Source organism: Hordeum vulgare, chromosome 7H (genome assembly GCF_904849725.1).
Source record: "Hordeum vulgare subsp. vulgare chromosome 7H, MorexV3_pseudomolecules_assembly, whole genome shotgun sequence".
Taxonomy (NCBI): domain Eukaryota; kingdom Viridiplantae; phylum Streptophyta; class Magnoliopsida; order Poales; family Poaceae; genus Hordeum; species Hordeum vulgare.
The window spans coordinates 423059264-423347621 of NC_058524.1; positions in this window are offsets into that span (position 1 = coordinate 423059264).

Genomic DNA, 288358 nt, shown 5'->3' on the forward strand with positions numbered 1-288358 from the left:
TTCACATCTTCAGTGAGGACTTGGGTACGATTCATTTCATCGTTCAACACATCATCACTTCCGTCTAGCAGTTTGTGAAGCTTTTCAATGGCACTTTGTTGCATAGTGGCAATGTTGGCAAGTGTATAGTAACTGGGTTTTTGATAATCATTAGGTTCACAGTCAGTAGAATCAGAGGAGGCATTATGGTTTGGTACATTTGAACCTTTTACAATGAAGCAATAGGTTGGAGCGAAGTCATCAGGATATTCATCAGTGTAGATAACGTTGTCATTTTCTTCAAGGTTGAAGATTGACTTGCTGACGAATGTGGTAGCCAGTGCAAGACTTGCCACACCAGACTTCGAATCCTCTTCTAAACCTTCCTCTTCATCACATTCCACAGATTCTTCTTTAGAATCCATTTCCTTGCCAATGAGTGCCCGAGCCTTTCTGAAACTGGTCTTCTTATGCGATAAGGACTTTGATGATGAGGATTTTTAAGATTTCTTTTGTTTCTTCGAGTCATCAGAACTTTCATCCTTGTATTTCTTCTTCCTTGATTCTTTCACCCAGTGAGGACAATCAATAATATAATGACCAAATTTCTTGCATTTGTGGCAGGCTCTTTTCTTGTAGTCCTTATATGAAGATTCTGATTTCCTCATATCTCTTCTTGAAGATTTACCAAACTGGCCATGCTTTGTGAACTTCTGGAATTTCCTCACGAGCATAGCAAGTTCCTGTCCCAGTTCTTCAGGGTCACCAATGCTGCAATCTGAGTCTTCTTCTTCAGATGAGGAAATAGCCTTAGCCTTCAGCGCACGAGGTCTTGAGTTGCTTGGTCCATACAAATCTCTCTTTTCTTCTTGTTGGAATTCATGAGTATTGAGTCTCTCAAGTATATCAACATGATCAAGCATCTTGTAGTCTCTTTGTTCTTGAATCATCAGAACCAATGTGTCAAATGATGGATCAAGAGATCTTAGCAGTTTCTTCACAACTTCATGGTTAGTGATGTCTCTAACTCCGAGTGCTTGCAATTCATTTGAGATGTTAGTGAGGCGATCAAAGGTATCTTGGCAGCTTTAATTTTCAAGCCTCTTGAAGTGATTGAAGAGATTGCGAAGAACATCGACACGAGAGTCACGCTGTGTTGAGACTCCCTCATTGACTTTGGACAGCCTATCCCAGATAAGCTTAGCTGTGCCCAAAGCACTCACTCTGCCATACTGACTTTTTCTCAGATGGCCACACATGATGTTATTCCCTTGCGAGTCAAATTGCTTGAACTTCTTCACATCGGCGACATAGATAGTAGCAGTGGTGGAGGGAATACCATGTTCCACAATATACTAGAGATCATTGTCAATATCTTGTAGATGCATTCGCATCTTGGTCTTCCAGTAGGGAAAGTCCTTTCCTTTGAAGGTAGGACATCCTGCATTAACCTTGATCATACCCGCGGTCGACGTTACTAAAACTCCAGGCGGTTAAACCAAAATCACACAGAACAAGGGAGTACCTTGCTCCGATAACAATTGAAAGTGCGTTATATCGACTAGACGGGGGGGGGGGGGGTGAATAGGCATTTTTAGAATTTCATCACTGAGGAAATTCCTTGTGAGGAAAGTCGTCAATCATGAATTAAGTGCAACGGAAATAGTACAGGATCAGGTGTGCAAAAACTATTATAGCAAAGTACTCGATGAGATTTATGAGATTCGGTTTGCACAGTGCGCAAGTACATAGTAAGCAGGTGAAGATCAACTCAAGTAAATAATTTGTGGTTAAGGAAATTTAGAGAAAGTCTTCAGACAAATTCTTTAAGCAGTATAGATGAAAGTTTTCGACATACAATTGAGGAAATGAAAGAGTTGAAGAAATAGAACCCTAAGCTTGATGAAGATAGTTGTTGATGACCCAGTTCCAACTGCTGTGGCAGTTGTACGTCTGGTTCAGAGCGGCTTGGTATTGAAATCAAAGGACACACTATCCCGGGACACGCAGTTCCTACCGAATTCTCCTTGAGCTAAGGATACACAGTCCTCGCCCAACACTCGTGGTAAGTCTTCATGGCAGACTTCCAAACCCTCACAAACTCGGTCACCCCGCGATCCACAATTGACTGCTGGATGCTCTAGACCATGACGCCTAACTGTCTGGAGGATGCACAGTCCTCAAAGGTAACATGCTTCAGTTGCACACAGGAACAACTTCTTCAGTGATGCTCAATCACTTGGTTTTTGATTTGGGGTTTGGTGTTTGGGGTATTTCCTCACTTGATGATTTTCTCTCGAAGAGTCTGAGGACTTTGGGTTGCTCTAAGTGACAAGTGTCAGTTTCTCTCGGAGCAACCAACCAACAAGTGGTTGTGGGGGGCGGCTATTTATATCCTGGGAGTATCCCGACATGATTTGACATAAATGCCCTTAATTAATATGACCGTTGGGTGGATAAGATCAGTGAGGTGGCGCGTGTCGCGAAAACGGTCGGAACTTTCAACTGTGAAAGTCCTCATGTCTCTCATATTCCTCACTTTGAGGCTTTGGTAGATTTAGGCTTGTGTTGAGCATCATGAGGAAAATCATTGTGTAGTTTTACCTCGACCCCCTTTAACAATATGGTGTTCCTATGACTCAAGTGTAAAAAAAATGAAACAGAAAGAGTAAATCTTCACGCTTCAAAGTCTTCAGAGTGTTTTCTTTAGGTCACACCGAATTCCTCATCTTCAATATCTTCATGAGGAATATCAATTTCATCGCATTTTCTGCACGATCAAAGTCTTCAAGGAAGGACCAAAGTCTTCACCCAAAGACATACATTTTTGGGGGTTGATATTCATCGGATAACTCAAACTCCTCAGCGACTTATAGAGCCTGTGTACACTCACAAACACATTAGTTTCTTAACCTATAAGTCTTCAGTCCACCAAAATCACTAAGGCGCACTAGATGCACTTACAGAAAAGACTAGCATTGATATCTGGGGCCAATCTAGATCCCGCCAGGAGTAATGATTGCCGATGGGTGTGTGTATGAATAAGGAATTCCTTCTTTTCCGGGGCACAAAGTACGCGGAAAAGACTAGTATTGATATGTGGGGCCAGTCTAGATCCCGCCAGGAGTAACGACCGCCGGTGGGTGTGTCTGGGGCATTACAGGGTGAGATATTGATATGAGGAGAATAATGAGTGGCAAGACCCTAAGATTGAGGATTCCAAAGGCACCCCAAGGTAATACTTAAGGAAGACCCAAGCAACTAAGCTTGGGGATGCCTCAGAAGGCACCCCCTCTTTCGTCTTCAACATTATCGATAACCTCACTTGGGACTATATTTTTATTCGTCACATGATATGCGTTTTTCTTGAAGCATCATTTTCTTTTATTGAATTTTCCTTTCTGTTATTGATAATAATTTTTTGTATCCTTTGTTTCAATAAAAGTGTCAAGTGTAGCCTTTAGCATGCTCAATTTGCAAGTGAATGAGTTGCTGTTTCAAAACAAAAACTTTGCTGTTAGTCCAAAACTTCCCTAGAACATTCAGTATGTCATAAAATATTGAAATTTTGAAAAAGAATGCTCTTATAATTTTTCGACAATGTGGTAAATTCTCAAAATATTTAGAGTTAATTAAGTATGGATCTTGCTGCATTCTTTAAACAATGTTCTGTTTAGATAGATTGTTGTTATGTTTGCATTGTTTGCATATGTTGGCTTGTTTAACGGACGTATTTGAGGATAGGAGTATTAAATATGCAGAGGAATTTAGTATGAAATGTTAAATTATAATTTTAGTGATTTTTTATAGTAGAGAATGATAAGGTTTTGCATTGATCTATACTAACTTATCTCACGAGTTCTTGTTGAGTTATATGTGGATGAAGTTTTTAAGATTCAGAAAAACCGTGATATGAGAGGAATAAAGGAGACACAAAAGCTGAATCTTGGGGATGCCAAAGGCATCCCAAGATAATATTTCAAGAAGTCTCAAACAACTAAGCTTCGGGATGCTCCGGTAGGCATCCCACTTTTCTCTTTCAACAATTATGGGTTAGTTTTCGTTGAGCCCAAGTTTTTGCTTCTTCACATGAGTTGTGCTATACTTGGTGTGTCATTTTATTTCCCTTTTGTTTGCTGTTTTAATAAGAGCATCAATATATGAAATCTTTATTTAGGGAGAGTCCTCACATAGCTACTTAAATGTTTGACTACCCATTTGATCTTCACTTATATCTTTTTGGAGTAGTTTGTTATTTACTCTTGTTCTTCACTTGTATCCTATGAGTAAATTGTGAATGAATTGAATATCATAAAGTTGAAGTATTATGAGATTCATATGCTTATATCATGCCTAGTGGTAGGTTCACATTGAGTTTAGATGGTGAAATCTTTTGAAGCTTGACAATCACAATATTGGTCATACAAGCAATTCATGAATGAATAGTATGAGGAAGAGAACTTTCACATATAAATATATCATCTTGGACATCTTTTATGATTGTGAATACTCATTAATTATTTTCAAACTTGAGCAAATTAGTTGAAGTTGTGCAAGGAAGACAACTTAATGAGTTATGTTTGGGTATATTTGCATAGAAGTTATATTGTTATGGATCCTCCAATATGTGGTGCTTGTTTAGGATCTTTTATTATCCAAAAATTTGCACTAAGTATAAATACTACTTGTGCATCCAAAAACCCTTAAACCTAGTTCCTTGACATAAGTGTCCACCATATCTACCAATGGATTGAATAAGATCCTTTCAGTAAGTTGTAATTGGTGCAAAAAGCAATAAAAATTGCTCCTAAATTAATTACGATCTTTTATTTTAAGGGAAAATAAGCGTGGACCGAACTTGTGATGGTAAAGGAATAAAAGCGACGGACTGCATAATAAAGTTTTCTATACGGACTGCATAATAAAGTTTTCTATCACAAGGGGCAATAACACGTGATGTTCCTTTGCATTAAGAGTTTGTGTCTATCCAAAAATAAAAAGCGCATGACAACCTGTGCTCCCCTCTGCGAAGGGCCTATCTTTTACTTTCACGTTATTTAATTTATGCTATTTACTTTTATTATGAGTCGATTCCTTCTCCCAACCAATTCTCTAGTTGGCAAGCATCATGTGGTGGGGAAAGATCTAAGCACATATGACCAGTCAAATATATTTGATCGTGAATTATTATTGTTGACAATTATCTCTATGATAAATAAGTTTGGAGGCGAAACATTATGCCCCTATCTTTCTCTGTGTTCGATGGATGCCGTTTGTTCTAAAAATATGTTTTCAGTAGTAGCAATCACGGAAGACTATATGATAATTGAGTATGTGGAGCTCTTTCTTAGAGTTTGTTGAATTAAGTTGAATTGCAACTTCTTGGTGACTAAGAACATAGGTTAATGAGTTTCAAGAGAATGCATTGTTTGAACCATAACTTGTGAATTAGTTGCTACTTGGTCATGATAAGTTTTATGAGAATACGTTGCTGTTATGATGCTAGAGAAAGTGACTGAAATTAGCATTGATCAAACTTATGCACTATGCTAGCATTCACACTTCATAAATGATTTCTTTTATCATTTACCTACTCGAGGAGGAGCAGGAATTTAGGTTGGGGATGGTGATACGTCTCCAACGTATCTATAATTTATGAAATATTCATGCCATGTTTATCATAATTCTATATGGTTTTGGTATGATTTTATTAAAACTAACCCGGACTGACGTTGTTTTCAGGAGAACTACCGTGGTGTTGTTTTTTCTGCACAAATAAAAGTTCTCCAAATGCAACGAAACTTTTCGATGATTGTTTATATTGGAAATAATTTGCTACCCATGGTGGTAGCTACACACGGACCAAATTTTTATCTCAAATTATATTGGTAAATTATTTTGTACTATAAAAAATAATGCCATAATGAAAATGTCATGACTTTGGACCAGTCAAGCAAGCAAACAAGCAATTATGCCAAAAAGGCAAGCAAAAAGACTGCAAGAAGTGAGAAACGACATTTCTACAGAACGGAAAGTCATATGTGTCAAAAAGGTAAATAAAAAATATAAAACTAAGTGAGAAAAGGTCATTTCTATACAACAAACTTACACTTGTGCCAATGCCATGGAAACCCGACACCGCATATATTAAAAAAGGCACTTATTCCAGAGGGTGTGTAACTACCACCATGCATAGGAAATCATCTCTGTTTTTTATATAAGGAAAAATCCCGAGGAAGCTTCGAGGAAGGACCAGAAGATGCTCAGGATTCCCACACAACACCGAGGCGCCCCCCTTGGGCGTGGGATGATGATGTGTGGGACCCCCGAGGCACCCCTCTGCGTGAAACCAATGCCATAAATTCACATATATACAGAAACCTCCGATGGATAACCTAGAACATGGACTCCGCTGCCGCACGCCTCTCTATACTCCGAAAACCAATCTAGACCCTGTTCTGGCACCCTGCCGACGCGGGGGAATCATCATCAGAGGCCATCTTCATCATCCCGGTGGACACCATGACAAGGAGGGAGTAGTCCACCGTCGAGGCTAGGGGTATGTACTAGTAGCCATGTGTTTGATCTCTCTCTCTTTGTATCTCAATACAGCGGTCTAGAGGATCTTCATGGAGATCCATTCGATGTAATGACTTTGTGCGGTGTGTTTGTTGGGATCCGATGAATTGTGAGTTTATGATCAGATCTATCCTTGTTTTACTTGAGTTCTTTGCTGATCCATTTTATGCATGATTTAGTATAATCTTGTATTTCTTCTCCGAAGTTTTTGTTTGGTTTGGCCAACTAGATTAGATCTTCTTGCAATGGGAAGAGGTGCTCGGTAATGGGTTCGATCTTGCGGTGTTCAGTCCTAGTGACAGAAGGGGAGTTGATACACATGTGTTGTTGCCCTTAAGGATAACAAGTTGGGATGAATTCTTATATAATTTTGTCTTGACTACATCATGTCATTTCTTAATGAATTGAACTTAATACACTAGATGCATGCTGGATAGCGGTCAATGTGTGAAGTAATAGTAGTAGACGCACGCAGGATTTGGTTTACTTGATTTGGATGTGATGCCTATATCATGATCATTGCCTTGGATAGCATCATAATTATTTCCTTTTCTATCAATTTCCCAACAGTAATTTGTTTACCCACCGTATGATATTTTCTTGTTGAGAGATTGCACTAGTGAAAGTATGTATCCTAGGCCTCATTTTCTATCATTGCAATACCATTTGTGCTCCGTTTTATTATTTACTACCTTTCTGTTTTTTTATTGTTCGCACTACAAAAACTCATATCTACTATCCATACTACACTTTTATCATCATCTCTTCGCCGAACTAGTGAACCGATACAATTTTTCATTGTATTGGGTGTGTTGGGAACGTAAGAGATTTCTTGTATTTGATTGCAGGGTGGCTTGAGAGAGACTATCTTCATCCTACGCCTCCCACAGATTGATAAACATTAGTTCATCCACTTGAGTGAAAATTTCTACTATCCTACAAAACTCTGCGCTTGGAGGCCCAACACATGTCTACAATAACAAGTTGTGTAGTAGAGATCAATGATAAAAACATAATTTTTGTTGAGAAATGATGACTTATTAGATGTCAAAATGATAATAAAGGTTAATGCTAGCAAATGACAATTTCTTTTCAAAATAGCAACACTAAAGAACGTTATCCCCTAATTCATATAGTCATGTAAGAAATGCCATAACCCTGTCTTCCTAACGTCAATTATAAATCATGATCACCCCCGTGCCTAACCAAGCATTTGACTCGTACTTCCTCACATGCTTCAACTTTTTCAACTTCAGTCAATACCTGAGCATGAGACATGGACTTTGAGCACTTGGGTGGAATAGAATGATGGCACGCATAAACAAGGGAGGACAAAAGTTTGGATAGTCTCACACCAACAAGCACATCATTAGGCTATGGAGATGCCTTCCAATTGATATAGGTGCAAGGGGTAGGGATTTACATGCAACTTTCGTTGCAATAGAGCTGTAAGTATGGGGAAGCTCTCTAGTGAAACTAAGTGGGATGTGCATCTAACTAGCTTGCTCAAAACCTTGGGCATTTGAGGAAGCACATCATCACAATGTGCAAGACAAGTTCTACAAGGTGAAATCCCCACTAGTATATGAAAGTGAAAAAACATGGAGACTCTCTATATGAACAACATGGGGTGCTACTATGAAGCACAAATGTAACAAAAGATAGTGGCATGCCCATTCTCTCTTTTTTATAATTTCCTTTTTTTATTTTTATTTTCTATTTTTCTTTCTTTCTTCCTTTTTTTCTTTAAGTCCGGAACCTCATCCTCATTCTTTGGATGAATCATTAGTCTCCATCATCCTTTTTCCTCACTGGGGCAATGCTCTAAAAATGATGATCATACATTTATATTTACTTTACAACTCGATAAAATGAATAGACCCTATGACTACATATGTATGCCTCTGGTAGTGTACCCGGATATGCAATGATACTAGCGTAGCATGTATACAATGATTAACGGTGGTAGTGCCACACATACAATGTCATGTATATGATCATGCAAAGAAAAATGACTATGGATACTCAAGTCATTTGACTGATGGAAGTTGCATGGCAATATATCTCGAACGGCTATGGAAAAGCCATGATAGGTAGGTATGGTGGCTATTTTGAGGAAGGTATAATAAGGATTATGTGTGACAGAGCGTATCATATCACGGGGTTTGGATGCACTGGCGAAGTATGCACCAATATGCATATCATGTGAGCAAAACAAAAAACGAGACAAACTGATAATTGTCAAGGAAGAAAGATGGGATGACTTCGAGGGCATCCTCAAGCTTAGACACTTGAGTGTCCTTGAATATTTACCCAGGGTGCCTTGGGCATCCTAGTCCTGAACTGTTCCCTCAACTTATTCTTCTCATATCAACACCTCCCCGATCTTCGAACACTTCATCCACACGGAACTTAACATAACTTTTATTAGAAGGGTTAGTACATATAACATCAAATCCCATCATGTACTGCCTCAAAATTATTGTATAATTATAATTAAACATTATCCACTGTATGATAGCACAATTCTATGGCTCCCAAATCAATGGGCACTACTAGGGAAAACCTTACACACAGAATCTTAGCAGCAGCGCGGGATAGGATGGAGAGCTACTGCTACTTAGCAGTAGCGTGTTATAAATACACACGCTATTGCTATGTACTTAGCAACAACGCGGCTCTGTAGAACCACGCTGCTACTAAAATTGACCGACAGTTCCCGCCACACTAGGTTTAGCAGTAGCACGCTTAGAATAACCGCGCTGGTGCTAACGTCATAGTAGTAGCATGCTTTTTTTTTCATGTCGCTACCGCTAATTCTGAAACTGGCCACATGAGGGGCCCTGATTAGCAGTAATGCATTTGACAAAGACGAGCTACTGCTACATTATTAGCAGCAGCGCGGTTTTCTACCCGCGCTACTCCTAAGCCGCAGCCATACCACCATTTTCCTCCCCTCTCCCCTCCCCTCCCCTGCTCTATTACTCACTTTCCCCTAGCTCCCACCTCCTCTCTCCCTCACTTTGGTTCTTCCTCACTACTTCTCCCCCATTACTCTCCTTCTTCTACCTATCTCTCTCTCTTTATTACTCGTAGCTAATTACACCAACCTCCATTAATGCATCTCCTTTCTCTTTTTCCTCCCCCCTCCACTAGTTGAAATTGCCTCCTCCCAAACTAGAAAGCTAGGTAGATCTAGCTAGCATTTAGTGAAGTGACCTATGTACCTCCCTAACTAGATCTATATCCTTGTCAAGAAGAGCTTCATTCACTTTTTATCATTCCATAGTTGTGTATGGCGACACCTATCGACATCATCATCACTGTGCTCGATCTTGAGATAGGTGATTAGAAATTTATGCTTTTGCAAGAATGGAAATATGTGTATGTGTGCGATATGACATAATCGGGCGATATGATGGAAATTGTGTGTGTGGCATGAGTTGCTGCCAAATTGTGCTTGTGAGTTGCCTATGTTTTGCCGAAATGTCGATTTATTTCTGTTTTGGAGAATTCCGGGCAAACTCTGTATGTCCTATTTTAAGGGAAGGTCATGCCGAATTTTTGTATGACTTCGATGCATCCATGCATTTTTATAATCAATTTGTTTATTATTACCGTTCAGGCGTTCATGATGGTCAGTGGAACGGTCGGCAGTGCAGGACATGAAAGAAAATAACCTGACAGAGGTTTTATGTCCGTGTCAAAGATGCAAAGGACGAGCTTGGCTCGACCCCTATGATGATGGCAGTGTGATGGCGCACCTGCTCATGACTGGTTTCATGGATGGCTATTCTCGGTGGATAATTGAAGAAGATGATGATGATATTGAGATGATCGATAATGGCGGTGGAGAAGGGGCCGGACATGGTAGCGGGGAAGAGGCCGGACATGGCGGCGGGGAACAGACCGTACATGGTGGCGGAGAAGGGGTCGGACATGGTGGCGGGGAAGAGGGCGCCAGACATGGCCGCGGAGAAGGGACCGAACATAGCGGCCGAGAAAACGTTATCTCCATGCCGCAGAATACGTTGGTAGTTAGTCCAATCGTGCGGGACCCTCATGTTCAAGCACTGCTTCATAAGGAGACAAGTACTGAGAGAACTACTTCTAGAGAGGAGGCGAAGCTGCAAAAATTGGTGGTAGACTCGAACACTCTATTGTATCATGGTTGCAATCTCGAGGTGACCCGCTTGAGTTTCACGCTCGAACTCCTGAAGACGAAGGCTAAAAACAAATGGACCGACAGTAGTCTCGATGAGCTTCTCACGTACCTAAAGGATGTTGTTCCCGCGGGGAATCTATGTCCTACTAGTGTGGATGAGGCCAAGAAGATCGTGTGCCCTCTTGATCTGCCGCATGTTAGATACGATGCATGCATCAACGATTGCATAATTTATCGGAAGGTGCACACAGAAAAGACAAGATGTTCGGTGTGCAATGCTTCTCGATACAAGAAAGCCGGGAAGAAATCTCCCCAGAAAGTTGGTTGGCACTTACCGATCACTCCCCGTCTCCAAAAGTATTTCATAGATCCCAAGGAAGCAAAGCTCATGCGCTGGCACACAGCGAGGAAGAAGCCCGACGATGGATATGATCCGAAGCTGAGACACGTCATGGATGGAAGCCAGTGTAGAGCGTTCAACAACGAATTTCGGTATTTCACATGTGATGCAAGGAATATCATGCTCGGCGCGTGTACTGATGGCATGAATCCGTTTGGCAAGCACAACACGAACCATAACACATGGCCCGTGTTTGTATGGATGTACAACCTCCCCCCTGGTTGTGCATGAAGTCGAAGTACATACACATGAGCATGCTGATTCAAGGGTCAAAACAACCGGGAAATAATATTAATCTGTATCTGGGGCTACTTCAAGAGGAGTTAGACACGTTATGGAAAACATCGGCCAAGACATGGGACGCCAGCAAAGGCGAGTATTTCTATATGAGAGCCGTGTTGATCACGACGGTGCACGACTATCTCGGTTACAGATATGTCGCAGGATAGGTGTGCCATGGATATTGAGGATGCACGCTGTGCATGGATGATATGATGTCTCAGCAGCTAACGTCAAGGAAAGATGGCGGGTCTAGGAAAATCGTGTACATGGGGCATCGAAGATGGCTCGAGAAGGACGACCCATGGAGAAACCATGGAGGTCTATTCAATGGTGAGGTTGAGCATTAAGGACCTCCACGTAAGCGGAGCGGCACCAAAATCAATGAGCTATTGAAAAACTGGGAACAGTGCCCCGCACTGGGAAAGACGATGAAAAACGCGCTGGAGCCGCTACTGAAGGTATGGAAGACGAGGTCCGTTTTCTGGGACTTGGAGTACTGGCACAAACTCGACACGCCTCATTGCCTTGATCAAATGCATATCTGTAAGAATGTACTTGAGAGCTTTCTTGCGACAATGATGAACATGCCGGATAAGACCAAGGATAAGTCGAAGGCAAGAAAAGACTTGCAAGAGTTGGAGATCAGGGCAGATCTGCACATGCCGCCCCGTAAAAAGTCAGAGGAGATAGAGACGGAGACAGAGGCGTGGGAGAAGAAGGGCAAAAAAGTAAAGGAAGAGGATTATTGTCCCCCTTCTTGCTTCACGTTAAGTCCGACCGAGATCGAGCAATTCTTCAAGTGCCTTACCGGAATCAAAGTTAGTTCCGGTTACTGTGGCAAGATAAGCAGATATCTGGACACGAAGAAGAAAATGTTCAGCCGGATGAAGTCCCATGACAGTCATGTGATGATGAAGAGATACTACGTGTTGCCCTTAGAGGGATAATGGACAAGCACGTCCGTGACACGCTTACTGGTCTCTGCAACGTTTTCGACGTCATCTCTCGAAAACCGATCAACGTGAAGCAGTTTCAAAGGCTACAGGAAGAGATTGTTGTCATATTAAATGAGCTTGAGATGTACTTCCCGCCCGCGTTCTTTGACGTCATGGTGCATCCGTGTGCCCATATTGTGGACGACATAATAGACCTGGGGACGTCATTCCTGCACAACATGATGTCGTTTGAGAGGATGAATGGGATCATCAAAGGATTCGTTCGTAACACGTCCCGTCCGGATGGAAGCATTGTCCAGGGCTATCCGGCACTAGAGTGCATCTCTTTCTACGAGAATTTTCTATATGACGCAGACTGTCCGCCTGGTATTGGTTTGCCCGCTAACAAGCACGATGGGAGGCTCGAAGGAGAAGGTCACTCCAACGATCGCAGGGAACTGCATGTGGCCTACTCATATCAAAGCAACGACTTTGACAGAGCAAACTTGGTAGTGCTACAACACCTACACCAGGTAGATCCTTTTGCGACAGTGCACAAAGAAACTATCATAATGAAGTATCGTGACCGGGGCGTATGCAGGACGGACGCCAAAGTTACTAGAGAGCACAACTCCACTTTCCTGCATTGGTTCAAAGAGCATATTATTGCTAATCCCCCAGAAGAGGGCTCTAAGGACGGATTGCTCATATATGCCTTAGCACATGGCCCCTCACCCAACTTCCTCACCTATCAGGCATACGATATCAATGGATACACGTTCTACACGGAGGCCAAAGATATGGACAGTGATGATCAGAACTCAGGGTTGACGATGGAATGCATGACCGACAGCGACAACGGTGCAACTGAGAGACTTTACAGAAGGGTCGAGGAGATCTAGGAGCTTGACTACTCTAGACTACACAACGTGACGATGTTCCGCGTCAGATGGGCTAAGAATGTCGAAAGAGAAAACCGGTATTTCACTACCATGACTATACCCGACGCCAACAACGGTACCGCAAAAAACAAGCCATGGGTACACGCTAAGCACGTGACACAATGCTTCTTCATAACCGACCCGTGCAATCCCAACCGTGTTGTCATGAGGAGAGGCAAAAGGAACATCATTGGAATGGATGGAGTCGCCAACGAGGAAGACTACGACCAGTACGACAACCCAATGAGGGAAGATGACGATGACAATGAAGTAGACGTAAAAAGAAGAATCAATACTACATTACCTAAGAAAGATCATACTCCATGGAAAAGGAAAAGTCACAATGAGGGGCTCAATTATTCTTCAACAAACAAGAAGGGAAAGCAACTCACTCAAAAACGAAAACGTCGATGCTCAGGAACCTTTATCGGTCAAATGATGTAATATATATGTTCCTATTTTGTGTACACACTTAACCGTTATGCATGGGTCAAATGATGTAATCTATATGTTCCTCTTTTGTATACATACTTAACCATCAAATGATGCAATATATATCGCCTTAGTTATATACATTGTACCACCCTCCCTTCGTTCCTGCTCTTGGAAAAAAAAGAAAAGAAAAAGAAGTAAAGAAAAGGAAGAGAAAATAAAGGAAAAGATAATAGAAGAAACAAACAGGAAAACTGCTATATATAGGTACTGGTTATAGTAGTAGTGCTTGTGAGAAAAAGAGCTATAGCTAGTCGAAATGGCAGTAGCACCGTTTGGAGAAACGCGCTATAGCTACCTACGGTAGTAGTAGCACATTTACTGCTATGTTGACTTAACTCCCAAATCTGCCTCCCTCCTCTGATTCTTCCCCCAAGTCCCCACTCTCTCTTCTACCCAATCGTGACCGTCGGAGCCCGTGCCCTCGCCCTCGACCTCGTCGGAGTCCTACCCTCACCCCGACCCCGGCGCTCGCCTCCGACCCCGGCACTCGCCCCCGACCCACGACCCCGACGACCTCGCCCTCGCCCTCGCCCCGACCCCGACCCCGATGCACCCCACCTCCCTCCTCTACTTCCTCCCCTCCCAACCTCGGTCGTCGTCGGGCCTGCTCCTCGCCCCTGCACCCTCTGTAAGCCCCCACCGCTCCTCCTCTCTCTACTAGCTAGGGTTCTTCTATTAATTTACTTAGGTTTTAGTTAGGGAAGTAGGTTAATTAGGTTATCTATTTAGTTATGAACCCTAGTTATCAAACTAGTAGGTTATCTATTTAGTTAGGGCAATAGGTTAATTAGGTTATCTATTTAGTTATTTGAAATATTGTGAAGAAAAATGACTTCTTGTATTTTCTTCCTTTTGTATGCAAATTTGAAGTGGACATGTGATATGTGAACATGTGATTTGGACATGTCATATTTGGACATGTGATGTTTTGGACATGTCATATTTGGAAAATGATGATCATGTGCAGGGTAAATGATCCGAGCGGCCTATGTTTCATCGGAATATTGATTCATTTCAGTTCCGGTGAATTTCAGGCGCTCCATATGTCCACTTTTTAGCAAAGGTCATGCCGAAAGTTTCCGTGAATTTTGGCATGACTTGTGCTAGAAAGTAGGCATATCGAGTGTCGGGATTTTGCTCGGAAACGGCTTTCCGGCAAACATAGATCTTTTTTTATGTCATTTCCCATTTTTTATAGTTCTAGAATTAAACGAGGAGACTTAATCATAGGAAACATCTCGAACAACAAAGAAACCGGGACTTCTGACCAAGATGCAGACGAAATGGATTATGAGGGTGACCAGCGGCCGCAATATGGACGTGTGCACGGCGCCGGACCGGCGCCACGTGGAAGGTGTTTCAAAATGAGGGCCCGGAGGCCAAGAAACAGAAAAAGAAGTTTAGTTAGACAGACATTGACGAGAAGGTGATGCTTGTGTTTGAGAAAAAAGCAGCTGAGGACGTGGAAAAAGGAGCCAAGGAGAAAAATGAGTTGCTATAGCAGGCAGTCGACGCACCTGTACATGCGTGCGGAAATGATTTCAATACTAACTTGATCCCGGCTATCATCAACTCGACGAAGGAAAATCCATACAAGATGGTACATGATTTCCCCATGCCCAATTTCATCGGGAGCAACTCGGTGAACAACACCACCGCACCATCACATGCTCACGCAATCGGGCGTGCTCCCACACCCGCACCCGCACCCGCTCATAGCAGCCCGTCCTTAGTCTCTAGCAGGCTAGGTGGGCCTTTGTCTTTGGCTCAGCTCGATGACCTCACGGTAATTACTTGTCGGACCAACATATATCTAGAATATTCCATTTGCGTTGCTTTTCGGATGTTTTACGCCGCAAACATGTGTTTGCAGGCCGACGAAACCCCGTGCACCATACTCTACTTGATTAAAGGCCAGAAGGTGGACATGGGAAAGGGGGTGATAACGAAGCCCTTGAAACTCATGTTCCACGGCCAGCCGATACCCGGCAAGCACTTTAGGGTTACCTGGTCAAGTGTGAAATCGGGGCATGAGGATTTGCCTCCTCCAGTATGGCAAGGGGGAGAGGACGACAAGACCTCGTCGTGGATTGGAAGCTGCAAGGGTTTGGTGCTGCTATTGCCGAAGAATCTTCTTCATCTGGAGCCGACCGAGAGCACAAAAATAACCACACATCTACAAGCAGGTATGGACACCACCACCCCACCTACGCAATTACCAGCGCCTGTAGTGCCGGGTGAGAGCGGCGGACGACGTGATGAAGGGGGTCCAATAGTGGCTGATGTAATCGCTCCCGTAGAACAAAGAATGGATGATGAGATGGAGGAGGACCCTCTTAAGTTCCTCAATACAGGCGCCAGTGACGGTGACTTAGATATGACGAGTCAGCCATATGACGGCTCGGGCTATCAACATGCTAATGAGGATATGGGTGATCTGCCCGGGAAGGAACGTCCTTGCAGGGATTGCAAGATGTGTCTCTTCATGCAATCCTCACAAGACACGCTTGGAGATGCCACCTCAACACAGGCTCAACTAGTCGAGGGTCGTACAATAGTGCTTAGCCCGACAACACTAGGGCAGGGGTTAAGGAAGGGTCTGGAAGGCCAGCTTAAGAAAAAGGAGAGGAAGAGATCGGGGAAGGTAGGCCCAGCTACCTACAGACAAGCCAGAGCACATAGCAGCCAGCCGGTGTCCATGATCCATGTCACGGGCGAGCCGACGCTACCGCCAAACCGCTGGAGGCAATATACGGGGATCTCAGAGGACTGCACGACCATGTGTTGTCGATTGAGAAAAGCCTACTAGCCTCGAAGGATCTAGGATATCCGACATACGCGGCTCGTGTGACTGAGGGGAAGTGCTACATCGACACACGGCCCGCGGAGGTGGTCTTCGTGCGGTTTGATCATATTTTCGAGGTGTTTCTGACAAGGCGGCTCGATTGTACAATCATCGGCCTTTTTGCACTATGATACATCCATTTTGCATCATGCTTTCATGTTGATATTTACTGCTTTTTGAGCTGTTATTTCACTTCACGGTACAATACTTATGCCTTTCTCTCTTATTTTGCGAGGTTTACATGAAGAGGGAGAATGCCGGCAGCTAGAATTCTGGCCTGAAAAAGGAGCAAGTTTGAGATGCCTATTCTGCGCAAGTCCAAAAGCCATGAAAATCAACGTGGATTTTTTCGGGAATATAAAAAAAATACTGGGCCGAAGAAGTGCCAAAGGAGCGCAACTAGGGGGCCACAAGCCTGATAGGCGCGGCCACCCCCTGGCCGCGCCTAGGGGGATTGTGGGCACCCTGCTGTCCCACTGGCCCCCCTCTTCTGCTATATGAAGGGTTTCGTTCCGAAAAAAATCGAGAGGAGGCTTTTCGAAGGATTCGCCGCTGCCACGAGGCGGAACTTGAGCAGAACCAATCTAGAGCTGTGGCAGGACGATCCTGCCGGGGAAACTTCCCTCCCGGAGGGGGAACTCGTGGCCATCGTCATCACCAACACTCCTCTCATCGGAGGGGACTCGTTACTATCAACATCTTCATGAGCACCATCTCATCTCCAAACTCTAGTTCATCTCTCGTAACCCATCTCCGTCTCGCGACTCCGATTGGTACTTGTAAGGTTGCTAGTAGTGTTAATTACTCTTTGTAGTTGATGCTAGTTGGATTATTTGGTGGAAGAGTTTATGTTCAGATCCTTGATGCTACTCATTACCTCTCTGGTCATGAATATGATTATGCTTTGTGAGTAGTTACTTTTGTTCCTGAGGACATGGGATAAGTCATGCTAATAGTAGTCATGTGAATTTGGTATTCGTTCGATATTTTGATGTGTTGTATTTTGTTTTTCCTCTAGTGGTGTTATGTGAACGTCGACTACATAACACTTCACCATTATTTTGGCCTAGAGGAAGGCATTGGGAAGTAGTAAGTAGATGAAGGGTTGCTAGAGTGACAGAAGCTTAAACCCTAGTTTATGCGTTGCTTCGTAAGGGGCTGATTTGGATCCACTAGTTTAATGCTATGGTTAGACTTTGTCTTAATTCTTCTTTCGTAGTTGCGGATGGTTGCGAGAGGGGTTAATCATAAGTGGGATGCTTGTCCAAGTAAGGGCAGTACCCAAGCGCCGGTCCACCCACATATCAAACTATCAAAGTAACGAACGCGAATCATATGAACATGATGAAAAGTAGCATGACAGAAATTTCCAAGTGTCCTCGGGAGCGCTTTACCTCCTATAAGAGTTTGTCCAAGCTTGTCCCTTGCTACAAAAGGGATTGGGCCACTTTGCTACACCATTGTTACTTTTGTTACTTGCTACTTGCTACGAATCATCTCACCACACAACTACTTGTTACCGATAATTTCAGTGCTTGCAGATATTACCTTGCTGAAAACCACTTGTCAGATCCTTCCGCTCCTCGTTGGGTTCGAAACTCTTACTTATCTAAAGGACTATGATAGACCCCCCATACTTTTGGGTCATCATGCTACATATGAGCTCTGTCATGAAGAGAGAAGAAGTCTTGCAAATCTTTGTGGCGGTTGCATACTACATGCACAAGTCCTTCTTGTGTTTTGGCGACTTTGAGCGTAAAACTGCTAGGGAGTAAATTGAAAACTTCATGGTACAAAACAAGGACCAGGAAATTGTCCTCCTGCCTTATCATCCAAAGTAAGTCAGTGCCGGACAACCCTTTCGTACATTTCAATCATTCCTTCTCGGTCATACGGATAATAATTTGAGGTGTTTTTCCCCGCAGCAACGGTCGCGCCGTCCTTATCGTTCTTTACCTGCGAGTCTCTCACGCCTTGTATTTCGGCCCTACCAGAAACAACGAGAAGAAGTACTACACCCACGTAATGAATATTCTAGATGATGCTCTCCAAGGCTTCAACTTCAGGGGTGGCCACATACATATCAGGAAACAAAGGAACCGCAATACGGGTTTCTGGCATAAAACCAACTTCTGCTGCATCCATGTCCCGAAATCAAGTACAAACGATGGATTCTACCTCCTCCATCTCATGATGGAGTCAGAAGGGATCACCAAAAGCTTCGCATGACAACCAGAAATGATGATCATACCCACAAGTGGGTAGAATCTCAAGGAGAATTGGATTATAAACTTAAAGATGACTTCTTTCGCATCCAGAGGGATATTGCGACGATCATCATGAAAAAAGTCGTTGAAGTGAAGGGAATGTTCCACCACGGCCCTATATCGTGAGCTGACGTCCGAAGTTAGATAGGCGTGCAACGTCAGGACCTCACGCCATTCAAGAAGCTAGGGTCCATCCTCGATGATTTGGAAGGATGGAAGTTCTAGTGATTTACGATGCCGATGATGATGATATGTGTCGGTTGAACTTGTATATACTTTCTGTAGCGAAGAAACTTTGTGATGTCCACGGTTCCTACCAAAGTTGCGCAACGCTACTTTGTTAGTTTGGGTACGATGACCTGCGTACCTCTAGTTAATTAGTTTGCGTACGATGAAACTGCGTTGATTATTTATGTTTACTATATGTATCATCTAATTGCTAACCCTTTCTTTTTTGTGTTGCTCAAGTATATTTTGTTGCATATGATTGTATATTCTCTTGATGAAGATGCATCTCTAACAGGGGTACCTAGATTCTTGATGGCGAAGTACTGGTGCTATGTCGTGTACAAAGGAAAGGTTCCGGGAGTATACAACGAGTGGTCCGAGTGTCAGGTGCAAGTGGAGGGGTCTCCGGTGCCAGCCATAAAGGCTTCAAAAGCAAACAAGAAGCAGAAGCTAGTTACGTGAGGCTCACGCTAGCGCGAGAGAGAGCTCATAACGGCCACCTCACGTACTACATAGTTTCGCTCTCACTCATAGTGATAGCTCTTCTCGCGTATATCATTGTTTAGATGGATGACGATGTAGTTGCGAGTATTCGAGACTTGTATCACCATTTTCGAGATGATGACGAGAGACCACTTTGTGTTGGATGATGATTATGATGATGACATGATTTGATGAGACTATTTGTATGTTTATGCTATGATTACATTTGTATGTGACTGAAGATGACATTTGTATGTGAATGAAGATGCCATTTGTATGTGCTTAAAGATTATTGTATAAAGCCTGCTGAAACACAAAATGAATACACACAAAAAACAGAAACCCTTACCAGTAGTGTGTCTTATCAAAGCTCGCTACTACTACGCATGTATAGAAGCAACACGTTTATGTAAAGGTCGCTACGGTTATGCATGTATAGCAGCAACACACTTATATAAAGCCCGCTACTGCTACTCATGCATAGAAGTAGCGCGGGCCAACACCCGCTACTGCTACATGTTAGCTGTAGCGCGGGCGAACCTGCTCTACTGCTAAAGGTTAGCTATAGCGCTGTATTAGTAGCGCGGGAGCCCGCGCTACTGATACGCCTAAAACCCGCGCTACTTCTAGGCTTTTCCCTAGTAGTGGGGGTTCAATAACATTTCGAACATACGTAGGGAAAGAAACTATAACATCAATCTGTGAAAAAGAAGAGAGTCTATAAAGATACGGATGAAACATATATGTCTCTAGCTCAAACAGTTATGAAAAATTTGGACAAAATAAAAAATTTCCATAACGGTACCGTGTATTTTTTGAGGTACTTTTTACGTTCAAGTAAAAGATGAAAATCAAACATTACAGCCAAAGTTTCTGTTTTTGCACAACACATATCAAACAAGAAAATTTAAAACTCGAAAGGTAAATGTTGGCACATTAATTTTATAATACAATAGATTTGTACAAGGGGATAGTTTATTTTGGTGATTTTTTTGTAGTTAAGAATCACAAAGTTTCCATGAGATGAGCAAGAGTTCAAGGACGTCCCCCACTTCAACAGTGCTCGTCTTTCTCACTTCCACTTCTCTCTTGAAAATGTTTTAAGATCCCCTTTTTTGTTTTTTGATATTTTTATAAGTACAAAAAAGAATGAAACGACTCTCTAAAACTTTGAGGATGTCTCCCTCGCAACACTGACTTTAAAGCCATTAAGCTAGGCATATAGTGTTAAAGTAATTAATCCACCCGGATCCCAAGGTATATCAAAGTCAATTTTAGTCAACAATGATTTGTAATTTAATAGTGCACACAAAGTAATACTCCCTCTGTACCTAAATAATTTTGGTTGGGGCGAACCAGTCTAGTTCTCCATAGCTACAATTATTGAGGTAGAAACGGAGTATATATTATAGAACAACGGAGTCTAACTCTCTTCCTATGCATTGGCATGTCATACAAGAACAATCCATTCGCACAAAATAAAGGCCAATACATAGCATAAGTAGTTTCTTGCAATTTATCGTGTTAGAAACATGGGTCTTTTACATTTGTGTCCCTATCTCGAACCCACTAATCAGTTTTTCCCCTAATTTCAAAGCATGCTCAAATTTCCCCCTCTACCGTCAAGCCCCCTTATTGAAATGCCCTTCTATGCCATTACAGTCCGGTCAACGGGCTTTGACCGTCTCGTAAAAAGTAACCTGGTGAACAATAAATTCGAAAAAATAGCAACCACATTAAAAACCAAAAATTTGTGCGATAGAAGATACTCAGGTGCGCATGGTGCATTCAAATTTTCATGCTATTTGGGTATGCCACGAGCTCGTGCCAAAGGGAAAAAGTAATTTTGTACGCCTATGAACAGTAAATTCGAAAAAATAGCAAGAAAAGTAAAAAAAATCTGATTTTTTTGGATCCAAGATGCTTGGGTGCACAAGGTGGGTGCAATTTTTTGTTGCATTTGGACATTGTAGGAGCTCATGGAGAAAAAACAAAATTTGGCTCAACGAAAAACATTAAAAAATGCAGTATTTTGGGTTTTTTTGCTAGAGCTCCTTGCACGCCATTTGATCACAAAAATTTGCATGCACCTTGCGCAACCAAGCATCTTGGACGCTATTTTTTTTCCAGATTTTTTAGCATTTGTTTTTTTATAAATTTACTGTTTATAGACATACATTTTTTTCCTTTGGTACGAGCTCCTCGAATGTCCAAATAGTATGAAATTTTGCATGCACCTTGCGCACCCGAGTATCTTTGATCCCTCAAAATTCAGATTTTTTGAATTGTTTTCCTATTTTTTGAATTTACTGTTCATCGAGATATTTTTCACCAAGATGGTCAAACCCATTGAGCGGACGGTAACGGCACAGAAGTGCATTTCTATAAGGGGACTTGACGGAAGAGGGGAAAATTTGAGCATAGCTGAAAATTAGGGGCAAATCTGAGTAGGTGGTTCGAGTTAGGAACAGAAATTCAAATGGCACTAGAAACATAGAGAGGTGAAGATTTGGTTCCTCTTTCATAATAATTGCAAGTAGTGGAAGCAATAACAAGTATATTATATCCATTAAAATCATCATGTGCAATGGTAAAACACAACCCGTGAATATAATCCTTAATAAGTGCCAACTTCCCCTATATAGTGTAGTTGGGAGAATTCAAAAAGATAATAGGACTATCATGTGTGGGGGTAATAGCAAAAATTGTGTGCTTAACATAAGGAACCATAGCAAGTTCATCTCCATAAGTATAATTCATATTGGCACATGACCACAAGCATGGCAAGCATCAAGTTCATCAAAAAGGGATATTTCAAACGAATCCAAGGGATCATAGAAATTATAATAGCATTCATCCTTTGGTAAGCATGAAGGGAAATAAAAGAATGTATGAGTCAAAGAGTTACTCTCATTAGAAGGTGCACATAGATAGTTAATTGATACATCTCCAATGTATGTGTAATTTGTGATTGTTCCATGATATTATATTATCAATCTTGGATAATTTATATGCATTTATATGTTATTTTATATCATTTTTGGGGTTAACCTATTAACCGAGTGCCTAGTGCTAGTTCCTTTTTTTGTGTGTTTTTGGCTTTTTCACAAAATCAATACCTAACGGAGTCCAAACCCGATGAAACTTTATGAGAGTTATTTTTGGACATAAAGATACCCTAGAAACTTTGGGAGGCGACCAGGCCAGCAAAGAGGGAGTGACGAGATAGCATGGCACGCACTAGGGGTAGGGTGCGCCATGGAGGCTTGTGACTCCCTTGCGAGCCGCCTGACGTAATTCCACACACACACACACACAAACACACACACACACACACACATAGACACACACACACACACACACACACACACACACACACACACACACATATATATATTCCCAAATACCCCAATACCAATAGACACACACCCAAAACACTTTTTTCGCTGCCACAATCCTTTGTTCTTCCATGATACAATCTGGAGGCCTTTTCTGGTAATCCGCCGGAGGTGGAATCCACCATGGAGGCCATCTACATCAACCTTGCTGCGTCCATGATGATGCTTGAGTAGTTCACCACAGATATACGGGTCCATAGTTGTAGCTACATGGCTTCTTATCTCTCTTTGATCTTCAATACAATGTTCTCCTTGATCTTATTGGAGTTCTAACCGATATAATCTTGTTTTGCGGTGTGCTTGTTGGGATTCGATGAATTGTGGGTTTAGGATCAGATTATTCACTCAATTTAATTGAGTCATTTGTGAACTTTATTATGCATGATTGTTATAGATTTTTATTTCTCTCCCACCAATCCATTTAGTTTGTCTAACTAGATGGATTTATCTTCCGTGGGGGACGTGCTTTGTAATGGGTTCACTATTGCAGTGCTCTATATCCCAATGACAGTAGGGGACAAGACATGCATTGTATTGTTGCTACTACGGATAATACGACGGGGTTTATTCATATTTATTGGGTTTACTTTGTGTACATCTTGTCACCTTGCCTAAAGTGTTACTTGATACGTCTCCAACGTAACTATAATTTTTGATCATTCCATGCTGTTATATTATCATCTTAGGATACTTTTTGGGTCATAATGCTTGAATTTATGTTATTTTTGAGCACTAACAAATTAACCCAGTGCCCAGTGCTGGTTGGTGTTTTCTGCATGTTTTTTGTTTTTCAGGTTTTTAGTACCAAACAAAGTACAATTGCCACAAGACTTTTTATGATTTTTTCTAGACCAAAAGAAGACGTGCAAGCTTCGGGAGGAGATGTGAGGCCACACGAGAAGCCCACAAGGAATCAGGGCGTGACTAGGGGGGTGGCCACGCCCTGATGCCTTGTCGCCTCCTTGTGGCCCCTCTTTCCACGTTTTATGGCCTATAAATTCTGAAATATTACAAAATACTAAAGATATCCACAAATCATTGTTTACATTGCCGCAAATCTCTTCTCCACGGTGACCCCATCTGGAGCTCCATTCCGGCACTCTGCTGGAGGGGGGATCGATCATGGAGGGTCTCTTCATCAACCTTGGTGCCCTCGTGATGATGTGTGAGTAGTTAACCACAGACCTACGAGTCTGTAGTTAGTATCTAGATGGATCTCTCTCTCTCTCTTTCTCTCTCTCTCTCTCTCTCTCTTGGTCTTCAATACAATGATCATCACATCTTTGCTTTAATCTATCTGATGCAGTTCCGTTGTATGGTGTGTTTGTTGGGATCCTATGAATTGTGGGTTTATGGTCAGATTATTCATGAAAAGTATTTGAATCTTCTCTGAGTTTTATGATTCATATTTGCGTGATCATCATAGCTTCGTAAATCTATACGATCAATTGAATTACTTTGGCCAAGTAGTTTTATCTTTCTTAAGTGGTAGATGTGCGTTGTAGTGGGTTCAACCTTGCGAATATCTATATCCTAGTGATAGAATGGGACAAGATGCATCTTTATGTTGCTTCCACTAAGGATAAAACGATGGGGTTATTCATACTAGCTGAGTTTACTTTGTCTACATCATGTCATTGTTCCCCAAGCATTACTCTGTTTTACTTAATAGTCTAGATGCATGCTGGATAGCGGTCAATGGGTGGAGTAATAGGAGTAGGTGTAGGTAGGAGTCAGCCTATTTGCTTATGGACGTGCTGCATATATGCACATGATCATTGCCGTGAAAATCGCATAACTATCACCTGTTCTATCAATTGCCCAAGAGTAATTTGTTTACCCACCATATGTTGCTTTCATGAGAGATGCCACTAGAGAACACTATGGCCCTCGGGTCTATTCACTTATATATCCATAAAACTTAATTTCCTCGCTGTTATTATTTGTTTTTTATTTTATTTTGCAAGTCACAACTATCTAGAATTATCTACACGCCTCATTTGCTTGCAAATAACGAGATCAAGGGGATTGACAACCGTGTTGCCCGCGTTGGGTGCAAGTTGTTTGCTCTTTTGTGTGCAGCCGCTGAAGATGGTTGATGATTGATATTCCTATTGGTTCGATAAACCTTGGTTTCTTAATAGAGGGAAATATTTACCTGCATTGTGCTACGATAAACTATTCCTCTTCACGGAAAACCCAACGCACATCACAAGTATTAGGAAGGACTTCTAGCGCCATTGCCGGGGAATATCATCACCTACTATCAAGTAACTTCACACAAGTTATCATTCATTTGTCTTTATTTTTATTTTATGTTATATCTTTCTTGCTTCAAGAAAATAAAAAATAGAAAAATAATTGTCTTTGCTTGCTTTGCTTGTCACTAGTTTGAATCTTTGTTCTCTAGTTTGCTTAGAAGCTGTTATCATGTCTGAATTTGAAACTAGTGTTGCCTCTGCCTCTAGTGCAGAAGCGCTTGATTATACAACATCACCTTGTGAAGCGAATGCTAAAATAATTTTTGAGGGAGTTGCTATTGAAAAACTTGAGAATCTTGCGGATGATAATCCTCCTAAGGAAGAACCTATTATGCAAACTAAGAAACTCCACATAGGTAGTGGTAATTATTTTGGAAAGAGTGTGATTCAAGATTTTTCACTTGTGCGGTATCATTACTATTGATAGGAGGTTATATTGTTTCTAGGACTACAAGTTATGGGGATGCTATATCTTTGCTTGTAGTACAGTTGGTATGACAATTTGTGCACATGCATCCTTTCATACGATGGTTATTTCTAGAAGTCTCCAATATCCATGAAGCTTCCACCAAACATTTATCTACTATATTTATTTGGCAATAATTTAGTAGTATCATGGAAGAAGCTATATATATATTTTCTCATCATACGGTTAACGGTGAGTGCCCACACATAGAGGGGATTTTTATGAGTTGGAAGAAATAAGAAAACCAAGATCCATAGACTATGTTGCTTATGATGACAATCTAAGAAAGAAGGTTCCACTTAATGCCTTAGTTGATAAGATTTCTGAATATGACGATCAATTTTCTATACTAAAATTGGATTGGGTTATGAGCTTGAAATAAAATTAAGAAAATACCTCTATTAGAATTTATACAATGAGGAGCTAACTATCACTTATAAAAAACTTAAGGAAGAGCCCCATGTTCCTCCTGAGGTAGATCTCTCGGATCCTTGTGTTGTGCTATTTAGTCCTTTAAATTATTTTTGTTTACCAATAATAAAACTTGCTTCTGAAAGGAGGGAATATTATTATAGCATGATGGGTCATTCTTGAAAGGATGACAACACTTGATCATATGCATTATGCCTAGCAAGGGGCATAAAACCATAGCGCTTGTTGGTAGGCAACCCAATAGTTATCTTAATTTTTTGCTCTTTTACTTTCTATTGTGGCGTGATGACATGATTATTGCCTCTATAATTATTGTATTTTTATGTTTAAATTAGTGTTTGTGCCAAGTTAAACCTTCGGGATGACTTGTATGATAAGTATAATTGATACAGTGCAAAAAGAGAAACTTTGTCGTCCAGTGCAAAATTTCTTTGATTTTACTGGAATGTATTTTTAAGCTGAATTTTTTTAGAAGTATTTATGTAAAAAATCATCACGTCTTCCAAATGTTTCAGAATTTTTGTATTTATAGAAGGATAGGTTCATTATAGATTACCACAAACTATTCTGTTTTGGACATATTCTGTTTTTGCGTGCATAGTTTGCTTGTTTTGATGATGCTATGGATTGTATCAGGGGGTATAAGCCATGGAGAATTTATAATATAGTACCTATTATGAAATATGAATCAATTTACAATAGTACCTAATTATTTGATATGTTTCTAATACTAACGGATCTCACGAAGGTTTGTTGAGTTTTGTGTGATTGAAGTTTTCAAGTTTTGGGTGTAATCGCGAGGGATAATGGAATAAGGAGCACGAAGAGCCTAAGATTGGGGATGACTAAGGCACCCCAAGGTAATATTCTAGGAAGGCTCAAGTGTCTAAGCTTGGGGTTGCCCCGGAAGGCATGCCCTCTTTCGTCTCAATCCATCGGTATGTCACTTGAAGCTACATTTTTATTCATCACATGATATGAGTTTTGCTTGGAGCGTTGTTTTATTTAGTTTGATTTTTATTTTTAGTTTGCCACAATCATCTTTTTCTGGACACACCAACCTAATAGAGATACACATTTATCATGATTGGTTAGAATACTCTTTGTGCTTCACTTATATCTTTTGAGCTAAACAATTGCTGTGGTACTATACTTATATCTTTTTGAGCACGATGGTGTGTAGGTTTTATAGAAATATTTGAACTCTCATTCTTCATTTATATTTGTTTGAAAGTTAATAAAAAGTAGAGGTAATTTGCATGGGTTATAAATCTAGTCCAAAAATAATAAGTATCCAATGGATGATAATCAAAACCATCGTGTGGCACATAAAGAGAAATAGTGGGTTAATGATATTGATATGGTAATATGAAAAAGGCGTGAGTGCATCATTGTTGCTTCATAGAAGCACAATATTAAGAGGTGTTAATTCCTTGTTTCTCTGAACATTAAAAAATAATGGTGGGGATGTGTGAGCATTTCTATTCCTCGTAGAAATCCTAATGTTGTTTCGAGTCAGAGTCAAGAGATGGTTAATTCCTCCCAACCATCTCCCTCGGGGCATGCATATAGTGCTTTGATTTGTGATGAAACTAATAAAATCTTGCAATAAGTATATGAGTTCTTCATGACTAATGTGAAACCATGGACATACACAATCTCACCTCCTCATATTTTGCTAACCTCTTCGGCACCATACATTTCCCATTCTCACCTCTAGGATCGGTGTGAACTTCGCGAGTGCATCCAAACCCCGTGGCATGATATGCTCTGTCAGATATAAAATTTTCTTTATCTTCCTCAAAATAGCTAGCATACCTACCTATCATGGCATTTCCATAGCCATTCCGAGATATGTTGCCATGCAAATTCCACCATTACATCATATGACTAGTTCATTCATCATGATATTTCTTTGCATGATCATGGAGAGCTTAGGTAGCATTTTTGGCAAAGCCACAATTAATTGCATTGCTGATACATGTCACTCTAGATCATTGCACATCCTGGTACACTGCTTGAGGCATTCATATTTTAGTCATATCGAGATTTCATGAGTTGTAAGCAAATAAAAGTGTGATGATCATAATTATTAGAGCATTGTCCCAGTGAGAAAGGGATATGGAGACTATGTTTCGCCCACAAGTTGGGAAGAGACTTGAGACAAAAAATAACTGTGGGGGAGGCAAAATGAGACCACCATAATAATAAAAAATGAATGAGAGAAAAAGAGAAGGGACTTTGCTACTATCCTTTACGACACTTGTGCCTCAAAGTGGTACCATGTTCCTCATGTATAAAGTATCATGATATGTCATTTCATATGCTAGTGGGAATCATGTTATTATTATTATAAACTTGGCTTGCATATTCTCATGACGACCTTCCTCAAATGCCCGAGGTCTTCATGAGCAAGCAAGTTGGATGCACAGCCCACTTAGCTTCATTTGAGCTTTCATAAACTTATAGCTCTCGTGCATCATTTGCTTGGCAATCGCTACTCCTCGCATTGACATCTACATTTGGGCATCTCCATAGCCTGTTGATATGGTTAGTTGGTGTGAGACTATCTTCTCCTCTTTTACCCCTTTGATATCTACCACCATATTCTATTCCACCTTATGCTATGTCCATGGCTCACGCTCATGTATTGCATGAAGAATAAAAAGTTGATTCACTTTGGAAGAGTATGATCCAATTTCCAGACTTGGACACTGTGGTGCTTAACACTTGTATTAATATGGTGAAGACGGAGCCATGCTTTGCTAATATCAAAGATTAATGTGGGTAAACATTCTTTTAAGATCGTATACTTTGAAAGATTGATGATTGTGTTGCTTGTGCTTCTAATTATTACTATGTCGATGTTTGTTGATTCATCATTTTTTAGTGAGGATACATGCACAAGATTACATATTGGATAACATGTCACATCATTTTTTTGTTTTTATCATTTACCTACTCGAGGACGAGCATGAATTAAGCTTGAGGATGCTTGATACGTCTCCATAGTATCTATAATATTTGATTGTTCCATGTTGTTACATTATCTTCTTAATATACTTTTTGAGTCATTATGCACCAATTTATATTATTTTTGAGCACTAACCTATTAACCTAGTGTCGAGTGTGAGTTGCTATTTTCTCCATGTTTTTTGTTTTTCAGGTTTTTAGTACCAAACGAAGTCCGATCGACACGAGACATTTTTATAATTTTTTAGGGTCAAAAGAAGACTTGGAAGATTCGGGAGGAGACGTGAAGCAACATGAGAAGCCCAGAAGGCAACAAGGCGTGGCCAGGGGGTGGTTGCACCTTGATGCCTTGCTGCCTCCATCTAGCCCCTCTTGCCTCGTTCATTGGCCTATAAGTTCCCAACTATTCTAGAAACCCTAAAGTTGTCCACAATACACTTTTTACGATGCTACAAGTCGGTGTTCCACGGCGACCCCATCTGGGGCTCCGTTCTGGCACTCTGCTGGAGGGGGGATCAATCATGGAGGGACTCTTCATCAACCTTGGTGCCCTCATGATGATGTGTGAGTACTTCACCACAGACCTACGAGTCCGTATTTAGTATATAGATGGCTATCTCTCTCTCTTGATCTTCAGTACAATGATCATCACATCTTCGCTTTGACCTATGCGATGTAATTCTTTTTTATGGTGTGTTTGTGGGTTTCCGATGAATTGTGAGTTTATGTTCAGATTATTCATGAAGAGTATTTGAATCTTCTCCGAGTTTTATGATTCTTATTTGCATGATCATCATAGCTTCGTAAATCTATCGGTTCTATTGAATTGCTTTGGCAAAGTAGTTTGATCTTTCTTTAGTGGTAGATGTGCATTGTATCAAGTTCAACCTAGTACATTTCTATATCCTAGTGACAGAAGGGGACAAGATTCATCTTTTTGTTGCTGCCACTAAGGATAAAATAATGGAGTTTATTCATATTAGTTGAGTTTACTTTGTCTACATCATGCCATCATTCCCCAAGCATTACTCTGTTTTACATACTACTCTAGATGCATGTTGGATAGCGGTAGATGGGTGGAGTAATAGTAGTAGGTGCAAGAATAATTCAGCCTATTTGCTTATGGACGTGATGCCTATATACACATGATCATCGCCGTGTAAATCGCATAACTATCCGTTGTTTTGCCAATTGCCCAACAATATTTTGTTTACCCACCATATGTTGTTTTCAAGAGAGATGCCACTAGAGAACACTATGCCCCCCGGGTCTATTCACTTATATAGTCAGAAAACTTAAAATTTCCTTATTATTATTTGTATTTTATTTTCTTTTGCAAGTCACAACTATCTACAATTATCTACACACCTCATTTGCTTGCGGATAACGATATCAAGGGGATTGACAACCCTCTTGCCCGCGTTGGGTGCAAGTTGTTTGCTCTTTTGTGTGCAGCCGCTTAAGACGGTGGAGGATTGATATTGCTATTGGTTTAATAAACCTTGGTTTCTTAATCGAGGGAAATACTTACCCGCATTGTGTTGCGATAAGCCGTTCCTCTTCATCGAAAACCAAACACAGATCACAAGTATCCTTATTATGTTCATATGAACTTAATTACCATAGATCCAGACATGAGTCGGTCGATTGGTGGAGTAATAGTAGTAGATGCAGGTAGGAGTCGATCTACTTCTCACAGACATGATGCCTACATACATGACCATTTCCATGAATAACATCATAAGTATGCGCTTTTCTATCAATTGCCCAAAAACAATTTGTTTACCCGCCATATGCTGTGTGTTCGCGAGAGAAACCTCTAGTGAGAACTATGGATCCCGGGTCTATTTAATCATATTGCTAAAAAACAAAAAAAACCTTGCTACAAGTTATTGAACTTATTTTTACTTTACTTTTTATATATCCCTCACTATCAGAATATGTCCTTGCAAGTAACGAGTTCAAGGGGATTGACAACCCTCTTGCTCGCGTTGGGTGCAAGTGTTTGGTTTTTTGTGTGTAGTTGCTAAAGACATGAATTTGTGTGTTTCTTCTATTGGTTCGATAAATTTAGTTATCACCAAGGACAATACTTATCAACTAATATATTTCTTCACCCTTCCTCTTGAGGGAAAAACCCAACATAACTCACATGTAAGAGAAAGAATTGCTGGCGCTGTTGCTGGGAAGACATCATCAAACTCTCATCTCGTTCCTAGATACAAAATGTCATCCACTTGTTGTTTCTTTATTTGCCCTTTTTATTTGCTTTGCCTCTATTTTTTCGTCATCCTCCACTCCTTAAAAAAATTAATAACAAAAAATATTTTTTGTTTCTAGTTTACTTGCTTTGCTACTATGTCTCAAGAAAATACCAAATTGCGTGACTTCTGAAATACTAATAAAAATGATAATACTCCAATACCACCTGCCATTAGTGCGAAGTTTTACGATATCAATGTTGCCTTGTGAAATATTTTTATGAAAGAATAATTTTCTAAAAATCTCATTGGGGATGCTACTTCCCATCTTAATAACTTCGTTTAGTTATGTGATATGCAAAAGGAAAAAAAATGTGTATAATGATATTGTTAAGTTTAAATTATTTCCTTTCTCTCTAAGAGATGTTGCCAAAATTTGGTTTTCATCCTTGCCTCAAATTAGTATTGATTAATATGATACGTATAATGATTCTTTTATTGCCAAGTATTTTTCCCCCGGTAAGATAATTTCTCTTCGAAATCAAATCATGAACTTTAAGCAACTTCAGCAAGAACATGTTGCCCAACCTTGGGAGATAATGCAATTAATCATTAGAAATTGTCCCACTCATGGTTTAAGCTTATGGGTGATAATACAATTTTTTTATGCGGGACTAAACTTTGTTTCGAGAAATCTTCTAGACTCTGCTACAGGAGGTACTTTCAAGGGAGTTATATTGGGAGAATCTACAAAACTTCATGATAATATGATGACAAACTATTCCCAATGTCACACCGAACAAGCTCCAACTAGTAAGAAGATAAACTCCATCGAAGAAATTACTACCTTGAGTGATAAAATGGATGCTTTTCTGAATATGTTTAATAGTAAAAATTCTCATGTTGACCCCAATGATGTTCTACTATCTACTTTTATTGAGGAAAAAAATGATGCTATAGATGTGAATTTTATGTCTAGAAACAACAACAATGCTTATCGAGAGAGATTCAATCCTAGACCGTATCCCGGTAATCCCACTGATAATTATGGTAATTCCTGTGGTAATTTGTATAATAATAATAGGATACCCTCTAATATTGAGAACCAAATTAAAGAATTTATTATTCTCAAAATACTTTCAATGCTATTGGAGAAAAACAATTCATAAAGTTGACATGGCTAATACATGGATAGAATTTCTCAAGATGTGGGAACTCTTAAAAGTAAACATTTCCATCTAAGGAGGATATAAATGAGTCTATTAAATCTATATAATTATGCATTAATGAAAGCAATGATAGAACCACTAGGTTAAGAGGTAAACTAGAATTCCTAGAAAAGGCTATTCCACCCAATTTTTATCGTAATCATGATGACAATATTAAAATGATTGGTGCATCGCCTATTTAATTATTGTTTAGTTATGTAAAACTTGATGAAGAGGGGTGTGGAGATGAGTCAGATTTAGCTAGAAGGCGTCCCTATTGTTTGAAGGGAAATGATCTTAATGATAAAAATGATAAAAGTGGGTTTGGAGTGGTCAAAACTTTAAATAGTGAAGTGCCCACTACTTTTGATTACAAGTACTTTAATTATGATAGCTGTTCTTTGATTGAATGTATTTCCTTGTTGCAATCCACGATAAGTTCACCTATTTCTTACAAAAAAAATAAAGCTTTTACTAAACATATTATGGAAGCTATGATAAAAGCTCATGAACAAAAGCTTGATTTAGAGGTGTCAATACCTACAAAGTTCATGATATATCTTCTTTTCATCAAGATAAGCATATTTCGATGCATTAGTTAGTTTCTTTAATTCAAACACAAGATCTCCCAAAGTTTCAACAGGCAGATTATGTTTAATGATAGGTGTTTGATTAAAGAATATATTATCTACTTCCTTTCTTTCGCTCATGTGCATATCATTTTCCTGGTCTAGTAAATATATCTCTAATGGATCAGTTGGAGGCACAAAAATAGAAGGAAGAACAATTGTTTCATATTTCCTAGATAATTCTTTACCACGTGGTTTTCTACTATATTTGGAGAAATTAAATTCATGAGACACATCACGAAAGTTAAACTAACCATTTTTCTATTGGAATCATTTTTCGCATTAACGGTATTCAGGAAAGGTATACCAAAAATAATGGGACATAAATTATCTTGTAATGATCGAAGAACTAGGATATCTGTAGGGTATTTAATCTTACCGCACACGACTTCAACATCTCTCATAATCCCAAGCGGTGAAATAGTCTGTTTGTTTGCAAGCTTAATAGTAGCATCAATATCTTCTAACTCAACACGTGCAATACCATGCATCATTTCTTGATAGAGAGTAAAGGGAACGACACTAACACTAGCAGCCATATCACATAAGCCATGGTAACAATGGTCTCCAATCTTAGTAGAAACAATAGGCATGCCAACAACGAATTAATGTTTATCTTTATGATCATGTTTAGCAATACAATATGCTTCATCGTAGAAGTATATAACATGACAATCTATGTTATGAACTAGTAAATATTTAGTTATGGAAACTTTAGGTTATACCTTTATTTGTTCAAAGGGTTTATGTGTTTTGACATTACTTTTATTAACCAGAGTTGTAACTTTATCATGTTCCTTAATCCCAACAGGGAAATGTGGTTTCTGAATATAAGTAGTAGGCACAACCGGATCACCATTATAGATAATTATTTCTTTTTAGCTATAATAGGTTCCTCACAAGTTTCTTAAGTGCATGAATGAAATTTGAACCACTTATCTATAGGGAGATCAACATGAGTAGCAAATGATTCATAGAAACTAGCTACTACCTTAGAGTGAAGTCCATACATTGTACTGAACTTATGAAAAGCTTCAGTTTCCATAAAAGATTTAACACACTCAAATTCAAGATTTATACGTGGCTCCTTAACTTTGTCGATTTCCCAATCTTTAGAGTTGCATTTAATTCTTTCCAAAATATCCCGTTTGAATTCGATAGTCCTCTTAATAAAGGACAAGTAGAAGAAGTATTGAGCATTGATTGATTATCACGAGGAAGCCGAGAATAAAAGTTCTTTATAATTAGTTCTCTTGAGATCTCATGATTGGGGATGTGTGCATCATATATTTAAGGCTCCCCAAAGCTCGAGCGATACTTTCTCCTTCACGAGGAATAATACTAATATATATAATTGTGATCACGATGAACCAGATGCATAGGATAAAACTTATACTGAAATTCTATCTTCAATCAATTCCAATCCGATGTTCTAGCATCACGCAGTAGTGTTGGAGAACGTAGTAGTAATTCAAAAAAATTCCTATGTCATCCGAAGATCTATCTAGGAGAAAGCAGCAACGAGAAAAAGGGTAGAGCATCTTCATACCTTTGAAGATCGCTAAGGGGAAGCATTACTTGAATGCGTTTGATGGAGTCGTACTTGTAGTGATTCGGATCAGAGAAGATTCCAATCTAAGCACCGAACAACGACGCCTCCGCATTCAACACACATGCAGCCTGGTGATGTCTCCTACGCCTTGATCCAGCAAGGAGAGAGGAGTGGTTGAGGGAGAGCTCCAGTAGCACGACATCATGGTGATGGTGGAGCTGCATGGTATTCCTACACGGCTTCGCCAAGCACTACGGAGGATGAGGAGGAGGAGAGGTAGGGCTGCACCGAGGGGAGGAAGAACTTGTGTGTTTGCAGCCCCAAACCCCTTGGGTTTATATAGGAGCAGAGGGAGGAGGGTGCGCCACCCCTAGGGTTTCCCCTAGGTGGTGCGGCAGCCCTAGATGAGAGAGGGGCGACGACCAAGTGGAGGGGGAGGTGGCGCCGTAGGTTGGCTTGCCACCTAAGGCAGCCACACGACTAGGGTTTGCCCTCCCTCTCCTCTTGTGTGCCTTGGTCCCAAGGTGGGTGGCGCACCAGCCTACCTAGGGGCTGGTCCCCATCCAGTCTTGGCCCATGTAGCCCTTTGGGGCAGGTAGCCCTTCCTGGTGGACCCCCGGAACCCTTCCGGTGGTCCAGGTACATTACCGGTGATTCACGAAACACTTCCGGCGATCAAATCCTCTCTTCCTATATATGAATCTTTACCTCAAGACCATTCCAGAGCTCTTCGTGCCGTCCGGGATCTCATCCGGGACTCCTAACAACCTTCGGTAACCACATACTATTCCCATTACAACCCTAACGTCATCGGACCTTAAGTGTGTAGACCCTATGGGTTCGGGAACCATGAAGACATGACCGATACATCTCTCCAGTCAATAACCAACAGCGGGATCTGGATATCCATGTTGGATCCCACATGTTCCATGATGATCTCATCGGATGAACCACGATGTCGGGGATTCAATCATTCTCGTATGGAATTCCCTTTATCTACCGGTATGATACTTGTCCGAGATTCGATCGTCGGTATCCATATACCTTGTTCAATCTCATTGCCGGCAAGTCTCTTTACTCGTTCCGTAATACATCATCCCGTGGCTAAGTCCTTAGTCACATTGAGCTCAGTATGATGATGCATTACCGAGTGGGCCTAGAGATACCTCTCTGTCACACTGAGTGACAAATCCCAATCTCGATTCGTACCAACCCAATAGACACTTTCGGAGATACCTGTAGTGCACCTTTATAGTCACCCAGTTACGTTTTGATGTTTGATAAACCCAAAGCACTCCTATAGTATCTGGGAGTTTCACAATCTCATGGTCTAAGGAAATGACACCTAACATTAGAAAAACTTTAGCATACGAACAATACAATCTAGTGCTATGCTTAGGATTGGGTCTTGTCCATCACATCATTCTCCTAATGATGTGATCCCGTTATCAATGACATCCGATGTCCATGATCAGGAAACCATGACCATCTATTGATCAATGAGCTAGCCAACTAGAGGCTCACTAGGGACACATTGTGATCTATACATTCACACATGTATTGCGGTTTCCGAGTAGTACAATTATAGCATGAATAATAGATAATAATCATGAACTAGGAAATATAATAATAACCACTTTATTATTGCCTCTAGGGCATATTTCCAACAGTATCCCACTTGCACTAGAGTCAATAATCTAGTTACATTGTGATGAATCGAACACCCACAGAGTTCTGGTGCTGATCATGTTTTTCTCGTGGAAGAGGTTTAGTCAATGGATCTAAGACATTCAGATCCGCATGTACTTTACAAATATATATATATCTCCATCGTGGATGTATACATGAATGGAGTTGAGGCGACGCTTGATGTGCTTGGTCTTCTTGTGAAACCTGGGCTCCTTGACAATGGCCATAGCACCAGTGTTGTCACAAAAGAGAGTCATCGGGCCGTGTCGAATTACGGGCTCCGGATAACCAGAAGGATTCGAACACTGGGGCGTGTACGAAGGTCTCTCCCTGCTTTGCCTCGCCTAGCCCACTACACGATGGAAACGATGAAGGGCTCACTCGATGGCGAGGCGAACATAGAACACAATAGTTTACCAAGGTTCGGGCCGCTGCAAAGCGTAAAACCCTACTCCTGCTCTTGGTATATTGCCTCTCACGAAGATGGTGGATGAATTAGTACAGTGTTCTTGGGCCTACGGAGGTCGAGCGTCTAGGTGTCTTGTTCTACCATCTGAATGAACCCTCCCTCTCAAGTATCCTACCCTCTCTATTTATAGCTGACGCCCGGGTCCTCTTCCCTCATAGCTTTGGTGGGAAGGGATCCCACAACGGACAATTTTGAAGGGGAACACGGGAACATGCTCCCCTGCCCAAAGGTGGTCTTCGCGTGCAAAGTAACTGTCCTCACTGCAGGGACGGGCTCGTGGCTGATGTTTTCCCTACTGGCGGGCGGCTGGGGCTTTGTTGCACCAGAAGGGAAACCTTTGGAAGATGGCTTTGGAACCCCTGTATGCTCCCGCCTCCTTTGCACCAAAGGGGAAACCGTCCCGTCCTTCCATCTGCTGCTTACCCGTCCTTTCCTGGCGTCACCCTTGACTCCTGAGGCCCGACCTTGCCTCGATATATCCGCTGCTCCGGAGGGGTCCTAAGGAGGCCACGTGCGGGTCTTGACACTGCTCTTCCTCATGAGGCTTTGTCCCTCATGAGGGACTTTCCTTGAACGGTGTCGGGCCCGTTGGTTGGTTCCGGTGAGGCGGGCTCGCCCTGGGCCACAGGCAGGCAGGTCTGGGTACCCCCATTCCCAGAACGCCGACAGTAGCCCCCGGGCCCGCAGAGTGCTGGGGTTGGCTTCAGTGCGGAGCCTCGGGAGGCAGTATGAGATGTCGTGGGCCCTCAAATGCCTGTGGGCCAGGCCCGCGCGTGTTACGCTGCTGGAGTTTGGTCCTCCTTGTCCTCTATCTCTGCCCCCCTTTAGTAGGTGCCCTGCTTGTAGCTTCGGTGTCTTATTTCTTTCCTTCTTCCGTACTCGCCTCTCTTCTTAGGTCTGCAACTCCAACCGACGCCTCTGAGATCCAGCGTCGGATAGTTCCTTGCCAGTCCAGCAATGTCGCCCGCCAGCAAGCCGAAGCCAGAGGGGCATGGTCCGGCCCCGGCTTCTCCGCTCCTGGACTGCGCCCTCTCCAAGGATGCGGATCTCGCCCCAATGCTTCCATGAACTGCGGCCGAGTCCAGCGAGCATGGGCGAACCCTGATTGGGCTTGGCGCCGTAGAGGAGCGGCCCGCGCCTGGGGCGGTATACCCCTTGTTCCTTCATAGTATTTATGCTGGGATGGTGCCGCCTTTCTCTCGATTCTTCACCGCTGTCTTGGACCACTACGGGATCCAAGCCCTTCATCTCCAACCCAATTCAATCTTGCTTCTGTCCTTCTTTCCTTCTACCGCGAGGCTTTTGTTGGCGTGCATCCATCGGTTGCCCTCCTCTGCCACTTCTTTAGCCTGTGCCTGCACGAAGACACTCACTTGTTGGCGTGCATTTCCTTCGTGGCGGCCCAGAGCGGCAACATGCTCTTGAAGTCCGGGAAGAAGGTGGAGAAGTTCAGGCACCGCTGGGTCCTTATGTGTCTCAAGGACGCCAACCCCCGGCTGGAAGAGCCGAAGGGGTTGCTGGAGAATACCTCCGCATGGAGCTCGGCGAAGCTCTCCGACCCTCAGGCTATGCCCGTGCTGGAGCGCTTTTCCCGCGACATCAGCACCATGAGGCTTACCGGGGGAATGATAGTGAAGGAGTTCCTGGAGAAGCGCTTGGCGCCCCTCTAGGCACATTCCAGGCCCCTATGGGAGTACCGGGCTCGTGATGACAAGCTTCGGCTTCGGTCGCGGGACCTTCCAACAGAGGACCTGAGCAGGGTCTCGACGATTTTGTTCGGCGGTGACCCTGGCGGAGTTCCCGAGGCCGTGGGTCCGTTATACTGTCGTGACGACCGGGCCGATCAGGTCGGCACGATGCGTGTCTTCAACGAGCGGGGGCTCCTCCCAGCTGAAAGCTCCGGTCCGGTGGAGGTGTCATCCGGCGACACCTCCGGTGAAGGGGGCTCGGAGAAGACCGTCGAGGACCGCACGGCAAGCGTGCCTCTCCCGTCGCAATCCGTCCTTCTGCGTGAGCTTGAGGATGATGGCGCCACTGGTGATACCTCCGCCGTGACCCCCTTGCGCCTGGCCAGGGCCTCCAGGGGGCTTGTGCCGACTCCGCGTGCCACACGGTCTGCATGTGTGCATGCTTCTCAAAAGCTCGGGGCTAAACCGTCCCCGGCACCCCGCACTTCTGCCGACGAGAGATCCAAGGCGCCGAGCTCGCCTCCCTCTGTGGGGGGCCCGTTTCCTCCGCTGTCGCCGGGGCAGAGAATAGGAAGAGATGGCGCGACGTCGAGGAGTAAGTTTCCTGCTTGGGCATGCCTTGTGCGTCTATTGTCCGCACTTGGCTGATTTTTTCCTTATTGCTTGATGCCCAAGGATGTTGTCTCGCTGGGGGCGAAGAGGAAGAAGACGATCAGCAAGCCGAAGGCGACTCCCGACGCCCCGCCTACTCTCATTGGCACGTCGCCGCCTGCGGGTGGGGAGGAGGAGGCTCGTGGGGCGCCCCCTGGCCTTGGTCGTCAAGCCCCCCAAGCCCCCGAAGCATACAAAGGCGACTGTGGGGTTGCCACTGCCCGGGGGGCAGGCTTGAGAGGGTCCTCAGGCTCCGGAGGAGTTGACGCCCGCAACTGTTGAGCAGTCTTTGGGGTCCCTTGTTCTTCGTGGCATTGCTCCTCCGGTAGAGCCACCTACGCGAGCGTTGAAGACTCTTCCGAAGGGGGTCCAGAAGCCCTCAGTGCTCACCCGAGGCATACTGTATGCAACCTTCACCGTCCCGAGTAGTGTCGCAGCTAAGATGAGGAAGGTCGAGGAAAAGGCCGTGGCCGCCAGTGACGTGCGTGAGGGGGCGCTGAAGGACGCCAAGGGAGCTGTCGAGCGCTGCGAAGAGGTGAAAGACCGCCAGAACGCCCTCCAGGGGAACATGCTGAGCTGGTCGGGCAACACCGCTCGCAGGAGGAGAAATTTAAGGCCTGCGAGGCTAAGCTCGCCGCCCGGGAGGAAGAACTCTCCCGGAAGGCGAGCCGCCTAGACACGGAGTAGGTGCGCTTGGAGGAGCGGGAGAACAATGTCACCATGAGGAAGGCTCTCCTTGAGGTCCAGGAGAAAACTCTCGCCGCGGCCGAGAAAAGCAAGGTTGCGGAGCTGGCTTGCTTCCCCGAAGTCGAGCTCGGGCTTCGCAAGGCGCTCCGCTCCCTCTGCCACGATGAGTTTGATGAGCCTTTGGCCACCCCGAAGGACGGCTTCGCCGCTCACGCGAATGGGCTCGTCGCGGCGCTGGAGGCTGCCATTACGCAGCTGGACAAGATCTTGGACAGCGAGGGCCGCGACCTCTTCTTCGCGGCTGAGACTCGCGTCTTCAGTCATCTTCATCTTCGCGACCCTGGGTTCGATCTGAGATTCATGATCGTGTCGGTCCCTGCCGAGGCCCGGGACCGCACCGCATAGGCGGTGAAGGGTCGTGTGGAGGCGCTGGTGAGGAGGTTTGCCCGCGTCGCGACCCCTTTGTCTACAGGTACCGCTGGAGCCGATGATGGGTAAGACGATGCCTCTGACGTCGACGACCAGCCCCCTGTGGAGGGGGTGACCGACGGCGGCTCCTCCTGATTCCTTACCCCTGTTATCTTCCTGTAATGCACATCGTGCCTCGTGGAGGCGTTAAACTAATTTGCGTTTTTTTAACTAGGTCATGGTGTGTAATAATTGAATGCTTGAATGTTTTCCCCGCCTTGTTCTTGTCATGTTTGCTGTATTACTCTGCATTAGCAGGGCCCACCTCGCGCATATCTTCCCGCGATTGAACTAACCGGAAACCAAGGACAGCCCAAAGGGGGAAGGGGCTACGAGCGCAGTTAGGCTCCTGAGTCGCGATGCTCAGGAGTCCCCCTTGACATGCGAGCTGCCCTCATGAGGAGAACGTGGTGAAGATTCCGAAGCTAGGAACACCTTCAACACTCCGTGTCGGCAAGGCTCGCCCCGCGCGTACTTCCCCGTGATTGAACCGATCGGAAACCAGGGACGGCCCAAAGGGGGAGGGACTATGAGCGCAGTTAGGCCCCTGAGTCACGATGCTCACGGGTCCCCCTTGACGTGCGAGCGACTCCGATGCTCCTGCTAAGAAACCGATGATATTAGACTCTCGAACTCCTTCACCACTTTGCGTCTACAAGGTCCGCCCCGCGCGTACCTCCCGTGGTTGAACCGACTGGAAAAGGACGGCTCAAAAGGGAAATGGGCTACGAGTGCAGTTCATGCTCCTGAGTCGCGATGCTCAGGAGTCCCCCTTGACGTACGAGTGACTCGAGCGTTCTTCCTAAGGGATTCGAAGCGATTTTTTGAGCGCATTGGGCTCTGCTTCGGCAGGGCCCGCCCCGCGCGTACCTTCCCGCGGTTGAACAGTCCAAGGACGGCCCAAAGGGGAAAGGGGCTATGGGCACAGTTAGGCCCCTGCGTTGCGATGCTCAGGGGTCCCCTTGACATGCGAGTGGCTCCGTACCTTCAACTGTTTGCCCCATGCGCTGGGCATGGGCGAAGTTGCGGGTGGACTATGCTGATCTCCTTGCCGGCCGAGGGTGTAGCCATTGACGGGCTGTGTTGGTTCCAGATGGGGGGCGTAGTCATTGGTGGACTGCATTGGAGCCAGCTGAGGGCGTAGTCATTGGCGGACTATGTTGATTACCCCTATCTATACCCAACACAAGGCATAGGTCTTCCACTAGGCGTGGGATGGACCCCTCCGCGTCCTCGGGGGGCCCCTGGGCGTATACAATCTCAACTTGTTATTACGTGAGAGTGTCACGGGGGGGGGGGGGGGTGTATCTGGGAGGTCGCGAGGACGCTTTGGCCTTGCGAGTGTCCCTACCGCTGAGGTATTGGGGCCTGATCTTCTCCCCAGCGCGAAGCATAGGGCTGCCACTAGGCGTAGAATGGACCCCTCCGCATCCTGGGGGGGCCCTAGGCATATACAGCCTCGGTTTGTTATTTCGTGAGAGTGTCACGGTGGGGGTGTATATGGGAGGTCACGAGGACGCTAAGGCCTCGCGAGTGTCCCTACCCCAGAGTCATTGGTGGACTGAGTTTACTTGGTTTGGGTCATTGGCAAACCCTGCTGACTTCTTCTTCTTTGGGAGCGATGCTGCGTATCTGCATGGACAAACTTTGGCCAGAGCCCCCAAGCGGGGGGCCGACCACCCGACAATATAACCAAGGCAAAATGTTAGGATGCCAAACAGGTGAAATTGAACAACCAAATGATGCATAAACGAAAGTAGTAGCCGGAGGAATGTCCGGAGCTGGGGGAGGCCGCATGGCCCCGGGGATGCCCTCAGACGGGGTGAACCGAAAAGTTACCTGACAACGGCCAACAAAAAGTTACCTGGCGGCCGAGCCGCTGAAGTGTCGGAGGCTCAATTGTTGCTTGATCTCTTATCTCCGCAGTCGTGACCCTCATGGGTCCGCCGCCTCTCGATGCTCGGGGACTTCGCTTGGCCCGAGCATCTCCTCCTCCTGGCGGCGCACCAACATGTGGGGTACGAGCATGGCCTTCTTGAGCATCTGGTAAGTGGCAGCCGCGTTCCCCAGCCCGAAGGGCATGAAGGCGTTGGTGCCCGGGTACTCCCACTGGTAGCTAGTAAGCATAGGCCAGAAGGGGCCGTGTGCAGCGGCTATGTTGGTTGCGGACGCATTGATGCAGATGCGGGGTCAGTCAACCATGCCGACGGCGGCGACTACGACTAATGGTGTAGGGCAGTCACCGCGTCGCATGGCCTGGGCCTCGCTATGTTCTCGGATTGTTCTGATGACGGACTCGTGAGAGCTGGTCGGACGTGGTCTGGAGCGCGCCCTTGGGATGTGCTCGAACACCGCCTCCGCCTCACCGATCAGGCTAGGGGCCTCCCGGTGGGAGCCCCCAGCTCTGACCCAAGAGGTGTGCCGAGCGTGCATCCCTATGCGATGGGGGCAGGGCTCCGTCCCCGGGCACGGAGCCCGAAGCCCCGAGGCACTCCGTGGGGAGGAGCACCTTCTTCTTGTGTGGCTCCTCGCGAGGCAGCTCGTCGTCTTCATCATCCTAGCGTTCCGCCGTCGCCGTGCTGTACGGTCGCTCCAGTGCACAAACATCATCCTTCTCGTGACAGGGAATGGTGATGACGCCGCTGCTCCCTGGCATCTTGAGGATATTGTAACCATGGTGGACCACTTCCATGAACTTGGCGAGTGCCGGGTACCCGAGGATTGCGTTGTATGGCAGTTGAATGTGCGCGACATCGAAGACAATGATCTCAGTGTGGTAGTTCTGGCGCTCGCCGAAGGTGACGGGCAGGTGCACTTGCCCAATGGCACGGTGGACCCTTCGGTTACTCCTGAGAATGGCTTGGTCGGCATAAGTTGCTTAAACGGAGATGGAGTTTCTCGAATGTCTCGACTGAGAGGATGTTGAGCCCCGCTCCACTGTCAATGAGGGTCTTGGTGACGAGCACGTTGCTGATGGTTGAGGTGCACGTCATTGGGAGCTTGCCGGCCATGAACGGGCACTTGAGCTGGTTGCTTGGGTCGAAGGCAATGGTGGTCTGGTACCAGTTGAGGAGACCCATTGCTTCTGGCCTCGGGAGGGCGGTATTCACCTCCCGGGCAAACTGCTTGAAGGCGCGGTTGGTGGCTGGGGTCTGGGCGCTGCCTAGAATGGAGGATACCACCCTGGCCTCCTGGAACCCCCCTGCCCCGTCGTCCTACCTGTCTTCATCCCTCCTTCTGGGTTGCGGAGGAAATGGGGGCAGCCCGGCCTCCCGAGGGCGAGCCTCACGAGGTTGGCCGCGTCGCTGCCCCTCCTGAGGATTGTCATGCCAACATTCCTCCTGAGGCTGGAAACACCAGGGGTCCTCTTGAGGCTGTTCACGCCACCCCTGACGCGGCTTACGGTCATCCCAGCGACCCCCATTGCGGCCTCATCCTCGCGCGGGGCTTCTGTAGAACTGTCCAGGGCGCGAGTTGAAGTGATCGTCATGAACCAAACGGAGTTCTTGACATTCAGAGGTGTCATGGCCGCTGGTGCCATGGAAGATGCACGTCAGCCCCCCTCCGGCCGGGCGCTCTCCCACTCAGGTATGCTTCGCCTCAGGCTCGGCAGCGAGAACCGGCGAGGCCTTGCGCTTCACCTCCTTGGCTATGGCTTTCTTATCTTCTGGGTCCGCCGCCTTGGGCCCGAGGAGAGACAGGCGCCCTTCTTCTACCTTGGTGCATTTGCTTGCCAAGTTAAACATCTCCAGTGCGGTGCTCATTTCATCATTCATGGCAAGCTCTTCCTTCATCTTGAGGTCGGTGACTCCGTCGGAGAAAGCTGAGAAGGCGGCCTCGTCCGACGCCTTGGGGATATTGAGGCACATGACCGTGAAGCGCTGTATGAAGTTGTGCAATGTCTCTCCCTCCTGCTGCTTGACACGCCGCATGTCGTTCACGGTTGGAGTGCGTTTGTGGCTGCCCTGGAAGTTCGCGATGAAGCAGTCGCGCGGGACGTCCCAGGAGGTGATGCAAGCCTTCGAGAGGTTGAGGAGCCACGAGAGTGCGCCACCCTTGAGTGCCATTGGGAACCAGCATGCCATGATCTTATTGCCTCCTCCTTCCGCCCTGATTCTCAGCGTGTAGAGTTGGAGGAACTTAGCCGGGTCCTGGGTGCCATTGTAACGTGGGGGAAGGTCGGGCTTGAACTTGTAGGGCCATGGGGCGGGGTAGAGCTCGGGGGCAATAACGAAGCACCCCACCGGTCCAACGGGCACGGTCTGCGCGGGGGCCACCGGGTCTTGTTGCTCCACAGGGTCTGCTTCGAGCGGGGCGCGTTCCTGACGCGGAATCTACAACTCCGGGCGCTCGAACGCATTGGCGCGGGGTCGGGGGATCGTCTGGCAGCTCGCTTCATCACCGGGCCACGCCTTGGGTTCATGAGGCCGGGCGCGGGGTCGCGCTTCCTTCCCGGGCTCAGTGTGCGCGACACGCCACGGGGGTGGGGGCGGTGCGTCTTGTTCCTCGTTTTTCGCCAGGGACGGCTGGGGTCAGAGTGAGCAGGAGAGCGCCACTGAGTCACTGGCGGCGACGATGAGCTCCTCGATGCGATGGAACTAGTCGTCATGGCCGTCTGGAGAGGGCCAGTAACAGAGCAGCTCGATGGCCAAGGCAAGCGGGCGGCGGCCGTGGGGCATCTCTGGCCATGTGCGCGATGCCGACCCCGAATGTCTGGCGAGCGATGACGTGGTGGTGCGGCCGTTGACCGACTCGGACGCCGGCTGGGAGGAGCCCTGTTGCTCTTGAACTTCGGGGCCGGTGGCAGCGTTCACCACAAGTGACGATGACCGGCGCGCGCCGGCGGCACCGACAGACGCGGTCTGGGCGATGCGGGTGGTGCGGCCTTCTGCGTGAACCCAGCGAGTGTCAGCCATCGGAGGCGTGGAGCTTGGTGAGGGTGGAGCTTGGAGGAAACTTCGACATGCCCCTACCTAGCGCGCGAAATGTTGGATTACGGGCTCCGCAAAACCCCAAGGATTCGAACACTAGGCGTGTAAGAAGGTCTCTCCCTGCTTTGCCTCGCCTAGCCCACTACTCGATGGAAACAATGAAGGGCTCACTCGATGGCGAGGGGAACACACAACACAACAGTTTTCCCAGGTTCAGGCCGCTGCGAAGTGTAAAACCCTACTCCTCCTCTTGGTGGATTGCCTCTCACGGAGGTGGTGGATGAATTAGTACAGTGTTCTTGGCCCTCCGGAGGCCGAGCGTCTAGGTGTCTTGTTCTACCATCCGAATGAACCCTCCCTCTCAAGTATCCTACCCTCTCTATTTATAGCGGAGGCCGGGTCCTCTTCCCTCATAGCTTTGACGGGAAGGAATCCCACATCGGCCAATTTCGAAGAGGAAGAGGGGAACATGCTCCCCTTCCCAAAGGTGTACTTCGCCGGCAAAGTAACTGTCCTCGTTGCATGGACGGGCCCGTGGGTGACGTTTTCCCTACTGGCAGGAGGCTGGGGCCTTGTTGCACCAGAAGGGAAGCCTTTGGAAGATGCCTTTGGAACCCTTATACGCTCCTGCCTCCTTTGCACCAAAGGGGAAACCGTCCCGTCCTGCCATCTGCTGCTTGCCCATCCTTTCCTGACGTCACCCTTGACTCCTGAGGCCCGGCCTTGCCTTGAAATATCCGCGGCTCCGGAGGGGTCCTAAGGAGGCCACCTACGGGTCTTGACGCTCTTCCTCCTCGTGAGGCTTGGACCCTCACAAGGTCCTTTGATTGAACAGTGCCTGGCTTGTTGGTTGGTTCCGGTGAGGCAGGCTTGCCCAGGGCCACAGGCACGCAGGTCTGGGAACCCCATTCCCAGAACACCGACAGGCCCGAGGCACTGGGAATCACTCCTAGGTCGGTGATGAACTCCTGCATCGATACTCCTTCCTGTGATGCTTGCTAAGTAGCAATGTACTCTGCTTCACGTGTAGATGCCGCCACAACGCTTTGCTTGCAACTACACCAGCTGATGACCCACCATTCAAAATATACACGTATCCGGTTTGTGACTTGGAGTCATCCGGATCTGTGTCGAAGCTAGCATCGACGTAACCCTTTACGACGAGCTCTTGGGCACCTTCATAAACGAGAAACATATCTTTAGTCCTTTTCAGGTACTTTAGGATATTCTTGACCGTTGTCCAGTGATCCACTCCTGGATCACTTTGGTACCGCCCCACCAAACTTATGGCAAGGTTCACATCAGGTCCGGTACATAGCATGGCATACATAATAGAGCCTATGGTTGAAGCATAGGGGATAGTACTCAGCTTTTCTCTATCTTCTGCCGTGGTCGGGCGTTGAGTCGTACTCAACCTCACACCTTGTAATACAGGCAATAACCCATTCTTAGTCTTATCCATATTGAACTACTTCAATATCTTGTCAAGGTATCTGCTTTGTGAAAGACCAACGAGGCGTCTCGATATATCTCTATAGATCTTGATGCCTAATATGTAAGCAACTTTTCCAAGGTCCTTCATTTTTCCTTATTCAAATAGGCCTTTATTCTTTTCAATAGTTCTATATCATTTCCCATCAACAATATGTCATCCACCTATGATATGAGAAATGCTACAGAGCTCCCACTAACTTTCTTGTAAATACAGGCTTCTCCATAACTCTGTACAAACCCAAACGCTTTGATCACCTCATCAAAGCGAATGTTCCAACTCCGAGATGCTTGCACCAGCCCATAGATGGAGCATTGGAGCATGCGTACCTTGTTAGCATTATTAGGATCGACAAAACCTTCCGGCTCTATCATACACAATTCTTGTTTAAGAAAGTCGTTCAGGAATTTCGTTTTGACGTCCATTTGCCAGATCTCATAATCATAAAATGCGACAACTCCTAACATGATTTAGACCGACTTCAGCATCTGTACGTGTGAGAAGGTCTCATCGTAGTCAATCGCTTGAACTTGTCAATAACCCTTAGTGACAAGTCGAGCCTTATAGATGGTCACATTACCATCCGCGTCAGTTTTCTTCTTAAAGATCCATTTATTTTCTACGGCTCGCCGGTCATCGGGCAAGTACACCAAAGTCCATACTTTGTTCTCATACATGGATCCTATCTCGGATTTCATGGCTTCAAGCCATTTGTTGGAATCCGGGCCCGCCATCGCTTCTTCATAGTTCGAAGGTTCACTGTTGTCCAACAACATGATTTCCATGATAGGGTTTCCGTACCACTCTCGTGCGGAACGTGTCCTTGTGGACCTTCGAGGTTCAGTAACAACTTGATCTGAAGTTTCACGATCATCATCATTAACTTCTTCTCTAGCTGGTGCAGGCACCTCAGAAACATTTTCTTGTGCTGCACTACTCTCCGGTTCGAGAGGAGGTACGATTACCTCATAAAGTTCCACTTTCCTCCAACTTACTTCTTTCGAAAGAAACTCTTTCTCTGGAAAGGATACATTCTTGGCAACAAAGATTTTGCCTTCGGACCTAAGATCGAAGGTGTACCCAATAGTATCCTTAGGGTATCCTATGAAGACTCATTTTTACGCTTTGGGTTTGAGCTTCTGAGGTTGAAGTTTCTTCACATAAGCATCGCAGCCCCAAACTTTCAGAAATGACAGCTTAAGTTCTTGCCAAACCATAATTCATATGGTGTCGTTTCAACGGATTTAGATGGTGCCCTATTTAAAGTGAATGCGACAGTTTCCAATACATATCCCTAAAATAATTGCGGTAAATCAGTAAGAGACATCATAGATCACACCATATCCAATAAAGTGCGATTACGACGTTCAGACACACCATTACGATGCGGTGTGCCAGACGACGTGAGTTGTGAAATAATTCCACATTTTCTTAAGTGCGTGCCAAACTTGTGACTCAAATATTCTCCTCCACGATCAGATCGCAAGAGCTTTTTTTTTCTTGTCATGTTGATTCTCTACCTCACTCTAAAATTCCTTGAACCTTTCAAAGGTTTCAGACTTGTGCTTCAGTAAGTAGACATACCCATATCTACTTAAATTATCAGTGAGGGTGAGAACATAATGATAGCCACCGCGAGCCTCGACGCTCGTTGTACCACATACATCAGTATGTATTATTTCCAACAAGTTACTTGCTCGCTCCATTTTTGTGGTGAACGGAGTCTTGGTCATCTTGCCCATGAGGCACGGTTCGCATGTGTCAAATGATTCAAAATCAAGAGACTCCAAAAGTCCATCTGTATGGAGTTTCTTCATGCGCTTGACACCGATATGACCAAGGCGGCAGTGCCACAAGTATGTGGGACTATCATTATCAACCTTACATATTTTGGTACTCACACTATGAATATGTGTAACATCACGTTCGAGATTCATTAAGAATAAACCATTGACCAGCGGGCATGACCATAAAAGATACCACTCATATAAATAGAACAACCATTATTCTCAGATTTAAATGATTAGCCATCTTGCATCAAGCGAGATCCTGAGACAATGTTCATGCTCAAAGCTGGTACTAAATAACAATTATTAAGGTTTAAAACTAACCTCGAAGGTAGATGTAGAGGTAGCGTGCCAACGATGATCACATCGACCTTGGAACCATTCCCGGCGCGCATCGTCACCTCGTCCTTAGCCAGCATCCAAATATTCCGTAATTCTTGTTTTGAGTTGCAAATGTGAGCAACATCACTGGTATAAAATACCTAGGAGCTACTACGAGCGCTGGTAAGGTACACATCAATAACATGTATATCATATATACCTTTGACGTTGTCGGCCTTCTTATCTACTAAGTATTTGGGGCAGTTCCACTTTGAGTGACCGGTTCCTTTGCAATAATAGCACTTAGTCTCAGGCTTGGGTCCTTTCTTTGGCTTCTTCACGACATGGCAAGTGCTTTGCCATCCTTCTTGAAGTTCTTTTTACCCTTGCCTTTCTTGAAATTGGTGGTCTTATTCACCATCAACACTTGATGTTCTTTCTTGATTTCGACGTCCGCAGATTTCAGCATTGAATACAACTCGGGAATGGTCTTTTCCATCCCTTGCATGTTGTAATTCACCACAAAGACCTTATAGCTAGGTTGAAGCGACTGAAGGATTCTGTCAATGACCGCGTCATCCAGAAGTTCAACTCCCAGCTGAGTCAAGCGGCTGTGCAACCCAGAGTATGTGCTCACTGACAGAACTATTCTCCTCCATCTTACAACTAAAGAACTTGTCGGAGACCTCATACCTCTCGACACGGGCATGAGCTTGCAAAACTAGTTTCAGATCCTCAAAAATCTCATATGCTCCTTGTTGCTCAAAACGCCTTTGGAGACCCGGTTCTAAACTGTACTGCATGCCGCAATGAACCAGAGAGTAGTCATCCGTCCATGACTGCCAGGCGTTCCGAACGTCCTGGGTTGCCGCGGGAACGGAAGGGTCACCTAGCGGCACATCAAGGAAATAAGCCTTCTTGGAAGCCATGGAGATGAGCTTTAAATTACGAGGCGAGTCCGCATAGTTTCTCCCATCGTCTTTCAGTTTGGTTTTCTCTAGGAACGCGTTGAAGTTGAATGGGACATTTGCGTTGGACGTTGGATCTACAACATTTGTAAAGACTATTTTAGAATAAGTTCATGATAATTAAGTTCATCTAATCAAAATATTTAATGAACTCCCACTCAGATAGACACCCCTCTAGTCATCCAAGTGTTACATGATCCACGTCGACTAGCCAATGTCTGATCATCACGTGAGATGGACTAGTCATCAATGGTGAGCATCTCCATGCTGATCGTATCATCCATATGACTCATGTTCGACCTTTTGGTATCCCGTATTCCGAGGCCATGTCTGTACATGCTAGGCTCATCGAGTCAACCTAAGTGTTTTGTGTGTGTAAATCTGGCTTACACCCGTTGTATGCGAACGTTAGAATCTATCACACCCGATCATCTCGTGGTGCTTCGAGACAACGATCCTTCGCAATGGTGCACACTTAGGGGAATACTTATCTCGAAATATGATGAGGTATCATCTTATCTTTGCTAAAGTCGTTCTAAGCAATAAGATGGAAAACATGATAAACATCACATGCAATCATATAGTGACATGATATGGCCAATATCATCTTGTTCCTTTGATCTCTATCTTCAGGGCACCATGATCATCATTGTCACCGGCATGATACCATGATATCCATCATCATGATCTCCATCATTGTGACTTTGCGAAGTCGTCTAGCCAACTATTACTTCTACTACTATAGCTAACGGTTTAGCAATAAAGTAAACTAATCACATGGCGTAGCATCTCATACAATAAATTAAGACAACTCCTATGGCTCCTGCCGGTTGTCATACTCATCGATATGCAAGTCGTGAATCCTATCATAACAACATGATCAATCTCATACATCACATATGTAACATCACATCTTTTTGGCCATATCACATCACATAGCATACCCTGCAAAAACAAGTTAGACGTCCTCTAATTGTTGTTGCAAGTCTTACGTGGCTGATTTGGGTTTCTAGCAAGAACGCTTCTTACCCACGTGACAACCACAACGTTGATATGCCAATGCTATTTACCCTTCATAAGGACCCTCTTCATCGAATCCTATCCGACTAAAGTGGGAGAGACAGACAGCCGCTAGCCACCTTATGCAACAAGTGCATGTCGGTCGGTGGAACCAGTCTCAGTATGAGTACGTGTAAAGTCGGTCTGGGCCGCTTCATCCCACGATGCCGTTGAATCAAGATAAGACTAGTAATGGCAAGAAACTGATAAAATCACCGCCCACAACTTTTGTGTTCTAGTCGTGCATAGAATCTACGCGTAGAACCTGGCTCGGATGCCACTTTTTGAGAACGTAGCAGTAATTCAAAAAAATTCCTAGGTCATCTAAGGATCTATCTAGGAGAAACCAGCAACGAACAAAGGGGTAGAGCATATTCATACCTTTGAAGATCGCTAAGCAGAAGCGTTACTAGAACGCAGTTGATGGACTCGTACTCGTAGCGATTCATATCGCGGAAAATTCTGATCTAAGCACCGAACAACGGCGCCTCCGCATTCAACACACGTGCAGACCGGTAACGTCTCCTACGCCTTAATCCAGCAAGAAGAGAGGATAGGTTGAGGGAGAAGTTCAGTAGCACGACGTCCTGGTGATGATGGAGCTGCGTGGTAATCCGATAGTGCTTCGCCAAGCACTACGGAGGACGAGGAGGAGGAGAGGTAGGGCTGCGCCGTGGGGAGGAAGAACTTATGTGTTTGCAGCCCCAAACCCCTTGGGTTTATATAGGAGGAGAGGGAGGAAGGTGCACCACCCCTAGGGTTTCCCCGAGGTGGTGCGGCAGCCCTAGATGGGAGAGGGGTGGTGGCCAAGCGGAGGAGGAGGTGGCGCCCTAGGGCGGCTTGCCACCCAAGGCAGCCCCACGCCAAGTGTTTGCCCTCCCTCTCCTCTTGTGCGCCTTGGGAGCAAGGTGGGTGGCCCAACAGCCCACCTAGGGGCTGGTACCAATCCACTCTTGGCGCATGTAGCCCTTTGGGGCAGGTGGCCCTTCCCGGTGGACCCCCGGAACCCTTTCGGTGGTCCTGGTACATTACCGGTGATTCCGGAAACACTTCCGAAGATCAAATCCTCTCTTCCGATATATATATTATTACCTCTGGACCATTCCATAGCTCCTCGTGACATCCAGGATCTCATCCGGGACTCAGAACAACCTTCGGTAACCACATAATATTCCCCTTACAACCCTAGCATCATTGAACCTTAAGTGTGTAGACCCTACGGGTACGTGAACCATGCAGACATGACCGAGACATCTTTGTGGTCAATAACCAACAGCGGGATCTGGATATCCATGTTTTCTCCCACATGTTCCACGATGATCACATCGGATGAACCACGATGTCGTGGTTTCAATCAATCCCATATGCAATTCCCTTTGTCTATCGGTATGATACTTGCCCGAGATTCGATCATCAGTATCCCTATACCTTGTTTAATCTCGTTGCTGCCAAGTCTCTTTACTTGTTCCGTAATAAATCATCCCATGGCTAACTCCTTAGTCACATTGAGCTCAGTACGATGATGCATTACCGAGTGGGCCCAGAGATACCTCTCCGTCACATGGAGTGACAAATCCCAGTCTTAATTCGTACCAACCCAACACACACTTTCGGAGATACATGCAGTGCACCTTTATGATCACCCAGTTACGTTGTGATGTTTGGTACACCCAAAGCACTCCTACGGTATCCGGGAGTTGCACAATGTCATGGTCTAAGGAAATGATACTTGACATTAGAAAAGTTTTAGCATACAAACAATACGATCTAGTGCTATGCTTAGTATTGGGTCTTGTCCATCACATCATTCTCCTAATGATGTGATCCCGTTATCAATGACATCCAATGCCCATGATCAGGAAACCAGGATAATCTATTGATCAACGAGCTAGAAAACTAGAGGCTCACTAGGGACACATTGTGATCTATATATTCACACATGTTTTACGGTTTTCTTTTAATACAATTGTAGCATGAATAATAGACAATTATCATGAACTAGGAAATATAATAATAACCACTTTGTTATTGCCTCTAGGGCATATTTCCAAAAAATAGCCTATACCATATTAATGCCTTTCCCTCCAAAAATAAAGGGAATACCTTCTTCTTAAATCCATCTTTTGATAAGCCTGCAAGGTTAAATAATCCACAAATTTCATCTATATATATCAAGTGCAAATCAGGTTGAGTTGTTCCATCTTGTGCATAAGGATTATCTAGTAGTTTCTCTAACATGCATGAATGAATTTAAAAATAAGTATATTCAGTAGGTTTAGTAGGTTGAGGAGCGAGTTTTTTTACTTCTAGTTGAGGTGAATATACCAAAAACAGTGTCCTCCAATGATTATCCTCCATAGTAACAAGCAAGAATAAATTTCAACACGTAGCAAAAATGTTCCCATACCAAATTCCACTTACCAAAGGTGCTTCACTCCCCGGAAACGGCGCCAGAAAAGTGTCTTGTTGACGCACACATAAGGGGATCAATCATAGTCCTTTCGATAAGTAAGAGTGTCGAACCCAACAAGGAGCAGAAGGAAATGAAAAATGGTCTCTAGCAAGGTGATTCGTGCACGCACTACGAATAGCGGTAACAGGTGGTTTGATAGTAATACAATTTGTAACAAGTGACAAGTAACAAGTGTAAATAAGGTACATAAAGGGTTTCCAATCCTTTTTGTAGAATAGGACAAGCTGAAAGTTCTTATATATAAGGGAAAACGCTCTCGAGGACAAATCGATATTTCTGTCTAGTCATGTTCATCAGGTTGAGTTGATTCACGTTCGTTACTTCAATAATTTGATATATGGGTGGACCAGTGCTAGGGTTCCATTATTACTTGAAAAAACAACGCACTTACGATTACTCCCTATCGCAAGCATACAAAACTAAGAAAGAAAAATTAAGATACATCTAATCATAGCATGAACCATATGAATGAAAATCAGCCCCTTACAGAATAACGCATAAACAAGTGTTTAAGCTTCTGTCACCCTCGCAACCCATCATCTACTTATTATTTCCAAATGCTTTCCGGTAGGCCCAAGTATGCTGAAGTGTCATGTAGTCGATGTTCACATGACACCACTAGAGGAAGAGCAACATACACATCATCAAAATATCGAACGAATACCAACATCACATGGTTACTTATAACAAGGCATATCCCATGTCCCCAAGAACGAAAGTAACTACTCACGAATCATCATCATGTTCAAGATAAGAGGTATAATGAATATGATTAAAGATCTGAACATATAATCTTACACCAAGTAAACCAAATAGCATCAACTACAAGGTGTAATCAACACTACTAGCAAACCCCACGTACCAATCCGAGATTTTGAGACAAAGATTGGATACAAGAGATAAACCAGGTTTGGGATGAGATAGTGTTGGTGAACATGTTAATGGAGATGGGACTTCCCATGAAGGAGGAAGCGTTAGTGATGATGATGGCTTCAATTTCCTCCTCCCCTAGGGAACTTTTCCATGGTGGAATCGCTCTGCCGGAGAGCAAAAGTGATACTGCTCAGGTTCCGACTCGAGATGATGGCGCTTCATCCGGAAAGTATTTTCCCTATTTTTCTAGGTAAAAAAACCTCATATAGAAGAAGATAGGCACCAGAGGCTGCCTATGGGACCCACAAGGAATCAGGGCGTACTTGGGGGGGGGAGGGGGTGGTGGCCGCGCCTTGTTGCCTCGTGGGCAGGTGGTGACTCCCTTTGGTATTACGTTGCTCCAGTATTTTTTGTATATTCCATAAAAAATCTCTATAAAGTTTTAGGTCATTTGGAGTTTTGTAGAATAGGTATCTGTGTTGTAGATTTTTTAGGTCCAGAATTCCAGCTGCTAGTAATCTCCCTCTCCATGTAAATCTTACAAATTAAGGAGAAAAGTCATTAGAATTGCATCATAAGGTGGAATAATGACAAAAAGCAATATAAATAATAGTAGGAAATCAGGATGCAAAATGGATGTACCATTGCGTTTCTTACATCTCCTTAAGAGTTTAGTACACGATTCTGAGCTATCTTACTCCAAGGAAATTTGGTAATATTCTTGGAGCTCTTGAGATTTCTACCCTCAAAATGATGTTTGCATATGATGGGGGTGATACTCCCATAGGATTTGATGGGTTTACCCAAAGAGGAAGGGTGATGTATCATATTAGCATAAATTATTTCCCTTAGTTAAGAACAAAGGTTTATTGAACTAGTAGGAGGCACCAAACTAACAACTTTAACAATGCATGCACACACAAAAAACAATTGCTTGCACCCAACAAAGGTAAGGGGGTCGTCACTCCCCTTGTTTTTGCCGGTTATAAGATTAAAACAAAATGATGATAATGCCCACAAAATAATAATAGTAATTGTAGGATCTCGCAATATTAATTGAGAATGGACCCGTGGATCATAGGTGTTGGGGAACGTTGCACGGGAACCAAAAAATTTCCTACGCACACGCAATACCTATCCATGGTGATGATCATCTACGAGAGGGGAGAGTGAATATACATATCCTTGTAGATCGCTAAGAGGAAGCGTATATAATGAGGTTGATGTAGTGGAACATCTTCGCGATCGAAATCACAGCCCGTCCCGCGATCACATCACGATCCATGCCGCGATCCCATCACGATCCATCCTGATCTAGTGCCGAACGGAAGGCACCTCCGTGTTCAGCACACGTATAGATCGATGGCGATCAACGCCTTCTTGATCCAGCGATTGGGGCAGAGATATAGATAAGTTCTCCAGCATGGTGTTGTGGTGGTGGTGGTGGTGAACTAATCCAGCAGGCCTTCACCTAAGCACTGCCGAACTAGACTAGAGGAGAAACATATATAGAGGGAGAGAGAGGCAGACATGGTTGATTTTTTATGTGTGAAAACCTCTAGTATATATAGGAGGAGGGGAGAGGAGGCAGCTTTGGCCCCTACTCCAAGGAGAAATGGTCGGCCGAACCCTACAAGGAAGAGTCCACCTTCCCACAAGGGAGGTGGACTACTTTGGCAGGACTCCTCCTTCCTTTCCTTTTAAAGGACTTTTGCCTTTTATATCCACTCCTAGCTGCATGGGGTTTCGAGAGAGGATTCGAAGAGCCCACCAGGGGCTGGTCCACCTCCTCTCACATCCCATAAGGCTCTTGGGTCGTCACACCCCTCCCGGCACTCCCGGTACACTACGGATGAGCCCGAAACATTTCGGTTGACCAAAACAGGACTTCCTATATATCAATCTTTACCTTCGGACCATTACGGATCTCCTCGTGACATATAGGATCTCATCCGGGACTCCGAACAACCTTCGGTCACAAAAACCTATAACTCAACTATACCGAAACGTCACGGAACCTTAAGTGTGTAGACCCTGCGGGTTTGAGAACTATGCAGACATGACCTGAGATACTCTCTGGTCAATAACCAATAGTGGGATCTGGATGCCCATATTGGAGCCTACATATTCTACGAAGATATCTATCGATTGAACCTCTATGTCAAGGATTCAGTTAATAATGTATGTTGTTCCCTTTGTCCTTCGGTATGTTACTTGCCCGAGATTCGATCGTTGGTATCTCTATACCTAGTTCAATCTCATTACCGGTAAGTCTCTTTATTCGTTCCGTAATACAAGATCCCATGACTAACTCCTTGGTCACATTCCTTGCAAGTCTTGTTGTGATGTTGTAATACCGAGTGGGCCTCGAGATACCTCTCTGTCACACGGAGTGACAAATCCCGGTCTTGATCCACGCCAACCCAAGAGACACCTTCGAAGATACCTATAGAGAACTTTTATAGTAACCCAGTAATATTGTGACATTTTATACACACAAGGTATTCTTCTGGTGTGTGGGAGTTGCAAGATATCATGGTCATAGGAACATATACATTGACATGCAGAAAACAGTAGCAATAAACTGACACGATCATATGCTACGTTCATAGTTTGGGTCTTGTCCATCACATCATTCTCCTAATGATGTGATCCCATTATCAAGTGACAACACTTGTCCATGGCTAGGAAACCAAGACCATCTTTGATCAGCGAGCTAGTCAACTAGAGGCTCACTAGGAACAATGTGTTGTCTATGTATCCACACACGTATTTGAGTTTCCAATCAATACAATTCTAGCATGGATAATAAACGATTATTATGAACAAGCAAATATAATAATAACCAATTTATTATTGCCTCTAGGGCATATTTCCAACAATAGGTTCACTATTGGCTTATCTCTTGAAAGCAGAATAGTGAATGGTAAACAAATTACTCTTGGAAAATTGACATAATTGCACAAAGTTATAAAGATCATCCATGTGATAATCATTACACATGCAATACTTATATGGTAAGTGTGCATCTAAAGTATGAAGTTCGTAACAAACAGAGTAAACAATAAGCAATATGACATAATGTAGACAAAGTAGGACCAACTTATAACCCACAAGTATAGGGGATCATTTGTAGCCTTTTCGATAAATAAGAGTGCCGAACCCAACAATGAGCTAAAGGTAGAATAAATATTCACTTCAAGTTATATAGACCACTGATTTAACTCTAGCATATAAACAATTGCTTTACCTAGAACCACCGGTGCAACGACATGCTATACAAATGGTTTTTAACCCGTTTCTGCAACGTAGTTCTAAACCGTCATGTTGCCTATGTGGGTGATAGTGGGGTCCATTCGACATGACATAGAAAAGCCATCGAGGATGGTGACCTATGGTGCCGAAGCTCTACAAAACATAATCCTGTGCGATGTAGGAACATATCGCATACACTATATTTTGGGCGTACTTGTAGGATTAGGGATCAATCACACACGTCTAATTGATCATGGAAAACAAACTGTGTTTTATCTTAACCGTTTGCGAATCATTACCTAATCCACACGGGCCAACATAGAAACAGTGTGTGATATCTCCATCATCGCACACAAGTTTACTGTGGCAAGCGTCTGCCATGCATGATATCACTGCACACGTTTACTGAACAATTTATGCATGGGACCGTCCTTGCATCGGGAACGGTTTCATATTGGCTCATTTGTGAGATAAGGTGCTATCGCAAACGATTGAGGAGGTCCCATACAAACGTACAAGTGCTGCAAATCGTCTACCATTTCTTATGTATCACCAACATTTCAGTTTTATATCTTGTGTGCTTTTCTTGTATATCATAGGCGATTGCGCTATGATTTGCGTGTGCTTTCCATTCTAGATCGTATGCACTTAGTTGCTTGAACCGTGTGTGCTGAAATGGCTAGGTTATTGTAAATTATCACATTTGAATCACCCTGCAGATACCAAATTCACCACAACATGCTATTGAACAAATAGTGTCCACATGAAGGCCACAATATGCAATTGAACAAATAGTGTCCACAGGCGGATCATTCATCATAATTCGTGACAACATGCAAGTGAGAAAATGCTAGCAAATTTCTAGAGATGTTTGGACATATGTAGTACATAATCATAGTGTATGAAATACGAAGACATGATCACATGGAAAAGAATGCATCCATGCATATATGTTTAACTAATAACACTATATGAATGCATATTTATTAGTGGGGGATATGAATGTTGAAATTTTGACTTCTGTACTCGTCTTGATATATTGTTTCACAAAGAAGGTGCTGATAAATTTCCTAACAAATATGAATGCATCTGCAGCGAGCAGTTCAGAGGTCATCGATCCAAAGATCAACTATAGGATTTTTAGATCAGAATGTGACATACATGTGGAGTAGAAGATATTAATTAAGAAACATATTTACTAGTTCTATTTTGTCAGCATCGGCACCACATTCAACATGTGTGCATAGGTTCATCATGTGTGCGTAAACGTAGTATCCACATAGGTTGGCCCTTCTTATTGTTGAGGATACTGAATTTTTGAGTGCAATATTAGTCATGTATTTGCTTGTTTGGAACAACCTAACCGGTGTAAGTTGTTTCTCTTTTTTCTTTGGAGATAAAAAGATAGATATTTACATAGAAACCTGAACATCTGACTAGCATTTTCTGAAAATAACGGATATTGTTGTCTTACAAGAGAAAATACCATGTGCTGGTAATATAACCATCTCCCTCCTAAAGTTATGTTTTTTGACAATACACCACAAATGAAAATGAATTTTCACATACTCAATTCTTGAACCAGAAATGAATACAACATATTAACATCAAAGAATTCAATACCTATCCATGAAATCCGGAAGATGATTTAGATCCGGAGGTTTATTTGACTCTCTGGGAGAATCTAGGTATTAATTGTGTTTCATTTTGGAACAATAACCACCAAGATCCAATGGTGGCTACAGTTTAAGTCAATCAATGTATGTGTGCTTGTTGATACGTCTCCGTCGTATCTACTTTTCCAAACTCTTTTGCCCTTGTTTTGGTCTCTAATTTGCATGATTTAAATGCAACTAACCCGGACTAACACTATGTTTAGCAGAATTGCCATGGTGTTGTTTTTGCACAGAAATAAAAGTTCTCGGAATGACCTGGACATTTATGAGGATTTTTTGTGGAATCTATAAAAAATACTGGCGCAAGAATCAACCGGAGGGGTGGAGCGAGGAACCCACAAGCCCACCAGGCGCGCCCCCCTGGCCGCGCCTAGCAGGCTTTTGGGGCCCTGAGAGCTCCACCGCCTCCAACTCCAGCTCTATTTAGTCCCTTTCGTCCGGAAAAAAAATCAAGAAGAAGAGTTCATCACATTTTACGATACGGAGGCGCCGCCACCTCCTGTTCTTCCTCTGGAGGGCAGATCTGGAGTCTGTTCTGGGCTCCGGAGAGGGGAGATCGTCGCCATCGTCATCACCAACCTTCCTTCATCGCCAATTCCATGATGCTCTTCACCGTTCGTGAGTAATCTCATCGTAGGCTTGCTGGACGGTGATGGGTTGGACGAGATCTATCATGTAATTGAGTTAGTTTTGACGGGGATTGATCCCTAGTATCCACTATGTTCTGAGATTGATGTTGCTACTACTTTGCCATGCTTAATGCTTCTCACTAGGGCCCGAGTGCCATGATTTCAGATCTGAACCTATTATGTTGTTGCCAATATATGTGTGTTCTTGATCGTATCTTGCAAGTTGTAGTCACCTACTATGTGTTATGACCCGCCAACCCTGTAGTGACAATAGCCGGAACCACTCCTGGAGATGACCATAGTATGACGAATTCATGTATTCACCAAGTGTTAATGCGTTGGTCCGGTTCTTTATTAAAAGGAGAACCTTAATATCTCGTAGTTTCCATTAGGACCCCGCTGCCACGGGAGGGATGGACAATAAATGTCATGCAAGTTCTTTTCCCTAAGCACGTATGACTACATATGGAATACATGCCTATATTACATTGACAAACTGGAGCTAGTTACATATCTCTCCGTGTTATAACTGTTGCATGATGAATACCATCCGACATAATCATCCATCACCGATCCAATGCCTACGAGTCTTTTCCTACTGGTCCTTGCTATGTTACTTTGCTGCTACTATTGTCACTGCTTCTACTATTGCTCTGCTGCTGCTACTGTTACCGTTGCTACTGTTGCTATCACACTACTTTGCTACTGATACTTTTCGGCAGATACTAAGTCTTTCAGGTGTGGTTGAATTGACAACTCAACTGCTAATACTTGAGAATTTTCTTTGGCTTCCCCTTGTGTCGAATTAATAAATTTCGGTTGAATACTCTACCCTCGAAAACTGTTGCGATCCCCTATACTTGTGGGTTATCAGTTGTATACTTAACTTATCATTCATGATATGGCCACGTGAAGAATTGTCCTACACGTAACTTGAACAAGATATTGGCGACATGTTCAATGGAAGCCTTGCATGTATCATTATTACATAACAAAATGCCTTTTGCTAAATCAGGATCTATGAAGAAATCATGCAGCCGTATTGATATCTGCACCTTCAATCCCCACGAGAGGAATACTATACATTTAGATTTTTTTCATTTACAACCTTGTAGGGGGAAGTTGATCAGAGTTTGTGAAGTACTTACAACGTCAATCATTTGACAAGTGTGGCAGCAAGCTCATTGAAGTTGAAGAAGAGATGAAACTCCTCGAATTCCACACTAATGGTACCTGCAAGGTGAGAGAAATGCCTACTATCATAGTGCACTTCCAGAATATTATGGTCTTCTCCTTCTGACATTCTATCCATGCAATATTTATGTAATTTGCGACAATTGGAACTGCACTCAAAGTAATCACCAACAAGAAATGACTGACCATGCTTGTACTTGCGTGATTCAAATGGGCCTGCTTTCTTACGAGAAAGTACCTTTTCAACTTTTTCTTCACTCATGCCGTGAGAATGGGGATTACCCATCCCTTCAAAAACATGTTGTTAATTTGATTATGGGCAATGAGTATATGTAGTAGGAGGCAATTGTTCTCATCCCTCTTTATTTTTTGGGGGCCCACATCTTCCCGTGTGCAACCGTGCCCGCTTTCCTCTTGTTAGCAGAAGAACTTCGTGTTTGACATCCGGTTACATAATGGCGTGCTGCTGAGCAGCCGGTGAAGGTATGACAGACTGCTCAACAAATGGTGTTGTTGTGACGGTCTACTGAACTATAGGAATAGAGGTGACAGTGTTGGGGAACATTGCATGGGAAACAAAAAATTTCCTATGCACACGCAAGAGGGGAGATCGGATCCGCATACCCTTGTAGATCACTAAGCGGAAGCATATGTAATACGGTTGATGTAGTGGAACATCTTCACGATCCAAATCGGTGTTCGTCCTGCGATCCCATCACGATCCATCTCGATCTAGTGCCGAACGGATGGCACTTCCGCGGTTAGCATACGTACAGCTCAATGACGAATTCCACCTTCTTGATCCAGCAAGAGAGACGAAGATGTAGCTGAATTCTCCGGTAGCACGACGGCATGACGGTGATGATGGTCGAGCTACTCTGGTAGGGCTTCGCCATACCGTACCAAACTAGCCATGGGGTGTCACGAGGTGGTGGATGTAGAGAGGGTTGCCCCGTGGCTTGAGGTTCAAAAAGCCTCTCTACCCTCCACTATATATAGGAGGGAGGGAGGGTGGCGCCGTAGGGAAAACCCTAGGGACTTGGCTGGTGCAACAAGGAGGAGAGGAGGAGTCCTACTCCAATACAAATTGGAGGAGGAGTCCCCTTCCTCAATTTGGTTTGCCCCCACCTCTCTTTCCTTCTTCCTTGGCCAAATAGGCCCACTTGGGCTGGCCACCAGCCCTCCAGGGGCTGGTGCGCCACCCTTGGGCCTGTTTGGTCCCCTCCTGCATGGGTGGCCCCTCTCGGTGGAACTGTTGAACCATTCATCACTCCCGGTACTTTACCGACAATGGCCGAAATCCTTCCGGAAGCCAAATTCACGCTTCCTATATATCAATCTTCGTCTCCGGACCATTCTGGAAACCCTCATCATGGTCGGGATCTCATCCGGGACTCCGAAGAACATTCAATTACAAACATCAATAATTCAACTATACCGAAACATCACCAACCTTGAGTGTGGAGGCCCTGCGGGTTTGAGAACTATGCAGACATGACTGAGTCACTCTCCGGTCAATATCCAATAGCGGGACCTTGATGTTCATATTGGATCCTACATATTATATGATGAACTTTATCGCTTGAACCACTATGTCAAGGATTCAGTTAATCCTGTACAACATTCCCTTTGTCCTTCGGTATGTTACTTGCCCGAGATTCGATCGTCGGTATCTCTATACATATTTCAATCTCATTCCCGGCAAGTCTCTTTAGTCGTTCGGTAATACAAAATCCAGTGTCTAACTCTTTAGTCACATTGCTTGCAAGGCCTGTTATAAAGTTGTATTACCGAGAGGGCCCCGAGATACCTCTCCGTCATACGGAGTGACAAATCCCAGTCTTGATCCATACTAAGTCAATGGACACCTTCGGAGATTACTGTAGAGCACCTTTATAGTCACTCAATTAAGTTGCGACGTTTGATACACAAAAGGCATTCCTCTGGTGTCAGTGAGTTTCATGATCTCATGGTCATAGGAATATATACTTGATATGCAGAAAATAGTAACAATAAAATAACACGATCACATGCTACGTTCATAGTTTGGGTGTTGTCCATCACACCATTATCCTAATGATGTCATCCCGGTATCAAGTGACAACACTTGTCTATGGCTAGGAAACCTCAACCATCTTTGATAAATGAGCTAGTAAACTAGAGGCTTGCAAGGGATAGTGTTTTGTCTATGTATCCACACATGTATCTGAGTTAAAAAAAATACAATTATAGCATGGATAATAAACGATTATCCCGAACAAGGAAATATAATAATAACCAATTTATTATTGCTTATAGGGCATATTTCCAATAGTCTCCCACTTTCACTAGAGTCAATAATCTAGTGCACATCACTATGTGAGAGTAATGAATCTAAAACCCATACAATTCTGGGGTTTAATCATGTCTTGCTTGTGAGAGAGGTTTTTAGTCAACGGGTATGAACCTTTCAGATCCGTGTGTGCTTTACAAATCTCTATCTCATCGTGTAGATGCTGCTACCACGTGCTATTTGGAACTATTCCAAATGATTGTTCCACTATATGAATCCAGTTTACTACTCAAAGTCATCCGGATTAGTGTCAAAGCTTGCATCGACGCAATCCTTTAAATACGAACTCTTTTATCACCTCCATAATCGAGAAAAAAAAATCCTTAGTCCACTAGTTACTAAGGATAACTTTTGACTGTTGTCCAGTAATCCATTCCTGGATCACTTTCGTACTCCTTGATAGATTCATGGGAAGGCACACATGAGGTGCAGATCCCACGTCTAATGCACAGGGGACGACCTTCGTCCGTTCTCTTTATTCTGTCGTGGTCGGGCTTTGAGTCTTACTCAATATTCACACTTTAGAACACAGTCAAGAACTCCTTCTTTTACCGATCCATTTTGAACTCCTTCAAAATCTTGTCAAGGTATGTAATCACTTAAAATTTTATCAAGCGTCTTGATCTATCTACATAGATCTTGATGCTCAACGTTCACATAGGCTTAATTTAGGTTTTCCTTTGAAAAACACTTTTCAAACAACCATATATGCTTTCCAGAAATTCTAGATTATCTCCGATCAACAATATGTCAACCACATATACTCATCAGAAATTCTATAGTGCTCCCACTCACTTCTTGGAAATACAAGTTTCTCATAAACTTTGTATAAACACAAAAACTTTGATCATCTCATCAAAGAATATATTCCAACTCCGAGATGCTTGCCCCAGTCCATAGAAGGATCGCTGGAGCTTGCATACTTGTTAGCATCCTTAGGATCGGCAAAAACTTCTAGTTGCATCACATGCAACCTTTCCTCAAGGAATCCGTCGAGGAAACAATGTTTTGACATCCTATGTACAAGATTTCATCATAAATAATGCAGGAACTGCTAACATAATTCCAACAGACTTTAGCATCGCTACGGGTGAGAAAGTCTCATCGTAGTCAACTCCTTGAACTTGTCGGAAACATCTTTGTGAGAAGTCGATCTTTTTTAATGGTGACATTTACCATCATCGTCCGTGTTCCTTTTAAAGGTACACTTCTACATAATAGCCTTACGATCATCAACTAGTTCTTCCAAAGTCTACACTTTGTTTTCATACACGGATCCTATCTCGGATTTCATGGCCTTCAGCCATTCGTCGGAATCCGGGCCCACCATCGCTTCTCCATAGCTCGTAGGTTCATTGTGTCCAGCAACATGACCTCCAAGATAGGATTACCACTCTGAAGCAGTACGCGTCCTTGTCGACCTACGAGGTTTGGTAGTAATGTCACATCCCTGACACCTTAAGCAAGTTAGTTTTGTGCTCATGTCTTCTTTGCATTTGCATCTAATAATTCTCCATCAAGAACAAGAAAGTGGCAAAGGAAAAACTCAAAACCCTAGCCACTACTTTAAATAAAGGAAAAACTCAAAGTAGTTAAAATCAATGAACCCAAAATGGCCTCAAGAAATGTTCAAACTTTCTGATAAATCATGAAAGTAAATGAGCATTGGAGAAAAGTATTTTCTTGACACTTTAAGCATTTTAAATTAATGCAAAAGCCCCTGGTTTCAAACTTTAAATTTGAAATCAGAAACTATAAATTTTCAAAAATGTTGAAAACTTTGGAAATGGTTGGGAATATTATAACAAATATTCAGGTGTGTTTAAAATAGTTTTTACCACCATTTTGGAGCTGAAATAAATAGCAAAACATTAGTTAGCAAAACAGAACAAAACAGAAAAGAAATAAGAGGAAGAAAAACCTTACGTGACGCCTGAGGAGGCCCAGCCCACCAGGGGCAGGGTCGTCTTCTTCCTCTGCCTTCTGGCAGAGGGGAGATCGACCACGGCGGCCCCTCCACCTCCTGCTTCGCCGTGGCGAGCTCCAGAGCCCCGGGACAGCGCGACAACGGGGATAAGCTCCCCGCGGCCTCCTCTATCCATTCCCCGGCACCGGTTTACCCCTCCTCTCGGATCTTTTCCTCCCTCCTGCTGCCGCCATTACCACAAGCTCGAGCTCGAGCCGCAGCGCTTCTAGCCACAGGAATCTCCCTCCGATTAGTCCGTTAGCGCCGCCTCATCGTTCTGGTCCTCTCTGCAGAAGCCAAAGCTTCCCCGAGCTTTGCATCGCCCCAACGCCATCGTCTTCCACCTCCGGCCGCCGGACCTCTCCCGTCGATTCGCTCCCTCCGGCGCACCCCCAAGCCCCTCAACAACACCATCGGAACCGTCGTGAGCCCGTCATCGTTTCCCCTCTCGCCCCACGCTCTTCCGTGCATAGTAGCCCCGTTCCCCACCAAGGCCGAGAGCTCCTCGCCGTCGGTCATGTCATCGCCGTCGCTGTGGTGCCTATTCCACGCGCTCGAGCTAGGGATCGAGCTCCTGGAGCCTCCAGGAGTGTGATGAGCCCATCAGCTGTCCTCCCCGTGCCCTAGAGCCATCAACCGTAGAAGTCCGAGCTTCGGCCGCCGCTTCGGCTCGTCGCCGGCGCCTCTCCCGGCGACCCTAGCATCCCCTGATGCCCCGCTAGATGCGGCGTTGCACCAGCGTCCCGTAGCTCCTTTCTGCGGCCAAAACCGACGGCCGATGCGCTGTCTAGCCCTCTCCGGCGAGCCCTCCGCCGCGCCCGTGGTCGCCGCCGGCCATGCTCCGGTGGGGGCCGACGTGGCCAAGTTAACCCAGCAGCTTAGGCGCTTAATCACTCGCTGACAGTGGGCCCAAGGCCAAGTCAACGTAGTTAAGGGACTGGTCAGCGCGGGATTAGTCCCAGAGAGGCTGACGAGTGGGTCCCCCTGTCAGGTTTGACCTGAACAGGTCGGCTGACCTGCTGACGTCAGGCTGATGCAATAAAGAGAATTTCCAGTATAGAAATAAATCCAGGAAATTGCTAAAACTTGTAAAAATCACAGAAATTTATCTGTAACTCCAATGAAAATAATTTATATATGAAAAAGTATCAGAAAAATTCAAGGAATCTGAATATGCTATTTCCAATCATGTTTGAAAAAGTTACAGAACCCTAAAATGTAGAATAAGGAATAATTCAATTCTTATAATCCCTTCATAAATGGAATTTGGAAAAATATTCAAATTTCATTATGAATGCCATGATCACACACTGTCCTAATTACAAATCAGTACATTAACATGACATCTCATGCATGCTAACTTCAAGTTGAACTGAGCATCAGGTCGAATCAATTAAACCGGTATCCGAGAATACCCCGTTTGAATTGATATTCGAATGTGATTCAAATCAACTCTAAACCTAATACATGTTGATTATAATAAATTATCACCTTGCATTCTCATGCCATGCTCATGCATCATTTTGATCGCATATGATTGTTATTGAATGTTGCCATTCATTTCGGTAGGCTCCGCACCCCCGGATTCCACCGAATATCCGTCTGTCGGATATCGTTCCTCCTCTGAGCAACAAGGCAAGCAACCCTTTTGATCATCCCGATAATTCCCATGTTCTTGCTCCTGCATTTATTTATTGCATTAGGATCAAATGCTACAACTGCTTTTGCCACGTTAGTTGGACCCACTTCCTTTGCATGACCTAACCTTGTCACAGTAAATAGCCGAACCTTGCAACCTAGCATACCTGGTAGTTGCTTGAGCTGTGATGTGCCTTATCCTGCTATGCATGCTATGCTTAGAGTTGTGTATGGTCTGTCATTTGGGAGATGAACAGAATTGTGAGAATGTGTTTGGTAAGTAAAGGTTGTGTGTTGAACCTGATTTGGTAAAGGTACCGGTGAAAAGCTGTGTAGGAGTACATGGCGGGTTGTTTCATTGGAACCGTTCTTAGGAACTGAGTTCCGTATATGTAATCCAAGACTAGATACTACCACATGCTGGGCCCTGAAATATGACCCCGCTCGGCCTATTAATCGTGTAGTACTCGGTCCAGGAGTTGCAAGTAGTTTCTGGTGTCTATAGTAATGCTGGAGGCCGTGCATGGTGCTGACCTGAGAGGTGGGCCGTGATGCGGTAGGCAGTGGCACGGTGTACCAAGTGGCACCCGGATGGTGGGCTTGGGAACCCTGCGCACATTGTTTGAGGCCGTGGCGGAAACCTCGGCCGGACTTCCGTACGGGTTACTCTTAGATAGGCGATAAACCTGGACTAGGTACTAGTGTGGTTAACGGTCGTGGCCGACTCCCTCGCTGGGCTTCCGCTTGAAGGTTGCCGAGGTGCATGACGTGCACATGGCGATAAGTGGCGAGAGCGTGTGTGACGAAGTACACCCCTGCAGGGTTATGATCTATTCGAATAGCCGCGTCCGCGGTTATGGACTAGTTGGAGACATATGTTGTTCATAGATAACTTCAATGGCTACTCATAAAATTGTCAAGATAAGCGTGAGTGTCGTGGACGGCATTTCCGTACGGAGACGGAATGATTCCACGATAGTGTATTGTTGTGGTGTTAGTGGACTCGTGTGCGAAAAGTCAAGTTGTCAAAATTATTTAAAAATGCAAGTTGTCTAGCCATGAGTCAAATGCTGGCTTTCCGCATGAAACCCCACAATACCTTTTGATACCTTGCATGAGTAGTTAGTTGTCCTAAAGTCTTGCTGAGTACCTTCGTACTCATGTTTGCTTAATAAATGTTGTAGAGGTTGCTAATGACCCTAATGGAGGGTTCTTCGTAGAAATCGACGATGACGAGTAGCTGGTGTCCCAGCTATGATCTGGCCCTACGTTGGAACTGTAGTATAGTCAGGCCATGTGGAATCTAGTTGCCCTGTCTGTACTCAGACAGTTTAAACTCTTCCGCTGGCTTGTAACTGAATGACTGCTATTATGGGTCGTGAGACCCTTAATGTGTAATATTATGTGTGTGGCTCTTCCGAGCCTCTTAAATAAAGCTTGTATGTTTGTGGTTAGGTTGTGATGCCATCGATGTATCTATACATATTGGTATGCCATGCGTACGTGTGTTAAGCTTGATATGTATGGGGTTCGATTACCTAGTCGTGAACTTTAGTAGCACTCCTTACAAGGAAATGCCCCTTTGTGATCCAACGAGCCTTGGTAGTTCGCTACTGCTCCGGACACATTGGTTGACCGGCATGTGTCCTTCTTAGCTGCTGTGTCTGTCCTCTTTGGGGAAATGTCACACGATGTAATGGAGTCCTTGTAGCATGCTACGACTCGTCTACATTCGCTGATGACCGACACCTGCTTTGTTGGGTCATGTATGCCTGTCCTTGTGCGGTACTGCCACTTTGGTTTATGACTAGACATGTCGATCCGGGTTCTTTGACATTGGATTGCTAGCGACACTATCGCATACGTGAGTCAAAAGACGCAAACGGTCCTGGCTAAGGTAAGGCTGCAGCCGTGGAGTTAACCGTGCGTGAGACCACAAAGGGATGCGATGTGTTACATGCTGGATTCCTATGGCTTAGGATCGGGGTCCCGACAGCGTTGGTATCAGAGCCTGACTGACTGTAGGATTACTAAGCCAATCTGGTCGAAGTTGAGTCTAGAATTTCTTTGGTGATATATAAGGGAATTGTTTGTGGAAGGGAACGTAAGACTCTTGTTCTCTTCTCAAGTTATTCTATTCTGGTCATTCTCGTCTTTTCTGCGGGAATTAAGGACTAGGTTACTCATCTTCTTCTATGCTCGTGTTCTGATCGGTAGATTATAGGACTACGGGTCAAGAGATATGTAGTTTCTGTCATTCCTAGGAAAAGGAAGTAGGTTTGATGATCAGAGAGTTGAACTTGATAGTTGAGTGGTTACGCTATTCCATTTTTGGGTTGTCTCAAAATTTGTTTTTGAGCATTTACAGCCGTTATGCTGCCCAATTTTTCATTCGGAGCTCTAATGCTTTTGCATTACTCTCTATTTTCAGATGCCTGGCCGCCCTTCTCGTCAGGTGGTACGTCTGACCAGGTGCATTGATGTGCCAGGTCATACGGCCATGCTGGTCAGGGTGATGTCGGTGTGCGGTTACCGCTGGTACCCCGAGTACACAGTAGAGGAACGGTACCGAGACTTCAACAAGAGCCAGTACATCTGCACTGTTAGGGTATTTCCAGACTACCCTGGAGCTGAGGAGCCAATCCATTGGTCCTATGAGTTGGGAGTCACTGTTGACATGGCAGTACAAGATGCTGCCTATTCAATGCTGACTATTATGAGAGCGAGACATGCACTGTTGTAGAATTCAGAGTTCTGTTATGTTCCGGCCTCTCAGCCTGGTGAAGAGGGATACCTCAGTGGAGTCTATTTTGATTCTTCTATGGAGGATCCACTACTGCAGTCCACTGTTGAGATGCTAGAGAACAGAGACAGGGATGCTCGTGCTCTCCACATGGAGCTTTATGCTACCCGTGCCCGTCTGTGGACAGCTTTGACGCAGCTGGCACCGGTAGTCCAGACAGGGTATGGAGAGATGGAGATGCTGAACCCTGTTAGGACCCATCTTCCGGCCCACGTTGATTGGCCAGCTATAGGAGGAGTCACACCTCTTCGGGGACCCCTCTTACCACCAGTCAGGGGACCAAGGCCACATCCGTGTCCTTATGGATCCCAGGGATCTCAGGCTAGAGTGTTTCCTGATCCGCAGGTTGAGCTTCCAGGTCGTGGAGGTAATCTCTATGAGATGTTCTATGCGGATGCCTGAGCTGTGAGCGGAAGGATAGTATGGTAGTAGCCGTACGTTCACAGTCCTGCATGACTTGTGAAGTATGCATGTAATGTGAAATGAATTCCAGAGGCCTAGATAAATAATGTATAGGAAGCTTGTAAGCCTCTGATGAGTAGTTTCATAATTTCAGTAGTTTGCTCTTCGAGCAAGTTTGTACTGAACTATGTAAGGGTGTGTATGAACCATGGTGTATATATAGCAGTTGCTTGTTACCATGATGTTCGGATATTCATTTCCGCATTCCGTGTGTTCAATACATTCTTAATCCATAGCTAGTATTGATATGATATTGGTCTAAGCTATGAGTTTGTTTGTCAGGATGGTATTCACCAGGTTGAACCGTGCCCCTGCTCATGAGCAAGGCGAGGGTAGTCAAGCGTCGCAGGAAGACCTGCCTCACTCGCCTTCTCTGGTGGAAGTGATGCTTGAGGCAGAGAGAAATAAAAGAGAGACCAACTGACTGTTAGAGCGTATTGAGCAGAATACGGCTCGACAGCCTAGGAATGCCGCAGTGTCCCTCAATGACTTTGTGAAGCTGAATCCTCCAAAGTTTCATCATTCCGTCGATCCCCTCGACGCTGATGACTGGCTGTGCAGCATCTCACACAAGATTCGCTCTGCGAATGTGTCTGAGGCCGACAAGGTGACCTTTGCGGCGTATTTCCTGGAAGGACCCGCCAATCTGTGGTGGGAGAATTTTGAAGCTATGCGTCCCGCTGAACCAGTGGCCACATGGGCAGACTTCAGTGCAGCTTTTTGTCTGCACCATATTCCAGAGGGCCCGATGGACAGAAAGAGAGAGGAGTTCTGTTCCTTCACTCAGGGCAAGTTGTCTATGGATGCCTATAGCCGCGAGTTCGGTAACCTCGCCCGCTATGCAACAGAGGAGGTGTCTACTGACGCCAAGAAGCAAGCAAGGTTTTGTAAGGGTCTGAGCCCTGTGCTTCGTCGTGATCTGCGCCTCCATGAGTGTGCAAGTTTTCAAGCCCTGGTCAACAAAGCGATCAGTGCCGAGACTAGTCATACTGACTTCGAAGCCACAAGGAAGCACTCCCGTGACTTTGGCTCGTCTTCTGGTTCCGCGTTTCCAAAACGCAGGCTGTGGGTTCCAAACAGTTCTCTGCCGCCAAGATACACTCCGAGGCCATCCTACGTGGCGCCTCCGACGAATCAGGCCAACCCTCCAGCAAAAGCTTATGGTGGTCCGACTAGCAATGCTGCACCACGTGCCAACCAGGTGATATGCTACAAGTGTGGAGAACCAGGGCACTATTCCCGTGAGTGTCCTCAAAATGTGGGTGCCAAGCAACCCGGAAAGTCCGTCGGGCAAGCCAAGTCGGGCAAAGCTTTTTTATGTGAAGCCAACTCCTGCACGTGGCCGTGTGAACTATGTGTCAGCAGAAGAAGCTGCAGAGGATCCCGACGTCATGCTGGGTACGCTTCTTGTTAATCATCACCCAGCGTCCGTTCTCTTTGACACTGGGTCTTCTCATTCCTTCATTTCAGAAAGTTATGCACAGCTGCATAACATGTCTTTTTGTGATATGCCAATCCCCTTGGTTGTCCAAACCCCTCGTAGTAAATGGCAAACCTCTAGGATAACCTATGACAATGAAATTATAGTAGATAGGCTAGTTTTTCTAGCCTCATTGATAGCCTTGAAATCTTCGGATATTAATATCATCTTGGGCATGGATTGGATGTCAGCTCACTATGCCAAGATTGATACTCATTCTAGAAATGTCCAGCTTACCCATCCCTCGGGTGAGATAGTAAATGTCTCCACTCGAGTTGCCAAATGCCAACTCTATTCCCTAAATGCCAACCCTCTTCCGGAACTTGAAGACATTCCGGTAGTCCGTGACTTCCCGGATGTTTTTCCAGAGGAACTGCCAGGAATTCCACCTGACAGAGATGTAGAGTTCGTGATAGATCTTGTTCCGGGAACTGTCCCAATAGCCAGAAGACCTTATAAGATGGCACCCCTGGAGCTAGCCGAACTTAAGAAGCAACTAGATGAGGCCTTGAACAAAGGTTTCATTCGTCCTAGCTCTTCTCCTTGGGCTTGTCCCATCCTCTTCGTCAAGAAGAAAGACGGAACGGATCAGATGGTTGTAGATTACCGACCAGTTAATCTGGTCACCATAAAGAACAAGTATCCGCTCCCCAGGATCAACGATCTGTACGATCAGCTCGCTGGATTCTCAGTCTTCTCCAAAATGGATTTGAGGTTGGGATACCATCAAATTAAGATTAAGAACGGGGACATTCCAAAAACGGCTTTTTTTACTCGTTATGGCCAATATGAGTACACCGTCATGTCCTTCGGGTTAACCAATGCCCCAGCCACCTTCTCTCGACTGATGAACTCAATCTTCATGGAGTATTTGGATAAATTCATCGTGGTATACCTCGATGATATTCTCATCTACTCGAAGAATGAACAAGAACATGCCGAGCATCTAAGGCTGGTATTGATGAAACTTTGAGAGCATCCCTTTATGCCAAATTTTCAAAATGTGAATTCTGGTTACCAGAAGTGACCTATGTAGGACACGTAATCTCTGGTAAGGGTATTGCTGTCAATCCCGAGAGAGTTCAAGCTGTCCTTGATTGGACTCAACCTGAATCGGTTAAGCAAGTAAGGAGTTTTCTTGGTCTAGCGAGCTATTGTCGCCGCTTCGTCGAGAATTTCTCCAAGGTTGCAAAGCCTCTAACTGAACTCCTCAAGAAGGATAAAAAGTTCGAGTGGACACCATAGTGTGAGCATAGTTTTCAGGAACTGAAAAGACGCCTGACTTCCGCACCTGTGTTGCTACCACCAGATTTTTCTAAGGACTTTGTTATCTATTGCGACGCCTCGCGACAAGGATTAGGTTGCATTCTGATGCAAGATCGTCATGTGATTGCATACGCATCTCGACACTTGCGTCCACATGAGGATAATTATCCCACACATGACCTTGAGCTTGCAGCTCTGGTCCATGCACTAAAAACTTGGCGACATTACCTTCTGGGTAATCGTTGCGAAATATTCACTCATCACCAAAGTCTGAAATATATTTTCACCCAGCCGGATTTGAATCTCAGGCAAAGACGGTGGGTTGAGTTGATCTTGAATTACGACTTAGGGATAACTTACACCCCGGGGAAGGCCAATGTTATGACCGATGCGCTAAGTCGTAAATCTTATTGTAACAATTTGATGCTACAACAAGGTCAACCACATCTCCATGAGGACTTTCGGAAGTTGAATCTTCATATTGTTCCTCAAGGATTCCTTTCTACCCTGGTGGCGAAGCCTACTCTTAAGGATCAAATTATAGCTGGCCAAAAGCGTGACAAGGGTATATCACGGATCAAGGAGAATATTTTTAGCGGAAACGCTAAAGAATTTTCCATGAACGATCAAGGTGTTGTGTTCTTCCAGAATCGTTTAGTGGTTCCTAAGAACCCACATCTAAGGCAGTTAATCCTTAAGGAGGCTCATGATTCTCCTCTCACCATTCATCCCGGTAGTACTAAGATGTATCAGGACCTACGCCAGAGGTTCTGGTGGACTAGGATGAAGAGAGAAATTGCTGAGTTCGTTGCTAACTGCGACGTTTGTCGTCGAGTTAAGGCAGAACATCAAAGGCCTGCTGGCACCCTTCAACCTCTAGCTATTCCTGAATGGAAATAGGATAAAATTAGCATGGATTTCATTACCGAATTTCCCAAGACCAAGAAAGGGAATAATGCTATCTTTGTGGTCATTGACCGTCTTTCCAAAGTGGCTCATTTTCTTCCTGTTCGTGAGAGTATAACAGCTAGCCAGCTAGCAGAGTTATATATCTCTCGAATAGTGTCTCTTCATGGTGTTCCCCTGGAGATTAACTCGGACCGTGGAAGTATCTTTACTTCTCGCTTCTGGGAAAGTTTTCAGAATGCCATGGGGACTCACCTATCTTTTAGCACTGCTTTCCATCCCCAATCAAGTGGTCAAGTAGAAAGAGTGAATCAAATCCTAGAAGATATGCTCCGAGCTTGTGTTATATCGTTCGGTATGAATTGGGAAAAGTGCCTTCCATTCGCCGAATTCGCCTATAACAATAGTTACCAATCAAGCTTGGGCAAAGCCCCTTTTGAAGTTCTCTATGGACGAAGATGTCGAACACCTCTAAATTGGTCAGAAACCGGAGAGAGGCAACTCTTTGGCCCGGATATGATCCAGGATGCAGAAGAGCAGGTTCGCATTATTCGTGAAAAGTTGAAAACAGCCCAGTCTCGTCAAAAGAGCCAATATGATCGTCATCATAAGGCTGTGACCTTTAAAGTTGACGAGAAGGCTTACCTTCGGGTTACACCTTTGAAGGGTACCCATCGATTCGGTATCAAGGGCAAATTGGCTCCTCGTTAGATTGGTCCTTTTCGCATTCTTGCCAAACGAGGAGAAGTTGCCTACCAGTTGGAACTTCCTCCGCATCTTTCCAAAGTTCATGATGTTTTCCACGTCTCGCAACTCAGGCGTTGCTTTTCGGATCCTATCCGTGAAGTGGACCACGAAACGCTTGATCTCCAAGATAACCTTTCATACCGAGAATACCCCGTGCGTATTCTTGATCAAGCTGAGCGTACCACTCGACGTCGTAACCTCAAGTTTCTTAAAGTTCAATGGTCAAATCATTCTGAAAAGGAGGCAACTTGGGAAAGAGAGGATCGTCTCCGACTTGAGTATCCTGCGTTATTCCCGACGACTTCTAAATCTCGGGACGAGATTCTTTTGAGTGGGGGTGAGTTGTCACATCCCTGACACCTTAAGCAAGTTAGTCTTGTCCTCATGTCTTCTTTGCATTTGCATCTAATAATTCTCCATCAAGAACAAGAAAGTGGCAAAGGAAAAACTCAAAACCCTAGCCACTACTTTAAATAAAGGAAAAACTCAAAGTAGTTAAAATCAATGAACCCAAAATGGCCTCAACAAATGTTCAAACTTTCTGATAAATCATGAATGTAAATGAGCATTGGAGGAAACTATTTTCTTGACACTTTAAGCATTTTAAATTAATGCAAAAGCCCCTGGTTTCAAACTTTAAATTTGAAATCAGAAACTATAAATTTTCAAAAATGTTGAAAACTTTGGAAATGGTTGGGAATATTATAACAAATATTCAGGTGTGTTTAAAATAGTTTTTACCACCATTTTGGAGCTGAAATAAATAGCAAAACATTAGTTAGCAAAACAGAACAAAACAGAAAAGAAATAAGAGGAAGAAAAACCTTACGTGACGCCTGAGGAGGCCCAGCCCACCAGGGGCAGGGTCGTCTTCTTCCTCTGCCTTCTGGCAGAGGGGAGATCGACCACGGCGGCCCCTCCACCTCCTGCTTCGCCGTGGCGAGCTCCAGAGCCCCGGGACAGCGCGACAACGGGGATAAGCTCCCCGCGGCCTCCTCTATCCATTCCCCGGCACCGGTTTCCCTCTCCTCTCGGATCTTTTCCTCCCTCCTGCTGCCGCCATTACCACGAGCTCGAGCTCGAGCCGCAGTGCTTCTAGCCACGGGAACCTCCCTCCGAGTAGTCCGTTAGCTCTGCCTCGTCGTTCTGGTCCTCTCTGCAAAAGCCGAAGCTTCCCCGAGCTCTACATCGCCCCAACGCCATCGTCTTCCACCTCCGGCCGCCGGACCTCTCCCGTCAATTCGCTCCCTCCGGCGCACCCGCGAGCCCCTCAACAACACCATCGGAACCGCCGTGAGCTCGTCATCATTTCCCCTCTCGCCCCACGCTCTTCTGTGCATAGTAGCCCCGTTCCCCACCAAGGCCGAGAGCTCCTCACCGCCGGTCATGTCGTCGCCGTTGCTGTGGTGCCTGTTCCATGCGCTCGAGCTAGGGATCGAGCTCCTGGGGCCTCCAGGAGTGTGATGAGCCCATCAGCTGTCCTTCCCGTGCCCTAGAGCCATCAACCGTAGAAGTCCGAGCTTCAGCCGCCGCTTCGGCTCGTCGCCGGCGCCTCTCCCGGCGACCCTAGCCTCCCCTGATGCCCCGCTAGATGCGGCGTTGCACCAGCGTCCCGTAGCTCCTTTCTGCGGCCAAAACCGACGGCCGATGCGCTGTCTAGCCCTCTCCGGCGAGCCCTCCGCCGCGCCCGTGGTCGCCGCCGGCCATGCTCCGGTGGGGACCGACGTGGCCAAGTTAACCCAGCAGCTTAGGGGCTTAATCACTCGCTGACAGTGGGCCCAAGGCCAAGTCAACATAGTTAAGGGACTGGTCAGCGCGGGATTAGTCCCAGAGAGGCTGACCAGTGGGTCCCCCCTGTCAGGTTTGACCTGAACAGGTCGGCTGACCTGCTGACGTCAGGCTGATGCAATAAAGAGAATTTCCAGTATAGAAATAAATCCAGGAAATTGCTAAAACTTGTAAAAATCATAGAAATTAATCTGTAACTCCAATGAAAATAATTTATATATGAAAAAGTATCAGAAAAATTCAAGGAATCTGAATATGCTATTCTCAATCATGTTTGAAAAATTTACAGAACCCTAAAATGTAGAATAAGGAATAATTCAATTCTTAGAATCCCTTCATAAATGGAATTTGGAAAAATATTCAAATTTCATTATGAATGCCATGATCACACATTGTCCTAATTACAAATCAGTACATTAACATGACATCTCATGCATGCTAACTTCAAGTTGATCTGAGCATGAGGTCGAATCAATTAAACCGGTATCCGAGAATACCCCGTTTGAATTGATATTCGAATGTGATTCAAATCAACTCTAAACCTAATACATGTTGATTATAATAACTTATCACCTTGCATTCTCATGCCATGCTCATGCATCATTTTGATCGCATATGATTGTTATTGAATGTTGCCATTCATTTCGGTAGGCTCCGCACCCCCGGATTCCACCGAATATCCGTCTGACGGATATCATTCCTCCTCTGAGCAACAAGGCAAGCAACCCTTTTGATCATCACGATAATTCCCATGTTCTTGCTCCTACACTTATTTATTGCATTAGGATCAAATGCTACAACTGCTTTTGCCACGTTAGTTGGACCCACTTCCTTTGCATGACCTAACCTTGTCACAATAAATAGCTGAACCTTGCAACCTAGCATACCTGGTAGTTGCTTGAGCTGTGATGTGCCTTATCCTGCTATGCATGCTATGCTTAGAGTTGTGTATGGTCCGTCATCTGGGAGATGAACAGAATTGTGAGAATGTGTTCGGTAAGTAAAGGTTGTGTGTTGAACCTGATTTGGTAAAGGTACCGGTGAAAAGCTGTGTAGGAGTACATGGCGGGTTGTTTCATTGGAACCGTTCTTAGGAACTGAGTTCCGTGTATGTAATCCAAGACTAGATACTACCACATGCTGGGCCCTGAAATATGACCTCGCTCGGCCTATTAATCGCGTAGTACTTGGTCCAGGAGTTGCAAGTAGTTTGTGGTGTTTATAGTAATGCTGGAGGCCGTGCATGGTGCTGACCTGAGAGGTGGGCCGTGATGCGGTAGGCAGTGGCACGGTGTACCAAGTGGCACCCGGATGGTGGGCTTGGGAACCCTGCGCACATCGTTTGAGGCCATGGCAGAAACCTCGGCCGGACTTCCGTACGGGTTACTCTCAGATAGGCGATAAACCTGGACTAGGTACTAGTGTGGTTAACGGTCGTGGCCGACTCCCTCGCTGGGCTTCCGCTTGAAGGTTGCCGAGGTGCATGACGTGCACGTGGCGATAAGTGGCGAGAGCGTGTGTGACGAAGTACACCCCTGCAGGGTTATGATCTATTCGAATAGCCGCGTCCGAGGATATGGACTACTTGGAGACATATGTTGTTCATAGATAGCTTCAATGGCTACTCATAAAATTGTCAAGATAAGCGTGAGTGTCGTGGACGGCATTTCCGTACGGAGACGGAATGATTCCACGATAGTGTATTGTTGTGGTGTTAGTGGACTCGTGTGCGAGAAGTCAAGGTGTGAAAATTATTGAAAAATGCAAGTTGTCTAGCCACGAGTCAAATGCTGGCTTTCCGCATGAAACCCCACAATACCTTTTGATACCTTGCATGAGTAGTTAGTTGTCCTAAAGTCTTGCTGAGTACCTTCGTTTGCTTAATAAATGTTGCAGAGGTTGCTAATGACCCTAATGGAGGGTTCTTCGTAGACATCGACGACGACGAGTAGCTGGTGTCCCAGCTACGATCTGGCCCTACGTTGGATCTGTAGTATAGTCAGGCCATGTGGCATCTAGTTGCCCTGTGTGTACTCAGACAGTTTAAACTCTTCCGCTGGCTTGTAACTGAATGACTGCTATTATGGGTCGTGAGACCCTTAATGTGTAATATTATGTGTGTGGCTCTTCCGAGCCTCTTAAATAAAGCTTGTATGTTTATGGTTATGTTGTGATGCCATCGATGTACCTATACATATTGGTATGCCATGCGTACGTGTGTCATGCTTGATATGTATGGGGTTCGATTACCTAGTCGTGAACTTTAGTAGCACTCCTTACAAGGAAATGCCCCTTTGTGATCCAACGAGCCTTGGTAGTTCGCTACTCCTCCACACACATTGGTTGACCGGCATGTGTCCTTCTTAGCTGCTGTGTCTGTCCTCTCTGGGAAATGTCACGTGATGTAATGGAGTCCTTGTAGCATGCTACGACTCATCTACATTCGCTGATGACCGACACCTGCTTTGTTGGGTCATGTATGCCTGTCCTTTTGCGGTACTGCCACTTTGGTTTATGACTAGACATGTCGATCCGGGTTCTTTGACATTGGATTGCTAGCGACACTATCGCATACGTGAGTCAAAAGACGCAAACGGTCCCGACTAAGGTAAGGCTGCAGCCGTGGAGTTAACCGTGCGTGAGACCACAAAGGGATGCGATGTGTTACAGGCTGGATTCCTATGGCTTAGGATCGGGGTCCCGACAAGTAACTTGATCCAAAGCTTTATGATCACCATCATCAGCTTCCACTTCAAATACTGTAGGAGCCATAGGAACAATTTCCCGCGCCCTTCTACTCTCTCGTTGAAGTGATGGTTCAATAAAATCATCAAGTTCCACCATTCTCCCACTCAATTCTTTTGAGAGAAACTCTTCCTCAAGAAAGGACCCTTTTCTGGAAACAAACACTTTGCTTTCGGATATGAGATAGGAGGTATTCCCAACTGTTTTGGGTATCCTATGAAGATGCATTTATTCGATTCGGGTTTGAGCTTATCAGGCTAAAACTTATTCACATAAGCGTCAAAGCCCCTAACTTTCAAGAAATGGCAGCTTAGGTTTCTCCAAACCATAGTTCATACAGTGTCATCTCAACTTAATTACGTGGTGCCCTATTTAAAGTGAATGTGGTTTTCTCTAATGCCTAACCCAAAAACGATCGTGGTAATTCGATAAGAGACATCGTAGTATGCACCATATCCAATAGGGTACGACTATGACGTTCGGACACACCATCACTCTATGGTGTTCCAAGTGGCATGAGTTGTGAAACAATTTTCACACAGCCTTAAATGTTTATCAAACTTGCAACTCATATATATATATTTACCTCCATGATCACGTCGTAGACATATTATCCTCTTGTCACGACGATCTTCAACTTCACTTTGAAATTGCTTGAACTTTTCAATATTTCAGACTTTGTGCTTCATCAAGCAAATACACCCGTATCTACACAAATCATCAGTGAAGTAAGAACATAACGATATCCACTGCGTGCCTCAGCACTCATTGGACATCATACATCAAAATGTATTATTTCCAACAAGTCACTTGCTCGTTCCATCTCACTGAAAACGAGGCCTTCAGTCATCTTGCCCATGTGGCATGATTTGCATGTCTCAAGTGATTCGAAATCAACTGAGTCTAAACAATCCATCTGCATGGAGTTTTTCATGCATTTATACCAATAGTCATGGTTCACATGTCTCAAATGTTTCAAAAACGAGTGAGTCCAAAGATCCATCAGCATGGAGCTTCTTCATGCGTTTTATACCAATATGACTCAAGCGGGAGTGCCACAAATAAGTGGTACTATCATTGCTACTTTGTATCTTTTGGCATCAATATTATGAGCATGTGTATCGCTACGATCGAGATTCAATAGACCATTCATTTTAGGTGCAATAACATTAAAGGTATTATTCAAGTAAACAGAGTAACTATTATTCTCTTTAAATGAATAACTGTATTGCAATAAACATGATCTAATCATGTCTATGCTCAATGCAAACACCAAATAACAACTATTTAGGTTCAACACTAATCCCAATAATAGAGGGAGCGTGTGATGTTTGATCACATCAACTTTGGAATTACTTCCAACACACATCGTCACCTCACCCTAGCTAGTATCCGTGTATTCCGTAGCTACAATTTCGAGTTACTAAGACTTAGCAACTGAACCGGTATCTAATACTCCGGTGCTACTAGGAGTACTAGCAATGTACACATCAATATCACGCATATCCAATATACTTTTGTCGAGTTTGCCAGTCTTCTTATCTACCAAGTATCTAGGGTAGTTCCCCTTTCAGTGATCATTCCCTCATAATAGAAGCACTTAGTCTCACGTTTGTGTTCAACCTTGGGTTTCTTCACTAGAGCGGCAACTGGTTTGCCATTCATGAAGTATCCCTTCTTGCCCTTTCCCTTCTCGAAACTAGTGGTTTCACTAACCATCAACAATTGATGCTCCTACTTGATTTCAACTTTACGGTGTCAAACATCACGAATAACTACAGGATCATCTTGTGCATCCCAGATATGCTATAGTTCATCACGAAGCTCCAGTAACTTGGTGGCAATGACTTTGGAGAACTATGTCAATCGCTATCTTACCTCGAAGATCAACTCCCACTCGATTCAAGCGATTGTAACACCAAGACAATCTGAGCACATGCTCAACGATTGAGCTTTTCTCCATTACTTTGCAGGCAAAGAATCTTGTCGGAGGTCTCATACCTCTCAACACAGGCACGAGCCTGAAATCCTAAGTTCAGCTCTTGGAACATCTCGTATGCTCTGTGGCGTTCAAAACGTCTTGGGCACCTCAATTCTAAGTTGTTAAGCATTACACACTGAAGTATCACGTAGTCATAAAAACGTGTATGACAAATGTTCACAACATCCATAGACGATGCTGGGGGGGGGGTGGCACACTGAGCGGTGCATTAAGGGCATAAGCTTTCTGTGCAGGAATGAGGACAATACTCACTTTACGGACCCAATCTGCATAATTGCTTCTATCATCTTTCAACTAAGTTCTCTCTAGGAACATATCAAAAAATAGTGGAGCTACAACGCAAGCTACAACATAATTTGAAAGTCATATTAACTATGTTCATGATAATAAGTTCAATTAATTATATTACTTAAGAACTCCCACTCAAATTGACATCCCTCTAGTCATTCGAGTGACACATGATCCAAATTCACCTACTCAAGTCCGATCATCATGTGAGTTAAGTTGGCTTCAATGGTGAACATCTCTATGATGATCATATCTACTATATTACTCATGTTCGACTTTTCAGTATCTTGTGTTCCGAGGCCATGTCTATACATGCTATGCTCGTCAAGTTTAACCCGAGTGTTCCACGTGTGCAACTGTTTTTCACCCGTTGTATGTGAACGTAGAGTCTATCACACCCGATCATCACATGGTGTCTCAAAACGACGAACTGTTGCAACAGTGCACACTCGGGGAGAACACAATTTTATCTTGAAACTTTAGTGAGAGATCACCTTATAATGCTACCGTCGTCCTAAGCAAAATAAGGTGTATAAAACGATTAACATCACATGCAAATCATAGGTGACATGATATGGCCATGAACTTGTGCTTCTTGATCTTCATCACCAAAGCACCGACATGATCTCCATCGTCACCAGCACCACACCATGATCTACATCATCATGATCTCCATCATTGTGCTGCCATCGAGATTGTCGTGCCAACTATGTTGTTACTAATAAAACTACTGAACTAGTGATAAAGCAAAGCATCACCAGACGCAAAATAATTAAAGACAACCCTATGGCTCCTGGCGGTTGCCGTAGCATCGATGTGCAAGTCAATATTTTACTATTACAAGATGATCATCTTATACATCAAATATATCATATTATGTCTTTGGCCATATCACATGACAACATACCCTGCAAAAACAAGTAAGACGTCCTCTAATTTGTTGTTGCATACTTTGTGTGGCTGATATGGGTATCTAGTATGATCGCATCTTACTTATGCAAAACCACAACGGTGATACACATGTTAGTATTTAACCTTATCCAAGGACGGCCTCGGACAAATCCGGTTCAACTAATGTTGGAGAAACAGACGCCCACCAGTCATATTTATGCAACAAGATGCATGTTAGTCAATGAAACCGGTCTCTCGTAAGCGTACGAGTAATGTTGGTCCGGGCCGCTTCATCCAACAATACCACCGAATCAAGAGAAGACTAAGGAGGGAAGAAATATGAATAGCAATGCCCACAAACTTCTTTGTGTTCTACTCAAGATGTCGTCTACGCATAGACCTAGATCTTATACCACTGTTGGGGAACGTTGCATCGGAAACAAAAAATTTCCTACGCACACACAAGACCTATCCATGGTGATGATCATCTACGAGAGGGAAGATCTGATCCACATACCCTTGTAGCTCACTAAGCGGAAGCATATATAACGCGGTTGATGTAGTGTAACGTCTTCGCGATTCAAATCGCAGTCTGTCCGATCCCATCACGGTCCATCTCGATCTAGTGCCGAACGAACGACACCTCCGCATTCAGCACACGTACAACTCGATGATGATCTCGGCCTTCTTGATCTAGAAAGAGATACAAAGATGTTGGAAATATGCCCTAGAGGCAATAATAAAATGATTATTATCATATTTACTTGTTCATGATAATCGCCTATTGTTCATGCTATAATTGTATTAACAGGAAACAATAATACATGTGTGAATAAATAGATCACAATGTATCCCTAGCAAGCCTCTAGTTAGCTAGCTCGTTGATCAATAGATGATCCTGGTTTCTTGATCATGGGCATTGGATGTCATTGATAACGGGATCACATCATTGGGAGAATGATGTTAAGGACAAGACCCAATCCTAAGCGTAGCACTAGATCGTATTGTTCGTATGCTAAAACTTTTCTAATGTCAAGTGTCTTTCCTTTGACCATGAGATTGTGCAACTCCCGGATACCGTAGGAGTGCTTTGGGTGTATCAAATGTCACAACGTAACTCGGTGACTATAAAGGTGCACTACGGGTACCTCTGAAAGTGTCTGTTGGGTTGGTACGAATCGAGATCGGGATTTGTCACTCCGTGTGACGGAGAGGTATCTCTGGGCCCACTCGGTAGAACATCATCATGAGCTCAATGTGACTAAAGGAGTTAGTCACACGATGACATGCTACGGAACGAGTAAAGAGACTTACTGGTAACGAGATTGGACAAGGTATAGGTATACCGACGATCGAATCTCGGGCAAGTTCTATACCAACAGATAAAGGGAATTGTATATGGGATTGACTGAATCATTGACATCGTGGTTCATCCGATGAGATCATCGTGGAGCAAGTGGGAGGCACCATGGGTATCCAGACCCCGCTGATGGTTATTGGCCAGAGAGGTGTCTCGGTCATGTCTACCTATCTCCCGAACCCGTAGGGTCTACACACTTAAGGTTTGACAATGCTAGGGTTATAGGGAATTCTTATACAAGGTTATCAAAACTTGTTCGGAGTCCCGGATGAGATCCCGGACGTCACGAGGAGCTCCGAAATGGTCCGGAGGTAAAGATTGATATATAGGACGGATGGTTTCGGACATAGGAAGTGTTTCGGGCATCACCGGTAACGTACCGGGACCACCGGTGGTGGCCCCGGGGGTCCACCGGAAGGGGGCAACGACCCTGGGAGGCTAGATGGGCCAAGTGTGGGAGGGAACCAGCCTCTAGGTGGGCTGGTGCCCCCCACTCAGCCCATGGCGCAAGAAGAAGGGAGAGGGGGGGGGACCCTAGCGCAGGTGGGCCTAAGGTCGACCAGAAGGGTGCGCCACCCGTCCTCACCCCCTCTTGGCCGCCGCACCTCCGCCCATCTAGGGCAGCCGCCCCTCCCAGGAGAGGGAAACCCTCAAGGGGGCACATCCCCTCCCTCCCCCTATATATAGTGGGCACTTTTGGGATTTTGGAGACACAGTTTTCCCTCTCCCTCGGCGCAGCCTTGCTCTTCTTTCTTCTCCTCTCTGCCGGTGCTTGGCGAAGCCCTACCGGGAGACCTTGTCTCTCCATCGACACCATGTCATCGTGCTGCCGGAGATCTTCCCCAACCTCTCCCTTCTCCTTGATGGATCAAGGTGCGGGAGACATCACCGGGCTGCACGTGTGTTGAGCGCGGAGGTGCCGTTGTTCGGCACTAGATCAGAATCACACCGCGATCTGAATCGCCGTGAATACGACTCCATCAACCGCGTTATAGCAACGCTTCCGCTTAGCGATCTTCAAAGGTATGAAGATGCACTCACCCCTCTCTCGTTGCTGGTCTCTCCATAGGAAGATCTGAATATGCGTAGGAATTTTTTTGAATTTATGCTACGTTACCTAACAGTGGCATCCGAGCCAGGTTTTCTATGCGTAGATTCTATGCACGAGTAGAACACAAAAGGTTGTGGGAGATGATTTGTCAATTGCTTGCCACTACTAGTCTTATTCTTTTCCGGCGGTATTGTGGGATGAAGCGGCCCGGACCGACCTTACACAAACGCTTACGTGAGACTGGTTCCACCGACAGACATGCACACCGTGCATAAAGGTCGCTAGCGGGTGTCTGTCTCTCCTACTCTAGTCGGATTGGATTTGATGAAAAGGTAATAGCTTTGGCATATCATCATTGTGGCTGTCACGTAGGTAAGAAAGCGTTCTTGCTAGAAACCCAAATCAGCCACGTAAAACTTGCAACAACAATTAGAGGACGTCTAACTTGTTTTTGCAGGGTTTGACATGTGATGTGATATGGCCAAAGTTGTGATGTTGCATGTATGATGTATGAGATGATCATGTTATTGTAATAGGTTTCACGACTTGCATGTCGATGAGTATGACAACCGGCAGGAGCCATAGGAGTTGTCTTAATTTATTGTATGAGATGCAACGCCATGTGCTTACTACTTTTACTTCATTGCTAACGGTTAGCCATAGTAGTAGTGATAGTAGTAGTTGGCGTGACGACTTCACGGAGACACGATGATGGAGATCATGGTGTCACGCCGGTGACAATGATGATCATGCGATGCCTGAAGATGGAGATCGAAAGAGCAAAGATGATAATGGCCATATCATGTCACTATATGATTGCATTTTGATGTTTATCATGTTTTTCATCTTATTCCTTAGAACGACGGTAGCATAATAAGATGATCCCTCTTAAAATTTCGAGAAAGTGTTCCCCTAAGTTTGCACCGTTGCGAAGGATCGTTGTCTCGAAGCACCACGTGATGATCGGGTGTGATATATGCTAACGTTCTCATACAACGGGTGTAAGCCAAACTTACACACGCGAAACACCTCGGTTGACTTGACGAGCTTAGCATGTACAGACATGACCTTGAATACAAGAGACCAAAAGGTCGAACATGAGTTGTATAGTTGAATACGATCAACATGAAGTTGCTCACCATGGTAACTAGTCCGTCTCACGTGATGAACGGACACGGGTTAGTCAACATGGATCATGTATCACTTAGATGACTAGAGGGATGTCGATTTAAGTGGGAGTTCATACTTAATTTGATTAAATGAACTTAATTGTCATGAACTTAGTCTAAAAGTTGTCTTTATAAATATTGTAGATTGCCAACGTCAACCTCAATTTCAACACATTCCTAGAGAAAAACAAGCTGAAAGATGATCGTAGCAACTATGCGGACTGGGTTCGCAACTTGAAGCTCATCCTTGAAGCACCTAAAAAGGATTATGTCCTTGATGTGCCGCTAGGTGACCCTCCCACTCCCGCAGCAGCCCAGGACATTCTGAATGTCTGGCAAACACGGAGTGATGACTACTCTCTGGTTAGGTGTGGCATGCTATACAGTTTAGAAACGGGGCTCCAAAGGCGTTTTGAGCAACACGGTGCATATGAGATGTTCCAAGAGCTGAAACTAATTTTTCAAGGTCATGCCCATGTGAAGAGATATGATGTCTCCGACAAGTTCTTTATCTGTAAGATGGAGTAGAACAATTCTGTCAGTGAGCACATACTCAAAATGTCTGGGTTACACGGTCGTCTCACTTCACTTGGAGGCGAACTTCCAGATGATGCTATAATTGACAGAATCCTCCAGTATCTCAAACAAGCTACAAAGGTTTTGTGCTGAACTACAACATGCAAGGGATGGAGAAGACCATTCCCGAGTTGTACTCGATGCTCAAGTCTGCAGAAGTAGAAATCAAGGAAGAGCATCAAGTGTTGATGGTAAACAAGACCACTAGTTTCAATAAGGGCAAGTGTAAGAAGAACTTCAAGGAAGACGACAAAGCCGTTGCCGCGCCCGGTAAGCCAGATGCCGGGAAGAAGAAAAGGAATGGACCCAAGCCTGAGTCTGAGTGCTTCTATTGCAAGGGAAAGGGTCACTAGAAGCGGAACTGCCCCAAATACTTAGCGGACAAGAAGGCATGCAACGTTAAAGGTATATGTGATATACATGTTATTAATGTGTACCTTACCAACGCTCGTAGTAGCTCCTGGGTATTTGATACCGGTGCTGTTGCTCACATTTGCAACTCAAAGCAGGAACTGCGGAATAAGCGGAGACTGGCCAAGGACGAGGTGACGATGCGCGTCGGGAATGGCTCCAAGGTCGATGTGATCGCCGTCGGCACGCTACCTCTACATCTACCGTCGGGATTAGTTTTAAACCTTAATAATTGTTATTTAGTACCAGATTTGGGCATGAATATTGTATCATGGTCTTGCTTAATGCGAGACGGCTACTCATTTAAGTCCGAGAATAATGGTTGTTCTATTTATATGAGTGATTTGTTTTATGGTCATGCTCCGCTGGTGAATGGTTTATTCTTCATGAATCTCGATCGTGATGTTACGCATATTCATAGTGTGAGTACCAAAAGATGTGAAGTTGATAATGATTGTCCCACATACTTGTGGCACTGCCGCCTTGGTCATATCGGCGTTAAGCGCATGAAGAAGCTCCATACTGATGGACTATTAGAGTCTCTTGACTTCGAATCATTTGACACATGCGAACCGTGCCTCATGGGCAAGATGAATAAGACTCCATTTTAAGATTAATGGAGAGAACAACCGACTTATTGGAAATAATACATATTGATGTGTGTGGTCCAATGAACATTGAAGCTCGCGGTGGCTATCGTTATGTTCTCACTCTCACCGATGATTTGAGTAGGTATGGGTATATCTACTTGATGAAGCACAAATCTGAGACATTTGAAAAGTTCAAGGAATTTCAGAGTGAGGTCGAGAATCAACGTGACAGAAAAATTAAGTGTCTATGATCTGATCATGGAGGAGAATATTTGAGTCACGAATTTGGCACACACCTGAGGAAGTGTGGAATCGTTTCACAACTGACGCCGCCTAGCACACCGCAACACAACGGAGTGTGTGAACGTCGTAATCGCACTTTATTAGATATGGTACGATCTATGATGTCTCTTACCAACTTACCGCTATCATTTAGGGGATACGCATTAGAAACTGTAGCATTCACTTTAAATAGGTCACCGTCTAAATCCGTTGAGACGACACCGTATGAACTATGGTTTGGCAGGAAACCTAAGTTGTCGTTTCTTAAAGTTTGGGGCTGTGATGCTTATGTGAAGAAACTTCAACCAGAAAAGCTCGAACCCAAAGAAGAGAAATGTGTATTCATAGGATACCCTAAGGAAACTATTGGGTATACCTTCTATCTTAGATCCGAAGGTAAAACCTTTGTTGCCAAGAACGGATCCTTTCTAGAGAAAGAGTTTACCTCGAAAGAAGTAAATGGGAGAAAGGTCGAACTTGATGAGCTAATTACACCCCCTCTCGAATAGGATAGTAGCGCAGCACGGGAAGTTGTTCCTGTGGCGCCTGCACCAACTGAAGAGGAATTTAATGATGATGATCATGAAGCTTCGGATCAAGTTACTACTGAACCTCGAAGGTCCACAAGGGTACGATCCGCACCAGAGTGGTATGGCAACCCTGTAATGGAAATCATGTTGTTAGACAACGGTGAACCTTTGAACTATGAAGAAGCGATGGCGGGCCCAGATTCCAATAAAAGGCTGGAAGCTATGAAATCCGATATAGGATCCATGTATAAGAACAAAGTATGGACTTTGGTGGATGTCGTGGTTTTTTCACGGCAGATGTCCTCGTGAAAGGACTTAGTACTGGAGCCATCGCACCTTGGTGGCGACTCAAAGGGGTTAAGCGGGAGGAGCATGGCGATTTACCCAGGTTCGGCCCCTCGAGAGGAGGTAATAGCCTACGTCCTGCTTTGTGTGTATTGATGTGGATTCGATTACAAGGGAGGCGTAACTCGGCTAACCTAGCACTCGATGATTTCTAAACTCCCCTCTCCTCCTTAGGACTCGCCTTTATATATAGGTCGAGGCCTTAGGGTTTACAAGAGTCCCTTCCTTCTTACAACTCGTGACCATTGTGGTCTCTAAGTCGTCGTCCTTCAAAGCCCGGAGACCTTCCAGAAATCATAACCGTCCCGCGGCCTTAAACCGGCCAGGACGAAGCCTGAATAACCTAGAGGATGAATCGCCTTACTGGTAACCCGGCCAATCTTGGGCGGGTCAATTAATAGGTAATATCCCCAACATTAGGCCCCAGATTGACTTGAACTTTCACGCCAATGCTTCCGCTCAGTTGAAGGTGATTCACTCCTTCGTCTTTCTCCATACGTCAGAAATTGTAACTCGCCATCCGGCACCGAAAAAAATCTTTGAGACGCCAAACCATTTCCTGTTGGCATCTACTTATCCCTCGATTTTCGGGAAAACTAACATAATCCCAACGGATCTTTAGTGCATCGTTATCCCAAAATCTTCGGATGTCATCATAGCGAATCTTTTTATTCCCCAGCGGTTCCCGCTCACGGCGCCTCGATTCCAGCGCCCGTCCTGATAAATAGACGGGGGGGGGACAGGGCTGGCGCTTGCCACCTACCAGTCCCGTCAGTCTCCCCCCATTATCACAGCAAAGGCCTCATCGTCTCCCGAAGGCTCCACCGCCGGCCGCACCTTCCGCCCTCGTCCGAGAAGCTTCAGCGCTGCCCATAAGCCGTTGCCGTCGTCAAGCCTCGCACCGCGGACGATCCGTCCGCCGCCATTGACCACCGCATCATCATCGACCACCTCGTCGCTCGACTCGAACTCCGCCGCCGCCGAAGATCTCTTCGTTCGTCGGGACCCCCGCGCTTCTTCAACGATCTCCGTCACCGTCGGCCTTCTTCGATCGAGAGCATCAGGTTAGGCCTTCATTCACCTTTTAGGAGTAGGTTCATCCCTTGCTTGAGCTTTCGCCATTGCCGTACCCTTGAAGCTTTTCGCTCATAGTCGCTCATCTTCCTTGAATCGATTAGCATGAGCGCCGATAGGGTAGCCAGTGCCCTGAATAATTTTACTTATCCGCTGTACCCGTGAATCTTTGGACACAATGTCTTCACCAAACGAGGGGCGTCACTTGATAATAAATTGTTCGTGCCCAGTTATATTCGTAGGTTTTCACATCTATTTGGTAGATCCATTCCTCATTTACTGTTTGCGAAAAGCCGTTGTAGTCTTCATCCCCCCTTAGTGCTTCAGAATGAATAGATTTTACCATCCGCAGAAACGTAGCCTTTGGGAATAACCCTACTTCCATAAGTCGCCATAGCAACCCAACCCGGCCTCTTGGTCTGGCGGGTTAAATCTTACTTTAATCAAAGTACTCGGCGGATTTAAATGAACCGATTCCATCCCATATAGTAGGTGTCCAAGACATGTAATATCATACTTTTACTTACTTGTAGCATGGGCGCCGTCTTCAAGAGTGACTGGCTTCCTACCAAGGTTGATGACGCTGTCTTAGCTAATTATGTGAAAGCGGGCTGTTTGGATCCTCAAGATGTCATTGGATGGCGCACCGGGTTGGGAGAAGATCTCCCTAACCCCAAAGAAGGGGAAATAGTAGTTTTTGTTGAACATTTGGAACGGGGTTTTAAGCCGCCTGGATCGAAATTTCTTAGGGACGCTTTGACCTTCATGAACGTCCGACTCCAGGATCTGGGACCCAATTCCATAAGCAATTCGAGCCAGTTCCAAGTTCTTTGTGAAGCTTATCTGCGGATCGAGCCTTCTGTCCCTCTATTTTGGCATTTTTTCCATCTGAATCGCCAGACGGAATTCCACAATGGCCCCAGTTTGGAACTCGGCGACGTCAACGTCCAACGCCGTAGGGATAGTCCGTTCCCTTCACTCATCATGCCTAGCCATCCCAAGGGCTGGGGCGAATCTTGGTTTTATTGTCAAGAGACATCTCCTGCTGGTGAGAACAAGCTTCTGGGTTACAGGCCAACCCGCCTTCCGGTTAACTTCAAGCTCCCAGACAAGCTCATCGAGGAAGAAGAGTCGGAGTTCATCTAAATATTATCTGAGCTAAGATCCCTGACGAGCAATGGTCTTACCGGGGTTGACCTAATCCGCTGCTGGGTCGAATGGCGGATTCTTCCTCTGAGCCGCCGAGATGGTCTGATGTGTGAGTTTGATGGCACTCTGGATCATCCTCAATGCTACTTTCACACAACATGAACAGAAAAGGACATTGTTGCCATCATCAAAAAGTTGACTGGCGAGCCTGCGGGAAAGTGCGGCCAAATCGGCCTTAAGCCTTTTTGCAAGATTAACCCGGCGCCCAAGGTAACCAAACCTGACCCGCCCTCGGTATTTATCCCTTCTGTTTCAGTGCCGTCATGGTTTCATAATATATGCCTTTTCTGAAAGGCGATAAGTTCTGGTCCAGGAGACCTAAAAAGGAAGCCATGAAAACTGCTAAGCCGCCCTCTAAGAAAGCCAAGGGCAAAGGAAAATCTGCTGCGGCTGAGCCATCCGAAGTCGACGAATCTCAAGTTGGCGATGCACTTTCAGAGGTACAAATCCATCCTCTTTTCACTCGCCACCTGTCACTTTTGACCTTTTATTTATATCTTTCTCTCTCCTTGTAATAGAATGAAGATAACGAAAGCCAAGAAGACTCTGTTGAGGTAATTTCTGTTTCCTCCGATTCATCTCCTTCTCCACCTAAGCCGGCCCGGCGAATATGTGGGAAAATTCCCTTCTCACATCCAGATGCTTATTTGGACCCAAATTTCCTACTGAAGAAAGCACAGCACGCCTCAAACCGGAAAACACGAAGTCACTCTGGCGATCTGGTATCTGGCTTACCAGCAACGAACAAAAGAAAGCCAAGCGAGGTACTTTTATGAGTAACCATTATTCGTGCTCCTTTGTATAACATTTGTAACCCACCTGTATTATTGATGTATAACTCTTGCAGAACTCTCCTCCCACTTCCGGCGACTCAGTGATGTCAACACTTCGACCAATGATTCGAGTTCCGGGATAAGTCTTTTGATAACCTTGCCTCGACTTTTGAGAATAACGATCTTTTCAATTCCTTAACGTGCTTATTCCCTCTTGTTAGGGCACAAGCCAAGAAAAGAAAAACCAGTGGATCAATTCCTGATGCAACTTCAGAACCCCCGAAGAAATCAACTCCGACTCAAGACGATCCGGATCATGCTGAGCCTGCGATTCAAGTGGATCTTCCTGAGTCGTCGAAGGAAACAATGGATGCCTCTAAATCGCCGAACCCATTGATGACAACAGAAGATCCAAATGCTGTAGTTATTACTGGCTCTGGCTTTTCTAAGCCGGCAGCGACAGTTTTGTCCAAACATGTAGCATCCTCCTCTCAGGCCATTCCCGAGTCTGGGCTCTCCAAGGCGAAACTTTCCGACTATGCAAATCTGGAGTTTAAGGAACTCTGTTCTGGCTTTGCAAGTCTCCTGGAGGCGAGCTATGAAATGGAGAAAAACCTGCTGAAGATGTTAAACAACAAACATGAGGTAAATTTTGTTATACTTATAGTATTCCCAGTAACCCCCAAGGGCCGGGTCATCAGTAAAAAGATGAGCCGGGTCTTGAAAATTTAGAAAAAGATTCATGACCAGTAACCCCCAAGGGCCGGGTCATCAGTAAAAAGATGAGCCGGGTCTTGAAAATTTAGAAAAAGCTTCGCGACCAGTAACCCCAAGGGCCGGGTCATGAGTAAAAAGATGAGCCGGGTCTTGAAAATTTAGAAAAAGCTTCGCTACCAGTAACCCCCAAGGACCGGGTCATCAGTAAAAAGATGAGCCAGGTCTTGAAAATTTAGAAAAAGCTTCACGACCAGTAACCCCCAAGGGCCGGGTCATCAGTAAAAAGATGAGCCGGGTCTTGAAAATTTAGAAAAAGCTTCGCAACCAGTCTTGATTTCTGTATAATTTCTCCTGAAAAAATTATACATTAGTCCCCAAGTGTCAGGGATATTGCTTTGCAGTAATTCTGAGAATTATCCTTATTTTAAACTTTCAATAGGAAAACCTTGCTCAGACCGAATTGGCGCTGGGCGATTTAAGGAAAAACTTAGCTGGACAACAAGATGCCCGAACTCAGTCGGAAGAGAAGTGTAAATTGGCTCTGGCCGAACTGGAAAAACTCAAAGCCGAGTTAGAAAAAGCTCAAGCTGATCAAAACGCCGCTTTGAAGAGAGCAGAGAAAGCTGAAGCTAAGCTGGTGACTGTTCAACAGGAGTTATCCGGCTTAAAACGTCATATCTCTAACATGACGCAAGCCATCTTTGGTAAGCCTTACCTAAATCTTCAACCTTATCCCCCCCTTTTTTTTACTCAAATTTCTGATGTTAAGTCACTAATCATCATATTTCAGGTCCAAGAGTCGCCAACCTGCAAGAAGACTGTGTGTTGATGCTGAAGGCGATTTATACGCTGACAGAGTAGCTGTACACAGGCAATGTGTTGACCGTCAAAGCTGTGATGGGTGCCAAAGAGCCTATTACTTCCATCAAGAAGGTACTTGGATGCTTGTCCACACTTCCTCCCCAGATTGGAGAGTTAACTCGGTCAGCCGCCCGGAAAGGTGTCCTGACTGCCCTGAGTCGCTGCTTAGCGTATGCCCCAGAGATCAATTTAGAAGAAGTAGCCGCTGGCTTCCCTCAGCTTAAGGACGATGGATCGGAATTTGTTGAAGAGGATTACCAAAAAGTTGTCAAGGATTCTCGGCTGGCTGCAACTCGACTTGCCGCAAGCCTTGATTTAACAAAGTACCAGGCGGCTTATGACAGTAGGAATAAGAAAGTCAGCCCGCCAACCTTCATGGTGACCAACCTAATTCCTCGGCGACCCAAGAATCCTTTCGACTGGGAAGCAGACTTGGCATCAATTTTGACCGACGAAGACGACTTTGCTGCTTTGGCCAGGTGCAATTGGGTATTGGGCGATTTACAAATCGAAGTTGGTCAGAGCTCACGCCAAGATTTAGCGAAGTAGACTTTTCTGAATTTGGCCTGCGAGCCATGTAATAGTCAGTACTGTTTTTTGATGATATCTTCTGCGAGAAAACCCTTATATCGCTTTTTAAGGCGATTTGAAATATTTGGCCTGCCTTTATAAGAGTCTTCTATAATGCTTAATCCGCCAAGGATGAAACAAATCTTAGCACCCCCCTGTCTTAAACTTTGAAAACATCATCTGTGAAAACAAATGAGCTATGGATAGTTTCAACAAGTATGTAGAAAGGAAAAAGGTTTAAAACCTTCAAGATTAAATCATAATAAAAGTAACTTCGTCGGCTCATACGGTCGCGACAGGGGGAGGCGAGTCAGAAAGCTCGTGCACCCACCCTAAATGCAGGTTTCGTCGGCTCATACGGTCGCGACAGGGGGAGGCGAGACAGAAAGCTCGTGCACCCACCCTAAATGCAGGTTTCGTCGGCTCATACGGTCGCGACAGGGGGAGGCGAGTCAGAAAGCTCATGCACCCACCCTAAATTTAGGTTTCGTCGGCTCATACGATCGCGACAGGGGGAGGCGAGTCAGAAAGCTCGTGCACCCACCCTAAATGCAGGTTTCGTCGGCTCATACGGTCGTGACAGGGGGAGGCGAGTCAGAAAGCTCGTGCACCCACCTAAATGTAGGTTTCGTCGGCTCATACGGTCCCGACAGGGGGAGGCGAGTCAGAAAGCTCGTGCACCCACCCTAAATGCAGGTTTCGTTGGCTCATACGGTCGCGACAGGGGGAGCTGAGTCAGAAAGCTCATGCACCCACCCTAAATGCAGGTTTCGTCGGCTCATACGGTCGCGACAGGGGGAGGCCAGTCAGAAAGCTCGTGCACCCACCCTAAATGCAGGTTTCGTCGGCTCATAAGGTCGCGACAGGGGGAGGCGAGTCAGAAAGCTCGTGCACCCATCCTAAATGCATGTTCTGTCGGCTCATAAGGTGGCAACAGGATGACACAATTTGCACTTTTTAATGAAGAAGCCCCCAAGTCGGAGAGTGTTTTATTACTTCATAATGGAACTGAAAAACTTACAAAACGTGGAGCTTTAAGAGCTCAAGTGTAGTAAGGCCGCAAATGAGCAATATTCCTGGGGCGAGTTGACACCCTCTGTAGTCGGTCGATTAGGCCGAAGATCCATCAAATAATAAGAGCCATTGCGGAGGTTCTTGCTGACGACGAACGGCCCTTCCGAAGGGGGTGATAGCTTGTGCATGCCTGCCCGATCTTGTATCAGACGAAGTACTAAGTCGCCCTCCTGAAAAGTCCGACTCTTAACCCGGCGACTATAATAACGCCGCAGATCTTGCTGGTAGATAGCCGAACAAGCCGTAGCCAGGTCACACGCCTCTTCCAAGGCATCCAAGGAATCCTGACGCGCCAGCTCATTATCTTGCTCCACATATGCAGCGACTCTAAGAGAGTCATGTCTTATGTCAGTAGGGAGAACAGCCTCTGCTCCATAGACCAAAAAGAAGGGAGTGAACCCCGTGGATCGATTCGGGGTGGTCCGAATAATCCACAGTACCGAAGGTAACTCTTCAATCCAACACCTTGGAGTCCTTTCCAGGGGAACCATGAGCCGAGGTTTAATCCCTCGCAAGACTTCCTGATTCGCCCGCTCTGCTTGCCCGTTGGACTGCGGGTGAGCAACTGCAGAAACATCAAGCCGGATATGTTCTCGACGACAAAAATCCAGCATCGCTCCTTGGGACAAGTTAGTACCATTGTCCGTGATAATACTGTGCGGATATCCAAAACGGAAAATCAGCTTTTTCAGAAATTTGAGCGCTATCTCTGCATCGCAAGCTCCAGCAAGTTCCGCCTCAACCCACTTGGTGAACTTATCAACCGCCACCAATAGGTGAGTTTTCTTGTTGGAGGACATTTTAAAGGGACCGACCATGTCCAGCTCCCAGACCGCGAAGGGCCAAGTAATGGGAATCATCCTCAATTCTTGAGCCGGCACATGAGCCTGTCTCCCATAACGTTGGCACCCCTCGCACCGCCGTACGATGTCTTCCGCATCTGCATGAGCCGTCGGCCAAAAATAACCATGTCGAAAAGCCTTTGATACCAAAGAACGTGACCCGGCGTGATGCCCGCAGTCTCCAAAATGAATGTCATTTAGGATAACGCATCCTTCCTCAGAGGAAACACACCGCTGAAAGACCCCAGAAGCACTCCGTTTATATAACTCGCCATTAATGATGACCATGGATTTGCTGGGTCGAACGATCTGGCGAGCCAAAACTTCGTCGGTGGGTAATTCGCCGCGAGTGAGATAAGCCAGATAAGGAAGAACCCAGTCCGGTGTGACATGGAGAGCTGCCACGAGCTGAGACTCGGGATCTGGTATCGCCAACTCCTCCTCTGTGGGTAAAGCCACAGACGGTTTATGCAAGATATCCAAAAAAAACATTAGGGGGGACCGGTTTTCTTTGTGAACCGAGTCGCGAGAGAGCATCAACTGCTTCGTTGAGTCGCCGATCAATATGGTCCACCTAATATCCGTGAAAATAGCCCGCCACATCAGACACAGCTCGTTTGTAAGCCGCCATCATAGGATCCCGAGAGTCCCAGGTACCTGAAACCTGTTGCGCCACCAAATCTGAATCACCAAAACATCTGACTCGGGTTAAGTTCATCTCTTTTGCAAGTCGCAAACCGTGAAGCAGAGCTTCATATGCCGCCGCATTATTTGTGCAGGGAAACATGAGTCGGAGAACATAACAGAACTTATCTCCTTGAGGGGATATCAGCACCACACCAGCCCCCGAGCCCTCCAACTGGCTGGATCCATCAAAGTAAATAGTCCAATAGGTAAGGTCAGGCCGATCTTCCGGAGCCTGAAGTTCCGTCCAATCGTTAACGAAATCAACTAGTGCCTGGGATTTGAATGCGGTGCGGGGGGTATATTGTATGTGATGAGACCCAAGCTCTATCGCCCATTTGGCGATTCGCCCTGTTGCCTCCCGATTTTGGATGACGTCACCGAGGGGGGCAGAACTGACCACAGTAATCGGGTGCTCCTGGAAATAATGTTTAAGCTTTCGACTCGCCATAAACAACCCATAGACCAGTTTTTGCCAATGTGGGTATCGCTGTTTGGAAAGAGTTAACACCTCACTGATAAAATAAAACGGACGTTGCACCGGGTACTCTTTTCCTTCCTCCTTTCTTTCAACAACCACAGCCACGCTGACTGCCTTGGAATTTGCCGCGATATACAGGAGCATAGGCTCCTTTTCAGTTGGGGCTGCCAGGATTGGCGGGTTAACCAATTGATGTTTCAAGGCCTGGAGTGCCTCGTCCGCCTCTCTTGTCCATACTAATCGGTCGGATTTCCTCAACAATTGATAAAGAGGAATCGCCTTTTCCCCAAGGCGGCTCACGAAACGACTTAGAGCCGCAACGCGGCCCGCCAATCGCTGAACTTGATTAACATTCGCCGGTTTCCCGAGAGAGGTAACCGCTTCAATTTTGTCCGGGTTAGCCTCGATGCCGCGCTCCGATACCAAGAAACGAAGTAATTTTCCTGCAGGTACACCAAAAATGCACTTGGTAGGATTTAGCTTCATCTGATATACTCGTAAATTATCAAAGGTTTCCTTAAGGTCTTCCAAAAGTGTCTCCCCCTGGCGGGTCTTGATCACAATGTCGTCGACGTGAGCATGGACGTTGCGGCCAATTTGGTTATGAAGACAATTCTGGATGCAGTGCTGATAAGTCGCCCCTGCTCTCTTGGGTCCGAAAGGCATGGACACATAGCAGAAGGCCACGAAGGGGGTTATGAAGGCCGTCTTCTCCTGATCTTCCACGGCCATCTTAATCTGATGATAACCTGAATAGGCGTCCAAAAGGCACAATCGTTCGCATCCCGCCACCGAGTCAATTATTTGATCGATGCGGGGAAGAGCGAAAGGATCTTTTGGACAAGCTCTATTGAGATCCACATAGTCAATACACATACGGGAAGTGCCATTATTCTTGAGTACGAACACCGGGTTAGCCAGCCATTTGGGGTGAAAAACTTCCACGATGAACCCGGCGGCTAAAAGACGGGCGACTTCTTCTCCAATCGCCTTGCGTCGCTCCTCGTTAAATCTGCGAAGGTACTTTTGGACAGGTTTGCATTTTGGGTCAACATTAAGATGGTGCTCAGCGAATTCTCTCGGTACACCCGGCATGTCAGAGGGCTTCCATGCAAAGATGTCCCGATTCTCACGGATGAATTCGATGATCGCGCTTTCCTATTTGGGGTCCAGACCCGTCCCAATGGTGAACTGCTTGGATGAATCGCCAGGCACGAAATCGATTGTCTTAGTATAATCCGTGGGTTTGAACTTGAGGGGCGACTCAGAATCTGTAGTCGGCTTCTTGAGTGGTGACATGTCTGCCGGGTCAACATTGGCCCGATGATGTTTGAGCTCTTCCGCCGCACAGGCGACTTCCGCATAAGCCGTGTCCCCTTCCTCACATTCCTTTGTGATCCATCTATCTCCATCAACCGTGATGGGTCCTTTAGGACCAGGCATTTTGAGCTTGAGGTAGACGTAGCACGGGCGGGCCATGAAGCGGGCGTAAGCCGGTCGCCCGAACAACGCATGGTATGGGCTTTTCAGCTTGACCACCTCGAAGATCAGAGACTCCGACCTGTAATTCTGCGCAGTTCCAAACGCTACTGAGAGCCTGACCCGGCCTATGGGATTAGCCGAATTGCCCGGGAAAATTTCGTGGAAAACCGTGGTCGAAGGCATCAAGTCTTTCTCCAATAGATTCATCCTCTAGAAGGTGTCAAAGTATAGGATATTGATGCTGCTGCCTCCATCCATTAATACCTTTGACAGGGTGTAACCCCCCACTTGGGGAGCCACCACTAATGCCAGGTCGCCCGGGTTATCTATTCTTGGCGGGTGATCCTCTCTGCTCCATGTTATGGTCTGCTCGGACCAGTGGAGATATATGGGAATCGCTGGCTCAGTTACACTGTACGCCCGGTGATTTACCTTTTTATCACGCCTGCAAGCATTACTGGTGAAAACGTGGTACTGCCCATTACTTAGATATTTGGGATTGCTGCGGAAGCCCCCATTGTCGTCCTGGTCCTGTGGAGCCCCCTGTGGGGGCGGCTGCTGGAAAATGCCCGGCGGGTTGTACCGCCGCTGGTGGTGCACCGGGTATTGGCCGCCGCCTGGTTGCGGGCCTCCATGAGCCCCCTGTTTGGGAAAGCCGCCGAAGGGGTTCTCACTTTGGTTGGACGCGGCGAGTTGGTCCTGGCGCCGGTTTGGATCTTCGTTTTGGCTCTTCTTGATTGCCTCCGCCCGAAATTCTCGCATCACGAAACGGTTCTCCCAAGAGTGGCCCGCCGGGACGTCGGCCGTGGCGTGGTGCGGGCAAGGGCCTTTGAGTAGCTCTTCATAGTTACGCGGCCTTTTCCCACTGAAACCTCGATTCTTCTTTTTGCCGTCATTGGCATTGGTGTTGGCAACCAAGTCCGAGGGCTCCTCCTGTGGCCTACGCTTGCCGTTGGCCCCTGATTGTGACGGTTGCGGGCGTGGAAACGGGTGTGATTTTTTGTCGAATCGCCCTTTTTGGACGAGTTACCCTTACCATCCTCGCCAGGATCCTTGGTATCATCGGCCTCGGCATACCTAGTGAGGGTGTCCATCAGTTCGCCCATGTCCTGAACTTTCCGTTTGAGTCGCCCCAATTTCTGGACCAATGGTTCATAGTGGCAATTGTGTTCGAGGATAAGCACAGCTTGTGCTGCCGTGATACCATCTGATGAATGAATAATTTCTGCGACCCGCCGTGACCAATGGTGTGCCGACTCATCCGGGCGTTGTAGGCAGTGTTGTAAGTCGACGATCGTCATCGGTCGTTTATAGGTTCCCCGGAAGTTTTTGATGAAACGCTCTTTCAACTCGGCCCAGGACTGGATAGAATTGGGAGGTAAGTTTTTAAGCCAAGTGCATGCCGACCCCTCGAGCATCATGGTGAAATATCTGGCGCAAACCACCTCATTTACGTCGAGCATGTCCATCGCAATCTCATAACCCTCGATCCATGATGTTGGTTCGAGATCTGGTGTATAATTAGGCACCTTTCTTGGTCCTTTAAAATCCTTGGGCATTCTTTCGTTCCGAAGGGCTAGGGACAAGCACGGTACCCCAACTCGCCCTTCGGTCCCTGTGAGGGGGGCCTGGGCGTCTTGAATGTTGGGGAGATCTCTGCCCGGCGGGTTCCGCTCGGGCGCGTTGTCCGACGGGAAGTGTCGCGGGCCACTGTTTACGGCTGGCTGATCCTCCGGCCTACTCCTGGTATAGCTCGCCTGAGGGGTGGAGTGCAATCTCTCGAGGCTATGTGAGAACTGAGCGTTTTGAACCACCGCTGTCTTCAACATTTCGATGGCATTCCTTGCTTCTATCTCAGCTGGGGTGTTGCCGTGAATCGGGAGAGACTCCAGGTGGCGAGTTGCGGCAAGCACATTATCCACCGGATTGGAGAAGTGGCCTTGGGGCGTCCGGAAACGGGGAATCTGGCCCTTGGTCGGATGATTCGGCGGGTTAGGTGGGCGACCCTGTCCTCCTGCTGGGGCGGCTCCCATCCCGGGGGTTCGTGGAGTATCGAACAGACGGGTCGGATTGAGGTCGTGAGGCAGGCGCCCCTGGTGTCTTCTCTGATGGACGACATCGGACGCACGCTGCTCTCTTTCGAGTCGCCAATTGTCGGTGTTTAAACGCATCCTTTCGGCCGTAGTTTGGGCTTGCCGGGTCTCGATTCTGGCGGACTCCACCTCAGCATCCCGGTGGGTTTTAGCCACCGCCTCTCTGAGCTTTGCTAACTCTGCATTTATCTCTTCTTGGTTCTCCGGCGTGAGGGGAGTCGCCGTTAGTCTCGTGATCTCTGCTGCTAAATCCGCCAGGACTGCGGCTGGGCTTCTGGACACTTCGCCAGTCCCCGCGCCTCCAGTGGGGTTTTGTGTCGGTTGAGTCGCCCCGGCCATGTAGATGGCGATCTGGCGGCGGGTTCGGTAAAGCGCCTCCGGATCCATGGCCAACGATAAGCCTCCGAGGCCGTCCCCGTGGAGGGACTGGATAGAATCTGAGTCGCGCATGGATGATACGTCGTCCGAGTTGATCGGGGTGATCTCCTGACTCGCCGGGTGCTCTGGCTCCTCCGATCCCTGCGTGAACCCCACAAAGATCGGGCGAGTTAAGTTTTGTGTTATAACTGGGCGGACGTACCTGGCTGGCTCGACGATGTCGGTGGAGATGTCCGGCTCAGGGACGGGTGATCCGATCATGCCGATGAAGACGTTGATCCCGCCGAAGGGGACCCTGTAGCCAGATTCGATCGAATTCGCTTCGGGTCCCCATAGCTGGTTGTCGATGTAGATTATCCCGCGGCGGCTCTGGGATATGAGTGCCGTCACGTAACTCCCAAACCCTGGTAGGGCTCCCTTTGAGAACTCAACTCCACCGTGCGTAGGCCCCACGGTGGGCGCCAACTGTCGTGGTTTTGTCACGGCAGATGTCCTCAAGAAAGGACTTAGTACTGGAGCCATCGCACCTTGGTGGCGACTCAAAGGGGTTAAGCGGGAGGAGCACGGCGATTTACCCAGGTTCGGCCCCTCGAGAGGAGGTAATAGCCTACGTCCTTCTTTGTGTGTATTGATGTGGATTCGATTACAAGGGAGGCGTAACTCGCCTAACCTAGCACTCGATGATTTCTAAACTCCCCTCTCCTTCTTAGGACTCGCCTTTATATATAGGTTGAGGCCTTAGGCTTTACAAGAGTCCCTTCCTTCTTACAACTCGTGACCATTGTGGTCTCTAAGTCGCTGTCCTTCAAAACCCGGAGACCTTCCAGAAATCATAACCGTCCCGCGGCCTTGAACCGGCCAGGCCGAAGCCCGAATAACCTAGAGGATGAATCGCCTTACTGGTAACCCGGCCCATCTTGGGCGGGTCACTTAATAGGTAATATCCCCAACAGTGGACTTGCCCGATGACCGGCGAGCCATTGAAAATAAAAGGATCTTCAAGAAGAAGAGTGATGCGAACGATAATGTAACCGTTTATAAAGCTCGACTTGTCGCAAAGGGTTTTCGACAAATTCAAGGAATTGACTACGAAGAGACTTTCTCTCCTGTAGCGAAGCTGAAATTAGTCCGAATCATGTTAGCAATTGTCGCCTTTTATGATTATGAAATTTGGCAAATGGACGTCAAAACAACGTTCCTTAACGGGAACCTTAAGGAAGACTTGTATATGATGCAACCAGAAGGTTTTGTCGACCCTAAGGGTGCTAGCAAAGTGTGCAAGCTCCAGCGCTCCATCTATGTGCTGGTGCAAGCATCTCGGAGTTGGAACATTTGCTTTAATGAGGTGATTAAAGCGTTTGCGTTCATACAGTTTTACGGAGAAGCTTGTCTGTACAATAAAGTGAGTGGGAGCTCTGTAGCTTTCCTCATACTATCTGTGGATGACATATTATTGATGGGGAATAATATAGAGATGTTCGAGAGCATAAAGGCCTATTTGAACAAGAGTTTTTCAATGAAGGACCTTGGAGAAGCTGCAAACATATTAGGCATCAAGATCTATAGAGATAGATCGAGATGCCTCATAGGTCTTTCGCAAAGTACATACCTTGACAAGATAATTAAGAAGTTCAATATGGAAAACTCGAAGAAAGGGTTCTTGCCAGTTTTGCAAGATATGAGATTGAGTAAGACTCAGTTGCCGACCACGACAGCAGATAGGAGATGAGTTCTGTCCCCTACGCTTCAGCCGTAGGCTCTCTTATGTATGCCATGCTGTGTACCAGACCTGATATAAACCTTGCCATAAGCTTGGTAGGGAGGTACCAAAGTGATCCCGGTATGGAACACTGGACAGCGGTCAAGAATATCCTTAAGTACCTAAAAAGGACTAAGGAAATGTTTCTCTTTTATGGAGGTGACGAAGAGCTCGTCGTAAAGGGTTACGTCAACGCTAGCTTCGACACAGTTCGGATGAATCTAAGTCACAGACCGGATACGTATATGTTTTGAATGGTGGGGTAGTGAGCTGGTGCAGCAGCAAGCAAGAAGTCGTGGTAGCATCTACATGTGAAGCGGAGTACATAGCTGCTACAGAAGCGGCTCATGAAGGAATTTGGATGAAGGAGCTCATCACCGGCCTTGGAGTGGTTCCAAGCGCGTCGGGTCCAATGACACTGTTCTTTGATAACACTGGGGCCATTGCCATAGCCAAGGAGCCCAGGTTTCACCGGAAGACGAAGCACATCAAACGCCGCTACAACTCCATCCAGGACCATGTCTAGAGTGGAGTAATAGAGATTTTTAAAGTACACACGGATCTGAAAGTTGCACACCCGTTGACTAAACCTCTTCCACGAGGAGAACATGATCAACACCATAATGCTATGGGCGTTCGATACATCACAATGTAACTAGATTATTGACTCTAGTGCAAGTGGGAGACTGTTTGAAATATGCCCTAGAGGCAATAATAAAATGATTATTATCATATTTCCTTGTTCATGATAATCGTCTATTGTTCATGCTATAATTGTATTAACAGGAAACAGTAATACATGTGTGAATAAATAGATCACAATGTGTCCCTAGCAAGCCTCTAGTTGGCTAGCTTGTTGATCAATAGATGGTCATGGTTTCTTGATCATGTGCATTGGATGTCATTGATAACGGGATCACATCATTGGGAGAATGATGTGATGGACAAGACCCAATCCTAAGCGTAGCACTAGATCGTATTGTTCGTATGCTAAAGCTTTTCTAATGTCAAGTGTCTTTTCCTTCGACCGTGAGATTGTGCAACTCCCGAACACCGTAGGAGTGCTTTGGTTGTATCAAACGTCACAACGTAACTGGGTGACTATAAAGGTGCACTACGGGTACCTCTGAAAGTGTCTGTTGGGTTGGTACGAATCGAGATCGGGATTTATCACTCCGTGTGACGGAGAGGTATCTCTGGGCCCACTCGGTAGAACATCATCATGAGCTCAATGTGACTAAAGGAGTTAGTAACACGATGACGTGCTACGGAACGAGTAAAGAGACTTACCAGTAACGAGTTTGAACAAGGTATAGGTATACTGACGATTGAATCTCGGGCAAGTTCTATACCAACAGACAAAGGGAATTGTATACGGGATTGATTGAATCCTTGACATTGTGGTTCATCCGATGAGATCATCGTGGAGCAGGTGGGAGCCACAATGGGTATCCAGACCCCTCTGATGGTTATTGGCTAGAGAGGTGTCTCGGTCATGTCTACCTGTCTCCCGAACCCGTAGGGTCTACACACTTAAGGTTCGACGACGCTAGGGTTATAGGGAATTGTTATACGAGGTTATCGAAAGTTGTTCGGAGTCCCGGATGAGATCCCGGACGCCACGAGGAGCTCCGGAATGGTCCAGAGGTAAAGATTGATATATAGGACGGATGGTTTCGGACAACAGAAGTGTTTCGGGTCCACTGTAGGCTAGATGGGCCAAGTGTGGGAGGGAACCAGCCTCTAGGTGGGCTGGTGCGCCCCCCCACTCAGCCCATGGCGCAAGAAGAAGGGAGAGGGGGGGGGGGACCCTAGCGCAGGTGGGCCTAAGGCCCACCAGAAGGGTGCTCCACCCCTCGTCCCCCCCTTGGCCGCCGCACCTCCCCCCATCTAGGGATGTCGTCCCTCCCAGGAGAGGGAAACCCTCATCGGGGCGCAGCCCCTCCCTCCCCCTATATATAGTGGGCACTTTTGGGCTTTTGGAGACACAATTTTCCCTCTCCCTCGATGCAACCCTGCTCTTCTTTCTCCTCCTCTCTGCTGGTGCTTGGCAAAGCCCTGCCGGGAGACCTCGTCTCTCCATCGACACCACGCTGTCGTGCTGCCGATGATCTTCCCCAACCTCTCCCTCCTCCTTGCTGGATCAAGGTGCGGGAGACGTCACCGGGCTGCACGTGTGTTGAACGCGGAGGTGCGGTAGTTCGGAACTAGATCGGAATCACACCGCGATCTGAATTCCCGCGAGTACGACTCCATCAACCGCGTTCTAGCAACGCTTCCGCTTAGCGATCTTAAAAGGTATGAAGATGAATTCACCCCTCTCTCGTTGCTGGTCTCTCCATAGGAAGATCTGAATATGCGTAGGAATTTTTTTGAATTATTGTACGTTACCCAACAAAAGAGGTAGCTGAATTCCCCGGCAGCACGACGGCGTGACGGTGATGATGGTGGAGCTACTATGACAGGCCTTCGCTGTACAGTACCTAACTAGCTACGGGGTGTCGTGAGGTGGTGGAGGGAGAAAGGGCTACGCCATGGCTTGAGGTGCAAAAAGCCTCTCTACTCTCCACTAAATATTGGAAGGAGGGAGGGTGGCGCCCTAGGGAAAACCCTATGGACTTGGCCTGCACAAAAAGGAGGATAGGAGGAGTGCTAGTCCAATACAAATTGGAGGAGGAGTCCCCTTCCTCAATTCGGTTTGGCCCCCACCTCTCTTTCCTTCTTCCCTTGGCTGAATAGGCCCACTTGGGCTGGCAACCAGCCCACCAGGGGCTTGTGCACCACCCTTGGGCCTGTTTGGTCCCCTCCTGGGTGGGTGCCTCCTCCTGGTGGAACTCTAGAACCATTCGTCACTCCTTGTACTTTATCGGTAATGCCTGAAATACTTCCTATATATCAATCTTCGTCTCTGGACCATTCCAGAAACCCTCACGACGTCCAGAATCTCATCTGGGACTTCGAACAAAATTCGGTTATCAACATCAATAATTCAACTATACAGAAACGTCACCGAACCTTAAGTGTGCAGACCTTGCGGGTTCGAGAACTATGCAGACATGACTAAGACACTCTCCAGTCAATATCCAATAGCGGGACCTGGATGTCCATATTGGATCCTACATATTGTACGAATATCTTTATCGGGTGAACCTCTATGTCAAGGATTCAGTTAATCCCGTATAACATTCCCTTATTCCTTCGGTATGTTACTTGCCCGAGATTCGATCGTAGGTATCTCTATACCTATAACTTTTGGACAGCTTAGCACATAGTCTCAGATTTTCACATTGCTTAGTAAATGGTTCAATCGGGTTTGTATGCTGAGCGTGCAGTGCGGATGTGTCTGCACTTTCTGCTTCAGTGGCCAGCATATGAACCTATGATGCATCTGAGACAGTTGTAGGCCTTTCCACCGCCTGCTCAGGAGCGAACGTTGACCTGGCGTGTACGGCAGGAAGTCGGGCGGGGTGATCACATGTTGATGCCTCGGGCACCAGATTATGTCTAGTATGTTTACTGTGGGAGTCACACAATATCTTCTATGGTGAGAAGAGAGTCATTATTTCGAGGGTATCATTTGTTGCTTTTAGGGGGGCTCGAGGGATCTCATGTGGAAGTCAATTTCTTTACGTGGCCACTCGATATGATTTAACTGTGTTTCTTCCAAGGTCCTCTGCTCATCAGGGTCCCCTAGGACATTCTTTAGGGAAAAATTACTAAATCCAGGCTTTATTTCAGTCACGTAGCACTTCACACAACCGAATTCAATGGCACATTGTCCAACAAGAGTCCCCATCCATTTGAGGCTTGCAAACCGATGTTGTTGGACATTTTAAAGCACCTTCATAATGTGTAAGCACGACCTTTACTCTCCCCCTTTCCATATAGATCAGGTATAACGCCATCATTTCCAGCTAGAACCTCAGTGTCAATTTGGTCAACTGATGCAAAACTACTCTTGTGCAGTGTTGCCATACAATAAGTACCATCATCCATGCCCACACCCCCTTGTGTCTCCTGGCTATCTCTCATCGTTAGTGTCTTCTGCTGCATAAATGACTCCTCAACCTCCTTTCGAATTTCAGGATACATATCCCTCTTAAACCTTTCGTGCAACTGATTCCACTTACTTTCACTCCTATATTTTTGCATGTTGAGAATCTCTTCTTTGCTTAGTGAGAAAACCCTCTTTTGTGGGACATTGACCCCAATCCCCCTTGCACGGCCAGGGGGATCTTTGGTAGTCAGAGCCTCGAACAAAATGTCACGTCGACGAGAGTACATGTACAACCTTCCAGAGTTTTTGGAAGCCTCTACCATCACATTATACAATTCTTCGTCTGCTAATTTTTCAAAGTAATAAGAACTATCCTCATGCCTCTTAGCACGTGCCGGCAAGTATTCCCTAGCGCGAATCCCCTAATTTCAAAAGTTCGGTTTGCCACCCATAACTACTGCTTTTTTGTCCTCCTGACCCCATATTGGTTTCATGCCGTAGTATTCTGACACACCCATACGGTGGGTGTGTGTTTTCTTCTTGTGCAGTTCCGATTTCATGTCACTCTTCTTAATAAACTCTTCACTCGTCCTAACCCTTTTGAATTCTATCTAGTCTTCTTTGGTAATCTAGGGGTATGAGGGGATTGGGTCCTTGCCTTGTCTCAAGTACTTCTTGTACAACACGTGCTTCCAATTTCTCCAAGCATCCCTGGCCTTCTTCGGTGCAATGTTTTCCACCCGCTCTCTCCACTCCTGAGGAACGTTGAAGTTCTACATGATGTACGGAACTATCCTGTGCCATGTTTCTGTATCAGCCTTCTAGAACCCTCGCAGATCAATGTTGAGCCTTGCCCTACCAACAAATCCACACATACTACTGAACCTCGTGCATGCTTTATCTGGTTTAGTTGGAGCCCAACACTTCAAATAAATTCCAACTACTTTGTATACATCTTTAGGATGGTGTGTGGGATTTCTTGGAGTATTCTTTTGTCTCTTGACCCCTGAATTGTGAGTGTGGCAGCTCTATCCCATTCCTCACTTCTTGATCAATGATCATCTATTGGAGGCATGTTGGTTTCGGACTCATACGAAGTTAAATTGGAAGAATTATGCCCGTCGTTGATGCTAATCGTCATCTACAGAGGACACATGCAAAATTTAGAAAAGGGGGATAAGCATAAATTAAAGGTGACAGCTTGACAACAAGCTGTCTAAAGATGGAATGTGATAATTTGGAAAAGTACGACTAATCTATTCATTTTGTGTGACTCGTGGGCACACGATATGTAACTTGACAATAACTAATTGGAACAAATACAACTTATATGTAGTTAGAAGGTAGATGATGAACATACATACGCTCTCCATTATTTAATAAGAAAGTTGTGGACAAACCGAATCAAATAGGAAAAGGGATCGCAAGATAATAGACCTCACTTTAATGGAGGGAAGCAACTAACATGTTTTTGTGCAACCCCAGTAGGAGAGGCGAGGGTACGATATGGATATGCTCGAGGGCGGCTGGCGATCAAATGATGATGGCGAGGCGCGAGCAGATGCATGTTCAAAACGGATGTGAAGTGCAGGGTTGATGCCGAGAAGTGGGTACACGGCGAGGTTGAGTACGATGGTGCCGAAAAGGGTTCTGGTGTGGATATGGGGGACGGGAGGGAGCTGTCGATGGAGTTTGGGTAGAATATGTGGAGTGTGTAGAAAAACAGGGATGGCATGGGATGGGGGCACGTTGGCGGCTTCGGGTAAAAAGGGTAAATAAAAGAGCGTCGGGGGCCCTCGACAAAGTCCTATGCAAATGGTTTCATATAGTAACCCATGTGCACAAGCAACATAAATTCGATTGAAATGAAAATATGACAATTTTAAAATGTAGACGTGACCTCATCATTTTTTCTCAAATTGTTTCCCACGGTACATAGCTTTCATCATAACCTAGTATTTGATTTTGTGACGCATTTCATGTATCGATTGATATTTTTCAGCCATCTTTCCATTTACCGGACATATAGTGGATATAAATCAAACCCCAACTGCAACTAAATGTGGGTGTTTGCAAAGAAGGCATTAAAAATCATTTCTGTGTCACATTGTGTTGGGGATATTACCTATTAAGTGACCCGCCCAAGATGGGCCGGTTACCAGTAAGGCGATTCATCCTCTAGGTTATTCGGGCTTCGGCCTGACCGGTTCAAGGCCGCGGGACGGTTATGATTTCTGGAAGGTCTCCGGGTTTTGAAGGACGGCGACTTAGAGACCACAATGGTCACGAGTTGTAAGAAGGAAGGGACTCTTGTAAACCCTAAGGCCTCGACCTATATATAAAGGCGAGTCCTAAGGAGGAGAGGGGAGTTTAGAAATCATCGAGTGCTAGGTTAGGCGAGTTACGCCTCCCTTGTAATCGAATCCACATCAATACACACAAAGCAGGACGTAGGCTATTACCTCCTCTCGAGGCGCCGAACCTGGGTAAATCGCCGTGCTCCTCCCGCTTAACCCCTTTGAGTCGCCACCAAGGTGCGATGGCTCCAGTACTAAGTCCTTTCACGAGGACATCTGCCGTGACAAAACCACGACAGTTGGCGCCCACCGTGGGGCCTACGCACGGTGGAGTTGAGTTCTCAAAGGGAGCCCTTCCAGGGTTTGGGAGTTACGTGACGGCACTCATATCCCAGAGCCGCCGTGGGATAATCTACATCGACAACCAGCTATGGGGACCTGAAGCGAATTCGATCGAATCTGGCTACAGGGTCCCCTTCGGCGGGATCAACGTCTTCATCGGCATGATCGGATCACCCGTCCCTCAGCCGGACATCTCCACCGACATCGTCGAGCCGGCCAGGTACGTCCGCCCAGTTATAACACAAAACTTAACTCGCCCGGTCTTTGTGGAGTTCACGCAGGGATCGGAGGAGCCAGAGCACCCGACGAGTCAGGAGATCACCCCGATCAACTCGGACGACGAATCATCCATCGGGACTCAGATTCTATCCGGTCCCTCCACGGGGACTGCCTCGGAGGCTTATCGCTGGCCATGGATCCGGAGGTGCTTGACCGAACCCGCCGCCAGATCGCCATCTACATGGCCGGGGCGACTCAACCGACACAAAACCCCACTGGAGGCGCGGGGACTGGCGAAGCGTCCAGAAGCCCAGCCGCAGTCCTGGCGGATTTAGCAGCAGAGATCACTAGACTAACGGCGACTCCCCTCATGCCGGAGAACCAAGAAGAGATAAACACAGAGTTAGCAAAGCTCAGAGAGGTGGTGGCTAAAACCCACCGGGATGCTGAGGTGGAGTCCGCCAGAATCGAGACCTGGCAAGCCCAAATTACGGCCGAAAGGATGCGTTTAAACACCGACAATTGGCGACTCGAAAGACAGCAGCGTGCGTCCGATGCCGTCCATCAGAGAAGACACCAGGGGCGCCTGCCTCACGACCTCAATCCGACCCGTCTGTTCGATACTCCACGAACCCCCGGGGTGGGAGCCGCCCCAGCAGGGTCGCCCACCTAACCCGCCGGATCATCCGACCGAGGGCCAGATTCCCCGTTTCCGGACGCCCCAAGGCCACTTCTCCAATCCGGTGGATAATGTGCTTGCCGCAACTCGCCACCTGGAGTCTCTCCCGATTCACGGCAACACCCCAGCTGAGATAGAAGCAAGGAATGCCATCGAAATGTTGAAGACAGCGGTGGTTCAAAACGCTCAGTTCTCACACAGCCTCGAGAGATTGCACTCCACCCCTCAGGCGAGCTATACCAGGAGTAGGCCGGAGGATCAGCCAGCCGTAAACAGTGGCCTGCGACACTTCCCGCAGGACAACCCGCCCGAGCGAAACCCGCCGGGCAGAGATCTCCCCAACATTCAAGACGCCCAGGCTCCCCTCACAGGGACCGGAGGGCGAGTTGGGGTACCGTGCTTGTCCCTAGCCCTTCGGAACGAAAGAATGCCCAAGGATTTTAAAGGACCAAGAAAGGTGCCTAATTATACACCAGATCTCGAACCAACATCATGGATCGAGGGTTATGAGATTGCCATGGACATGCTCGACGTAAATGAGGCGGTTTGCGCCAGATATTTCACCATGATGCTCGAGGGGTCACGCGCACTTGGCTGAAAAACTTACCTCCCAATTCTATCCAGTCCTGGGCCAAGCTGAAAGAGCATTTCATCAAAAACTTCCGGGGAACCTGTAAACGACCGATGACGATCGTCGACTTACAACACTGCGTACAACGCCCGGATGAGTCGGCACACCATTGGTCACGGCGGGTCGCAGAAATTATTCATTCATCAGATGGTATCACAGAAGCACAAGCTGTGCTTATCCTCGAACACAATTGCCACTATGAACCATTGGTCCAGAAATTGGGGCGACTCAAACGGAAAGTTCAGGACATGGGCGAACTGATGGACACCCTCACTAGGTATGCCAAGGCCGATGATACCAAGGATCCCGGCGAGGATGGTAAGGGTAACTCGCCCAAAAAGGGCGATTCGACAAAAAATCACACCCGTTTCCAGGGCCGCAACCGTCACAATCAGGGGACCAACGGCAAGCGTAGGCCACAGGAGGAGCCCTCGGACTTGGTTGCCAACACCAATGCCAATGACGGCAAAAATAAGAATCGAGGTTTCAGTGGGAAAAGGCCGCGTAACTATGAAGAGCTACTCAAAGGCCCTTGCCCGCACCACGCCACGGCCGACGGCCCGGCGGGCCACTCTTGGGAGAACTGTTTCGTGATGCGAGAATTTCGGGCGAAGGCAATCAAGAAGAGCCAAAACGAAGATCCAAACCGGCGCCAGGACCAACTCGCCGCGTCCAACCAAAGGCAGAACCCCTTCGGCGGCTTTCCCGAACAAGGGGCTCAGGGAGGCCCGCAAGCAGGTGGCGGCCAATACCCGGTGCACCACCAGCGGCGGTACAACCCGCCGGGAATTTTCCAGCAGCCGCCCCCACGGGGGGCTCCACATGACCAGGATGACAATGGGGGCTTCCGCAGCAATCCCAAACAGCTAAGTAATGGGCAGTACCACGGTTTCACCAGTAATGCTTGCAGGCGTGATAAAAAGGTAAATCACCGGGCGTACAGTGTAACTGAGCCAGCGATTCCCAGATATCTCCACTGGTCCGAGCAGACCATAACATGGAGCAGAGAGGATCACCCGCCAAGAATAGATAACCCGGGCGACTTGGCATTAGTGGTGGCTCCCCAAGTGGGGGGTTACACCCTGTCAAAGGTATTAATGGATGGAGGCAGCAGCATCAATATCCTATACTTTGACACCTTCCAGAGGATGAATCTATTGGAGAAAGACTTGATGCCTTCGACCACGGTTTTCCACGGAATTGTCCCGGGCAAGTCGGCTTATCCCATAGGCCGGGTCAGGCTCTCAGTAGCGTTTGGAACTGCGCAGAATTACAGGTTGGAGTCTCTGATCTTCGAGGTGGTCAAGCTGAAAAGCCCATACCATGCGCTGTTCGGGCGACCTGCTTACGCCCGCTTCATGGCCCGCCCGTGCTACGTCTACCTCAAGCTCAAAATGCCTGGTCCTAAAGGACCCATCACGGTTGATGGAGATAGAAGGATCGCAAAGGAATGTGAGGAAGGGGACGCGGCTTATGCGGAAGTCGCCTGTGCGACGGAAGAGCTCAAACATCATCGGGCCAATGTTGACCCGGCAGACATGTCACCACTCAAGAAGCCGACTACAGATTCTGAGTCGCCCCTCAAGTTCAAACCGACGAATGATACTAAGACAATCGATTTCGTGCCTAGCGATTCATCCAAGCAGTTCACCATTGGGACGGGTCTGGACCCCAAATAGGAAAGCGCGCTCATCGAATTCATCCGTGAGAATCGGGACATCTTTGCATGGAAGCCCTCTGACATGCCGGGTGTACCGAGAGAATTCGCTGAGCACCATCTTAATGTTGACCCAAAATGCAAACCTGTCCAACAGTACCTTCGCAGATTTAACGAGGAACGACGCAAGGCGATTGGAAAAGAAGTCGCCCGTCTTTTAGCCGCCGGGTTCATCGTGGAAGTTTTTCATCCCAAATGGCTGGCTAACCCGGTGTTGGTACTCAAGAAGAATGGCACTTTCCGTATGTGTATTGACTATACGGATCTCAACAGAGCTTGTCCCAAAGATCCTTTCGCTCTTCCCCGCATCGATCAAATCATTGACTCGGTGGCGGGATGCGAACGATTGTGCTTTTTGGACGCCTATTCAGGTTATCATCAGATTAAGATGGCCGTGGAAGATCAGGAGAAGACGGCCTTCATAACCCCCTTCGGGGCCTTCTGCTATGTGTCCATGCCGTTCAGACTCAAGAGCGCAGGGGCGACTTATCAGCGCTGCATCCAGAATTGTTTTCATAACCAAATTGGCCGCAACGTCCATGCTTACGTCGACGACATTGTGATCAAGACCCGCCAGGGGGAGACACTTTTGGAAGACCTTAAGGAAACCTTTGATAATTTACGAGTATATCAGATGAAGCTAAATCGTACCAAGTGCGTTTTTGGTGTACCTGCAGGAAAATTACTGGGTTTCTTGGTATCGGAGCGCGGCATCGAGGCTAACCCGGACAAAATTGATGCGGTTACCTCTCTCGGGAAACCGGCGAATGTTAATCAAGTTCAGCGATTGGCGGGCCGCATTGCGGCTCTAAGTCGTTTCGTGAGCCGCCTTGGGGAAAAGGCGATTCCTCTTTATCAATTGTTGAGGAAATCCGACCGATTCCTATGGACAAGAGAGGCAGACGAGGCGCTCCAGGCCTTGAAACATCAATTGGTTAACCCGCCAGTCCTGGCAGCCCCAACTGAAAAGGAGCCTATGCTCCTGTATATTGTGGCAAATTCCAAGGCAGTCAGCTTGGCTGTGGTCGTTGAAAGAAAGGAGGAAGGAAAAGAGTACCCGGTGCAACGTCCGGTATATTTTATCACTGAGGTGTTAACTCTTTCCAAACAGCGATACCCACATTGGCAAAAACTGGTCTATGGGGTGTTTATGGCGAGTCGAAAGCTTAAACATTATTTCCAGGAGCACCCGATTACTGTGGTCAGTTCCGCCCCCCTCGGTGACGTCATCCAAAATCGGGAGGCAACAGGGCGAATCGCCAAATGGGCGATAGAGCTTGGGTCTCATCACATACAATATACCCCCCGCACCGCTATCTAATCCCACGCACTAGTTGATTTCGTTAACGATTGGACGGAACTTCAGGCTCCGGAAGATCGGCCTGATCTTACCTATTGGACTATTTACTTTGATGGATCCAGGCAGTTGGAGGGCTCGGGGGCTGGTGTGGTGCTGATATCCCCTCAAGGAGATAAGTTCTGTTATGTTCTCCGACTCATGTTTCCCTGCACAAATAATGCGGCGGAATATGAAGCTCTGCTTCACGGTTTGCGACTTGCAAAAGAGATGAACTTAACACGAGTCAGATGTTTTGGTGATTCAGATTTGGTGGCGCAACAGGTTTCAGGTACCTGGGACTCTCGGGATCCTATGATGGCGGCTTACAGACGAGCTGTGTCTGATGTGGCGGGCTATTTTCACGGATATCAGGTGGACCATATTGATCGGCGACTCAATGAAGCAGCTGATGCTCTCTCGCGACTCGGTTCACATAGAAAACTGGTCCCCCCTAATGTTTTTTGGATATCTTGCATAAACCGTGTGTGGCTTTACCCACAGAGGAGGAGTTGGCGATACCAGATCCCGAGTCTCAGCTCATGGCGGCTCTCCATGTCACTCCGGACTGGGTTCTTCCTTATTTGGCTTATCTCACTCGCGGCGAATTACCCACCGACGAAGTTTTGGCTCGGTAGATCGTTCGATGCAGCAAATCCATGGTCATCATTAATGGCGAGTTATATAAACGGAGTGCTTCTGGGGTCTTTCAGCGGTGTGTTTCCTCCGAGGAAGGATGCGTGATCCTAAATGACATTCATTCTGGAGACTGGGGGCATCACGCCGGGTCACGTTATTTGGTATCAAAGGCTTTTCGACATGGTTTCTTTTGGCTGACGGCTCATGCAGATGCGGAAGACATCGTACGGCGGTGCGAGGGGTGCTAACGTTATGGGAGACAGGCTCATGTGCCGGCTCAAGAATTGAGGATGATTCCCATTACTTGGCCCTTCACAGTCTGGGGGCTGGACATGGTTGGTCCCTTTAAAATGTCCTCCAACAAGAAAACTCACCTATTGGTGGCGGTTGATAAGTTCACCAAGTGGGTTGAGGCGGAACCTGTTCGAGCTTGCGATGCACAGACAGCGGTCAAATTTCTGAAAAATCTGATTTTCCGTTTTGGATATCCGCACAGTATTATCACGGACAATGGTACTAACTTGTCCCAAGGAGTGATGCTGGATTTCTGTCGTCGAGAACATATCCGGCTTGATGTTTCTGCAGTTGCTCACCCGCAGTCCAACGGGCAAGCAGAGCGGGCGAATCAGGAAGTATTGCGAGGGATTAAACCTCGGCTCATGGTTCCCCTGGAAAGGACTCCAGGGTGTTGGATTGAAGAGTTACCTTCGGTACTGTGGAGTATTCGGACCACCCCGAATCGATCCACGGGGTCCACTCCCTTCTTTTTGGTCTATGGAGCAGAGGCTGTTCTCCCTACTGACATAAGACATGACTCTCTTAGAGTCGCTGCATATGTGGAGCAAGATAATGAGCTGGCGCGTCAGGATTCCTTGGATGCCTTGGAAGAGGCGCGTGACCTGGCTGCGGCTCGTTCGGCTATCTACCAGCAAGATCTGCGGCGTTATTATAGTCGCAGGGTTAAGAGTCAGACTTGTCAGGAGGGCGACTTAGTACTTCGTCTGATACAAGATCGGGCAGGCATGCACAAGCTATCACCCCCTTCGGAAGGGCCGTTCGTCGTCAGCAAGAACCTCCGCAATGGCTCTTATTATTTGATGGATCTACGGCCTAATCGACCGACTACAGAGGCTGAGTCAACTCGCCCCAGGAATATTGCTCATTTGCGGCCTTACTACACTTGAGCTCTTAAAGCTCCACGTTTTGTAAGTTTTTCAGTTTCATTATGAAGTAATAAAACACTCTCCGACTTGGGGGCTTCTTCATTAAAAAGTTCAAATTGTGTCATCCTGTTGCCACCTTATGAGCCAACAGAACATGCATTTAGGGTGGGTGCACGAGCTTTCTGACTCGCCTCCCCCTGTCGCGACCTTATGAGCCGACGAAACCTGCATTTAGGGTGGGTGCACGAGCTTTCTGACTCGGCTCCCCCTGTCGCGACCGTATGAGCCGACGAAACCTGCATTTAGGGTGGGTGCACGAGCTTTCTGACTCGCCTCCCCCTGTCGCGACCGTATGAGCCGACGAAGTTACTTTTATTATGATTTAATCTTGAAGGTTTTAAACCTTTTTCCTTTCTACATACTTGTTGAAACTATCCATAGCTCATTTGTTTTCACAGATGATGTTTTCAAAGTTTAAGACAGGGGGGTGCTAAGATTTGTTTCATCCTTGGCGGATTAAGCATTATAGAAGACTCTTATAAAGGCAGGCCAAATATTTCAAATCGCCTTAAAAAGCGATATAAGGGTTTTCTCGCAGAAGATATCATCAAAAAACAGTACTGACTATTACATGGCTCGCATGCCAAATTCAGGAAAGTCTACTTCTCTAAATCCTGGCTTGAGCTCTGACCAACTTCGATTTGTAAATCGCACAATACCCAATTGCACCTGGCCAAAGTAGCAAAGTCGTCTTCGTCGGTCAAAATTGATGCCAAGTCTGCTTCCTAGTCGAAAGGATTCTTGGGTCGCCGAGGAATTAGGTTGGTCACCACGATGGTTGGCGGGCTGACTTTCTTATTCCTACTGTCATAAGCCGCCTGGTACTTCGTTAAATCAAGGCTTGCGACGAGTCGAGTTGCAGCCAGCCGAGAATCCTTGACAACTTTTTGGTAATCCTCTTCAACAAATTCCGATCCATCGTCCTTAAGCTGAGGGAAGCCAGCGGCTACTTCTTCTAAATTGATCTCTGGGGCATACGCTAAGCAGCGACTCAGGGCGGTCAGGACACCTTTCCGGGCGGCTGACCGAGTTAACTCGCCAATCTGGGGAGGAAGTGTGGATAAGCATCCAAGTACCTTCTTGATGGAAGTAATAGGCTCTTCGGCACCCATCACAGCTTTGACGGTCAACACACTGCCTGTGTACAGCTGCTCTGTCAGCGTATAAATCGCCTTCAGCATCAACACACAGTCTTCTTGCAGGTTGGCAACTCTTGGACCTGAAATATGATGATTCGTGACTTAACATCAGAAATATGAGTAAAAAAAAGGGGGGATAAGGTTGAAGATTTAGGTAAGGCTTACCAAAGATGGCTTGCGTCATGTTAGAGATATGACGTTTTAAGCCGGATAACTCCTGTTGAACAGTCACCAGCTTAGCTTCAGCTTTCTCTGCTCTCTTCAAAGCGGCGTTTTGATCAGCTTGAGCTTTTTCTAACTCGGCTTTGAGTTTTTCCAGTTCAGCCAGAGCCAATTTACACTTCTCTTCCGACTGAGTTCAGGCGTCTTGTTGTCCAGCTAAGTTTTTCCTTAAATCGCCCAGCGCCAATTCGGTCTGAGCAAGGTTTTCCTATTGAAAGTTTAAAATAAGGACAAGTCTCAGAATTACTGCAAAGCAATATCCCTGACACTTGGGGGCTAATGTATAATTTTTTTAGGAGAAATTATACAGAAATCAAGACTGGTTGCGAAGCTTTTTCTAAATTTTCAAGACCCGGCTCATCTTTTTACTGATGACCCGGCCCTTGGGGGTTACTAGTCGTGAAGCTTTTTCTAAATTTTCAAGACCCGGCTCATCTTTTTACTGATGACCTGGCCCTTGGGTGTTACTGGTCGCGAAGCTTTTTCTAAATTTTCCAGACCCAGCTCATCTTTTTACTGATGACCTTGCCCTTGGGGGTTACTGGTCGTGAAGCTTTTTCTAAATTTTCAAGACCCGGCTCATCTTTTTACTGATGACCCGGCCCTTGGGGGTTACTGGTCGCGAAGCTTTTTCTAAATTTTCAAGACCCGGCTCATCTTTTTACTGATGACCCGGCCCTTGGGGGTTACTGGGAATACTATAAGTATAACAAAATTTACCTCATGTTTGTTGTTTAACATCTTCAACAGGTTTTTCTCCATTTCATAGCTCGCCTCCAGGTGACTTGCAAAGCCAGAACAGAGTTCCTTAAACTCCAGATTTGCATTGTCGGAAAGTTTCGCCTTGGAGAGCCCAGACTCGGGAATGGCCTGAGAGGAGGATGCTACATGTTTGGACAAAACTGTTGCTGCGGGCTTAGAAAAGTCAGAGCCAGTAATAACTACAGCATCTGGGTCTTCTGTTGTCATCAATGGGTTCGGCGATTTAGAGGCATCCATTGATTCCTTCGGCGACTCAGGAAGATCCACTTGAATCGCAGGCTCAGCATGATCCGGATCGTCTTGAGTCGGAGTTGATTTCTTCGGGGGTTCTGAAGTTGCATCAGGAATTGATGCACTGGTTTTTCTTTTCTTGGGTTGTGCCCTAACAAGAGGGAATGAGCACGTTAAGGAATTGAAAAGATCGTTATTCTCAAAAGTCGAGGCAAGGTTATCAAAAGACTTACCCCGGAACTCGAATCATTGGTGGAAGTGTTGACATCACTGAGTCGCCGGAAGTGGGAGGAGAGTTCTGCAAGAGTTATACATCAATAATACAGGCGGGTTACAAATGTTATACAAAGGAGCACGAATAATGGTTACTCATAAAAGTACCTCGCTTGGCTTTCTTTTGTTCGTTGCTGGAAGCCAGATACCAGATCGCCAGAGTGACTTCGTGTTTTCCGGTTTGAGGCGTGTTGTGCTTTCTTCAGTAGGAAATTTGGGTCCAAATAAGCATTTGGATGTGAGAAGGGAATTTTCCCACATATTCGCCGGGCCGGCTTAGGTGGAGAAGGAGATGAATCGGAGGAAAGAGAAATTACCTCAACAGAGTCTTCTTGGCTTTCGTTATCTTGATTCTATTACAAGGAGAGAGAAAGATATAAATGAAAGGTCAAAAGTGACTTGTACCTCTGAAAGTGCATCGCCGACTTGAGATTTGTCGACTTCGGATGGATCAGCCGCAGCGGATTTTCCTTTGCCCTTGGCTTTCTTAGAGGGCGGCTTAGCAGTTTTCATGGCTTGCTTTTTAGGTCTCCTAGACCAGAACTTATCGCATTTCTGAAAAGGCATATATTATGAAACCATGACGGCACTGAAACAGAAGGGATAAATACCGAGGGCGGGTCAGGTTTGGTTACCTTGGGCGCCGGGTTAATCTTGCAAAAAGGCTTAAGGCCGATTTGGCCGCACTTTCCCGCAGGCTCGCCAGTCAACTTTTTGATGATGGCAACAATGTCCTTTTCTGTTAATGCTGTGTGAAAGTAGCATTGAGGATGATCCAGAGTGCCATCAAACTCACACAGCAGACCATCTCGGCGGCTCAGAGGAAGAATCCGCCATTCGACCCAGCAGCGGATTAGGTCAACCCCGGTAAGACCATTGTTCGTCAGGGATCTTAGCTGAGATAATATTGGGATGAACTCTGACTCTTCTTCCTCGGTGAGCTTGTCTGGGAGCTTGAAGTTAACCGGAAGGCGGGTTGGCCTGTAACCTAGAAGCTTGTTCTCACCAGCAGGAGACGTCTCTTGACAATAAAACCAAGATTCGCCCCAGCCCTTGGTATGGCTAGGCATGATGAGTGAAGGGAACAGACTATCCCTACGGCGTTGGACGTTGACGCCGCCGAGTTCCAAACTGGGGCCATTGTGGAATTCCGTGTGGCAATTCAGATGGAAAAAATGCCAAAGTAGAGGGACAGAAGGCTCGATCCGCAGATAAGCTTCACAAAGAACTTGGAACTGGCTCAAATTGCTTATGGAATTGGGTCCTAGATCCTAGAGTCGGACGTTCATGAAGGTCAAAGCGTCCCTAAGAAATTTCGATCCGGGCGGCTTAAAACCCCGTTCCAAATGTTCAACAAAAACTACTATTTCCCCTTCTTTGGGGTTAGGGAGATCTTCTCCCAACCCGGTGTGCCATCCAATGACATCTTGAGGATCCAAACAGCCCGCTTTCACATAATTAGCTAAGACAGCATCATCAACCTTGGTAGGAAGCCAGTCACTCTTGAAGACGGCGCCCATGCTACAGGTAAGTAAAAGTATGATATTACATGTCTTGGACACCTACTATATGGGATGGAATCGGTTCATTTAAACCCGCCGAGTACTTTGATTAAAGAAAGATTTAACCCGCCAGACCAAGAGGCCGGGTTGGGTTGCTATGGCGACTTATGGAAGTAGGGTTATTCCCAAAGGCTACGTTTCTGCGGATGGTAAAATCTATTCATTCTGAAGCACTAAGGGGGGATGAAGACTACAACGGCTTTTCGCAAACAGTAAATGAGGAATGTATCTACCAAGCAGATGTGAAAACCTACGAATATAACTGGGCACGAACAATTTATTATCAAGTGACGCCCCTCGTTTGGTGAAGACATTGTGTCCAAAGATTCACGGGTACAGCGGATAAGTAAAATTATTCAGGGCACTGGCTACCCTATCGGCGCTCGTGCTAATCGATTCAAGGAAGATGAGCGACTATGAGCGAAAAGCTTCAAGGGTACGGCAATGGCGAAAGCTCAAGCAAGGGATGAACCTACTCCTAAAAGGTGAATGAAGGCCTAACCTGATGCTCTCGATCAAAGAAGGCCGACGGTGACGGAGATCGTTGAAGAAGCACGAGGGTCCCGACGAACGAAGAGATCTTCGGCGGCGGCGGAGTTCGAGGCGAGCGACGAGGTGGTCGATGATGATGCGGTGGTCAATGGCGGCGGACGGATCGTCCGCGGTGCGAGGCTTGACGATGGCAATGGCTTATGGGCGGCGCTGAAGCTTCTCGGACGAGGGCGCAAGGTGCGGCCGGCGGCGGAGCTTTCGGGAGACGATGAGGCCTTTGCTGTGATAATGGGGGGAGACTAACGGGACTGGTAGGTGGGAAGCGCCAGCCCTGTCCCCCCCGTCTATTTATCAGGACGGATGCTGGAATCGAGGTGCCGTGAGCGGGAACCGCTGGGGAATGAAAAGATTCGCTATGATGACATCCGAAGATTTTGGGATAACGATGCACTAAAGATCCGTTGGGATTATGTTAGTTTTCCTGAAAATCGAGGGATAAGAAGATGCCAACAGGAAATGGTTTGGCGTCTCAAAGATTTTTTTTCGGTGCCGGATGGCGAGTTACAATTTCTGACGTATGGAGAAAGACGAAGGAGTGAATCACCTACAACTGAGCGGAAGCATTGGCGTGAAAGTTCAAGTCAATCTGGGGCCTAATGTTGGGGATATTACCTATTAAGTGACCCGCCCAAGATGGGCCGGGTTACCGGTAAGGCGATTCATCCTCTAGGTTATTCTGGCTTCGGCCTGGCCGGTTCAAGGCCGCAGGACAGTTATGTTTTCTGGAAGGTCTCCGGGTTTTGAAGGACGGCGACTTAGAGACCACAATGGTCACGAGTTGTAAGAAGGAAGGGACTCTTGTAAACCCTAAGGCCTCGACCTATATATAAAGGCGAGTCCTAAGGAGGAGAGGGGGGTTTAGAAATCATCGAGTGCTAGGTTAGGCGAGTTACGCCTCCCTTTAATCGAATCCACATCAATACACACAAAGCAGGACGTAGGCTATTACCTCCTCTCGAGGGGCCGAACCTGGGTAAATCGCCGTGCTCCTCCCGCTTAACCCCTTCGAGTCGCCACAAACGTGCGATGGCTCCAGTACTAAGTCCTTTCACGAGGACATCTGCCGTGACAAAACCATGACACATTGTGTGTTTTCATTCGTTATCAAAGGAAAGAAAAGAATTTTCATACATTTCGGCTACGAGATGCGTCCACCTACATAAGGCACGTTAGTAATTTATTACCGGAAATGCAGATGGACTAAGAAAATCATGGAAACCGTTTTGTCATCATGGCATGATCGCGAGACCCCATGGATTTTTTTGGTAAACTTTGGCTCAAGTTACGATGATCGATCTTTGAAAACCGTAGCATCTCTATAGAAGGATCGTAGTTCCAAAGGAAGAAGTGGCAAATCGAACTCCATTCGATGGTGTCTTTATCACCTGTCCTCCAATTTTTTCCCACGGTAGGCAAGAATTATTATACACCAGGTTTGATTTTCTCACACATTTCGAGGCTTCTTTCTATATTGAAGTCATTTTAGCATTTATAAGGTATTTAGTGTATATATGTCAAAACCCAACTTCAAGTAGGTGTGTTGACTAGAGGGATAAGAACTGTCATTCGATCTTTGCGGATCCTATGGTCCAGGCATACGATTTGTATGGTTTGGGTTTTGGTCAATCAGAACGCATGACTTAGTTTGCGCACATTAGGTGTCATCGACCATGGTTTGGGAAGCATACGGCTTTAACGAATGAACCATCACCACTCGGGAAAACCCTAGGAGTAGCGCGGGCCAAAGGGTTAGCAGTAGCGCGGGTGACCGTGCTACTACTACGATGCTGCAACTAACAGTTAGCAGTAGTGCCGGTTGGCAAGCACTACAGGTAACTGAGTTCGGAGTAGTGTACCCTCACTAATGCTACGACGCTACAACTAACTGTTAGCAGTAATGTCGATTGGCCATCGCTTCTTATAACTGAGTTAGCAGTAGCATGCTTTTCTAACCCGTGCCACAACTAATCGCGCGTATTGCCTTTTTTATATTTATAGTACTTTCACACGGTTATACATATTAATGTACAACATCAAAAAAATGTGGAAGAAATAGCATGTAGATTAAAGTAGATGGATGCAAGAGACCAAGTTGAATTATAGGAAAATACGATGTTGTGAATGACAACATCATATTTTCCACTAATTCAACTTGGTCACTTGCATCCATCCACTTTAACCTAATATATGTCATATAACTTATCATCCTCTTCATCATCTAACAACTCAAAATCATTTTAAGCATACTAAGATAAAATTTCATAAAATAGAATAACACCATAATCATCATCATCTTAATCGCTCATACCAAGTTAATATATGTCAAATAAACCAGAAAAAGTTCTCTATCATAGGACCTAGTCCTCTCTGCTAGATAAAATGTCATAAAAAGAAAAACACCTAAGTCTCCATGACGAAGCAAAGAGATCCAACTGTCTCCTACTTGTGGCTTTAGATCCTTCTCTATTTCTCCCCATGCTTCAATTTGGTGTTTTCCTTGTGGTTTGCACTCAGTCGAGTATGGATAAACGAAAGTGACCCTCATACCGAAAGTAATTGCCATCACCTTTGCCATGCATCAACGAAGGCACAACATCATTTGGCAGTTTCTGTTGAAGAACATAATAGTAGCCTAGATAGCAATGTAATTTACATAATAGTAGCATAATTAGAAATATAATTTACGTAATAGTAGTTTAATTAACAACTCTTACCAAGATATTTGTACGAATGTCATCAGCCCTCAACCTATGCACTCGTGGCATGTATAATGTATAATTTGGGGCAACTCCATAATGCATGTCGACCCTAGTAGGCATGACACAATTAACAAAGTTGAGAAGAGAATCCTTCTCGTACCCAGTTAGATGTGATCCATAAGTGTAGTGTGTCATGTCTACCATCTTCCCTGTTTCACTCAAAAAAAGGAAATAACCTATAAACTATAAATAAACAAGTTTAGTATGAATGAACACCAGCTATTTTTAAATAAACTGTACAAATTACTTAACAAATATGGCTGACAAATTCACATAGAGGTAAAACTGGAAGCATATCGAGCGCCTAAAATTTGTCAGAACAGAAATGAATCAACATTTCCGACAAAACATATGCACTAGGAGGTGTTCCCTGGAAAATGATAGACACTTCCAATAATGACATATATCATTCTATATTAAAAAAATGAGCACTAAAACTTTCTATACCTAAATTTTCTATATTGTAAATTTCTATACCTCAAAATTTGTATACCTAAATTTTCTATACAGAAAGTTTCTATACCTAAAAATTCCAATACGTTTCTATACCTAAATAGGATACGATATTAAAAATAAAGGGAGGGGAGGGAGGAGGTAGGGAGGAAAGTGGAGAGAGGAGGTATCTTGGTGCTGGGCGGCGACGGGTGATGTTGCCTCGTGACGGGTGACGAATGTGGGATAGACGGGGAGGGTAGCCGTGCGGAGGAGGGTGGCAGGGACAATATGGGATGGGGAGGGCGGCAACGCGAGGAGGGCCGGGTAAGATGGCGTACGGCCGACATGAGGGAGAGATCGAGTGGAGAGGGAGAGAGTAAGGAGAGTGAGGGGGCCAACGCGGAGGAAGAGGTAATTTAGGATTTAACAGTAGTGTTCTTCTAGAACAAGTGCTACTGCTAGTTATACAAGCTATAGCTCCGGCTCGTAACAAGCGCTGCTGCAACATGAACCCATAACAACCACCATGTGGCCCACTTAGCAGTAGTGTGGCCTAGCTTGCCGGTGCTACTTCTATGGTTACTAACCATAGCACTTGTTAGGCCCCGCGCTTGTGGTAATTAACAGTAGTGTCTCATACCTAACAAACGCTCCTCATAATATTCTACCTATAAGCTATTTCCTAGTAGTGCTCGTGCTATCTGTTTATGCACAACAATCATATGTTCATTTCAAATGAATACGTGACTTCATCATTTTGCCTCAATTTATTTTCATCGACACACAATCAACATTTAACCCATGTATTGATTTCCAGTCACATTTCATGACTTGTTTGGTAATTTTAAGACATTTTTTCACCAATGTAGAGCTTGTTGGTAACTTAGGTTTTGGAAATGCATATGTACTATGCAAATCATGAAAATGGGTGTGCCATCGTGGCATGATGTGAATACCCCATGTAATTGTTTTGGCAATGTCTCGTGGAACATGTTATGACCGCCCCTTGGTAATGTCTCATAGTAGTTGGCATTTCAGACTCCAATTGGTCTCGACTTCGTCGTTTCGGCTCGATTTTTTCCATGGTACACAAACATCATTCTACTACTATGATTGATATTCTTGTGGATTTCATGGCTCGTTTGCTATATTCGAGGCATTTTTTGCATTTATCACGCATTTAGTACATATAAATAAAATCTCAACATGAACTACATGTGGATGCTGACAAATAAGCTCATACAAATCATTTGTGCATCGCTTTGCGTGATTTTCGTCATTGTCCAAGGAATGGGAAGAATTTTCAAACATTTTGGATGGGATATGCATCCACCTACACAAGGCATGTCGGTAATTTAATTACAGGAAATGCAGATGGACTTGGAAAATCACGAAAATCGATGTGTCATTGTGGCATCATTTAGAGAACCCCGGGAATTGTTTTGGTGAAATTTGGCACAAGTTTTGATGATTGCTCCTTGGAAACCATAGCATATTAGTAGAAGGGTCATAGTTCCAAAGGGAGAAGTGGAAAATCGAACTCCAATCGAAGGTGATTTCGTAGCCTCTCCTCCATTTTATTCACACGACAAACAATCATCATTATATGCCAGGTTCGATTTATTGGCGCATTTTTGGGATCATTTGTTACATTTAAGCCATTTTAGCATTTACGGAGCATTTGGTGCATATAAATAAAGTCCCACCTTCAACTACATGTGTTGGCGAGTGGGATAAGGACTGTCGTTCGATTAGGGTGCATCCTACGGTGCAGACGTACGATCCATGTTGCTTTGGTTTTGCCCAATCATAACGCACGACTCATGTTGCACGCATTAGGAGTCATCATCCACGATTTGGGAGGCTGACACGTCTCCTATGTATCTATGATTTTTAATAGTTCCATGCTACTATATTATCATCGTAGGATACTTTTTGGGTTGATACGTCTCCGTCGTATCTACTTTTACAAACTCTTTTGCCCTTGTTTTGGACTCTAATTTGCATGATTTGAATGGAACTAACCCGGACAAACGCTGTTTTCAGCAGAATTGCCATGGTGTTGTTTTTGTGCAGAAATAGAAGTTCTCCGAATGACCTAGAAATTTACGGGGATTTTTTGTGGAATATATAAAAAATACTGGCGCAAGAATCAACCGGAGGAGTGGAGCAAGGAGCCCACAAGCCCATGAGGCGCGAGCCCCCCATGACCATGCCTAGCAGGCTTGTGGGGCCTTCGGGGCTCTGCCAGCTCCAACTCCAGCTCTATTTAGTCCCTTTCCTCCGGAAAAAAATCAAGGAAAAGAGTTCATCGCATTTTACGATACGGAGGCGCCGCCACCACCTGTTCTTCCTTTGGAAGGCAGATATGGAGTCCGTTCTGGGCTCCGGAGAGGGGAGATCGTCGCCATCGTCATCACCAACCATCCTTCATCGCCAATTCCATGATGCTCTTTACCGTTCGTGAGTAATCTCATCGTAGGCTTGCAGGACGGTGATGGGTTGGATGAGATCTATCATGTAATCGAGTTAGTTTTGATGGGGATTGATCCCTGGTATCCACTATGTTCTGAGATTGATGTTGCTACTACTTTGCCATGCTTAATGCTTGTCACTAGGGCCCGAGTGCCATGATTTCAGATCTGAACCTATTATGTTCTCGTCAATATATGTGTATTCTTGATCCTATCTTGCAAGTTGTAGTCACCTACTATGTGTTATGACCCTGCAACCCCGGAGTGACAATAGCCGGAACCACTCCCGGTGATGACCATAGTATGAGGAGTTCATTTATGCACTAAGTGCTAATTCTTTGTTCCTGTTCTATATTAAAAGGAGAACCTTAATATCCCATAGTTTCCATTAGGACCCTGTTGCCACGGGAGGGATGGACAATAGATGTCATGCAAGTTCTTTTCCCTAAGCACGTATGACTATATACGGAATACATGCCTACATTACATTGACGAACTGGATCTAGTTACATATCTCCCCATGTTATAACTGTTACATGATGAATGTCATCCGGTATAATTATCCATCACCAATCCAATGCCTACGAGTCTTTTCTACATTACTTTGCCGCTACTGCTGTCACTACTGCTACGGTATCTCTGTCGCTACTGCTGTCACTACTGCTACTGTTACTGCAACTGCTGTCACTACTGCCATTGTTACTGTTGCTACTATTGCTATCACACTACTTTGCTACTGATACTTTGTTACAGATACTAAGTCTTCAAGGTGTGGTTGAATTGACAACTCAACTGCTAATACTCGAGAATATTCTTCTGCTTCCCCTTGTGTTGAATCAACAAATTTGGGTTGAATACTCTACCCTCGAAAACTGTTGCGATCCCCTATACTTGTGGGTTATCACGGGTCATAATTTATCAATTTATATTACTTTTGAGCACTAACCTATTGATCGAGTGCCTAGTGCAAGTTGCTGTTTTTTGCGTGTTTTTTGCTTTTCAGGTTTACAATACCAAACGAAGTCCAATTGCCCCGGAATTTTTCTATAATTTGTTCTCGACCAAAAGAAGATGTGGAAGCTTTGGGAGAAGGACGGAAGCCACTCGAGTGAGGCACAAGCAAACAAGGCACGGCCAGGGGGGTCGGCGCATCCTGATGGCTTGTTCCTCCCTCTTGGACCCTCTATGTCTATTCTCTGGCCTATAAATTCACATATATATTCCAAAATCCCTAAACATCAGAGATAATTACTTTTCCACCGCTGCAAGTCTGTGTTCCACATTGGTCCCATCTGGAGCTCTGTTCCGACACGAGTTGTTATAGTCAAGAACCGATGCTCTAGAAGATTCCCTTTGTATTCCATTGTCGCCGTGTGATTCGTTTGTTTGTTGCATTCATCATCACATTGTGCAAATCATCCGCATTGCATCGGCGCTCCGTTGCTGTCATTTTTCAAAACTTGCATCTGTTATTAGTTGCCAGTTCTGTCCATTCTCGTCGACGAAAGTTTCGAGACCAACTACACACGCACGCACCCGTGGCATCGTTGAAATATTTTTTTAGAAGTGTGTATAAAGATTTCCCGGAATGGGTCAAAAGTTGGCGTGTGGTCTAATTTTAGTGTAGGTAGACCGGCTGCCAAATTTTTTCGCATTCATAGGTCCTTTGAAACTGGTACCATCAAACATATGACGACACTATAATCGGTCTAGTCGCAAACGTTTTCGGTTTATGGAACTTGTGCGAGGCTGCAAACCTCCCTACATAACCCACTAACCCATCCTAGCGAGACCCCGCGACTGGAGCCGTACGATCATGATCAAATGGCTCGAATCGGAGAAAAACCCCATAGTTACCCCATCTATATATAGTAAGTTACCTCCTCCTTGATTGTTAACCCTAGCCTCTAGACCTTCCCTAACCTCGAGCAGTCGTCGCCCCAAACTCCGCGCCGACAGGATCCCCCCTATTTGGCGCTGCCCTAGCCATCCGAGTCGTGCCTCCCAGCCAGTCTGAGGCTGCCACGTCTCCCCCTAGCTCCCCTAGCCGTTACGGCCCGCCAGGCCCATCCAACGCCCACCCGAGCGTGAAGCACGCCGTGGCTAGCCCGCACGTCGCCCGCTGCTTGAGGTCCCGCTACGCCTCCGCGATGACCGGCCGCCACCGCTGCTCCACTCACCTACGGGCCACCGAAGCTCACCCACCGCCACACACTCTGTTGCCAGCGACCTCCTCCCTCGCCGGTGCTCCTCATTACCCCGACCGACAACAAGCCGCCCCGCAGCCGCAAAATGCCGCTGCAGCACGCCGCCGCTGAAGCCCTCGACTCGCCACCGTGTATCCTCCATGGATTGACCTACCGTCGTGTAAGGTCACCACCGGCCAGATCTGGGTCCCCAACCTTCAGATTCAGTCGCCCTGGTGCCTCCTGCATTAGATCTACCTCCCCCTCGCGCCTCACCTTCGCCGAGCTTCCAACGCCGGTCATGGCCTCGGCCTCCTTTGCGCAGACGCGGGACGACCTCGTGCATGGACCCGGGCGCCGACAAACCAAACGCCCTACATGACCCTGTCCCTGCATGGCCTCGTCCCGATTCGCCCGAGTGGTATTTCACTAAGGCCCTAACATGCCCGTTTTCAACACGATAGCATTTTGTGGCGATGCTATCTTGCAAACTGTGCATCACATGAAAATAATCTTAACATGTAATATCATCTATATTTTATGCTCTATAATATGGTGGAATTTGCATATATATTAGGAATAATATACAGGATCATATATCAATTGCAAAAGTTCATTCCATCATAATCGACGAAAACTATTATTTTGTTTAATATTGCATGGATGATTGCATCTCATCCGTAGTCCTTTTGCATGTGGTTCCTTCGTGAGAATTGCTCTAGGTGATGTCTACTTTGATGCCATACCTCTATTTGCCATGTATATCATCAATATCATGTTTTTTTGTTCCCTAAAGGTGCTATCATGTTAAAGTTGCTAATCTGTTTTCATAAAGTTTCATTTTGCGAAGCTCGTATTGAGCAATCCATGCCTATTTTGAATGTGTGCCAATGGAGGGAATTGTAGTATTCCATGTTTAGTTGCTGTTCGTATATTTTCCATCCCATGAATGTCATGTATAGCTATAGTTATCTTCATGGGAGCATGTCATGAAAATGTTGCCATTTGTAGGGTCGAAAATAATTCTAAGTCTGGAATCTGCTATATATTATTGCTATGTTTCCATGTGAATTTCCATTAATCTACAACCCCTTTGTGATTGGTACAATGAAGTGAATTGTGTAGCATGTTATCATCTGTTAGTTTGTGCCATTAGTTTTCAAGTATAGGTTCTGCATCCTAGTTAATTTTGCTGTCAAACATGCCAATCTGATAAAACCGATGTTCCTTGCACGATGCCAATTTTTCTAACTGTGAGAAACTGCTTAGTTCAGATTGCCATGTTGGTTGGATGTTAGTTATGAATGTTTGCATAATTAGACCTTGCTAGTATGCAATGAGATGAAGTGCATCATGCCTACTACCATCCTGTAGATTTTCATGCCATTATATGTCTTGTAGCATAGTTTTTCTTGCTGTCAATATACCTTCATAATAAAACTGCAGCGTTAATAACTGTTATTTTCACTAAGTCCGAAACTGTGTTCAAGTAGCCATCTTGTGAGCTCATTTCCTAGTGATCCATGCTTCTATTTGCTGTTATAAGATGAATTGTTGTGCTTCATATGAACTATTACCCCGTGTATTATTTTTGCATTTTAGATTCTTTTAGGTTGCTTTTTTGGTGTGTGTAAACTGCCATGTTGCTGTTTTGGGAATATTATTACTATATCTTGTATAGGTTGCATTTTTGGAACCGTTGCTCCATTTTGAACATGCCATATTTGAAACTTGCCTAGCATTTCATGTAATATCGTAATATCTTGGTGCATCCATGGTTTGGTATGTTTGCGGTTGTCATTTGCATACATTTTGCATACATGTTATATTCATGTTGTGTTGGTCATATCTTTTAGACCGTAGCTTCGTTTGAGATGATCTATGTATGTAAATTTCCTAGAATGACATGCAAAATCACATGGTGCAATTTGTTTACCTGTTTAATAAATATATAATATGATTAGTTCAGATCTGGACCAATTTCGAAATTAACATATGGCGTCGCTTCGGAAATACTATAAGTTGTTTCCGATCTCATTTAAAATGACTAGATAGGTAGTTTATTTATGCTTCACCTCGTGCCATATTTAATAAACATTGAAACATACTGGTAAATTAATGAGAGTGAAATAAATGATTCAAATGTGTGGTTTCATCAATATGCAACTCGTTGCATATTGACCTTCACTTAATGTGTAGGATATGCTTGTTTTACTTTGCCATGTCATGCATATTTGTATGAACATGCATCATATTTGTTTGCGCATCATTTGATGCATATGTGGTTGTGTTTATCATGTGTTGATTGTTTGTTTCCAGATTGCTTCTTCTCGATAGAGTTCTGCAAGCGTGTTGGAGTGTGAGATTTCGTTCGACTATGTTGGTTTATCTACTTCATAGTTTCGTTCTTCTTCCAAATGGGATCTAAGGAAAATGGACCATTTTCCCGGATACCACTACTATTATTTCTTTGCTAGTTGTCTTGCTTCTATCGTTATGTCTCCTTACCTACGACCTGAATGTCAAGCCTCCAAACATTGTCATGAGAAGTCTCTAACCCCCTTCACATCCCAGCAAACCTTTGTTTGGCTATGTTACCGCTTGCTTAGCCCTTCTTATAGCATTGCTAGTTGCAGGTGCAAGCTATTTTCCATGTGACAACATGGATTTCTTCAAATATCTCAATATTATTGCTATTTAATTAAACGCAGCTATATACTTGGTAAAAGGTGGATGACTTGGCCTTTTGCTCGGTGTTTTGTTCCACCTTTGCTGCCCTAGTTACTTGTGTACCAGTGTTATATTCCATAATGAGCATTTCTAACATGCTTGGGGTTGTTATGGGGACCCCTTGATTTTAGTTTTGGGATAAAACTCTTCTGGCAAGGCCCAACATTGGTACTACATTTGCTTAATAACTAATAAAATTGCATAGGGTCTTTTCGGACCCCGTGGATAATTAGTCAACCCCGGGCCAATGCTCTTCACAAGTGTGGTAACCATATCTCATCCAACCTAGAGAAGCTTATTAATACCGCCTGGGGCAACTCGGCGGTTGGCGTAGTAACCATATCTCTTCCGTCGTGTCCTGAGAACAAGATACGAGGCTCTTATCGGGTTCGTAGACATGTCGGGCGGTCTTGCTGGATTTGTTTTACCTTTCTCGAATGTCTTGTGCATCGGGATTCCAAGGTTGAGGTTTTCCACCGAGATTCCGAGGAGACTACACGTTTTCCGTGGTTGAGGCTTTCCATGCAAGTTGTGGCAAGTTGTTGATGGATGAGTTGGAACACCCATGCATGATTAAATCTTTTGTAAAGCCGTGCCTGCGGTCATGTGGCAACTTGGAAATTTGTTTAACATGCGATCATAGAAAACTTGAAGTAAACTTAATTGAAATATGCGAACTCTATGCATAACCGTGACTATCTCTACTCGTGAGTTATGAACCCGAGAGAGGACATAGTGGTGTTATGTTTAACTCATAAGTATGTGTTCAAGATCACTTCTTGATCATTGTTAGTTCACGACCGTTTATGCGTAGATCACCCCCTCTTATTCTTGTACTCGTAAGTTAGCCACTCAAATAAATGCTTAGTAATTGCTGCAGCCTCACCACTTAACCATAACTCACCCGTTAAGCTCTGCTAGTCTTGATACCTTTGGAAATTAGATTGCTGAGTTCCTGTGGCTCACAGATTACTACAACAATAGTTTCATGTACAGGTAATGCGATGATTTGACGTGCGAGCGATGACTATTTGATTTGGAGTTCTTCTTCTTCTTGATCGATCATAGGATGGGTTCTAGGCCGACAACCTAGGATAGCAAGGATGGACGTTGTTTTATTGTTTGATTTCTTCTGTAGTCGGGCCCTGCTCTTACATATGGTGATTGAATGTATTGGTGTTTTGAGATGATCATGATTAGCTTGTGGCAAGCGTAAGCCAATTCCATATACCCATATCTTCTTTACATTTACTTGTAACGATATTTGTTCTTTTGAAATGACGCGGTGCGTTTCTATCCCTATTAAGGGCCTCGAGCCAAAATATGGATAGGATCGCATCTTGGGAGTTACAAGTTGGCATTAGAGGTGTACCGACCTAGGAGCCCACTTGATTGATCGAACTTGGTCGAGTCGAGTCTAGTGAAAACTACTTTGAGTCTAGTTATATATCGGAGAGTAAGATTCTTTTTACTTCTCTTCTATGCTCTGGTAAGGAATCATGTCACAGGAATTTTAATTCTACCCCTGTTCTCACTCAATTTTTTTTAGAATCACACACGTATTTTGGAACATGTATGATGTTGATGTGAGGAAATTTGGTACAAGGTGCGTCATGTTTCCGAGGAGTAGATCTCCAAGGGGTTCTTGACACATCATTATCGCTCAGTTTCCTTAGTATCTCAGGACGCGGATGTTTGAAATTGCTTCAATACTCTTTGTGGTGAGAGCAGTTTCGCATCATCCAGTACTGCCATAATTAGTATCATTTTGATTACGAGGGTCTGAGGTAGATGAGTTTCCGAGACCTCCGGTTATGTGTTGAAGGATGTGATACATTGGAGCGTAGTATCATGTTAGGAGTTGTGTGAGGTTTTTCTCCTTGTATCCGTTGGACCCGATTGCATAACCGGAAGATTTCACGAGTTCTCATATGGGAATTCAAGTAGTTACCTTGGATTATCCTTGCAATAAATGCATAACAGGTAATGTATTTGTTTCCAGCTTAATTTCCAAGCCTCATCCAATATCTTGTTGGAATATGATAAGTCGAGTTGCTTCAGTGTCAAGTAATGATTTCATATTTTTTTCCTAAGCATCGTTCTCATATTTTTATTGTAATGCTAATCCATTGGACCAAACAAAGTTTTCATGAAAGTCTTTTACTACCAGTGTGCTCCTCTTCAAGGTAATCCAGTTCTCTCCATTATTGTCATGATCAATCCTCATATTTCTTTCTGGAGTTCTTCTCATCTGTCCCAAGTTGTCTTTGTGTTTCCCCACCCTCCCACCTTTTTCCTCAATGATTAAACTATAATCCAAGTGCATTTCTTTCACTGTTGCTTCTGCAATCTGTTCTTTTCTTATTGGTTTATGGTGATTCATTGTGAAGATGCTCAAGTGCTAAGTTAATCATTCATCATTCTTGTTTTATTCTCCGGTGTATTCAATTCAAGCTTTCGGTGTTCGTCATGTCCTTTTTCTTTGTTCAATGCTTGCCCGTGTTGGAAATCTCAGCCGTGCCTCTCTTGTTTATTCCCTCGGTATCCTATCCGGAGTGGTGAAGATATCTCTGAAGATTCGTGCTTCCATTCAATTCCTTTTAGACTATTTCAAGGGTCTCGCCTCATCAAGTTCTTATTTTAATAGGTACAATGTCTCTCTTTTCTAAGAAATCTTTTCAACGATCTTGTCTCTGAGTGGGCCCATAACCCACATGTTTTTCCCAGGTCTTACGTGGCTTTTCTAATATTTTCCGGGGATCTCAAGCTATTATCAAACATGATATAAGAATGGATCTCATCAGTCATATTTTGTCTCCAAGATTGCTTTCAAATCTATCTAATCGTTGGCCAACTTTCCTTTTGTTTGGTTTTGGAGTTTCCTAGTAAGTCTTGGTGGTGTTTCTCGTCATTATTTTCAGCTAGAAGATTGAAGGAGAGATTATCTTAAATCTTTGTACATTCTTTTGAAGATCTAGCATCTCATCTTCGTGCTACTTTGTCAAATTGCTTTCAATCATGAGAAATTCCTTCCATATCTATCTGGTGCATTTCAGAATTATTTTAATTTCTCGATCCTCTGAAGGCCATCATTTCAGAAGAATTCTTCATTCTCAACTTTCTGTTTTTGTTCCCAAATTCTTATCAATTGTTCTCAACGTTCATATCACAATTATTCCGATGCTTCATTCAAGTTTTCTCATGTTTGTCCATTCATTCATTCTCATGTTTGTCCATTCATTCATCATGTCCTCATTCATTCGTGAATTCTTATCGGACTTTTTTGAAAAAGAGATCTTTAAGTTCAAGGTATTCTCTCTTCAATCTATTCAAGAGGAATGTCGGTGTCAAACCGGCTGATCTTGATCTGAGGCCCTCAATTTGATCGTACGCTAATCATACACGCAAATGCATACGACCAAGCTCAAGGACTCACGGGAAGATATCACAACACAACTTTAGACACAAATAAAGCATACAAGCTTCATATTACAAACCAGGGGCCTCGAGGGCTAGAATACAAAAGCTCGGTAAGCACACAGGTCAGTGGAAGCAACAATATCTGAGTAAATACATTAAACATGGGGTGCCTTAGAGAAGGCTAGCACAAAAGATACAACGATCGAGCGAGGCGAGACCTCCTGCCTGGGAGCCTCCTAACTACTCCTGGTCTTCAACAGCCTCCACGTAGTAGTAGGCACCGTCGGGGTAGCAGTCATCGGCGGCGGGATAGTCCATCTCCTGGGCTCCATCATCTGGTCGCACAACGGATCAAGGGGACAGAGGGGTAGCAAAGCAATGGTGAGTACTCATCCAATGTACTCGCAAGGCTGACATCAGAACTATGCGAAGTATGCATTAGTATGAAAGGAAGGTGTTATATGTGGACTGACTGTAGCAATGCGAGAAAGAGAGGGATGGCCTAGTCCTATCGAAGACTAACATCTGCAGGGGTCTTGCAGCAATAGCCGAGAGTAGATTAGGGGGTAACACAATTAATAGTCATATTGTTGCAGTAATATTAAAATGAGGTCACGCCCAGAGATTATCCCTCAACTCCCCTCAAGGAAGCAATCCCACAGCAACATTCCAGTTAAGTAACAATTGTAGTTGTATAAGATGAGGGCACAACTCCAAGTTGTCCTGTAACCGTGGACATGGATATTAGAATAGATAAGTTCTTCCCTGCAGGGGTGCATGACATATTCCCCGTCACGCTCGATAAACTCTGGCCGGACACACTTTCCTTGGTCATGCCCCGCCACGGAACATCGACACGTCACAGCCCCACCTAGACTCAACAGAGAGGCCAGCACGCCGGTCTAAATCCTAAGCACGCAGGGGTCATGGGACCATCACCCTTTACACTCCTGCATGATGCGAGGGCGCCCGATGTCACTCCTAGCACCTCTTACTACAAGCGCGATGCATATCCGGACCACTCGGGTGCGCGCCGCTCCATTGCTGACGTCTGAAGAGATTCGACTGATGCCACGACGTCGAGTACCCATAACTTCTCCCACATAGACGGTTAGTGTGTAATAAGGCCTTCCGACCAACCCAAATAAAATACCCAAATCCATTATCATTTTAATTAACTAATCGGCACATCCACGCCGGAATCCACCCGCCTAACATTATTCATTAATGCTCCTAGTAACACGGTCAAGTAACTGTGTGGTTGTCACATCAGGGGGATCTGAGGCATCACTTTCGTTGGATTCCGAACAATGTAACCGTCAAGGTGGACTTAGAGGAATCACCCTCGAAGGTCTCACACCTGAGGGGTTGCACGACAGAGTCATCGTCGGGAGTGGTGAAGGAGGAATCACCCTCGATAACCACGACCGACTAGCTGCACTACACAGATATCATCACGAATACGTTGCGAGGTGTCTCCCTATGTACCCAATAGTAACTCTGCAGCGTCGTACAACTAAGGGAGGGTGTAAGTGTTGTGTCGGGTCTTGGCTTGTCGATCAGGGATCGAGACTTGATGATAAAGCGGGGCAACTTGACTAAGGGTCAGAGGGGATGACTGCTCCACCTATACTAAGCAGTTTAAAGCGTGGTACTGGAAACTAGCAGTTCATCAAAATTAGACTATGCATTAGATATAGGAACTAACTACAACAGTAGAAAAATTCTAATGCAAACATGAGGGAGAAAGAAATGGGCGATATAGGAATGATCAAGGGGGGTTTCTCTTGCCTTGTTGCAATGCGGCAAAGGGCTGGTCGTCAGGAGGGTAGTTGTATCCGGTAACAGCGTCAGTCTCGGGGTCTATCGGTAAGAAGATGGGACAAGAAACAATAAATATAACACCAATGCAAACATTAAGTATGACATGTCAAAGAAGGGGTTAGCATGAGCAAACGAAGTGCTATCCGTAATAGACGGATCGGGAAAATATCGGGTGATATTCCCCGGGTCTCTCGCTACCACCGATGAGATGAAAATGGTGGAAAAGTTTCACATTTGCTATGCTAGGGACGCGTGACAAACGAAAAGATAACCTATCCAGGTTCGTCTCGTTCTAATGATCAACTTTCATGTTCAAAATATTTTCATGTGAGCTACGGATTATTTTATATTAAATTTTAAAGTTTTATCCAAAATTAGGAACTAGGCAGATTTAAATAATTTAGATAATTAAATATGATAGCATTGTGATATCAGCATGACATTAGTAGACACTAGGGTTTTTACAGTCAAAAATGACCAGTGGACCCATGTGTTAGAGCCACATTTATTATTAGTGTTAAATAAATGTTTAATCAAGTTAATTAGTGGGGTGGGACCCAACAGTCATACATTGCTTTAGGATATTCTATTTATTTTAGTTAATAGATTTAGTTAACACATTATTTGATTAACTTACCTAATCTTAAACACTATACTAACTAATACTTATTTATCTATTTTTATTATAGTAAATCCTAATATTCCAAAACAATATTTACGTCTTAACTAAATGATTAATCCAATTAATAAATTTATTAATATTAAATATCTATAAATATATTTTCATTTATTTTAACTTTTGCTATTAGGGGAGTAGGCCCCGCGTGTCATTGGGACAACGAGCACACACACACTACACGCACACTCAAAGTGTACACACAAGTATGCTCATACATACATACATACATGTTTTTCATAAATACATACATATTCGCCCACATACAAACATACATTGTTTTTGTTTTTGTGTTTTTTTAACAACTCACACGGGCTAATCCACCCCTCTCCTGTCTAACAGGAAGGAACGAGGCGCTGGGGGGAGGTGGCGAGGTCACGGGAGACCGGGGGAGGCCGAACGCGGCGCGTGGGGGGGTGGCCGAAGCTACGGAGGGGAGACGAAGGGGAGGGGCGGAGCCCGACAGCTCACCGAGCCTGTAGGGGAGCACACGCATGGGGGCGAGTTGGGGAGGCCCGTCGTGGGGGAGGGCTGACGTCAAGGCGTATCCGTTAACGAGGAGGCGAGGAGTAGGCGTAGGGGCGCCAGGCGACGGGGAGGCCGCGCGAGGAGGCGAGGAGGTGGCAGATCCGGCGCGGGGCAATGTGGAGCTCGGCGTGGGGGCCCCTGGCGGCGGATCTGGTGGGGGTGCGGCTCCTAGCGGCGGCGAGGAGACGTGTGATACGTCTCCAACGTATCTATAATTTTTGATGGTTCCATGCTATTATCTTGTAAAACTTTGGATGTTTTGTATGCATTTTATACCTTTTTTGGGACTAACTTATTAACTGAGTGCCAAGTGCCAGTTCCTGTTTTTCCGTGTTTTTGACCTTTTTCAGAGGAGAATATCAAACGGAGTCCAAACAGAATAAAACCTCCGAAAAGATTTTTTTCCGAAAGAGAAGATACGCAGGGAGCTTAAGAACCAAGGCAAAGGGCACCACAGGAGGCCACAAGCCCCCTATCTATGGCCGGGGGGGGGGGCGCCTAGCAGGCCTGTGGGCCCCCTGTTACTCCTTTGCCCTACTTCTTTCGCCTATAAATCCCCGAAAAATCTGAAACCACAGGAGGGAGCCACAAAAATACTTTTCCGCCGCCACATGCTTCTGTCTCCGCAAGATCCCTTCTAGGCCACGTTCTACTACCCTGCCGGAGGGGGGATTCGGACACGGAGGGCTTCTCCATCAACACCATTGCCTCTCCGATGATGCGTGAGTAGTTCACCACAGACCTTCAGGTGCATAGCTAGTAGCTAGATGTCTTCTTCTCTCTCTTGGATCTTCAATAGAAATTTCTCCATGAACTTCATGGAGATCCATCCGATGTAATCTTCTTTTGCGGTGTGTTTGTCTAGATCCGATGAATTGCGGATTTATGATCAGATTATCTATGAATCTTATTTGAGTTTCTTCTGATCTCTTATATGCATGATTTCATATCCTTGTAATTCTCTTCGAGTTGTGGGTTTCGTTTGGCCAACTTGATCTATAATTCTTGCAATAGGAGAAGTGCTTGGTTTTGGGTTCATACCGTGCGGTGACCTCACCCAGTGACATAAGTGGTAGCAAGGCACGCATTGTGTTGTTGCTATCAAAGCGTAAACAAATGGGGTTTATATCTATTGCATGAATTTATCCCTCTACATCATGTCATCTTGCTTAAGGCGTTACTTTTTTTGTTATGAACTCAATACACTAGATGCATGTTGGATAGCGGTCGATGTGTGGAGTAATAGTAGTAGATGCAGAAAGTATCGATCTACTTGTGTCGGACGTGATGCCTATATGTATGATCATTGCCTCAGATATCGTCATGACTTTGCGCGGTTCTATCAATTGCTTGACAGTTATTCGTTCACCCATCGTAATATTTGGTATCATGAGAGAAGCCTCTAGTGAACACTATGGCCCCTGGGTCTACTTCACATCATATTTTCAGCCCTACACTTTTACTTTGTTGCACTTTCTGCCTTCAGATCTCACCTTGCAATCAATCGTGAAGGGATTGACAACCCCTTTGTAGCGTTGGGTGCAAGTTTGCTGTCTTTGCGCAGGTACTTTGGAGACTTGCCTTGATACTCCTACTGGATTGATACCTTGGTTCTCAAACTGAGGGAAATACTTGCTGCTACTGTGCTGCATCACCCTTTCCTCTTCAAGGGAAAAACCAACGCAAGCTCAAGAGGTAGCAAGAAGAATTTCTAGCGCCGTTGCCGGGGATCATCAAGTCAAGAATAGTCTTCCTGCAACGTGTCAATCTCTGGCACCGGGGATTATTCTAAGTGAAGCTTATCTAAGTAACCGTCGCAAACTCATCTCTTGCATTTACTTTTTTGCCTCTCGTTTTCCTCTCCCCCACTTCTGAAAAACAAAAAATTACAAAAATATTTTCCTTTTTTGTTCGCCCTTTTCTTTCGCTTGCTTTCTGCTCGGCTGTGCGCTTGTCTGCGTGCTAAGACCTGTCTGGGCCAACCAAAGGATTATGATGCTTACTACACAGGGTTGGAAGAGATTGAAACTAGTGTTAAAGGCTTCATGTCTACACAGTTTGATTATAATAGTTACTTCCGTAGAGAACTAAGGGAGCAAAGTTATTTTATGGCTTTTATGAATAAAGAAGTTGATGATATCGCCAAAGAATTCCTTGCGCTAAATTCTCAGTTTGCTCGTCTTGAAAAATTGGTAAGCCATATTTCTGATAAACTGGCTACCTTAGTCAATAAAATTTCTGCTAAACCTAAGTGCTTGGTGTGACTCCCATTGAATCCTTGTTTTCTAGTGTCAAACCTAATGATGATGGGCCTGGATATGAATCCACTTTGGTTGAAAAACATCCCAATGATTCGGAGTCTATCTATCTTGATGCTAAAAGCATTGAAAGTGGAGTAGAGGATATCAAAACTTTGAGTAGTAATGAAACTACTACTTTGGATTTCAAGGAATTCAATTATGATAGTTGATCTTTGATTGAATGCATTTCCTTGATGTAATCCATGCTAAACTCTCCACACGCTTATAGCCAAAACAAGGCCTTTACCAATCATATCGTTGATGCTATGATGAAATCTCTTGAAGAGAAACTTGAATTGGAAGTTTCTATTCCTCGAAAACTTCATGATGAGCGGGAACCTACTATCAAAATCAAGATAAAAAACTATGAATGCAATGCTTTGTGTGATTTGGGTGCTAGTGTTTCCGCGATTCCAATGTCTTTATGTGATGTTCTAGGCTTCAATGAGATTGATGAGTGCTCTCTTAATTTGCCTCTTGCAGATTCTACTGTTAAGAAACCTATGGGAAGGATCAATGATGTTCTTATTATTGCAAATAGGAACTATGTACCTGTAGATTTCATTGTGCTTGATATTGATTGCAATCCAACATGTCCTATCATTCTTGGTAGACCTTTCCTAAGGACTATTGGTGCCGTCATCGATATGAAGGAAGGGAATATTAGATTTCAATTTCCATTGAAGAAGTGCATGGAACATTTTCCTAGAAACATGATGAGGGCTACTTATGGTTTGAGTACCAAAGACGACGATACGTGATTCTATCGCGTTATGCCTAGCTAAGGGCGTTAAACAATAGCGCTTGTTGGGACGCAACCCAATGAATTTATCTTTGCTTTCTATTTTGTTGTGTCCACACCATCATAATTCTGTTATGATTGTGTTTTTTGGGTTTCTTTTTGTGTTTGAGCCAAGTAAAACCTTTATGACTAGTTTTGGTGATGGTTGTTTGATCTTGCTGAAAAAGACAGAAACTTTTCGCTCACGAAATTATATTTCATTTTTATCCAAAAAGAGCTTTTGAGTTGATTATTTTTGCTTCTGGTTGATATGCCAATTTTCCAAATTGTCGTAAGTTTTGAGCATTTTTTAGATACCAGAATTATACGAAGTATACAGATTTCTACAGACTGGTCCGTTTTTGACATATTCTGTTTTTGTTGTGTTGATTCCTTATTTTTATGAAACTATGGATAGTATCGGGGTGTACTAGCAATGGAAAAGTGAGAATACAGTAATATAACACCAACACAAATAGAAATCAAGTTTTCTACACTACCTAAAGGGGTGGTAGTTTGTTTTCTTGTGCTGATGATATCACGAGTTTCTGTAAAAGTTTTTTGTTGTGAAGTTTTCAAGTTTTGGGTGATGTTCTCATGGACAATGGGATAAAGAGTAGAAAGAGCTCAAGATTAGGGATGCCCAAGGTATCCCAGGCCAAATTCAAGGACACCAAAAAGCCTAAGCTTGGGGATGCCCCGGGAAGGCATCTTTCGTCTTCAATCCATCGGTTACATTACTTGGAGCTATATTTTTATTCACCACATGATATGTGTTTTTCTTGGAGCATCGTGTATTATAGGACTCTTTTATTTTTGTTGTGTCACAATCATCCTTGCTGCACAGCTTTTCAGAGAGACATGCACTCATCGTGAATTTTCTAGAATACTCATTAAGCTTCGCTTATATATTTTGAGTTAGGCAATTTAGCTCACATGTGTTTCACTTATATCTTTTGAGCTAGATAACTTTAATCTAAGTGCTTCAGTTAGATCTTTTAGAGCATGGCGGTGTCATATTTTGGAGAAATAAGAACTCTCGATCTTCACTTATATCTTTTTGAGAGTGCTCTCTCTGATTAACTTGGTAGTTGGCTTGTGCTATGAAAGTAGTCCTAAAGATGATAGGAATCCAAAGAGGATACAATAAAACTTCCATATTCATGTGCATTGATTATAAAGAGAAGTTAGATTCCTCTCAATTAGTTTTGAGACATGGATTTGGTAATATTAGATTCATGTTAGTAGGGTGTTGTGAATCAAGAAATACTTGTGTTGAAGTTAGAGATTCCCGTAACATGCACGTATGGTGAACCGCTATGTTAGGAAGTCGGAGCATAATTGATTTATTGATTGTCATCCTTTGTGTTGCGGTCGGGATCGCGAGATGGTTAACACCTACCAACCCTTCCCCTAAGAGTATGCGTTTAGCACTTTGCTTCGATTACTAATAAAAACTTTCGCAATAAGTATGTGAGTTCTTCATGACTAATGTGAGTCCATGGTATAGATGCACTTTCACCTTCCACCATTGCTAGCCTCTGTAGTGTCGCGCATCTTTCGTCGGTACAAAAAACCACCATAGACCTTCCTCAAAATAGCCACCATACCTACCTATCATGCCCTTTTCATAGCCATTCCGAGATATATTGCCATGCAACTCACACCGTTCCGTCTCATGACATGTGCCCTCACTTACATATTGCCATTGCATGATCGTAAGATAGCTAGCGAGATGTTTCAACGTCATACGCCAAGCTAGATCGTTGCTCATCCCGGTACACTGTCGGAGGCATTTCCTATAGAGTCATCATCGTTCTAAGCATTGAGCTATGAGTAAATAAAAGTGTGATGATCATCATTATTAGAGCATTGTCCCATGTGAGGAAATAAAAAAAAGAGAGGCCAAAGTTGCCCACAAAAAAAACAGATATGGAAAGAGGCCAAGAGCCCAAAAAAGGGGAGAGAAAAAGAGAGAAGGGACAATGCTACTATCTTTTTCCACACTTGTGCTTCATAATAGCACCATGTTCTTCATGATTGAGAGTCTCTTGTTTTTTCACCAACATATATTAGTGGGAATCTTCATTATGTAACTTGGCTTGTATATTCCAGTGATGGGCTTCCTCAAAATTGCCCAAGGTCTTCGTGAGCAAGCAAGTTGGATGCACACCCACTAGTTCTCCTTTTGAGCCTTCACAGACTTATAGCTCTAAGTGCATCCATTGCATGGTAATCCCTACTCTTTCACATTGATATCTATTGATGGGCCTCTCCATAGCCCTTTGATACGCCGAGTCAATGTGACCACCTCCTCCTTTTTGCTTCACAATCTCCACCACACTCTATTCCACCTATAGTGCTATATCCATGGCTCACGCTCATGTATTGCATGAGAGTTGAAAAAGTTTGAGAAAGTAAGAGTGCGAAAACAATTAGTTGGCCAATACCGGGGTTGTGCATGTTTTAAATTCGTTGTGTGGGGATGATGGAGCATAGCCAGCCTATATGATTTTGTAGGGATAACTTTCTTTGAGCTTGTTATTTCGAAAGTTCATGATTACCTTTCTAGTTTGCTTGAAGTATTATTGTTTTCATGTCAATAGCAAACTATTGTTTTGAATCTTACAGATCTGAACATTCATGTCACATGAAAGAAGTTACAAAGGACAAATATGCTAGGTAGCATTCCACATCAAAAATTCAGTCTTTATCACTGCCCTACTCGAGGACGGGCAGGAGTTAAGCTTGGGGATGCTTGATACTCCTCCAACGTATCAATAAATTTTTATGGTTCCATGCTATTATCTTGTCAAACTTTGTATGTTTTGTATGCATTTTATATCTTTTTTGGGACTAACTTATTAACTCAGTGCCAAGTGCCAGTTCCTGTTTTTTCCGTGTTTTTGACCTTTTTTAGAGGAGAATATCAAACGTAGTCCAAACGGAATGAAACCTCCGAAAAGATTTTTCCCGGAATAGAAGATATGCAGGGAGCTTGAGAACCAAGGCAAAGGGCACCAGGGGAGGCCACAAGCCCCCTAGCCACGACCTGGTGGCGCGCCTAGCAGGCTTGTGGGCCCCATGTGGCTCCTTTTGTCACAACCCCAGACCTAGAATTGTTTGTCATTGCATCTCATGCATGCATTCCTATTTTTTTTCTTTTGGAAATGAAATGAGGAGTGATCAAGCCTCATCATTTAAATTTTTGTCAAACAAGCAACATAAATATTGCTTCAAATTGATTCAAGGAAATATCCCTAATTTTCCAATAAAATATTGGACTGAAATAAAAATGTCAACCAATATTTTGGATCACACAAACTTTTTTATATTGGATTTTTGAATTAATCAAACAACTATTTTAAATGGAATTATATTTTCTATATAAAAATATAGCTTTATAAATACTGAAACTATTTTGTGGTATTGGACATTTATATTTATGCCACATAAAAATATTATAAGGATTTTGCAAAATGATTTGGATTTATTTTCAAATCAACACAAATGTTAGAAAATAGAAAACATAAAAGAATAAAGAGAAAAAAAGAGAAAGGCTTACCTGTTGCGTGGCCCAGCCCACCAGGGGCACCCGTGTCTTCTACCTCTTGCCAGAAGGAACAGGAGAAGCAGGGGATGGCAAGCTCGTGAGAGCGCCACGCCTCCTGCCTGCCTGGCCTCCCCGCCGACCTGGTGGCTAGGTTGGCTCGGGAGAGCCGTCCCGATCTCCTCCCCCTCCTCTCCATTTCTCTCCCTCGCCTCTGCCCTACTCTCTCTTTTCTTCTGCCGCCATTGGTGAGCTCGGGCTCGAGCTCACCACCGTGCGTTCCGGCCCATGCTAGTCCTATCCAAGCAGCCCAATCCCTCCCCAATGACGTGCTGCACCTCCCCGTCGAGAGAATCGAGCCGCAGCCCCCCCTCGCGCTTACATCGTCGTCGTATTCATCTCCGGTCACCGAGATCCGCCGCCGTCGATCTGCTGCCAGTGGGCTTCTCCGACCTCCCCGAAGCCAAAAATGGAACCCCCGTGAGCTCCTGCTCCTTTCCCCTCTCCTTCCACGCTCTCCCGTGCACCGTAGCCCCGTTCCCCACCATGGCTGAGAGCAACTCGCCGCCGGCCATGTCGTCGCCGTCGCTGTGGTGCCTCTCTCGCGTGTTCGAGCTCGTGAACGAGATCCTGGAGCCGTCAGGAACGTGTTGATTCCGTCAGCTTCCCTTCCCGTGCCCTGCATCCATCACCCGCAGAAGGCCGAGTTTCGGCCGCTGCTTCGGCTCGTCGCCGTGAGCTCCTCCTGACACCCTGCCAGATCGGGCGCTTCGCCAGCTTCGCGTAGCCGCAAACCGTGTCCGATTTGGTGCCCTGTAGCGCCGTTTAGCTCAACTCCGGCGAGTCCTCCACCGCGCCCGTGGTTGCCGCCGGCCAGGTTCCGGTAGCCCCCAATGTGGCCAGCCTATTAGCCTAACAAACCCGCCCCCCCAGAGCCACTGACAAAGGGCCCCACTGGTGAGTTAAACCTCACTTAGTGCGGGTCAGCGCGGGATTAGCACCTGGTTCACTAACTTGTGGACCCCACTGGTCAGGTTTGACCTGGCCGAGGCGTAGTTGACTGCTGACGCAGTGCTGACGCAGTAATTGATTTTCTATTTTAATATAATTCCAGAAAATGCCTAAAACTTCTAAAAATCATAGAAAATAATCTGTAAGTCCAATGAAAATAATTTATATATGAAAAAGGATCAGAAAAATCCAAAGAATTTGATTATGGCTTTTTCATGCATGTTTGAAAAAGTTGACATCACCAAATAGGAAAAGTGGTGTATAGGATAAATTTCATATTTGTTTGGAGATGGAATTGGATACTTATTTGAATTCCACTTCAATTTTTATGACCAAACGTTGGTCAATGCAAATCAGTACATCAAAATACTAACTCCATGCATGTTGGAACAATTTGTTATGAGCATCAGGTCGAATCAATTATAAGGGTACTTGGAAAGATACACGGCTTGAAGTGGTGTTTGAATCCTAATTCAAACCAACTTCAACTTAAGAAATGATACCACTTTTCATTTCATGTCTTGAGCATGCATCATAGTGTTGCATTTCTGTGAAGTAATTGTTGTTCTTTCTTGTTGCCGGTGTTGTTCCCTCTCGGTAAACGATATTTCCGACGATGTGATCGTTGACATTGATGAAGACTCATTGCTATCTTCAGACGTGTCACGCAAGCAAACCCCCTTGAGCACATTGAAATAAACCCACTCTCTCGCTCCTGCTCTCTTTTACTGCATTAGGACAAACACGATTCAACTGTACATGTTATCGGTAGTTGAACCCATTCATCTGCATTACTTGATTTTGTCACTGTAAATAGTTGAAACCACTTAGCATGAGTTGCAACTGCTTGAGCCTTGTTGTGCTTACTCATCCATGCTTGTTTACAATGCCTGCTATGCTTAGAGTCGTGTTGGGTCTGACCCATCTGGATGATGAACCGGAATGGTTGTGTTCATGTCCTAAAGTGTGAGAGTAAAAGTGTGAATCCGATTTGGTAAAGGTAGCGATGAGAGGACATGTAGGAGTACATGGTGGGTTGTCTCATTGGGACCATCCTTAAGAACTGAGTTCTGTGTGTGTTATCCAAGACAAGATACTACCACACATTGGGATACTTAATTGACCCTCTCGTCTTATTAATCTCCTAGATCTCTGTCCAGGAGTTGCAATTAGTTTCTGGTGTTTGTCGGAAAAGTGTTGACGGACGTGTTTAGCTCTGCCCGACGTGGTAGGCTTCACTACGGTAGATACACAATGGCACAATGTACCAAGTGGCACCCGGATGGTGGGCTTGGGAACCCTGCGCACATCGTTTGGGGCCGTAGAGGAAACCTCGGCCGGACATCCTTGCGGGTTCAGTCTCAAATAGGCGATATACCTGGACTAGGGTCTTGTGTGGTTAACGGTCGTGGCCGACACCCATGCCAGTGCTTCCGCTTGAAGGTTGCCGAGATGCATGACGTGCACATGGTGATAAGTGGTGGGAGCGTGTGTGAAGAAGCATACCCCTGCAGGGTGATTTAATCTGTTCGAATAGCCGCGTCCTCGGATATGGACTACTTGGAAGCATTATGTGGTACATAGTCAACTTAAATGGATACTCTAAAACATGCAAGATAAGTGTGAGTGCTATGGAAGGCCTTCTCGTAGGGAGACGAGAGTGGATCCATACTGGTGTATTGAATTGGTGAATATGTGGACTCGTGTGCGCTATCCCACCTCAAAGAAAGAACTTGTAGCCATAGTACAGGTTAGCCAAGAGTCAAAGCTGGCTTGCTGCAATCAAACCCCACAATCCTTTCATTCAAACATGATGCATATGTAGATAGTTCTGATGTAAGACTTGCTGAGTACCTTTGTACTCACGGTTGCTTTATTTATGTTTTTGCAGAGAAGACTTAGTCCCATTAAAAGGTTCTACGCGATGTGTTCGGTGTTGACCGGAATAGCTTGGGAATTCCAGACAGAGGTCTGGCTCCTTTGGTAGGGTCGTAGTAGCTTTTTAGGCTCTTCCAGCCACTTTTAGTAGATGTCTGTACCCAGACATGATTTGCTTCCGCTTGTTGTTTGTATGACTTGAGTGTCGGGTCACGGGACCCTTGTTTGTAATAACACACTATGTTGATTTTTATGAGTCCTTAATAAAAGCTTGAGTCATAGAGTTATGTTGTGATGTCATATCGTGCATATTGTGTGTATGTTATGAAATGCATTATATGTGTGGGATTCGACACCTAGTTGTGTGCCTTTAGTAGTACTCTTTACAGGGAAATGCCTCTATGTGCTTCTATAGAGCCTTGGTAGCTTGCTACTGCTCTAGACACATTGATTGACCGGCGTGTATCCTTCTTTGCTGCTGTGTCTGTCCCCTCGGGGAAATGTCACGCGGTGTAATGGAGTCCTTGTTGCTTGCTACGACTCGTCTACATACGCTGTTGATCGACACCTGCTTTGCTGGGTTATGTATGCCTGTCCCTGTACGGATGTACCGCTTGGGTTTATAACTAGTCATGTCGACCTGGGTTCTTTGTCGTTTGAACACTAGCAACATATTCATATACGTGAGCCAAAAGACGCAAACGGTCCCGGCCAAGGTAAGGTGGCAGACGTGCAGTTTACCGTGCGTGAGGCCGCAAAGTGATGTGATGTTTTAGAGGCTGGGTTCTTATGACTCAGGATCGTGGTCCCGACACCTTTGCCCTACTTCTTCCGCCTATAAATCCCTAAAAAATCTGAAACCACGGGAGGGAGCCACGAAAATACTTTTCCGCCACCGCAAGCTTCTGTCTCCGCAAGATCTCATCTGGGGCACGTTCTGGTGCCCTGGCGGAGGGGGGATTCGGACAAGGAGGGCTTATCCATCAACACCATTGCCTCTCCGATGATGCGTGAGTAGTTCACCATAGACCTTCGGGTTCATAGCTAGTAGCTAGATGGCTTCTTCTCTTTCTTCGATCTTCAATACAATGTTCTCCATGATCTTCATGGAGATCTATCCGATGTAATCTTCTTTTGCGGTTTGTTTGTCGAGATCCAATGAATTGTGGATTTATAATCAGATTATCTTTGAATCTTATTTGAGTTTCTTCTGATCTCTTATATGCATGATTACATATCCTTGTAGTTCTCTTCGAGTTGTGGGTTTTTGTTTGGCCAACTTGATCTATAATTCTTGCAATGGGAGAAGTGCTTGGTTTTGGGTTCATACCGTGCGGTGACCTCAGCTAGTGACAGAAGGGGTAGCTATTCACGCATCGTGTTGTTGCCATTAAGGATAAAAAGATGGGGTTTATATCTATTGCATGAATTTATCCCTCTAAATCATGTCATCTTGCTTAAGGCGTTACTCTATTTGTTATGAACTCAATACACTAGACGCATGCTAGATAGCGGTTGATGTGTGGAGTAATAGTAGTAGATGCAGAAATTATCGGTCTACTTGTCTCGGACATGATGCCTATATGTATGATCATTGCCTTAAATATCGTCATGACTGCGCGTTTCTATCAATTGCTCGACAGTATTTCGTTCACCCACCATAATATTTTCTATCATGAGAGAAGCCTCTAGTGAACACTATGGCCCCCGGGTCTACTTCACACCATATTTTTCAGCCCTACACTTTTACTTTGTTGCACTTTCCGCCTTCAGATCTCACCTTGCAATTAATCGTGAAGGGATTGACAACCCCTTTGTAGCCTTGGGTGCAAGTTTGATGTTTTTGCGCAGGTACTTTGGAGACTTGGCTTGATACTCCAACTGGATTGATACCTTGGTTCTCAAACTGACGGAAATACTTACTACTACTGTGCTACATCACCCTTTCCTTTTCGAGGGAAAAACCAACGCAAGCTCAAGAGGTAGCAAGGTGGTGCAAGCCGACGCTAGTGGGTGGCTCTGGTGCGGCGCGCGACGGTGAGGGGCGGGGCTGGTGGCGACATGGGGTGGGCTCAGGATGGTGGCGACGTGGTGGGGGAGGCGAGGCGCGGTGGGGGTTGGTGGCGATGTGGAGTGAGGCAGGAGGAGCGGGGCGACGTGGGAGGGGCTGGTTGTGATCTAGGGATCGAGGGGAGGGAGGCTCTCGTTGGATGTGGGTGAGCGAGGGGTTTGTGGAACGAGAGGTTTCAGCCCCCTCGTGGGGATGTGGCGGCGCACGTGGGAGGGAGCAGTGGGGCGGTGTGGGCTAGGGTTTCAGGGGTTTTATACCCCCAGGGTATGGTGGGTTGGGTTGGCTAGATTAGGTGGGCCGGCTGGCCCAGTTAGGGTGCGGTTGTATTTTTTTCTTTTCTTTTTTTCTTTATTTATTTATTTCTCTTTCATATTTATTATACTTTAGTGAACTCAACTACCTTCAACAATAATGATTCCTAAAGGGTTCCTATGTAAAATATGACACACATCGAACATTTTTATTTTGACATTGAAAACTTTTGTCGTTTGATTTTATTTTAAATTAGAATTTGAACGGGGTTTGAACCAATGCGAGTTTAACAACAGTAATCACGGTGTTGTGGCATCATTAGCATAAGATTATTGTAGCTTAATCCGGGGATGTCACAACTCTCCCATACTAACAAGAATTCTCGTCCCGAGAATTAAGAAGTAGAAGGAAAGAGCTCGGGGTATTCATCACAAAGATGATCCTCGTGTTCCCAAGTGGCTTCGTCTTCAGAATGATTTGACCACTGCACTTTAAGGAACTTGGTGACTTGGCGACGAGTCCGACGTTCAGCTTGATCGAGAATGTGGACCGGATACTCTTTATAAGAGATGTCTTGTTGCAGATCAAGCATATCATGATCCACTGCTCGAATAGGATCTTTGAAGCAGCGACGGAGCTGAGACACATGGAATACATCATGAACCTTAGAAAGGTTTGCCGACAGTTCCAATTGATAAGCTACTTTTCCACGCCTTTCGAGAATGGTGAAAGGACCAATATAGCGAGGAGCTAACTTGGCCTTGATCCCAAAACAGTGTGCGCCTCTCATTGGTGTGACACGAAGATAAGCCTTTTCGCCAGGTTTATAGACCATATCTTGATGGTGACGGTCATACTAACTATTGTGACAAGAATGAGCAGCCTTCAGATTCTCATGAATAATGCGGACTTGATCTTCAGCATGTTGGATAATATCCGGACCGAAGAGTGATCGTTCCCCAGTTTCTGACCAATTCAGAGGAGTTCGACACCTTGGTCCAAACAATACTTTGAAAGGGGCCATCTTGAGGCTAGATTGATAGCTATTGTTGTAGGAGAACTCGGCATACGGGAGAGATTCTGCCCATTTCTTACCAAAATAAATAACACAAGCTCGAAGCATGTCCTCGGGAATTTGGTTGACTCGTTCAACTTGTCCCTCGGATTGAGGATGAAACGCGGTGCTGAAGGAGAGATGAGTCCCCATAGATTTCTGAAAACTTTCCCAGAATTTTGAAGTAAACAAACTGCCACGGTCCGAGCTGATTACCAACGGAGTACCGAGAAGTGAAACAATTATTGACATATAAAGATCTGCCAGTTGACTACCATTAATTGTTTCTTTGACGGCCAGAAAATGTGCAACTTTGGACAGTCGGTTAATGAAGACAAGAATAGCATCATTACCCTTCTGAGATTTGAGAAAACCAGTGACAATGTCCATTTCAACATGGTCCCATTGAACGGTGACTCGGGAATTTCATGCGAAGCCAAGTGCAAAGGATACTTTTGAGTCCAAGATGTAGATGATAGTCAGGTTTCGATCCTGTGGAACTTTGGGTTATGGGCCGAGAGTTGGTAGAGGGGTGACATCTTACACGGTCCTGGTAGCAAGACATGTCAGAGGATAGCATGTATGTTATGTTAGCAAAAACGCCGGTACCAAGGGCTTGGGGTGAATAAAACCATTTTCCTACTCGTTGGAACGAGGCGGGCCAATAGGCAAAGTTCTCGTCCACTGGCGGCTACCAGAATGTTATCCATAATAGTAACAGGGTCTTACTGATAGAGTTGTTCACCGAGGTTTTTACCTAAACAAGGAATTAATAGTACATAGGTAAGTATAGATTCAAGAAAGGTTAAACTAACCAATGGGAAGGAAAAGGTGACCGTCACGCCAAACAGACCAATGGAAAGTAAAATGTGTTCACACACACAATTATTAGAGTATACCATTCCCGAGGAAAATATAGAGTATAGTATACATGATAGGTCATCAAGTACCTAACCATATTGATAAAAGGCCAAGGAGAATCATGATGTTTACCCATACCATACGGTTTGGATAATTGATCAAGAACAATTTAGCATTGCGCTTCCAATGTTCCTGTTGAAATTTGAAGTACATATTCGTGCTCCAAGGTAGCATCGACATGGTCATCAGGTAAAGGCCGGACCTATGGGTATACAAGGAGGATCCATGAGGAACAACTGATGGAATAAGTCATATAGTTTCTACATGGAAGAATGGCGAATCTTACATATGGAAGAATTTATAACAATATGTCCTCCGTCCCAGTGTGCTAGACAAGACATCACTGTAACAGGTTGCATAAAGACCAAAATTATAATTATTGGCAAATGTTCCAACCATCATATCTGCCTGAGATTCAAATCTAATGGTGTCAGGATACCTCAGGCTCGGGATGCCTGAGAAGAAAAGGGGGCAACAAAAATCGACAAGATGGTGACGCAAGATCCCCGGGATGTGCACTTTGGAAGCAGGTATTGGATCATGAGTTGGACTGTAAGACACATGAACACCATATCAAGACATTCTTGCCCACGTGGAATTCTTACAACGAAATGCAACTGAGTTGTGATTTGGGAACCATTATCGAGGATATGAAGGCCCTTGTCTGAGCCTGGATTAGTTCTTAGGAAGGAACTTCTTTTCCTTGATCAAATCAGTAAGTGGCTTGGTGTGCTAAGAGAAGTTACATGAAGTGAAGATAACACATCTTCAACACATATAACACTTCACACATGCGTGAATGATTTGGGATGATACTAGAGGAAGCAAAACAAAACATTCATACATTCACGGCGACATGATTTCACGTGAACCTTGGGAAAACACTTCTTCTTATCAATTATATTCTTCATGAGCTAGGCACAAAGATAGTTCTTTCAAAAGCTTCATTACGAACCATGGATAAGTTAAGGGTGTGGTCGATGGGCTCACCAACAATCTCTAAAGATTTAGATCAGGATGAATTTCCAAAAATTACAAGATCAAGGAGATAGCATTTGTCAAGTCAAATGATATAATGTCGTATGCTCAAGGGAACATCAACAATTAAACATTGGTCGAAAGGTGCACTCAAAAATACGGTATGAGTAGCGCAACCAATGCTAGAATGGTGAGACAACAACCAACACACCAAGAATGAAACAATCAGTTGTTAACCTCAAGGCAATAAGGTTGCCAGAAGTATTGGGATCACACATCAAAGTTCACTTGTTGGTATTCCGTTTTGAAACAACACGGGACCAAGAAATGAATGGTGATGGCGAGAAGCATTACTATATCAAGAATTCTTATAACGTGTGTAATTCTCATGGCATTCTTGACATAAAATATAGTAATACTCCAAGGTAGAAGATAACATAAGATGAATAGCTAGGAACTTAAGGGACAACACAAAACTTGATCAAGTTTGTGTTGGAGGGAAGGCAATAAGGTTTGTCGATGATAACACAAATCATCGAGGGGAAAGGATGGTATTTCTCATCATTAGTTTGACTGATACCCTGGAAGAGCTCAGAATGCAGATGATGATCAGGACACATGTGTCGAGAAGTTACATGATGATGTAATCATTTAGCGATGACACAAGGCAAGGGAATAGTGAAATGAATGGTTGTCGAAACCACAGATAAGATTGCTAGCTCAGAATCGAAATTGCCTTTCAAAACAACCGATATGATGTGGAATGCTCGATGTGAGCATAATGCACAATTGGAAATGTGTTCCAGAGATCGAGGACATAGATAGCATGGTCAAGTTCCAACATGACGATGATGATGTAGCCTAACAGCTTGGAATGACATGATCAAGTACAAACTCGTAAGCAAAGAAGATTACTAAGAGTTGTTGGATCGCAATGCATACTCGATTCAGTTATCGGTATCCTTGAGTGTCCAATAACTCAAAACACGAGAAAAACTGGAATTAATGACAATATCATAGTTTATGAGGAGCTCATAATAAGTTATATAGCTCTGTGATATCCTCGAGCTACAAGGGATAATACTTCAGAGGTAGAGAAACATTAAGGTTTGGACCGATGTATTGATTTGAAGAAGACAAGTACTTTAACTAGTGTGAGAATGAAATCAAGGTAGGACAACATGGTCGGAACCATGATTGCAAAGGACAAGATCACAGATACTAGATTAAACCACGGAATGAATGATTATTGATACGAGAAGCTTCTATGGTAAGATCAACGTCGTTTCCATGGGCATGAACACAAAGTTCAAGGCCGACTCCCACTTCATCAGTGCATCACGTGCCATTTACTGCTCGCCTTTGATCAGATTGTAGCTTTGAAAGAATATCCGGCAAAACACCAGAAGAGTAAGACTCATGAAAACTCGTCGGATCATATTGTTTTAGGGAGGCATTGGTTCAACCCATCGGGGCATCTTAGGAACATATACGACAAACTTCAAGAGTAATTAACTCATGCTTGACAACAGATATTGGCCGACAAAAGCATAGGATACAATTTATCAAAGGGAGAAAACAAAATTTACCAATGGCATCATGTGTCAGGGGAAGCATATCACAAGAATTTTTGAAAGCAAAGGATGCCGTTGGATAATAACCCAACCATGGGTATGGCAGTCCACAAAGTACTCAATCAGAGGGAGATAGGATTCAATACATCGGGTTATAGAACATCTGAAAAATATCAATACTTAATTACCAAAGGAATTAGGGTTTCCAGGTTGGTGTATCATAATCAGATGCTCCGATCAAATATAAGTAAGTTGAATGGACTTAGATGGACAACCAACCAAAGTTGATTTGTTGAGAACCAGCTCTGTCTGGAAGGACGACCGAGCTGGAAAGACAATTTATGAGTATCAGTAGATGATTGTGCGCATTCACACAAAGGTAGAATCAATAAGATCATAGGAAAAATCACAAAGGATTTTAATGAATGCAGCTAGACATATGGATTTAACCATAATGCAAGCAGGTGAGAAAGGTCAAGAGCAATAGGCTACTGGGGGTTCTGAAGAACTTTCGAAACCCATGACAACTGACGATGGACGAATCCCCGATAAGATAATTCGTTGCATCTCGTAAAACAAGAGCAATTGAAAAATAAAGTATGAACGGCATTTGTATGTAGTCATCCATAGGGGTTGACGGAGCAAGGGGAATCTTAGAAGCGATGACCACCAACTTCCAAGAGAACATCGGAGAGTATATTTGGAGTCTTCTGAGGAATCAAGCCATTGTCTGGAATTGAGGGGCTCTCGGGGAGGAAGTATTTATGAGAACCTAGAGTTAGAGTTAGCAAAATATTTAACCCGAAAGAGAAGAGAGAGTAGAACCCAGAATATAGAAAAGGAGTAAAAGATATTAATACCACCCAATTGAGATGTGGGACCGTAAGCCACAACATCAAAGCTAGTAAGTTTTTCAAGTACTAGACTCAACTTCGGCCAAGGAGTTGGAAAGGGGGCTGCCTAGAGAGAGTCGACTCTGGTACCAACTTGTGACACCCTCAATTTGATCGTACGCTAATCATACACGCAAATGCGTACGACCAAGCTCAAGGACTCACGGGAAGATATCACAACACAACTCTAGACACAAATAAAACATACATGCTTCATATTACAAGCCAGGGGCCTCGAGAGCTTGAATACAGAAGCTCGATAAGCACAAGAGCCAGCGGAAGCAACAATATCTGAGTACAAACATTAAACATGGGGTGCCTTAGAGAAGGCTAGCATGAAAGATACAACGATCGAACGAGGAGACGCCTCCAGCCTATGAGCCTCCTAACTACTCCTGGTCTTCAGCGGCCACCACATAGTAGTAGGCATTGTCGGGGTAGCAGTTTTCGTCGGCGGGATACTCCATCTCCTGAGCTCCATCATCTGGTCGCAGAAACGGATCAAGGGGACAAAGGGGCAGCAAAGCAACGGTGAGTACTCATCCAAAGTACTCGCAATACAGACATCAGAACTATGCTAATTATGCATCAGTATGAAAGGAAGGGATTATATGTGGACTGACTGCAGCAATGCGAGAAAGAGAGGGAAGGCCTAATCCTATCGAAGAGTAGCATCTGCAGGGGTCTTGCAACAATAGACGAGAGTAGAACAGGGGGTAACACAATTAATAGTCATATTGTTGCAGTAATATTAAAATGAGGTCACTACCACAGATTATCCCTCGACTCACTGCGAGGAAGCAATCCCGGAGCAACATTCGAGTGAAGTAATAGTTGTAGTTGTATAAGATCAGGGCACAACTCCAAGTCGTGTTGTAACCGTGGACACGACTATTTGAATAAATAAGTTCTTCCGTGCAAGCGTGCACAACATATTCCCTGTCACGCTCGATAAACTCTAGCCGGACACACTTTCCTAGATCATTCCTGGCCTCGGAACATCGACACTTCGCAGCCCGACCTAGACTTATCAGAGAGGCCAGCCCGCAGGTCTAAATCATGGGCCCATCACCCTTTGCACTCCTGCATGATGCGAGGGTGACCGATGTCAGTCCTAGCACCCCTTGTTACAAGCGAGATGCATATCCGGACCACTCAGGAGCGCGCCGCTCCATTGCTGACGTCTGAAGAGATTCGGCTAATACCACGATGTCGAGTACCCATAACTTCTCCCACGTAGATGGTTAGTGCGTAATAAGCCCTTCGGACCAACCCAGATCCGACACCTGAGGGGTTGCATGACAGAGTCATCGTCGGGAGTGGTGAAAAAGGAATCACCCTCGATAACCACGACCAACTAGGTGCACTACAGAGATATCATCATGAGTACTTCGCGAGGTGTCACCCTCGGTACCCGAGAGTAACTCTGCAGTGTCGTACAACTAGGTGGGGGGGGGGGGTTGTATGTGCTATGTCGGGTCTTGGCTCATCGATCAGGGATCGAGACTTGATGATAAAGCTGGGCAACTGTACTAAGGGTCAGAGGGGATGACTGTTCCACCTATACTATGTATTTTAAAGCGTGGTACTGGAATGTAGCAGTTCATCAAAATTAGGCTATGCATCAGATATAGGAACTAACTAGAAAGGTAGCAAAATTCTAATGCAAGCATGAGGGAGAAAGAAATGGGCGATATAGGAATGATCAAGGGGGGTTTTCCTGCCTTGTTTCTCTATGGCAAAGGGATGGTCATCAGGAGGGTAGTTGTACCCGACAGCAGCGTCAGTCTCGGGGTCTACCGGTAAGAAGAGGGGGGAAGAAACAATAAATATAACACCGATGCAAACATTAAGCATGACATGTCAAAGCAGGGGTTAGGCATGAGCTAACGCAGTGCTATCCGTCATAGATAGATTGGGAAAATATCGGATGATATTCCTTGGGTCTCTAACTACTACGCGTCACATGGAAACAGTGGAAAAGTTCTACGTTTGCTATGCTAGGGATGATGACCGAACGAATAATGTATCCAGCTTCGTCTCGTTCTACTGATCAACTTTCATTTTCAAAATATTTTCATGTGAGCTACAGATTACTTTCTATTTAGTTTTAAAGGTTTATTCAAAATTAGGAACTAAACAGATTTAAATAATTTAGAAAATTAAATATGAAAACATTGTGATGTCAGCATTACATCAGTAGTCAACAGGGTTTTGACTGTCAAAAATGACGAGTGGGTCCCATGTGTCATAGCCACTTTTATTATTAGGGTTAAATAAATGTTTAGTCAAGTTAATTAGTGGGGTGGGACCCAACTTTCATACATTGCTTGAGGATATTTTATTTATTTTAGTTAACAGATTTAGTTAACACATTATTTAATTAACTTACCTAATCTTAAACACTATATTAACTAATACTTATTTATCTATTTGTATTATAGTAAATCCTAATATTCCAAAACAATATTTACTTATTAATTAAATGAGTAATCCAATTAATTAATTAATTAATATTAAATATCTATAAAGCTATTTTCATTTATTTTAACTTTTTCTATTAGGGGCGTGGGCCCGACATGTCATTGGGACAGCGAGCACACACACACACACACTCAAAGTGTACACACAAATATCACTACTAGAAAAAGGGCTATAGCTAATATAGACATTAATGGCCCACCATGTATGTGGTGCGCCACTGCAATATAGGAGTGGTGCACCAGAGACAGGTGCGCCATTAGTGTCCATATTACTAATGGCGCACCTTGTGTGTGGTGCGCCATTACTATCTTTGTCCTGGCCCCACACCCTTTCCTAGACATATCAGTGGCGCACCAATGGAAGTGCGCCATTACTAGTTTTAACTAGTAATGGCGCACCACATCCATGGTGCGCCAGTACAAACAATTGTTTTTCAGTTTTTTTTTTCAAAACTACTAATGGTGCACTCTTACCAGGTGCGCTATTTGTAGCCCTGGTTACCAATGGCGCATTCTTAGGTGGGTGCGCCATTGATAACCAGGAGTGGAAAAAAAACTCCCGCTCCCTTCCCCTCGTGGCTCCCCTCCCAGTCCAATCGAGCGAAACACCCGCTCTCGCGCGAGCCCTCCGGCCGCCCCTCCCACCACACCTGCCGCGCACCGCCGGCTGGCCCTCCGGCCGCCTCCCTCCAGCCACCACAGACCGAACCCCCTGCTCCCCCTTCGCTGCTGCACGACCGTCCACCTCGCACCGCGCCCTCCCCGCTCCCTGCCTCTCCCCACCGCCGCCAGGAACCCCCGATGATGGGCGACGACAAGGGCGCCGCCGCCTCCCCCTCCGCCTCCGCCGCGCTCTCCTCCTCCGGCCGCGAGGTTCGCCCCCCTCCCTCCCTTCACGCCTCATTTGTTTTGAAGATAGGTTTCCATTTGGTTCATATGGAACCTAGTTAGTACATTCCAAATATTCAAAACATATTAGAAACGACATCACTCCTTTGGTTAAATCAATGCATCGAAAGGCATGAGTATGCCAGCAAAATATATTTTCATCCGTTATTTTCATCCAAAGGACAATTAATCCCACTGATGACCAGTAGCACATGATGAACATGGCTAGTTAGCTGTAACGATCGTCCGACAGGCTCGCGACAAATGCTGTAGAATCCAGGCGAAATGACTTGTTTGCAAGATATATATGATGCTATGATGAACATGACGTGCAAATATATGACATCTCACAGTATCAAATTCTTTGACTAAAGGTCTCCAACTCCATCTACTTCTGGTCATCTGCACGAGACATTTTCAGAGATATACTTTCGAAGTGCATTAATTGTCCGTATCTAAGGATGTTTGCATTTTAAGAATGACGAAAAACTGCTAATCCCTGTTACGCTGCAAAGATCATTTCTAGGAAACTTCTCTTACACAGAATGGATGCCTCGACCTGAAATGAGCCTGGAGTGCTAAATTGTTTGCCCCAAACATGTTCTTATTATTAGTTGAACAAAGGTTGGCACAAGCCGTGTTTAACATGCCATTGGTCCTACCCTAATTGATGTGCTGTCCCGGGGATTATTATTTTTAGATCACAAGAGATATTAACTGAAAATATGTCCATGGTTTAGTCTCTACGATTCACGACCAAGTTCACGCCATCGTTGTAATCTATAGCTTGCTGGACAACTTCAAAGGTAATCATTGCTTTTGGAGGTCGAGCTCCATGAAGACATTTAAATGCCAAATTCCAAATTCATGAAAATCATATTTTATATTTCAATTTTTTTTAAACATAGAAGATGAAGGCATAATGCATCGGTGTCTAAATTTTTCAGGTCAAAATATTTTGAAATGAGGGTTGTATAAAAAGATAAATATGAGACTTTTTAACACATGATACATTCATCCTCTTAAACCATGAATTTGTCTTTTTTGTACAGGTTGCATTTCAACATATTTCATTCAGAAATTTTACACACATAAACCTCACATATTTTACACACATCCACACTCTAGAGTACAGGTTGCATCCAAAGTTTCCTCAGGTAATAAAAACAAAGAAATATTATATTTTCATGAGTGTTTTGTTGATTATTTGGTTGGCAACTCTACTCTATAGTGTGGATGGATGATCTTTTGTTTTCATCAAGAACAGTAGGATTTCTCCAGCTGCATAATTTTATTTTATTTTGAAATAAAAATAATATATACAAGCTAACCAAAGATCTAGCAACGAAAGATAGGAAGACAAAGAATACGGTGCAACCAAACCACTGAGCTAGTGGAATGCATCTACCCAACTCTGAAAACCACATAATTTCTTCTTTTTTACTTTATGTGTTAGCAGCTTGGTTTCTTCTCAAAACTTCTTTTCTGCAGCTATATAAACTTGGTTGGATTCCTTTAGAACTGAAATCATTCCTTGTCAAAACAGCAAAAGCAAATGGAAAATTGGCCAACTGAATAGAACACTTGATCCTATGTGCACATATGGATTACAGATGGAACAAAAATGGTGGTTTTATGAACCTGTTCGCAGCAACTATGAATTGTTGGGAAAAATAACCGCACAGAACAAATGGCACAATAGTTCATAGATATAACTATGAATTAGTTCAGTTTGTAGCACCAACTCATCAACTTAAGATTCTTCAACCACATATCTAAGGAAATATTACCATGATGTAAAAAAACTGGAATCATATGAAAGAAGCAATAGATGTTATACCAAATCATTGGTTCGGTTCAAAAGTCAGCTAACAGATAATAGTGGTGCTCCCTTGCCATGATCCATGGTACCGAGAGAGGTATCATTCATCTTACTTTTACATTTTACATGCAAATATTACTATTGTGCCATGGTACCGATAGAGGTATCATTCATCTTACTTTTACTTTCCATGAACCATGTTACCGAGAGAGGTATACCTGTAATATATTGCACTGAAAGAGTGCTCTTCATGTTTGGTAGCTTTGCTTGTTTTGCCGGAATGTTGATTCATTTCCATTCCGGCAAACTTCATGCGCTCCATATGTCCACTTTTTAGTAAATGTCATGCGCAAATTTTCTCAGTTTTAGGAATTGTCGTCTTACGACGAATACGTTATGTGCGAATACTGCCAAGACAAGCGCGGCCTTTGCGACACGGCTTTCCTAGTTGATGATAGGCGCTTCAGCATCATGCTGGATGAGGACTTCGAAGTGGATACAGTAAGTCACAATGACAAGTCTTTTTCGTAATTAACCATGACTTCTTTTGCTTCAACTTATAATTTTTATTTTTTACTATTCTACTAGCGTATCCCCTGCCATGCAAGACATTATGTGTTGGATAAGATTGGTTTCAGTACTGAAGAAACTATGGAGGTAAAGATAGTTCACTTGAGGACCGAGCATGGTTATACTTTTGCCGTAAAATTGTACAATGCAGACACCTACTCCTTTTTTGAATGAAAAACTTGGGTAGCACTATGCAAGGCTTATGCATTTGATCCTAATATGCTTATCACCTTTGATATTCATCCAGAAGAATTTGTAGGTAATATCGACATCTGGGTCGATGTGCAGACGCCTCTAGTTCTACCATTATGTGAGTTTCTCAACCACATTTATTAAGTAATTTATATTGTTTATTTCAAAATAGTTGACAACTTATTTCCATTGACAACTTATTTTCATTCTTCAAAAAATGTACGGAAAATGGTAGAGAGAACCTATTACTACAATGATGAAGCAGAATTAACTTGTCAGGAGATACATCATCTTGTCCAACTTATCATTGATCTTGAGAATTACAATACCAATCAGCAAACTCCCCAACATTATGGTCAATATGTGCCACTAGTGCACGTGCTGAACTACGGTAACATGCATGGAGATTGCATTGTAAGGTTTTCTACTATTACGACATCCATGCATCTTTTGCATAAATTCTTATAAAACTAAACTGCATTGCTAGCTACAAAGCTAATACTATGTTTTTCAACAGAAAATCCCGGAAGATTGTGTGCCTCATCTGATGTTACCAAGAGGTCGCATTGCTGTTATGATGATACGACCAGCACGACCAAGTCAGCCTAGGTATCTGATTTACTCCTGTCCATACCGGATTTCTAAAACCGATGAAGTCATGACAGTCAAAGATTGGAAAAAAGGTATGGTCTATCCTAGAGAGCTACTTGGAAGCAACATTGTGCGTAGGCCAAGAATTGGAGACAAGATGATCTCCATTCTCCATAATGGAGAGTTAGGGCCTATCTTGTTTTTTGATATTCTACCTAAGCAGAGGAGTAGATCCTAGGTTCAATGTTTTATTATGTGCTACAATGTGATCTTGTGCTACAATGTGTTAATGTGATGATCTGCTACAATGTGATGATGTGCTACAATGTGTTAATGTGATGATGTGCTACAATGTATTATATGGTATTGGTGGTAATGACTACGATGATTATTAGCTATTTCCGAGATGATGTGATGATGTTCTACAATGTGTTAGAGTTGACGATGATGATGAGGAGGAGTTGTGATTATGACTAGTGACCAACTTTTGTTATATGATGTCTCATTGACTATGATGATTACTTCTACATCACTATGTATCGCTATTTTCTAGATGATGTGATGATATTTTATGAAACTATTGTATACAATATGTATCACTTACTTCTACATCACTTATATTATGTGTTGTAATGTATTTTGTATCCTCTGCAAATATCAGAAAAGCAAAAAAAAATCCTAATATTCATAGTAGTGGCGCACCATCTAAAACTGCGCCATTAGTAAACCCACAGCTGTGGCGCACTTCTAGGCCTACTAATGGCGCACCAGGTGGTGCACCACTGTTATGTACATTAACAGTGGCACACCAGGGGTGCACCATTACTATTTATTAGTAGTGGCGTGATAATAGTGGCACACCTATAGTGCGCCATTAATAGGCAAAATAGGTGCGCCACTAATAGCCTTTTTTCTAGTAGTGTATGCTCATACATACATACATACAAACATACATGTTTTTCATACGTTTTTTTTTTGTTTTTGTTTTTTAAATAACTCACAGGGGCTAATCCAGCCGTCTCCTTCTAACAAGAGGGAACGAGGTGCAGGGGCGAGGTGGTGAGGTCGCCTGAGACTGGGGGAGGCCGAAGGCGGCACATGGTGGTGGGGGGGGGGTGGCCGGAGCTACGGAGAGTGAGAGGAATGGGAGGGGCCGAGCCCGATGGCTCACTGAGCCTGTAGGGGAGCATAGGCATGGGGGCGAGTTGGAGAGGCCCGTCGTGGGGGAGGGCCGGCGTTGAAGCGGATGCGACTACGAGGAGGCGGCGAGGAGGCACAGGGGCGCGGGCGACATGGAGGCGGCACGGGGAGGCCACGAGGTGGTTGATCCGGTACAGGGCAACGTGGAGCTCGGTGCGGGGCCCCCTGGCGGCGGATCTGGTGGGGGGAGGGGGGGGGGCAGCGGCGTTGAGGAGAGGTGGTGCTGGCCGGCGTTGGTGGGTGTCCCTGGTGCGGCGCGCGACATCAAGGTGCAGGGCTGGTGGTGACATGGGGTGGGTTCGGGCTGGTGGCCACGTGGTGGGGAGGCGAGGGCGGTGGGGGCTGGTGGCGATGTGGAGTGAGGCAGGAGGAGCAGGGCGACGTGGGAGGGGCTGGTAGTGATCTGGGAAACAAGGGGAGGGAGGCTCTCGTGGGCTGGGGGTGAGCGAGGGGTTGGTGGAACGAGGTGTTTCAGCCCCCTCGTGGGGATGTGGCGGCGCAGGTGGGAGGGAGGAGTGGGGCGGTGTGCGCTAGGGTTTGGGGGTTTTATACCCCCGAGGGTATGGTGGGCTGGGTTGGGTAGATTAGGTGGGCCAGCTGGCCTAGTTGGGGTGGGGTTGTATTTTTTATTGTTTTTTATTTATTTCTTTTCCACCTTAATTATACTTTAGTGAACTCAACTACCTTCAACAATAACTATTCCTAAAGGGAAATTTCCTATGTAAAATATGAGACACATCGAACATTTTTATTTTGACATTGAAAACTTTTATTGTTTCATTTTATTTTAAATTACAATTGGAACGGGGTTTGAACCAACGCGAGTTTAACAACAGTAATCATGGTGACGTGGCATCATTAGCATAAGATTACTGTAGCTTAATCCGCGGATGTCACACTTGAGTAGGTGGTTCCAATTGTGGATCTTAGATCGATGGGAAACAAGGGACAAAGGAGCCGATGTTTACCTAGGTTAGGGTCCTCTTGATGGAGGTAAAACTCTACGTCACGTTTTTGTTTTATTGATGAAGTAGTACGAAGTACAATGTTGATCTACCTCGAGATAGATTGTTGTCGTCTAAAACACTAATCGTAATGAGCTTAATGTGTCCGGGGAACTATGGACCCCTAGTTTATATAGATACCACAGGTGCTAGGGTTACACAAAGTTGGTTACAATAAGGAAGGAATATTTCGATTACTACGTTTCTTTGGATTGTACGCCAAGTCTTCACAAGAGTCCATCTTGATTACAATACCACCAATGATGATCGGATAGGCCCAGGAGTCCGGCACAAGAGAACAGATAATCGGCCGGAGGATCCCTTAGTCCTGGAATCCCTCAGTAGCCCCGGAACTGGCCTCCAATGCTGAAACCTTCAACCTGTGGTTGCTTTATAGAGTCTTCGTCTTGCGATGACACGCATGCACACATGCACGCGCGCGCGCGCACACACACACACACACACACATATATGTATATATATATATTTCAATTTCCACGTCGACCGTTCGACCATGAATAGTGTCTTTTTCTCCTCCATCTGAAAAGTCGCGGCTGGTCAAGGCCTATAACCCATTATGAAGAACGGTTCGAGACTGTTTTTACACACACATTCCATCAGGAAGATCGTGTCCCTCTTATCCAAGGATAAGGTTTATGATTTTGGTTATCCCACGCGTCATAACCACACGATTTTATCGGGAAACAACGGAGTTCACGATGCAGTGGTGGGGCTCTTGTTATTTTAGCAAGCCATAAAAATTAAAACCGCCACCGCATCAGACTCATGCATTCCAGATCTTGCAACAGTGTCGCCATTCCCAGCACCCCCAAAGCTCCAATGCTTAGTCCCTCCCTTTCCTCTCGATTTCTCAAATTCCTCCCTCAGTCCGCGATGGCCAACTCAGGTTCCAAGGGCAAGTGGGAGGCCTCCTGCATCACCGAGAAGGATATCCTCGAGCTGTTGAGTTCCGACTACCTGCCGAAAAATATAGCCCAGCGCGCTTGGAAGAAGGGCCAGGTTGTCCCCGCACCGAAATACAGGGAGAGAGTAGTTTTAGTTCCTCACTTTCTTCGTGGTTAAGGTTTTCCCCTCCACCCCTTTGTTAGGGGCATGATGTTCTACTACCCGCTTGACTTCCATGATCTTCCTCCAGACTCCATTACCCACCTCTCAGCATTCATCACGGTCTGCGAGGCATTTTTAAGGGTCCAACCCCCGTTTGGCCTATGGCTGAAGGTCTAAATGTCAAGGTCAAGGTCGTTAACGACAAGTAGGCTGACCGCGGAGCGGCGATGATAAGCAACCTTGCTCGGCCAAATGGACAAAGGGGACATTCGTAGACACCGTCAAGGCGTGGCAGAAAGAGTGGTTCTAATTCACCAAGTCGCACATTGCAGGTGAGGCAGCTCCTACGGCGTTTAGACCTGGCCCGCCACCCATCTTGTGTCCTGGATGGAAAATGACTTAGATTGGGGGGAGGCCGCGTAGGTATAGGAGCTCACATAGAAGGTCTCCAATCTACTTGAGAAGAAGAACGAGCTTACCAATGTAATCCAGGTAATGATGCAACGTCGCCTTCTCCCTTGCCAACACCAGTCCATCCTGATGTGGGATCACAATCCGGAGGATCCAGATAGTGCGGCAGGCACTGTGTGGAACTTTTTCCGCGTTACCTGCGAGAAGCTGTGGAAGATGCTTTCAAAGTTGTCAGGATCGTGATTGTGAATCGGATCGGAGCTCCGTTGCTAGGATCATGAATCGTAGATTCTTAACTATGAGGATCGTAGAAACTTAGATTCTATGAGAAAAATCGTAGAATCGGAGGGCTAGTTTGGATCATAAGATTCTAAAACTTCAGTCACGATTCAAACAACTTTGGGTGCTTTTCAAGCCGTATAAGGCTTGGCACGCCGAGGAGGATGACGTAGGCCTTTCTGTCCTTAAACCTTCTGGGCCAGTAAGATTTTTATCATATCCTCAGTTTTCATCCTTTCCGTCCTTAACCCTTCCGGGCCGGTAAGATTTAACACTTCTTCCATCTCCCATGCTTGCATGGCGGGCTAAAAATGTCCGATTAGATCAACTGTCTGCCGCCTTTAGCCGAAGATAATATGACGCCACTGTTGGTTGCCATGTTGGTCGAGAAGCCATTCACGGCTCCGAGGTAGAAGCAGGAGAAGAAGAAGATCCAGGAGGGTCTTCAGTGAAAGGGTCCACCGGACACTAGGTCCGAGGAGATGCTGGGTACCTCCATCCTGGAGTGAGAGGAAGAAGATGATGAGGAGGTGGTGAGCGACTCCTCCCATACAAGGGAGAGAATGGTGTCCGAACACACCGAGGGAGATCCAACTCCTGTTGCTCTGAAGAAGAAACGTAGTGCCCCCACGACCCTATTTGAAGATATTTTGAACTCAGACGAGGAGTCTGAAGGTGAAGCATCGGTCCCCTGGAGGGCCCACAGGGTAAAACCCCGAGCACGAAGGTACTTATGAAAAATCCGAATGATCCATTCTTTCAAATGACGTGGCTCTAACAACTGTGCCCATGTTTCGTATTGTAGCGTGCAACGTGACTTCCCCATCGAACTAATTTCGGAGGGGGATTCCTTGCTAGCCAATCTAGATGAAAGCGGGACTATCTCGCCCAACGCACCTCCCCCTACCACCAAACTGTTTGGGGACGTGGTATCTCGAGAAGTCCCCCTGTACCAGAAACCAAGGGCGGGGGTGACGATATCATGGTCGAGGCTGACACCTCGGCCACAAAGGACCAAGAGGATGAATCCCTCATGGAAAGAAAGGAAGGAGGGTTCGTACCTTCTAGGTCTCCTCCGAAGACAACTCCGAAGGCCCCTCCTTCTCCAGCACCGTTAGTAGCAGTTTCTCCGCAAAGGGAGACTGCTACACCACATCCGGAGCCATCCAAAGTGGAGCAATTTCGAACTTGGTGGCCGACCCTGAGGGAGGAGGGTCTCAATGACTCTTCCATACCCGAAGAATGCTACACTTATGTGAGTGCGGTATGGAAAAGCATTCAGTCCGTTGAGAGCGGTCTGAAAGAAGCTTTCGACGTGCTGCTGGCACGCATCAAGGTAATACATGCTCTTTTTACTTTACAAAGTGATTCTGTTGTTTGTACTATCTATAAACAATCTTATGCTTAGTATCCCCGAGCCCTGTGTGAGTTAGAAAAACTCATGCGGCGGTCACAATATTTTGGGAAAAAAGTTGCATGTAGCCCCAAAGATTCTAGCAGGACTATAAAAACACCTTAGCAGAGAATTTCACAAAATATGAGGACTGTGAAAGTCTTAAAATGCTTATGTGCGGGCCTCCACTTCGGCCATAGGGCCCAAATCCCTGGAGTTGGAGGAAATGAACGAGAAATTGATTGTTTCCAAAGAGGAGCTGGACCGCATGAACAAGCGGTTTGAAGACGCACAAGGTAAGTGCTCGACCCTAAACTCTCTCATAAAAATGAGGTGTTTTATATTTTTGTCTCTAACTGTTATTTCTTTGAATGACCATCATTACTGTTGTTGCTGATGTTGGGAGGCTTAAATTCGGACTAGACAAGGCCAAGCAGGAAGCTGCCGAACACAGAACAGTGGCCGAACACGCCAAGGATGCTAGTGAGAAGTATGATGCCACGGTCAGTGAGGTCCAACAAGATCTCAAGGAAGCCATCACTAAAAATGAGGCCCTCGAGTAGAAGATAAAGAGAAATTTGCCGAGCTAACCTGGATAACTGCCGCACTCCAAGAAGTGCGAAAGGAGGCACACGGTCATCGGAAGGAGATCCATGAGATCAAGCAAATTGCAGATACTAAGAGGTATTTACTATAGTGCATGTTAGGCGGGCATAAATTTGTGTTGCTTACTGATACGTCCATTTTGGATCATGGTTTCATGTTGATATTTATTGCTTTATGGGCTGTTATATTACTTTGTGGTACCATATTTATGCCTTTTCTCTCTTATTTTGCAAGGTTTATTTGAAGAGGGAGAATTCACGCAGCTGGAATTCTGGACTGGAAAAGGAGCAAATCTTAGTCCACTATTCTGCACATCTCCAAATGCCCTGAAAATTTACATGGTATTTTTTGGGATTATATAAAAAATACTGGGCTAAAGAAGTACCACAGGGGAGCTACCAGGGCGCCACAAGCCCTGCCACCGCCACCCCCCTGGCTGCGGCTAGCAAGCTTGTGGGCTCCCTGACGGCCCACTGGCCCCCCTCTTTTGCTGTATGAAGGGTTTCGTTCTAGAAAAAAATAAATCGGGAGCTTTTTCGTGGTTTCGCCGCCGCCACGAGGCGGAACTTGAGCAGATCAAATCTAGAGCTCCGGCAGGACGATCCTGCCGGGGAAACTTCCCTCCCGGAGGGGGATATCGTTGCCATCGTCAGCACCAACACTCCTCTCGACGGAGGGGAGGCATCTTCATCAACAGCTTCATCAGCACCATCTCTTCTCCAATCCCTAGTTCATCTCTTGTAAGCAATCTTCGTCTCATGTCTCCGATTGTTACTAGTAAGGTTGCTAGTAGTGTTGATTACTCTTTGTAGTTGATGCTAGTTGGATTACTTGGTGGAAGAGTTTATGTTCAGATCCTTGATGCTATTCATTACACCTCTGATCATGATTATGATTAGGCTTTGTGAGTAGTTACTTTTGTTCCTCAGGACATGGGATAAGTCATGCTGATAATAGTCATGTGAATTTGATATTCGTTCGGTATTTTGATATGCTGTATGTTGTCTTTTCCTCTAGTGGTGTTATGTGAATGTCGACTACATAACACTTCACCATATTTCAGCCTAGAGGAAGGCATTGGGGAGTAGTAAGTAGATGATGGGTTGCTGGAGTGACAGAAGCTTAAACCCCAGTCTATGCGTTGCTTCGTAAGGGGCTGATTTGGATCCATTAGTTTAATGCTATGGTTAGACGTTTGTCTTAATTCTTCTTTCGTAGTTGCGGATGCTTGCGAGAGGGGTTAATCATAAGTGGGATGCTTGTCCAAGTAAGGGCAGTACCCAATTGCCGGTCCACCCACATATCAAACTATCAAAGTAACGAACGCAAATCATCTGAACATGATGAAACTGGCATGACACACATTCCCATGTGTCCTCGGGAGCGTGTTTCATCCTATTAGACTTTGTTCAGGCTTGTCCCTTGCTGCAAAAGGGATTGGGCCACTTTCTGCACCATTGCTACTACTTGTTACTTGTTACTTTTCGCTTGCTACGTTTGACCTCACTAGACCATCACTTGTTACCGCTACTTTCAGTGCTTGCAGTTATTACCTTGCTCAAAACCGTTTATTACAGCCTTCTGCTCCTCGTTGGGTTTGACACTCTTACTTATCGAAAGTACTACGATTAATACCCTATTCTTGTGGGTCATCAAGACTCTTTTCTGGCGCCATTGCCGGGGAGTGAAGCGCCTTTGGTAAGTGGAAATTGGTAAGGAAACATTTATATACTGTGCTGAAATTTATTGTCACTTGTCACTGTGGAATCTGTTTCTTTGAGGAGTTTGTTCGGGGTATCTTCACCACGAACGAAAGCACGAGGAGTTGTTCGTCAACCTGAGGTACCTACTAAAAATATCTTTTATGAAATTCCTTCGGGTATGCTTGAGAAACTGCTGGCTAATCCTTTTACAGGAGATGGATCTTCACATCTAGACTTGCATCTGATCTATGTAGATGAAGTTTGTGGTTTATTTAAGCTTGCAGGTTTGCCCGAGGATGAAGTAAATAAGAAAGTCTTTCCTTTATCTTTGAAGGATAAGGCGTTGACATGGTATAGGCTATGTGATGATACTGGATCTTGGGATTACAATCGGTTGAAATTGGAATTTCATCAAAAGTTTTATCCTATGCATTTAGTACATCGTGATCGGAACTTTATTTATAACTTTTGGCCTCGTGACAGGGAAAGCATAGATCAAGCTTGGGGGAGATTAGAGTTGAACCTAGTGTTGCTATTATCAAAGATCTCTTAGCCGAAGACGTAGACGGGCATGTTATCAAATTCTGTGTGGACTCCACTAGAATTGCTAAACCTCACGCGAAAGGCAAATACGGACCTGTAGTTGGCCTACCCATTGTTTCTGTCAAGATAGGAGATCACTGTTACCATGGTTTATCTGATATGGGTGCTAGTGTTAGTGCAATACCCCGTTCTCTATACAATGAAATCAAAGATGAGATTGCACCTGCTGAGCTAGAACCCATTGATGTCACTATTACGCTAGCTCATAGAGACATTATCTGCCCTCTGGGAATTGTGAGAGATGTAGAAGTCCTGTGTGGTAAGATGAAGTATCCTACTGATTTCCTCGTCCTTGGTACTTCACAAGATAGCTTTTGTCCCATCATATTTGGTAAACCCTTTCTCAACACTGTCAATGCTCACATTGATTGCATTAAGAAGACCGTCACTGTTAGTTTCGAGGGTGTGTCTCATGAATTTAACTTCTCCAAGTTTGGAAGATAACCCCATGAAAAAGAGTCGTCTGGTAGGGATGAAATCATTGCTCTTTCCTCTATTGCCGTACCTCCTACGGATCCTTTAGAGCAATATCTGCTTGAGCATGAAAATGATATGCATATGGAGGAGAGAGATGAGATAGATAAAATTGTCTTAGAACATCATATTCTCAAGAATAATCTGCCTGTTGAACTGCCTGGGGTTCCTCCCCCACCAAAGGGTGATCCTGTGTTCGAGCTTAAACAGTTGCCTGATACTCTTAAGTATGCCTATCTTGATGAGAAGGAGATATATCCTGTTATTATTAGTGCTCTCCTCTCAGAGCACGAAGAGAAGAAGTTACTAAAAACTCCGAGGAAGCACCGTGCTGCTATTGGATATACTCTTGATGATCTTAAGGGTATTAGTTCCACTCTATGTCAGCACAAGATTAAAACCGATCCTGATTCCAAACCAGTTGCTAATCATCAAAGGAGATTAAATCCTAAGATGAAAGAGGTCATTAGAAAAGAAATATTAAAGCTTCTGGAAGCAGGAATTATTTATCCTGTTGCTCATAGTGATTGGGTAAGTCCAGTACATTGCATACCCAAGAAGGGAGGTATCACCGTCGTTCCTAATGATAAGGATGAACTAATCCCACAAAGGATTATTACTGGCTATAGGATGGTGTTAGACTTCCGGAAACTGAACAAGGCAACCAGGAAAGATCATTATCCTTTGCCGTTGATCGACCAAATGCTAGGAAGACTATCCAAACACACACACTTCCGCTTTCTAGACGGTTATTCAGGTTTCTCGCAAATACCTATTGCACAATCCGATCAGGAAAAAACCACTTTCACCTGCCCCTTCGGTACCTTTACTTATAGACGTATGCCTTTTGGCTTATGCAGTGCACCTTCCACCTTTCAAAGATGTATGATGGCTATATTCTCTGACTTTTGTGAAAAGATTGTCGAGGTTTTCATGGATGACTTCTCCGTTTACGGGTCTTCCTTTGATGATTGCCTCAGCAACCTTGATCGAGTCTTACAGAGATGCGAAGATACCAACCTCGTCTTGAATTGGGAGAAGTGCCACTTTATGGTTAATGAAGGCATCGTCTTAGGACACAAAATCTCTAAAAGAGGCATTGAAGTTGATAAGGCTAAGGTTGATGCAATTGAGAAAATGCCTTGCCCCACAGATATCAGAGGTATACGAAGTTTCCTAGGTCATGCTGGTTTCTATAGAAGGTTCATTAAAGACTTCTCTAAGATTTCTAGGCCTCTTACCAACCTCTTGCAGAAGGATGTTCCTTTTGTTTTTGATGAGGATTGTGAGGAAGCCTTCGAAATAATTAAGAAGGCTTTGATAACCGCACCTATTGTTCAACCACCTGACTGGAACTTGCCCTTTGAAATCATGTGCGACGCTAGTGATTATGCTATTGGTGTTGTTCTATGACAAAGAATTGACAAGAAGTTGAATGTTACTCACTATGCTAGTAAAACTCTAGACAGTGCCCAAAGAAACAATGCCACTACGGAAAAGGAGTTTTTAGCAATCGTGTTTGCATGTGAAGAGTTCAAATCTTACATAGTAGACTCCAAAGTCACTATTCACTCTGATCATGCTGCTATTAAGTAGCTTATGGAGAAGAAGGACCCTAAGCCTAGGTTGATCAGATGGGTTCTCCTGCTAGAGGAATTTGATTTGCACGACGTTGACCGAAAGGGTGCTGATAACCCTGTAGCAGATAACTTGTCTAGGCTAGAGAATGTCCTTGATGACCCACGACCTATTGATGACAGCTTCCCTGATGAGCAATTAAATGTCATCCGCACTTCACATAGTGCACCGTGGTATGCTATTTATTTAAACTATATCGTAGCAAAATACATACCACCCAGTTTCACCTATCAGCAAAAGAAGAAATTCTTCTTTGATTTGAGACACTACTTTTGGGATGATCCTCACCTTTATAAGGAAGGAGTAGATGGTTTTATTAGACGTTGTGCGCCTGAACATGAACAGGGACAGATCTTGTAGAAGTGTCACTCCGAAGCCTATGGAGGACACCACGCTGGAGATAGAACTGCCCATAAGGTATTGCAATCAGGTTTCTATTGGCCCACTCTCTTCAAGGATGCCCGTAAGTTTGTCTTGTCTAGTGACGAATGCCAAAGAATAGGGAATATCAGTAAGCGTTAGGAAATGCCTATGAACTATTCACTTGTCATTGAACCATTTGATGTCTGGGGCTTTGATTATATGGGACCTTCCCGAGTTCCAGTGGGTACACTCACATCTTAGTTGCTGTGGATTACGTCACTAAGTGGGTAGAAGCTATCCCCACTAAAAATGCTGATAACCACACCTCTATTAAGATGCTTAAAGAAGTCATTTTCCCAAGATTTGGAGTCCCTAGATATTTGATGATTGATGGCGGTTCACACTTCATTCATGGTGTTTTCCCCAAGATGCTCGCTAAGTATGATGTCAACCATAGAGTTGCATCTCCTTATCATCCTCAGTCTAGTGGTCAAGTGGAGTTGAGTTATAGGGAGATCAAATTGATCCTACAAAATACCGTCAATAGATATCGAAAGAATTGGTCTAGCAAACTTGACGATACACTATGGGCTTATAGGACTTCTTATAAGAAACCCATGGGTATGTCGCCGTATAAAATGGTTTACGGTAAGGCCTGTCATTTACCTCTTGAGCTGGAACACAAAGCTTATTGGGCAATGAAAGAGCTCAACTTTGATTTCAAACTTGCCGGTGAGAAGCGGTTGTTTGATATCAGCTCGTTAGATGAATGGAGGTCCCAGGCATATGAGAATGCCAAGTTGTTCAAGGAAAAGGTTAAGAGATGGCACGATAAACGAATACAGAAACGAGAGTTCAATGTAGGTGATTATGTCCTGCTATACAATTCCCGTTTGAGACTCTTCGCAGGCAAGCTTCTCTCTAAATGGGAAGGCCCTTATGTTATCGAGGAAGTATATTGTTCCGGTGCCATCAAAATCAATAACACGAAATGAAATTTTCCTAGAGTGGTAAATGGGCAAAGTATCAAGCATTATATCTCCGGTACTTCCATAAATGTTGAGACCAATATCATCAATGTCATAACTCTAGAGGAATACATAAGGGATGTTTATCAGCCTCTTTCAGACCCTGAAAACGAAGAGGTATATGTTTCGGTAAGAAATTGGACTCCGAAGCTTTTCCAATAGGAAATTTCCTCCGTTTTGGAATTTTTGGAAAATTAGAAAAATAAAAAGCAGTCCGGAGAGCGCACGAGGCTACCACAAGCTTGGAAGCCACCACCTACCCCCCTAGTGGTGGATGGAGGGCTTGTGGTCACCTCGTTTGCCACCCGGACTCCGTTTTCTTGCGGAGCACTCCTTCTGGTCCAGAAAAAATCAATATATATTCGCCCGAAGGTTTTGATCTCCGTATCGCGCAGTTTTCCGCTGTTTTCGTTTCAAGCCTGTTTTTGCTGCAGATCTAGGTCAAGATGTCTTCTCAGGAATTTGTTGGGGAGAATGATCTTCCCCTAGTTCATGAAGAAGTAGATGCTGATCTAAAAGGAGTAGAAGTCATGGAAGCCAGGGACCAAGGTAAGGAGAAAACCCAAGCTAGGGAGGAAGTTCAACCTATGTTCAACATTGAAGATGTTGAAGGAGTTGATATTCTCCAACCCTTCCTCCACGTGTTGTCTGCATCCTTGATTGAACTCTTGAGGTTTTGCGAAACAACTCGTGCTCGCAATATTTCCCTTTCTCGTGAAGTTGTTTTGCTGGAAAACCATGTTGTAGATCTCAAAGGTATAAATCAAAGATTGATAGCTCTCTTGGAATCAAAGGCAACAACTCCACCACCGTCACTACCAAAGGAAGACAACTAAGCATTGGTATGGGCAATCCCCTTGGCTTTTGCCAAGCTTGGGCGAGTTGCCTTGGTATCGTATCACCTTTATATCTTTTGCTTTTACCTTTGTTTTAGTTCTTTCCTTTTCAGTTTTTATTTCTTCTCTTAGAGGAATAAGTCTTTAGTGTTCAGTTTGAGTCTTTTGTTTTGGTGCCTCCCCCGATGTATTCGAGCTTACGAGCTATATAATAAAGAGTATCTTAGTCAAGGGCTTTGCTTTGTGCCATGATCAAAAGTATGAAAAGAACGATAGCACGAAAGATCATGAGAAGATCTTATGGAGAGTGATAGCTTCGCATATGACACGTATGATGATTGAAACTTGTTGAGAATAAATCAACATAGACCTCAATCATTGTTGCAATTAATAAGAAGTAATAAGGAAAGAGAGCTTCACATATAAATATATCATCTTAGACACTTTTTACAATCGTGAGCACTCACCAAACTATTACATGCTTAGGAGTAGATGTTGGACAAGGAAGACAACATAATGAATTGTGTTGGCTTGGTTCCAAACAATGTTATATGATTAGAGATCCCTTAGCATGTCACGATTGCTTCCACCTCATATTAGCCAAAACTCCCGCACCAAGTAGAGATACTACGTGTGCATCCTTAAACCTTCAACCCAGTTTTGCCATGAGAGTCCACCATACCTGCCTATGGATTGAATAAGATCCTTCAAGTAAGTTGTCATCGGTGCAAGCAATAAAAATTGCTCTCTAATATGTATGATATATTAGTGTGTGGAAAATAAGCTTTGTACGAACCTGTGATGAGGAAGACATAAAAGTACCATACTGCATAATAAAGTTCTCTATCACAGGAGGCAATATAAAGTGACATTCCTCCGCACTAAGAGGACTCGCATTCAAACCTCAAAAGCGCATGACAACCTCTGCTTCCCTCTGCGAAGGGCCTATCTTGTACCTTTACTTTTTTCCGTTGTAAGAGTCCGGTGATCATCACCAATTCCTTATTTTTGCCTTTGTCTTGGGTACCGTCACATGCTTGGGAAAGATCTGTATTCATATATCAACTTGGAGTTGCGTACTTATGCTTTATTGTTGTTGACTTTACCCTTGGGGTAAATAGTTAGGAGGCAAAACTATAAGCCCCTATCTTCCTCTGTGTCCAGCTGAAACTTTGATACCATGAGTACCACGTGAATTGTAACTATTGTGGAAAACAAAAGAGATGATTGAGTATGTGGGTTTGCCTTACAAGCTCTTATTTGACTCTTTCTGATGTTGTGATAAATTGCAATTGCTTCAATGACTTTGGACTATTGTTGGTTACTTCTCGGTAAGGTTTTTGCTTCATACTTTGCTTTCTGAAGGAATTTTTACTTTCCCATAAGAATCTTTATGATTTATTGTTGTTCTATGTGTGATCATGATGCCCTCATGTCCGTATTATGTTTTATCGACACCTTCGTCCCTAAACATGTGGACATGTTTATGAAACTTGGTTTTCGCTTGAGGACTACCGAGGTCTAAGCTTGGGGGAGTTGATACGTCCATTTTGCATCATGCTTTCATGTTGATATTTATTGATTTATGGGCTGTTATATTACTTTGTGGTACCATATTTATGCCTTTTCTCTCTTATTTTGCAAGGTTTATTTGAAGAGGGAGAATTAAGGCAGCTGGAATTCTGGACTGGAAAAGGAGCAAATCTTAGTCCACTATTCTGCACATCTCCAAATGCCCTGAAAATTTACGTGGAATTTTTTGGGATTATATGAAAAATAATGGGCTAAAGAAGTACCAGAGGGGAGATACTAGGGCGCCACAAGCTCTGCCACCGCCACCCCCCTGGTGGTGGTTAGCAAGCTTGTGGGCTCCCTGACGGCTCACTGGCCCCCCTCTTTTGCTATATGAAGGGTTTGGTTCTAGAAAAAATCAATCGGGAGCTTTTTCGTGGTTTCGCCGCCACCACAAGGCGGAACTTGAGCAGATCCAATCTATAGCTCCGGCAGGACGATCCTGCCGGGGAAACTTCCCTCCCGGAGGGGGAAATCGTCGCCATCGTCATCACCAACATCATCTCGTCAGAGGGAGGCATCTTCATCAACATCTTCATCAGCACCATCTCCTCTCCAATCCCTAGTTCATCTCTTGTAACCAATCTTCGTCTCACGACCCGATTGGTACTTGTAAGGTTGCTAGTAGTGTTGATTACTCTTTGTAGTTGATGCTAGTTGGATTACTTGGTGCAAGAGTTTATGTTCACATCCTTGATGTTATTCATTACACCTCTGATCATGATTATGATTATGCTTTGTGAGTAGTTACTTTAATTCCTCAGGACATGGGATAAGTCATGCTGATAATAGTCATGTGAATTTCATATTCGTTCGGTATTTTGATATGTTGTATGTTGTCTTTTCCTCTAGTGGTGTTATGTGAATGTCGACTACATAACACTTCACCATATTTGGGCCTAGAGGAAGACATTGGGGAGTAGTAAGTAGATGATGGGTTCCTGGAGTGACACAAGCTTAAACCCCAGTCTATGCGTTGCTTCGTAAGGGGCTGATTTGGATCCACTAGTTTAATGCTATTGTTAGACGTTGTCTTAATTCTTCGTTCATAGTTGCGGATGCTTGCGAGAGGGGTTAATCATAAGTGGGATGCTTGTCCAAGTAAGGGCAGTACCCAAGCGCCGGTCCTCCCACATATCAAACTATGAAAGTAACGAACGCGAATCATATGAACATGATGAAACTAGCATGACGGAAATTTCCGTGTGTCCTCGGGAGCCTTTTTCCTCCTATTAGACATTGTTCAGGCTTGTCCCTTGCTACAAAAGGGATTGGGCCACTTGCTGCACAATTGCTACTATTTGTTACTTGTTACTTTTCGCTTGCTATGTTTCACCTCACTACACCATCACTTGTTACCGCTACTTTCAGTGCTTGCAGTTATTACCTTGCTGAAAACCGTTTATCAGAGCCTTCTGCTCCTCGTTGGGTTCGACACTTTTACTTATTGAAAGGACTAGATTGATCCCCTATACTTGTGGGTCATTACTTACTCAAGTGTGGAGTTTTCCATGTGCAATTATAGATTTCCCGAAGAGTGCGGCCGAAGCTGTGAAGCAATATGCATCCAAGGAGGGCGCAGTCCACTAAAGGATTTTCTGGGTGCAATTTCAAGCCCCCGAGCAACCCTTGCTTGCCTCCGACCAATTGAAACAACTGATGGAGCTGCATAAGATTACATAACCGGTCATCAGAAACATGTGCATCAGACTTTGGCTGACAGAACCATTGCCCAGCAGCTATTTTGTCCTATTGCAAAGGCTTATTGCCGCTGCACCCGAGATTGATGTCATGAAGCACTTTGTCTGCATAGAGGGAGCTCGGATGGCCTTTGCAAGGACGATTATGCATTGGACAAAGGTGGAGCCTTTGAAGATAGCCACCACACCTCCACCGCCCGGAAAGGAGTACACATGCCCGGAGCTGTATTTCTCCACTGCCATAGAAGGTGTTCGAGCTGTAGAACCGGAATGCTCCAAAGACTTGATCTTCTATTGAAAAACTTGGTCTTCGAAAAGTGGTTGTATGATATAATACCCTTTAATTTTTTGCATGGCATACCATATATCTTTAATTACAACTCATGCGTGGTTTTTTAATACTGAAGTTTCCAATCGTCGCCTTCCGCCCCCTGCCAGATACTAGCGGGGGTGTTTTCAACCTTGACATTGTTACCATTAGCCAACATCATAGCACCATAAGGCAGTAATGGGGCATAAAACCAAGCAATCAGTCTATTCGGCTTTAAGGCTTTCATTTAACCAGATGAGCGTGACTACGGATGCTAATTAGAGCCCCCTGGTAAAGCATGATGCTGGCTATGTCGTGGTGTAAAAATAAATAATCACCTGGTTTGAATAATTCAAATTGTTCGCATGACAAGCTAGTTTTCGGATTTCACATAATCGGATCGCACACGAGTTCTCGCTTATTATGCGAGTCAGTTTTCGGCTTTCTCCGCTGAGGTACTTGACCAGACTACCTAGAAGTACAATAGCGGCGAATTTCCCTTTTACCCGTTTAGTCGAACAAGCCGGACGTAAAGAGGTAAGCACAGGAGTGGAGCAACCAAACTTTTGACCCAAGACATAATTCGGAACCAATGCACATAACACGAATCCAAGACTCCACACACATGAATGTTAAATAACATTGTAATAGTTTGAAGGGCGGCCATGATGGCCAAGCCCCCTGTCAATTTAGCCAGTATCCAACACGTGCTTAAAGACAGGCTTGTGTTGATGTTCGAAAAACAGTTTGGAAAAGGGAAGAGGCAAAAGGCATTGCAAAGCTCATGAAACACGTAACGTTCTTTTTTTCGATAAACTTGTAACCATACAATTCAAACTGTGCGAGCGACTATATATATATATATATGTAATTTTATAGAGTAGAGGTTTACATATGGTTCAGTGTAGCTGGCTTGATGTTCCTTATAATGCCCTGCTGCACGTTTGCGCCTGCACCCTTCGGGAATAGTCCTTGATAAGGGAGAAATTCAATGAACAATTCTTAAAAAATGTGGTCTTGAGAAGCTACCAATGTATGGGTTTGCTTGACGGCGAACTGGTCCTTAATGGTACCTATATGTGTCCGAGGACTATACTGGCCATAGTTAGGTTTACCCGAACACTAGGCCCTATATGATTGATCACCAGAGCTTCCCATGGTATCTTAAGCGCAAAATTGTGCCTTTGAGGCACATATTTTGCTGGAGGCAAGGTGCTGCTATGGGGAGCGTATCCCTTTCTAGCTAGAGCGATAGGTATTTGCGGTGGGGTACGAGCTCGTTTGTGCTCCTTGATGGTTAGATGTGACTTTGGAGCCACGTCTCTGGCCTTTCCTTTGGCTGCCAAATCCGCAGTGTGTTCCTCAGTTCGAAGGGATCGCTCGGTGTTACCATTGAACATAATCACACCCTTAGGTCCTCGCATCTTCAACTTGAGGTATACATAATGGGGAACGACATTAAAGCGGGCGAATGATGTATGACTGAGGAGTGGATGGTACCCGCTGTGGAAGGGGACAATGTCGAAGATCAAGTCTTCACTATGAAAGTTGTTGGGTGAAGCGAACACTACTTCTAGAGTTATGGTGCCCGAGAAGCGAGCCTCGTCGCCATGAATTACACCTTTGAAGGTGGTTTTGCTGGGTTTGATTCTTGATGGATCAATGCCCATTTTGCTCACTGTGTCCTCCTAAATGAGACAGACGCTGCTACCTCCATCCATGAGGACTCGCATGAGGTGGTACCCATCAACGATGGGGTTGAGTACCAAGGCTTCCGAGCCCCCGTGCCGAATACTCGTGGGGTGGTCCATGCGGACATAAGTGATCGGGTAAGCCGACCATGGTTTGTACTTCGGGGCTATTTACTCTATGATGTATACACTCCGAAGTGCCCGCTTCCTCTCGTTTAGAGGCAAGTGAGTTACATAGATCATGTTCACGGTTTTGACTTCAGGGGAAACTTCTTGTGGCCTCCTTTTTTCGGGCGACGCGGTTCCTCATCGTCCTTGTTGTGGGGCTCTTGGCCTAGTCTTCGGAAACGCTCTTGCTCGCCGATTTGATCACCCAAGAATTATGTTTGGTGTGTGTAGCAGGTTTGTTTCGAGTGCCGTGTATCTGACAAGGCCTCTCGAGTATTTTTTTACAGCATGGTCAGGGCGTCCTGATTTCGTTTAGAAGGCTTCTTTGTGGGTTCGGGGCTGGAGTTGCTGAATCGAGAATTAACTGTTGTGTCATCGGCTTCACTAGCACCATGTGGACGCTTGCTCTTGTTGTGTTGTGACTTTTCATTGCCATCCCAGACTATGGAACTACAAGGGTTTGAGGCAGTGTGGTTCCTACAGGTTAGCCAAGTATCCTCACCGACGCAATGGTGGGTCATGAGATAAGTGAGGGCGTCTATTGTCCTCGGCCTCTCCCGTTTGAGCCTCTGGGCTAACCATTCATCTCGGATGTTGTTGCGGATGGAAGCTAATGCACCGGCTTCCAAACAGTCGGCAATCTAATTTTTTCTAGTGAGGAATCTATTCCATAATTGCTGAGATGACTCATCACGTTGTTAAATGATGTGGCTCAAGTCATCGGACCTAGGTGGTCTGACATAAGTGCTGTGAAAAAGTTGTCTAGAAAGGCATCTTTGAGCTCTTCCCAACTACAAATGGAGTTTTGAGGAGGATGTTCAACCAGTGTCTTGCTGACCCTTTGAGCATTAATCGTAGGTATTTGATGGCGTGTAGATCATCTCCACGAGCCATGTGAATGTGGAGAAGGATATCTTCTATCAATACGGGCGGGTCTGTTGTCCCTTCGTAGTGCTCGATATTTACGGGTTTAAACCATTCGGGCAACTGATGCCACATCACCTCATCCGTGAAACACATTTGGTGGGCGGTGCCGCTCATCCGAGCTATATCATGCTAGAGATCAAAGGAGATCCTACTGCGCTGCTGTTCCCGAACACCATTGTTCTGATTGGGCCGAGCTTGATAGACGACTGTGGCTTTTGATCCGTAAATATATCTTGGATGTCCTGTTCGAGACTTGATGTTCTATCGCAGGTCAAATGGGTGTCCAGGTTGACCCGGTTCCCTTCTACTGTCCCATCCTCGAGGAGGGCGATCTGGTTGTTCGTTTTGGGCGAATCTGGGGGGTGCGGGCTGATACGTTCATTATGTATCATGCTTTCATGTTGATATTTATTGCTTTTTGGTCTGTTATAACACTTCGCGGAACAATACTTATGCCTTCTCTCTCTTATTTTGCAAGGTTTACAAGAAGAGGGAGAATGCCGGCAGCTGGAATTCTGGCCTAAAAAAGGAGCAAGTTTGAGATACCAATTCTGCGCAACTTCAAAAGACGTGAAAATCAACGTGGATTGTTTTTGGGATTTATAAAAAATACTGGGCCAAAGGAGTGCCCGAGGGGCGCCAGCAGGAGGCCACAAGCCTGCTAGGCGCGGGCCCCCCTGGCCGCGCCTAGGGGCCTTGTGGGCTCCCACTTGGCCCTCTGGCTCCCCCCTTTTGCTACAAGAAGGGTTTTGGTCTGGAAAAAAAATCAAGAGGAGGCTTTTCGGAGGATTCGCCACCGCCACGAGGCGGAACTTGAGCAGAACCAATATAGAGCTCCGGCAAGACGATCCTGCCGGGGAAACTTCCCTCCCGGAGGGGGAAATCATCGCCATCGTCATCACCAATGCTCCCCTCATCGGAGGGGACTCATCACCATCAACATCTTCATCAGCACCATCTCATCTCCAAACCCTAGTTCATCTCTTGTAACCAATCTCCGTCTCGCGACTCCGATTGGTACTTGTATGGTTGCTAGTAGTGTTAATTACTCTTTGTAGTTGATGCTAGTTGGATTACTTGGTGGAAGATTATATGTTCAGATCTTTGATGCTACTCATTACCTCTCTGGTCATGAATATGATTATGCTTTGTGAGTAGTTACTTTTGTTCCTGAGGACATGGGATAAGTCATGCTATAAGTAGTATGTGAATTTGGTAATTGTTCGGTAATTTGATGTGTTGTATGATGTTTTTCCTCTAGTGGTGTTATGTGTACGTCGACTACATAACACTTCACCATTATTTGGGCCTAGAGGAAGGCATTGGGAAGTAGTAAGTAGATAATGGGTTGCTAGAGTGACAGAAGCTTAAACCCTAGTTTATGCGTTGCTTCGTAAGTGGCTGATTTGGATCCACTAGTTTAATGCTATGGTTAGACTTTGTCTTAATTCTTCTTTCGTAGTTGTGGATGCTTGCTAGAGGGGTTAATCATAAGTGGTATGCTTGTCCAAGTAATGGAAGTACCCAAGCGCCGGTCCACCCACATATCAAACTATCAAAGTAACGAACATGAATCATATGAACTTGACGAAAACTAGCTTGACAGAATTTCCCATGTGTCCTCGGGAGCGCTTTACCTCCTATAAGAATTTGTCCAGGCTTGTCCCTTGGTACAAAAGGGATTGAGCCACTTTTCTACACCGTTTCTATTTTTGTTACTTGTTGCTTGCTACGAATCATCTCACCACACAACTACTTGTTACCGATAATTTCAATGCTTGCATATATTACCTTGCTGAAAACCACTTGTCAGATCCTTCTGCTCCTCGTAGGGTTCGACACTCTTACTTATCGAAAGGGCTACGATAGATCCCCTATACTTGTGGGTCATCACGGGCTCCAAGGCATCGTCTTGAAATTCTGGCAACAAACGTCGACGTGGGTAGCATTTGAGTTGTCCCTATCGTTCCTGGTTGTACCCTTATTCGATGGCCAAGATTTTCGTCCATCTTTCATTGATGGAATCCTACTCCACTTTAATTTTCCGCTAATTTATCTTGATGCTCCATGTGATGGCTACGAGTTGCCGCGTGAATACTTCTTGATCGAGTGGGTCATCGGGGATGGTCAAATACTCGCCTCCCAAGCTGTCCTCCTCCTCGACCGAAGGCATCTAGTTGTTGTCTTTCGAATCGCCGAGATGTTTAGGCTTGTATAGATCCATGTAACCTGGTAGGTCGGGGTCATATTCGGGGTCTTTTCTAGATCCATGGCTACTAAGCATAAGATAATTATAAATAATACAAACAATAGAATGATTTTGTAAAGGAAAAAGTGCGCGTATTACCTTGATGCCTGCCAGCCGCACGTCGAAAGCTTCTTTCAGACCGCTATCAACAGACTGAATGCAATTCCATACTGCACTCAGTTAGGTGTGACATTCTTTGGGAATAGAAGAGTCATTGATACCCTCCTCCCTCAAGGCCGGCCACCTAGTTTGGAATTGCTCCTCTCTGGATGGCTTTGGATATAGTGTAGGAGTCTCCCTTCACGGAGAAACTACTACTAACGATGATAGAGATGGAGGGGCCGCCATAGTTATCTTTGGAGGAGACCAAGAAGGTCCGGACCCTCTTTCCTTTCTTGCGAAGAGGCATTCATCCTCCTGGTCCTTTGTGGCTGAGGTGTCAGCCTCGACCATGATCTTGTCACCCCTGACCTTGGTTTCTGGCCCAGGGGGACTTCTCGAGATACCACCTACCCGATCTCTTCATTGGCAGGGGGGAGGTGGGTTGGGCGAGCCAGTCGTGCTTTCAGCCAGATTGGCTGGCAAGGAACCCCCTCCAAAATTTGATTGATGGGGAAGTCACGCTGCGGGTAGCAATACGAAAAATGGACATAGTTGTTAGAGCCAGGACCTTTAGAAGAATGGAGTATTCAGATTTTTGATACGTACGTTCATGCTCGAGGTGTTACCGTGAGGGTCCTTCAGCGGACCAGTGCTTCATCTTCGGACTCATCATCCGAGTTGGAAATATCTTCAAATAGGGGCATGGGGCCCTACGTTGCTTCTACGGAGCAATAGGAGATGGATCTTCCTCGGTGACTTTGGACACCGTTCTCTTCCTTGTATGGGAGGTGTCACTCACCTCCTCCTCATCATCTTCTTCCTCTCCCTCCGGGTTGGAGGTAGCCATCGTCTCCTCAGACCTAGTGTCCGGTGGACCCTTTGACCGAAGACCGTCTCAGATCTTCTTCTTCCCGTTCTTCACCTCCTCCTTCTCCCTCAGGGGCTGCTAAGCATAAAATTAACTATGGTCACTAAAATACGAGGAGCCCCACCACTGTGCCATGAACTCCGTCATTTCCTGATAAAATCGTCTGGTTATGGCGTGTGGGATAACCCAAATCATAAACCATATCCCTGGACTAGAGGGAATGGAGACACCGTTGCGATATCTGTAGTGCGTGAGGTGGCTACGGTGCTGGTTTTACCTTCTATGGCTCGCTAGAATACGAGGAGACCCACCACAGCGCTGTGAACTCCGGCGTTTCCCGATAAAATCATGTGGTTATGGCATGTGGGATAACCCAAATCATAAACCATATCCCTCAACAAGAGGGGAATGATCTCCGTGATGGAACGTGTGTGTGAAAACAGTCTCGAACCTCTCTTTCATAATGGGTTATAGGCCTAGACCATTCGCAATTTTTTACATGAAGGAGAAAAAGACATTATTCATGGTTGAACGGTCGGCGTGGAAATTGAAATTTGTTTATATATATATATGTGTGTGTGTGTGTGTGTGTGAGTCTATATATATATATATATATATATATATATATATATATATATATATATATATATGTGTGTGTGTGTGTGTGTGTGTGTGTGTGTGTGTGTGTGGGTGTTTGTTTGTTTGTGTGTTTGAAGAAATGAAGGTCATCAGAAACTAAACAATCATCGGTTAAAGTAAGAGAAGAACTCGCCTCTCAAGCTGAAGACTCTATGAAGCAGCCAGAGGTTGAAGGTTTCGGCATTGGAGGCGAGTTCCAGGGCTACTAAGGGAGTGCCTGACTAAGGGGTCCTCGGGCTGCTTATATGTTCTCTTGGGCCAAACTCTTGGGTTTGTTCAATCATCATTGGAGGTATTGGAATCAACATGGACTCTTCCTAAGACTTGGCGTACAATCGAAGGTGACGTAGTAATTGGCCTATTCCTTCCTTATTGTAACCGACTTTGTGTAATCCTAGCACCCCTTGGTATCTATATAAAATAGGGGTCCATAGTTTGTAGGACACATTAAGCTCATTACGATTAGGGTTTTAGACCACAACAGTCGATCTCGAGGTAGATCAACATTGTACTTCGTACTACTTCATCAATACAACAAGAGCAGGACGTCGGTTTTTACCTCCATCTAGACGGCCCAAAACTAGGTAAAAATCGGCTCCTTCGTCCCTTGTTCCCCATCCATCCAAGATCCAACGTTCGAACCCAGTACTCGAGAGCAGCCAGTTTCGACACCAACATTCCTCTTGTATAGATTGAAGAGATAATACCTTGAACTTGAAAAACTCTTGAATGAAACTCCCGTAAGAATGCACAAACGAATGAGGATATAATGAATGAATGGAGATACATGAGAATGAAGAGATCAATATTTTCTAGAAGAAAACTTGAACGAAGCACCGGAATAATTGAGGTACGAACTAAGAGACAAATATTGAGAAGAATTTGAGAATCAAAGCTAAAAGTTGAGAATGAAGAAATCTTCCGATATGATGGCTTTTGAAGGATCGAGAAATGAAAACAATTCTGAAATGCACCGAATGGATATGGAGAAAATTTCTCATGATTGAAAGAAATTTGATAGAGTAGCACGAAGTTGTGATGTCAAATCTACAAAAGAATGGACAACGATTTAAGAGAAACTTTCCTTGAGTCTTCTAGACGAGAATAGTGACAATAAACGCTACCAAGAATTACCAAGACACTCCGGAACAAAAGAAAAGAAAGGTTGGCCAACGATGAGAACAATTTGGAAGCACTCTTGGAGACGAAATATGACTGATGAGATTCATTCTTACCTCACATTTGAAAACAATTTGAGATCTTCGGAAATTTGAGATCTTCGGAGAATGTAAGATCCTAGGAAAAAACATGTGGGTTATGGGCCCACTCAAATATAACACCATTCAAAAGATTGCTTAGAAAAGAGAGATTGCATCGGTTCAAATAAGAACTTGATGAGGCGAGACCCTCGAATAACCTGAAAGGATTTAAATGAAAACATGAATCTTTAGAGATATCTTCAGCACTCCGGATAGGATATTAAGGGAATAAACAAGAAAGGCTTGGCTGAGACTATCCAACATGGGAAAACATTTAACAAATGAACATGATATGATGAACACCAAAATATTTAATTGAATCCATCGGAGAAGAAAACAAGAATGAAGAATGATGAACTTAGCACTTGAGCATTTTCACAATGAATATCGGAAACCATAGAAAGAAAATATACCGGAAGCAACAATGAAAGAAAGGCACTTGGATGATAATTTAATCATTGAACAAAAAGGGCGGGAGGGTTGGGAAACACAAAGACAACTTGGGACAGATGAGAAGAACTCGGTCAAGAAATATGAGTATTGATATTTCAAATATTGGAGAGAATTGAATTACCTTGAAGTGAAGCACACCGGTAGGAAAAGACTTTCATGACAAATCTGGTAGATATGACCCCGAGATGCTCAGGCTCGTCTAGATCTGTGCCAAGTCTTCAAAAGAGTCCATCTTGATTCCAATACCTCCAATTATGATCGATCAGGCCCAAGAGTTTGTCCCATGAAAACAGATAAGCAGCAGGAGTACCCCTTAGTCTTGGATCCCTCATGTGATAAGTCGTATGACAAATCCGTTGCTTGTCATCAATTTGATTTGCTGAAGGATAAGCATAACATAATTCTTATTTTGTTCCCTTGATGTGATTTCAATCCTTCTTCTCTAGTTACCTCATGATATCAAATTCTCGATTCAAACATGTTCATCTTTTCCTTTTCGGAGCTCCAAGTTTTCTCAAGTATCTCTTAGCAAAGTCCCATCTAAATGTTTGCAAGGTCATATTTATTCTTTTCAACCTTCATTTCTTTTGATCATTCTTTTGTTCCAGAGGTTGCTCTCTTTGATCCATCATCTCATTTTGTCAAGATCATGTTTCTTACTTTATTATCCATTTAATCGGAATATTGTGAAGTATTTTCAAGTTATTTCCATCTTATCAAGTTTTGCCTCTCTTTTCTACTGAAGTGTTACCCAATTTTTTTGAATTCCTGCTTATTCCTCATGCCATTCTTTATCTCATTGAAACCTTCCTGGTTTGTTTGTTCCACTCGTTTGTCAAAGAAGCAACTAAGATTTACCTCCCCCTTTCCTCTTCATCTTCTCAATCTAAGATCTCGGATCGAGATCTCTTATTAGTTGAGGAGAGTTGTAACCGCCGGAAACCATAGCTCTAGAAGATTCCCATTGTATTACATTGTGGTCGTGTGATTCGTTTGTTTGTCTCATTCATCATCGCATCATGGTCATCATTGTATTGAATTGTCACTATATTGCCAACAATTTTCAAAACTTGCATCCAGTATTAGTTTTCGGATCTCTGTATTCTCATCGAAGTCCGTTTTGAGACCAGCCACACACGCACACACCAACGGCATTGTTAAAATATTGTTTTTAAAAGTGTGTATAGAACTTTCTCAGAATTGGTCAAAAGTTGGTGTGCGGTCTTATTTTAGTGTACGTAGATCGCGTGCCAAATTTTGTCTCATTCGGACATCGTGTGAAACCCATACCGTTAAAGATATGACAACACTATAGTCGGTTTAATCACACACGTTTCTGGTTTATAAAACTTGTGCCGGCCGCAAACCTCCCTCTCTTCTCACACCAACCCCTCCTAAACATCCCACTAACCATCCTAGCCATACCCTGTGACCGGAGCCGTCTGATCGCAATCGAATGGGCTAACCGTAGCCTCTAGCCCCCCTAACCTCCAGCAATCGCCGCCTCAAAATCCACACCGGCCGGGTCCCGTGCAGCCACTTTGCGCTGCCCCAGTGAATGCACCACCACCTAAGCCGCGCCTCCCAGTCAGTCCGAGGTTTCCATGTCAGCCCTGGCTCCCCCAGCAGCTGTGGCCCGCAAGCACCGTATAGGGCCCACCCGTCAAGATTTCTTTGATTTCGCGATCGATCATATTTTGCTGGTGGCCCGAAGCACGCCACCATGAGCCCGCACATTTCCCGCTGCCCGAGCTCCCGCCACGCCTCCAAGTTGACCGCCGCCGACGCTGCTCCGCTCGCCCGCCGCGGTGCACTCCTTCGTTGGCGACCTCCTACCTCGTAATATGGTCGCCCCACACTGGTGCCCCGTCGCTGAAGCCCTCGGCTCACCACCGTGCAACCGCCATGCCTTGCCCCGCTGTCGTGGATGGGGACCAACGACCAGATCCGGGTCCCTAACCTCCGGATCCGGTCACCTTTCTGCCTCCCGCGCTGGATCTTCCGCCCCCTCGAGCGTCGCCTTCGCCGGAGCTGTGGCCATCGGTCATTGCCCCGGCCTCCTGTGCACGGCTGCGGGGTGACCTCGTCTCTAGAGCCGGAGCCCGCGAACCAAACGCCCTACACGACCCCATCTCTGCATGGCCTCGTCCTGATTCGCCCGAGTGGTATTTCACCAAGTCCCTAACATGCACGTTTTCAACATGATAGCAGTTTGTGGTGATGTTATCTTGCAAACTTTTCATTAGATAAAAATAATCTTAACATGTAAAATCAGCTATATTTTGTGCTCTACAACATGGTGGAATTTGCATGCATATTAGGAATCATATACATGCTCATATCTCCATTGCATAAGTTCATTCCATCATAATCGACGAAAACTATTATTCTGTTCAATCTTGCATAGATGATTGTATCTCATCTGTAGTCCTTTTGCATGTGGTTCCTTCGTGAGAATTGCTCTATGTGATGTCTACTTTGATGCCATGCCTCTGTGAGCTCATTTCCTAGTGATCCATGCTTCTATTCAATTTGCTGTTATGATATGAATTGTTGTGCTTCATGTCAACTACTGCCCCATGTCTTATTTGTGCGTTTTAGATTCCTATAGGTTTTTGTTTTGGTGTGCGTATAATGCCATGTTCCTGTTTTGGGAAGATTATCGTTATATCTTTTATTGGTTATATTTTTCGAACCGTTGCTCCATTTTGAACATTGCCATATATGAAACTTGCCTAGAATTTCATGTAGTTTCATAATATCTTCCTGCATCCATGATTTGGTATGTTTGTGGTTGTTATTTGCATACATTTTGCATACATGGCATATTGATCTTGTGTTGGTAATATCTTTTAGAGCGTAGCTCTGTTTTAGATGATCTATATACGTAAATTGCCTAGAATGACGTGTAGAATCACGTGGTGCTATTTTTTTCCCTATTTAATAAATATAAAATATGATTAGTTCAGATCTGGACCAATTTCGAAATTAACATATGGGGTCGCTTTGAAAATACTATAAGTTGTTTCCGACCTCATCTAAAATGCCTAGATAGGTAGTTTATTTATGCGTCACCTCTTACCATGTTTAATAAACATTTAAACTTGCGAGGTAAATAAACGAGAGCGAACTAAATGATTCAAATGTGGAGTTTCGTCAATATGCAACTCGTTGCATATTGATCTTCACTTAATGTGTAGGATATGATTGTTGTGCTTTCCATGTCATGAATATTTGTATAAACATAAATCTTATTTGTTTGCGCATCATGTCATGCATATGTAGTGGTGTTTATCGTCTGTTTATTGTCTTTTCCAGATTTCTTCTTTTCGATAGAGTTCCGCAAGTGTGTCCGAGTGTGAAGATTCGTGCGAGTACGTTGGTTCGTGTACTTCACGGATTCGTTCTTCTTCCAAGCGGAATATCAGGCAAGAGGACCATTTCCCAAGATACCACTACTATAATTGCATTGCTAGTTGTCTCGCTTCTTATGGTTATGTCTCGTTACCTACCACATGAATGTCAAGCCTCGAAACATTGCCATGAAAAGCCTCTAAACCCCTCCACATCCCAGGAAACCTTTGTTTGGCTATCTTACCGCTTGCTCAGTCCTTCTTATAGCGTTGCTAGTTGGAGGAGAAGCTATTTTTCATGTGATAACATGGATTTCTTGACATATCACAATGTTACTTCTATTTAATTTAATGCACCAATATACTTGATAAAAGGTGGAAGGCTTGGCCTTTTGCTCGGTGTTTTGTTCCACCTTTTCCGACCTAGTTACTTGTGTACCGGTGTTTTGTTCGATATTGAGTGCTCCTAACATCCCTGGGGCTGTTATGGGGACCGCCTTAATTTTCATCTTTGTATAGAACTCTTCTCGCATGGCCCAACATCGGTACTACATTTTCCTAATAACTAATAAAATTGCATTGGGATTTTCCGGACCCATGGATAATTAATCAAACCCTGGGCTAGTGGTCCTCACTAGTGTTGGTCCAAACCAGAGCTACTTATTAATGCCGCTCGGGGCAACTCAAAGATTGGCGTTGTAAGCATAGCTCATTCATCGTGTCGTGAGAACGAGATACAAAGCTCTTATCAGGTTGGTCGGCATGTCGGGCGCTGTTGCTTGATTTGTTTTACCTTTCTTGAATGACTTGTGCACTGTGATTCTGAGGATACTTTGGGCTATCTCGTGGTCGAGGTTTTCCACCGGGATTCCGAGGATACTACGGGTTTTCCGTGGTTGAGGTTTTCCATGCAGCTTGTTGCTAATTTGTGATGGATGAGTTGGAGCACCCCTGCAGGGATAAATCTTTCGGAAAGTCGTGCACGCGGTCATGTCCTAACTTGGAAATTTGTTTAACAGACGGTCATAGCAAACTTTAAGTAAACTCAATTAAAATATGCAAATTGTGTGTGTAATTGGCACTATCTCTACTCATGAGTTCTAAACCCGAGAGAGGACTTGGTGGAGTTATGTTTGACTTATAAGTAGGTATATAGGATCAATTCTTGATCATTATTAGTTCTCGACCGTTTATGCATACATCACCCCCTCTTATTCTTGTACTCAGAAGTTAGCCAATCAAATAAACTCTTAGTGCTTTTGCAGCCTGACCACTTAACCATACCTCACCCTTGAAGCTTTGCTAGTCTTGGTACCTTTGGAAATGAGATTGTTGAGTCCTTCTGGCTCACGGATTACTACAACAATTGTTGCATGTACATGTAATGTGATGTTTGACGTGAGAATGATGATTGTCTTATTTGGAGTTATTCTTCTTCTTCATTAATCATAGGATGGGTTCCAGGACGACAACCTCGGATAGCAAGGATGGATGTCGTTTTATCTTTTGATTTCAACCATAGCCTGACCCTTGTGTTCTATATGGTGATTGAATGTATTGGTGTTGTGAGATGATCATGATTAGCTTGTGGCGAGTTTAAGCCAATTCCATATACTCATGTATTCTTTACATGTACTTATAATGATATCCATTCTTACAAAATGACGAGATGCGCTTCTATCCCTGTCGAGGTCCGCGAGCAAAAGTAAGGATAGGATCGCATCTTGGGCATTACACCCTGCTAGAAGGGGTTCGATCATGGAGGGCCTCTTCATCAACCGTATTGCACTTGTGTTGATGTGCGTGTGGTTCACCATAGACCTATGGATCCATAGTACCTAGATGGCTATCTATATCTCTCTTGGTCTTCAATTCAATGATATTCGCATCTTCGCTTTGATCTATACGGTGCAATTCTTTTGTATGGTGTGTTTGTCGGGATCCGATGAATTGTGGTTTGAGTTTATATTATTCATGAAAAATATCTGAGTCTTATCTGCCTTTTATAATTCTTATTTGGAGGATCATCATAACTTTGTAATTCTCTCTGATCTATTGAATTTCTTTGGTTAAGTACCTTGATATTTCTTCGGTGAGTGGGGTGCGCTGTAGTGGGTTCAACATGAAGAGTTTCTATATCATAGTGACAGAAGGGGAAAAGATGCGTCTTTGTGTTCTTGCCACAAAGGATAAATGATGCGGTTTATTCATATTGATTGAGTTTACTTTGTCTACATCATGTCATCATTCTCCATGCATTACTCTGTTTGTCATGAACTTAATATGTAGAGAGGCAAGCATAGAAGCTCTCTTGAAGTGAAGTAATAGTAGTCAGTGCAGGAAGGAGTCGACCTATTTTCTTATGGAGATGATGCCTACATATAGTAACTATCCGTTCTTTTGTCAATTGCCCAAGATTAATATTTTACCCACCATATGTTGCTTTCATGAGAGATGCCACAAGAGAACACTATGTCCTGCGGGTCTATTCACTTACAAATTCACAAAAATTATATTTTTCTCGTTGTTATTATTTGTCTTTTATTTTATTTTGCACTTACAATTCTTTAAAACTATCTACACACCTCACTTGCTTGCAAATAACGACATCAAGGGGATTGACAACATTCTTGCACGTGTTGGATGCAAGTCATTTGCTCTTTTGTGTGCTACTCCTGAAGACGGTTGATGATTGATATTCCTATTGGTTCGATAAATCTTGGTTTCTTAACTGAGGAAAATACTTACCCATATTGTGCTGCAATTACCCATTCGTCTTCACGAAAACACCAACAAGTATCAGGAAGGATTTCTAGCACCGTTGAGAGGGAATATCATCACCAACTATGTAGTAAATTCACATAAATTATCATTCACTTGTTCTTATTTTTATTTGTTGTTATATTAAGCTTGCTTAACAAATCGAAAATACAAAAATATTTATCTTTGCTTGTCACTATGGCTAGTTCCTCTTCTATTTTATTTACTTGAGAAAATGAAGTGTTCCATTTTAAACAAAGGAGAGGAGAAACTTTGAAAGATACTTGGTATAGGATTTGCAATGCTCAAAATGCCTTAACTTATAAGCAATCCACTACTACGTTGCTTTGCAATTTTTAAGCAGGTGTGACAACTTGGTATAGGTTTGTTCTTGACACCATCATCGGTGGTAATTTTTTAATGTGTCACAATTTGGATGCCAATAAAGCTAGTGATAATATTGTGGGATCACTTCGTACTGTTGTTAATGGAACCATTTTAACTTTGTAAGATGTCATGTGTAGGCTGGACACCATTGTAAATAAAATTACTACTAATGAAAAAATTGAGCAGTTAGACAAAAAGCTTCATATTCATATCACTCAATTTGGGTCATGGTTAGGAATGACTTTGAAAACTTTGAAGGACAAGGATACTATTGTTGATGGGAGGGTAGAACAAAGTATGAATAGATTTGTAAACTGGAGGAAGTCACTGATAGAGCAGGCTCCCCTTTCACACCCTCCAAAACTAATGCTAGTACCTCTTGAAGTAGAAGTCCCAAATTGATATATATTCCCAAGAGCATTAGTACCCCTCCTACCAAAAGGAACGAAGATCTCAAAATGATTAGCATGCATCGCAAGTTAGTAAATTTGATAAGGGATCTTATTTCATGTCTTCTATTATTATTGGTGTGCTTGATGTCAAAGATGACAACACTTGATCATATGCATTATGACTAGCTAGGGGCATAAAGCAATAGTGCTTGTTGGGAGCAAACCAATAGTTATCGTAACTTTTGTTTTTTTACTTTATGTTTTGTGTGATGACATGATTATTGCCTCTGTAATGATTGTGTTTTTATGTTTAAATAAGTGTTTGGGCCAAGTAATGCCTTTGGGGTGACTTGTATGATAAGTAGAATTGATACGGTGCAAAAACAGAAACTTTTTACATCTAGTGGAGAATTTCTCTGATTTTACTGAATGTATTTTTAAGCTGAATGTTTTACACAATATTGCTGTAAACAATTCCGCAGGTCGTCCTAATGTTTTACAGAAGTATAAGTTCTTTTTATTTGTCACATGAAATTAGTTTGTCTTGGACTGTCGTTTAGTTTTATTTTTATTTTGCCACAATCAACTTGAGAGAGACACACACTCATCATCATATGTTAGAATACTCTATGTACTTTACTTATATTTTTTTAGCTTAGCAGTTGCTCAAGTACTTCACTTATATCTTTTTAAGGACAGTGGCATATAGATTTTATGCAAATATTTGCACTCTCTTTCTTTAGTCATATTTGTTTGAGAGTTAATGAACAATAACAATAGTTTGCGTGGGTAATAAAGGATAGTCAAAAAATAATAGGTATTCAACGAATTATAATCAAAACCATCATGTAGCACATAAAGAGAAATTGTGGGTTAGTGATATTGATGTGGTAATATGAAAAAGCTGTGAGTGCATCATTGTTGATTCGCAGAAGTACCTTTATTAAGAGGTGTTAATTTCTTGTTTGTTCGAGTATTAAAAAGGCATGATGGGTATGTGGGAGAATTTCTATTCCTTGTTAATATCCTAGTGTTGTTTCGGGTCAGAGGCATGCGATGGTTAACTCCTCCCAACCCCTCCCACGGGGCATGCGAGTAGTTCTTTGATTTTTTATAGAACAAATATAACTTTGCAATAAGTATATTAGTTCTTCATGACTAATGTGAAACCATGGACATAAGAAATCTCACCTCCTCATATTTTTCTAGCCTATTCGCTATCGTGCATTTCCATTCTCACCTAGAGTATCAATGCAAACTTCACCAATGCATCCACACTCCATGGCATGGTACGCTCTGTCACGCATAAGCCTTCCAATATATTCCTAAAAACAGCCAATATACCAACCTATCATGGCATTTCCATAGCTATTTCGAGATATATTTCCATGCAAATTCCACCGTCACATCATATGACTAGTTTGTTCATCATCGTATTGCTTTGCATGATCATATAGAGATGACATAGCATTTGTGGCAAAGACACCATTCATCATATTGCTGATACATGTCATGCTACATCATTGCACATCCTGGTACAGTACTAGAGGCATTCATATTGAGTCATAGTTTTTCATAGTTCTTCATACCGAGCTTTATTGAGTTGTAAGTAACTAAAAGTGTGATGATCATCATTATTAGATCATTGTCCCCTTGAGGAAATAAAAATTTGAGAGAGCAAATGATCCCACCATTATAAAAAATGAAAAAATGAATGAGAGAAAAAGAGAGAAGGGACTTTGCTACTATTATTTACCACATTTGTGCCTCAAAGTGGCACCTTGTTCCTCATATAGAGAGTCTCATGTTATGTAATTTTCATATGATAGTGGGAATCAATTTTTCATTGTTATAAACTTGGCTTGCATATTCCGATGATGGGATTCCTGAAAAGCCTGAGGGCTTCATGAGCAAGCAAGCTGGATGCACACCCCACTTAGCTTCCATTGAGCTTTCATACGCTTATAGCTATAGTACATCATCTGCGTGTCAGTCCCTACTCCTTGCATTGACATCTACCAATGGGCATATCCATAGCCTGTTGGTACACCTAGTTGCTGTGAGACTATCGTCTCCACTTTTACCCCTTTGACATCTACCACCATATTCTATTCCACCCTTAAGCTATGTCCACGTTTCACGCTCATGTATTGCGTGAAGAATAAAAAGTTGATTAACACTGAAGAAGTACGATTCAATTGCCTGACTTGGACACCGTGCCGCTTAACATTTGTATTAATGGGGTGAATACAGAGCCATGCCTTGCTAATATGATACTCCCTCCATTCATTTATGTAAGGTGTATTATTTTAGGCACGGTGACCAAGGCACATAATTATACACATGTTAGGACAAAATTATCTTGGTTAAATCACTGATTAGTGGCAAATAAATCATTTAGGCTAGGAAAGTAAAAGATACATGCAATCAAGAGAGACATAATTTCCTTCTTTCTCTTTACAAAAGGACATGCACACAATCACGAGAGAGATACTTTCCCTTTTTTGAAGGGCTAATGACGGAATTATGAGGAAGTAGAATAAATACACCTTACATTATGAAATTTTATCAAAAAAAATACACCTTATATAAAGGAATGGAGGGAGTAAGCTGAATGGGGGTAAACATTCTTTTAGGATCGTATACTTTGAAAAATTGATGATTTTGTTGCGTGTGCTTATAAATATCACTATCTTGATGTTTGATAATTCATCATTTCTCACTGAGCATATGATTCTTCTCCAAAGTATCTAATTTTCAAAACTCTTTTGCCCTTGTTTTGGACACTAATTTGCATGATTTGAATGGAACTAACCTGGACTGAAGTTGTTTTCAGCAGAATTGCCTTGGTGTTATTTTTGTGCAGAAATAGAAGTTCTCGGATTGATGTGAAAATTGACGGAGGATGTTTCTGGAATTAATAAAAAATATTGGCGAAAGAATCAACTAGAGAGGGCCCACCACCAGGCCACAAGCCTGGAGGGCGCGACCCCCTAGGTCGTGCCCCTCGCTTATGGGGTCCCTTTGGCTCCACCGACCTCATGTCTGCTCCTATATATTCCTACCCGGGCAGAAAAAATAAAGGAGAAGAGTTTATCACTTTTTTTATGATACGGAGCCGCCGCCATCTCCAGTTCTTCCTTGGAACGACAGATCTGGAGTCTGATTTGGGCTCCCGAGAGGGGGAATCGACGCCATCGTCATCACCAACAATCCTTCATCACCAATTTCATGATGCTCTCCATCATTAGTGAGTAGTTCCATCATAGGATTGCTAAACGGTGATGGGTTGGATGATATCTATCATGTAATCGAGTTAGTTTTGTTAGGGTTTGATCCCTAGTATCCATTATGTTGTGAGATTGATGTTGCTATGACTTTGCTATGCTTAATGCTTGTCACTAGGGCCCGAGTGCCATGATTTCAGATCTGAACCTATTTTGTTTTCATGAATATATATGTGTTGTTGATCCTATTTTCAAGCTATAGACACGTATTATGAGTTATGATCCGCATCCCCCAGGGTGACAATATCTGGGATTCTTTTCGGTGATTACCGTAGTTTGAGTAGTTTATGTATTCACTAATTGCTAATGCTTTGGTCCGGTTCTCTATTAAAATGAAGCCTTAATATCCCTTAGTTTCCATTAGGACCCCGCTGCCAGGAGAGGGTAGGACAAAAGATGTCATGCAAGTTCTTTTCCATAAGCACGTATGACTATATATGGAATACATGCCTACATTACATTGATGAATTGGAGCTAATTCTTTATCACCCTATGTGATAACTGTTGCATGATGAATGCCAGCCAACATAATTATCCATCACTGATGCATTGCCTACGAGCTTTCCACATCTTGGTCTTGGCTAAGTTACTTTCCCGTTGCTATTATTACAATCACTACAAAACTGCTCCTGTCATGTTTTCCACCGTTACCGTTACTTCCATACTACTTTGCTACTAAATACTTTGCTGCAATTATTAAGTTTTTCATGTGTGGTTGAATTGACAACTCAGTTGCTAATACTCGAGAATATTCTTTGGCTCCCCTTGAGTCGAATAAATAAATTTGGGTTTAATACTCTACACTCGAAAATTGTTGCGATCCCCTATACTTGTAGGTTATCAAGACCTTTTGCTCGCGCCGTTGCCGGGGAGCATAGCTTTATTCTCCGAGTCACTTGGAATTTATATATGTTGATCACTACGAAGAATCTAAAAGACGCTAAAACCAAGATATACCGCTCAACTACGAGGGCAGGTAAGGAACTGCCATCTAGCTCTGCACTTGATTCACTGTCTGTTATGAGCAAATTTTCAATGCCACAATCTTCTACTGAATCTGATTTGTCGCAAGTAATTGATGATACTACTTCTGCTATGCATGATGCTTATGATGATACTTTGCTTGATTCTATTGTGCCACTTGATGAATTTCTTGATGAACAAATTGCTAGAGTGAATGCTGAAACTGCTAATATTTCTGAATCTGATGAAATTATTGAAACTGAACATCATGATGCACCTACTAGACCTACCTCTCCTAGATATGGTTTTCCTAATATACGTGAGGGTTATGTTATGGAAGGAGATGTAGCTAGGGGCTTTCTTGCTTGTAAGGATAGAGATGATATTAAGAAATTTCTATGCAAGTGAAAAATCTTTGAATGCTAGAATGCAATATGATCCCAAGTTTGCTACTTCACCTATCCGTGTTACTGATAAGGATTATGAATTCTCTGTCGATCCTGAGTTAATTACTTTGGTAGAATATGATCCTTTCTATGGTTAAGAATCTGAAGTTGTTGTGGCGCACCTTACTAAATTAAATGATATAGCCGCCCTAAATCTGAATCTGATTCTTAAGCTTTTTTGTTCTCATTAAAGGTTGATGCAAAGATATGGTTTAGTTCTCTTGCTCCTGGTTGCGTGCGTAGTCCCCAAGATATGATTTACTACTTCTCTGAAAATATTTTCCTTCCCATAAGAAACAAGCTGCCTTGCAGGAAATATTTAACTTTGTGCAAATTTAAGAAGAGAGTCTCCCACAAGATTGGGGGAGGTTTCTCCAGTTACTTAATGCTTTGCCTGATCATCCTGTCAAGAAAAATGAAATACTTGATATCTTTTATCATGGACTAACCGATGCTTCTATGGACCACCTAGATAGTTGTGCTGGTTGTGTTTTCAGGGAACGAGCTGTTGAACAAGCTGAACTACTATTGAATAATATATTGAGCAATGATAATGATTGGGCTATTCCCGAACCACCTCCAAAACCAACTCCAAAGAAAAGAGCTATTATATTCCTTAGTCCTGAAGATATGCAAGAGGCAAATCAATCTATGAAAGAAAAAAGGTATTAAATCTCAAGATGCTAAGAGCCTACCACCAATTAAAGAAATACATGGTCTTGGTAACCCGACACAGGTAGTAGAGGTAAGTTCTCTTCGTAGATTTGAAAAAGGTGATATTCCTTACAATAAGTCTGCTAGCCAATGCTTGTATGAATTTGATAACTTTTTTGTTAAACAACAAAATTTCAATGCTTATGTTAGTAGACAAGTGAAACATAATGCTTATATGCTTGATCGCTTGGGTGACTATATGAGTAGAACTGTTAATGAGCTTAGACTTATTAGTAAACATGCTTCCATGGTAACTACTCAAGTATAACAGGTACTTAAGGCACAAAATGATTTCCTCAGTGAGATGATTAGTAAGAACAATGATCATTCTGTTAGAGTTGTGACTAGAGGTGGTAGAATGACTCAGGAACCTTTGTATCCTAAGGGCCATCCTAAGAGAATTGAGCAAGAATATCATAGGGTTAATATTGACGTACCTCGTCCTTCTAATAAAAATAAAAAGAATGATGATAGGACATGCTGCTAGTTAACCTGTTATAGAGTCACATGAAAACCCAAATGATATCTCTATTTCTGATGCTTAGACACAATATGGTAATGAACATGACCCTAGTGATAATATTAATGATGATGTTCATGTAGATTCTCAACCTAGTAATGACAATGATGTGCAGATTGAACCTGCTATTGATCTTGATAACCCACGGCCTAAGAATAAGAGATATGATAAAAGAGATTTTGTTGCTAGGAAGCATGGTAGAGAAAGAGAACCATGGGTTCAAAAACCCATGCCCTTTCCTCCTAAACCATCCAAGAAAAAGGATGATGAGGATTTCGAGCGCTTTGCTGAAATGCCGAGACATGTTTTCTGACGTATGCGCTTAACCAATATTCTGAAAATGTCTCCATATGCTAAGTACATGAAAGATATTGTAACTAATAAAAGAAAGATACCGGAAGCTGAGATCTCCACCATGCTTGCTAATTACAATTTGAAGGGTGGAATACCAAAGAAATTAGGAGATCCTGGAGTACCCACTATACCAAGCTCCATGAAAGGAAATTATGTTAGAACTGCTTTATGTGACCTTGGAGCTGGTGTTAGTGTTATGTCGTTCTCTTTATATCATAGACTTGACTTGAATAAGCTGGCACCTACTAAAATCTCTCTTCAAATGGCTGATAAACCAACTGTTTTACCTATCGGTATCTGTGAGGATGTGCCTGTTGTGGTTGCAAACGTTACTATCTTAACATGCTTTTTTATGCTTGATATTCCCGGGGACGACAATTTGTCGATCATACTTGGTAGAACTTTTCTAAATACTACAGGGGCTGTTATTGACTGCAACAAAGTAAATGTCACTTTCATGTTAATGGTAATGAGCATATGGTACACTTTCCGTAGAAACAATCTCAAGTTCATAACATCAAATCCATTGAAAAACTTCCAACGTTCACTATTGGAGAATTTGAATTCCCTCTTCCTACAGTAAAAAATAAATATGATATACTTATTGTTGGGGACATGCATATCCCATTGAGGTAACCTAGTGTTATTCGAAAGTTCTCCGGTTCCATGTCATTCGAAAAAAGTTTGTCAATAAGACTTGATCAAACTTATTGATGGATTGTTTTTGACAAGCATGAGATGGGTGAATTTAGAAAGCACAACCTTCTGTACCCAACTTTTATTTTCTGTTCCTTAGTTTCAGTTTACTCAAAGGGTTATTATTTCTCTATTTTCTGTTTTATCCGTGCAATAGAAAAATGTCCTGAAAGATAAAGTTCTCAGAACTCCCTGAATATTTGGTATGATTTTTCTGGAATATTTAAGAATTTATGGTACTAAGAACACATCAGGAGGCTGCACTAGTGGGCCACAAGCCTCCAGGGCGCGTCCACCCCCTTGGGCCAGCACCCTGGCTTGTGGGTCCCATGTGGGGCTCCTTCACTTATTCCAGTACCCATCCACTCCTTCTACCTCAGAAAAATACCACCATTTCTCAAACCTGTGTTTTAGCTCATCTTGCTGCAATTTTTGATCTCCTTGCTCAAAGCACCATTTGCAAAACTATTTTAGGGGAGTGATCATAGGTATGTAACTCCCCCAATGGTCCAATAAGTTTTTGTTCTAGTGCTTTATATATTGCAAAATCTTGCTACTGTGGTGACCTTGTTCTTGAGCTTGTATGTCAAATTTGTAGGGTCCCAAGTAGTTTTGATGCATGATATAGCTTCTAGACACTTATGGGAGTAGTTGCTATAAGTTTTGATTGAGTTTGTTCATTTTCATGTGGATTCACTAAAAATTCCAGATTTACTTTTTAGAAAAAGTAAAATGTTAAGGAAAATATACCAAGGTGGTTCCTCAAGCAAGAAGACCCCGAGACTCGCGAAACACGAGCCCGACTTTGAACACCCAAGGGAAGCTCAACTATGTCCTTGTGAATGGCCGTGAGAATCATTCATGGTCCAGGATGGATTCTAGGAAGAATTTTACGCATACGTACGAAATGCTGGCCTTGAAGATTTTATTTCAGACCAATGCAAGCAATATCATCAACTCACTGATTCCTTCGTGCGGAGGAGGATGCATAATAATACTAAGGACGAAGATTTCTCTGGTGGAATTTATGCCACCTGTGTAGCCAATTATCTTGGGATACCTATGAGGGAGAATGATATTGAGCTACCACCTGCTTTTATTGATTATGAGGCTATGGTGCACTACCAGTTCCTTAGGAGAAATGAACAACACCTCCTATACTGACTAATTTTCGATAGACAACATGTTGTCCATATTACCCTTCCTGCTCCTGCCTTCTTTAACTTTTAGGAAAAACAGAGGTACTTTATAACCAGAGAGGAGACAGACGAGTATGAGAGAGAGAGGCTAAGGCCGCTCGCCTTCATGCTGAAGCAGTTCAGGCGGCTGCTGCTGCAGCCCTGTACAACCCCAACTATGACTTTGGATATTATCAGGGCCAACCATGGCCTTAGACAAACTTAGGCCAAAGGCCTAAGCTTGGTGGAGTACGTATTTCTCACCGACATTACATTCATCTTCACACACTCAATCCAGTTCTGGGTGTTCATACTTTTTCATTGTACCATCCATGGTAGTTTATTTCTTCTTTTTATTTTCTTCTTGTGTGTTTCATTAACCTTGGGAAAATCCAAAAAAAAGTTCTAGCTTTACCTTCTAGTTTTTTTAGTTATAGTGTTAAAGGAAAACCCAAAAAAGATTTTTCATTCTTCTTTTGCTTGTTGGGGGCTTCCCCGCGTAAATAGTTTTTCTTTCTTCTTTGGGTCAAAAGGAGAAGACCACATTGACATGCCGAGTGGCTCTCATATTCATTATCGTTTATCTATCAGAGCCTCCATTCTACCTTATCTTCTCCTTTGAGTTATTGCATGCAAATTCCAGCTTAGTCCAATGCACGAACATGCTTACAATTATTTTTCACACCGTTCGGTCGTGCAAGTGAAAGGAAATAATGACGATATATGATGAAGTGATTGAGATGGAGAAAAGTTGGTATGAACTCGGCCTATCTTGTTTTTGTAAATATGATTAGCTCAGCGTTCTGGATTTAGCTAGTTATGGGTTGAACATGTTTGCAATGACAATTAGAGATTATAGGTACTCATACCATGCTTAATTAGCCAGGAGTGAATAATGGTTTGTCTTGAGTGCCAACATGCACATTAAAATGATTGGGGTGTAGTATGATAGAATGGTATCCTCCTCCGAATTATTCGAGTGGCTTGACTTGGCACATTTTCATGCATGTAGTTGAAACAAAACCAACATACCCTCTATGATGTTTATATTCATGCTGATTTATATCCTACTCATGCTTGTACTCAATGTTTGTTAATCTCAAAGCATGTTTATGACTGTTGTCGCTATCTAGTTGGTCGCTTCCCAATTTCTTGCTACCCTCCAATTGTACTAAGCGGGAATACTGCTTGTGCATCAATTTCCATAAACCCAAAGTTGTTCCATATGAGTCCACTGTACCTATCTATATGTGGTATTTACCTGCCGTCCCAAGTAAATTTGCATGTGCCATACTCTAAACCTTGAAATTAATATTCTGTTTAGTATGCCCGAATCGCTCATGTGGTGACTAGGGGCTATCAGTATCTTCCATGCTAGGTGGGTTATTATCAAGATATGTATTGATTCACTATCATTCACGAGAAAGTGGCTAGTAATCGGGATGCCCAGTTCCATGCTCAAGAGTCAAATCAAATTTAATGGAACAAAACTCCCTCGGGATTGTTGTTTGTATGGACGGTACCCGTGGATTCGGCCCACCGTGGAGTGTGATCGATTGGTGGAGGGGGAGAAAAAGTTTACTATTCTGTTTGGTAACCGCCTATAATGTATTTAGCATGGAAGATATTGAGATATGTTAGTTGTTAGGTTGACAATGAAAACATACCACCCAATATTTTGAGTCATCCCTGTTTTAAAAGCTCGAGCTCTAGCACCTCTGCCAAAAAATGCTTCCCTCTACGAAGGGCCTATCTATTTTACTTTGATGTTGAGTCATCCTCTTCTTATAAAAACGCACCAGTTAGAGAGCACCCCCGTCATTTGTATGCTTCGTTATTAATTGATATTGAGTATGATTATGACTGGATCTCTGTTACCATGAATTACAATGTCCAGTCAGTCCTTGTTCTTCGGAGGTGCTATGCATTTATGTTTTGCGGTCTAAGAAAGGGCTAGCGAGATACTAGTTTATCATATTGTATTATGATTGTTTTCATAAAATTGTTGTCATCTGAGATTTATTATTATCTCTCACTAGTTGATTATGCCATTGATATTAGTAAATATGAGACCTAAATATTATTGTGAATGTGTTTAGTCTATAATATTAGCTGAAGATCTAAACATAAGTTAGACATATTTACAATAGCAAGATCAAAGAGATTTTGTAATTTTTTTTCTTTATCACTTTCATTTTATCAACTGAATTGCTTGATGACAAGCAAAGGTTTAAGATTGGGGGAATTGATACATCTTCAACGTATCTAATTTTCCAAACTATTTTGTCCTTTTTTTGGACTCTAATTTGCATGATTTGAATGGAACTAACACGGATTGACGTTGTTTTCAGCAGAATTGCCTTGGTGTTATTTTTGTGCAAAAAAAAAATTCTCAGATTGACCTGAAAATTTACGAAGAATGTTTCTGAAATTAACAAAAAATATTTGTGAAAGAATCAACTGGAGAGGGGCCACCACGAGGTCGCAAGCATGCAGGGCGCCCCCCCTAGGTCGCGCCCCATGGCTTGTGGGGTCCCTATAGCTCCACCGACCTCGTTTCCACTCCCATATATTCCCATCCGGGTAGAAATAAAGGAGAAGAGTTTATCTCGTTTTTTATGACATGGAGCCACCGCCACCTCCTGTTCTTCCTTGGGAGGGAAGATCTCGAGTCTGATTTGGGCTCCGGAGAGGGGAAATCGACGCCATCATCATCACCAACCATCCTTCATCACCAATTTCATGATGCTCTCCTTTGTTTGTGAGTAATTCGATCGTAGGCGTGCTGGACGGTGATGGGTTGGATGAGATCTATATTGTAATCGAGTTAGTTTTGTTAGGGTTTGATCCCTAGTATTCTTTATGTTCTGAGATTGATGTTGCTATGACTTTGCTATGCTTAATGCTGGTCACTAGGGCCCGAGCGCCATGATTTCAGATCTGAACCTATTATGTTTTCATGAATATATATGTGTTGTTGATCCTATCTTGCAAGCTATAGACACCTATAATGAGTTATGATCCGCATCCCCAGGGTGACTATAACTGGGATTCTTTCCGGTGATTACCATAGTTTGAGGAGTTGATGTATTCACTAATTGTAATGATTTGGTCCGGTTCTCTATTAAAAGGATGCCTTAATAACCCTTAGTTTCCATTAGGACCCCGCTTCCACGGGAGGGTAGGACAAAAGATGTCATGCAAGTTCTTTTCCATAAGCACGTATGACTATATATGGAATACATGCCTACATTACCCTAATGAATTGGAGCTAGTTTTGTATCACCTATGTTATGACTATTGCATGATGAATACATCCAACATAATTATCCGTCACTGATCCATTGCCTACGAGCTTTCCACATATTGGTCTCTGCTAAGTTACTTTCCCGTTGCTATTGTTACAATCACTACAAAACTACTACTGTCACATTTGCCACCATTGCCGTTACTTCCATACTATTTTGCTACTAAATACTTTGCTGCAGATATTAAGTTTTTCAGGTGTGGTTGAATTAACAACTCAGCTGCTAATACTCGAGAATATTCTTTCGCTTTCCTTGAGTCGAATCAATAAATTTGGGTTGAATACTCTACCCTCAAAAACTGTTGCGATCCCCTATACTTGTGTGTTATTAGGATACATGTAAAGCATTACATATTGAGTAGCATGTCACATAAAATATTCTGCTTTTATCATTTACCTACTCGAGGACGAGCAAGAATTAAGCTTGGGGATGCTTGATACGTCTCCAACGTATCTATAATATTTGATTGTTCCATGCAATTACATTATCATCGTAGGATAGTTTTTCGGTCATAATTTACCAATTTATATTATTTTTTAGCACTAACCCATAGACCCAGTGCCCAGTGCCACTTGTCGTTTTCTGCATGTTTTTTTTCTTTTCAGGTTTACAGTATGAAACGAAGTCCAATTGCCCCATATTTTTTTATGATTTTTTACGGAGCAAAAGAAGACTTGGAAGCTTCGGGAGAATGTCGTAAGCCACACGAGGGAGGCACAAGCCACCAGGACGCGACCAAGGGGGGGGGGGTCAGCACACCATGATGACTTGTCCCTCCCTGGCGGCTCATACACCGTCGTTCTGTGTTCTATAAATTCACGTATATTTCAAAAATCCTAAATACCATAGAGAAACACTTTCTCCGATAACGCAAGTCTTTGTTCCATGGCGATCCCATCAGGAGCTCCGTTCCGGCACCCTGCGGGAGGGGGGATCGATCACACAGGGCCTCTTCATCAATTTTGATGCCCTCGTGATGATGTGTGACTAGTTCACCATAGACCTACAGGTCCGTAGTTAGTACATAGATGTCTATCTCTCTTTTTCTCGACCTTCAATAATATGATCATCACATCTTTGCTTTGATTTTTCCGTCGTAATTGTATTTCATGGTGTGTTTGTTGGGATCCGATGAATTCTGGGTTTAAGTTCAGATTATTCATGAAAAGTATGAGTCTTGTTTAAGTTTTATGGTTCTTATAAGCATGATCATCATAACTTCTTAATTGTCTTTGATCTATTGAATTTCTTTGGCCAAGTAGATTCACATTTCTTTAGTTAGAGGGTTACATTGTACTGGGTTCAACGTGACGAGTTTCTATATCCAAGTGACAGAAGGGGACAAGATGTGTCTTTGTGTTGTTTCCACTAAGGTTAAAACGATGGAGTTTAGTCATATTGATTGAGTTTACTATGTCTACATCATGTCATCGTTTTTCATGTATAACTCTGTTTGTCAAGAACTTAATATGTAGAGAGGCAAGTGATAACCCACATGTATATGGAATCGCGACAGTCTTCACGCATAGTATTTCACCCTAATTTATTGATTTGACACAAGGGGAACCAAATAATATTTATTGGCCATATCAGTTGTGTTTTCAATTCAACCGCACCTCAGATATCACTCTACAAGAAGGGTTTAGTATAACAACAAATGATAGTAGTAACAGTAACAGTGATAGCAACAATTTTGTAACGGTAGTAACAATAGCAATAATAGCAATTGAGTAACAGGTGTGACACCAATAGCAACAGTAGTAGCTTAGCAAGATTCAGTATAAATTAAATGTAGGCACGTGGATCGGTGATGGATAATGATTTAGATGACATTGATCATGTAGCAATTACGCATTAGGGCGACACAGTACTAACTCCAATTCATCAATATAATGTAGGCATGTATCTCGTATATAGTCATACGTGCTTGCGATAAGAACTTGCATGATATCTTTTGTCCTACCCTCCCATGGTAGTGGGTCCTCTAGAAACATAGGGATATTAAAGCCTACTTTAATAGAGAACCGGATCAAGGAATTAACACATAGAGAATACATGAACTCCTCAAACAATGGGAATCACCGGAAAGAATCCCAATTATTGTCACCTTGGGGTATGCGGATCAACAAATGTAATAGGTAACTACAACTTGCAAGATAGAATCCAAATCACTCTTATATTCATGAATACATAATAGGTTCAGAGCTGAAATCATGGCACTTGGGCCCTAGTGACAAGCATTAAGCATAGCAAAGTAATAGTAACATCAAGCTTAGAATATAGTGGATACTAGGGATCAAGCCCGATCAAACTTACCTTGGGTGATTCAAAGACATGTAAGACAAGAGGCGCCAGAAGCTTTCCTAACTTGGGAAGAAAGATAAGGTAGATTTGTAGAAGGACACGGGTGTTATTTGACCCGGTCTCTGTTGTCAGCTTGGGGCCCCCAAGCTAGAAAGATCAAGTAAGAAACCCTCGAGACCTAGGTTAGCGATTCCGCACCCTTGCAATTGACATTCCCAACAATACAAACACAAAGTAGGACGTAGGATTTTACCTCCACTCGAGGGGAGACACCTGGGTAAGTCCGTCTCTCACTTCCCAACCAACCCCTTCGAGTCGCCACACCCCAACAATGGCCTTACCACTAAGTCCTTCTACGAGGACATCTACGGTGACAAAACCTGGACAGTAGGCGCCCACCGTTGGGCTATCGCAAGGTCGAGTTGAGTTTTTGGAGGGAGCTCTTCCGGGAATCGAGAGCTACGTGGCGGGTCACATGACCAAAAGTCGCCGTGACAAAACCACGACAGTTGGTGCCCACGATGGTAAAACCTACGTCGATGATTCCAATTGGGCTCCTTATACTGATTCAATTGAGTACGTGTATCGGGCTCCTTTCGCAATATTCACATCTTCATCGGAAAGATCAATGAAACTGCATTCAAGCCGGAGAACAACTACGACCTGGTCAAGCCGGCTCACTATAGATGGAGTAGGATTGATGAAAGCAATGACATGGCAAGGGATGTCAAGTCACCTTATCGCCATGATGACGGGGATACTAAGGGTCAAAGTGATAACAAGCGGAAGCATTTTGAATATGGATTGAAATTCTCAGATACTATCAATGCCTGCCCAAAAACCCATCGATGGAATAGTCGCCCTAAAGATCGACGCAGCGACAGGATGTCGAAGTTCAAGGCCATGCTCAAAGGACCCTGCCCTAAGCATGGCACTAAAGAGAAACCAGCCAATCATGCATGGGAAGACTATTATATCATGCAAGGGTTTGAGAGGAAAACTCTTGAGAGACACGCCAAGACGCGTTGGAGTTAGGATTACGCTGGTGGATCACATGAAGACTTTGGGCAGTCAAGTAGTGGTTAGTATCATGTCTTCACCACTAACGCTGGCATGCGAGATTCAAAGGTTAAAAGGAGAGCCATTAACATGGCCGAGCCGGCAGTCCAAGAGTACCTCCGTTGGTTTGAGCAGTAAATTGTTTGGAGTCGTCACGATCACCCGCCTTGGGTTGACAACCCGGGGGAGCTGGCTTTAGTGGTAGGACCTCAGGTCGGCGGTTATAACCTCTCAAGGGTCCTCATGGACGGAGGAAGTAGCATCAACATCTTGTATGACGACACTTTTCGGCGGATGAATCTTCCTGACAGCAGTGTGGAGACTTCGACCACCGATTTCCATGGCATCGTTCATGGAAAGTCGGAATATCCGGTTGGGCGAATCAAGCTTGATGTAGTCTATAGGGATGAACACAATTACATGATCGAGCCTTTGAGCTTCGAAGTCGTGAAAATAGAAAGACCTTATCATGCCCTATTCGGAAGACCGGCTTATGCATGCTTCATGGCCCGTCCCTACTATGTCTACCTCAAACTCAAGATGTGAGGTCCCAACGGTCTCATCACGGTGAAGGGAGATAGGACAATGACTCAAGAGTGTGAAGAAGGGGATGCAACTTATGCGGAGTCAGGTTCACTACTGGAATTCATAAATTTGTTGTAAGCCTGGCCTTTGCCGTCTGCTGATGCATGCCAAATGTACGCTTTGCCGTGAGTTGTCACACTTCTGACGGCAAAGAGGTGGCTGATGGCCAAGATTTATTTTTCCGTCCGCCACCTCTTTGCCGTTAGCCAACGGACGACAAAGAATATCTATGCGGACGGCAAAGGGCGGGCGGACGGCAAAGCTCCCACCCCACCCACCCAAACGGCCGAAACCCCCACCCGTCCCCTTTGCCGTCTGCCTGGGGGGTCCTTTGCCGTCTCCTTGGGGGCACGGCGGACGGCAAAGGGGACGACGGTTGCCCCACCCGATGCCTCCCCACCCTGCCGCTTTGTCGTCTTCCTGGGGGTCCTTTGCCGTCTGCCTTGGGCACGGCGGACGACAAAGGGGCGGCGCACCAACCACCATCAGGCCAACCCCCTCTTCCCACGTAGCCTCAGGCCCCTTCTCGAATCCACCCCGCCCCCAACGTCCCTCACGCGCCGCCCCGACGTCCCTCCCGTCACCTCACTCTCCGCCGCCCCCCTGCGCCGCCCCCCTGCGCCCACTCCCCTCATCGGCCGCCCCTGCGCCGCCCCCTTGCGCCGCCCCCTTCGCCCCCTCCCCTCACCGGCCGCTCCCTGCACCCCCTCCCCTCACCGGCCGTCCCCAACTCCGGTAAGATTTTTTTAAAAAAATTTGATAGTTATTTTTTTCTATTTTTTCTATTAAATTAGATAGTTAGATTATTAGGTACTAGATAGAAAAAATAGCTTAGAGGATAGTTATTTTAGGTAGAATAAAATATATAGAAGAAAATCGATAGAAAGGAAAAAACTTAGAAGATAATAATAGAAGAAAAAAACTAGAAGAAAAAAGAAGAAGAAGAAGAAGAAGAAGAAGAAGCAGAAGAAGAACGAGGAGAGGAGGAGAAAGAGAAAAGAAAGAAGAAAAAGAAGAAGAGGAGGAGGAGGAGGAGAAAAAAGAAGAAGAATAATAATAAGAAGATGATAAAGAAGAAGAAGAAGAAGAAGAAGAAGAAGAAAAAGAAGAGAGAGGAAAAGAAGAAAGGAGAGGAAAAAGGAACCCCGACACTGACCCTCGACCCCCGACCCCTGACGCCCGACGCCACGGACCCTCGACCCTCGACCCCCGATGCCACTGACCATCGACCCCCGACCCTCGATCCCCGACGCGTGACGCCAGTGACCCTCAACCCCCGACCCCCGACACCTGTTCGACCTCTTGTTGACCGAAAAGACCCCGACCCCCGATGCCAGTGACCCTCGACCGCCGACGACACTGACCCTCGACCACCGACGCAACTAACCCCCGACCCCCGACGCCACCGACACCCGACACCACCGACCCTCGACGCCACTAAGCCTCGACCCCCGACACATCTTCTGCCTACTGTTGAATGAGAAGGTGTATTTCGGCCTCCTAGAGGCCGACGGGGGTCATTGTTTTGTAAATTATGAGTTAGGCCACATATTTTCCGATTATGTTAATTATAAAAACATCGTATTTGTGTTGATCGTGTGAATTTCAATGTGTAGTTGTTCGACGACCTCCACATGTGTTGGACGAGCTCCGCCCTTGCGTTTGTTGGTGAGCACAAATGACTTCTCCTACTACTCCCTTAATTTGCTCTGTCCCTGTCTTCGTGCCGATGAAACTTGCTAGCTATAGGTTTCTTCAATCATGAGTATGCGTGACCAGTATGCGTCTCCCGTTCGAAACGGCAACATCTATAAATATGCATTTCTTTGCATATTTATAACCGCCATCCTTTCGAATTGTCCAAAATTATCCATGGACAGCCCGAGTATGTGCAGATTGGGTTCGTTTTCCCGTATGTTCTGCTCTGGATCCGATGCAGAATTTTGTCAGTGCCTCCCTGTTGTTCTCCGGGTACACATCCTCTCTGCTTATGGCCGAGACGTGTATCAGGAAAACAGCGGGGAGGTGCTGTCAAAATTCTGCGTCGCATCTGGAGTAGAGCATGGGAAAACGACCCCAATCTACACATACTCGGGTGGGATTAGGACCTATCTTTACCTATTAGCGTGTAGGTTGCATGGACGTAAGAAAACTGACAAACTTGATTAGCGTATGAATGTAGATGAAGAATTATATATTTATTTCTTGTGCCCCCATAGGTAACTCGGCAACATGAGTGATCGTGCTTGGATGTACACTGGTCACCCTAGTCAGAAAGACATGACCCATGAATAGTTAACAAAAACTAGGGGGTTTGTGAGAGCCGCATTTGCAATTGGCCAGCAAAAAAACATGGTGCCCCTGTCCCAACTGCGACAACTAGAAAAAGCAGATAGAGTTTGAAGTGGGTAAACACCTGCAGAAGTGGGGATTTACGCCTAATTATACGGTGTGGACTTTTCATGGTGAGTCTGACCAACGTGCCAGAGCTGAGGTGATTCGCTGTCGCACCGACGAGCATGGTACCGGGATTGAAGACATGGTGCAAGACTTTGATGATGCTCGGGATTCGGACAATGAGATGGAGGAATATGCAAAGGCCTTCTATGAAATGTTGGAGTCTTCAAATCCCCATTAGTGTTCTTCGGTATCTGCCAATCGTACAAAGACTTCAACGTCCTTTCATGGTCGAAGAGACGGCCAGACAGATGACATGGCACAAATTGGGCAAAAGAACCGAACTAGATGCGGATGGGAACAAGATGCTGGTACACACTTCAGATGGTTTTGAGTGGAGGCACTTCAATGCATTACATATGGATAAATCGGAAGATCCAAGGCAACCTAGAGTTGCCATCAGCAAGGATGGGTTCAATGTGTATGGTATGATGGCAGCATAATACAGTTGTTGGCCTGTATTTGTCATTCCACTAAATTTGCCACCCGGAGAGATTATGAAAAGAAAGAACATTTTTCTGACGTTGATAATTCCAGGGCCCAACTATCCGGGGAAGAATATGAATGTGTACATGCAGCCGCTTAAGGATGAGTCGCAAGAAGCCTGGGATAATGGGATCAAGACCTACGACGCGGCTACCAAAACAAATTTCAAAATGCATGTGTGGTACATGTACTCGACGCATGATTATCCGGCGTTTGCGCTATTCGCTGGCTGGTGTGTGCAGGGAAGGTTCCCGTGCACCACATGCAAGGCAGCTCTTCAGTTCCGTTGGCTGCAGGCTGGTCGCAAGTATTCTTGCTTCGACATGCATAGACAATTCCTAGATCCTGACCATAAGTTCAGAAAAGACAAGAAGAATTTCATCAAAGGTAGAGTTGTCAAAAACACTGCACTAGCTGCGTTGACAAACCAACAGACCCTTGATCGTTAAACGCTCTCGAGCTTGATCCTTTGCGTCCAGGATACTTCAAAGGGTATAATACGGAACACGCCTGGACTCACAAGTCATGCTTATGGCATCTGCCTTACTTCAAAGACCTCCTTTGCCCACACAACATCGACATGATGCACACTCAAGAGAATATTGCGGAGGCCATTTTTGGTACATTGTTCGGCATAGAGGGGAAGTCAAAAGATAATCCTAAGGCTAGAATCGACCTGGAGGCTCTATGTGATAGAGCGTTGCAAAACTTGCGACAACGGATAGGAAAGCAAAGCATAGCGAAACCAAAGGCATGGTTCAATCTTGAAAGGCCAGCTATGAGGGAAATGCTATTGTGGGTGATAATGTGGTTGATGTTCCCCAATGGGTATGCTACAAATCTAAAGAGGGGATTGAGTCTTGAGAAATAGAAAATATTTGGTCTCAAGAGTCATGATTGGCACATATGGATTGAGCGAGTAATGTCGGTGATGTTGCGTGGCTTTATCCCTAAGGATGAATGGCTCGTACTGACAGAGCTGAGCTATTTCTTCCGTTCTGTTTGTGTGAAAGAACTATTGCCTGGCATGCTAGATGAAATGGAAGAGTTGGCGCCGGAGTTGATCTGCAAATTAGAAAAGATCTTTCCACCGGGCTTCTTTAATCCAATGCAACATTCGATTTTGCATCTCCCGAACAAGGCAAAAATGGGGGGGGGCATTCAAAATCAATGGTGCTACTCAACTGAGAGGATGCAAAAGACGCTTCGAGCTAAGTGTAAAAATAAATGTAGAATTGAAGCATCGATGGTCGAGGCATTCATTATTGAGGAGGCGGCAAACTTCGTGACAGCACACTACGAAGCCAAAAATTATCATTTGCATAACCCGAAGCCTCGGTACAATGATGGCGATCCAAAAAAAGTTCGATCCAACCTTAGCCTATTCAAAGGTAAGCTCGCACCATCCGGTGCTTCGAAAGGGAAATCTTAGGATGTCGAAGAATGGTGGACCATTTCATTGTATATCTTCACCAACCTAACAGAAGTGCGGCCGTACATCGAGTAAGTTCTCGGTAATTTATTGTTCCGCAACTTCTAATTGCTTTGAACTACTCTTATTCCCGGATATTTGATATAGTCGATACGTCGCCAAATTCTCGGATGGAGCGGTCATCGAAAAGGATTCCGTCGAAGAGTATGAGATTCTCGCCAAGCATGGAGGCGACTATCCCGGTTTCATATCTTAGTTCAAACAAAGGGTAATTAATTACCATTAAGGGCCCATTTGATTTCTTGGTCTAATTTGCGGCTAATGCATCCATTCTTTCGTATTAAACTTGTAGGCTGATGCAGAGTCTATGGACGCCGAGTTGAGACAAGTCGCTAATGGTTTTGACTATAAGGTCCGTTCATTTGACAAATACAACATCAACGGGTATCACTTTCGTACCTTTGGCAAAGAGCTATCTATGCCTGACCTGAAGACTACAAATTATTCTGTCTCTGCTATCGGCGAAGGAGACACTGAGTATTATGGAAGAGTTGAAGAAATTTATGAACTTCTATTCTATGGTGAAAACCCACCGACCGTCGTAGTCTTCAAATGTTATTGGTTTGAGCCGAGGGAGACTAGAAGGACTCATGAACATATAGGACTAGTCGAAATCAACCAAAACACCCACTTAGATGTTCCCGATGTATATATTACGGCTCAACAGGCGACACAAGTTTTCTATCTACCGTGGTCCTGCGAAACTGATCCAAATCTCAAAGGTTGGGATGTCGTTTATGAAGTGCTACCACATTTTAGACCACCTACCCTCAATGAAGAGGATTACGAACCTCACATTAACCCAGACAGATATGACGGATAATTCTTCCAAGAAACACGTATGTCCAAGAAATGTTTCAAGAACCGCTCTACTTCACCCCAGAACATTGAAGTAGACACCGACAGTGAATCCGTCTTAACCCCTGAGACTGAAAAGGAAGAGCTAGAAGAAGAAGAGGTTACTGCTGTGGATGACCTGTCACTTCTTGACCGATTACATAATGGTGGCCTTGCACATGTTCTTCGACATAGTGATGATCATGATGCATTTTTTGATGATAGTGGTGATCATGATGCATTTATTGACCCCGAAGCATATATAGACGAGCACGATTGTTATTAGTTCATGTTAGGTATTCAATTATTATACTATATATAAATTTTGAGTTCATGTTAGGTACTCAATTTTTATTAGTCATGTTGGTATTTATGATGATGATACACTTAAATTATATAAATTTTATTACTCATGTTGGTATTTATGTTGTACTAATTTCATTTACTCTTTGTCATGATAGGTGTTGAAAGATGGTGGGAAAGGGTCGAAAGCACTCCGCGGCTCCTTCTTCGTCGGCGGGTGATGGGATGGGTACTTCCATTCCTGCCTCGCCTCTTCGGAGAGCGGTGCTCTCTACTCTGCAAGGAGCGCCCCCCGTGAGAGGAGGTCGGCCCCCCGCGAAGCCGAGAGGTACTAAAGGTACATGTTGTATTCATGTTGGTATTTATGTTGTACTCATGTTGTATGCATATTGGTATTTATATACATTTTGGCCGCGGGAGAGGTAGGGCGGTGGCTGCCACGCCTTCTGAGGTGGAGGCTACACAGTCTCCGCCACCACCCCAAGTTGATTCACCTGAGCATATGACTTCTAGGGTGGATTCGTCCGAGGTGGAGGCTACACGGTCTCCGGTTCACGAGCCTCGGGTCGACGAGCCTTCGACCCACGAGACTAGTGTCCCAGAGGCTTCATTCCAGGCGACTCCGGAGAAAGGCATGGATAAGGGTACGTCCCAAGAGACCCAGTGGGATACCTGGGCTGAGCCAAGTGGCCATGCTGGTAGCGTTGAGGAGCTGGGTGAGGGCACTACCGTCTACGAGGGTGGTAGTTCGGGTCTCTCGCTCGTGATGGCGACCCCTGAGCAGAGGTGGTCGATTAGGCCAAATGGGGACAAGTACGTTAATTTACTCTTATTTAACCTTTTGCCTTCGCGTTTTCACAAATATCTAATGTTTTGGCTTTAATTTGTCATACCATAGGGGTTGGATTGTTGCCAAGGATGTCCACAAGCTCAACAGCGTCCTTGGTGTGCTTTGCCGTAAAAACTTCCCAGGGTTTGTTACGTTGCCCGGTCGGGAGTGAGAGGTAGGAATGACCTGGGAGCACTACTTGGGTGCCCCGGCCCCGCCGGAGGTCGAGATCGACGGTGTTTTGTGCCACACGAGGGCTGACATGGTGATCCGACAGTTCTGGGTAATTTCTCCTTCACACAATTATAAATCAACCATAGCTATTTATTGTACTAATCGGTGTTGTCTCGTTTGCAGACCTACTACATGTGTGAGGAGGGATACGAGGAGGACGCGACAAAGGTTATCGAAACCGAATGTCACCGCCTACTTCAATACTTTCGGCACGAGGCTCGGGTGAAGGCTGTTCGAGACTACTATGACACGCGGCGTATTAGGATTGACAAGGCGAAGTGCCGTGATGCTAAGATGGATAAGGAGAATTACATGGCGGTAATTACATATTATTAAGCTTTGTAGTTAGCTTCCTTGATTTGGTTCTTACACGCTCAAATTTCTCTTTATTAACTTAGGTGCCCCCGAGATGGTTTGTGGATAAGATGGATTGGTGGGAGGCCTTGGTGGATCAGTGGTGCTCCAAAACGTGGGAGGCCAGCCACAACAACGCCAAGGAGAGTTGTGGCAAAATGGTTGGTGTGCTACACCATCAAGGGGGCGTCAACTTAATCCAATTTGGCGAGAACTGGGTATGTGGTTTGCTTCATGCCTCATGCAATTCATTCTTAATGCTATCTTGAGCCCTTTACTAATACAATTTTCCACTCTCTCTCTCTTTTAGGAGCGTCACAATAAGAGGAGGTGCCACAGATGTACGACCTGTATGCGATGGCTCATACTGCCTCGTACAAGAAGGTCAAGGCATTCTCTGAGTCTGACCTCGAGCATCCAGAAAACTTCACCAACATCTCCTCCCACCACAAGCTCGTGTAGTACAGAGATCAGGGGAAGGCGAGGAAAGGGGAGGACTTTAACCCGAGCGAGGGGCCTATTGATCTAGAGTTGGTGATGATAGCTAGCAACGGGAGGCCCCATGGCTCGATCGCCATTGGAGACGGCCTTATACGTTGTCCTAGCACTCTCTGGCAGATAAAGGCACGCCAAACGAGCTCCTGTCCGGAGATAACACGTCGCCCACGGCCAGTTGAGCTCGCCATCGAGGTTAGTTTAATGGACTCAACTATCTTTCCGCATTATGTTGTGCCTTGGAACCAATATGATTACATTGATAACAATGAGTTGTGTTGCAGGCTGCTATTCAGAAAGAGAGAGAGGCAATGCAAGCGGCTATGGCGGAGAAGGATAAGGAGATTAGGGAGCTGGAGGAGAGGATGACCGCATTGGTGGAGGCGGAGAGGGCACGGAATGATGCGTCTAACAGGGCCATATACAAGCTCTTCATGGTAAGTTTCTTCTTCATGTTATTTAAAATCTTGCATTTGAATGTCCGTTTCATTAATAAATAAAAAGTTTGACTTGTCGAAACCAAATGTACAGTCTATGTGCGAGAAGAGCGGCCAAGTCCCTCCGCTGATGCTAGTCATTAACGTGGCGGGGACGTTGAGTTTCATTTCACTGTAGTGATCTTAAGAGTTTCCTCATGCTAACGACACATTGCAAACGATGTTTGGTGCAGAATATCTTCCGAAACGCATCGCACAACCCTTCTACAGTGGAGCCTTCTCCAGGGCAGCCTTCTCCAGGTGAAACAAGCCAGAGCCACCGTGCTTCACCGCCGTGATGACGATAATGGTATGTTATTTCTAGTGTTTTAATAAAAATTAGCTAGACATCCATCTAAATGACATAATTAGCTTAGTTAGCTCCAAAATGGCTTAATAAGCATAGTTTGCTCCGAAATGGCTTAATAAGCTTAGTTAGCTCCAAAATGACCTATTTAATAAAAAATGACCTATAGTTAGCTAAGTTCTCTCCCAAATGACAAAATAAGGTTGAGGTAGCTGCAAGATGACCTATTCCCCCTAACTTAGGTATTAAATGGCCTATAATTAGCCTAGGTAGCTCCAAAATGGCTTAATAAGCATAGTTTGCTCCGGAATGACCTATTTTACCCATGTTAGCTCCGAATAGACCTATAGTTAGCTAGGGTTCCACCTAAATGACATAATTAGCTTAGTTAGCTCCAAAATGGTCTTTTTAATAAAACATGACCTATACTTAGCTAATTATCCTTGAAATGACATAATTAGCTCCAAAAAGGCATTCTTAGCTAATTTAGCCCGAAGAAGGGGACAAGAGGACAAGAAAGATGAAAAATGAAAGGAAGGAAGAAGAAGAAGAAGAGAAGGAGGAGGATAATAAGAAGCAGAAGAAGGGGGAGAAGAAGGAGAAGGAGCTCCTCCTTCTCCTTGTTCTTCCTCCTTCTTCCTCCTTCTCATTCTCCTTCATCTTTTCTTCTTCTTCTCCTCTTCCTTCTACTTCTCCTCCTCTGCCTCCTTCTTCTTCTTTTACTTCTTCTTCTCTTTTTGCTTCTTCTCTTTCTCTTCTTCTATGTAGCTTAGACTCATCCAAGAAAGACTAAATTGGCTACTTATCCTACGAAATGACATAATTAGCTTAGTTAGCTCCAAACTGACCTATTTATTAAAAAATGACCTATAGTTAGCTAAGTTCTCTCCTAAATGACATAATAAGGCTTACGTAGGTGCAAGATGACCTATTCCCCCTAACTTAGGTATTAAATGGCCTATAATTAGCCTAGGTAGCGCCAAAATGGCTTAATAAGCATAGTTTGCTCTGGAATGACCTATTTTACCCAAGTTATCTCCGAAACGACTTATAGTTAGCTAGGGTTCCACCTAAATGACATAATTAGCTTAGTTTGCTCCAAAATGGTCTATTTAATAAAACATGACCTATACTTAGCTAATTATCTTCGATATGACATAATTAGCTCCAAAAAGGCATTCTTAGCGAATTTAGCCCGAAGAAGGGGACAAGAGGTGAAGAAAGAGGAAAAATGGAACGAATGAAGAAGAAGAAGAAGATAAGAAGAAGAAGAGAAGGAGGAGGATATATAAGAAGAAGGAGGAGAAGGAGCTCCTCCTTCTCCTTCTTCTTCCTCCTTCTTCCTCCTTCTCCTTCTCCTTCTTCTTTTCTTCTTCTTCTCCTCTTCCTTCTCCTTCTCCTCCTCCTCCTCCTCGTCCTTCTTCTTTTACTTCTTCTTCTCTTTCTCTTCTTCTACGTAGCTTAGACTCATCCAAGAAAGACTAAATTGGCTAATTATCCTACAAAATGACATAATTAGCTTAGTTAGTTCCAAAATGACCTATTTAATAAAAAATGACATATAGTTAGCAAAGTTCTCTCCTAAATGACATAATAAGGCTTACGTAGCAGCAAGATGACCTATTCCCCCTAACTTAGGTATTAAATGGCCTATAATTAGCCTAAATCCAAAATGGCTTAATAAGCATAGTTTGCTCCGGAATGACCTATTTTTCCCAAGTTAGCTCCGAAACGACCTATAGTTAGCTAGGGTTCCACCCAAATGACATAATTAGATTAGTTAGCTCCAAAATGGTCTATTTAATAAAACATGACCTATACTTAGCTAATTATGCTCGAAATGATATAATTAGCTCCAAAAAGGCATTCTTAGCTAATTTAGCCCGAAGAAGGGGACAAGAGGAGAAGAAAGAGGAAAAATGAAAGGAAGGAAGAAGGAGAAGAAGAGAAGAAGAAGGAGAAGGAGGAAGACGAAGGAGAAGGAGAAGGAGGAGATAAGCTCCTTCTCCTTCTTCTCCTCCTTCTTCTCCTTCTTCTTGTCCTTCTTCTTTTCTTCTTCTTCTCCTCTCCTCCTCCTTCTCCTCCTTCTTATTCTCCTTATCCTCCTCCTTCTCCTCCTTCTTTTTCTTCTCCTTCATCTTCTCTTCTTGCTTCTTCTCTTTCTTCTTCAACGTAGGTTATTTTCCCCAACAAAGACATACTTAGCTAATTATCCTCCCAAATGACATAATTTGCATAGTTAGGTAAAAACATCATAAGAACCTTTGTTAGCTTATTAAAATGACTAATTTAACTCCAAAATGACATAATAAGGTCAAAATGGATTAATAATCATAGTTGGCTACAAAATGACATATTTTATCCAAGTTAGCTCTGGAATGACCTATACTTAGCTAAGTTCTCTCCTAAATGACATAATAAGGCTATGTAGCTCCAAGACGACCTATTCCACCTAACTTAGCTATTAAATGGCCTATACTTAGCTAATTTCTCTCTGACATAACCTATATACTTCTTCATCTAGTATTATTCTTCTAACTTTCTTATTTGTCATTTTGCAGATTACATTCACTTCACGGGAAGCTTGGATTATATTGATGGAATCCTTGAATATGATTTCTTGTACCATGGCTTCACGGAAGCTTGTATTGAAACTATTGTAGTATATGGATATATATGAAACTTTGTATGCATGTGGATGAAACTGGTGTAATATATGGTTTGGTACGGATGCAACTTGCATAATATGAATGTACTATGGATGAAAGTTATTCTAATATGGTTATGACTACGGAAAGAAATTTATTTATGTCAAATATATATACAAATATCCTGATTATTGTGAAAAATGCTGGATATAATAAGAAATAAATTAAAAAGGGGCTCGTTCCCCCCTTTGCCGTCTGCCCCCACATGGCAAAGGGGGGATGGCAGACGACAAAGGGGGAGAGAGAGGGGGCTGGTTCCCCCCTTTGCCGTCAGCCCCCACATGGCAAAGGGGGGAACCAACCCCCTCTCTCTCCCTCTTTGCCGTCTGCCCCCACATGGCAAAGGTGGGATGGCAGACGACAAAGAGGGGAGAGAGAGGGGGCTGGTTCCCCCCTTTGCCGTCTGCCCCCACATGGCAAAGGTGGGACGGCAGACGACAAAGAGAGGAGGCCTTCTATTAACACTTAATGGGGCCGTTGGTGTATGTGTCGTCCCATTTATTTTTCCGTCTGCCCCCTCATGGCAAAGATTCTTTATCGTCCGTTTTAAAAAAGCAGACGGCAAAGAACCTCTTCACCGGATATTTTTTTGCCGTCTGCTGACCGACGATAAAGCCTTTGCCGTCAGTGGTTCCCCCCTTTGCCGTCCGCCATGGCAGACGGAAAATTTCTGAATTTCAGTAGTGCTTGCGCTGCCAAGGAGCTGAAGTTTTACAAAGCCAAAATTGACTCGACTGATATGATTCATCTTAAGAAGCAAAATGTAGAGTCCGAGGAGCCTCTCAAGTTTAAGCCGACCGAAGATACTAAATAGGTTGACTTTGTCCCACGCGACTCGTCCAAGTAGTTCACTATTGGGACCGGCTTGGATCCTAAATAGGACATCACGTTCGTAGAGTTCATCCCTGAGAACCGGGACATATTTGTATGGAAACCTTTTGACATGACAGTAGTACCGAGATAACTCGCTGAGCACCATCTTAATGTGGATCCAGAGATGAAACCAGTGCGCCCATACCTTTGTTGTTTTAACGAAGAGAGACACAAGGCCATTAGAGAAGAGGTAGCCCGGCTCCTAGCTGTTGGGTTCATCATTGATGTATTTCATCCTAAATGGTTAGCTAACCTTGTGCTCGTTCTAAATAAAAATGGAACCTGGCGCATGTGTATCAACTACATAGACCACACCAAAGCTTGCGCTAAGGATCTTTTCGCCCTTCCACGTATCGATCAGATCATTGCTTCTATGGCGGACTACGATCGTTTATGCTTTCTACATGCATATTCAGGTTACCATTATATCAAGATGGCCAACGAGGACCAGGAGAACACGGTTTTCATAACCGCTTTTGGTGCTTTGTGCTATGTTTCTATGCCATTTGGACTAAAGAGCGCAGGGGCGACTTACGAGCGGTGTGTACAAAATTGCCTCCACCCATAGACTGGATGTAACATTCACACCTGAGTTTCTATGACATTGTGGTGAAGTCTAAAAAGAAAGAAACACTTCTATATGATCTTAAAGAGACGTTTGACAACCTACAAGTATACTAGATGAAGTTAAACCAGGCAAAGTGTGTGTTCGGGGTCCATGCTGGCAAGCTACTAGGTTTCTTAGTTTGAGAAAGAGGCATTGAGGCCAATCTAGACAAAATCAAGGCGGTGACTTCACTGGGCAAGCTGGCTAACAGAAATCAGGTTCAATGTTTGGCAGGGCATATCGTAGCTTTGAGCCGATTTATAAGCCGCCTGGGGAGAAGGCGGTAAAAACGGACAATTTTTTCTGGACTGATGCGGCCAACGAAGATTTTGAAGCACTCAAGAAACAGTTGGTCGAGCCTCTGATTCTAGCCGCCCCAGCTGACAAAGATCCCACGCTCCTGTACATTGCTACTAACTCCAAGACGGTAAGTGTTGCAATTGTTGTTGAACGGAAGGAGCAAGGAAAGGAATACCCGGTCCAGTGGCCGGTTTATCTCGTTAGTGAGGTTTTGACTCTGTCGAAGCAACGATACCCCCATTGGCAGAAGCTCATCTTTGGGGTCTTTATGGCGAGTCAAAAATTAAAGCACTACTTCTAGGATCACCAGATCACAGTGGTTTGTTCAACACCTCTTGGTGACATAATACAAAATCATGAAGCAACTGGGCGAACAGCTAAGTGGGCAATCGGTGGATTTCATCAATGATTTAACGTAGTTGCAAATACCAGAAGATAAGCCATACAATACATATTAGACCCTACATTTCGATGGGTCCACACAATTTGAAGGATGAGGGGCCAGGGTCATGTTAAATTCTCCATGAGGTGAAAATTTCTGCTATGTTTTACGGCTCATGTTTCCATACACAAATAATGGGCTGAATACGAGGCTTTTCTACATCGGTTAAGAATGGCTAACGAGATGAGCCTTAGCCGGGTAAGATGTCTACTCGACTCGGATTTGGTGGCGCAACAGGTTTCAGGGACCTGGGATTCCAAAGATCCTTTGATGGCGGTTTACCGATGAGCTGTTGCTGAAGTGGCGGGTTATTTTCATGGGTTCCAAGTCGACCATATTGATCGCCGGCTCAATGAAGCAGCAGACACCTTGTCACGGTTTGGGTCCCAGCGAAAGCCGGTTCCCCCAATACTTTTCTTGATGTTCTTCACAATCCTTTAGTAAAATTACGGTCTAAAGAGGACTTAGCAATACCAGACGCAGAGTCACAACTAGTGGCGGCTCTTCATGCAATACCAGAATGGATGGTGCCATATTTGACGTACCTCACTAGAGTAGAACTCCCATCCAAGGACGTTGAGGCTCGCCAAATAGTGTGTTGGTCCAAATCCATGACTATCAGTAAAGGTGAGCTACATCGGTAGAGCAATAGTGGTGTGTTCCAGAGATGTATCTTGATACGTCCATTTTGCATCATGCTTTTATGTTGATATTTATCGCTTTTTGGGATGTTATTACACTTCAAGGTACAATACTTATGCCTTTTATCTCTTATTTTGCAAGGTTTACATGAAGAGGGAGAATGACGGCAGCTGGAATTCTGGCCTGAAAAAGGAGCAAGTTTGAGATACCTATTCTGCGCAACTCCAAAAGTAGTGAAAATCAACGAGGAATTATTTTGGAATTTATAAAAAATACTGGGCGGAAGAAGTACCATAGGGGAGCCACCAGGAGGCCACAAGCCTGCTAGGCGCGGCCTACCCCCCTAGCCGCGCCTAGGGGGCATGTGGGCTCCCAGTTGGCCCTCTGCCTCCCCTCTTTTGCTATAAGGAGTGTTTCTGTGACAGCCCGAGACCGATGCCCAGAAGATTCTCCCTTCTTTTCCGTTTCCGTCGTGTGATTAGTTTTATTTGTTGCATCGTCATTGAGTTTGCATCGTCGCGTCATGCATGGCATCTTGCATCGTCTGTCACGTGTGGTGTTTTGAGTGTTGTGCTTCGAGTGATTACCGAGTCGTAGTGCGATAGTAGCTCCCCCTCTCCCCTCTTATTTCGTTTTTGCGGTTTGCTAAAGTTTCCCGTTTTAAACCCCTATTAAAAAGGGTTCGTCTTCTTCTTTTCAATAAAAGTCCTTTTAGTAAATGTGGGGACAACCCGTTGGGTTTTCTTTATTTTCTCCTTTTGTTTTATTTTAAAACCGTCTCATTTTCTTTTCTCTTTTAAAGAGCTTTTATTTTTATTCTTTAAATAAAAGAGGTTTTATATTATTCTCTGGTCAAAAGGGGTTTAAATTTTATTCTTTTGTAAAAGGGTTTTAATTTAATTCTTAAGAAAAAGGTTTCATTTTTATTTCGTTTAAACATGCCCAAACTATTGTTAAAGTTGGGGTGTATTTTTAAAGGAGGAAAGGCATTTTTTTCTCTTTGTTAAAATCCTTTCTTTATTAAAAAAAAGGTTTCTATTTTAAAAGTTCAAAAAAAACTAATAGAGGGAGGGAGCAGGCCCAGCCGAGCAGGCCAAGGCCTAGCTCCCCGTGCCCTAGCGAACCGCTCCCCTCGTCCCCTAGATCCATCCCCGTTCTGCCCCCCCCCCCCCCGAGCACCGTCCTCTCATCTTGTGCGCCGTTCCCTCGCCGATCCCCTCTCGTTCCCGTGCCGAGCCGCCATGGCCTCGTCTCCCCGCGCTGCGCCACCCCTACCTTGCCGGCGCGCCATGGCCCCTCGGCCTCGCCCTCGCCATGGCCTCGGTTCGCCATGGCTGCGCCACTGCCTCCAGCAGTCCCCGTCGCCCACGGCCTCGCTTCCACGCTGCCCGTCGAGCCCTCGTCGCCATTCCCCCCCGCGCGCCGCCTCTTCCCCGCCGTGCTCGTCTCCCTGCGTCCGCCCGTCGAAGCTCCTCCCGCGCTGGAGCCGCGCGCGCGTCTCTGTCCCGAGATGCCCAGCGCCGAGCCTCCCTGTGGCGCGGCCTCCCTCTCCTCCGCCATGGCCGCCGGTGTTCTCCTTGGTTCCCCGCTCCTACCCATGCCACTGCTGCTTGCTTGCGTTGAGTGGTGGCTGTTGCCTGCCTGAGCTGCCACTGGCTGTTGCATGTCGCGTGTTGCTCCCCTTGGATGCTCCTGCTGTTCCGTTGCTTGCTGTTGCGTGTATTTTTTGTTGTTAGGTTGTTGTAGTTGCTATTTGTAGCCATTAGATTTTGCTTGCTGCTTGCTGTTGCCAGTAGTGGCCGTTGCCTAGAGTTGTTGCTAGATAGTTGCAGGTTTTTGTTGCTTTGATGCATGCTGCTTTGCTTGCTGCTAGCTGTAGTTGATTAGGCTAGGTTGCTGCCTGCTTGCTGCTTAGTGCATGCTAGCTTGCTCTTGCTTGCGTTTTGCTCCTGCTGCTGTAGTAGCTTAGTAGCTGTTGCTCTTGCTATAGGCTAGCTGCTTTTGCTAGCTGCCATAGCGTGCTATGTTGCTATTCCGCCGGGGCTGCTAGATGTTGCGAGCTTGTGCTGCCGCTTGCCGTCGTCACGTGCTCCATCCCCGACGCCGTGGAATCGACGAATTCACCGAGCACCACGTCATCCTCGACGACGCCTGGAAACCGTGGTCGACTCACGACACCAAAGATCGTCTACCGACGCCGAGCGAACTACTACCGTCGACGAGACCCGAGTACCACGACGACCACGACTTCCACGACGTCCGCTACGAACCGATCCGCTCCGAATCGCACGCTTCGAAGGTATACCGATGAGACGTGTCGTGTAACGAACGAATGTGATGTATGAGTTGTATTGTATGTTTGCGCCTATATGTTGCCCGTTGCACGTTGTTCCTCTTGTGTTGTGCCCGACACATGGGAACCCGATATACGGGATCACCACATCTATATTTAGCGTACCCGCACACTTTCCCAGTACGTTGGCACGATATCTCGACGAGTTATAGGGATAGGAACGTTGCCGTGGCATCGTTTCCGTCTTGGCGCCATGGTTCCCTCTCGCTCGCCGCGGCGACACCTGTTTCTTTCTCTTCTTGCCCGTGATGTTTGAACTTGCATGCAGACGCATTCATGGCATATAAATCTTATGTTGCATGCCTCTTGTGCCATAGCTCCATTCTATGTTCCGCGAGTTGAACCTACTAGGATGACACGTAGGATCATTGCTTCACCCCTTGCCACGTTAACAGCATTTAATATTGCGTGTTAAATAACGGGAGTGAATTAAATAATTAATTGTGGAGTTTCGTCGGTATGCAACTCGTTGCATATCGAGCTTCACTTAATGTGTAGTGTTTGCGTGAGGTGAATTGTCATGCCTGCCTTGCATCTTCGAACTGATCATGCATCATATTAGGTTGTGCATCATGTCATGCATTTGCCGTGGTGAATATCTGTGTTGATGTTTGTTTCCGGTTTCGTACGTCTCGATAGAGTTCCGCAAGCATGTCGGAATTTGAGGACCCGTTCGACTACGTTGGTTCGTCTACTTCACGGAGTTGTTCTTCTTCCAAGCGGGATCTCAGGCAAGATGACCATTTCCCTAGATACCATTACTATCATTGCCATGCTAGTTTTTTTTCGCTTCTATCCTTTATGTCTTGTTTCCTACCACATGTTAAATATCAGCCTCTCAACAATGCCATGATAACCTTCAACCTGTTCGACCTAGCAAACCACTTATTGGCTATGTTACCGCTTGCTTATCCATGTTGTTAGTGATGCTAGTTGCAGGTGTAGTTCCTTCCATGTGATAACATGGGTTCCTTGATATATCACCATATATTAATGCTATTTATTTTAATGCACCTATATACTTGGTAAAAGGTGGAAGGCTCGGCCTTTCTAGCCTGGTGTTTTGTTCCACCTTTGCCCCCTTAGTTTCGGCTACCGGTGTTATGTTCCATAAACGAGCGCTCCTAAAACGGTCGGGGTTGTTATGGGGACCCCCTTGATAATTCGTTTTAGATAAATCTGGTCTGGCAAGGCCCAACATTGGTACTACATTTTCCCAACATAATAATTTTGTTAATACTGAAAGCATAGGGCATCATGAACCCAAGGAGTAATTTCACATAATACAGGGAGGGCCAGTGCTGATGGTGGTGGTCCAAAATAGAGTACCGTGCGGGACCAACCCGGGGCAACTCTGTTGATGTCTATCAGGCCACCATACGCTTCGCCTATCAGTCGTGTCCTGAGAACGAGATAGGTGGCTCCTATCAGGATCGTCGACACGCCGGGCGGCCTTGCTGGATTATTTTACCTTTGACGAGATATCTTGTGCATCGGGATTCCGGTGACGCTTTGGGTATTCTCAGAGTTGAGGTTTTCCACTAGGGAATCCGACGAGATCGCGAGCTTCATGATTGAGGATTTCTATGCGGCTTGTGGTAATTTGTGATGGACTAGTTGTTGCACCCCTCGAGGGTTAAATATTTTCGGAAAGCCGTGCCCGCGGTTATGTGGCAACGTGGAAACTTTGTTTAACACTGGTTGTAGATAACTTGAAGTTAACTTAATTAAAATATGCCAACTGTGTGCGTAACCGTGACTGTCTCTTTCCTGAGTTCTTACTCCGATCAAGGACACGGTGGGGTTATGTCTGACGTAGGTAGGTGTTCAAGATCATTCATTTGATCATCAGTAGACACGTCCGTTATACGTAGATCTCCCCCCTCTTATTTCTTGTACTCGTAAGTTAGCCACCATATATATATGCTTAGCCGCTGCTGCAACCTCCCCACTTAACCTTATCTCACCCATTAAGCTTTGCTAGTCTTGATGCCTTTGGAAATGAGATTGCTGAGTCCCCTGTGGCTCATAGATTACTACAACACCAGTTGCAGGTACAGTTAAAGGTTACTTGACGCGAGCGCGTTCATTGTACATTTGGAGTTGCTTCTTCTTCTTCTTCATCATCGATCTAGGATGGGTTCCAGGCAGGCAGCATGGGATAGCAAGGATGGACGTCGTTCTTCTTTTTTTGTTTGTTTCGTCCGTAGTCGGACCCTGCTCTTACTCTTGATGTTAATGTATTGTACTGATGTGACTCTGATGTAGCTTGTGGCGAGTGTAAGCCAATTCTATATATATATATATATATATATATATATAGATATATATATACATATATATATATATATATCTTATTTTTAGTACATGTACTTGTAACGATATCCATTCTTGCGACACAACGAGATGCACTTCTATCCCTGACGAGGCCCTCGTGCCAAATTGAGGATAGGGTCGCATCTTGGGCGTGACAAGTTGGTATCAGAGCTCCAGGGGATTCTTGAGCACATCGTTATCATTCAGTTCTTAGTATCTCAGTACGAAGGATGTTCGTAATTGGTTCAATACTGGTAGTGGCGAGATAACCCCGATGTCCCCAGTACTGGTGCAGATTGTTCGGGAGTACTGCCATACTTTGTATCGTAGTGTCACGAGGGTCTGTTGTAGATCAAGGTCCGAGATTCTGGTTGTGTGTTGACGGATGTGATACAAGTGATGGGTTAGTATATGAGTTGTGTGATATTACTCCTTTTACCGTGTACCAGATTGCATGACCAGATATTTCGGGAATTCTTAGGTGGGAATTCAAGTAGTTACTTATAGGACGATCTTCCAACAAATTCGTGTTGCTTTGATTTCAATTGGTGATTTCAGATCTTTCCTAAGTGGTGTTCTCATATTTTTTATGAGAGTACTAATTCTGTTGCTCAAATCAATTGTCTTTTCAATTTCTTGTCAACCAGAGTCATCATATCAATTCTTGTCCAACCGGTGTGTTTCTCTTCAACTGAATTCAATCCTCTATAATTCTGGAAGATCATTCTCTCTTCTATTCTGGTCGCATCTTGGGCGTGACAGTTTCGTTCCAGAAAAAATTCAGGAGGAGGCTTTCAGGAGGAATCGTCGCCACCACGAGGCGGAACTTGAGCAGAAACTTCCCTCCCGGAGGGGGAAATCGACGCCATCGTCATCACCAACACTCCTCTCATAGGAGGGGACTCATCACCATAAACATCTTCATCAGCACCATCTCATCTCCAAACCCTAGTTCATCACTTGTAACCAATCTCCGTCTCGCGACTCCGATTGGTACTTGTAAGGTTGCTAGTAGTGTTAATTACTCTTTGTAGTTGATGCTAGTTGGATTACTCGATGGAAGATTATATGTTCAGATCCTTGATGTTATTCAATACCTCTCTGGTCATGAATATTATTATGCTTTGTGATTAGTCACTTTTGTTCCTCAGGACATGGGATAAGTCATGCTATTAGTAGTCATGTAAATTTGGTATTCGTTCGATATTTTGATGCGTTGTATGTTGTTTTTCCTCTAGTGGTGTTATGTGAACGCCGACTACATAACACTTCACCATTATTTGGGCCTAGAGGAAGGCATTGGAAAGTAGTAACTAGATGATGGGTTGCTAGAGTGACAGAAGCTTAAACCCTAGTTTATGCGTTGCTTCGTAAGGGGCTGATTTGGATCCACTAGTTTAATACTATGGTTAGATTTTGTCTTAATTCTTCTTTTGTAGTTGCGGATGATTGCCAAAGGGGTTAATCATAAGTGGGATGCTTGTCCAAGTAAGGGAAGCACCCAAGCGCCGGTCCACCCACATATCAAACTATCAAAGTAGCGAACGCGAATCGTATGAACATGATGAAAAGTAGCTTGACAGAATTTCCCGTGTGTCCTCGGGAGCGCTTTACCTCCTATAAGAGTTTGTCAAGGCTTGTCCCTTGCTACAAAAGGGATTGGGCCACTTTTCTGCACCTTTGTTACTATTGTCACTTGCTACTTGCTAGGATTCATCATTCCACGCAACTATCTGTTACCGATAATTTCAGTTCTTGAAGAGAATACCTTGCTGAAAACTACTTGTGAGATCCTTCTGCTCCTCGTTGGGTTCGACACTCGTACTTATCGAAAGTACTATGATAGATCCCATACACTTGTGGGTAATCATGTCTCTCCCAAAGATGGGCAATAAATTCTAAGTGAAATTCATGCTGGTGATTGTGGACATCATGCCGGTTCAAGATCATTGGTAGAAAAAGCTTTTCACATGGTTTGTATTGGTTAACAGCTAAGGGAGATGCGGAAGATCTTCTGTGGAGATGTGATGGTTGTCAGAAATTTGCACAGAAAGCTTAGGTACTGTCTTATGATTTCTGCATGATCCCAATCACATGGTCGCTCGCGGTCTAGGGTCTTGATAGGTTGGACCATTTAAAATGTCACCAGATAAAAAGACCCATCTCCTACTGGCAGTTGATAAGTTCACCAAGTGGGTTGAAGCAAAACTTGTCAGTAATTGCGACGCGGAAACAATCGTGAAGTTTCTAAAAAAGCTAATCTACCTCTTTAGCTATCTCCACTGTATTATCACAAACAATGGTACAAATCTATCAAAAGGGGCTATTGAAAAGTTCTGCCAGAAGGAACATATCTGACTTGATTTGGAGGCTGTGGTGCACCCACAATCTAACGGGCAAGCTTAAAGCGCGAATGAGGAAATTTTGAGAGGAATTAAACCCCGGCTTATGGTACCTTTGACGCGAACCCCAAGATGTTGGGTGGAGAAGCTTCCCTCAGTTCTTTGGAGCATTAATACTCCTCCAAACAGATGCACTGGATACACACCCTTTTTTCTTGTCTATGATGCTATGGCAGTGCTACCAAGTGACATTCTACACGACTCTCCTAGAGTTGCCGCTTATGTCAAGGCCGATAACGAAGAGGCAAGACAAGATTCTTTGGACGCTTTGGAGGGGGAGCAAGATTTAGCGGTGGCAAGGTCAGCCATATACCAACAAGATTTGTGTCGCTACCACAATTGAAGGTTTAAAAGCCGGACCTTTCAGGAAGGCGACTTGGTGATCCGGCTCATCCAAGATCAAATAGGGATGCATAAACTTTCACCACCCTCAGAAGGACCATTTATTATTAGCAAAAATCTCCACAACGGTTCATATTACCTGATTGATTTACGACCCGGTAAGAACATCACTGAAGTATAAACAACCCGCCCTTGGAATATGGCTCATCTACGGCCTTATTAGACATAGAGCTACCGGCTCATTATTACTTGTAAAACCTCTATGATATCTTGAAGTTAATAAAACTCATCTTCTCATCAGAAATTAAGTGCGAGCCTTTGTTATTACATTTCATGGGGGATTACAAGACAATATCATCGTGATCCATAAGAATTAAGCCAGCTTATCTGGGGACCACTGGTCTCCGAGTTGTTTAGCAGTAATAGCATTGTCTTCTGCAATCCTATGCCAGGCCTTTCTATTGATCATAGGCCAGTTGGAGGCTTCTAACTCAACGAGCTTAGCTTTATTACCCTCTTGATCGGCAAAGATGCCACGAAATGGTTAAAGTTGTCGGTATGCTTTCGCAACTCCGAAGAAGGTGACTCCATGTAGTCTTAGCTAATCAATCCATTATGAACCCTGAATTAGCAAGGTTAAAACATGGGCATATCACGTGAGGGCCGACATATTTAAAGCAAGGATAAAGCATTGGTTATCATGCCCACTTCAATGAAGCAAGACTAGAACTTCGGAAGTCGGTCTATTTAACTATGTCTTGCTAAGCTGGGTTTTATCGGTGTTGTTACTTAAGATTGATAGGCATAAATATGGTCTCTCTTCAATAAGTAAAATGGATAAAGGACGAGCAATGATGGCTCAATTGAAAGAAACATAGATTCGGAACATATAAGAGTGATCTGGATCATATGTTTGCAAAACACACAAAGGTGGGTCGAATACATTACAAGGCACTCCAAGCCCAATTTATGGAGACATATTTTTTTTCACAAAATTCAAAGACTAAACTTTGTCTTGATCCTTGGCTTGAGATATATTTGAGTGATCTTCTATTTGAAGTGCCGATTCTACTATTTGGAGGTCATCCAAATTCGAGTTGAAGTGGGACAAGGCTTCAAATTTGGCTTCCTCATTAAAAATTGGTGATGGATCGACGTGAGGAGAAAATGCTTGTTTTGTGACGCTTCAGAGTCAGACCAACTTATTTAAATTGAGGCAGATGAATCTTAGCATTGTTTGAGTCATAAGAAGGATGGTAACTCTTCAAAGACATGCCACTTACAAGCTGACTCGCCAATTTATGAGCTCATGTAACCCTTTGACGATAGTCATCCTCTTAGAAAGGATACCCGTGGGATTTTAGTTCCGGAAATACTTTCAACATCTCTACCGGGTCAAGATGTGATGAATAAGAAAAAGCCTGGCTCAAAGAATAAGTGGCTCCAGCACGACCAGTTGATCCTTTTAGCTCTCTAATCTGTCTTGGAATCATGGAAAGAAAAGCCAAGAAATCTTTTATGAGCGTGACCGGCTCTTTATTTCCAGCAACATCTTTTATGGTGCACAAACTTCCTGTATACAACTGCCCGGTTAAAGCATACATGGTTTTAAGCTTTAGCAAGCAGTTGTATTGGAGATTGCGTGTACGAGGACGTGCAAAGGAACAAAAAAGAGGAAAAATAAAGCGCCATAACATTGACTGTTGGTGAACAAAAAAGAAGAAAGGCTCCGCAAATACTTACCAAAGATAGCATGAGCCATCTGGTCAATATGATTTTTAAGCTTGGACAATTCTTCACAGAGAGTTTTCTGCTTGCTCTCAGCATTTGTGGAGCGTTTTATTAAGGCGGTTTTATCATTTTCAAAAGATTCTCCCTTTGCCACAAAGCCGACTTTGAGTTTCTCATCTTGCTCAAAGGACAGACGAAGTTTTTCTTCAAGCTCTGCTCTAGCGCGTTGTTCCATTTCAAGCGCCTTGGTCAAATCTGAGATCTTCAATTCAGCAGATTTCATGTTTTCCTACAAAAGAGGATAAAAGGACGATTATGATGACAAGTCCCAAGAAGATTTCACATAATATGCTTGGCAGTTAGGGGCTAATGTATATTATCTTTTCTTTTACATGAAGAATATAAGACCCAACTCATCTCACAAAGATGAGCCGACCCTTGGGGGCTACATGTCGAGCTCAAATTTTTAGACAAGTTATACAGACCCGAATCATCTAAAGGAGATGAGCTGGCCCTTGGGGGCTACAGGTCAAGTTCAACGTTAGAAATATTCATAAAGTCCCGACTCATCTCAAGGAGATGAGCCGGACCTTGGGGGCCACAAGAGAATATGTGCATATGAGGTGCATATCTTACCCCACACTTCATCTTTATCAAACTCACAAGGCCATCTTCCATTTGACGGCTTGAAGAAAGATGCTCAAGATAACCAACATATAATTATTCAACACCAACGGGAAAAGAGTGAAGTTTATCTTTCCCCTTATTAGATGGGGTGTTTCCTTCTTTCGGGGTTTGCTTTGCCAAAATATTATAAGACCCATGACTATCATAGCCTGACCCAAGGATAGCCACTTCTATAGTAGTATCACAAGGGATATCTTGGGAAAGAGTCTTAGAGATCGCCAGCTCAACTTCGACACCTAGAGAGGAAGTAATATCTTTCTCAACCTTAGGATGAGGTAGATCAACATGAAAATTCTGACAATTGTCATCTTGCCCGGTGCCTGCAGAAACCGCCGTATCTAAATCCTCCTGCTCAAGAGTAAAGGAAAATTGCCAACCATCTGTGTCTTGGCACTGGCTCTTGAAAAAGTGAGGGAGCTTACCCTTGATTAAGAATGAAAGGCGGCAGCTTTGCGGAAGAAGAGTCGCCACATGAAGGAAATGATTCGCGATAATACAAATCAATGGGATTGAGGGGTTGTTTAAAAATACCAACCAATGGATGAGAAAGAGTTGGACTATCTGGCACCTTGTCTTGGAGTACTCGAGGAGTGGACTGAGCACATGTATTGGCTAAGGGAGACTTGTCTTGAAATGTTAAGGCGGTAACAACCACTTTGCTCCTCTTAATAGAAGTAACTTTGGCTTACTAGCCGGGACTTTCCTTTTCTTCTTCCAAAGCAAATAATAAGCCTCTGAGATTTGGGCAAATTAAACAAAGGTATGCAAGAAAGTTGAAGAAAGTAGTGCGTAAGTACAAAGATCATGAGTTAAGATTCTTACTACAGGAGCTCGGTTGAGAGCACTAGAAGGCACTAAACCAACTTGATCACAAACGACTTGGGTTTCCCCAAGTAGCTTATTCACAACCTTACTTACATCATTTTCTGTCAAAATGGTTGTGCTATACCTTTGAGGGTCATCTTCACGACCAGAGTATTTGCGCATAACAGAGTTCCAACGACACAATGGAAGGATCATCCAAGATGCCCAGCAACAAATCAAATCTACTCCGGTCAGACCCGATGTTTGAGAGCTACCAATTTTTGGAAGACGATAGAAAATTTGTCACGTTCTTCCTGAGAAATCTAGCTAGGGAGCTCAACATCCACTCGAAGGCGACTTGGTGTGTAACCCGGTAGAGGATTTTCAATTTCTAGGGAAGTGTTCTTACAGTAGAACCAATTCCTTTCCACCCTTTAGGGTGTCTTGGCAAAGCAACAGAGGGGAAAACACCATTTCTACATCTTTGACTTGAGATTCCACCCAATTCCTGGCTAAGCCCGTCTGTGCACTCAGTTTGATGGTTCAGATAGAAAAACTCAAAGAAAATGGGAACAATGGGTTCCGTGTGCAGATATACCTCGCACAAGACTTGGAATTGGCAAAGATTTGATATGGAGTTGGGTACCAAGTCCTCTGGATGAAGGAGGAAATCAAGAAGTATGTCTCGGAATAATTTTCACCCGGGGGGCAAAAAGCCGCTACAAAGATGTTCCATGAAAACTATAACCTCTCCGTCATAAGTATTCAACCTTGTTTCTCCCTGAGGAACTCGACAGACGGGTATTTCTTTGGTGGAAAATAAACCATGATTTATGTATTCCTGAAGCAGATCTTATGAAACTCGCGAGGGCGCCCAGTTACAGGTAGAAGTCTTCGACATAATGACCTATTTGGACATCAGTGGGAAAGTTACGAACAATTATTCCTATTTTGAGCAAAGATCAAACAAGCACAAATAAAGGAAGTGCTACAAGGCTAAGACGGAAATTTATTGATATGGCGGGTTAAAGTAACCTAGAAGGTAAAGCCCGCAGCCTTGGAAACGTTTCGTTAGTAACCAAAGGTTTTTATTTTACAAAATCTCTATGGGATATAAGGAAAACATGTTCGACCAAACTTTGCGACAATCATGGATCTAGAAAAGATTTGGAAAAGGAGAATTATTAAAACGTAGAAGCATAACAGCGGCAGTCGATCTGTATCACGAAAGCTTTGTGGAGAAACTAAACTATACTCTCAGGAAGAAGAAACTATTCATGATTATTATCTTGTCGCGGTAGAAATGAAAGTACTAAATCATGAAAAAGTAGGAGTGTTGATGAACTAGACAGAAGATTCCTCGAGGTCTCCAGTGAACTCCACGATAGTTTAGATGAGCAAATTACGGAAAAAGGAGTAACAATTGAGATGTCAAAGAGGCCCGAGTGAAACGAGGAAGCCGCAAGGGATCGTAACAATGGATAACACAAGATGATGGCTATGGCGTGACTCGGATCTCGGGCTGGAGGAGGAAGAAGGGGTGAGAAGGTAAAAGTGAAAAAGAAAGGTTTCCATCCATTTATAATACCCGAAGGGACAGGTGCAAGGCGCGGGAATAGAGGAGCTGCAGTAAAAGCCTTGATGGGACGATGCTTTAGTTTCCAGGATAAGGATTCATGCAGAACTGACTATGTTGACTTAAGACGACAATAGTTGGCCTGGTGATGTCACTACGATACAAATTAAAGGGACGACAAGTCTTGAAGAAAGAAACAATGATCCAGCAATTTTCGCCGGCTCATTTGGCTGTTGAAAATAGCTTGACGTGCACAAGTTCAGGTTAATCTGGGGCCTAATGTCAGGGATATAACCCTAATATTTAACCATCCCTATTGGGGCGAGTCAAGTTGCAAGTTCAACATGAGAAGATGGGCCAAAGGATTTAGTCTACCGTCCACCAAACGACCCATCACCAAACATGGAGATTTGAAGAAACGTAAGACAAGAGGCGCCATAAGCTTTCCTAACATGGGAAGAAAGATAAGCTTGGGGTTCTTTCTCAAATGAGTCAATCTCCTCCTGAAGCTTTCCCTTGCCCTTGTGGTCTTGTGGTAGAAGGTCATCTTGAGAGCTTGTTCTCTTGGGGAGAGTAGGATCATACTTCTAGTTTTGAGGAACAAACTTCGGGATGGGATATTGACCTTCTTCCTATTCAATTCCATTGGCATTGAAGTAGCCAACACCTTGCTTCTTCTGATGTCCACCTTGCTTGCGCACAATTTCCTTTAATTTCTTACTTCAACAAGACTCTTGAAGACACCTCTCTCTATAATTCCTTTCTGTAAATCGTTTTCTTGCTCATGTGTAACTTGGCTAAGAGAATCATTAGTGGAACCAAGATAGTTACTAATAACAACATCATTTGATTTAACTTTAGAATTGTTGTTACTAGATGAAGAAATTTTCTTTCCTTTGTTACTAGTATTCCTAGGTTTAACTTGTGGAAAAAAAGTAGACAAGAGTAATCTTATGGTTAGATAATAGGAACTCTTCTTTTGAAAATCATCATTGATTGCTTTTACAAACTCATGCTCTTTCTCTAAATTTAGCTTCTCGAAGCGTAGCTTCTGATGAGTTCTTGAAAGCTCTCTATGATCTTCAATAGTAGTCTCATGAGATAATTTAAAGGGTTTAATTCTTTAGTTAGTCATTCAGTCTCTTTCTTATCATCATGATACAACTTCTCTTGACTGGCATGATTATTATCAAGTTCATTTTCAATGTTATCACTAGTCTTATCAAAGAGCAAGTCATCCTGTCCTAACAAGTCATCCTCATCACTATCAAATCCAACATACTCAGGGTGTGACACCTTGGGGCGTTTTGCCATGAAGCAGTTTCCAATCCCTTAATTTGTTGAAATAAATAAGTCCTCTTTTGATGATGAATTTTTTGGTCATCTCTCGGTTCCTAAGACGCCAATCTCATTTGTGATGAGAGCTAGCCTAAAGTACATCTTAGCGACTCCTTCACCATCCTTAATCTTGAACTTGTCAAGCTAACTTGGAAGCACATCCAACTTAGATTCCCTGACATAATCAGTACCTTCGTGCATATCAATCAAAGTATCCCAAATTTCCTTTGCATTCTCAAGGCAGTTATTTTGTTGAATTATTTGGGGCACAAGAAGTTGAATTGCAACTTCTTCAATTCTTCCACTATTGCATCACGGTCTGGTTATGTTCCTTCTCCGAAGAAATCACCATGCACACCAACACGAACAACAGCCCAAACGGCAGGATTATGACCAAGAATATGCATTTTCATCTTATGCTTCCAACTAGAAAAGTTTGTACCATCAAAATAAGGACCTCTACAGTGATAATTTCCCTCACTAGAGGCCATACTTTCCTAGGTTGTGAAACCAATGGAATGGAGACCAAAGCTCCCTTACCACTTGTAGGATCCTAAGTATGCCTAGAGGGGTGGGTGATTAGACTACTTGACAAAATAAAAACTTAGCCTTTTCCCAATTTTAGTTGTGGCCCTATTTTAGCAATTATGACTAGTGAAGTTCACCCTGCACATGCATATCTAAGAGTATAGCAGCGGAAAGTAAAGACATGCAAATGTAATGTAGAGTGGAAGGAAGGGAGACCAAATGCAAATGTTGACACGACGATTTTTGGTGTGGTTCCGATTGGTGGTGCTATCATATGTCCACGTTAGTGGAGACTTCAACCCACGGAGGGTAATGGATACGAGAGTCCATGGAGGGCTCCACCAACAAGTGTTCCACGAAGAAGCGGCCTTGTCTATTCCACCATGGCTTACGTCCACACACGACTAGCCTCACTCACGGTAGATCTTCATGAAGTAGGCGAACTCCTTGCCCTTACAAACTTCTTGGTTCAACTCCAGAACATGAACTAGGAGGCTCCCAAGTGATACCTAACCAATATAGGAGGCACCTCCCTCCAAAAGGTAATAGATGTGGTAGAACGATGAACTCCTTGCTCTTGTGCTTGAAAAGACAGTCTCCTCAACAGTCAATCACTCTATCACATATTTGGCTTGGGTATGAGAGATTGATTTTGTGGAAAGCAACTTGGGGAAGCTAGAGATCAAGTTTCAAATGGTTAGATTGGAATATCTTGATCTCAACAAATGATTAGGTAGATCTCTCTCAAAAAATGGATCTGGCAAGTGGGCGTGTGTTCTGAGTGGCTCCTCCATGAATGAGAGGAGGTTGAGGGGTATATAAAGGCGTCTCCTCAAAATTGAACCGTTACAACATTATTGCCCAACTTGGTGACTCTGAAATATATCTCGGTGGCACTGAGTTGCACTAGATGTGGCAACTTTGAATTCTCGGTGAGACCGACATAGAAATCTCTGTGGTACCGATAGGATGACCTAGAGAAGTTTCCAAATCTCGATGAGACCGACTCCAATCTCGGAAATTTTGATTCTTGGAATTTTGTCAAAAGAAAGTTATTCACATGCTTTTGGTGGCATCGATGTGAATGTTGGTGGTACGGAGATATTAGGGGTTTTCAAAGGATTTCTCATTGGAAAAATTGGTAGGGTTGAGTGGAAAAAGTTGGTGGCATTGATTTTGCTGGTTTGGCTTGGGAGAGAGATATTTGTGGGAGGAATGAGTGAACAGTTTTGGTGGCTATCTCTAAGAACTTGAGCAGCAAATTCATCATAGTACCTCACCCCTTTTAATAGTATTGGCTTTCCTATGGACTCAAAAGTGATTTCTCACAAATGTAAAATTTAGAGTCCTCTTGCTTGAAGCTTGATCCAAACCTATTCCTTTCCTTGCATCAAGGGATTTCTCCTCACAATCGTTTGGCCGATGCATCTTTGAACTTTTCTGAAATCTACTAGGATAAGGTCATTAGTTCAATGATACTTATGTTGTGATTAATTACCAGAACAACCTTAGGGAGCAATTGTGCTATCACCATTCCTTTGCCTCGCCTTTCAGCGAGAAAGGGAAAAGCTTAAGGATATAATAGTAGTGTATCTTTTCATCATTGGTGAACAAAGAAAAAATATCATTCAGTTTCATTTTTGTAACCATGGAATGTGTCAGATTCTACTATAGCAATCAGTTCGGGGCCTATACGAAATTCATAGTCCTTATAAGTGACAAATATAGGAGAAGTAGCAAATTGAGGATCATGTTTCCTTTTCTCAATCATAGATATTTCTTTTAGTTTGCATAGTAATTTTTCAAATCTTCTCTATCTTGACAAGCAAGAAAGTCCGTAGCTACCTCACCATCCATAACATAACCTTGAGGTACATTAGTCAATTCATATCTATTAGGTGGACGAGGTGTAATATGTGATTCAAAGTCTTCATCAGTTTCGGCATTTTCAATTTCGCTAGCTCTAGAAATATGAGCATCAAGTAATTCACTTAGTGGCACAATTTTAGTTTCAACATTTGTAGCAACAGTATCATGATTAATTTCAGAAGTTGCATCATCAAGTTCCTGTGACACGTCAGAACAAGCAACAGGTGGTCGTGTAACAAGATGATTCAAAGTAGTAGGAGAATCAAAAGAAGAGCTAGATGGCAGTTCCTTACCTCCTCTCGTGTGAGAGGGGGTGATCTTAGTTCGATTATCTTTCAAGTTCCTCATAGTGGCAATTGGATATCCTCAAGTTAACACAATAAATAAAGCTATCTTTCCTAGCAACGACGCCAAAAAAAGGTCTGGATAACCCACAAGTATAGGGGATCGTGACAGTCTTCACGGGTAGCATTTCACCATAATTTATTGATTCGACCCGAGGGGAGCCCAAGAATATTTATTGGCCGTAACATTTGAGTTGTCAATTCAATCACACCTAGGATATGACTCTACACAAGGATTAAGTAGCACATCAAATGATAGTGGTAATAGTAACAGTGATAACAACAATTTTGTAACAGTAGTAATAATAGAAATTGAGTAATAGGTGTGACAACAACATCAACAATAGTAACTTAGCAAGATTCAGTATATGTAAAGCGTAGGCACATGGATTGGTGATGGATAATGATTTAGATGACATTCATCATGTAACAGTTACACACTAGCGAGACAGAGAACTAGCTCCAATTCATCAATATAATGCACGCATGTATCCCTTATATAGTCATACGTGCTTGTGATAAGAACTTGCATGTCATCTTTTGTCCTACCCTCCTATGGCAGAGGGGTCCTATTGGAAACTTAGGGATATTAAGGACTTATTTTAATAGAGAACCGGAACAAATCATTAACAGATAGTGAATATGTGAACTCCTCAAACTACGACAATCACCAGAAAGAATCTGAATTATTGTGACCTTCGAGTATGCGTATCAACACACGTAATAGGTAACTACAACTTGCAAGGTAGGTCCAAATCACTCTTATACACATGAAAACATAATAGGTTCAGATCTGAAATCATGGCACTCGGGCCCTAGTGACAAGTATTAAGCATAGCAAAGTCATAGTAACATCAATATCAGTAATAGTTGATACTAGGGATCAAACCCTATCAAACTTAACTCGATTACATGATCTATCTCATCCAATCCCACCACCGTCCAGCAAGCCTAGAAAGAAATCACTTACTCCAGGCGGTGAGAATCATGGTGGTGTTGATGGAGAAGGGTTGGTGATGACGATGATGACGAATCCCCCTCTACGGAGCCCCAAGCGAACTCCAGATTAGCCCTCCGGAGGAAGAACGGGAGGTGGCGGTGGATCCGACTCGTGAAATGCGATAAAAACTTCCGTGTGATTTTTTCTGCAAAGATGTGGTTTTGTAGGATTGGAATTAGGGTCGGAGGAGCCTCGTGGGCCCCACAAGACATAAGGCGTTGTTGGGGGCTATTGGCTTGTGCCTCCCTGGCACTCTTCCTCCGGTAGGTCTTCGCTCCAGAATTCCTTATAAATCCTATATATAATTCACAAAAAGTTTCGCTGAATTCTAAGAACCAAGGTAGTTTTACTGAAAACAACATCAGTCTCGGTTAGTTCCATTCAAAGCATGCAAGTTAGAGGTCAAAACTAGAGCAAAAGTGTTTGGAAAATAGATACATTGGAGATGTATCAGCAAGCATAGAAGCGCTATTGAAGTGGAGTAATAGTATTAGGTGCAGGAACGAGTCGATCTATTTGCTTATGGACATGATGCCTATATATAGATGATCATTGCCGTGAAAATTGCAAAAATGTCCGCTTTTGTGTCAATTGCGCAATAGTAATTTGTGTACCACCATATGTTGCTTTCATGAGAAATGCCGATAGACAAAACTATGCCCCTAGGTCTATTAACTTATAAATCCACAAAACTTATATTTTCCTCACCGTTCTTATTTGTCTTTCATTTTATTTTATGCTTTACAATTCTCTAGAACTATCTACACACCTCATTTGCTTGCAAATAGAGAGATCAAGGGGATTGACAACCCTCTTGCCCGCGTTAGGTGCAAGTTGTTTGCTCTTTTATGTGGAGCCGATGAAGACGATTGAGGATTGATATTTCTATTAGTACGATAAACCTTGGTTTATTAACTAAGTGAAATACTTACCCGTATTGTGCTGTAATTACCCGTTCCTCATCACTGAAAACCCAACGCGGATCACAAGTATTAGAGGCACACAACTTTATTTAATGAACTATGTGCGATTGGTGAACCAGATGGCACATGTTCAGTTCATAAATACCGGAGTGAGATCAACTGAGCATTCTAGCTATAGGGTATATGAACATAAATGATTCAAAGTCATTTCTAGGGTTGACAACATACTAATCTAGATCGATAGCAGCACGGGCATACCTTGCAATAATATACATACAAACCTTCTAATAGAACAAATAGAGTACACATCGTCACTGTCCAGTACATAATGATTATTTTCTTGACTTAATTCCCATGTACATTGGGTGCTCCCTATCATTCGGTTGAACCCTAATGAACTTATATTTTCTAATTATTTTACGCTTCTCCTCCTTTTTGTCGCATGCCCCTGTCGTGGCAACTCATCATATTGATTGTACTCATGATCATAACCAACATTCTCGACGCCTAGTACCCTCTTATCCCCATACATCACTACATGGCAGTTTTTATGCAAGGGTCTAGCACATAGAAAATTTGGGTAGCATTTGTGCCATCCCGGGATTATGCTACAATAATCTTTGTAATCAAGCTACAGTAACATGGGGATTAAGCTAATCCATTTTGCTAATAAAAGTATGATCACTATTGGAGTCAAACTCCAATTCAATTTTTTTGCAATTGAAATTCATTTGAAAAGTGGTTTTGAAAGTTTTGCAAACTAGTAAATAAAAATCATGAATGGGTTGCAAATATTCCATTAGCATTCATGAAATTTTAACCAACATTTTATGAGTTATTTTGGTACCTAAAAATAAATAAAAACAAAGGCCAAACCATTTAACTAAATGTCTTTTGAATTATGTGGATTTCAAATATTTTCAAAAGGCTCCCAAACATTTTTGTGGCAGTACCAAATATTGCATTAAAATATTGGGCTAAGTTACCTATATTACAAAAGTATTTTATGTACTGAAATTAAATAAAAAATTGAATGAATAAAAGAAAAATAATAGAAAAAACTAACCCTCCCCACCTTTTTTTTGCTCGGCCTCGTCCCGACTAGCGAGCCCACGTGTCGAGCTAGCCCACCGGACCGCTTGTTCTAGGGGGTATATAACCCCAGCCCCCAGCCCTAACCCCCACCGGTTCCCCCAGTCCCCACCCCTCTCAGCCAAGCACCGTCCACTCGCGGCTACTCCGTGTGTGCCCCCGCGCCGGCCGGATTCGACGCCCCTTGGGCCACAGCCGGCACCACGGCGCCGCCTCGACCCCGCGAGCCTCCTCGCCTAGTTCCCCTTCCTTGAGCCCACTGCCACTCCTCCCTACGCCGTTGTGATCCCTATACTCTCCACCCCCCTCTGGTCCACGCGACCATCGCACCACCCCATCCCCCGGCGATCCCCCTCCGACGAGAAGCCCCGCACCGCGCTCACCATGATCCTGCCCATGAGCTCCCGCGCTCACCGCGCACCCTAACCGCTGGCCGCCCGCACCATTTGGTCGCCACCTCCCCTGTGCTTGCCACCCCTGGCCGATGCCCTGGCCGCCGGCGCTAGCTCCGTCAGCGTTATGTGCTACCTCTTGAGCTTGCATTGGTTTTCCCGTGAAGAGGAAAGGGTGATGAAGCAAAGTAGATAAGTATTTCCCTCAGTTTGTTGAGAACCAAGGAATCAATCCAGTAGGAGGAACAAGCAAGGCTCCAATAGTAGTACGTGCACAAATAATCAAACACTTGCACCCAACGCTATAAAGAGGTTGTCAATCCCTTCAGAATTATTTGCAAGGATGAGATCTGACAGAGATAGGTATAAAATATTGATAAATCTGAAAGTAAAACAAAAGTAAATAAATTGTAGCAAAGTATTTTTGGTATTTTTGGTTTATAGATCTGAAAATATAATATGCAAAATAGACCTGGGGGCCATAGGTTTCACTAGAGGCTTCTCTCATAAATGAAAATAATACGGTGGGTGAACAAATTATTGTCGATGAATTGGTAGAAAATCAAATAATTATGAAGATATCCAAGGCAATGATTATGCATATAGGAATCACGTCTATGTCAATTAGATCGAAACGATTATGCATCTACTACTATTACTCCACACATGGACCGACTCCCGCCTGCATCTAGAGTATTAAGTTCATGAAGGATAGAGTAACACATTAAGTAAGATGACATGATGTAGAGGGACAAAATCAAGCAATATGATGAAAACCCCTTCTTTTTATCCCCAATGGCAACAATACAATACGTGCCTCTCTACCCCTACTATGTCACTGGGTGAGGACACCGCAAGATATGAAATAATGCATATAAGAATTCAGAAGAGACTCAAATAATATTCATGGATAATCTGAACATAAAGTCACAATTCATCAGATCTCAACAAACACACCACAAAAGTGCATTACATCAGCTAGATCTCCATGAAGATCATGAAGAACATGGTATTGTCATCCAAGGAAGAGAAGAATCCATCTAGCTACTAGCTATGGACCCGTAGGTCTGTGGTGAACTACTCACACATCATCGGAGGGGAAATGGAGTTGATGTAGATACCCTCCCTGATCAATTCCCTCCCCAACAGATTACTAGGAAAGGCTCCGAGATTGAATCTCTCTAGAACAGAGGCTCCCGGCAGCGTAAAAGTATTATCGTGGCTCTTTTTCGTGATACGGTAATATTTGGGAATTTGTAGGCCAAGAATTAGGGTTAGCAGACCTGTAGGGGGCCCACAAGCTAGGCGGCGCGCCCTGTAGGCTTGTGGTCTCCCGGCAACTGCCTTGCCCCCTACTCCAAGTCTGTTGCATGTCTTATGGTCCAAGGAAAATATTTTCGGAGATTTTATTCCTTTTGGACTCCGTTTAATATTCCTTATCTGCAATAATCAAAAACATGGAAAAACAGAAACTGGCACTAGTCTCTAGGTTAATAGGTTAATCCCAAAAATAATATAAAACAGCATATAACTGCATATAAAACAACCAAAACAGATAATATAATAGCGTGGAACAATAAAAATTTATAGATACTTTGGAGACGTATCAAGTATCCCCAAGCTTAATTCGTGCTCGTCGTCGAGTAGGTAAATGATAAAAACAAAATTTTTGATGTGGAATGCTACCTAACATATTTATCCATGTAATATTCTCTATTGTGGCATGAATATTCAGATCCATAAGACTCAAAACAAAAGTCTACTTTGACATAAAAACAATAATACATCAAGCATAGTAATAAACAAAAGTATATTTGTCGTATGCCATCCCCCCTTTTCCATGTGGGGGTAGACGGCAAAGGGGGGAACCAGCCCCCTCTCTCTCCCCTCTTTGTCGTGTGCCATCCCACCTTTGCCATGTGGGGGCAGACGACAAAGAGGGGAGAGAGAGGGGGCTGGTTCCCCCCTTTGCCATGTGCGGCAGACGGCAAAGAGGGGAGAGAGAGGGGGCTGGTTCCCCCCTTTGCCATGTGGGGCAGACGGCAAAGAGGGGGAACCAACCCCCGTCTCTCCCATCTTTGCCCTCTGCCATCCCCCCTTTGCCATGTGGGGGCAGATGGCAAAGGGGGGACGAGCCCCTTTTTAATTTATTTCTTATTATATCCAGAATTTTTCACAATAATCAGGATATATATATATATATATATATATGACATAAATAAATTTCTTTCCGTACTCATAACCATATTAAAATAACTTTCATCCATAGTACATACATATTATGCAAGTTGCATCCGCACCAAACCATATATTACACCAGTTTCATCCACGTGCATACAAAGTTTCATATATATCCATATACTACAATAGTTTCAATACAAGCTTCCGTGAAGCCATGGTACAAAAAATCATCTTCGAGCATTCCATCAATATAATCCAAGCTTCCCGTGAAGTGAATGTAATCTGCAAAATGACAAATAAGAAAGTTAGAAGAATAATACTAGATGAAGAAGTATATAGGTTATTTCGGAGAGAAATTAGCTAAGTATAGGCCATTTAATAGCTATGTTAGGTGGAATAGGTCATCTTGGAGCTACGTAGCCTTATTATATCATTTAGGAGTGAACTCTGCTAAGTATAGGTCATTCTAGAACTAACTTGGATAAAATATGTCATTTTGTAGCCAACTATGATTATTAATCCATTTTGACCTTATTATGTCATTTTGGAGCTAAATTAGTCATTTTAATGAGCTAACTATGGTCTTATGATGTTTTTACCTAACTATGCTAATTGTGTCATTTTGCAGGATAATTAGCCAATTTAGTCTTTGTTGGGGGAAAATAACCTACGTAGAAGAAGAAAGGGAAGAAGCAAGAAGAGAAGAAGCAAGAAGACAAGAAGAAGGAGAAGAAAAAGAAGAAGAAGTAGTAGGAGGAGGAGAAGGAGGAGGAGAAGGAGAAGAAGAAGAAAAGAAGAAGGACAACAAGAAGGAGAAGAAGGAGGAGAAGAAGGCGAAGGAGCTTCTCTCCTCATTCTCCTTCTCCTTCTTCTTCTTCCTTCTCCTTAGTCTTCTCTTCTTCTTCTTCCTTTCGTTTTTCCTCTTTCTTCTCCTCTTGTCCCCTTCTTCGGGCTAAATTAGCTAAGAATGCCTTTTTGGAGCTAATTATGTCATTTCGAGGATAATTCGCTAAGTATAGGTCATGTTTTATTAAATAGACCATTTTGGAGCTAACTAAGCTAATTATGTCATTTAGGTGGAAGCCTAGCTAACTATAGGTCGTTTCAGAGCTAACTTGGGTAAAATAGGTCATTCCGGAGTAAACTATGCTTATTAAGCCATTTTGGATCTAGCTAGGCTAATTATAGGCCATTTAATACCTAAGTTAGGGGGAATAGGTCATCTTGCAGCTACGTAAGCCTTATTATGTCATTTAGGAGAGAACTTAGATAACTATAGGTCATTTTTTATTAAATAGGTCATTTTGGAGCTAACTAAGCTAATTATGTCATTTTGTAGGATAATTAGCCAATTTAGTCTTTCTTGGATGAGTCTAAGCTACGTAGAAGAAGGGAAAGAGAAGAAGCAAGAAGATAAGAAGATGTAAACGAAGGAGGAGGAGGAGAAGGAGAAGGAAGAGGATAAATTGAAGGAGGAAAAAGGAGGAAGAAGAAGGAGAAGGAGGAGCTCCTTCTCCTTCTTCTCCTCCTTCTTCTCCTTCTTCTTATCCTCCTTCTCTTCTTCTTCTTCTTCCTTACTTTCATTTTTCCTCTTTCTTCTCCTCTTGTCCCCTTCTTCGGGCTAAATTAGCTAAGAATGCCTTTTTAGAGCTAATTATATCATTTCAAGGATAATTAGCTAAGTATAGGTCATGTTTTATTAAATAGACCATTTTGGAGTTAACTAAGCGAATTATGTCATTTAGGTGGAACCCTAGCTAACTATAGGTCGTTTCGGAGCTAACTTTGGTAAAATATGTCATTCCGCAGCAAACTATGCTTATTAAGCCATTTTGGAGCTACCTAGGCTAATTATAGCCATATAATACCTAAGTTAGGGGGAATAGGTCATCTTGCAGCTACGTAAGCCTTATTATGTCATTTAGGAGAGAAATTAGCTAACTATAGGTCATTTTTTTATTAAATAGGTCATTTTGGAGCTAAGTAAGCTAATTATGTCATTTTGTAGGATAATTAGCCAATTTAGTCTTTCTTGGATGAGTCTAAGCTACGTAGAAGAAGACAAAGAGAAGAAGCAAGAAGAGAAGAACAAGTAAAATAAGAAGGAGGAGGAGGAGGAGGACAAGGAAAAGGAAGTGGAGAAGAAGAAGAAAAGAAGAAGGAGAACGAGAGGTAGGAAGGAGGAAGAAGAAGGCAAAGGAGGAGCTCCTTAGCCTTCTTTTCCTCCTTCTTCTCCTTCTTCTTATCCTCTTCATTCTCTTTTTCTTCTTCTCTTCTTCTTCTTCTTCTTCCTTCCCTTCATTTTCCTCTTTATTCTAATCTTGTCCCCTTCTTCGGGCTAAATTAGCTAAGAATGCCTTTTTGGAGCTAATTATATCATGTCGAGGATAATTAGCTAAGTATAGGTCATGTTTAATTAAACAGACCATTTTGGAGCTAACTAAGCTAATTATGTCATTTAGGTGGAAGCCTAGCTAACTATAGTTCGTTTCGGAGCTAACTTGGGTAAAATAGGTCATTCAGGAGCAAACTATGCTTATTAAGCCATTTTGGATCTAGCTAGGCTAATTATAGGCCATTTAATTCCTAAGTTAGGGGAAATAGGTCATCTTGCAGCTACGTAAGCCTTATTATGTCATTTATGAGAGAACTTAGCTAACTATAGCTCATTTTTTATTAAATAGGTCATTTTGGAGCTAACTAAGCTAATTATGTTATTTTGTAGGATAATTAGCCAATTTAGTCTTTCTTGTATGAGTGTAAGCTACGTAGAAGAAGAGAAAGAGAAGAAGCAAGAAGAGAAGAAGAAGTACAAGAAGAAGGATGTCGTGGTTTTGTCACGGCAGATGTCCTCGTGAAAGGACTTAGTACTGGAGCCATCGCACCTTGGTGGCGACTCAAAGGGGTTGAGCAGGAGAGACACGGCGATTTACCCAGGTTTGGCCCCTCGTAAGGAGGTAAAGGCCTACGTCCTGCTCTAAGTTGTATTGATGTAGTTTCGATTACAAGGAGGTCGTAACTTGCCAAACCTAGCACTCGATGATTTCTAACCTGTCCTGTTCTTCCCTGGGACTCGCCTTTATATACAGGTCGAACCCCTAGGGTTTACAAGGCTACTTTCCTTCCTACAAATCGTGACCTCTAAGGTCTCTAAGTCGCCATCCTCTAAAGCTTGGAGACCTTCCGGAAATTATAAACCGCCATACAACTTTTGGTCTTGCCAGGCCAAGGCCCAAACCACGCTCAGGTGAATCGCCTGATTTAGTGACCCGGCCCAACTAGGGCGGGTTATTAATAGGTAATATCCCCAACATTAGGCCCCAGATTGACTTGAACTCCTTTCACGCCAATATTTCTGCTCGGTTAAAGGCGATTCGTTCTTCATCCTTCTCTATACGTCAGAAACTTTAACCCGCCATCTGGCGCTGAAAATATTTAAGTCGCCAAACCATTTCTCCTCGGCATCTTCTTATCCCTTGAATTCCGGGAAGACTGACATAATCCCAACGGATCCTTTGTTATCGTTATCCCAAAAATTTTGGAGCGCCATTATAGCGAATCTTTTTATCCTCCGGCGGTACCCGCTCACGGCGCCTCGATTCCAGCGTCCGCCTTGTTAAATAGGTGGGGGAGGGACAGGACTGGCGCTTCCCACCTACCAGTCTCATCAAACTACTCCCCATTATCACAGCAAGGAAACCCTTTTGCATTCCGAGGGCTCCCCCGCCGACCGCAATCCTCGTCGTCGCCCAAAGCTTCGGCGCAGCCCACAGATCTTTGCCATCGTCAAGCTCTGTACCGCGGCCGAGCTGCTCGCCGCCATGGACCACCGCGTCGCCGTCGACCACCTCGCTGTTTGCCAAGCACTCCATCACCGCCGAAGATCTCTGCGCTCGACCAAGACTTTCGTGCTCCTCCAACAGCCTCCGTCACGGTCGACCACTTCCGACCGAAACCATCAGGTTAGGTCACCGCTCTTTTAAGAACAGATCCCATCCCTATTCGAAGCTTCAACACCGCCATGTTCTTGATGCCCTCGTGAATATCTGTTACCTGTCCTTCACTGATTAATGCTAATGACGATGAGATAGCCAATGTTTTTCATACCTCCATTTATCTGCCCTTTACTTGCATGTTTAGAACAATATTTCGTCAAACGAACGATATCACCTTATCCTGGTAGTAAATTGCTGCATCCTGTCATTTTTCTCATGTTTTTTCGACTGTCCAGTAGATCCATAATTTACCGGCTCATTGCATAAAAGCTGTTTGTAGTCTTCACACTTCACCGTTTCGAACATATGTCTCCGACACCTTTAAAACATAACTCTTGTGAATAACCAAACTTCGCAAGTCGCCATAGCAACTCAACCCGGATCTTTATATGGCGGGTTAAGATTTTCCCTTAGTCCGTGAACAAATTACTTGGCGAGTCAAATGAACTTATTTCACCCCTTACGGTGGATGTTCAAGGCGTGTTAATTCACCCGTACTTTACTCCTTTGTAGCATGGGCACCGTTTTCAAAACTGACTGGCTCCCTACCAAAGTCGACGACACCATACTAGCAGATTATGTGAAAACGGGCAACTTGGACCCTCAGAATGTTATCGGCTGGCGTACCGGGTTCGGAGAGGATCTCCCCAACCCCAAAGAAGGGGAGATAGTCGTTTTCGTTGAACACCTTGAGTGAGGTTTTAAGCCACCCGGATCAAAGTTTCTTAGAGATGCCATGGCTTTCATGAACATCCGCCTCCAGGATCTGGGACCTAACTCGATAAGTAACCTATGCCAATTCCAAGTGTTCTGTGAGGCTTATCTGCGGATGGAACCCTCAGTTCCCTTATTCTGGTACCTTTTCCACTTAAATCACCAGACGGAATTTCACAATGGTCCCAGCCTGGAACTTGGCGGTGTAAATGTTCAGCGCCGCAGGGATAGCCCGTTTCCCTCACTCGCCATGCCAAGCCATCCCAAAGGCTGGGGCGAGTCTTGGTTCTACTGTCAAGAGACCTCACCCGCAGGAGAAAACAAGCTTCTGGGCTATAGGAAAGACCGCCTTCCAACAAACTTCAAACTTCCGGACAAGCTCACCGAAGAGGATGAATCAGATTTTATCCTAGTATTGTCCGAGTTAAGATCTTTGACGAACAACGGCCTTACTGGGGTCGACTTGATTCGCTGCTGGGTCGAATGGCGGATCCTTCCTTTGAGTCGCCGGGACGGGCTAATGTGCGAGTTTGATGGTACCTTAGATCATCTTCAATGATATTTCCATACAGCTTCAACGGAAAAGGATATTGTCACCATCATCAAGAAGCTGACCGGCGAGCCTGCGGGAAAATGTGGCCAAATCGGCCTCAAACCCTTGTGCAAAATTAATCCGGCGCCCAAAGTAAGCGATTTTAACCCGCCCTTTGTCTCTATTTCTTATGTTTCATTCAAGTTGTGGCCTTTTATAACATATGCCATTCCAGAAAGGTGATAAATTTTGGTCCAAGAAACCCAAAAGGCCAGCCATGAAGCAAGCTAAGCCGCCCCCAAATAAAACCAAAGGCAAGGGCAAAGCTGCTGTGGCCGAGCCATCCGAAGCCGATGAATCTCAAGTCGGCGACGCACCTTCAGAGGTAAAAACCTATCCTCTTTTCACTCGCCAACCGCTACTGTTAACTTTGTATTTATGCCTCTGCCTCTCTTGAATAGAATGAAGACAACGAAAGACAAGAGGATTCTGTAGAGGTAATTTCTGTTTCCTCCGATTCATCTCCTTCTCCACCTAAGCCGGCCAGGCGAATTTGTGGGAAAGTTCCCTTCTCACATCCAAATGCTTGTTTGACCCCAATTTTCTATTGAAGAAAGCACAACATACTTCAAATCGGAAGACCCAAAGTCACTCCGGTGATCTGGTGTCCGGCTTACAAGCAAAGAACAAGAGGAAACCAAATGAGGTACCCATGAACAATACTTCCTCTTGTTTCTTTGGATCGCATCCGTAATCCACCTATATCTTTGACATATAGTTCTTGCAGAATTCTCCTCCTACATCTGGCGACTCAGTAATGTCGACACTCCCGCCAATGATTCGAGTCCCTGGGTAAGTCCTTTGACAATTTTACTTTGAATCTGAGGATAATGAATTAACAGTTTTTTAATGCGTCATTCCCCATTTTTAGGGCACAGGCGAAGAAGAGGAAGACCAGCGGGTCAACTCCTATCATAATTTCAGAGCCCATTAAGGAGTCAGCGCCAATCCAAGATGACCCGGATCAAGACGAGCCTGAGGATCAAGTGGATCTTCCTAGCTCGCCCAAGGACACAACGGATGCCCCTAAGCCGCCAAGTCCATTGACAACAGCAGAAGACCCGGATGTTGTGGTTATCACTGGCACCAGCTTCTCTAAACCGGCCACAACGGTTTTATCAAAACATGCGCCGTCATCGTCTCAAACCATTCCTGAATTTGGACTCTCCAAGGCTAAGCTTTCTGAATATGAACATCTGGAATTCCAAGAACTCTGCTCTGGTTTTGCGAGTCGCCTGGAGGCGATTTATGAGATGGAGAAAAGCCTGCTCCGGATGCTAAAAAATAAACATGAGGTAAACCTTGTTATATATTATATTACTCCCATTAACCCCCCCAAGGGCCGGGTCATCAGTAAAAAGATGAGCCGGGTCTTGATAACTTAGAAAAACTTTCGACCAGTAACCCCCAAGGGCCGGGTCATCAGAAAAAAGATGAGCCATCTCTTGATAACTTTAGAAAAACTTTCGACCAGTAACCCCCAAGGGTCGGGTCATCAGTAAAAAGATGAGCCGGGTCTTTGATGTTGTATAATTTTATCTGAAAAAATTAAACATTAGCCCCCAAGTGCCAGGGATATTGCTTGCAATAGTTCTGAGGCTTGCCCCTTATCATGCACTTTCAACAGGAAACTCTTATTCAGACTGAATCGGCGCTTGGCGATTTAAAGAAAAACTTATCTGATCAGCAAGATGCCCGAACTAAGTCGGAGAAGAAGTATCAATTGGTCCTAGCTGAGATGGAAAAACTCAAAGCCGATTTAAAAAGGGCTCAAGCTGACCAAGATGCTGCAACAAAAAGAGCAGAGAAGGCTGAAGCCAGGCTGGCTACTATGCAATAAGAACTGTCCGGCTTGAAGCGTCATATCTCAAACATGGCGCAAACCGTCTTTGGTAAAATACTCAAACTTTTGATCTCTTTTTTTACCAATAATTCTTATCGTGAGTCGCTGATTATCATGACCCCTTGAATAGGTCCGAGAGCCGCCAACCTTCAGGATGATTGCGAGCTGATGTTGAAGGCGATTTACACGCTGATAGAGCAGCTGTATACCGGCGCTGTATTAACTGTTAAAGCTGTGATGGGCGCCAAGGAGCCTATAACTTCCATAAAGAAGATGCTTGGCTGCATATCCACGCTTCCCCCTCATATTGGCGAGTTGACTCGGTCAGCCGCCCAGAAGGGAGTACTGACTACCTTAAGTTGCTGCTTGGCGTATGCTCCAGAGATCAACCCGGAAGAGGTAGCGGCAGGCTTTCCTCAACTCAAAGATGATGGGTCAGAATTCGTCGAAGAGGACAATCAGCGTGTCGTCAAGGACTCCCAGCTGGCGGCGACTCAACTTGCTAGAAGTCTGGACTTATCAAAGTATCAGGCGGCTTATGACAGCAAGAACAAGAAGGTCAACCCGCCAACCTTTGTGACGACCAGCTTAACTCCACGGCGACCCAAGAACCCTTTTGACTTGGACGCAGATCTTGCATCGACCCTGACCGATGAAGATGATTTCGCGGCTCTGGCCAAGTGTAATTGGGTACTGGGCGACTTGCAAATAGAGGTCGGCCAAAGCTCACAACAAAAAGATCTAAAGGCGCCAGTAGAATAAACTTCATTGATTTGGCCTAAGAGCCATGTAATAGGTCCTTTTCATGAGTCGGTACTGCTTTTGTGATACTTTCGAAAGAATCTTTATATCGCCCTTAAGGCGATTTGAAATATTGGATCCGCCGTTTGAAAATCCTTTATAATGCTTAATCCGCCATGGATGAAGAGATTTTGATCATCAACCTGTTTTAAGCTTGAAAAAACATATGTGAAACCAAATAAATGATAACAAATATTTTCAAGATGAATTAGGAAAAAGGTTTGGAAAACCTCGTGGCAATGCCATGAAGGAGAATAAAAAAAATAGCAATTTCGTCGGTTCATAAGGTCGCGATAGGATGGGACGAGTGAGAAAGCTCAAGCATACACCCTAAATGATGGTTTCGTCGGCTCATATGGTCGCGACAGGATGGGTCGAGTCAGAAAGCTGAAGCACGCACCCTAAGATGATGGTTTCGTCGGCTCATAAGGTCGCGACAGGATGGGGCGAGTCATAAAGCTCAAGCACGCACCCTAAGATGATGATGGTTTCGTCGGCTCATAAGGTCACGACAGGATGGGGCGAGTCAGAAAGCTCAAGCACGCACCCGAAGATGATGATTTTGTCGGCTCATAAGGTCGCGACAGGATGGGGCGAGTCATAAAGCTCAAGCACGCACCCTAAGATGATGATTTCGTCGGCTCATAAGGTCGCGACAGGATGGGGCGAGTCAGAAAGCTCAAGCACGCACCCTAAGATGATGGTTTCCTCGGCTCATAAAGTCGCGACAGGATGGGCCGAGTCAGAAAGCTCAAGCACGCACCCTAAGCTGATGGTTTCGTCGGCTCATAAGGTCGCGACAGGATGGGGCGAGTCAGAAAGCTCAAGCATGCACCCTAAGATGATGGTTTCGTCGGCTCATAAGGTCGCGACAGGATGCGGCGAGTCAGAAAGCTCAAGCACGCACCCTAAGATGATGATGGTTTCGTCGGCTCATAAGGTCGCGACAGGATGGGGCGAGTCAAAAAGCTCAAGCATGCACCCTAAGATGATGATTTCGTCGGCTCATAAGGTCGCGACAGGATGGGGCGAGTCAGAAAGCTCAAGCACGCACCCTAAGATGACGATGGTTTCATCGGCTCATAAGGTCGCGACAGGATGGGGTGAGTCAGAAAGCTCAAGCACGCACCCTAAGATGATGATTTCGTCGGCCCATAAGGTCGCGACAGGATGGGGCGAGTGAGAAAGCTCAAGCACGCACCCTAAGATGATGATTTCGTCGGCTCATAAGGTCGCGACAGGATGGGGCGAGTCAGAAAGCTCAAGCACCACCCTAAGATTATAATTCGGTCGGCTCATAAGGTCGCAACAGGATGACAAAATTGATCTTTAATGAAGAAGCCCCCAAGTCGGGAAGCATTTTAATCTTATTACTTCATAATGAAACTGAAAAACTTACAAAATGCAGAGCTTAAGAGCTCGAGTGTAATAAGGCCGCAAGTGGGCAATATTCCAAGGGCGAGTTGACTCAACCTCCGTGGTTGGCCGGTGAGGCCGAAGATCCACCAGATAATAAGAGCCATTGCGAAGATTCTTGTTGACAACGAACGGTCCTTCCCATGGTGGTGACAACTTATGCATGCCAACACGATCTTGTATCAACCGAAGAACTAAGTCGCCTTCCTCAAAGGTCCGGCTCTTAACCCGGCAGTTGTGATAACGCCGTAGATCCTGTTGATAGATGGCCGAACGGGCCGCAGCCAGGTCACGTGCCTCTTCTAAAGGGTCCAAGGAATCTTGACGCGCTAGCTCATTGTCTTGCTCCACATATGCGGCGACTCTAGGCAAATCATGCCTTATGTCAGTAGGAAGAGTGGCTTCTGCTCCGTAGACCAAAAAGAAAGGGGTAAAACCCGTGGACCGGTTCGGGGTGGTCCGGATACTCCACAGCACCGAAGGCAATTCTTCGACCGAACATCCTGGGGTTTTCTCCAGGGGAACCATGAGTCGGGGCTTAATTCCCCGTAAGACCTCCTGATTCGCCCGTTCCGCCTGCCCATTAAATTGTGGGTGAGCAACCGCAGAAACATCAAGCCGGATATGCTCTCGACGGCAAAACTCCTGCATCGCCCCTTGGGACAGGTTAGTACCATTATCTGTAATGATACTATGTGGATATCCAAACCGGAAGATCAGCTTCTTCAACAACTTGACCGCTGTCTCCGCATCGCAATTTCCAATAGGTTCCGCCTCAACCCACCTGGTGAACTTATCAACCGCCACCAGCAAATGGGTTTTCTTATTGGATGACATTTTAAAGGGGCCGACCATGTCTAACCCCCAGACCGCAAAAGGCCAAGTGATGGGAATCATTCTTAATCCTTGAGCCAGCACATGAGCCTGTCGTCCATAACGCTGGCATCCCTCGCACCGATGAACTATATCCTCTGCATCTGCATGAGCCGTCAGCCAGAAGAAACCATGATGGAAAGCTTTTGACACCAGAGAGCGTGACCCGGCATGATGCCCACAGTCTCCGGAATGAATGTCATTTAAGATTATGCATCCTTCTTCGGAGGAAACGCATCGTTGAAAGACTCCAGAGGCGCTTCGTTTATATAACTCGCCATTGATGATCACCATGGATTTGCTGCGCCAAACGATTTGACGGGCCGAAACTTCGTCTTTTGGTAACTCGCCCGGGAGAGATAAGCCAGATAGGGAAGAACCCAATCCGGTGTGGCGTGGAGAGCCGCCACGAGCTGAGACTCAGGATCCGGTATTGCCAACTCCTCCTCCGATGGTAAGATCACGGATGGTTTATGCAAAATGTCCAGAAAAACATTGGGAGGAACTGGCTTTCGCTGGGAACCAAGTCGTGAGAGGGCGTCAGCCGCCTCGGTGAGGCGCAGATCAATGTGGTCCACCTGATAACCATGAAAATGACCCTCCACGTCAGACACAGCTCTCCTGTAAGCCGCCATTATGGGGTCCCGAGAATCCCAGGTACCCGAAACTTACTGCGCCACCAAATCAGAGTCGCCAAAACACCTGACTCGCGTTAGATTCATCTCTTTGGCGAGTCGCAAGCCGTGAAGCAAGGCTTCGTATTCTGCAGCATTGTTAGTGCATGGAAACATGAGTCGGAGAACATAGCAGAATTTATCTCCTTGAGGGGATACCAATACCACACCAGCCCCCGAGCCCTCCAGCTGTCTAGATCCATCAAAATAAATAGTCCAGTAAGTAAGATCAGGCCTGTCTTCGGGAGCCTGCAACTCCGTCCAGTCATTGACGAAATCAACTAAAGCCTGAGACTTGATGGTTGTGCTGGGGGTGTACTGCACGTGATGCGACCCAAGTTCAATCGCCCACTTGGCAATCCACCCTGTTGCCTCCCGATTCTGGATGATGTCCCCAAGGGGAGCAGAGCTAACCACTGTGATAGGGTGTTCTTGGAAATAATGCTTAAGTTTCCGACTCGCCATAAACACCCCATACACTAACTTCTGCCAGTGTGGGTAACGTTGCTTGGAAAGGGTTAGCACCTCGCTGATAAAATACAACGGGCGTTGCACTGGGTATTCCTTCCCTTCCTCCTTTCTTTCAACAACCACTGCCACACTTACTGCTTTGGAATTCGCCGCAATATACAGAAGCATGGGCTCCTTTTCAGTCGGGGCGACCAGGACCGGCGGGTTAACCAGTTGTCATTTCAAAGCTTCGAGCTCCTCGTCTGCCTCGTTTATCCAAACGAACCGGTCATATTTCTTTAGTAACTGATAAAGAGGAATCGCCTTTTCAACCAGGCGACTTACAAAGCGACTCAGAGCCGCAATGCGACCCGCCAGTCGTTGAACTTGATTAACGTTTGCCGGCTTTCCAAGGGATGTAACTGCTTCGATTTTGTCCGGGTTAGCTTCAATGCCACGCTCCGACACCAGGAAGCCCAACAATTTCCCTGCAGGAACACCAAAAACACACTTGGTGGGATTCAGCTTCATCTCATATACCCGCAAATTATCAAAAGTTTCTTTGAGATCCTCCAGCAGCGTCTCCCCCTGGCGGGTTTTGATCACAATATCGTCGACATAGGCGTGGACGTTGGGACCGATTTGGCTGCGAAGGCAATTCTGGATGCAGCGCTGCTAAGTCGCCCCCGCACTCTTGAGTCCAAAAGGCATGGACACATAGAAAAAGGCCCCAAAAGGGGGTTATAAAGGCTGTTTTCTCTTGATCCTCCACGCCCATCTTGATCTGGTGATATCCTGAGTAGGCATCCAAAAAGCACAATTGTTCGCGTCCCGCCACCGAGTCAATGGTCTGGTCGATGCGGGGAAGAGCGAAGGGGTCTTTCGGACAAGCCCTGTTGAGGTCCATGTAATCAGTGCACATACGGAAGGTACCGTTCTTCTTGAGCACCAAAACCGGGTTAGCCAACCATTTGGGGTGAAAAACTTCCATGATGAATCCGGCGGCTAAGAGACGGGCGACTTCTTCCCCGATCGCCTTGCGTCATTCCTCGTTAAACCTGCGAAGATATTGCTGAATAGGTTTTGCCTTTGGGTCAACGTTAAGATGGTGCTCAGCGAATTCTCTCGGCACACCAGGCATGTCAGAGGGTTTCCATGCGAAGATGTCCCGATGCTCACGCATGAATTCGATGAGCGCGCTTTCCTATTTGGGGTCCAGGCTCGTCCCGATGGTGAACTGCTTGGATGAATCGCCGGGAACGAAATCGATTGTTTTAGCGTCATCCGTTGGTTTGAACTTGAGGGGCGACTCAGCATCTGTCGTTGGCTTCTTCAGGGGTGACATGTCTGCCGGGTCAACATTGGCCCGATGGTGTTTGAGCTCCTCCGCAGCGTAGGCGACTTCCGCATAAGCCGCGTCCCCTTCTTCACATTCCTTTGCAATCCTTCTATCCCCTTCGACCGTGATGGGCCCCTTGGGATCGGGCATCTTAAGCTTAAGGTAAACATAGCACGTGTGAGCCATGAAGCGGGCGTAAGCCGGCCGCCCAAATAACGCATGGTAGGGGCTTTTCAATTTGACCACCTCGAATATCAGTGACTCGGACCTGTAATTCTGCGCCGTTCCAAACGCTACTGTGAGTCTGACTCGGCCTATGGGGTAGGCCGACTTTCCCGGTACGATTCCGTGGAAACCCGTGGTTGAAGGCATCAGGTCCTTTTCCAATAGGATCATCGATTGGAAAGTGTCAAAATATAAGATATTAATGTTGCTGCCACCATCCATTAGCACTTTGGACAGGGTGTAGCCCCCAACTTCGGGAGCCACGACCAACGCTAAATCGCCCGGATTGTCAACCATTGGCGGGTGATCCTCCCTACTCCACGATATGGTCTTTAAGACCAGTGGAGGTACCAGGGAAAGGCCGGCTCAAACACATTGTACGCCCGGTGACTCACCTTCTTATCACGTCTGCAAGCATTGGTAGTGAAAACGTGATACTGCCCATTGCTTAACTGTTTGGGATTGCTGCGGAAACATCCGTTGTCATCCTGACCCTGCGGAGCCCCCTGTGGGGGCGGCTGCTGAAAGGCTCCTGGCGGGTTATACCGCCGCTGATGGTGTACCGGATACTGGCCGCTGCTTGGCTGCGGGCCTCCCTAAGGCCCCTGTTCGGGAAAACCGCCGAAGGGGTTCTGTCGTTGGTTGGGTGCGGCAAACTACTCCTGGCGTTGGTCCGGCTCATCGCTTTGGCTTTTCTTGATCGCCTCCGCCCGAAACTCCCGCATCACGAAGCAGTTCTCCCAGGAGTGAGTCGCCGGACCGTCTGACGTGGCATGGTGCGGGCAAGGGCCTTTGAGTAGCTCTTCATAGTTACGCGGCCTCTTCCCGCTAAAGCCCCTGTTTTCTTCTGGCGTTGGTTGCCACTGTTGGCTTTGGTGTTGGCGACTAAATCCGAGGGCTCCTCTTGCGGTCTTCGCTTTCCATTGGCTCCTTGATTGTGGCGATTACGTCCCTGGAACCGGGTATGATTTTTGGATGACTCGCCCTTCTTGGGAGAATTAGCCTTACCGTCCTCGCTAGGATATTTGGTGTCATCCGCTTCAGCGTACCTAGTGAGGGTGTCCATCAGTTCTCCCATGTCTTGGACCTTTCGCTTGAGTCGCCCCAATGTTTGCACCAAGGGTTCATAATGGCAATTCTGCTCGAGGATCAGCATAGCCTGAGCCGCCGTCATACCATCTGACGAATGGATAATTTCCGCAACCCACCGTGACCAATGGTGGGCCGACTCATCAGGGCACTGAACACAATGTTGCAGATCGACGATCGTCATTGGACGTTTGCAAGTTCCTCGGAAGTTCTTGATGAATCGCTCTTTCAACTCGGACCAGGTCTGGATGGATTTGGGGGGTAGGTTTTTCAACCAAGTACGTGCTGACCCCTCGAGCATCATCGTGAAGTACCTGGCGCCAACTGCCTCATTTACGTCGAGCATGTCCATGGCGATTTCATAACTCTCGACCCACGATGCCGGCTCAAGGTCCGGGGTGTAGTTAGGCACCTTTCTTGGTCCCTTAAAATCTTTGGGATCCTTTCGTTACGAAGGGCGGGGGCCAAGCATGGCACCCCCACTCGCCCACCGCTCCCGACGAGAGGGGCCGGGGCGACTTGGGTGTTCGGGAGATCCTGGCCCGGCGGGTTATCCTGAGGGACGGGTCGCGGCCCGCTGTTCACGGCGGGCTGGTCCTCTGGCCGACTCCTGGTGTAACTCGCCTAGGGGGTGGAATGCAGCCTATCTAGGCTATGTGAGAACTAGGCGTTTTGAACCACCGCCGTCTTCAACATCTCGATGGCGTTCCTTGCCTCTATCTCGGCAGGGGTGTTGCCGTGAATCGGGAGAGACTCCAGATGGCGAGTTGCAGCAAGGACGTTGTCCACCGGGTTGGAAAAGTGGCCTTGAGGCGTCCGGAATAGGGGAATGCGATCCTCAGCCGTCTGAACCAGCGGGTTAGGTGGTTGACCCGGCCCTCCCCCTAGGGCGACTCCTGCCCCGGGGGTTCGTGGAGTGTCGAACAGGCGGGTCGGGTTGAGATCATGGGGCAGGCGACCTTGGTGTCTCCGTTGATGGACGGTGTCGGATGCACGTTTGTGTCTTTCGAGCCGCCAGTTGTCAGTATTTAAGCGCATCCTTTCTTCCGCAATTTGAGCTTGCCGAGTCTCGATCCTGGCGGACTCCACCTCGGCATCCCGATGAGCCTTTTCCACTGCCTCTCTGAGTTTCTCCACCTCCACGTTTATCCCCTCTTGGTTTTCTGGTGTGAGGGGAGTCGCCATCAGCCTTTTGATCTCGGCCGCTAATTCCACCAGGACAGCGGCCGGGCTTCTAGACTTCTCGCCGGTTCCATCGCCTCCCGTAGGGTTTTGCGAAGGCTGAGTCGCCCCCGCCATATAAATGGCGATCTGGCGGCGGGTTCGGTCAAGGACTTCGGGGTCCATGGCTAGCGACAAGCCCCCAAGACAATCCCCATGTAGAGACCGGATTGAATCTGAATCGCCCGTGGATGATTCGTCATCAGAGTTGACTGGTGTAGTTTCCTCGGTCGCCGAACGTTCTGGCTCCTCTGATCCCTGCGTGAACCCAACAAAAACCGGGCGAGTCAGATTCGGCGTCACCACTGAGCAAACGTACCTGGCCGGCTCGACGATGTCGGTGGAGATGTCCGGCTCAGGCACGGATGATCTGATCATGCCGATGAACATGTTGATTTTGCCGAAGGGGACCCTGTAACCAGATTCGATCGAGTCCGCTTCGGGCCCCCATTGCTGGTTGTCGATGTAGATATTCCCGCGGCGGCTCCGGGTCACAAGCCCCATCGCGTAACTCCCAAACCCTGTTAGGGCTACCTTTGAGAACTCAACTCCACCGTGCATAGGCCCCACGGTGGGCGCCAACTGTCGTGGTTTTGTCACGGCAGATGTCCTTGTGAAAGGACTTAGTACTGGAGCCATCGCACCTTGGTGGCGACTCAAAGGGGCCGGGTCACTAAATCAGGCGATTCACCTGAGCGTGGTTGGGCCTTGGCCTGGCAAGACCAAAGGTTGTATGGTGGTTTATAATTACCGGAAGGTCTCCAAGCTTTAGAGGATGGCGACTTAGAGACCTTAGAGGTCAACATTTGTAGGAAAGAAAGTACCCTTGTAAACCCTAGGGGTTCGACCTGTATATAAAGACGAGTCCCAGGGAAGAATAGGAGAGGTTAGAAATCATCGAGTGCTAGTTTTGGCGAGTTAGCCCCTCCTTGTAATCGAAACTACAACAATACAACTTAGAGCAGGACGTAGGCCTTTACCTCCTTACGAGGGGCCGAACCTGGGTAAATCGCCGTGTCTCTCCTGCTCAACCCCTTTGAGTCGCCACCAAGGTGCGATGGCTCCAGTACTAAGTCCTTTCACGAGGACATCTGCCGTGACAAAACCACGACAAACGAGCAGGAGGAGGAGGAGGAGGAGGAGAAGGAGAAGGAGGAGGAAGGAGGAAGAAGAAGGAGAAGGAGGAGCTCTTTCTCCTTCTTCTCCTCCTTCTTCTCCTTCTTCTTATCCTCCTCCTTCTCTTCTTCTTCTTCTTCTTCTTCTTCTTCTTCTTCTTCTTCTTCCTTCCTTTCATTTTTCCTCTTTCTTCTCCTCTTGTCCCCTTCTTCGGGCTAAATTAGCTAAGAATGCCTTTTTGGAGCTAATTATGTCCTTTCGAGGATAATTAGCTAAGTATAGGTCATGTTTTATTAAGTAGACTATTTTGGAGCCAACTAAGCTAATTATGTCATTTAGGTGGAACCCTAGCTAACTATAGGTCGTTTCGGAGCTAACTTGGGTAAAATAGGTCATTCCGGAGCAAACTATGCTTATTAAGCCATTTTGGAGCTACCTAGGCTAATTATAGGCCATTTAATACCTAAGTTAGGGGGAATAGGTCATCTTGCAGCTGCGTAAGCCTTATTATGTCATTTAGGAGAGAACTTAGCTAACTATAGGTCATTTTTTATTAAATAGGTCATTTTGGAGCTAACTAAGCTAATTATGTCATTTTGTAGGATAATTAGCCAATTTAGTCTTTCTTGGATGAGTGTAAGCTACGTAGAAGAAGAGAAATAGAAGAAGCAAGAAGAGAAGAAGAAGTAAAAGAAGAAGAAGGAGGAGGAGGAGGAGGAGAAGGAGAAGGAAGAGGAGAAGAATAAGAAAAGAAGAAGGAGAAGGAGAAGGAGGAAGAAGGAGGAAGAAGAAGGAGAAGGAGGAGCTCCTTCTCCTTCTTCTCCTCCTTCTTCTCCTTCTTCTTATCCTCCTTCCTCTCTTCTTCTTCTTCTCTTCTTCTTCTTCTTCCTTCCATTCATTTTTCCTCTTTCTTCTCCTTTTGTCCCCTTCTTCGGGCTAAATTAGCTAAGAATGCCTTTTTGGAGCTAATTATGTCATTTCGAGGATAATTAGCTAAGTATAGGTCATGTTTTATTAAATAGACCATTTTGGAGCTAACTAAGCTAATTATGTCATTTAGGTGGAACCCTAGCTAACTAGAGGACGTTTCGGAGCTAACTTGGGTAAAATATGTCATTCCGGAGCAAACTATGCTTATTAAGCCATTTTCGAGCTACCTAGGCTAATTATAGGCCATTTAATACCTAAGTTAGGGGGAATAGGTCATCTTGGAGCTACGTAAGCCTTATTATGTCATTTAGGAGAGAACTTAGCTAACTATAGGTCATTTTTTATTAAATAGGTCATTTTGGAGCTAACTAAGCTAATTATGTCATTTTGTAGGATAATTAGCCAATTTAGTCTTTATTGGATGAGTCTAAGCTACGTAGAAGAAGAGAAAGAGAAGAAGCAAGAAGAGAAGAAGAAGTAAAAGAAGAAGGAGGAGGAGGAGCAGGAGGAGAAGGAGAAGGAAGAGGATAAGAAAAGAAAATAAGAAGGAGAAGGAGGAGGAAGAAGGAGGAAGAAGAAGGAGAAGGAGGGGCTCCTTCTCCTTCTTCTCCTCCTTCTTCTCCTTCTACTTATCCTGCTCCTTCTCATCTTCTTCTTCTCTTCTTCTTCTTCTTCCTTCTGTTCATTTTTCCTCTTTCTTCTCGTCTTGTCCCCTTCTTCGGGCTAAATTAGGTCATTTTTTATTAATTAGGTCATTTTGGAGCTAACTAAGCTTATTAAGCCATTTTGGAGCTAACTAAGCTTATTAAGCCATTCCGGAGCAAACTATTATTGTTAAGCCATTTTGGAGCTAACTAAGCTAATTATGTCATTTAGATGGAAGTCTAGCTAATTTTTATTAAAACACTAGAAATAACATACCATTATCGTCATCACGGCGGTGAAGCACGGTGGCTCTGGCTTGTTTCACCTGGAGAAGGCTACCCTGGAGAAGGCTCCACTGTAGAAGGGTTGTGCGATGCGTTTCGGGAGATATTCTAAACCAAACATCGTTTGCAATGTGTCGTTAGCATGAGGACACTCTTAAGATCAATGGACTGAAATGAAACTCACCGTCCCCGCCAAGTTAATGACCGGCATCGGCGGAGGGACTTGGCCGCTCTTCTAGCACATAGACTGTACATTTGGTTTCGACAAGTCAAACTTTTTATTTATTAATGAGACTGACATTCAAACGGAAGATTTGAAATAACATGAAGAAGAAACTTACCACGAAGAGCTCGTATATGGCCCTGTTAGACGCATCATTACGTGCCCTCTTCGCCTACAGCAATGAAGTCGTCCTCTACACCAACTCCCTAATCTCCTTATCCTTCTCCACCATAGCCGCCTGCATTGCCTCTCTCTCTTTCTGAATAGCAGCCTGCGACACAACTCATTGTTAGCAATGTAATCATATTGGTTCCAACGCACAACATAATGCGGAAAGATAGTTTAGTCCATTAAACTAACCTCGATGGCGAGCTCGACTGGCCGTGGACGACGTGTTATCTCCGGACAGGAGCTCGTTTGGCATGCCTTTATCTGCCGGAGAGTGATAGGACAACGTACAAGGCCGTCTCCAATGGCGATCGAGCCATGGGGCCTCCCGTTGCCAGCTATCATCACCAGCTCTCAATCAATAGGTCCCTCACTTGGGTTAAAGTCCTCCCCTTTCCTCGCCTTCTCGTGATCTTTGTACTTCACGAGCTTGTGGTGGGAGGAGATGTTGGTTAAATTTTCGGGATGCTCGAGGTCAGACTCAGAGAATGCCTTGACCTTCTTGTACGAGGCAGTATGGGCCATCGCATACAGGTCGTACATATGTGGCACCTCCGTCATATTGTGATGCTCCTAAAAACAGAGAGAGAGGAGAATTGTATTAGTAAAGGGCTCAAGATAGCATTAAGAATGAATTGCATGAGGCATGAAGCAAACCACATACCCAGTTCTCACCAAATTGGATTAAGTTGATGCTCCCTTGATGGTGTGGCATGACTCCGTAACAGTAGACCTTCCCCGACAACGGCGCCAGAAAAATGCTGACTCCGTCAACAACATTCTTCAGAAAAATGCTGACTCTGTAACAGCAGACCTTCCCTTGCGACGGCACGAGAAGAATGCTGCTAGCACTCTCCGGTAATCGAAACTAGAAGAATATTGTTGATGGCCCACCAGCTCGTGGGATCGTAGCAGTTTTTGAGGGTAGAGTATTCGACCCAAATTTGTTGATCGTCAAACGGGAGGTGATAGAATATTCTTGAGTATTAGCAGCTGAATGTGTCAGATTCAACCACACCTGAAAGATTAGTATCTGCAAGCAAAGTAGTAACAGCAAAGTAGAGAGTAACAGCAGTGGCAAGGAACATCAGTAGTGACAACAGTAGCATGTAACAACAGTAGGAAGCGATAGTAGTAGCAACAGTAGCAGCAGAGCAAGGCAAGTAACAGTAGCAGTAGGACAAACTCGTAGGCAATGGGTCGGTGATTTGTTTGGATGATATTCATCATGCAACAGTTATAACACGGAGAGATATGTGGCTAGCTCCGGTTCGTCAATGTGATGTAGGCATGTATTCCGTGTGTTGTCATACATGCTTTGGGAAAAGAACTTGCATGACATCTATTGTCCTTCCCTCCCGTGGCAGCTGGGTCCAAAAGGAAACTACAGGATATTAAGGTTCTCCTTTTAATAAAGAACCGGACCAACGCATTAGCACTTGGTGAACACATGAACTCCTCAAACTATGGTCATCACCGGGAGTAGTTCCGGTTATTGTCACTCCGGGGTTACCGGATCATAACACATAGTAAGTAACTACAACTTGCAAGATCGGATCTAAAACACACATATATTGGTGACAATATAATAATTTCAGAACTGAAATCATGGCACTCGGGCCCTAGTGACAAGCATTAAGCATGGCAAAGTACTAGCAGCATCAATCTCAAAACATAGTGGATACTAGGGATCAATCCCCATCAAAACTAACTTGATTACATGATAGATCTCATCCTACTCAGCACCGCCCAGCGAGCCTACGAATAGATTACTCACGAACGACGAAGAGCTTCATGGAATTGGAGAGGGAAGAAGGTTGATGATGACGATGGCGACGATTTCCCCTCTCCGGAGCCCAAAACGGACTCCAGATCTGCTCTCCAAATGAAGAACAGGATGTGGCGGCGCCTCCGTCTCGCAAATGCTACGAAATCTTCTCCTTTTATTTTTTTCTGGGACGAAAGTGAACTTACAGAGCTGAGATTGGGGGCGGCAGAGCCGTGTGGGCCCCACAAGCTTGCCCACCGCCACCAGGGGGGTGGCGGAGGCAGGGCTTGTGGTCCACTGGCCCACCCCCTGAGGTGGATCTTGGCGCAGGTATTTTTCATATTTTCCAAAAATGTTCCTCGTAAATTATCAGGACGTTTGGAGAACTTTTATTTCTGCACAAAAACAACACCAAGGCAATTCTGTTGAAAACATCGTCTGTCTAGGTTAGTTCCATTCAAATCATGCAAATTAGAGTCCAACCAAGGGAAAAAGTGTTTGGAAAAGTAGATACATGGAGACGTATCAACTCCCTTAAGCTTAAAACCTTGCTTGCCCTCAAGCAACTCAGTTGACAAACTAAGAGAGAAAGAAAAACTTCGACAAACTCTGTTTGATCTCGCTGCTGCAACTATGTCTAACTCATAACCAGAATTTCAGCAAGATCACAAGTTAACCACATAAGCAAGTGACACAAAGGTCTCACGGTAAACTAATATCAATGTCATAATCAGCTAACGAGCAAATAATAGTGAGTTTCAAATACCAACACTTCAATCAAAACAAGCATGAAGCAATATGAATAGGTGGTATCTCGCTAGCTCTTTCCGAGACCGCAAAACATAAATGCAGAGCACTTTCAAAGATCAGGGGCTGACTAAACATTGTAATTCATAGCAATGAAGATCCAGTCATAGTCATACTCTATATCAATAAAAAAAAAGCATAAAAATGACGGAGGTGCTCTCTAAATGGTGCTTATAGGAAGAGGATTACTCAACAGGAAAATAAATAGACAGGACCTTCGCGGAGGGAAGCATTGATTTGCAGAGGTGCCAGAGCTCAAGCTTTGAAAACAGAGATAATAATTTTGGGTGGCATGCTTTCATTGTCAACGCAATGACCAAGAGTTCACAATATCTTCCATGCTACTCATGCTATAGGCGGTTCCCAAACAGAAAAGTAAAGTTTTAACTCCCCCACCACCAAGCAATCACACTCCACGGCTAGCCGAATCCTCGGGTACCGTCCATACTAACATCAATCCGGGGGGAGTCTTGTTTTACAGTTATGTTTTCGATTTAAGCGTGGAACTGGGCATTCCAATTACCAGCCCCTTTCTCGTGAATGATAGTAAATAAACACATGTCGAGGATAACACTCCTAGCATGGAAGATACAAATAGCCCCCTGTCACCACATGAGCGGTTCGGGCATGCAAAACAGATTATTTTTTTAAAGGTTTAGAGAGTGGCACATGCAAATTTACTTGGAACGGCGGGTAGATACCGCAAATAGGTAGGTATAGTGGACCCTCATGGAAAACCTTTTGGGTTTATGGAAGTGGATGCACAAGCAGTATTCCGCTTAGTACAAGTGAAGGCTAGCAAAATACTGGGAAGCGACCAACTAGAGAGCGACAACAGTCATCAAGATGCAATGAGTTTGACTAACATTAATATTGAATGCAAGCATGAACAGGATATAAATCACTATGAACACGAACATCATAGAGGCTATGTTGATTTTGTTTCAACTACATGCATGAACATGCGCCAAGTCAAGCCACTTGAATTATTCAAAGGAGAATACCATCCTCTCATACTACATCATAGTCATCTCAAAATCTATGTTGGCATTCAAGACAAACCATTATAAACTCTCAGCTAAATAAGCATGGCATCAGAAACTATGATCTCTAAGTTGTCTTTGCAAACATGGTTCTCTCAAGAAAGCTTAATATAGGTCGACAAGCTAGTCATATTACAAAAACTAAATAGATAGAGTTAATACCAGCTTTTCAGTCTCCGTCACTTCATCATATATCATCATTATTGCCTTTCACTTGCACGATCGAACAATGTTAACAATAATAAGAGTGCTCGTGCATTGGACTAAGCTGAATCTGCAGCCAAACAGAAAGGAGAAGACAAAGTAATATGGCTCTTTGAAAGCTAAAAGGGTATGCATGCAAGAGCCACTAAACATTGTAACCAATATCTTCTACCTTGACCCAAAGAAAAAGAAAACTATTTACACGGGAAAGCTCACAACAAGCAAAAGAAGAAAGAAAAATCTTTTCCGGTTTTCTCAAAAGGACACAAAACAAGAAAACAAGAAAACAAAAATAAACTTGCATGGATAATACATTGGCAAAGTGTAAACACCGACTAACAAAGTGAAAGCGTAATCATGAATGTAAAGTCGGTGAGAACACGTACTCCCCCAAGCTTAGGCTTTTGGCCTAGCTTGGTCTACTCCCATGGATGATCCTGGCGAAACCCAAAATCATAATGGGTGTTGTACGGGAGTGCTGCAGCCACTGCCTAATTGCTGCCTCACGAAGTCGAGCAGCCGTTGCCTCCCTCTCATACTCCTCTGCCTCTCCTATGATGGCTTGCGTGATATCTCTGGTTTCTCCAATAGTTATACTAGAGACAAAGTCTCTGACCAAAGTCTTAGAAGGATCATTAATACTAACCCCATCGGGTATCTTGCAAATCCTGTTGAAAATATCCAAATCCACAGCATAGGATTTAACGTACAGATCAAACAGTACGGATGAGTCACGGCCAACTGGAAATTTAAATCTATGCACGAAAGAGGCAGTGAGCATAGCATACTATTCACATTTATCTGAAAGAAACTCTCCTAACCCGGCATTGCGGACAAGTGTATCAAACTCATCCTTGAAACCTGCTTCAATCATGAACTCATTGGAAGGCCATTCACATGGTTGTACCGGTGCGTCCCTTAGTTGAAAAGGTTCGGGCTCCCGAAAAGAAAGACGAGGATCGTTCTTAATTGAGGAACCACCATGAAACTTCCTCCTGAACATAATTTCCTTTTGCTGAAATTTTTGAAGTTCAAGAGAAAAGTGAATGAAGACCCACCACACCTTGTAGAAACTACTCCTACTAGTGCATAGAGACCATATCACGCGCTAAAACTAATTAGGACCAGCTAGAATCAACTTTTCTAGATCAAGAACAGGGTCACCAAGGTAGCAAGAATACACGAAAGATAAAGCACTACAACAAAAACTAATTGGACCAATGGAGGAGTCACTTACCAAGGAGTAATTTCCCCAAAACAGTTCGGAGAATGGTGCTTTGAGCAAGGAGATCGAAAATCACAGCCAAATGAACAAGAACACGGGTTTGAGCTGCGAATCAATTTTTTATGGAGGTGGAAGAAGAGGCTGGGAGCTGGAATGAGTGGAGGGGGTCCCTGTGGGCCCCACAAGCTTGCCCTCCACCACCAGGGGGTGGCGGTGGCAGGGCTTGTGGCCCACTGGTCTGGCCCCCAGGCCAGCTCTCAAGCCCAGTAATTTTCAAAAATTCCAGAAAAAACCATACTAAATTTTCAGGACCATCGGAGAACTTTTATTTTCGGGGTATTTTTCTCCGGGACGCTGAAACAGAAAACAGGAAAAACTAAACTAATTATATCATTTTTCTTCTAAGCAATAGAAAATGAAAGCTCAAAACAGAGGTATGTGACTCTTTGATTCATCCATTTCAGGGTCATCGAAAGAAATCCGACAATGGGGTTGATGAAGTCCTCATGACAAAACCTTCTCGAATCGCAAGAGAGAATGGAGAATTTTCGAATAGCCACTAAGTAACCTCAATGGGGATATGTATCTCCCCAACAAGCAAATCATACTTCATCTTGACACGAGGAATAGGGCATTCAAAGCTCCCAATAAAAATCGATGAAGTATTTTCGATAGCATTGACGCAATGTACTTGATATCGTTTCTTCGGAAAGTGCAGAGTGTGCTCATTACCGTTGACATGGAAAGTGACATTGCCTTTGTTGCAATCTATAACAACCCCTGCAGTGTTTAAAAAGGGTTTTCCGAGGATGACAGCCATGGCATCGTCCTCGAGAATATCCAAAATAACAAAGTCTGTTAAGATAGTGGTATTAGCAACCACAACAAGCACATCCTCACAAATGCCGATAGGGAAAGCAGTTGATTTGTCGGCCATTTGCAGAGAAATTTCAGTGGGTGTCAACTTATCCAATTCAAGTCTACGATAAAGAGAGAGCGGCATAACACTAACACCAGCTCCAAGGTCACATAAGGCAGTTCTTACGTAGTTTCCTTTAATGGAGCAAGGTATAGTGGGCACTCTGGGATCACTAAGTTTCTTAGGAGTTCCACCTTTAAAAGTGTAGTTGGCAAGCATGGTGGAGTTCTCAAGATCCGGTATCTTCCGTTTATTAGTCACGATATCTTTCATGTACTTGGCATACGAAGACATCTTGAGCATATCAGTTAACCGCATGTGCAGAAAGATGGGTCTTATCATCTCAACAAAGCGCTCAAAATCCTCATCATCCTTTTTCTTGGATGGCTTAGGAGGAAAGGGCATAGATCTCTGAACCCATGGCTCCCTTTCTTTACCATGCTTCCTAGCAGTGAAGTCATTCTTATCGTATCTCTTAGGTTGTGGGTTATCAGGATCAACCGTAGGATTTGCCACCAGGTTCATGTTCATCACCAGATTGTGTTTCTGCATCAGATGCAGAAATATCATTAGGTTCTTCAGGTGTGACAGTATTTGGTGAACTAACATCCAGGTTTCTATCGTCCTTCTTTTTCTCCTTAGGATGACTAGGTGTATCAGCATTGATTCCTTGAGAATCTTAATCAATTCTCTTAGGATGACCTTCAGGATACAAAGGTTCCTGAGTCATTTTGCCTTCTCTAGTAATGACTCTGACAGAGTTGTCATTTAATTCATTGAGCAGGCCATTCTGAGCTTTAAGTACTTGTTCTACCTGAGTAGTTATCATAGAGGCATGTTTACTCAGAAGCTTCAGATCATTGACATTTCTGTCTACACAAGCACTTAAATGGCTAAGCATACGAGTACTTTGTTCCAAATGTCTGCTAACATCAACATTGAAACTCTGTTGTTTGGCAACAAAGTTGTCAAATTCATCAAAGCATAGGCTAGCAGGTTTGTCAAAAGGAATATCACTCTCATCAAACCTACGCAGAGAATTCACTTCTACTACCTGTATCGGGTTATCGAGACCATGGATCTCTTCGATAGGTGTTAGATTTTTGACATCTTCAGATCTAATGCCTTTCTCTTGCATAGATTTCTTGGCTTCTTGCATATCTTCGGGACTGAGGAATAGAATACCTATTTTCTTCGGAGTTGTCTTAGGAGGTGGTTCGGGAATAGTCCAAGCATTATCGTTGATCAAGATGTTATTCAATAGGGTCTCAGCTTGTTCTACAGTTCGTTCCCCAAAAACACAACCGGCACAACTATGTAGGTGGTCTCTAGAGGCATCGGTAAGTCCGTTATAGAGGATATCAAGTATCTCGTTCTTCTTAAGAGGGTGATCAGGCAAATCATTTTGTAGCTGGACGAGCCTCCCCCAAGCTTGTGGGAGACTCTCTTCTTGGAGTTGAGCAAAGTTGTATATTTCCTGCAAGGCAGCTTGCTTCTTATGGGCAGGGAAATATTTCTCACAGAAGTAATAGACCATATCCTGGGGACTACTCACACATCCAGGAGCAAGAGAGGTGAACCAGGCTTTAGCGTAATCCTTTAGAGAGAAAGGAAACAACTTAAGGATGTAGTAGTTGCGGATCTTCTCCTCATTAGTGAAAAGGGTGGCTATATCGTGTAGTTTGGCAAGATGGGCTACGACCGTCTCAGACTCATAACAGTGAAAAGAACCAGATTCGACTAGAGAGATTATCTCAGGATCGACAGAGAATTCATAATCCTTATCGGTGATAAAGATAGGTGAAGTGGCAAACTTTGGGTCGTATTTCATCCTAGCTTTCAGAGATTTTTCCTTCCACTTGAGAAGTAATTTATCAGCGTCATAGGCATCCTTACACGCAAGAAAATCCTCAGCTCTCTCTCCCTCCATAACGTAACCCTCAGGTATATCACACAATTCATATCTAGGAGAGCTAGATCTAACAGGAGCAAAAGCAGGTTCTATCTCAATAGTATCGGCAGTTTCAGAAGCATCATGAGCATTGGCAGTAACTCTAGCAATATGAGCATCAAGGAATACCCCTAGTGGAACATCAGGCAAAGTAGTATCTCTAGCAGTATCAAGCATAGCATCATCAGGCATAGCATCATAAGCATCGTCACGCATAACATCTCTAGCAGTATCAGGCATAGCATCTTTAGCAGTATCAGGCAAAGCAGTATCAGGCATAGTATCAAGCATAGCATCTCTAGCAGTATCACGCAAAGGAGTATCAGGCATAGTATCTCTAGCATCATCAAGCACATGCGACATATCAAGCTTTCTAGCAGGAGGTTATGTCGCAAACTTACTCATAACTGAAGGTGAATGAAGTGCAGAGCTAGATGGCAATTCCTTACCTCCCCTCGTAGTTGAGGGCAAGACTTTGGTTTTCGGATCCTTCAGATTCTTCATAGTGATCAGCAGATATAAATCCCAAGTAACTCAAAGAATCTAGCAATACCTCCCCGGCAACGGCGCCAGAAAATTGTTGACTCCGTAACAGCAGACCTTCCCTTGCAACGGCACCAGAAGAATGCTGCTAGCACTCTCCGGCAATCGAAACTAGAAGAATGTTGTTGATGGCCCACCAGCGCGTGGGATCGTAGCAGTTTTCGAGGGTAGAGTATTCGACCGAAATTTGTTGATCGCCAAACATGAGGTGAGAGAATACTCTCGAGTATTAGCAGCTGAATGTGTCAGATTCAACCACACCTGAAAGATTAGTATCTGCAAGCGAAGTACTAACAGCAAAGTAGCGAGTAACGGCAGTGGCAAGGAACAACAGTAGTGACAGCAGTAGCAAGCGACAGTAGTAGCAACAGTAGCAGCACAGCAAGACAAGTAACAACAGCAGTAGGACAAACTCGTAGGCAATGGGTCGGTGATTTGTTTGGATGATATTCATCATGCGACAGTTATAACACGGAGAGATATGTGGCTAGCTCCCGTTCGTCAATGTGATGTAGGCATGCATTCCGTGTGTCGTCATATGTGCTTAGGGAAAAGAACTTGCATGCCATCTATTGTCCATCCCTCCCGTGGTAGAGGGTCCAAAGGGAAACTACGGGATATTAAGGTTCTCCTTTTAATAAAGAACCGGACCAATGCATTAGCACTTGGTGAACACATGAACTCCTCAAACTATGGTCATCACCGGGAGTGGTTCCGGTTATTGTCAATACAGGGTTGCCGGATCATAACACATAGTAGGTAACTACAACTTGCAAGATCGGATCTAAAACACACATATATTGGTGACAACATGATAATTTCAGATCTGAAATCATGGCTCTCGGGCCCTAGTGACAAGAATTAAGCATGACAAAGTAGGAGCAACATCAATCTCAAAACATAGTGGATACTAGGGATCAATCCCCATCAAAACTAACTCGATTACATGATAGATCTCATCCTACTCATCAACGCCCAGCGAGCCTACGAATAGATTACTCATGAACGATGAAGAGCTTCATGGAATTGGAGAGGGAAGAAAGTAGATGATGACGATGGCGACGATTTCCCCTCTCCGAAGCCCAAAACGAACTCCACATCTGCCCTCCAGATGAAGAACAGGATCTGGCGGCGCCTCCGTATTGCAAACACGACGAAATCTTCTCCTTTTATTTTTTTCTGGGACGAAAGTGAACTTATAGAGCTGAGATTGGGGGCGGTAGAGCCGTGTGGGCGCCACAAGCTTGCCCACCGCTACCAGGGGGGTGGCGGAGGCAGGGCTTGTGGCCCACTGGCCCACCCCGAGAGGTGGATCTTGGCGCAGGTATTTTTCATATTTTTGAAAAATGTTCCCTATAAATTTTCAAGATGTTTGGAGAACTTTGATTTCTGCACAAAAACAACACCAAGGCAATTCTGTTGAAAACAGCGTCAGTCCAGGTTAGTGCCATTCAAATCATGCAAATTAGAGTCCAAAACAAGGGCAAAGGAGTTTGGAAAAGTAGATACGATGGAGACGTATCATGGCACACCAACCATTTTGCCACGCCTCTCCTTGGCGTTGTTGTGGCTGGCCTCCCATCTTTCGGAGCACCAGTGATCCACCAAGGGCTCCCAACAATCCATCTTATCCACACACCACCTATGGGGCACCTAAGTTAATAAAGAGAAATTTGAGCAAGTAAGAACCAAATCAAGGAAACTAACTACAAAGCCTTAATAATATGTAATTACCTTCATGTAATGCTCCTTCTCCATCTTAGCATCACGACACTTCGCCATGTCAATCCTAATACGCCGCATGGCATAGTACTCTCGGACAGCCTGCACTCTAGCCTCGTGCCGAAAGTTTTGAAGTAGGCGGCGAAATTCGGTTTCGATAACCTTTGCCGCGTCCTCCTCATATCCCTCCTCACAACTGTAGTAGGTCTGTAAATGAGACAACACCGATTAGTACAATAAATAGCTATGGTTGATTTATAATTGTGTGAAGGAGAAATTACCCAGAACTGTCGGATCACCATGTCGGCCCTCGTGTGGCACAAAACACCGTCGATCTCCAACTCCGGTGGGGCCGGGGCACCCAAGTAGTGCTCCCAGGTCATTCCTACCTCTCGCTCCCGACCGGGCAACGTAACAAACCCTGGGAAGTTTTTACGGCAAAGCACACCAAGGACGGTGTTGCGCTTGCGGACACCCTTGGCAACAATCCAAACCCTACGGTATGACAAATTAAAGCCAAAACATTAGATATTTGAGAAAACGCGAAGGCAAAAGGTTAAGTAAGAGTAAATTAACTTACTTGTCCCCATTTGGCCTAATCAACCACCTCTGCTCGGGGGTCGCCGGCACGAGCGGTAGCCCCGAACTACAACGCTGGTAGACGGTAGCCCCCTCACCCAGCTCCTTGTCGCTACCAGCATGGCCACTTGGCTCAGCCTAGATATCCCATTTGGTCTCTTGGGACGTACCCTCATCCCTGCTTTGCTCCGGAGTCGCGTGGAACGAAGCCTCTGGGACACGAGTCTCGTGGGTCGAAGGCTCGTCGACCCGAGGCTCGTGAACCGGAGACCGTGTAGCCTCCACCTCAGACGAATCCACCCTAGAAGTCCTGTGCTCAAGTGAATCAGCTTGGGGTGGTGGCGGAGACCGTGTAGCCTCCACCTCAGAAGGCGTGGAAACCACCGCCCTACCTCTCCCGCGGCCACGTGTACCTTTAGTACAACATAAATACCAACATGAGTAATAAAATGTATATAAATACCAATATGCATACAACATGAGTACAACATAAATACCAACATGAATACAACGTGTACCTTTAGTACCTCTCGGCTTCGCGGGGGGGGGGGGGGGGCAACCTCCTCTCACGCGGGGCGCTCCTTGCAGAGTAGAGAGCAACGCTCTCCGAAGAGGCGAGGCTGGAATCGAAGTACCCATCCCATTACCCGCCGACGAAGAAGGAACCGCGGAGTGCTTCCGACCCTTTCCCACCATCTTGTTGGAATTATGCCCTAGAGGCAATAATAAATGTATAGTTATTATTATAATTCCTGTATCAAGATAATAGTTTAGTATCCATGCTATAATTGTATTGAATGAAGACTCATTTACATGTGTGGATACATAGACAAAACACCGTCCCTAGCATGCCTCTAGTTGGCTAGCCAGTTGATCGATGATAGTCAGTGTCTTCTGATTATGAACAAGGTGTTGTTGCTTGATAACTGGATCACGTCATTGGGAGAATCACGTGATGGACTAGACCCAAACTAATAGACGTAGCATGTTGATCGTGTCATTTTGTTGCTACTGTTTTCTGCGTGTCAAGTATTTATTCCTATGACCATGAGATCATATAACTCAATGTCACCGGAGGAATGCTTTGTGTGTATCAAACGTCGCAACGTAACTGGGTGACTATAAAGATGCTCTACAGGTATCTCCGAAGGTGGTAGTTGAGTTAGTATGGATCAAGACTGGGATTTGTCACTCCGTGTGACGGAGAGGTATCTCAGGGCCCACTCGGTAATACAACATCACACACAAGCCTTGCAAGCAATGTAACTTAGTGTAAGTTGCGGGATCTTGTATTACGGAACGAGTAAAGAGACTTGCCGGTAAACGAGATTGAAATAGGTATGCGGATACTGACGATCGAATCTCGGGCAAGTAACATACCGAAGGACAAAGGGAATGACATACGGGATTATACGAATCCTTGGCACTGAGGTTCAAACGATAAGATCTTCGTAGAATATGTAGGATCCATTATGGGCATCCAGGTCCCGCTATTGGATATTGACCGAGGAGTCTCTCGGGTCATGTCTACATATTTCTCGAACCCGCAGGGTCTGCACACTTAAGGTTCGACGTTGTTTTATGCGTATTTGAGTTATATGGTTGGTTACCGAATGTTGTTCGGAGTCCCGGATGAGATCACGGACGTCACGAGGGTTTCCAGAATGGTCCGGAAACGAAGATTGATATATAGGATGACCTCATTTGATTACCGGAAGGTTTTCGGAGTTACCGGGAATGTACCGGGAATGACGAATGGGTTCCGGGGGTTCACCGGAGGGGGGCAACCCACTCCGGGGAAGCCCATAGGTATTTGGGGGGGTCACACCAGCCCTTAGTGGGCTGGTGGGACAGCCCACCAAATCCTATGCGCCAAGGAAGAGAAAATAACAAAGGAAGAGAAAAAAAAAGGGGAGGTGGGAAAGGGGAAGGACTCCCTCCCACCAAACCAAGTAGGACTCGGTTTGGGGGGGGAGAGTCCTCCCCCCTGGCTCGGCCGACCCCTTGGGGTTCCCTTGGACCCCAAGGCAAGGCCCCCCTCCCTCCTCCTATATATATGGGGCTTTTAGGGCAGATTTGGAACGACTTTCTCACGGCTGCCCGACCACATACCTCCATAGTTTTTCCTCTAGATCGTGTTTCTGCGGAGCTCGGGCGGAGCCCTGCTGAGACAAGATCATCACCAACCTCCGGAGCGCCGTCACGCTGCCGGAGAACTCTTCTACCTCTCCGTCTCTCTTGCTGGATCAAGAAGGCCGAGATCATCGTCGAGCTGTACGTGTGCTGAACGCGGAGGTGCCGTCCGTTCGGTACTAGATCGTGGGACTGATCGCGGGATTGTTCGCGGGGCGGATCGAGGGACGTGAGGACGTTCCACTACATCAACCACGATCTCTAATCGCTTCTGCTGTACGATCTACAAGGGTACGTAGATCACTCATCCCCTCTCGTAGATGGACATCACCATGATAGGTCTTCGTGCGCGTAGGAAAATTTTTGTTTCCCATGCGACGTTCCCCAACACATCTTCCAACACCTGTCATGACAAAGAGTAAATGAAATTAGTACAACATAAATACCAACATGAGTAATAAAATTTATATAATTTAAGTGTATCATCGTCATAAATACCAACATGACTAATAAAAATTAAATACCTAACATGAACTCAAAATTTATATATAGTATAATAGATGAATACCTGACATGAACTAATAACAATTGTCCTCGTCTATATATGCTTCGGGGTCAATAAATGCATCATGATCATCACTATCATTAATAAATGCATCATCATCATCACTATCACGAAGAACATGTGGAAGGCCACCATTATGTAATCGGTCAAGAAGGGACAGGTCATCCGCAACAGTAACCTCTTCTTCTTCCAGCTCTTCCTGTTCGGGCTCAGGGGTTAAGACGGATTCACTTTCGCTATCTACTTCAATGTTCTGGGGTGAAGTAGAGAGGTTCTTGAAACGTTTCTTGGACATACGTGTTTCTTGGAAGAATTCTCCTTCATATGTGTCTGGGTCAATGTGAGGTTCGTAATCCTCTTCATTGAGGGTAGATGGTCTAAAATGTGGTGGCACTTCATAAACGTCATCCCAACCTTTGAGATTTGGATAAGTTTGGCAGGCCCGTGGTAGATAGAAAACTTGTGTCGCCTGTTGAGCCGTAATATAGACATCGAGAACATCTAAGTGGGTGTTTTGGTTGATTTCTAGTAGTCTTTCTAGTCTCCCTCGGCTCAAACCAATAACATTTGAAGACTATGACGGTCGGTGGGTTTTCACCATAGAATAGAAGTTCATAAATTGCTTCAACTCTTCCATAATACTCGCTGTCTCCTTCGCCGATAGTAGAGACAGAAAAATTTGTAGTCTTTAGGTCGCGCATAGATAGCTCTTTGACAAAGGTACGAAAGTGATACCCGTTGATGTTGTATTTGTCAAATGAACGGACCTTATAGTCAAAACCATTAGCGACTTGTCTCAACTCGGCATCCATAGACTCTACATCCGCCTACAAGTTTAATATGAAAGAATGGATGCATTAGCCGCAAATTAGACCAAGAAATCAAATGGGCCCTTAATGCTAATTAATTACCCTTTGTTTGAACCAAGAGATGAAACCGAGATAGTCGCCTCAATGCTTTGCGAGAAGCTCATACTCTTCAATGTAATCCTTTTCGATGACCGCTCCATCCGAGAATTCGGCGACGTATCGACTATATCAAATATCTAGGAATAAGAGTAGTTCAAAGCAATTAGAAGTTGCGGAACAATAAATTACCGAGAACTTACTCGATGTACGGCCGCACTTCTGTTAGGTTGGTGAAGATATACAATGAAATGGTCCGCCATTCTTCGACATGCTACGATTTCCTTTCGAAGCACCGGATGGTGCAAGCTTACCTTTGAATAGGATGAGGTTGGATCGAACTTCTTTTGGATCGCCATCATTGTACCGAGGCTTCGGGTTATGCAAATGATTATTTTTGGCTTCGTAGTGTGCTGTCACGAAGTTTGCCGCCTCCTCAGTAATGAATGCCTCGCCATCGATGCTTCAATTCTATGTTTAGTTTTACACTTAGCTCGAAGCGACTTCTGCATCCTCTCAGTTGAGTAGCACCATCGATTTTGAACGGGCCCCCCATTCTTGCCTAGGTCGGGAGATGCAAAATCAAATGTTGCATTGGATTAAAGAAGCCCGGTGGAAAGATCTTTTCTAATTTGCAGATCAACTCAGGCGCCAACTCTTCCTTTTCATCTAGCACGCCAGGCGATAGTTCTTTCGCACAAAGAGAACGGAAGAAATAGCTCAGCTCTGCCAGTACTAGCCATTCATCCTCAGGGATAAAGCCACACAACATCACCGGCATTACCCGCTAAATCCATATGTTCCAATCATGACTCTTGAGGCCAAATATTTTCAATTTCTCAAGACTCGCTCCCCTCTTTAGATTCGCAGCATACCCATCGGGGAACATCAACCGCATTTTCACCCACAATAGCATTTCCCTCATAGCTAGCCTTTCAAGATTAAACCATGCCTTTGGCTTCACTATGCTTTGCTTTCCTTTCCGTTGTCGCAAGTTTTGCAATGGTCTATGTCATAGAGCCTCCAGGTCGATTCTAGCCTTAGGATTATCTTTTGACTTCCCCTCTATGCCGAACAATGTTCCAAAAATGTCCTCTGCAATATTCTTTTCAGTGTGCATCACGTCGATGTTGTGTGGGCAAATGAGGTCTTTGAAGTAAGGCAGATGCCATAAGCATGACTTGTGAGTCTAGGCGTGTTTCGTATTATACCCTCTGAAGTATCCTGGACGCAAAGGATCAGGCTCGAGAGCGTTTAACTAATCAAGGGTCTATTGGCCTGTCAACGCTACCTTATGGTCAGTGTGCAGTGTTTTTGACAACGCTACCTTTGATGAAATTCTTCTTCTCTTTTCTGAACATATGGTCATGATCCACGAATTTTCTATGCATGTCGAAGCAAGAATACTTGCGACCAGCCTGCAGCCAACGGAACTGAAGAGCTTCCTTGCATGTGGTGCACGGGAACCTTCCATGCACACACGAGCCAGCGAATAGTGCAAACGCAGGATAATCATGCGTCGAGTACATGTACCACACATGCATTTTGAAATTTGTTTTGGTAGCCGCGTTGTAGGTCTTGATCCCATTATCCCAGGCTTCTTGCAACTCATCCTTAAGCGGCTGCATGTACACATTCATATTCTCACCCGGATAGTTGGGCCCTGGAATTATCAACGTCACGAAAATGTTCTTTCTTCTCATAATCTCTCCGGGTGGCAAATTTAGTGGAATGACAAATACAGGCCAACAACTGTATTGTGCTGCCGTCATACCATACACATTGAACCCATCCGTGATGATGGCAACTCTAGGTTGCCTTGGATGTTCCGATTTATCCTTATGTAATGCATCGAAGTGCCTCCATGCAAAACCATCTGAAGTGTGTACCAGCATCTTGCTCCCATCCCCATCTAGTTCGGTTCTTTTGTCCAATTTTTGCCATGTCATCTGTCTGGCCGTCTCTTCGGCCATGAAAAGACGCTGAAGTCTTGGTACGATTGGCAGATACTGAAGAACACAAATGGGGATTTTGCTCTGCCATACCGTTGTCTACCATAATATACCTGGAAGAATTGCAAAAGGGGCAATAGTTCAAGGCCGCATACTCAAGCCTAAAAAAAGCACATCCATTCTCACAGGCATGTAGGGCATCTTAAGTACACAGAGGATTTTCTCTGACTGGTACAGGTTTGCAGGCAGTACACGGCCTTTGGGTAGAAAGCATCCAAATATCGTCATGATCGCGTCGTAGCATTCTCTGCCTAGATTGAATTGAGCCTTCAGAGCCATTACTTGCGCGATGGCATCCAGCTGACAAAGCTCAGTCTCCTCGTGGAGAGGATGTTTTGAAGACTCCAACATTACATAGAAGGCCTTTGCAGATTCCTCCATCTCATCGTCCGAATCCCGAGCATCATCAAAGTCATGCACCATGTCTTCAATCCCGGTACCATGCTCGTCGGTGCGATGACGAATCACCTCAGCTCTGGCACGTTGGTCAGACTCACCATGAAAAGTCCACACCGTATAATTAGGCGTAAAACCCCACTTCTACAGGTGTTTACCCATTTCAAACTCTGTTTGCCTTTTCCAGTTGTCGCAGTTGGGTCAGGGGCACCATGTTTTTTGCTGGCCATTTGCAAATACGGCTTTCACAAACCCCCTAGGGTGACCAGTGTACATCCAAGCATGATCACTCATGTTGCCTAGCTACCTATGAGGCACAAGAAATAAATATACAATTCATCATCTACATTCATATGCTAATCAAGTTTGTCAGTTTTATTACGTCCACGCAATCTACATGCTAATAGGTAAAGATAGGTCCTAATCCCACCCGAGTATGTGTAGATTGGGTTCGTTTTCCCATGCTCTCCTCCAGATGCGACGCAGAATTTCGGCAACACCTCCCCGCATTTCTCCTGATACACGTCTCGGAAATAAGCAGAGAGGATGTGTACCCGGAGAACAACAGGGAGGCACTAACGAAATTCTGCATCGGATCCAGAGCATAGCATACGGGAAAATGAACCCAATCTACACACTCTCTGGCTGTCCATGGATAATGTTGGACAATTCGAAAGGATGGCGGTTATAAATATGCAAAGAAATGCATATTTATGGATGTCGCCCTTTCGAACAGGAGACGCATAGTGGTCACGCATAGTCATGATTGAAGGAACCTATAGCTAGCAAGTTTCATCGGCACGAAGATCGGGACAGAGCAAATTAAGGGTCTTGTAGGAGAAGTCATTTGTGCTCACCAACAAACGCAAGGGCGGAGCTCGTCCAACGCACGTGGAGGTCGTCGAACAACTGCAGATTGAAATTCACATGATCAACACAAATACGATGTTTTTATAATTAACATAATCGAAAAATATGTGGCTAACTCATAATTTACAAAACTATGACCCCCGTCGGCCTCTAGAAGGCCGAAATGCACCTTCTCATTCAATAGTAGGCAGAAGAGGTGTCGGGGGTCGGGGCTTAGTGGCGTTGAGGGTCGGTGGTGTCGGGTGTCGGTGGCGTCGGGGGTCGGGGGTTAGTTGCGTCTGTGGTCGGGGGTTAGTGTCGTCGGGGGTCGAGGGTCACTTGCATCGGGGGTTGGGGTTTTTTCGGTCAACAAGAGGCCGAACATGTGTTGAGGGTCGGGAGTCGAGGGTCAGTGGCGTCGGGCGTCAGGGATCGAGCGTCGGGGGTCGATGGTCATATGGCGTCGGGGGTCGATTTTCGACGGTCAGTGGCGTCGGGCGTCAGGGGTCAGGGGTCGAGGATCAGTGCCGGGGTGCCGGGGTGCCGGGGTTCCTTTTTCCTCTCCTTTCTTCTTTTCCTCTCTCTTCTTTTTCGTCTTCTTCTTGATCACCTTCTTCTTATTATTATTCTTCTTCTTTTTTCTCCTCCTCCTCCTCTTCTTCTTTTTCTTCTTTCTTTTCTCTTTCTCCTCCTCTCCTCTTTCTTCTTCTTCTTCTTCTTTCTTCTAGTTTTTTTTCTGCTATTATTATCTTCTAAGTTTTTTATTTTCTATCTATTTTTTATATATATTTTATTCTACCTAAAATAACTACCTCTAACTTATTTTTTTCAATCTACTACCTAATAATCTAACTATCTAATTTAACAGAAAAAATAGAAAAAAATAACAATCAAATTTAAAAAAAAAATCTTACCGGAGCTGGGGCCGGCCGGTGAGGGGAGGGGGCGCGGGGGGCCGGCCGGTGAGGGGAGGGGGCGAAGGGGGGCGACGCTGGGGGGTGGCGCAGGGGGCGGCCGGTGAGGGGATGGGGCGCAGGGGGGCGGCGCAGGGGGGCGGCGGCGTAGGAGGGCGGCGCAGGGGGCGGCGGCACAGGGGGGCGGCGCAGGGGGCGGCGGGGAGTGAGGTGATAGGAGGGACGTCGTGGCGGCGAGGGAGGGACGTTGGGCGCAGGGTGGATTCAAGCAGGGGCCTGGGCCACGTGGGAGGACGGGGTTGGCCTGATGGTGGTTGGTGGGCCGCCCCTTTGCCGTCCGCCGTGCCCCAGGCAGACGGCAAAGGACCCCTAGGCAGACGGCAAAGCGGCGGGGTGGGGAGGCATCGGGTGGGGCAACCGCCATCCCCTTTGCCGTCCGCCGTGCCCCCAGGCAAACGGCAAAGGACCCCCAAGAAGATGGCAAAGGGGAGGGGTGAGTGGGGTGGGGGTTTTGGCCGTTTGGGTGGGTGGGGGCTTTGTCGTCCGCCCGCCCTTTGTCGTCTGCATAGATATTCTTTGCCGTCCGCTGGCTGACGGCAAAGACGTGGCCGACGGCAAAATAAACCTTTGCCATCAGCCACCTCTTTGCCGTCAGCAGTGTGACAGCTGACGGCAAAGAGTACATTTGCCATGCGTCAGCAGACAGCAAAGGCCAGGCTGACGACAAATTTATGAATTCCAGTAGTGAAGCTGACTCCGCATAAGTTGCATCCCCTTCTTCACACTCTTGAGTCAGTATCCTATCTCCAATCACCGTGATGGGACCGTTGGGACCTCACATATTGAGTATGAAGTAGACATAGTAGGGACGGGCCATGAAGCGTGCATAAGCCGGTCTTCCGAATAGGGCATGATAAGGTCTTTCTATTTTCACGACTTCGAAGGTCAAAGGCTCGATCATGTAATTGTGTTCATCCCTATATACTACATCAAGTTTGATTCGACCAACCGAATATGCCGACTTTGCATGAACGACGCCATGGAAATCGGTGGTCGAAGTCTCCACACTGCTGTCAGGAAGATTCATCTACCGAAAAGTGTCGTAATACAAGATGTTGATGCTACTTCCTCCGTCCATGAGGACCGTTGAGAGGTTATAACTGCCGACCTGAGGTGCTACCACTAAAGCCAGCTCCCCCGGGTTGTCAACCCAAGGCGGGTGATCCTTACGACTCCAAATAATTTACTGTTGAAACCAACGGAGATACTCTTGGACTGTCGGCTCGGCCATTTTAATGGCTCTCCTTTTAACCTTTGAATCTCGCATGCAAGCGTTAGTGGTGAAGACATGATACTGACCACTACTTGACTGCCCAAAGTCTTCATGTGATCCACTAGGGTAATCCTGACTCCAACGCGTCTTGGCGTGTCTCTCAATACTTTTCCTCGCAAACCCTTGCATGATATAATAGTCTTCCCATGCATGTTTGGCTGGTTTCTCTTTAGTGCCATGCTTAGGGCAGGATCCTTTGAGCACGGCCTTGAACTTCGACGTCCTGTTGCTCCGTCGATCCTTAGGGCGACTATTCCATCGATGGGTTTTTGGGCAGGCATTGATAGTATCTGAGAATTTCAATCCACATTCAAAATGCTTCCGCTTATTATCACTTTGACCATTAGTATCCCATTCATCATGGCGATAAGGTGACTTGACATCCCTTGCCATGTCATGGCTTTGATCAATCCTACTCCAGCTATAGCGAGCACAACATACGGGAAAACAAACCCAATCTACACATACTCAGGCTGTCCATGGATAATGTTGGACAATTCGAAAGGATGGCGGTTATAAATATGCAAAGAAATGCATATTTATAGATGTCGCCGTTTCGAACGGGAGATGCATACTGGTCACGCATACTCATGATTGAAGAAGCCTATAGCTAGCAAGTTTCATCGGCACGAATATCGGGATAGAGAAAATTAAGGGGGTAGGAGGAGAAGTCATTTGTGCTCACCAACAAACGCAAGGGCGGAGCTCTTCCAACGCACGTGGAGGTTGTCGAACAACTGCACATTGAAATTCACACGATCAACAGAAATATGATGTTTTTAACATAATCGGAAAATATGTGACCTAACTCATAATTTACAAATTTATGACCTCGTCGACCTCTAGAAGGCCGAAAAGCACCTTCTCGTTCAACAGTAGGCAGAAGATGTGTCGGGGGTCGGGGCTTAGTGGGGTCGAGGGTCGGTGGTGTCGGGTGTCCGTGGCGTCGGGGGTCGTGGGTTAGTTGCGTCGGTGGTCGGGGGTCAGTGTCGTCGAAGGTCGAGGGTCAATGGTGTCGGGGGTTGGGGTCTTTTCGGTCAACAAGAGGCCGAAGAGGTGTCGGGGGTCGGGGGTTGGTGGCGTCGGGCGTCGGGGGTCGAGGGTCGTGGGTTTATGGCGTCGGGCTTCGGGGGTCGTGTGCCGGGGGTCGGGCGTCGGGGTCCTCTTCTTTCTTCTTCTCCTCTCTCCTCTTTTTCTTCTTCTTATTCTTCTTCTTCTTCTTCTTGATCATCTTCCTATTATTATTATTATTATTATTATTATTATTATTATTCTTTTTTCTCCTCCTCCTCGTCCTCCTCTTCTTCATCTTCTTCTTTCTTTTCTCTTTCTCCTCCTCTCCTCTTTCTTCTTCTTCTTCTTCTTCGTCTTTCTTCTAGTTTATTATTATCTTATTTTCTTCTAAGTGTTTTTATCTATTTTTTGTTTTCTATCTACTTTTTATACCTAATAAACTAACTATGTAATTTTGACAGTCATTAACAAGTCAAAACCTTATCATAGAGATCCTACTGTTAAAGATTGTAGAAAATCTGAGAAAGAGAGAGAGGACTGACCTGAACAAAGGAACAGGCGGTCACCACTGTCGAAGTTGAGGAGGCGAGGAGGGGGTCTGGCCGGCGATGGGAGGGCGAGGGCGAGGGCGAGGGAGGCAGCGAGGGAGGACGGCGAGGAGGGCGCGGGCACGGTCGCGGGCCGAGGGTGGACGGTGAGGGAGGCCGAGGCCGAGGGCGCGGGTGGAGGAAGGACGGCGAGGAGGGCAAGGGCGCGCGCGAAGGGAGGATGGTGAGGAGGGCAAAAGCGAGGGCGTGAGCAGAGGGAGGACGACGAGGAGGGCGAGGGTGACGGCGCGGGCGGAGGGAGGATGGCGAGGGAGGACGGCGGACGGCGAGAGAGGGGGTGAGATAGACAGAGAGAGGGGGCGAGGGCGATGGCTGGATCTGTCGGAGAGAGGGGGATGTGGGATGAGGGATACGGCCGTTAGGGGGGCCTCTCTTTGTCGTCCGCCCCCCGACGCCAAAGAGGTGTAAGTCAGACGACAAAGAGAGCGGCCATTATGGGGTGGGAGGGGGTGTGTGGTGGGCCGCCCCGTGCTCCTTGCCATCTGCCCTGGGTCTCTTTGCCGTCCGCTGGCACACGGCAAAGGGCTGACACATGGAAAATTGTATTTTTGCCATCAGTCAGCCCTTTGCCGTCCGCCTTGGGTCAACTAACGGCAAAGAGGTTCTTTGCCATTAGCCAGCAGACGGCAAAGACATGGCCGACGGCAAAGAACTCGATTCCAGTAGTGCTACCTCTTGAGCTGGCGTTGGTTTTCCCGTGAAGAAGAAAGGGTGATGAAGCGAAGTAGATAAGTATTTCCCTCAGTTTGTTGAGAACCAAGGAATCAATCCAGTAGGAGCAACAAGCAAGGCTCCAATAGTAGTACATGCACAAATAATCAAACACTTGCACCCAACGCTATAAAGGGGTTGTCAATCCCTTCAGAGTTATTTGCAAGGATGAGATCTGATAGAGATAGGTATAAAATATTGATAAATCTGAAAGTAAAAGAAAAGTAAATAAATTGCAGCAAAGTATTTTTGGTATTTTTGGTTTATAGATCTGAAAATATAATATGCAAAATAGACCCCGGGGCCATAGGTTTCACTAGAGGCTTCTCTCATAAAGGAAAATAATACGGTGGGTGAACAAATTATTGTCGAGGAATTGATAGAAAATCAAATAATTATGAATATATCCAAGGCAATGATTATGTATATAGGCATCACATCTGTGTCAAGTAGATCGAAACGATTATGCATCTACTACTATTACTCCTCACATGGACCGACTCCCGCCTGCATCTAGAGTATTAAGTTCATGAAGAACAGATTTACACATTAAGTAAGATGACATGATGTAGCAGGACAAAATCAAGCAATATGATGGAAACCCCTTCTTTTTATCCCTAATGGCAACAATACAATACGTGCCTCTCTACCCCTACTATGTCACTGGGTGAAGACACCGCAAGATATGAAATAATGCATATAAGAATTCAGAAGAGACTCATATAATATTCATGGATAATCTGAACATAAACTCACAATTCATCAGATCTCGACAAACACACCGCAAAAGTGTATTACAGCGGATAGATCTCCATGAAGATCATGAAGAACATGGTATTAAAATCAAAGGAAGAGAAGAATCCATCTAGCTACTACCTATGGACCCGTAGGTCTGTGGTCAACTACTCACACATCATCGGAGGGGAAATGGAGTTGATGTAGATGCCCTCCGTGATCAATTCCCTCCCTGACAGAATACTAGAAAAGGCTCCGAGATTGAATCTCTCGGGAACAGAGGCTCCCGGCAGCATAAAAGTGTTTTCGTGGCTCTTTTTCGCGATACGGGAATATTTGGGAATTTATAGGCCAAGAATTAGGGTTAGCAGACCTGGAGGGCGCTCACAAGCTAGGGGGCGCGCCCTGTAGGCTTGTGGTCTCCCGGCAACTGCCTTGCCCCCTACTCCAAGTCTGTTGCGTGTCTTATGGTCCAAGGAAAATCTTTCCAGAGATTTTATTCCTTTTGGACTCCGTTTAATATTCCTTATCTGCAATACTCAAAAACATGGAAAAAACAGAAATTGGCACTAGTCTCTAGGTTAATAGGTTAGTCCCAAAAATAATATAAAACAACATATAACTGCATATAAAACAACCAAAACAGATAATATAATAGCGTGGAACAATAAAAATTTATAGATACGTTGGAGACGTATCAATATCCCCAAGCTTAATTCGCGCTCGTCCTCGAGTAGGTAAATGATAAAAACAGAATTTTTGATGTGGAATGCTACCTAACATATTTATCCATGTAATATTCTCTATTGTGGCATGAATATTCAGATCCATAAGACACAAAACAAAAGTCTATTTTGAAATAAAAACAATAATACATCAAGCATACTAATAAGGTAATTGCTTCCTTTCGAAATAGCATGGTCTTAGAAAGTTATACCTACAAAATCATATGGTCTGGCTATGCTCCATCTTCACCACACAAAGTATCTAAATCATGCAGAACCCCCAATGAAAAGAAAGCAATTGTTTCACACTTTTTATGTTCTCAAACCTTTTCAACTCTCACGCAATACATGAGCGTGAGCCATGGATATAGCACTATAGGTGGAATTGAATATGGTGGAGGTTGCAAAATAAAGAGGAGAATATAGTCTCACATCAACTAGGCATATAAACGTTCTATGGAGATTCCCAATAATGGATATTAATGTGAGTGAATAGGGATTCCATGCAACAGATGCACTAGAGCTATAAGTGTGTGAAAGCTCAAAAAGAAAACTAAGTGCTCGTGCAAAAGATGTAATTCCACTAGTAATATGAAAGTGACAAAATAGGAGACTCTCTATGAAGAACATGGTGCTACTTTGAAGCACAAGTGTGGAAAAATATAGTAGCATTATCCCTTCTCTCTTTCTCTCATTGTTTTCTCATTTTTTTCTCGTTTTTTCTCAATTTTTTTCTTTTTGGTGGGCCTCTTTGGCCTCTTTTATTTTTTATGGGCTTTGCTGGCCTCTTGTTTTTGTAAAGTCCGGATACTCATCCCAACTTGCGAGGGAATCATAGCTTCCATCATACTTTTCTCACATGGGGCAATGCTCTAATAATGCAAATCATCACACTTTTATTTACTTAAAACTCACAGATTGCAACTCAATAGGTAGAACAAAGTATGACTCTATAAGCAATATGGAAGTGATGGTGTGTGTCATAAAAACGGGATGGTGGTGTTTCATGGCAATATATCTCGGAATGGCTATGAAAATGCTATAATAGGTAGGTATGGTGGGTTTTTTGAGCAAAATATATGGTGATTGTTTTGTGGAAGGTGGGTTTAATATACCGGCGAAAGATGCACAGTACTAGACACGCTAGCGAAGGTGGAAGGGTGAGAGTGCGTATAATCCATGAACTCAACATTAGTCATAAAGAACTCACAAAATTATTGCAAAAGCCTATTAGTTATCGAAGTAAACTATTAAACGCATGCTCCTAGGGGAAGGGTTGGTAGGAGTTAACCCTCGCGTGATCCCAACCTCCACACAAAGGTTGACAATCTTTAAACAAGTCATGCTCCGACTTCATCACATAACGGTTCACCATATATGGGCATGCGACGGGAATCACAAGCTTTAACACAAGTATTTTTTCTAATTCACAATTACTTACTAGCATGACTCTAATATTACCATCTTCACATCTCTAAACTACATGCAAGGAATCAAACTTCTCAAAATAATATGAAAGTTTTTATTATATGAAAGTTTTTATTATGAATGGATATTCAATGCACTTAATATGAAAGTTTTTATTATATCCCTCTTAGATGCCTATTATATTAGGACTAAGTTCATAACCTAAACCAATTACCGTGCTGTTTAAAAAACACTCAAAATAATATAAGTGAGGTATGAGAGTTTAATATTTCCAAAACACTGTCCTGCTCTAAAAGATATAAGTGAAGTACTAGAGCAACATTGCCTAGCTCAAAATATATAATTGAAGCATAAATAGTATTCTAATAAATTCACGATTCAGTGTTTCTCTCTCTCAAAAGATGTGTGCAGCAAGGATGATCATGGAAAACTAAAATGTAAAGACTCATAGCATACAAGACGCTCCAAGCAAAATACATATCATACGGTGAATAAAAATATAGCCTCAAGTAAATTTACCGATGGTTTGAAGACGAAAGAGGGGATGCCTTCCGGGGCATCCCCAAGCTTAGGCTCCTTGGTATCCTTGAATATGAGTTGGGGTGCCTTGGGCATCCCCAAGCTTAGGCTCTTTCCACTCCTTGAATATGAAATCTTTAACCAAAATTGAAAACTTCACAACACAAAACTCAACAGAAAACTCATGAGATCCGTTAGTATAAGAAAAACAAATCACCACTTTGGGTACTGTTGTGAACTCATTCTTTATTTATACTGATGTGATAT